This window comes from Pipistrellus kuhlii, unplaced genomic scaffold, assembly GCF_014108245.1.
Source record: "Pipistrellus kuhlii isolate mPipKuh1 unplaced genomic scaffold, mPipKuh1.p scaffold_m20_p_8, whole genome shotgun sequence".
Classification (NCBI taxonomy): domain Eukaryota; kingdom Metazoa; phylum Chordata; class Mammalia; order Chiroptera; family Vespertilionidae; genus Pipistrellus; species Pipistrellus kuhlii.
The window spans coordinates 49,225,749-49,512,682 of record NW_023425584.1 but is presented as its reverse complement, the minus strand read 5'-3'; the positions used below and the strand labels follow the sequence as shown (position 1 = coordinate 49,512,682).

Below are 286,934 nucleotides of genomic sequence, written 5' to 3'. Positions count from 1 at the left end.
TTCCTGGGATCTTGGTCACTCATTTCTGTGATAATGCTTAGTACATAATAAATGGACAATAAATGTTTAAAGAAAAGAAGGAAAAAAATGGTAGCAAAGAAAAGTCATAAAAGAAGTTTGTAGTCAGATAGTACTATAATCCACTTTTTAGCTATATGACCTTGGTTAGGATATTTATCCTTCCTAACCTCGGTGTCCTTTCATAAGAATGTGATATTTGTTTCTGCTTTTCAGAAATACTGTGAGAGAATTAAATCAGGGCAACATAGCACCTACTAGCGTGTTGTTGTTTTTATAACCCATTTTCTTTCTGAAATCTAAATGAAGTCATATGTTAGACAACTTAATCTATTTGTTTCTACTTTTATTAGATCTAAGAAAAATGTACCAAACATGGTACTTTTTCCTCCCAATTACAAGTGAATGGATAGGAAGGAAGTATTATCAGATAGTAGGAGGTTCAAGATTTAGCCAAGGATGATTATGTCAAATTGCTTAGCAGGGAGTGGAATTAATTGCCCATGATCTTAATTATACATACTTAATTTGTAAAACAGCCTTTAAACATGCAAATCTGCATTTATATCTATGAACAGTTTGATAAATACGTTTTGTCTGCATGAATTTCGTTCACTGGTCCTCTAGTCATTGATAAGTCAACAAATAACAAGTGTTGGTAAGAATGTGGAGGAAACGTATCCCTCCTGGTGCACTGTTGGTGGGAATTCAGATTAGTATAGCCACTGTGGTATGGCGGTTTCTCAAAAAATTAAAAAATAGAACTGTCTTATGACCCAACAATTCCACTTCTGGGTATATATCTGAAAAATCAAAAATATATGCCACAGCTTCCCTCCCCCCAATAGGTTCATTTAAGCATTATTTATAATAATGAAGCAGCTATGGAAGCAATTTAGAGTTTTATTCCTTAGTGAATACCTTTATACTTTAACTCTATCCATTTTTAATTATATAATTTAGTAATTCCAAATGATACATTTCCTCCTGATAAATAAAAGATGTTGGAATCAGCTATTTACATAATTTTTTTCAGTCTCAAAATTTTTGTTAGTATGCTATTTATTGGCTAGAGGCCTGGTGCATGAAATTAATTCACAGGTAGGGTTCCTAGGCCTGGCTGGCAATCTGGGCTGGCTGGGGCCTTCCTTTGTTCTGCTCCGCTTCCTGGTGGTCAGCACATGTCATAGCAAGTGATCAAACTCCCAGTCTCCTGGTCAAACTCCCAAGGGGACACTTTGCATATTAGTCTTTTATATATATGTAGATTGTGTTATCCAAGCTAGGATAAAAATCTTATGTCACAATCATTTTATTGAGTATTTTGTAGACATTTCTCCACTGCCTTGCTGCTTAGGGCTTTGCTACTTATCCTTATATTGTTCTTTTGCCTGGATGAGAGAATTCTTTATGTTTGAATCCTAATACTATTTCTGAGATGTGTTTTTGTGAGCATCATACTGTGACAAATTGTTTCCTGATATAAAGCATGCCCTTCAGTTTGAAGATTCTAATCCTATTTTATTTTAGTAATTGCTTTTTAAACTATGTCTTTAATATGTTTTTGTTCTGTTACTTGGTTTCTTTTCTTCTTTTGCCTGTCCTGGATCTGTCATTTTTTTTGTAATCTCTTTAAACTCTATTTTTATTATTTCATGTTGTCCATGCCTGCCAATCCTGTTTGCAAAAGCTCATAGTCTGACTTTATTTCTGTGAATGATTTTATTTTTTTTATCCATCAGCTCAAGTAGTTATTTCTATAGTCTCACTATTTAACCTCTTATTGGGGGATTTTTTTAATAGAATCAATTACCTTTTTTCTTCCCAAACCTTAGGCAGTATGTTTAGTCAAAACATATACATTGTTTGTGGCAATAATTTTCATCTTTTTTTCTAGAAGTACTTTTCTCATTGTGTGCATCTGTCTATATTTTTTAAATCACCTTTTCTATTTTTTTGTGTGTGTCTATATAATCTTTGTACACTTTTTATGCTAGTTATTTAAAAATTTTAATTACTCACTTTGAATGAGGTGAGTTCTTCCTGGACAGGCTCTGGTAGGAGGTATAAGTATGCATGTGGCCAGAACAGTGATCCAGGTTAATAGGAACACCTATAATGACACAGGTCTATGTGTGTGCATGAGTTCTTTTATCTCTGGCTTCTCCCCAGCCATATCATCTCTACAGTGAAGGACAGCTCACATTCCTGACTTCCTTTCTTTCAAGGAAGTTGAGTCCTAAAATATGGCTGATCTATGAGAATTTTTTTATTCAGCTTCACCTTGAGACCTTGTGAAGATGTGGTCCAGTGTGCTTCTGTTGTCAGAAAAAGCACCTTGGTTATATTTTCCCAAAGGGATTTTCTCCCCAGGCTGTGACTGCTTATTTTAGAGAGCTATTCTCTGCATTGTGTGAGATCTGAAACTGTGGGCATCTTTAATTTCCCCCTCTTCCTCTCCCATTTCTCTCTCATTTATATACGGAAGTTTGAACCATGTCCGTTAAGGCCAGGGGTGATTCTGAGGAGGGGTAGTGAAGGATTAAAGAAGACAAAGAGAATGCAGTTGGGACCAGGTGGAGCACTGTGCCTGGATGATGAAACAGTGACACAGTCTGTAATCCAAGGCTTTATTTGATAATCAGATTACACAAAGCAAAACAAGGGCAAGATATCTACAGTGTTTGTGCAAGTTTCAAATCTGATTCTTTCCTGTTGCCATTCTCTTAAATTCTATCAAGCTTTGTTTAGGCAGCACTTGCTGCACCCCCCCCATAGCCCATGTCCCTTAGCAGGGTCGGATGATAAATTTAAGCTTACAACCATAGCCTTTTGGCTGTAATTGTGTTGGGAGGGCTTTGCCTTCCAAGCTAGGACTTGTCTGTGGCGTTGCCACAAGTCAGTCTGAGACTTGATCCTGTCCAAACACTGTAGCTGCTCTCCACAGAAGCTCTTTCTCATATAGTGTGTTTCAGAGTTGTGGCTGTGTCTTCATTCCACCTAAAGAATTCGCTTTTTCAGATTTTTCATTTTTACTATTGGTTTCAGAATATTCCAAGAGAAGAAGGGCAAAGATAATATTTTAATTCCAGAATTTACAAATGAGAAGGCATGATGATATTTCGAGGAACCAAAGCAAATGTCAAAAAGCAAGCTTCCCTGGAAGAATTATAGTTCATACATTAATGTTTAACACAGTTATTATTTCCTATCTATTCTTTTATGCTAAACTTAAAGGATAGTCTTATAATTTCTCCAGAAGTTACTGCTTAGATATAAAATTAAAAATTACCTTTTAATAGGGTGTATTAGTGTTTTGTTTTTTTTTTTATGGCTGCCAATGCACATTACCACAAACCCAGTGGTTTTAAATACAACATAAATTTATTGTCTCACTTTTCTGGAGGCTAGAAGTCTGAAACCAAAGTGTTGGTGGAACCAGGCTCCCTTTGAAGTCTCTAAGAGAGTAAGGGGGGTTCCATTGTTGTCTTTCCAGCTCTGATAGCTCCAGACATTATTGGTTTGTGGCAGGAGACATATACTACATAATAATTTAAACAGGGGAAGTTCAATATGATTATTATGCCATAGAAAAGAGACGTAAGAGAATTCTACAGAGTATCCTAAGGCTGAGAGAGGGCATCCAGGAATGGAAATGTGGTGAGCATGAAGTCTGGGCGTAACAGTGGAAGGGGCCTCCTGCTGCAGGCTGGGGTTCATACCTTTTTGGAGAAGGTGAAGCCCACTAAGGCAGAGGAGTTCACTATGTGCCTCGCCAGAGCTGGTCCACAGGAAGTGACTTTCGGGGTTACATGTGACCCTCAGCCAGGGCAGTCCCATAGGCAAGAGGGGGTGGAAGGAGTGAGCATGCTATTGCAGGTGGGAGGCCTGGAATGTCTGGTGTCCACATTGGGAGAAGAGAGAGGAGCAGAGGGAGTTGGGGTGCCAATGCTAGCAAGCGGTGTTGAGTGTGAGGTCCCTATCGCAAGGGCTGTGAGAAAGTGGTCACGAAGTTAGGCTGTGAGTTTGCCAAGGGTTCTGTACCTTACATATGTATTTGATATACTAAAGAAGTGGAAAAAGAGAATTTTTAAAAATACTTTATCCTCATAGAAAGAGGCAAAAATGGACATATATCACCTCACTCTTGGGGTGTAGTGACTAAAGGGGACCATTGGAGGGCCTTCTGATTGCTAGAAATGTTCTGGTTTAAATCTAATCATAGTTACTAAGCTGAATTCTTACACTCAATTTCCTGCATGATCTATATTTCAGTAAAAAGTTAAAAAATATGAATCTACTAGATTTCACAAACAGTGTAGGGAAATATATCCTACCATGGAGTAGGAAAGGACTTCTTTTTTTTTTTTTTAATATATTTTATTGATTTTTCACAGAGAGGAAGAGAGAGGGATAGAAAGCTAGAAACATCGATGAGAGAGAATCATCGACCAGCTGCCTCCTGCACACCCCCCACTGGGGATGTGCCCACAACCAAGGTACATGCCCTTGACCGGAATCGAACCCGGGACCCCTCAGTCCGCAGACCGACGCTCTACCACTGAGCCAAACCGGTGCTGGCGGAAAGGACTTCTTAAACAAGACACAAAATCACCAAATGAAAAAAGAAACAAACAAACAAAAAACCTGATTGGCTAACCTATATCAAAATTAAGAACTTCCAGTCATCAAATGCACCATAAACAGTAAAAATACAGATCACAGAGTGGGAGAAATAATCCCAATCCATATATCCAACAACTCTGTAAAACCTAGTATATAAATATTTTTTTCAAATGATTAATAACCTGACAGAAAACTAGACAAAAGACTGGAAAAGGAAGTTTAAAATAGGAAATCAAAATCCCTTATGAATTTACAAAAAGATGCTCAACCTCAATCGTGATGAAGTATGTGTAGAGAAAAGTCTAGGAGATTTCAGACCGCACCCACCAGATGGTTACAGATGTAAGACTGACTGTACGAAGAGCTGGTGAAGATGTGAAAGGCTAGGAGCCCCTCAGGCTCTGCAGCTGCCAAATAAAGCTTAATTGGAGTGATTCCACTCCTTAGCTGGTACTCTAGGGCAGGGATTCCCTGTGCTGCATTAAAGTCTGCATGTTATCACACAGACTTAAACGTGCAAATGAACTTATGAAAATGGAGATTCTGATTCAGTAGATCTGGGTCGGGTCCTGAGCATCTGCATGTCTATCAAGCTGCCAGGTGATGAGGATGCTGTGAACACAGGGACCGCACTTCACTAGCACAACCCTAGAGCATCTCTGGGCAGTATGCACCAGGAGGCATGACCCGCGTGGTTCAGGGCCCACTCGGGGACACACTAAAACGAAGAGACTGGAAAAGAGTTAATTTGGGAAAATGGGGGCCAGGCGGGAAGTTCGCCTCTAGTGGGAAGACTAACCCCTGCTCTGGCCTTTTACCATTCCTTTTATTGAGATTCTGAGACAAAGACATCTCTTAGGCAGGAAGTTCCAACAACAGAAAATCAACAAGAATTTACCTACGATTAACAAATTAAAGTTGCCTCAACCACCACTATCTCAACTAGACAGTGAGTTAATAGCTCTGACCATTCAGAGCCATCAAGGTTGGCCAGCTCTTTTTACATTTTATTACCAGTGAGAATGTTAGGTTTCAGTTCCTGGCAGCACATGTAACAATGATCATAGCAGTGTTGTCTGTAATGACCCAAACTGCAGACAATTCAAATGCCATTAACAGGACAGTGATGAATACATTGTGGTTAATGCATCCACGGGAAGAGTATATAGGAATAAAGGGAAGCAGCTACATCTACATGCAGCAACATGGGCGGTTTTTTTAAAAAAAATAACGTTGAGCCCTAAAAGCAAAATGCAAAAGTATTTTGATAGATCAAGTTCAAATAAAAAGATAAAGCTAAACTTTATAGTTTAATACCTTGGTAAATTTACTTTTGAAAGACAAAGAGAGTTTTATAAGAAAAATTGGGAAAGTAGCTGGCTCATGGGGAGCAAAGTACTTTGCCTATGAAGGAGGGATCTGGGGTGGTGGCCTATACATGGTTTCTGGTACCGAGTGGTCCACTGTTTGTTATCTGTGCATATGACATTTTCTGTGTTGTTCTTCATGTATGTTACATTTCACAGTATAGATTTTTTAAAAATCTTTACTTTTTATGGTGTTACAAATGTGTCCTTATTCCCCCATTACCTCCTCTATCCCCCCCTTCATGTCCTCACCCCCTTGTTGTCTGTGTCCATTGGGTAGGCTAATATGCATACATATAAGTCCTTTGGTTGATCTCTCACCCTTACTCCCACCCTCCCCTATCTTCCTTCTGAGGTTTGATGGTCTGATCGATGTTTCTCTGTCTCTGGATCTATTTTTGTTCATCAGTTTATGTTATTCATTATATTTTATAAATGAGTGAGATCATGTGATATTTATCTTTCTATGACTGGCTTATTTCACTTAGCATAATGTTCTCTATTTCCATCCACATTGTTGCAAATGGTAAGAACTCCTTTTTTTTTTAATATCACATTATAGATTTTTAAAAGGAGAAATTCACTAGGAATGCACGCTGTGTATATATTCTGCTAGAAGCTTGGGAATAGGAAATATTAATGTGACCAGTTTGCCCTAGACTGAGCAGATTTCCAGGATGTATCACTTTTAGTGCTAAAACAGAGGCCATAATGGGCAAATTGGAATGGTTGTCCACATACAACTCTAGGCCACTTTATCTTCAGAGAGCCCATCTTTATATATAAAAGGCTAAGTGACAGACCATCTGTCCATCCTAACCCTGACCAAACAGCCGGTACATATGATGTGCACTGGCAATTTAAAAATAAATATTTATTTACCAGTCATTATTTTTATCAGTGTTGTTTTATATCATGTTTTTGTTTTTACATCATGTTTTTGTTTTTATATCATGTCTTTATTGTTTTTATATTATGTTGTTATTATTATTTATTAACCAATTTATATATTATGTCCATATACATTTTACTAATTTTCTTTCATCTCTGTCACTTCTATTATAAAGGGAAACTAGCAATATTAAAATATTTTGTATTTTAATTTTTTAATACTATATTATATGTACTATTTTGACATGTAATTTTTGCAGTAATGTAATTACTGCACGAATCTTCTCCTAATTAATTTTCTTTCAATGTGCACAAATCTGTGCACCGGGCCACTAGTTAAATATAAAAGACTAGTGGCCTGGTGCACAAAATTCGTGCACTAGAAGAATTTTGTCCACTAGGGTGGGAGTAAGGGTGAGAGATCAACCAAAGGCAGTCTCTCAGCCCAGCCTGCCAACCCTCACAGTCCTGGAGCCCTCAGGGGATGTCCTACTGACAGCTTAGGCCCAATCTCCTGGGGGGAGCAGACCTAAGCTGCAGTCGGCCTCCCTCTGAGGGAGGCAACCAGGCTGATCAGGGGAAGAACCACCCCCATCATACCGCTGCTGCTGCCACTGCTGGCTGCCACAGCCACCAAGGTGTTTTCATCAACAGGGACCTCAGTCCCTTCACAAAAAAAAAAAAAAAAAAAAAAAAAAAAAAAAAATGACAACTTTCTTTAGACATTTTGAAAATTTTTCTTTCATAGGATATGACATTTCTTTTTTTTTTTTTAATCCTCACCTGAGGATATTTTGTCATTGATATTTAGAGAGCATGAAAGTTACGTGCTCTTGATCAGAATCATCAAACCTGGACCCTGTGGTCCACAGGCGAACATTCTCCTCCCTGAACCAAACTGGCTAGGGCAGGATATGACATGTCTTAGCCCCTCCAGCAGTGGACCTTCATTTTCCCCTCTAGGAATGAGGTGGAAAAACACTAGGTCACCTTCTTGGATTCTTATTACCCAAGTAACCAAGAACACTGCAAGGGGTGTACCAGGAGCTTAGCCAATGAGCGGTCAGAAAAGGTGTTTCCTTTGCAGCTCATGCGCTGAGGCAAGACTGCTGGCGCATGGCTGCTGACAGGCCCTCCTGTCTCTGCTCCAGGCCTGCTCAGGCTCTAGGCTTGTCTTACCTCCCACCTCCCAATGCAGTCCCCTCCTGCCCACTTGTGCATGCAGCCTCCTCCTGAGCCTTCTTAATGCTACAGCGTCCTGGACAATTTGCATATTACCTATTTATATCTACATATCTATATATAGATCTATCTATCTATCTATCTATCTATCTATCATCATCTATCTATCTATAACATCTCATCGGTTATTGTAAAATTATGCTAGGAAATGTACCACTAGAAAGACAGAGTCTTTATTTGTTTATTTTGTTTTGTTTTTATTTTTATTTTTTATTTATTTATTTTTTCTTATTACAAACCCTTGTGTTAAGGGCAAAAGATAGAGTCTTTAAACCCAAGGTTCAGAATATTAAGGCTAACCCATCGGAAGGCTTTACTAGTACTTGGCATCTCTAGTTATAGCAACTAGGGAAGGGCCACAGTATTAAAAATTATGTTGCGTTCCTTGAAAAACTCTTGGCTACCCACTCTTGTCTTGCCTGGCCAGCCTATCTGGATATCAGGAACCACTTCACCCACCTGTCTGCCCCTTTCACCCACCTGTCTGCCTAAACAGGGCTTTGTGCTAACTCTCAAGGATTTCCAAAGAGTATTGGAGAGCCTTGAGAATGTGTAATTCAAAGCCCAACCCCCTCATTTTTATCATTACTATCTGCTTCTGAGGGATAGGAATCCTCCCGCCCCTTGCTAGACATACTCATCATCCTTCAGTGTCAGCTCAAGTGCCCATTGCCTGTGGGCTATCCATGGACCTCATGGCAGATTTGCTTCACCTCTGAGTGAGCCTCCACCACAGGTATTTGTTAAGAACTTAACCACAAAGTGGTAGTAAACTCTGTTTATTTACTTTTCCCTCCTAGACTGTGAATTTCTCAAAGCCTGGGGCTGTGTCTTGTTCATCTTGTATTCTCAACGCTAAGCACATGCCTGTACATAGTAAGCATTCAGCATTTAACTGCACCTACTAAATGCAAACTAAATACCTGTTGCGCTTGTAGATTTTTAAAACCAAAACCCCGTGTTGAACTGAAATGCTAGGAATAGAATTTCCTTTGGCACTGAAGGAAAGCATACTGTGTTATTACTAGTATGTCTATAGTGTAGTAAGGCGGGAGTGTGTGTGAAATTGGGTTAACAGTTGTGAGAATGAAAAACACAGTTAATTTTTATATTATTATTTATTAATGATTATATTATTTTCCATGCAAACAACTATTAACCTATCTCCCCCCCCCCCCCCCCCCCCCGTTTGCCTGATTGAGTATAGGTATAGTCAATAACACTTTTGATTTTTTAAAAAAGTAAAGAAAGTTTTAAAAAAGTCAAGGAAAAAAAAATAAGCAGTGATCTGTAGATAACTCTTATTGAATAAATGTCTTAGAACATAAACCCCTCAAGGGCAGGTACTACGGTTTCTGTGAATTCTACCAGGTTACCACCACATTTATTATTCTTAATTTAAAGGTATGTGTTCTCTCTCTCTAAAACATATGGCATATGTGAGACAATTTTATGGACCAGTAGACATGTTTGTATGCCCTAAATATAGTTTTGAATCAATCCTAAATCAAGGAGAACTATTCATTACTGTGTCCTAACTCATAGGGAAACCAAAGTCAGTCATTCTTCAAATTTAATATCCTGGAACAATATCCTAGTGATCTAAAATATACTTTAAACCAATGAGACTCTCTGTTGTATTTGGATGATTGAGCTTTGAAGGAGCTCCAAATTTTCCTGTGCAGTCATGAGCAGGGTTTATAGTTTAGATAGATGAAGGCAATAACTGTTGAGATCACAGAATTTCAGTGCTTTGCTAAAGGGGAAAAAGAATACTTTTGTCATTCCTGACTGCCTTGCAAAAGATAAAATATCTCATTGCTCTTAAGTTGGAATTAATTTTTAGCAACCATTCAAAGAATCTATTCAATTACACACCAATGGGCATGAAAATGGATTTCCTATTTTATGACCCTTCATTTTTTATCAGTTTGTACTAAACTGTGTCCACTGGGAAATATAGTGTATATAAGGGAGGTTTCTTTCAAGCATTTCATACATATGAATCTTTTAAACATGAGGTAGTGAAACTTATGCTGGTAAAATATACAATTTTATGGCTTAAAGACAAATAAAAGCTGAGGTGGTTAGACTCGAAGATTCACTGGGGTTTAAGCAGTTCTTCAAAGTGAAATTTATTAAATGTCATATTAATTACTGTACCTTTGTCCCTTTAAAGCAAATTGCTGTGAAGCCGTTTTATGAAGGTGATTTTTCTCTGTACTCCCTGTTTGGAATATTTTCTCTTGAATGTGCACACTGAGAATTTATCTTTGTCTACAGATAGCCACATTTCTTAATGTTAGTTAACTTACTACAATGACTTTGAATTAATTTTATTTATTTATTTACTTATTTATTTATTTAAGAATATATTTTATTTATTTCAGAAAGGGAGAGAGATGGAAAGAGATAGAAACACCAATGATGAGAGAGCTTAATTGGTTGGCTGCCTCCTGTGTGGCCCACACTGGGGATCAAACCCATAACCCAGGCATGTGCCCTTGACCAGAATCAAACCCAGAACTCTTCAGTCCACAGGCCGATGCTTGATCCACTAAGCCAAACCAGCTAGGGCTGGAACTAATTTTTAGAATACAAAAAAAGCAATATATATATTTTTAATTTGCCTTTTTTAAAGGCAGTTTTGCAACCAGATTTTCAATCCTGCTTTTACACCCAAGGTGGTATCTTTAGCATTTTAAAAATTGAAATTAATAATTCATGACCATAGAAATCTACACATATGTCATAGAATATTTTTCAGGCTCATCTGACTGAAGGAATAGAAGGCTAAAGCATAGAAACAAAGATAATTGAATAATAAGGATAATTGAATATTATAAAGTTTTCTTTTTCTGAGTTTCTAATTTTTAGTTTAAATTCCTCTGTTGGGCAAAATTTGGTTTGGAAATATATTGAAGAAATATAAAATACTGATGCATTTTCTCTTATTGTGTTTAAAAAAAGAGAACATTTATTTTCCATTTCTAAAAGAAGAAAATACACAGGCTTTTAAAAAGAATTCTTATGTTTTTTGTGATCTTAATTGACCTCAATCATTTTCATTTAATTACATGTGAATGAAAATGTTTATCCACATATAATTTTTAGAACATGAACTTTAAAAATGGTATTTTTTTTATTTTCAGTGTTTCTGAAATAGCAACAAATTAAAATATATAGCATTTTGTGTGAGATTCTACTGCAACAGGTGTTTTAAAAACATATACATTAGAATTAATAAATTGACGTGGAGAAAAATAGTAAGTACCATGCTTCAATAAAATTACAGTGTTTTTTTAAAAAAATATATATTTTATTGATTTTCCACAGAGAGGAAGGGAGAGGGATAGAGAGCTAGAAACATCGATGAGAGAGAAACATCGACTAGTTGCCTCCTACACCCCTCCTAACCCCCCACTGGGGATGTGCCTGCAACCAATGCACATGCCCTTGACCGGAATTGAACCTGGGACCACTCAGTCTGCAGACAGACGCTCTATCCACTGAGCCAAACTGGTTTCGGCAAAAATTACAGTAGTTTTATTTTATTCTTTTCAGGTATTCTTTTCTCTTTCTCTATTGTTTGGTTTTATTGATTTTTTTAAACCTCAATTAAATTTGAAGGCAAATATTTTCTGAAGGAATCCTTTAGGAAAGAATAGGAGAGTCGATGTGGATGCCCCTGGGTGTCTGAACTTCCATGGAGTCTCTGCTTACCAAGTGAGTCCACATTTGGCCTTTAAACACTTTATTAAAACTAAACCTCTTTGCTCCTTGCCTGCTCCTGTGGTGGACATCTCTTGCTCCCACAGTTTGCCCAAGGTTAATTGTTTTTCCGTCTCTCCTTGTAAGAGCTTGTCACCCTTGATGGCAGTTCATCAAGTTGCTCTGTGACCTCGGCTCTGTGATTGACTAAAAAAATTATGGTTTTGTAGACTGGCTTGTTCTCATTGTTAGAGTGGGACATATTTTTGTGTGATTTTTCTATATTTAAAGCGAAAGATGATTTCACTTTGGGTGGTGGGTACACAATGCAACATACACATCTTATGTCACAGAAATGTACATTTGAAACCTCTATGTTCTTATTAGCAAATTTAGTAAAATTTATTAATAAATGTAATAAAACAATAAAAAGGTTATTACTTATAGGTATTTGTTTGTTGCCATATTTTTTTTCTTTATGCCCGTGTTCCTCCTTCTCCATTTATTTCTTCTTTTTACATCATTCTCTTTAGCATTTCTGGGATTGCTGGCGTGGTGGTAATTGAAAAGTTCAGAGTGGGCCAGGGTCGGGCACCCATGACATGAGGCCATAATGTATCAAAATATATTTTTCTTCCAGGCACCGGGGTGCAGGTGGGATTAGTCCAACAAAAGGGAGTCAGCAGAGAGTCAAGGGAGAGAAAGGTTTTTATTAACTTTTTCTGGGCTGCAAACTGTTCCTGCTGACATAAGGGTCCGGTTCCTCCCAGTGGTAATCCACACTATGCAGTGCTCAAGGTTGCAAGCTTTCTGCAAGATATCTGCTAAGCACAATAAGTTTTTTCTGTCTTGTTTTATTCTCTTTTACCCTTTTAGTAATAAATTCCCTTAGCTTTTTTTTTTTTTTTTTGTCTGTGAAACTCCTGATTTCACTTTCAGTTTTGAATGATAGCCTTGCTGGGTATAGTATTCTTGGATTCAATCCCTTACTTTGCATCACTTTGTATATTTCATTCCATTCCCTTCTGGCCTGAAGTGTTTCTATTGAGAAATCAGTCGTTGGTCCTCGTTCTAGCCTAATAACTTAGCCACTGAGGCAGTGGTTTTTAACCTTTCTAATGCTGTGACCTACAGGTTGAGAACTGCTGCTGTAGAGCCTAAGACCATTAGAAAACACAGATATTTACGATTCATAACAGTAGCAAAATTACAGTTATGAAGAAGCAACAAAAATAATTTTATGGTTGAGGCTCACCACCACATGAGGAACTGTGAGATCCCTTGTAGGTTACTTTCTTATCTCTCTCTGTTAGCCTTTAAGATTCTTACTTTGTTGTTGATGTTTGCCAATTAAATTATTATGTGTCTTGATGTTGGTTTTTTTGGTTCATCTTGTTTGGGACTCTGCTTCTTGGACTTGTGTGACTCTTTTTCTTCCCAACATCAAGGAACTTTTCTGTCATTATCTCTTCAACTTTTTTTCAGATTTATTATAAAAATATAAGGAATCTCTTTAAATTTTTTTTATTGATTTCAGAGAGGAAAGGAGAGAGAGAGGGGGAGGTATAAACATAAATGATGACAGAGAATTGGCTTCCTCCTGCAAGCCCCACAACTGGGAATTGAGCCCACAATTGGGGTGTGTGCGTTGGCCAGGAATTGAACCATGACCTTCTGGTTTGTAGGTCAGTTCTCAACCACTGAGTCATGCTAGCTGAGCAGGAATCTCTTTTTAAAGCACAAACAAAATATTATCTCATTTAATATCCAGTAATTACATTTTTTCATCATTTTGACAAAGTCTTTATAGAGATGGAGTTATTGTATTGTTTTGGTTTCATCTTTTATAGGGGTTAAAGATGAATTTTATAAGTATCTAAATGAAAGTGAAGATGTTATTTAAATTTTTAAGGCAAAAGGATAAGGGTTTGTGTTTTTTTTTTTTTTTTTTTTTGTGTGTGTGTGTGTTTTGAAAGCAGAGCATGCAAAATGCTCTGCAAGGTGCTTAGGGATATAAATAGATTGGAGACATCTGTCATGTCTAAATAAGTTATAGTGTTGTGACTGAGTTAAGACACTAGGAAAAGTAACTCACAATACTGGTGTTGACTATATTCTGTCCCAGTGGTGGATGCAGAGTCCTCAGCATTCACAACCATTCATATTGGCTTATATTATTAGTGAGGAGATTGCAAGGCATACCTTTCTTAATACTAAAAACATAAAACTGAAAATTAATTTTTTAAAATCATTAGAATAGATTCAGGGTTATTGTTGTCATCATGCCAGTCATATTTCTTTTAATTCCAAAATGCATTTATGAGCAAAGAGAAAAAGATGGTGTTTTGGCTTGGACTTGAGGGTTTGTTGTGCTTGGGAAGGTGAAGACTGGTTAGGGTTTGTTATGAGGTTATAATAGGATTCTCGAGAAAAACAGAGCCAATAAAATTTTTCTCATTCTCTCGGAATAGGTATAGCTATGGATTCATATCTATCTATATAGGTAAACATATATTTGAATCCTTTGCTTCTTTCCATATATGATTTCTTAAACAGATTGGAGACCTGGGGAAAGTTGTTATTGCAGCTCAAGACTGAAGGCAGTCTGCTCATAAAATTTTCTCTTTTTCAGGGAAGGTCAATCTTTTCTTTTTTTAAGTCCTTCAACTATTTGGATGAAGCCCACCTACATTATGGAAGGCAATCTGCTTTACTCAAAGCAGATTTAAATGTTAATCTCATTTAAAAAAAAAACACAAAAAAACCCTTCATAGCAACATCTAGATATGTTTGACCAAATATCTGGGCACTGTGTCCTAGACAAGGTGGCACATAAAGTTAACCACCATAGGTGGAGACTATGGCATAGGCAAATGAGTGGAATGGACTTAATAGTCTTTTAGGTTAAGGCAAGCAGAGCACTTTAAGTGGGGAAAAGATTCAGGTTTGGACACAGTAATTCGCAAAATCGGTAAGGTGAATTAATAAATAAGCTTAATTTTATCCTCAATTTTGTTTAGTTTTCACAAAATAATACATATTATGTTTCTGAAAAGAACCAAATTTTATTGAATTTTATCTGTTCATGTGTAGGAGTAAGAAGACAGAGCATCTGCGAACTATTTTATTAGTACAGTCAATTTTCATTTATTGATAATAATGGAAACAGGGCCACATGGCTACTGAGATTCAGAGAGAACATTTAACACATTAATATTCAGGATTTTTATTATTCACTCAGAATGTAGATTTTACATATATTTTTAACAGGGAGAAACATCTTTGCTTCCTTTCTAATGATGATTGAAAGGACTGAAAAGAAAAGGTAGAAATTGGCTAATCTTTAAACTCAATAATTGTTAACTGGTAATCATGATACTAGAAAGTTCATGTTGTTAGCTTATTTCACTAATCTTGTCTGTTATATTTATGTGATATTTTCTGTAGCTTTATAGACTCAGTCTTTGTGAATCTCTGTACTTACTTACCTCTGAGCTAACCACCTGCTTATGTTCATTCACTTAGTATTTAAATTGTTAAATATAAGATATGATTGTGTCATAGCTTATATTTAACTTTGTTAAGTTGCCTATAACTTTGTTAAGTTGCCAGCAACCATATATGGTCTATATATTTTGTAAGGTGACAAGCTCTCTCTCTCCTAGCTATGACTAGGAGAGTAGAAAAAAAATGGGGTGAAACATTTGGAATAAATGTTTCACAGACATAAGCAGGGCTAAAATGCTCTTCCATAATTATCCTTTTCTTTTGTCACCAAAAATCTTATTCCTTTCCTTGAATATATTACTTTAACGAGCTTTTAGTAAAGATAATGATACATTAATGAACTTCAATCTTCTGACAAGGCAATCATCAAAGACAGATGGAAATAACTAAAAAATAACGATCTTTCTTAGAGAATTAGATTCTTGTTTTTATTTTATATAAAGGCCAGCTGATTCCAGAATTTGCACAATGATTCTACTGCACGCATAACCTGTGAGGAAATAAAATACCAAAGATTTGCGACAAAACATTTTGTAGATTGGTTTTGTTCACTAAAACTTAATCATCTTTTTTATTACAAAACAAATGTATCTCCATTATAGATCATCTGGAAAGCCAAACATGCATGTCAGGCTCCTTATAACTGAAAGGGAGTGGTATGCATGTTTTCCTTTAGTGATGGAGCATGGATGCGAAGGCATTGCGGAAAGTCATCGCCTTGGCCCCACAGCCATTCTGTGATACAGTTTTCCCAACACTGGGAGTATCAACCTGCCTTGGGGAGAAGTTGCTGAACCTCTCAGCTAACCACCTGCTTCTGTTCGTTCACGTAGTCTTCAATCTGTTAAATGTAAGATTTGATTGTGTCAGATGGTTTTCGTTTGGTGTAGAGACCAAACTGGGCAGAATTTGAGCCAGGCATGTTCAATGTACTCACCCTCTCATGTCCAACTCAGATGTGTTTGTCTCAGGCTCATGAATGGCTTCCTAATCGAGCCCTCTAAAGCTCAGGCAGCAAGTCTGTTTTCACAGGCAAAACATGGGTTAAGTCCTATAGCAACTGGTATGAGGAAAAAACTGATTAGGATAGCTTTCCTAAAAAGGTGGCCATATGTGAATCAGCTTCTTAGGATATCTGTACCCCTCATTCAGCCAAGTCAGAGAAGAATATAACACAGACAAAATTTGACTGTACCAGAGGTTGTCACTTTCAGCATATTAGTATGTTTTTGTACAGTCCTTTTGTTTATGATTTTTTTGTTTATAATTAGAAGCATAAGATATAAAATATTTTCAATGTTATAGTTATCTTGTAAAAACCTTCAGAATCAAACATTTTGTTTTTATAAAGTAATCCAATGCATGTATATACTGTTATTTACTTAAACTATCTTTTTTAAAATATAGTTTTTAAAGAAGAGAGAGGGATAGAGAGTCAGAATCATCGATGAGAGAGAAACATCCATCAGCTGCCTCTTGCACATCCCCCACTGGGGATGTGCCCGCAACTAAGGTACATGCCCTTGACCGGGATCGAACCTAGGACCTTTGAGTCTGCAGGCCGACACTCTATCCACTCAGCTAAACCGGTTTCAGCTAAACTATCTTTTATTACTGAAAATTCATGTTATTTCCAATGTTATTGTTGTGTTGTGTGTCCATAGACCACCTCCAGGTTCAATGATTTGCTAGGAGGACTCATGGGACTCAGTATTTACTGATACTCACAGCTAAGGTTTATTCTAGTGCAAGGATCCAAAGCAAAATCAAGATAGGAAAAAGGCACATTGTGAAGTCCAGAGCAAACCAGGAGAAAACTTCCAAGAGTCCCCTTCCAGGGGAGTCACATGGATGCTCTTCATTCCTCTAGCAATGAGTCATGACATGTGTAAAGTGTTTGTAAATGGAGAAACTCTTCAGAGACTCAACGCTCAAGGCTTTGACTGGGGAATGGTCACATAGACATCTTCAGGGTGTTGGGTATATTTCAGAATGAGTTTCTTCCTGGCCTTTATACATTGAAGACAATTTGGTTATAAAATGTCTGTTTCACAACTTTTTTTCCTCCCTGGAATTTCTGTTGGTGTTGTCCTAATATTTATGGTTCTTTGGTTGCTTCTTAGAAGAAATTTTAGAACAAGCATAACTGTAAACTTTTGAGATGTTGGTGTAGTTTTTTTTTTTTTTAAAGAATATTTTATTGACTTTTAGAGAGAGAGGATGGGAGAGGGAGAGAAAGAAAAATTGATGTGAGAGGTCAACATCTTGCAACCAGGGCATGTGCCCTTGACCAGAAATTAAACTGACAAATCCTGGCTCCTGGGATAACTGGTCAGGGCAAGATGCTTTTATCTTTCTAAATATGTATAAATTTTTTGGTATTCTTATAATTTACATTTTATTATTCTTGTAATTTTGCAGAATGTACTTGCATACAAATGTCTTTTAATTTAATTTTTTTCTTAAACACTGTTTGCCCCAATATTGAGAAGATGCACGTATTTTTTTTTCAGCTCTGGAAATTAATATTCAATAGTGTATACTTTCTTCATTTCTGATTGTTCTGGTTTTATCCTCAGCAATGTGTATGATTCCTTTGATATTTATTTTTTCTTTTCTTCAGTCTATAATCTTCTCCCTTGTAATTTTCATCTTTGGATACTTTTTTTCTGCATTGTAGGAGCGCTTGCCAAATCCAATTGTTTGATATTCTACACTGTCTTTAACATCTCTACTAATTCTGAAGTTCACTTTAATTCTGCCATTATGTATTTGGTTTTCTTGTGTTTCTTGCTTTTTTAAAAACTCTCATTTCAATTACCTTATAAATATTATTTTCTTAAGTTTTTGCTTATTTTCTCCTTATTGATTTTGTTCTCCGTTTTAAAGAGTTGGCTTGTTATAATATAGTGAAAATCTCAACACTTTCCTAAAATTTTTTGGGAGAGCCTACTAGAATTTTTTAAACTTTTTATTTTGAGATAAGTGTAGCTTCCCATTCAGTCGGAAGAAATGCTACATGGTAATCCCATGTGTCCTTCATCCTGCTTTCCCCTGATCCTATAAAAGTACAGCACAATGTTGCAACCAGAATTATTTTAATACTTAAAAGCCTTTTACTATATTTTCATAGTTGAAGAATATATTTTTCCCCCTTAGGGCTAGTTAACAATTTATCATAAACTTGGTAGCTTAAAGCAATACAGTTCGAGGCCAGAGGTCCAGATCCGTTTCACTGGGCTAAGTCAAGTGTCTGTAGTACTGATTTCTTCTTGAGACTACAGAAGGATCTGCTTTGGTTTTTGTTTTGCTTTCCTTTTGTCTTTTCTAGCTTCCAAATACTGCTTGCATGTCTTTGCTCATGACCTCTTCCTCAAATCACTGCAATCTCTTGCTTCTTCTTCTTCTTTTTTTTTTTTTTTAATATATGTTATTGATTTTTTACAGAGAGGAAGGGAGAGAGATAGAGAGCTGAAACATTGATGAGAGAGAAACATCGACCAGCTGCCTCTTGCACACCCCCTACCGGGGATGTGCCCGCAACCATCGTACATGCCCCTGACCGGAATCGAACCTGGGACCTTTCAGTCCACAGACCGACGCTCTACCACTGAGCCAAACCGGTTTCGGCAAGCGATCTCTTCTGTCATCAGAGTTCCTTCGCCCCTTCCATAGTTAAATCTCTTGTATGGATAGTTATGAGTACATGTAGGGCCCACTGAATGATTGCTGGTAGTAAGATTCTCAACTTAATCATGTTTGCAAAGCTGTTCTTGCCTTAAAAGTGACAGTTATAGGTTCCAGGGACATGAGTTGTTTGTTCCATCTAAACACAGGGACCTTTTCCCTCATGTGACAGTCACCTGGGCTTCCAATTCAGAATGACTTGGGTTCACCCAACCACTATCCACTGTCTGAACTTTGGGATGTTTTCTCCTCTCTTAAACTGGGGATAAACTCAGCATCCACCTCATGGGGTTACTGTGCAGACTAGATCAGGTAATGTATATAAAGTTCTTAGCAATAAATGTTAGCTATCATTGCCAGGATCAATGTAGGCCCCAGGTGTTTACTCTGCTCCAAATAAGGAGACATTGATCTATGCAAAATAAGTAGAACATGTGAGTTTTTCTTGTTTGCTCTACTTTCACTTGGGTGCATTAATTACTTTTTCTGGTTCTGTATTTGATAAGTAGGTGTCAATGCCCACTTCAACTAATTTCCAGTAACCTTCAAACATCCATTTGGAATAGTTTGGCTCTGCTGAGTGGGGACTTTCCAGTTCTACTCCCTCATTCTTTCTTATATTTAGCTATTCAGCACATAAAAGTTACAACGTCCATTATGCATGGTTATCAAGACCTGCCAGTCCCACCCTCTGAACAGAGCTCTTTCCTTACAATAGAGCTATATTAAATCCTGGCACTATGGTCAGGATTACTTCCTTTCCTAGTTGTTTCTTTGGAGTTGTATTGTTCAAGTGGACTGTGATGGACAAGGGTATGGAGCAAAAAGTGAGTCTTCAAAAGCAGCCACCAACATTCTGAAAAAATGGTTTTTGTTCTTTTTTCTTTATTTTTTTTCCCCCTTGGGAGGTATTAAGATAATAACATCTTTCAGGTGGGATAGGGGTTTTATTATTATGTAAAGGTCATTGATGCTTTCCTCAGTTCATTTCCAGTGTCCTAATTAAAGAACAGTGTTTTTCTCATCTGCATATTGGTGAATGGTCAGACTTAATGAATGTTTTGTGACCTTGAGATTTTCATCTTTTCCTTTACAGTTGTAACATTTTAGTGGGACTTTAAAGAAAGTACCTTAAAGCCAAAGGTAACAAGCCACATTGAACCATAAAGCATTATTTTCTTTGCATGGTTTTTATTCACTATTAACTTAGAAGCATCTGCCAAAGTTGTTCAAATACTTGGCAATTTAGAAAGATATTATGCAATAATGATGCTACTGTTCTGCATTATATCCTGATCAGAATGAAGTTCTCATATGGATTTTAAAAAACTCTACATTAAGTTTGTCCTGCTTCTTAGTATTTGCTCTGTCTACAAACAACTGGTCTCAACAGATAAGCTAGGAAAAGCATTAAAGGTATGTTTCAGCTGCTGTCAGCACACACTTAAATAAAAGAATTAAATAGACCTAGTACAAAAGGAGTTACCCACATTTCTTATATCTTTTACAAAATAATATTTGGGAGCCATGACTATTAACTGGTGTGTAATAGATATACATATTTAGCCTCTTTTATATTTTTACTGAATTCCTTTGGAAACAGTTCATTATAAACAAATGCAAGAAGGTACATAGTTTAAGTAATTGTAGAGTACTTTTTTTACTATAAATGAACAATATGTATTGGTGTAAATGGACATTTCAGTCATTGATTCTAAAATATGAACTAATAAAACACATGGAATTCAGCTGCCCAAGCAGGCTTCTGGGTTTGATTATTCAAGTGATTAAGATGCTATTTGTCAACTCTAGTTTACCACCCCTCTTAATTATATAGATAATCAGACCAAGAACTGCTAATTCTGTCTCCTAACTATTAATTGTTTGTAATTACCTACAGATTAAAACAGCATGTGCAATTAACGCAAAGAATTAATTGTTACAAGAGAATTGATAAAAGAGAAGCGACAGGCTTGGCATGAAAGAGGCTCTAGGGACAGCACCACTGAAGCCAGTGGTGTCTTAGGCTCTGCCATTGTCCTCCCTCAGGGCATTGCCTTTTGTTTGTATGTTTTCAGCTCTGTCGGAGGCTGTTGCATAGACTATTTCTTATGAACAGTTGGTTTCTGAGACAGAATATTTAAAAAGTTAGACTTCCACTGTTTTTTGTTCTTTAACTGATATTCAGGTGACTTGGATCAATCTATCCATTTGCAAAGTGGAGGAAATATTTGTAGCTTCAAAGATTATAGAAGTAGTGGTTGTTTTAACTAGTGAGAAATGTTCCCTCCCTCTTTTCCTTCCTTCCTTCCTTCCTTCCTTCCTTCCTTCCTTCCTTCCTTCCTTCCTTCCTTCCTTCCTTCCTTCCTTCCTTCCTCTTCTTCCTCTTCTTCCTTTTTTCTCATTCTTATGGCAATATCACTGTAGTGTACAATCTTATCAGTTTTCTGTCTGACATCTGAATAATCTAAGTTTCTAAAATAACGATGCTTATTAAATTTTAAGAGATATCTCCCTCCTGTGTAAATAATTGGCTCATTGTTAACTACAGCAACTTGACTAAAAATAGGAAGTAAAATAGAAAGCTACACCCAACTGAAATGTGCTTATAAACTATTACTATTATAAACATCAATATGATGTTAGAATTTGAAGGAAGATACTCTGGTGAAAACTAATATTTGTCCTAAAAAAAAGTAGAATTAAAATAAATTTAAGGTTTTTTCCATTTCTTCAGATATTAATATCAGTTGCGCTGTATGGGACCTATCATTCTTACCAGTTTTGCTGTTGTCTTTTCAATCTGCTACTAGTAGAAGTGGGGATCCATTTCCCCACTGAGTGATCAGGCTGATGTCCCTATGATATCTTGAGAAAAATAATTTTCTGAGACTTGCATGGGAGATGAGTGATTTTTATTCATGTGGAATTACATCCCTGGGTTTCTAAAGTACCATTTCCCTCAATCCAGTCTTGGAGGAAGGTGCAGGTGGGGATTCAGTAGAGCTAAAAGCAAAGCCAGTGTCCAAAGTTCCCATTTCATGTTGGAACTGGATCCAGTGTAGCATTAGGCTAGTTGCAATCCATTAGTCCATAGTATGAGGTTCACATGGCTGAGGGTCCATGTGGGTGAGTACAAGATTATGAGAGCACAAACCAAGAGCAGCCAAGTGGTCCAAGAGTGCAAGAGAGGGAACTCCTTTGTTTAGGGGCTTAAGTATCTCAGATCTTCCTGTGCTTGCAGTGGCCATGCCTACTCTGAAAAAGACCTATTCCCATGTGTGAATGACAGGAAAGTACCTTCCTGATTTTACTCAGACTTTACTGGATATTTTCCACTCTGTCTAGTCCTTTCCATCAGCAATCTGAAGGGAATCGACCTGGGAAGTGTTAAACTGCAGCTTCCTGGCAGAGCTGCTCAAATGGCATGCCTGTACTATTTGGCCTTAACTTTATTTACTCCTTTCCTGTTATGAATAATTACAATGGTATCAAATCAATGACAAACCAGTCTGTGAACATTCATTGAACATATGCTTGGGGCACAGCTTTACAGTCAGTTTTTTGGGGAATACAAAGCAAATGAAAGACTTTTAAGTTTAGATAGAGAAATAATATATGCAGAACAAAACAAAATAACATGACTAGTGGTATAATTTTTCAAGAAAACTTAAAAAGTATTGAGGAAATGAAAGCCATAAAGACATTAATATGGGTAGTATTTAACAAATACATTCTAAATTAGCAGTTATTTAGCTAATAACTCCTTGTTAACCTGATATTATATTTTCCCAGATTTGTTTAATATCAGAGTATTTTATTCTTATTGCTAGTTGATAAATTGGAATTACTGATAACATTTCTTACTTTTTTCATCTATCAACATGCATCCTACTCGTGTTCTTTTCCCCTCATCCCCAAATCTTCTCTCTCTCTCCCTATCCCGTAGAATTCAGAATCTTTATTTCTTCATGGCATTATTCGTTATATTGTTGGTTCTCTGAAGGGTTTGTGAAGATTTAGTGTGATGTATGGTTTTGGTCTTCTTTAAACTATCAGCTTATAACTTTCAACTGACATTGATGAATAAACCAGAATTTGTGGCATGCCACCTTCTGTGTCTGGCTTTTGAGGAGGGGTCATTAGCATAATATCAGTATGTGGATGATTACCTTGAGGATTTTAGTGGAGGCTTTACTGCTTCCTTAAGTGGAAAAGTTATAGCTCCATTTTCTAATCTGATACCTATAGAGGGAAGAAAATAATGCATGGCTTTCTAAATAATGCATGGGTAAACAAGATAAAATATTTGAAATGCTCTGGGCTCCCTTGGTGAAATAAGTTGTGTAATATTTAGTGTCATTTTGGATTGGGCTCTTCAATGATCAGGACAATTTCATCTGTGAGATTTACCATCCTGAGGCTAATTCTTGTTCACTAGTGTTTACATAGCTACCTTAATCACATTGCTAATGAAGTAGAAGTGCAGAGAAGTTCCAAGTAAGATATTGTCCTTGCCCTGCAAGAGTTTATACATTTAAAAGGAGTGGACAGAGAGGCAAATTATCTAAAAAATGTGAGAACACTTGTAGAAGTTCATTAAGGGAAGTGGGTGGACCCGGGATAGTGTTAGTGAGTTAGAGTGCTCAAAATTAGTCAAAAAGCTTCCTAAGAAATCTGTGGGCTTACACATCTCTAAGAACTCTTGGGCTTTTCTAGTATCTGACAAAAGACGTTTGGTATATCATTTGTTTAGGATGTCTCTTATAGACACCTGAGTCTATAAGGGTCCTCAAAGTATAAGATGTATGGTCTTTCTCTTCTCAGATACTTATATTTGCAGGTTCTCTGTAATCCTCTCTTGTTGACATTTATTTCCAGAGAAAGACAAGTACCCTGTGATTTCCCTCATATGTGGAATCTGATGAACAAAATGAACTATCAAGCAAAGGAGAGAGAGAGAGAGAGAGAGAGAGAGAGAGAGAGAGAGAGAGAGAGAGAGAGAGAGAGAGAGAGAGAGAGAGAGAGATGCATAGACAAAGAATAAGCTGGTAGCTTTTTAATGGGGGTGTGTGAAGAGTTGGGGGAGATAGAAAGATTGAGGGGGGAAAAGGGAAAAAAAGATAAAAAACAAACAAAACAAAAACCTCCTGTGTGCAAATTTCCAGGGAGGGGTGGGGAAGAGGGAGGTGGAGGAATGTACTGGGGGATAAATGGTGATGGAACGAAATTTGACTTGGGTGGTGAACATGTACTAAAGTGTACAGATGATGGGTTGTGGAATTGTGTAACTAAAACCTGTATAATTTTGTTAATCAGTGTCACTTCAATAAATTCAATAAGAAGAAAAAAATATATATATAATAAAACCTTTCATTTGATTATATTATGACTAGAGGCCCAGTGCATGAAATTTGTGCACAGGTAGGGTCCCTAGCAGCTGCTGGCTGGGGCCTTCCTTGGTGGTCAGCGCACATCATAGCAAACAATTGAACTCCTGGTCCAGTTGAACTCCTGAGGGGACACTTTGCATATTAGGCTTTTATATATATAGATGCCTATTCTAGAGATTTTGCCTTTTCAATAGAGGCTAAGAGTCTTTTTAACTGAAATGAAAGAAATACCTACAAAATTAAAATGGTCTAGGCTGTGTGTATATCATTTGTTTAGGATGTCTCTGAGATAACATCACATATTATTTTATGTTATTACTCTGCCTCTCTATGAGACACTTAACTTATAATCTTGTAAATAAATTGAAGCAATATAATGAAAAAAAAATTATTAATTTTGAATTTTCTCTAAATTTATGGAAAAGCTAGGGACCTGACACATGGATTGATGCACATTGAAAGGAAATTAATTAGAAGGTGGCTGGCAGGGCGGGACTGGGCGAGAAGGTGTGGACACAGCATGGAGCCAACCTCCCGCAATCCCTCCCCAGCCAGCCGCACCTGGGGTGGCGCCACAGCTCAAAGGCCTCTTGTGGAGTGAGCAGGGTCCCTTAATCAGGTGGGGTCCCTTAGCCTGGCCTGTGGGGATCAGGCCAAAACTTCCCTATGACATACCTTGAGAGGTTCCTGAGTGAGAGAGGGCACTCTGCAAAGTTGCTGTCGTACAGGGTGTGAAATGGTGAAATGCAAACACAAGTGTGCAGTAAACCAATCGGCCTCAGCAACAACATAACCCACAGCCAAATGTGGAATCTTGCAGCCTCAGGAGGGATTGGGCTCCCTCCTCTCTGGTTACGGGGTGCATCACCCAAGAACTGCCACTGCCAAGTCACCACAGCTCTGCTGCTCCTATGTTGAGTGTCTGCCCCCTCCTCCCCCCCGGGGTCATTGTGTGTCATACCTACTGGTCAAACCATCAAATGGTCAGACAGTTGCTTAGCCTTTCATATATATAGAATTGCTAGTCTATGGATGACTGTAGTAAATTGAAAATTAAGCAAAGAATATCCTATATAATAAAAGAGTAACATGCAAATCGACCGAATGGGGAAACATGGTTGCTATGATGCGCACTGACCACTAGGGGGCAGATGCTCAATGCAGGAACTGTCCCCTGGTGGTCAGTGCACTCCCACCGGGGGCGTGCTGCTCATCCATAAGCTGGGCTCATGGCTGGTGAGCACAGTGGTGGTGGCCAGAGCCTCTTCCAACTCTAAGCAGTGGGTAGTGGGTCTTAGCCAGCAGTCAGACATCCACTGAAGGGTCCCGGACTGTGAGAGGGCACAGGCCAGGCTAAAGAACCCCCGCCCCCTTCAGTGCATGAATGTCATGCACTGGGCCTCTAATATCTATTTAAATATGTGTTAGAAAGAACAGTGGAAATGTGAAAATAATTTGACTCGTTTGAATGGCAGAATTGAATTGAATTTTTTTCTTTTTAAAATGATTTTTTTTTTGAGAAATAAACCTCAAGTCACCTATGCCTCATTAAAAAAAACAAAACAAAACAAAAAAAACCAAAAAAAAAAAAACCACACACATTTTCCATATAAATCCCATGTAACAACTGACACAAGAGAGAATAAATACGTGATATACCTTTTGATCTGTCAACCTATTTACCTGCAATACTTTTAATACTTTCATTTATTCTGCAATTTCAAAACTTGTGCCTTTATAATAATTTTGAATTTTCTTTTAAAGTACTTACATTAACAGGAGAGTTTTCTTTTTATTTTTTAAGAGCTGTTTACAAATACGATTTTGCTCTAAGCCTCATTTTAAAACAGAAGTCAGTGTTTTCTGAAGAGAAGGGAGTTAGGAGAAGGAGCCTATTAATTTTCTGATGGGCACACTGTATGCAATAAAAACATGAGGGCTTTCCTGTGTGAGCAAGCCAATTAATTGAAGTCTTTCTCTCTCTGCAATGCTATCACTCCATTTCTTTGATTAGATGACAAGATGTGATTTTAATACAGAATAATGGGGCCATAAAGATGATTTACTTTCCTCTTAGAAATATTAAGCAATAAGATCAGTGTGTACTTTTCCTGGATAAATATTGTTTTAACCTGCAATGATATTTCTAACAGAAAAACCATTGTGCGATTGGAGAGGAATGGTGTCGATAAAGTCTTCCCGCCAGCCTCCTGATTCCACTTTGCCCAGTGACTCCGAGTATAGTACTGTAAGTATTTGTAAAACTGGACATAGAGTTGAATTACCATTTTCCTGGCAAATTATTGGGTTAATTTTGATATAACATGTGAAATTTTTTACTATGGACCTATTTCATTTCTAAAATGACTCTTTATTAAAATTCATATTTTTTTGAATCACTGTTTTATTTCTGTTATCATATCTAATGTACATCTTGTTGATCACCTTAACTCAAAAACATGTCTTAATTTTTAGTTGAAGAACACTAATAGCCAAAGCAATAATCACAACGGTTTGCACCAAATATAATAGCAACTATTTTTGTAATGGTATATGAACTATCAAGAAAATACTATCATGTTGGCCAATTGAGAATGAAGATATTAGTTAGGAGTGTGGGAATCTGAGGACTAAAAAAATCCAAGGGCCATTTCATGACCACACATTGACGGTTTACTGAAAGAGGACCCGCTAAACAGGGACAGGGGAATCTGTGTCTTAAAAATGGGCTTCACTTTTGGTTCATCTGTTCATCAAAGCAAGTTCTAAGATGTCTCTATGTATACAGTAGAAGAAATTTGTGACTCTGACATCTTTAGCAATAATTTCTTAAAAGATTGCAAAATGCTATTTTATAACATTGTTTCTCATAGTGTCTGCATGTATGTCTGGGTTTATTGCATCTCCTATGTGTTCTGTTTTGGGTATGAATGTGTCTATCTCATCCTTTCTGTCTTTTTCTCTCTTTTCATATAACTATATTATTTTTTCTTTTTGACTTGCCATTTGCATTGGTATGCATAGGCTGTTGTAGAAATTACCACAGACAGCCCTCGCCAATTTGGCTCAGTGGCTAGAGCATGAGGACTGGAGTGTCCTAGGTTCAATTCTGGTCAAGGGCATGTATCTCCGTTGCAAGCTCGATCCTCGCCCTGGTCTGGGCGCATGCTGGAGGCAACCAATGGATGTGTCACTCTAGCACTGATGTTTCTCTCTTGTGTCTCTCCCTCTCCCTCCCACTCTCTCTAAAATCAATGGGGAAATATTCTGGAGTGAGGATTAGCAACAATAACAAAAAATTACCGCAGACAGGTTGGCTTAGAGGTCAGAGATATATTTCTTGAAGTTCCAAAGTCTGTCAGTCCAAAGCTAGCATGGCTAGTTTCTCCTGAGGCTTCTTTCTCCTTGGCTTGCAAACAGTTGCCTTCTTGCTGTGTCTTCATGTGGGTTTTCTTGTGTGTGTTTCTGTATCTTTTTATGAGGACATATTGGATGAGTACCCTATCCTTAAGACCTCATTGAGCCCAATTAACGCTTTAAAGTCTCTGTCTCCAAATACAGCCACACTGGAGGTTAGGGCCTCAACATATGAATTTTGGGGAGACACGACTCAGTACACAATACCATTAGATAACTGAAATATATTTGACAATGCTTTCTTTTTTTCTATCTATTGAAAAGTTCATCTACCATTAAAAAAACACACACACAAATATCATTTTATGTTTTTCATACAAAGTAAACCTTTTGAATTACATCGTTTAATTTATGCTGCTAAATTCTTTGTGAGTAAATTTACTAAAACTAAATCATTGTAACCTTGTTTTAGGCAAGGACATTATACGAATATCATTAAGAAATATTATGAGAATTTTGACAAGGAAATTATATGAATATTATGCTTCCTGAAATTCTAACAGTCTTTGTACTCTACTACTTTTAGAACAGATCAGTTAATCACAGCCTAGACAGTCACCCCCAGTTAACAGGATATGTGTTTCTAAGGCATATGTGTACTTAACAAAAGTAATATTCATGGAAGGTTGTTTTCTTATCTTCTAGTAAAGGTGAAATAATGAACTGCTACTTATAAGCCTTCCAGTTCTACCTTGTTTTATGCTAACAATTTAGAGACTATCTTTCACTATACAAATAAGTACATTAAACGTACTTCTTTTGGGAATACCTCTGGCGGGATAGACTTGATTGTGGGGAGCTCTGGATGCAACATTGGGGACTTTATTCACTGCTGGGTGAATACTAAGAGAACAAAATACTACTCACCATGGCTATGGCACAATAAATGGTGCTTTGGATATTTGCACCTGTCTAGAGGTTTTGGGGTGAACTGAAACGGAGGCTGGGTGGGCATTAATAGGCATTTTGCATCAGTGCAGTTAGATGCTTATATCTTATCCTTCCAAACCAACTATATATAAATGGTGGGAAATAAATTAGGAGAGTCCAACCTTTAAATTTTTTTTTCTATAGGTTCTGCATTTTCATTTTCATCAATGGCTATCTAACTAGGTTCTTTATTAAGGATTCCCCTTTTGCTTATTCTTTAAAATAAGAACAGTCCTAGAAGGAATCAAACACCAAATTTCAAATAAATTCTTTTTTTATATTTTTATTGTGTTAAAATATACATAACAATGCTTGCCATTGAAAAATGTACAGTGTGGTGGCATTAAGTGTACCCACACTGTGGTGTAACAATCACCACCATCCATCTCCACAACTTTGCCATCTTTCCAAACTGAGACTCTGTACCTATTAAATACTAGTTTTCTGTTCTCCCCTCCTCCCCATTCTTGGGCAACAAACTTTATACTTTCTGTCTCTATCCTTTTTATTTGTCCTTTTGTGGTTGACTTATCTCACTTAGCATAATGTCATCAAGGTTCATCCATGTTGTAGCATATGTCAGAATTCCCCTTCTTTTTTTAAATGCTGAATAATATTCTACATATGTATATACCATATTTTATCCATTCACCTGTTGATGGACACCTGAATTGCTTCTACCTTTTGAATATTGGGAATAATGTCACTATGAACATGGGTATACAGTTTTGTTCAAGACCCTAGTTTTGCTTCTTTAGCATATATATCCAGAAGTGAAAAACCTGAACCATATTGATTTCCTATGTTTAATTCTTTGAAGATTAGTGGCTTCGAGCATTTTTCCATATGATTATTGGCCATCTGTATGTCCATTTTGGAGAAGTGTATATTTAGATTCTCTGCCCCTTTTAAATTGGATTGTTTTTCTTTTGTTAAGTTATACGAGTTCCTTCTATGTTTTGGAAATTAATTCCTTATTTGATTTATCATTGGCAAATATGTTCTGTCATACAGTGGGATTCCTTTTCATTTTGTTGATGATTTCTTTTGCTGTGCAGAAGCTTTTTATTTTGATGTAGTCCCCTCTCTACAGCTTAGATGCTTTTATCAACATTTTAATTTGCTGAAATAAGAAAGCTACTGTGGATATGCTTTTGGTAGGCTAAAAATACTATTCCTTTTAAGCCTGAAGTTCTTGTTTTCTTTTTAATATATTTTTATGCTTATATGTTTTTAGTCCTAATTAAATAATAATTTAATAATATTATATGTCTTTAGTTTTAGTGTTTTATTTCTGCCACTGCAGGCTTATTGTATTAGAATTATATTAGAATTTCCAGTTATTTTAAGAAATGGCATATAACCACTAAAACTTCTTTGTATGAAGCTAAAGAAACTGCATGCTGAAGACAAAGTTACTAATGCTACTTTTTATAGTTTCTGAAGTACTGAGATATTTATAGTCTTAACTATCTTGAAAGGTAATATTTATCCAAGATAAGTGAGCATCTGTGAATATAATCCTTTATGTAACATAAAAGTGTAACATTACATTGCAATACTATAGAAAAGACCATCATCTCCAAGTTTTTTGTTATTTTTTTTACAATTTATTTTATAACTCTTTTTAAAAAAGGTTTGCTAACTTCATGATAATGTGTGAAGCTATTTTGAAGCCCATGAGCTGGAGGACTGTAGTTAAGAGAAGCTTTAGCATTTATCAAAATCAGAGATGCAAAAATTAATGTATTTATCAATGTATTAAAATATGCTTTTAAAATAAGATAAAATAAATATTGACATAAGTTTGGGAAAATAGTTAATTTCTAGCTAATATTGGGGGGCAGTATTATTTTTTCCAATGAAATATTACAGTTTTGCATTTTTATGAAAAATGATGTATTTATTTTGACATATACATTTACTATATCTATAAAATGTACATAGTTGCTATTAAAAGCCCATATATCAATTGTTATATTGTCCTGCATCAATATTTTCTGGTTCTAAAGTGTATTCTATAAATTTTGAATTCTAGATAAAAATTCTTTACTCTTGTCCTAGTTAAGATATTTATTGGGAAAAATTAAGGATGTGCTCCATACAAAATTTTAGCAATAAAAAGGGTAAGATGTATAGTCAGAAGAAATTGGTCAAGACTCATATTCAACATCCTCATGATGTTTTAAAGAAAGCACGCCTGACAAATGAAGTATTTGGATGTAATGTTACTTAGATTTACCAATGTACCACCACTTGACCGCATTAAAATCCCACCTACACTAAATCATATACAAAAGTGGAGGGTTATGTATCAATATATAAATAGGATATTTTTAAATTTGTATTTTTGGATCAATTTACTTTTATAGAGAAAAATCTTAGTCTACATTTCTCATTTTTTTTTTTTTATAAAAGGTAATTGGAATTTTACTTTTGGGAGTTACTTCACTGTCTGTCTTTACTGTGCAAGCCAAAAAGATTCAACCAAATTTTCTCAGTATACTGAGTCTTTTTTCTGAGATTGTAAGCTATTTGAGGGTAACTAGGCCCATCTGCATTAGTAATAGAGCCCACCACAGTTCTATTTCTACAGTTGCCATCGATATGTGCATTTTTTGAGATAAGCTGGAGTCTGATGAAAGAAGGAAAACTTGAATGTGGAAACCATTAGAGCAGATACTGGCTTAAGAGAGTGAACAGACAGTGCCTGCCCTGGGAACTCCCCCTCCTTCACCCTCCTGGGAAGCTAGGTATGCTTGTTCTCTAGTAAAGGGAACATTTAACTAAATTTCTTAAAAAGTAATGAAAGAGAACAAACTGTAAAAAGGCAGGCAAAAGAGGCCAACATCTGTTGCTGAACATTTCTCAGTTGACTTCCTTTTAATATTCTTAGGAACAAATTTATGAAGTAGGAAAGGTTCTGCACTAATTAACTTATTTTCATCAAACAAAATGCACCAAACAGGGATATTGAATATGAATGAAAACTTTAGTAGCAATAATAAGTAGACATAGAAAGTGCCAGTGGACATAGAGATTGCTGATATTCAAGGTTATGGTCACAGGCTTTGGGTATTGCTGTGGCTGTTAATATTATATTGATGTAGATTTGCTGTAATTTAGTATTTTAAATGATCATAAAAAAGTGTTTAACAAGTCTAGTGTATTCATTAAATGACAGCTGCATTAGATGCAAAGATTTCTCTTAAGTTATACACTTTTAGGCTAATGAGATGTTAGAATGATTTAGAATAACAAATCTACAGCTACTCAAAGCATTATTTTGTAGTACAAGCAACAACTGTAGTAATAGTTGTAGCTTGCAGTGGTTGTATAGATCCATAACCCTTTATTAGAAATTCTTGTAGTTTGATGTATTTTGGAATTCAGAACATTTCAAACTGTAGAAAGGTAAGATGCTAAGTGGATCTTCAATTAAAACTATAATCAAAATATGTTATTATTTTTCAGTCAAGCATAAGAATATTCTCATTAAATAGGAGATAGAGTTCACTCTATTGACCTTTTGTTGGTTGGTTCAAGTCAGATTTTGCCACAAAGACGAGATAAATTAAATTTTGCCTCCATGTGTCTTATGAAAAAATTATTGGTTTTCAAAGGTTTTTGGATTTCTAAGTCTCAAATAAGGAATCATAGACCTGAATAGTAAAACAATAATAGTAATAGTAGTAGTAATAACAATAGTAACAATGGTGGTGGTAGTAGGTTAAGATAGATGGGGAAGAGAAAGAGGTAAGAACACATGTATTGTTAGTTGCATAAGAAAAAAATCATGATCATACAATGATTGTTCTTGATTTTTGGTGCAAGATATCCTGGAATTAATTGTGAAGGTGTGTATATATGTGATTCCCAGTGGCAAAACCAGGCTGATGTGAGAATACATCTCTGATAGATGCTACCTTCTATGGAGTTCTTCCTGACCCCCCACCTGAAAGAGCACGACTGCCTTTATTTCAATGTATTCCAACCTGACAGGACATTGTGTATGTCTTTATTGGGTGAGTGTTGGCCTTCCTCACTGAAGTGTCGGCTTCACCAGGCTGAGGATGTTTAGAGTCCTGATGCGGCCCCAGTGCCTAGAATCGTTTCTGTCATACAGCAAAGGTTCAGAAAATGTTTGCTGAATAAGTGGATAAAAGGAATGCAAAAGAGACCCAAGGTTCCAAAGCAGTGATAATCATAGCCATGATATTATTGGAAAAGGAAAAAGAAAAAAAAATAATGCTGTTACATAAATATTGCTATCATTAATTTTTTTCTCTATGTTAGCCAAAAAGTGCTGCATAGTTCTTAATTATTTATTCTGAAATGTGCTTTCCCTCCCATTCCTCTTCTCTGGAGTCAGCGGCCACTCTCATTTAGTCAGGCAGTTAACTTCTTGGTTTCTTTTTCTGTTTTTAAACCACTTCCAAAACTCTCATTAGAAGACCCATTGAGGCTGCAGGCAAGGTAGCTTTCTTTCATCAGCTGATTGGAAAGGAACAAATTTGTTCCAGAGGCACAAACCCAAAACTTTGAGTTGTTGGAGATCCTGGTATTGACAACTAGGTCATAGATACCAAAATCTAGTTGGTATTAATCAGAAGGCTTCACACATTCCCATTCAGTTATTGCGTTAGGAAGTTATCAAGCAGTAGAGATCCTATTAGTGATAAAAGTCCATTTCAGGATGCTGTCTTCAGTTATTGATTCCTAATCTGATTCTAGTTTTATCCTTAAATCAAACACACAGGAAAACTTTTCATCTCAAATTATTTGTATTCTTTTTTTCCATATCTGTTACCACATGTTTATGACCATTCCGTTAAGCCTCTTAACACTAGCCTTTTGTCATTTGTTAAAATAAATTTTTATATTCCTACCAGCAGTGTAGTTGGGTTCCCTTTTCTCTATATCCTCACTAACACTTGCCATTTCTTGATAGCCATTCTGACAGGTGTGAGGTACTATCTCATTGTTCTTTTAATTTACATTTCTCTCATGATTAGTTACTGTATTTTCTTCATATGTCTCTTGGCATTCTGTTTATCTACTTTGGAGAAGTGTTTATTTAGATTCTTTGCCCATTTTTAAATTGGATTGCTCGTCTTTTGTTAAATTGTATGAGTTCCTTGTATATTTTTATATTAACTCCTTATCAGATGTATCATTGGGAAATATGTTCTTCCATGCTGTGGGCTCTCTTTTCATTTTGTTGATGGTTTCTTTTGCTGTGCAGAAGCTTTTTATTTTAATATAGTCCCATTTATTTATTTTCTCCTTAGTTTACTTTGCCCTGGGATATGTATCGGTAAACACATTGCTTTGAGAGAGATGGGAATGCAGACTGGTGCAGCAACTGTGGAAAACAGTATGGAATTTCCTCAAAAAATTAAAAAATGGAACTCCCTTTTGACCCAATGATTCCATTTCTAGGAATATATCCTAAGACATCCAAAACAGAATCAGAAAGAATATACACAACCCTATGTCCTTAGCAGCACAATTTACAATAGCTAAGATTTGGAAACAGCTCAAGTGCCCATCAGATGAGTGGATAAAAAATTTATGATACTTTTATACAATGGAATACTACCTGGCTATGAAAAAGAAGGAACTCATACCATTTGTAACAGCATGGATGGACCTGGAGAGTATTATGATAAGTAGCCAGTCAGAAAAAGATAAGTATCACGTGATCTCACTCATATGTGGAATCTAATGATCAAAATAAACTGATGAACAAAATAGATATATAGAACATGGAACAGACTGACAAATTTCAGAGTAGGTGGAGTGAGATTAACTGGGGGAATTTATATGCATGTGCATAGTCCATGGACACAGACAATAGTATTGTGAAGGCCAGGAAGAGGTAAGTAGGGGGTGAGTGGGGTCAATGGGAAAAAAAAGAAACAAAGGGGGCATATGTAATACTTTCAACAATAAAGATAAAATAAAAAAATAAAAATAGTAAATTATGTTTTCAATACATATATTTTGAAAAAAGCTTGATGAGCCAAAAATAAGGAGAAAATCCACCATTCTTATAATAATGAATGCTTTATAACCTTAGTTTTTCTTTCCAAAATACATTCTGAACATTTTATATATATATATATATATATATATATATATATATATATATATATATAATATAATATATATGAAATGTTATATATATGAAATGTTATATATATGAAATATTATATATATAATATTAAATTTATGGCAGCGATATTTTATTTGGGGATATAATTCATTTTTGGTTATTTTGGTCTTTGAACAAAGCTTTAATGGAATATGTTGCACTATGTTTGTAATTAAATGTTTATGCATATTCTTAATTTCCTTAGTATAAGTTCCTTCCAGTGGACTTTTTGGTGTGCTTCCTTTCTTTTTTTGCTTTGTCTTTTATTATATACTGTTAAATTGTCCTCCAAAGAATTGCTGGTTTGTGCTTTACATAGAATTTCACTGCTTCTTCTAACTCAAAACCAAAAGTACACAAAGAAAAAACAAAAAATTATTAACTACATTTAGATGATCATATATGAAAAGGGCTTAGCATAATGTGACTGGATTATGGTAAGAGCTGATTATAGTACCTTATTGTAATTATATACATATAATTAATTACAACTATAATTAATACCTTTATCAAATTGTTAAAGAATTCATTTAAATCCTTTCATTAAGAATTTATGATAGCTTATAAAATATTTACAACATGTAATGTTGTACATGTAAAGAAATAGAGTTTGTAAAAAAGAGAATAGGAAATATAAAGTTAAGATTTAGGTACCTGGCCATTGTTGCCCAGTGGTTGAGCATGGACCTATGAAACAGGAAGTCACTGTTCTATTCCTAGTCAGGGCACATGCTTGGCTTGTAGGCTCTGTCCCTAGTGTGGGACATGCAAGAGACAGCCAATCAATGATACTCTCCCATCATTGATGTTTCTATCTCTCTCCTCCTCTCCCTTCTTCTCTGATACCAATAAAATATACATATATATTATATATATTTTAAAAGAGGTAGGTACACAAAATTCATAAATTGGTACTTTATTGTAATTATATACATATAATTTTTATATTGTGTTATTAATAAGAAAGCCACAAACAGCTATGTGTGTTTTAGCAGTTATCAAAAATATATAATTCATAGTAACTTGATTCAGGGTATTTCAATAAAATAAAATAAAACTAGAAATATATATCAAGCAGATGCTTATGACGATGTTACTATAAAATAGCCCTAGCCGGTTTGGCTCAGTGGAATAAATGTTGGCCCATGGAATGAGGGCCCAGGTTAGACTCCCCATCAAGAGCACATGCCTTAGCTGTAGGCTCTATTACCAGCCCTGGTCAGCCAATTGATGTGTCTCTCTCACATGGATGTTTCTCTCTCTCTGTCTCCCCCTGCCTATACTTCCACTCTCTCTAAAATTCAATGGAAAAACATACTGGTTTGAGGATTAAAAAAAAAAAAAAAGATGGTACTGTAAAATAAATGTTATATATTATGTATTCAATAATATACTTTCAGAAAATGCAGTTATATACTACAGTTAACTCTTGAACAATGTTTAGATTAGATGCACCAATCCCAGAGCAGTTGAAAATCTGTTTAAGTTTTAATTCCCCCAAAACTGGACTACTAATATCCTATGGTAAAACAGAAGCTTTACTTATATCATAAACAATTGATAACACATATTCTGTAGGTTACATGTATTGTGCACTGTATTCTTACAATAAAGGAAGATGAAGAAAAGGAAACATTAAGAAAACCATAAAGAAGAGAAAATACATGTGTAGTGCTATTAAAAAAAATCTGCCTATATGAGGATCATGCAGTTCTAACCTGCATTGTTAAAGGGTCAGCTGTATGCCCCATGTTAATCATAAGACCAAAGAAAAATTTGGTGAAAGTGCTTTTACAGGGGTTGGAGAACTTGGGGAGTGTGAGTTGTGGTGGAGATGACGTGGAAACAATATGGTCCCCTATTCAGTTCTCTGCAGATTTAGTTTAAATCAGAGTCAGATTTTAGGACAGCTTGAGGCATCAGGGAGCACCCTCTCCATCAGTTAACAGCATTGTTATCATCTGAGAAATGTAGAATTTCAGGGCCTACCCCAAATCTACTGTATCTGTTTTTGATCAATATCAATAATTTATAAACATATTAAAATTAGAGGAACACTGTTTTAGATAAGTGCAGATAACCCATGTTGAGCTTAGAGTCAAATGGTAAGATAGGAATATGTTTTCTTCTGAAAGTTGAGGAGTAAAATAACAACAAATCAAAGGTATTAGAAACACAGTCCCAAATAATGCAATAAAGCTACAGTGCACGTTAAAATTGGCTTGGGAAAATAAGTCATACATTTTGATAATAAAACCTCTACCCAAACAGATTAATCTGAACAATTTCAATAAGCTCATATATCCATCCAGGTGTATCCTGAGTCTCTAGAAATCACATTTTAGAGATTGATAAGCACATTATAGTTTGAGATGCATTGTTTTATCTAATTCCTTATAGTAGTCCTCCAAACAAGGAATGACAGTCAAGTTAGGGACTGGGACACTCTTTCATGTTAGTGCATTGATGAATGGTTCTAAATCCATTATGGTCAAGTCCTACTGGCTTTCTACAAAATCATTGGATCTTTTCTAAAGAAATACAAGTGGGAAATAAAATTGCTGAGTGCCGATCAATTAAATATCTAACATAGATTCCAATATTGTTTTGTTCACTGTATCCTGATTATTTTTATGGATTAAAAATCTGCCTATATCATCAATTTACCCTTCTAAATAAAATTATAGATTGAGACTGAATCCCAGCTACCTTCTACTTGTGAAATCAAGATAAAGATATTAGCTGAAACCAGTTTGGCTCAGTGGTAGAGCGTCGGTCTGTGGACAGAACGGTCCCATGTTCGATTCTGATCAGGGGCATGTACGTTAGTTGTGGGCACATCCCTGTAGGGGGTGTGCAAGAGGTAGCTGGTAGATGTTCCTCTCTCATTGACATTTCTAGCTATCTATCTCTCTCCCTTCCTCTCTGTGAAAAATCAATAAAATATATTAAAAAAAGATAAAGATATTAAAATTCTCAACTTCCATAGAAAAGGTGGTAATTTAAATACCTGTTTTGATAAAGCACAAACTAGGTTCTAATAATTAGTCATAACAATTAATTCTGTGATGCATTCTCCATCTACAAATCTCATGACGATAATCAAACTCACTATTTACAATGGATTTACATAGCAAAAAATCCCAAACTAATACACAGAAATGTAAATATATAATTTAGTAATAAATTTAGTACATGGGAGGCTACCATAAATCCAAAAGGGGAAACCTTTTCAAAATCAAATAAATACCCCCATCTGCTTAATCATCAACTTCAACATCAGAATGAACACAAGCATATTAAAATGCATCCAAAATTTAAAACAGAGACCCCCTCTTCTCAATTTGAACTTTAAAAAAAGCTATATTTCGTGTTGTAAGTATTGTAGATGTTCCCATTGGTCCACTTCCCTGCCCCCCAAACACCTCCACGTCTTTGCCACATTATTGTCTGTGTCATTGGTTCTGCATATAAATTCTTTGGTTAATCTCATTATATCCTTCCTTCCCTTCCCTTTGAGATTTGTCAGTCTGTTCCATGCTTCTCTGTCTCTGGAGCTTTTAATTCTAGCTGATTAAAAAGGTGAGCCACATGTACTTATAGGTTCATACACTTTAAAACATCATACTTCAAGCATCTGTACATATTATTTTAAAATTTTCTATTTTTATATATTGATTACACAAGACAGTATATGATATAATACATATATACATCTATCAATATACCTATATCTTAAAGAATAATAATGGAGCCAAAACCAGTTTGGTTCAATGGGTAGAGCATCGGCCTGTGGACTGAAGGGTCCCGGGTTCGATTCCGGTCAAGGGCATGCATCTGGGTTGCAGGCACATCCCCAGTAGGGGGTGTGCAAGAGGCAGCTGATCGATGTCTCTCTTATCGATGTTTCTAGCTCCTCTATCCCTCTCTCTTCCTCTCTGTAAAAAATCAATAAAATATTCAAAATAATAATAATAATAATGGAACAAATACTTACAAAGCTTAAGAAGTAAAATTCTGTTGTGTCTTTTCCTGAGGAAACCAATCTTTCTAATTTGGTTTCTTTGCTTATCTCTAATTTTAGGACACATATCCTTAATTAGTATTTTGTTTACTTTTGTTTGTTTTTAACTTTATGTATATGGAACATGATGTCTTCTTTCTCTTTGCCTCAATAATGTATTTTCAAGATCCATCAGTCTTCATAAATATTTATGTGGGCCTCCTATGGTTTATTCACTTTCATTGATGCATAACATCCCATTGAATGATTATACATTTGAGGTACTGATTGTTTAGTTTTTTATTTCTTTTGATTCCTTCTCTGCATATTTTTCATGTTTAATGACCTTTCTAATTGTGATCTCAATTTTCTTGATATTGTATTATGAATTCGTCTTCTAAAAATGATTGATAGTTGCTTTTACCAGATATTCTAAGAACCACTTGATTTTAAATTCTGCCTTTCTTTTGGAGAGAAGGTTGTGGAGCATTGCAGGAAGAATGAATTGAGGCCCCCAAATCCATGTGACTGAGGTATTTTCACCATAAATTACTGGTGGTGGTGGGAATTCTTTATTCCTTCTCCACCCAAAGCTAATGTCATGGTAGATATGGTTTCATGGAGTCTCTCATTCTCCTCATTTTTTTTTCTCTTTCTAGGAAAAATTTAAAATCCTGATTTATACTCTAAGGATACTGTACTTCCACTAACTACATTTTATGGGAGTGTTCTCAGCTCTGACATTCCATATTCTGGGTTCCAGTGTTGGTCTTCAAACTTCGGCATAAATAATTCATTAAAAGTCAGGCTCTAGGTTGTCAGGAATTATCATGAAACCCCTGAGGCAAACACAGCTTCTAAAACTCATACAATAGTCAATTCAAAACTTCTTGTTTTTGCCTGGAAATGAATTCTATTACTTTCCCATCAGCTCAGCCATGCATGTAAGATATCCTTCCCTTTTGTTTTTAACATTTATTATGGGATTATGCAGTGATTTGTTACATGAACATATTTCTGGAAACAGCAGCCTTCTTATATCATTTACAAATAGGTTTGAGCCCTCTGAGGGACTTATATTGGGATGTAAACTTCTCTATCCAGCTCCGGTCTACTCATCAGTCTTTGTATTGTCTCCTATGCGATATTAAATCCCTACATATGAAAGAGTAAAATTCTTACAATTTTGATTTCCCTTGGAGGTTAAAGAAACTTTGTAAGTACTGGTAAATGAACAACCTATGCTTTGTTGGGTCAACTTCTTCAGTCTCCCCTAATCTGAAGGTTGGATGGCTTTTTGAGGCCACAGCCATTATAGGGTGAACAACATTAGCTTTGGGATCCCTCCAAATTATCAAAAGGGACAAAGAAATTCTATGAGATTTGGAAAGAAGTGTGAAATTGATGGTTAAGATAGCTGCTTATAAAACAAAACTTAATGTTTAACAATATTGTATGGATGATCAGAAGTAGGGGCCAGATAAATTGTGGACTTTGAGAAAAGATGTGGAGGAAAGGAGTCTGAAAATTAGTTTTAATGGGTGTTGTTAAAAATTTGATGATTTTGAAACCAGACTTATAATCTTCAGCCAGGTATTTAGGATGTGTCACTTCAAATGCATTGTCCAGATAAGATGGGAATATTGAAGAAGTTTAAAGAAGCAGGTGGCAGTTGACAGGAAAGATTATATAGAGAGAATGGAATTAAAAAATTAAGGCAGAGTGGACTTGAGATTTTACTATATCCTATATAATAAAGAGGTAATTGCAAATTGATCATCATGCCCCCACACAAAATGGCTGCCCCATGTGGTCCCAAGATGGCCAACACAAGATGGTCAGCAGGGGAGGGCAGTTGTGAGCAATCAGGCCAGTAGGGAAGGGCAGTTAGGGGTGACTGGGCCAGCAGAGGAGGGAAGTTGGAGGCAACAAGGCCTGCAGGGTAGGGAGTGAAGACAGTTGGGGGTGACCAGGCCTGCAGGCGAGGGCAGTTGGGGGTGACTAGGTTTGAAGGGGAGTGCAGTTGGGAGGACCAGGCTGGCAGGGGAAGGTAGTTGGAGGCGACCAGGCCTGCAGGGAGGGAAATTATGGGGGGACCAGGACTGCAAGGGAGGATAGTTGGGGGTTACCAGGTAAGAAGGGGAGGGCAGTTAGGGGCAACCTGGCTGGCAGGGGAGGGCAGTTGGGGAGGGACAATCGGGCTGGCAGGAGAGCAGTTAGGTATCAATCAGGCTGGCAGGGGAGTAGTGAGGGGGTGATCAGGCTGGCAGGCAGAGTGGTTTGTGGCAATCAGGCAAGCAGGCAGGCCAGTGGTTGGGAGTCAACAGTCCAAGATTGTGAGAGGGATGTCCCCTGAGGGGTCCCAGATTGGAGAGGCTGCAGGCTGGCCTGAGGGACACCCCCCTCCCAATGTATGGATTTCGTGCACCAGGCCTCTAGTAAGTATATAGAAAGCAAAGAATGAGGGGGGAAACACACACACACACACACACACACACACACACACACACATGCACAGGAATCCTAAATAAATGACTGCTACTGACTTGTTAAAATTGAGAGAAAAATGTTTCTAAAACCAGGTAGGAAGATACACAGTGGCAGTTTTGAAGGCAATAGTTGTAAGAGAGTAACTGCGGGGAAAATATCAGAGATTGTGTTGGTAAGAAAAATTCTCAATAATGTTTGTCTGAGTCTGTTTTACTTAGCAGACTTCACTTGACACCCTTCCTCATGGACAGCATGCCAGTGCAGTTAGTCTGGCCAAGAAGGAAGCAGTTAAAAAATTAAGTTGGCAAATGTAAATAGTAGTATCACATAAGGACAGTGTGTTCTAAGCCAAGTGCATTGCTGTGTGCAAAAGGATGGGATATATAGGTTACAAATTAATTGTCGTAGCCATTAGTATTTTTGTAGCCATGATCATGTGTCAGAAACATGTGTGAGAGCCATATTTAAAATATAGGTCCTGCTCCATGTTTTATCATTACCTACATGTTGCAAATAAATTTTTAATAAAAGCACATTATTCCTTAGAATGATTGTTTACTTAAAAATACATGATCAGAGAATTCTAAAAGTAACAAACACTTGAGAGATGATGTAAACTAATTCTCAAGGTTATTGTTGCATTCTAACATAACAATAGAAGAAGACTGACTTTGATCTTAAGAAATAAATGGTGTAAAGTACAAATGAACACAAATAAGTTAGATTGCATCTGAGAGAGCAGTATTAAGACAGAATGAAGGATTTATGATTTGTTTAAAGTATTTGAAACAATCACTCAGTGTCCCGATACTGAGTATGTTTGCAACACAAACACAATCTTTCACATTTCATCTTTTCATCAATCCTTTAGATACATATCCTAGGTTTTTACATAAGAGACTTCTTTGGCTCCAATTTCAAATAGTGATTAAAAATATATTTGAAAGTTAAAAAGCAAAACTAACCATTTTTCTTGAGGCATATGAGCACTCCATATATCAACAGGCAAGGCCTGTTCTGTTACTGATTTCTTATAGATTCTGAGGGAGAAGACAGCACCAACAATCCAAAATCCATTAACTTTTTCTAATTTATCAAGATAACCTAAAATTCCTCTCATTTGAGACCATGTTTTCAAAAGCTGTTCTGTGCAAAACAGTTGTCATGACAGATTACAAGTGGATGTGCAATCCATCAATGCCTCTAGGTGTCAGTTTAACCCTTGGATCACACTAAGTGACCAGAGACACAATGGCACAGTTAATTTGAGGTCTTAGAGACCTTACTTGTTTCTGCTGTTGGCTGATATTGAAGGGTTGTATAAAAAAAATCCACATTAAACACTCCAGTGTGACTGTTGAAGAGATGCTCTTGAGGCTCACCATTACCTTTACCAGGCTTCTTTTGAAAAACTCATGTTTGCTTCTGTTATAGGTTTTCCAGGCTTGCCATAATGAAATACCACAGACTGTGTGGTATATACAACAAAAATTAATTTCCTCATAGTTTTGGAGGCTGGAATTCCCAGGTCAGATGCTGGCAAAGTTGGTTTCTCCTTAGACCTCCCTCCTTGGCTTAGATGGGTAGCTGCTTCTCTTCATGGCCTTTTCTCTGTGCCCATGTGCCCCTGGCATCTCTTCCTCTTTTTACAAGGCCTCCAGTCTTATTTGAAAGGGCCTCACCCTTATGACTTCATTTACCCTTAATTTCCTCTTGAAAGACTCTATCTCTAAAGATAGCCATGACCATGATTAGGGCTTCAACATATGGATTTTGGAGGGACACAATTCAGTTTGCGATACTTGGGCAGGTAGGACTTTGAGCGCCAAGTCTGCGTGACACCATCAAGAAACATGAGATAATATTTGACATCAGGTAATAATTGTTTTATACATATTATCCCCTTAACTTGATTTTGTTATTTTCTTTTTCATACATACTTACTGTATGTTTTGAGAGCTTGTTTGGAGGTTCTGGCAGGGGAGAGTAGTTACTTGTATACCCTTTACTGAAGGTCCTCTCCTCATGGGGGGATGGTCATCCTCTTGGACCAAATGCGCAGCTTCCAGAGGGCGCACATAAATTGGTGAGGGAAAAGGGGACACAGCCTAGTTGGCCAGATCAGCCGGATCAACCTTGGTGATCAATGGCATGACGGATGTTGCAGCCTGATCAACCTTATATCCTACTGTATATATTATAAGCTATCTTAAATCTTTTTTTTAATAAGACAGAATTCTAATAAGTAAGTGAATAAATAAATTATCTTCTGAATTAGATTTGTATGAATATTGCTCACTGAAATGATCAGTAGGAACTGCTTTGTTGGATGTCAAAAGATGCTGGAGGCAGCTCAGCGATCATAGGCCTCTGTGTTTACTTACAAATTCATATCATTGTTTAGGTGTATAATAGGTACTGTAATGGAATGGTTTCTTCTCCCTTTGATAATACAACAGAATATCAATAAAATTAAAATTTGCCAACTATGACATTGTTTTCCTACTTATGTCAATTCTTCTTGCTCCTATTCTAGAAATCCTTTTTGAAGAAAGAACCCATATATTTAAAGCCAGAACCAGTATCATCATCCAGGTATACTTTTTATTTTCATAGCAGATAGGTATAAATTAAAGTGCTTGCTTTTGGTTTTATCTTAAGTCTCCAAGTTTAAAGAAATACACATGTTTAGTATATCTTTTCCAATGTTCCCCTTCCATTTAACTAAGACACAGAGAAAAACAAACTCCCCCCCCCCCCCCCAATTGTATTAATGATCTCTCAATTGATCAGGCTGAAGGTTACTACAATATATGGGCAGGTAGGAAAAGCAGTGTGAACAATACTGCATGATGGTTTATTAGAAACTGGGTACTACAATTCACTATAGTAGAGCATCTTTCAGTGGCTATGAGATTGCTTTGCTAATTTATGTGGGAAATTTGTCAACTAACTTTTGTGAAAATTACTGACTCTGAGAGACAGATTGGAGAGTGAGATGAAAAGAAGGTATTGTAGAAAGTTAACAGTGAAGTTTTTTTTAAAAAAAGGATACATTTTGTGTTGCCTGGTAATATAATTCATTAAATAATATTTTAGTACTGATGAGGTGCAAAGCACTGTGCCAGACCATATAGATGAAAATAGAAAAAGGGTAAACCTTGGAGACTAAAGTTTGTCAAAAAACAATCTGTTTGGAGTTCTAACTCCTCAGTAAGTAAAGGCTTATTTTAATATACTATTTAGGCTACTTTTTCTTACCTGACATCTTTTCTTTTATGCCCTCTCTCAATTACTCAAAATGTGTGGCTTTATAAGGTCCATACCAGTCCCTCGTCAACAATTCTAAAATCCAGATAGCTCCAAAAACTAAAACTGATAACAATGAAGGTTGTGCCAAAACTGTAGTGTCAAAACCATCATAATTATGATTACTCATAGTTTTTACTTTTCTCACTTCATGTAAGTACTCGTGTTTTGCATACATATTAATATTAATTATAGTAGCCTATTATAACATTAACTTAATGTGCTTGAATGGAGAACGCTGCCCCACACCATTCTTGAGTGTTATATAATATATGGTATATATGCTATATTAATTTTCTAATATTTGAAAAAAGATGATTTCCAAAATCTATTCAACTCTAAGGTTCAGGTACTGTGGAATTGCACTCCATAGTTAATCTAGGCTGAAGATAATGATGAAATAAGTACAATGCAGTTATTTAAATATCTTATAAACAAATGTTCAATTTTAATGATCAGGAATCAGTAAACATGTCAGTCTGCCGATGGAAATCGAAGACCAAGGAGTGGAAACTATATCTCAGGACTAAGAGATTCACCTTAGTACTAAGGAAAATAAAACCCCACCTGATTCACTCTAACAAAAGCATAAAACCAAACTTCAACAGGTCTAAGATGATGAACTAGTAATTTAGCCACCATTTAGAATAAAAGGAAAAAACCAACATTCTTTCAAGGACAATAACAGAATGCAGAGTCTCTACAATGTACCTACTGTGTTTGTTAAGTACACAATAAGTAAAATGCTAGACATGTCAAGAAACAGGAAAATCTAATAGCTGACCAGTGTTGCTCAGCTGTTAAGCATAGATCTATAAAACAGGAGGTCATGCCCTAGCTGGTTTGGCTCAGTGGATAGAGCGTGGGCCTGTGTACGAAAGGGTACTGGGTTCAATTTCGGGCAAGGACACATGCCCAGCTTACAGGCTCAATTCCCAGTAGGGGATGTGCAGGAAGCAACTGATCAATAATTCTCTCTCATCATTGATGTTTCTGTCTCTCTCTTCCTCTCTCTTCCCCTCTGAATCAATACAAAAATATATATTTTTAAAAAGATACCCTAGTTATTGGAATTAGCAGAGAAGGTCTTTAAAGCAGCTATTATAAATGTTCAAGAACTTTTTATTTTTTTAAAAAGATTTTCATAATAGCTAAGTATCTTATTCCAAAAGTAGAACCTATTTTAAAAAGTCAAATGAAAATTCTAGAACTGAGAACTGTAATATCTGATAGGAAAATTTTATTGAATGGGCTGATCAGCAACATGTTAGAGAAGACAATAGAAAAAAATAATTAAATAGATAAATAGGACCACTCAAAAGAAAAGAAAGAAGTAATTAAGAAAATATTGAACAGAGCCTGATTAACTATATTTTAATATCAAGTGTTCTACCATGTCAACTGGCATCTTAGAAGGAGAAAAATAGAATGAGGCAGAAAAAGTAGTTGAAGAAATAGTGGCTGAATTTTCTCCAAATTTAATGAAAAACATCTTTACATACCCAAGAAGATCATCACGTTCTAAAGAAGATAACTACAAAAGAAAAGCAAAACAAAACAAGAAAAAACCCACAGTTAAGTACATCACAGTCAAACAGTTGAAAATTGAAGTCAAATAAAAAAAGTTTGGAATAACTAGAGGGGAAAAATATACATTGTACAGAGGGTTACATTTTTAGGAATGATGGATGTCTTCCCATCATAAATGATGAGAAAAACCAGGAGGCAATGAAATCATGTTTTAAAGGGCTGAAAGAAAAAAAAAATCAAGTGATAATTTTTTATCTAATGAAACTATCTTATAACATTAAGGTTGAAGAGAGACCTTTTCAGCTAAATAAAAAAATGAGAATTTATTGATAACTAATCTTTACTTAATGTAAAAGGAAGCTCTTCATGCTGAAAATAAATGATATCTTACGGAAAGTTGACTCTACAGAAGAAATAACATTTAAAATAAAATATATATATGTTAATCCATCTATATATACAATAGAGAAATATGCTAATTAACCAGGACACTGTAACGGGTGGACTGGACAGGGGGAGGTTGGGCCTGCAGCATTGGGGACAAGGCCACAGGGGCCTCCATGTGCCTGTGCTGGGGGGAGGGCCTGATCAGCAGCAGCTGCAGCTGCTTCAAGGGCCAGAGAGGGAGGCAGGGCTGGCCCGGCAGTGGCCACAGCTACTGTGGGGTCTGGCAGGGCCAGACCCGAGACTCAAGGGTGGGTGATGCTACACAATTTCCAAGTGCACACTGGGCTCCTAATATAAAATAATATACTTAAAATTTTCTTTAAAATTGACAATTTAAGGCAAATTTATAATGTTTTTATGGTACGTTTAAGTTAGAGAGATGCAAATATATATGACAATAGTATCAAAAGAAGTGTAGTTGTATTCTTGCAAGTTTATTTATATTTTATGTGTAGAGGAATTAATTTTAAGCAGTGTATGATAAATTAAGAATGCATATTTTTATTCCAAGATCAATCATTAACATAAAGAGATAACAGGAACTATTTGGCTAACCCAAAGTGGACAGGGAAAGAGGATCATATGGAGTGATGAAAATGAAAATGGCAGACTAAACTGAATTACATCAACATTCATATTAAATATATAGAATATGCTTTTGTAATAGAACTTTGACTTAAATAAAGCAAAAAGTGACATGACTAAATAAAATGGACAACTCCATAATTGTTGCTGCAAATTTTTTCCATCCCTTTTTTAGTACTTAATAGGAAAATTAGTAAAAAGAGTAAATAACCATGCAGCAAATTGAACAAACCATCAACTAATTTGACCAAATTGGCGTTTATAGAAGACTATATGCAACAACTGTAGAATATATTTTTAAGTGTTCTTGTGACATTCATTAGAAAGAACCAAAGTGAATTAAATACAAATGGAGAAGCAATAAAGCAAATTAACAAAGCCAAAAGCTAATTATTTAAAAAAAATTTCAAGCACCTAACAAAAACCAAATAAGATAAAAAAGAGATAAAACACAAATTACCAATATTTAAAATAAAAGAGGTGCCATCACTCTATATGAATAACTTATGCCAACTATATTCAACAGCTAAGATGAAGAGACAAATTCTTTGGTAAACAGACAACATACCAAAATTAATACAGAAAAATATAAATAACCCATGTCTATTAAAGATGTTGAATTTGTTTTCCAAGCCTTCCCACAAAAAGACTTTCTTTAAAGAAAAAACATAATAACTGTCACATGTAGTATTTGATTATATTAATAGCAGCTTATCTTCTTATGTAAGTCTTTTTCTGTAAATATTCTTTACTTGATTAATTTGATTAGGAAGTATTTTTTTCCTTGTAGGTGTTACTAAGTTAAAATTCAGTGCTGTTCTTTCAATGATAAAAAAATATATATAATTTGAAAAATGATTATTTATTACAGTTATTTTCCTAGAGCCAGCCGGCTAGTCTGAATGCTAAACATTTTTGTGTAGAATCTACCATCTGTTGCAGGCATAAAGAGCTGTGGCAAGGTTTGCAGGGATATCTAGCTAATTTTTGCAGGGAGATTTAAATATTTTAGAGAATTATAGCTGAAGGGAAGTTTAGACATCACTTGATGCAATCCTTTTAAATCCCCCTTGTCAAAATAGAGATTCGAAAGATTAGTGACTTCTTCAAATTCACAAAAGTAAAAAACCAACTTTACTAGAATCTGATCCTCAATTCACTGAGTTCTTATTCAGCCATGCTGCTTTTATTTTCTTTATATCTTAAATTTTAAGAGCCTTTCTGATGATTACTTAAGAGAAGTAGACTGAAAAGTTACTTAATGAATTAACTCAAGTAATTAAAAAAGTGTTACTAGAATAGAATCCTGGAGAGAGATTAAAAAAAGGCAAAACAGTGTGAAAGTAAAGCATAGTGTAGTAAATAATATAAAACTATATGTATCAAAAACAGACCCATTTAACTGGGAAAAATTTAAATGAAACAATATTAAGATTTTTCTTGTTTATTTGAAATCCTTTACCATTTCTATCATAGCAATTCCATGATACTTTAGAATCCAAATCTTGGGATTCTTTAAAGTTTGGCCTGAAGGATTTTTCTTTTTTACAGAGGAATTTCTCATATACAGGGTATCCAAAAAAAAAAAAAAAAAAGTACACACACTTTGACAGCTGATTTTATTACATTCTGAATATGAAACCTATTTTAATAAACACTCCTTTATAATTATTCAGAGTGTATGTGTACATTTTGGGGGGACACAGTGTATTTTTAGCTAGATGTTTCCTTAAAGTCTGCATGAGGCAGAGTATCATCTTCCATCAGTTGTCCATCAACTTCACTAAGGTACTGGCCAATTTCTAAAGTAATTTTTGTACTTTTGCATTTTAAGGGGGGAAAAATATGTCTCACATACATTACCATTGCCAGGCTACAGTAATACAAGAGAGTTTTTATCCCCTCCCCACCCCCTCTGTTCTTATAGAAGAAGAAAAAAAGATGATGGAATTCATTTACACATACCCACAAGCTTGGCTGGAATGCTCCACAGTTGGCAAATAGGACTGGTTTATGCACCCACTCAGCAGTATTATTTAAGGAGGCAGCCACTGGCTGAAAAGAGATGGGGATACTCGATTTGGCCAAGTACAAAATGCTACTGTTGTACTTGATTTGTAATTCCTGCAATTTTGAGCACCCAGTCCTACTGTTTGTAGGGAATGGAACCTGTTACTTTATATATAGATCAAAAGTGGTGGGTAAGGCAGTCATGATTATTTCTGATCTAATCTTCAACGATCATAAGCCTAAGAGGCAAGTTCCCAAATTTCTTTTTTGTTGTTGTTCATCTTCCTGTGTTTTTTTTTTTTAATTGTAAAGATCTCAAAATTTAGAAGAAAAGCTGATATAGTGCCGCATAGGTACATTTGTTTGCACAGGTGTGCATAAGACTTTCCATAAGCAGCATTATTAAAGAGTTACAATGTTCAGATCTTTAGATTTTTTTCCCCCTGCCTTCTAGCACAATTACAATGAATTTGCTAGGTTATAAATTCCACATGGTGCCTACTTGATTTTATTTTTTGGGCTCTTAAATGTATATTTATGTGTTTTTATTAGATAGATAATCTTATTGCCTTGATTTTCTAATTGTGCTATAAACATTTCATGCACACCTTTGCCCAACTTTTATAGGATATAATTTTCATAGATGAGCATTTATACAGCATTATTTTATTTCTGAATGGAGGTTTCTACATCCTTAATATTTCAATTTAAATGATAATTTTTGAAATTATAAGATCTCCATAAGTTTCAGAAGATTGTTAGAAATCCATAAGATTAAAATACGGTTGAAAGAGCCTAAAACCTTTTGTAGGGAAAGGAAGGTTATGTTAAGCATCTCAAAGAAAGCCATGCAATCTCAGTCCAATAAGAATTGTCAAAGGAACAGTTTTCTGAGTTTTATGCATTTTAAAATAAAATACCTTATGTAAAATTTCTAAACCAGAAAGAATTAAAACCAAACAATTTAACTCTTAAATTTTAGCTTTTTAAATGTAATATGTGCATAAATTATGTATGTTTATGTTTTTACCTTGGTAAAGGTAAAAATTGAATGATATTTTGCAGTAAAGTGGGATATTGTCTCATTAACTTCTTTATGTATAATGCATTTTTCCCTTATAACGATTTGGTATGTTTAATATAAAGAATCCAAAGCAGTTTATATTATCAGATAAAGGGAAGTAATGCATTAGTGCACACAGAGTTCACTCTCAATTTCTGAAGAAAAATTTTGAACTGGGAGCTGTATTCACTGTGATCCACTGTACTATTATGATGACATTGCACTTTTACTTTCTGTTAGAAATATTATCGTTTTTGTGTGAGGGAGAGGAAGGAAAATTGATAGAGAAATAGAAACATTAATGATGAGAGAGTCATTGATCAGCTGCCTCCTGCACACTCCCTACTGGGGATCAAGCCTGCAACCTGGGCATGTGCCCTGACCAGGAATCAAATTATAATCTCTTGGTTCAAAGGTCAATGCTTAACCACTGAGAAACACTGGCCAGGCTAGAAACAGATCCTTTTATATACAAACATCTTTCTGGGATCCCCATGAATTTATTTGGTAGTTCTCTTTTTTCTTTCAGATAATCTATTGTATTCTTTTAGTAAAACATTTATTTTTTTAGATGTGTTTCTGCAGTAGCTGTTAATTTCTTTGCAGATTAATATGACTTCAGTGATACATTTTTCTTCTGTTGAATTTCTAGAGCACATAATTTTTTTTAAATGACTGACTGATTTCCAAGTATAGAATAGAACAATTGATGGGTCTTGACTTCATAGAGAAAAAACATCCTATTGTTGATTCATAATATTAAATTTGTGTTTGTAATAAATTCAGAGGCTGGTCATCAGCCTTTAACCTTTTAAATATCTAATTTGTTTCATTTCTGGATGATAAAGATATTGTCATTTAAACATACCATCTATGAAGTTAATTGTAGCCTTTTGGGACCCATAAGTTCCTTATTTTTTATTTTTGAAAAATTCTTTAGGATGCCAAGGCTCCAGATATTCTTGTACTAGTAAACATGTAGGTGAATAAAAATGATTTACTTTATCTTTTTCATTTTGTAGTAAACATGAACTAAAAAAAAAAAATTAGTAACAGCATATCACTAATATGTTAATGGAAGGCAAAATGGCACTATCAATCCTAAATGTTATCTTTTTTGATATAATGGAATGGAGTACATTTATTGCTCTGAAGACTGCCCGCATCTCCTGCTTTCCTAACACGAGTAGACTTTACCCTGCATGTTGACCATCGCTCTGTGTGTGCCTGATTGATGGTCTCCCTGGTTCCTGGAAATTACAGTTCCTAACACATGCATGTGACTGGGAATAAGATATTCAGCATAATAGCAGAAATTGCTTTTAGAATTGCCTGAATTGTTGTGGGAATTTACTTCATTATCTGAAGCTCTGCTCTAAGGACAAGGCATCTCTGAACAGGCACCGATCTTCACTGTCTGCCTGAGCAAAGGTGCGAGAAATGGTGGTGGTGGGGAGACTGACTAAAGTTTGGGTTGGGAGCAGAGGGTGCCCCAAGAAGCACAAGGTAGAGCACTTCAGGCAGTCAAGTGTTTAAGACAAAAATACTCTTTGATGCTTTCAACAGCGTACCAGCCTCCACCCTTTCATAAGCTCTAGCTCAAGAGATGGCTGAGGAACTGGGAGCAGCCACATCGAGGCCCGCTCTGGGTTTTCCGGGGGCTGCGGCAGGCTAGCCCTGTGAGGAATGAATGAGCAGGACACGGAAGGAGTGCAGGAAGCACAGAAGAGAACATGGCTCATGCAGATATGTAAACGACTTAAAATGCCTTCCTGAATGTAAGTGGTATCTTTCACCCAGGAAGACGGCATCGTCTTATCTTTAAAAGTCCCAGGAATCCCGCTCTGGGTTTTGAAGGGAACAGGTCTTCCTGGCACAAAGAGCAATTTAAACCCGTGGCAAGATCTTGGGAATGGAGTACTAAGCAACACTGAGTCAGTACTACTCATGGAAATGTATTACGTCCCTGTTCTTAAAAATCTATGTCACACATGCTGAATGTAAGACATTGTTTTCAAACTGAACAGACTTCATACAGGGGGCTAAAGGAGGCCGCGAACTTGTCTCAATCACCACCCAAATTGCTTTCTAATCCAGCATTCAAAGCAGGGGGGCATCACATGATTCTACTTCAAGGCTGCAGGAACAGGAAACCCAAGCCCTCCACCCAGCTTGGTAGCAGAGAACCCTCTAAGTTGGAGTAAATGATAACTAAATTGCAAAGCATTTTGTACAAAGCAGGCGTGCTAGTCTAATCAGGAAAGCTTCTGATAATGCAGGTTGGAAGAGGAATTGGGGGAAGGCTGCATCACAGACCACTTTTAATATATTTCTGAGTTTGGCAAGCCAAACTGGCTTTGTCACATATTGGCAGCTTAAAAAGTATTTGGCTTTTACAACAGCCAAAATAAGTATTTTTTAATCACTTTCAACCTATGAACAGATGGGCAAACAGTGCTTTTATAAATGGAGCATACAAAATACTTCAATATCAGCCAAAACTAATTAGTAGAAATATCTGAACCAAATTCTAAAACTGATTTAGTGTTTAATATATATTATCATATAAGCATTAGCAGTTAAAAGGAAATTCCCCGTTCAAATGTTTGCCAAGCTCGGTGCCTGATGTTCAGACATGATTACTTACTAATTATTGCATCCTTTCTCCTATATCTTCCTTCTTAGTGATTTATTTTCTCACTAAAAACTATCTGATTTGATGCCCTGATCCTAGATTTGTCAAACTGCATGTGAAAAAGTCAAATTCAGCTATTTAGCTCTGGCCTTTCTCTCCTTCTTTCTTAGAGTGGCTTTCCTAGGACGTGACTTTTGCTTGAGGACACCCAGGGGGTGGGCTTGTCCATGGTGAAAACTGGTTTTATGTCTAACCTCTAATGACTCACATTTTTATCTTTTTTGATATGTATATTTTTTATTGGTTTCAAAGAGAAAGGGAAAGGGGGGGGGAGAGAGAGAGAGACAGAGAGAGACAGAGAGAGACAGAGAGACAGAGAGAGAGACAGAGAGAGAGAGAGAGAGAGAGAGAGAGAGAGAGAGAGAGAGAGAGAGAGAGAGAGAGAGGCATCAGGGATGAGAGAGAACCATTGAACCATTGATCGGCTAACTCCTGCATGGACCCCATTGGGGACTGAGTCTGCAACCCAGGCATGTGCCCTTGATCAGAATCAAACCCGGGACCTTTCAGTCCGCAGGCCATTGCTCTGTCCATTGAGAAAAATTGGTCAGGGGTCATGTTTTCATCTTCATAAAGATTTTCTAATAGTTTTATAGAGAATTTTTAATGACTAAGAATCTGTAAAAATAATAATTATCTCTATATCAGAATTATCTTAAGACATTGTAAAGAAAGACAAATTTAAAAAGTATATTTGGAAGATAATTCCTACTTATTGGTCTTTTAAGAGTCAAAATATGTTTTCCAAATCTCACCTACCAATAGTGTAAGCATCTTCTGTCTCTTTTTAACATCCTCAACATTTATAATATTCCTTGTTTGTTTGACATTCTATCAGGTGAGAATCCCTTAATCAATAAAAGAGAAACCAGGCTAGTTAACTTAGTGGCCATCATTTTCACATAAGTGAGTCCTTGTTCCTTAATAGCAGCCACTGTATCTAGTAAAATGACTTGTCTTTAATAAAGTATCTTTAGTATGGAATATGGATATACCGTAGGTTAGATTTTTTTTAATTATGTTAGAAAAAAGTATCGATCTTTATCAAAACTTTGTAAATAAACACTCATATAATAAATTAAATAAGGTGTTTTGTATATACTTAACTATTATGATACATTGTTTTGTAGATAACATAAATTAATATGTGCTTTTAATTTCTGTAAAATTATTTTCGATAATTTATTAACTTCTGACCAATATTAAAATTTTATTAGAATTTATTTTCTAGAGTTCTGAGTGGTTAGTTGAAACCATTTCCATACCTTTTAAAGGGTGTTTCAGTCTAGTTTATACAAGTAAAGAAAAAAAAATTGAATTTTATAGTTTCTCACAAAAGGAGATATTTCTCACATATTAATTAAAAATTAATGTTAATCATAATTTAATCTGTTTATGCAATTCTAGATGATTATGTTTTTCTTGGACATTGGATTAAGCAGACGTAAAGTTTTCTATTTCTGGAAAAAAAGAATTACAGCAGGTTCATGGTTATAATATCATTTTAAATTGAAAAACCTGTGGTCATGTCTTACTTCTACTATAAGGTATTAGAAAAAGTGCATTCTTAAAAAGGCTACCATTTTTTTTTTATATATATTATAGAAGACATAATTTTTGAACTGTAACCTGTATCAGGAGCTTTGGGCAAGTATGAGAAAGGCAGAAACTTCCTGTTAAAGATAAGACTAAATAGTGTAATATCATTTAGTGTATATGTAGTATATAACCAATAATATCAGAGTAGAGAGGAATGGGGCCCTCTACTGGAGGGCTATCCACAAGGTATTAGTCATTGAGCACCTTGAAATAAGAACATATTACCACAGTGCAGGCACTCACAAACCTCAAGTTAAAACAAACAAACAAACAAACAAACAAAAAAACTTATAAACTACTTGTCATGAATGTTAATACTTGACAGAGATAATTTATCTTTAAAATAAAAAAATCTAAAAATTAATTCGATATAAACATAAGTACATGTATCAGTTAAGCATTGCTCCAATAACATTACTAAATTTGGTGGCTTCAAATAACCATTATTATTCTCATGTGACAATTTTGATGATCTGGTTCAGACTCAGCTAATAGCACTCACTGGGTACAACCCACTTAAATTGCAAACAACTTGTCTCTTTTCCATGTGGTCTCTTATTTTTTGAGAGTTGCCCGTTTGTTCTCATGTAGATGTAGGGGTCTAAGAGATGGAATTGTGTTGTGTAAGGCCTCTTAACACATGCTAAGGATAATCACAGCATCACTTACATAGGATTCTATTGGTCAGACCAATTCACAAAGTCAGCCCAGATACATAGTTGGGTAAAATAGACGCTACCTCTTGATGGGTGGAGCTATAAAATCAAATTGCAAATATGTGGATCTAAGGAATCATCAATTGGCCATCATTGCAACCATTTCCCCAGTATGCTTCCAATATATTTATATTAATAATTAGAGGCCCGGTGCATGAAATCTGTGTATGGGTAGAGTCCCTAGGACTGGCCAGCAATCAGGGCTGATCAGGTTTCCCACATCCCAGCCTCCTCACCTCCCCCTTCCCTCATTCTCTCAGCACCCTGCCACCACCACTGGTCGCCTGCCACGTTCCACACAGCCCCCTGGTGGTCAGCGCACATCATAGCAAGCAATTGAACACCCAGTCTCCTGGTTGAACTCCTGAGGGGACAATTTGCATATTTGCCTTTTATTTTATAGGATATTTTAGTTGTTATATATTAAAGTTAAGGATGCAGAACTTTTCTTTGATCACTCACATCCTTTCCTAGATATTTTGGACTTATAAGACAGCTATTAAATATCATGATGAATGAAATAAAGCCATGGGGCATTGCAATAAGTTTAAGGATTCTGGGCTAATCAAGGAAATGATATGGCTGGGAAGTGGTACTAGCACATAACAGGCTTTATTTGGGCATCACATAGATAACTTTTCATGAGAGGGAAAGTCCCTCACAGCAAACTATCTAGAGATGATGGCACAGAGCCACCACCCAGAATGAGAAGAGAGTAGGAGAGAGAAGGGTCAGAGATGGGCTTGTATATTTAGGTGATGTCATTCAGTAGCATGATGGGGAGTTTCTGGTTAAGAAAATCCCAAAGGACACCCATGGTGTACAGTCTTTTCAATCCCAACATTTGTGTTACCTATGTCAACAGATGTTAGTTGTAGTTTGGTGGGATATGCAAAGCAGGCAGTCTCTAAATATGCTTATTTGGGCCATGTTTAAAATAATTGGATGTCCATCGATTTTGAGTTTAGAGCCAGCAGACTTCTGAGCTCGTGGTCCTAGTCTGACTTAAGAAGTAAACAACAAAGGGGCCAATATACAAGGGCTATCTTTGGTTAATTTATATAACAGCTGTGAGAAATATGCCTTGTCATTTCTAGCATCCCTCCTTTTAATAGTGAAGAAGAAAATCTTTGTACAGTCTTGCAACTACATGGCATACCCAAAAGATAGGTTAAAATGACATAACAGTTTGTTTTTTAATCTGGGGCTTGAATTTGGAGAAAACAATATTGGAAATAATTGTAAGAGTAGGCAAAATATGAGTCTTTTGAGTAAATAAAAAAAGTAACAGCCACAAGTAACAAAATATTTGTAATACCAGTTTTTGTAAAAAGTAGATCACACAGAAGAAAAAAGATTCATGAGCATGATAAAAGGAATATTTTGTGATATAAGGAACTTTTATGTTCTAGAAAACTATATTGAAGGGGCTGATATTTTCTTTGTTAAATTAAGAGCAGACTGTATTCAAAAATCTGTTCATCAATATAAGAGAAAGTAAATAAAATTTTAATTTTATGTTTTTTTTATATATCACCTATGTCATATTGTATAAACAATGATTAATAAGCACTTCTCTATTTTATAACTAAGATCATTACACCTGATCTGTCAAAATTTGGTATAATTTATAGCTTCTTTCAACCCATTGTTTGTTAATATAGTTCGCTTTTCATTAAATCTTCTATCAGTCACTAGAGGCCGAGTGCATGAAATTTGTTCATGGCAGGGGAGGGGTCCCTCAGACTGGCCTGTACCCTCTCCCTTCTGGGACCCAACTGGGACATCCTTCTTGCAATCCAGGACTGCTGGCTCCTAACTGCTCACCTGCCTGCCTGCCTGATTGCCCCTAACTGCCTCTGCTTGGTGGCCTGGTTGCCCCTTATCGGATACCCTGCCAACCTGGTTGCCCCAAACTGTCCCCTAACTGTCCAGAAGGAAGGCAGATGTCCTGTAAACCTGGTCTAATTATCATATTACCCTTTTATTAGTATAGATGCTTCAACCCCAAATGTCCCTTTTCTTTATTTTTAGCTTTTAATTATTTAGAAATGTACCATTGATCAAAATCCATATGTCTAAGGCCTAAGATAATGTTATTTTATTTTTCATTTATAAAAAAAAAACCCCACAAAATACATCCATCACTTGGTAAATGTGTTTGTATTTATAGTATTTTTACTTAATATAGTTTCATTTTTTAATATTCGGTATAGCTTTTAACCAAAACAATTAATTTCAATTCTCTCTCTCTCTCTCTCTCTCTCTCTCTCTCACACACACACACACACACACACACTCTTTTCCATAGATGACTAAGAACTCTGTGCCATTTATACTCAAGTAGACCAGAACTCTTGCGACCACTGCTGAAGATTCAAAAATAAACATCACACATCAATTTAGAATCTATCACACATATCACTTTAAGATTTATTTACACTTCGTTGTTAGAGAACATAACATTGAATATTAACTCGGCTCATTTGGGCATTTATATAATAACATTTCTCTTATCTATTCTCTGAGAAAAAAAGAAAAAGCCATGAACTCAGAATTCTTTAAATTTTATAATAGGTCTTGAAGTTCTGAACAAGCCAGAAATAATTATGTCCACTTCACCTCCATTCTGTTTATTTAATACATCAAAGCCCACTTGTAAAAATTGGTATATTAACCAAGCAAAAATCCTCTTAGAAATCAGAACATCTTCTTTTCTAAGCTATTCAATATCAATCCTATATAATAAAAGGGTAATATGCAAATTGACTGAATGGCGAAACTACTGGTCACTATATGTGCACTGACCATCAGGGGGCATATGTTTAATGCAGGCACTGTCCCCTGGTAGTCAGTGCGCTCCCACAGGGGGAGTGCAGCTCAGCCAGAAGCCAGGCTCATGGCTGGCATGCACAGCGGCAGTGGCGGGAGCCTCTCCCACCTCTGCTCTAGCCCTAAGGATGTCCGACAGATGGCTTAGGCCCACTCTCCCTGGGTAGTGGGCCTAAGCCATCAGTCGGAAATCCCACAAGTGCTCCCAGGGTATAAAAGGGCACAGGCTGGGCTGGTTCCTCTCCCCCCTATCCCCCGAGTGCATGAATTTTCATGCACTGGGTCTCTAGTCTTAATATAGACAGAAAACTCTCCTTCATTTTTCTTTTTTTCTGATAGTTTTGTCTATAATATTTAAATAAGATATGTCTCCAGAGAACAATATATATCTATATATTGTTTAATATATTTTTATTGACTTTTTAAAAAGAGAAAGGGAGAGGGATAGAGAGTTACAAACATTGATGAGAGGTAAACATCAATCAGCTGCTTCCTGCACATTCCCTACTGGGTATGTGCTTGCATCCAAGGTATGTGCCCTTGTCTAGAATTGAACTTGGGACCCTTTAGTCCACAGGCCGGCGCTCTATGCACTGAGCCAAACCAGTTAGGGCCAAAATATATTTTTTACTCATTAATCTACAGAAGTTTTTTTTTTTGTTTGTTTGTTTTTTTTTAGAGAGAGAGAGAGAGAATGATGGGAAGAAGTCATAGATACAAAAGAGTTACATTTACTAGAAACTGTACAAGGCAAGAACAAGGACATTTTTCATTTATATATACAAGCACAAAGAAACCAACAGTCTAAATACTACATCTTTAGCAATAGGTTCAACATCATATGGAATACAATTTTTAGTGCCTGAGCAATGTCACTACTTGGGAGTAGGAAGGTTAAGCAGACAAAAAGGATCTCCAAGAAATGCTTATTAGGAATATCTCATGACTTGCAACTGACATCATTATAGTGAGCCCAAAATTATTTCTTGAATGTTTTTAGCTATACTGGTATTCAAACAACATGATACAGGGTATTTCTGAACATGCCACAAACTGCAAGGCAAACCAACTGAAAAGATAATGAAAAAGACTGATGTGGGATTCCCTGAAATATATTGCCCAAAAGAGACTAGATGAGTCAAACCATCAAAATCAGACCTTCAACATTTCTGTCACTAAGTGAAGAAAAATAATGGCTTTGTATAAAACCGAACAAGATGCATTAAGAATCAGCTTAATGAAGATATCAAAACAGACTCAGAGGGGGAGAAAAAAGCAGAAACAGAGTCAGTGCCTTTCACTGTGGGGATTATGAAAGTTGGACCTGGGACTCGGAAGTCTCTAGGCAGTGCACTTTAGGGCAAGCCTCAGCTCTGGTGAAGTTCACCAGGCAGTCTCATTGGAACATCAGCTGTGACAAGTTGCAGAATCAAAAGCAATTAAAAAGAATAATAAAAAAAAATCCTTTTGTATTTACATTACAATGAAACTGGACTTTGGAAGACATTGAAAAACTGACTGCTATATAAAAAAAATTCAACAGATATACAAAAGAAAAATGAAGGTGCAGGAATACTAAAGTTACAGAGTGAGCATCTGTGAAAGAAAGACAGCAGTTTTTTTCATATGTTCTTGTCACTGCAGGGACTGTCAATATCAGTACTGCAGGGCTTGACCTCGTTTCCAGTATGATCCCTCACTTCTTCGATCCTATAGTCTGTGACCCTACCAATACCACTCAATTGGTGGTATTTGGAAAATGAAATTAATTTTCAGAAGGTTGCTAAGTAGAGTAGCACTACCATATCAATATGAAGTATTCTTTAGCTTAATAGCTTCTGGGACAGTATAATTATTTTGACTAACTTGTCTCGTCGTACGAAAATACTATTTCCCTTGGATTCTATTTATCTCTTTTGAATAGTTGTGAATAAGCTTTGAGAAACTCACTTTATTTTGAGTTTTCTTTTTCCAGAAGATTAATTTTATACAAGCTATATTGATTCTGGCGCGTTCACTAACCCATTGACAGGTTTAAGCAATGTGTATAAATTCTGTGTACACCTCACATGACGTGTTTCTTATTTCAATACACTTACCAGTGAAATGAATTTAAGACTTTTCAAAAGTGTTTTTTTTTTAACTAACTCTAATAAAACATTTTGTATTTTATTTTTAGGGCACCTACTAGTATAAGTAAAACCAGTAAACTTGACAGCAAAGTTAAGAGAATTGGACCACACATAGAAATTTTCCAAGTATTCCGGGAAAGGACCAAATCTATAATCACCAAAAAAATGATTAAAATGCTCACCGTCATGCAGGCTTATGTCAGAGGATGGCTAGAACGCAGAAGATACCAGAGATTATTGACCAAGGTAAAGCATATGTTAAATATCATGAGGTGTTTATAATATATCTAATGTAGATTCAAGTAAGGAAAATTTTGAGTAATCATCTGGTCAATAAATGCATGATTTTTTTAATAATGTTCCATCTGCCTTTTTTGGATTAAGAAAATGTTATGAATAATCTACTTTACTGATTGTGTCAAGCTGGAGACTCTGAACAAAAGTTCTGGCTTATCTTTAACCAAAAAGCAGTTCTGGGACTACTTTTACTTTAAAGCCACCAATTTGCACTAATTTTGTTTCTCCCTTGCTATCCATTTATTCTCTGTGAGCATATGGATGGTGAGTGTGAGCGTTTGTTGAAATTAACTTTCTATAGAAAGTGGCAGAGAGATGACTAGTAAAACGCAGATGAATTTGCAGCCCACTTTAAGAACCCAGGCCGAAGTTGACGTGGTGCTATTCCTCCTGCTTGTATAATTATCTTTAGTAATTATGAAAAGTAAGACAGAGAGAGTATGTCTTGTCTAAAGTTACACATCTAGCTAGTGTCAAACTCAAATTTTGAGAATCAAACAGACCTAAGTTGACATGGCTCCAGAAATTTAAAAATATTAGACATTCTAGTATCAATAGTAGCCAATAATCATTGCAAAATGGTGGATTCTTTTTTTCAAATCAAGCTCAACATGGGCATTGAATTGTCCTGTCAAAATCTGAGGCCAGTCCTGGATAGTGTGGCTCAGTTGATTCAGGGTAGTCCCATGCACTAAGAAGACACCAATATGAATCTTGTTCAGAACACATGCTCGGGTTACAGGCTCGATCCCACATTGGTGCTGTGCAGGAGGCAGCCAATCGATGTTTCTCTCTCTCAGCCTCTCCTCCCCTCTCTCTCAAAACAATAAAAACATGTACTTTTTTAAAAAGCTGAGGCTAGATTAAACTCTTTTCTGACCCTATAGATCTAACTGGGGTATGCTCACCTCAGGGAGCCGACATGGAGATCACCACAGGTGCATTCATGTAGAGGCACCAATTCCATGGCCATCAGGAGTGACTGCATAGGTTTTACAATGTGCATTGGAAGAAAATAAGATTCAGTGACACAGATGATCAAAAATGTGTAGTTAGTCTTTATACTAATAAATTAGATAAGGAATGATTGAGTATGTGCTTCAGAAAGTAATAAAAGTCATCAGTCTGACCATGATTAGGGGGCACATAGAAGAGGCCTGAAAAACAAAACAAACAAACAAAAAACAAACAAAAAAAAAAAAACAGGAGAGAGACATGTCCTGTAGCTACATTGTGGCTAAGGGCTTCACTAATTCTTCTGTGGGCGGGGAAGTAAATAAAAAATAATCTGTAATGGTATTTATGTTTTGCATAATTATTAAATGTGTGTTTATGTGTATGCACTTAAGATTACTACTCAAAATATTTTATTTCATTGTATATAGGTTTAGTCACTTTAAAACCTTTTCCTTTCTGTTTTTTTTTTTGTTTTTTTTTATAAGGTTTTGGATAAAGATCCTTTGGGAAATTGTCTTACATATTTGTTTAGATAAGTGTAGACTTCAATCAATGAGTATGGTCAAGATATCTACTTATAGGTCAATAACATTTTTAAAGAAGTTAAACTGTGGGGAAATATTTGCTGAAATATTGCACAAGGGTTATATGCAAACATCTATCTTACACACTGATAAAAACCATCGTAATAATACAATAGAAAAAAATAGGCAGAACACATGACACTACTTTATAGCAGGAGAAACATAAGTGGCTAATAAACATAGAAAGGGGCTATTGTTGCTAGAAAATAAAATAAATGAAATCCCACTGAGTGTTATATGGTAATGGAATCCTCTAAATAAGCAAGTCATTCTTTACATATTTTTAAACAGACAAAAGGCAGGCTGAAAATACCTACTGTAAAACATTTTATTTTTTATTTTTCATGTTGTAGTGTGATAAGGATGATATATTTACCCTTTAATCCCTGTTAGTAAAAACTACTAACAGGGATTAGAAAAAATTCTAATCAGTAATTTCCAAGGAGACTTTTCTATTTCAATATTGCTGTTACAGATTTCAAGTATTTTAGATAATTTATGACTTGGGAAATGCATGGAAATATAAATATTTTATCCTGAGGTGTCTACAACATCATAGCTGAGGCATATTTCCATGCAGAAGCCTGACAGAGAGGCATGCTAGAATAAGAACCACAGCTTCTTAACCATAAACACCCCCTGCCTAATCTTCCGAATGCCTCAGATCTGAGAAGGTTTTCCTCATAAAATAAGTTATGTACCCCAAAGAATATTTGTTAAATTCAGAGGGGAAGATGCTAAAATTGGCTTTGGTGTCTGTCCAAAGCTCCTGCTCTCTCTGCAAATGGCATCATCTGTCTAAGCAGCACACTCCAAGCTGGGACCTTTTGGCTCCTGTTCTAATTTAAAACATTGCTTGATTCTCAATTATAACCAAAAGAAACCTAGTGACAGCTTTAAGCAGGAAGATAATTGAGAAGGATATTGGGCAGAGGACTGAGAACTAACCTCAGAAATAAGATCTAATGCATGTAGCTCCCAGGGCTCCAGCCAAACCCTGAATAGAAAGAGCCTGATGTAGATACTGAATCTGAGGTATTCTGGCCTCCACAAATCCTGCCCTTGGAAAATGGATATTGCAGCCATGGTTGCTCTACTACACAAATAGACTTCCCACTATTTTGCTTTTAAAAGCATTATTCATTTTGATTCAAAATGTGCATTTGGTGTAGATAATGGATGAAGTTTCATCACGTGTCTGCATCCTAGCAACAGAGCAAGCTTGGGTCATGAGCATCTGATTTGTAGCTTCCAACTGTAGGAGGTTTTTGCCTTCCACTAAGATTCATAGGGTGGGGAATATTCCAATAATGTCTGACAAATTATTATTAATTTTTTAATGAATGTGTTGAACAAAAGGCAGATTAAAATAAACATAGAAAATGTTATTATGAGTTGAAAGACATTAGCAAACATGAAGGATCTGCCTGGATTCTGTTGGCATTCAGATGGAAGGAAAAAGGAGAAGAGGAAAGTGGTGACATGCCAATTATTTTTTTCATTCAAGCAAATTAAGCATATTTCATTGATACTATTGCTAACTAGTCGGTTGAGCCTAACATTTAAAATTTTCCGAGAAGAATCACAAAATTAAGCAAAGGTAAAAAAAATAAAATTATAAAAATAACCTTAAAGAATCACATGGAACAAAATAAATGACAAAAGCAGGAACAAGCATAAGTGTTATAAAAAGAAATATACTAGGAAAGAAGTTAGAACAAAAGTTCACAGAATGGGTAAGGCATACTAAGTATAAGTAAATTATGAGGAATATAGTGTATAATTAAAACTGTGGGCTTTTTTAATTAGTTTCATTTCAAAACTAATTCTGCAACTTACCAGCTATGGGACCTTAGGAAAGTTATTTAAAGATTTTATACTTCAGTTTTATTCACTTGTAAAATGGTATGCAAAACACATCAAAGGAAAGCTGACTCAGGGAAATTCATGACCTTTAAATACATTCTTACAAAATAGTGAAAATCAAAGTTTAGAACAGAGAAAATAGGCTAAAAGGGGAATTGATGATACGTAGAAAAATTAATGAGCTAGAAAATGTGAAAATAACTGCATTGATAAATAAAAATGGAACTGGTTACTTAGAAAAAATTCCTAAAATAAATGAATATTTTATTTTTTTAAAGTATTAGTGTAGAAAGTTAATATGCAGAAAAATATAGTCACAGATGAAAGATAAACTAAAGATAATTTGCACATATGCTAAAAAGAGATACTTTTTAAAATGGAGTTTTTAGATATCAGCATGAATAATCTGAAAAAAGTCCCGTGAAAACTAGGTAAAAGACATGAATATACAGTTTTTAAAAGGAAGAAATACAAGAATTTGAGGACCAGAGTGTATAACTTCGGTAAAAATTGTTCATTACAGAATAATGCTTTAATAAAACTTTAATAGTAGCCTCATAGGGTGATGTCCAAATTTCTTCTTCTGGCTGCGTAGGCTACATATTATAGAAATTTGGACATCACCCTATGAGGCTACTATTAAAGTATCCATCACTGAAATCTCTATTCTGTGGGAAGTACAAAAATATGAAAACAAATTCAATGAAATTCTGTGAACTTCAGAGATTACCTCACTGTATAATACATGTATTTAACCAACATAGGCAAGAAACAATAAATGCATCTGTAAGCTAAGAAACTGAGTGAAATGAAAGAGACAAATTCAAATATATATATATATATATATATATATATATATATATATATATATATATATATATAAAAGGCTAATATGCTAAGTGTCTGACTGACCAGTCACTGATTGATGTGCACTGACCACCAGGGGCAAATGCTCAATGCAGGAGCTACTGTGATGTGCACTGGCTATTTACAGAAAAATCGCATTGTAGACCTGGCACTCACAAAGCAATACTTGACTTCCCTCAAGTGGAACGCAGGCCCCGCCACCACCCCAGAGCAACAGCCCACCAAATTGCAGCTGATGCTGTGGAGACCCCATAGCATGAAATGAGGCCCACAATACAGCCCAGCCCAGAAATGGTTGCTGTGGATGCTGGGTAATGATGTCACGTAGCAATGCCAGGCTTCCTCTCCCTATCAATGACTAGCTTTCTTGTAGTTTCTTCAGCCCAGGAACACGATTTGCTTTATAGCGAGGTTCAAACATTTCACCAAATGTCTGTGAAGCATTTTTCCATGCCTCATCTCATTTGATCCTCACAGGAGTCCTGGAGTAGATAGGAGACTGGTGGAATCCTATTTTCTTTTTATTAGCTAGAAAACAGATATTTAGAAACCTTTGAAACTTGACCTGACTGAAAAGAAGTAAGAACTGGTGGACCTTGAAAATGACTTCAGGTTTTCTCAGTGTGCAGAGTATAGTCAAGCACTGCTTCAGTTAAATATTTTACCCTTTGTTCTCCCTACGTGGTCTACAAAATAATCTGCTTTGCATTGATATTTATTGCTCTGTTGCTGACAATTACATGAAAGAGAATTTGGAGTGCTTCACTGGGCTGGAAAAAATTTAGTTAAATCAGAAAGCAGGTCTAATTAAGTAAGTTTATCTCTATATAAAGCTCTTGCTGGCGCCAATCACGCGCATATGTTTCCATCTGTCATTGTCCATTGTGAATTTGATTGATATTTCTAATATAGAGAAAGAGTGAATAGCAATATTAAAATATTTCTTCTAATTAATTTCCTTTCAATGTGTACGAGTTCATGCACCAGGCCACTAGTTAAATATAAGTAGCAGAAATATATAAGGATCTTGCAGAAACAGGTTTGGCTGAGTGGATAGAGCATCGGCCTGCGGAATGAAAGGTCCCTGTTTCAATTCTGGTCAGGGGCATGTACCTTGGTTGTGGGCATGATCCCAGTAGGGGGCGTGCAGGAGGCAGCTGATTGATGTTTCTCTCTCATCAATATTTCTAACTCTCTATCCCTCTCTCTTCCTCTCTCTGAAAAATCAATAAAATATATTTTAAAAAAAGAAATATATAAGGATCTTTACTGGTCTTGTTATTTTATAGGCTATGTATCATGGACCAAGTTTGAGAGCAGTTATAAACATGTATCACAGACTAATCTATCGTATTAAACATCGACTTGGTCTTTGGAGGACAAGACAAATTACAGATTTTGCAGAGCTAGAAGAATGGATGGATAGAAAAAAATGTAAGTAATGAAGCTATTTCTGAGTAATACTCTTTTATGGATAATAATTTTATATTCCATAGTCTAGTATGAATGTACAGATATATTAATCTTTATTAAAATAGTACCTTACAGTTATTACACTGACTTCTTTTCCACTCACTTTATGTTTAGCTACTGACTTCAAAATAACATATTCTTTATCTAAAAGCCCCCACTAATTTTACTCTGTCTTACCTTTATTCCTTCAAATTTTTCACTAAACTCATTTTTAATTTTATAGTGTTGCTCATTTTTCTTCATTTTACTTACTTTCCATTATTTCTCCTCCTTGACTTATAACTGCAGATTATACTATTTTTTTTTTTTTTGCATCTAAATATAACCTTTTCAATTTGAGTGGGGGGGGGGGAGACTACACATAAAAAAAACAAATGTGGTTATGTTTTCCAATCGGGACTCTGGTAGTTTCTAGCTGAGAATTTGGGAAACATCTTAAAGAAAATGATGGAGAAAAAAATGCTCCTGGCAGAGGGAGAAGAAGGATAAAGACTGGAAGTTGGGTGCAGTTACTGTGGGATGAAGCCAGGGGACTAATGGATAGAGTTTGTGAGCCAGAGCAGAGCAAACTGAAACTGGAGAGGTAGTAGGGAGTGGGACACAGGTTGTATCAGGCTTTATAGACCCCTGGATTTTACCTTGACTGAGTAGTGAACCAAGGACTGTGGTGCAGTTTATATCTGCACACATCACCCTGGAGGATTTTTTGAGGATAGGTTGACATGAGGCAAGGATGTCAAGAAGTCAAGTTGACATCAAGGGTGCTCTGTCCAGCATAGGATCTAAACAATACAAGAACGTTAGCTGAAGGAATGATTCCAAGGCATCCATTTGCATTGAGGTCTAAAGTAACTCAAAGAGTCCATAGAATTTTCAAGTTGTCACCTGTCTTCATGTTCTTTAGAAAATTCTCCATTCTTTCCATATTCTGGTTGCCAGTTATTTGATATCTGACAGATGGCCAAGCACCTTTTAAGTATCTTTTAGTGACCAGAAAATTTCATTAATTGTCATGATTTAAGTTTTATATGGACCCTAATTTCACCTATGTGGAATATTAATTCTGCTAGTATGTTGACAAATGTTTGTTTTGAGGGCCTAATTCCAGGTTAAAGACATCATTCTCTATGAATAGAATTAAAAACCATAATGTTAATATGTGCATCAGTCTGACCTAGTGTGAGACATATAAAATGGATTAATACAAGGAAAAACTAATAAAGGCATATGTACCTCAAGGAGAAATATATTTACTTTAACATAAAAATAAAAAGTGATGTTCTTTGTGTTAGTTTGGCTTTCTCTAGAATCAGACCCTGAGACAAGAATTCAAGTACAACAAACTTATTTGTGAGTTGATTCCAGGAAATACTGTTAGTAGAATGGGGAGGTGAGACAGGGAAGGGATGGAAGTTAAAAAAAAAAAAAAAAGACTTTCAGTAAGCAGATTATCATGCGGGCAACTGGAGCTTAATTCCTCTAGAGAACAGTGCAGCCAACTTGCCTCACCTACGGGGTCTTTGTCCATCAACTACTCCAGTCAGTGGTTGTGGGGCTGCTCCAGTGAGAAGCTGTTTCCTGGAACTTCTGGCTTGCTCCTCAGGTGGGCAGAGCAGAGTCCAGCAGCCAGAGGGAGCCCTTAGGCCATGAAGTACAGATGCTGGCAATTAAAAGTCAGGTCTGCATGCACAGAAATGTCAGGCACAAGGCTATATGGAATGAAGCATCAATAGCAACTGCTCTAGTTAGCTTATTTGAAATGAGAGAAAAAGTCATAGATATACCAACTATGAACTTGCTGCTGTGATTCAGGATCTGCAATAGCTACTCATTTAGGCAATCACTAAATACTGCTTGAATTTGTCAATGTCTCATGACTGTCCACCTCAAATGAATGAATGAATGTACAGAAAGTTGAAGTCCATATGTTGAGTGCCAAGATGACACATTAACTTTTGTTAGAAACCTCTCTGATACCTTTGTCATCCAGGCATCCAGAGTGCATATTTTCAGAGCTAAACCTACACTGAGTCAAAACCCATCATCCTGTAAACGCTAGTTAACAATTAGCTTCTTGGGCTAATCCAGAAACCTAAGAATAGAGTCTCACTATCACCATTTCGAAAAGAAAAATAAAATGTTTATGGAAAACCACATTTACAAAATGTATGTGTCAATTCTCTTGGTCCTTATCTAACCCCTGAATCATGCCATGTATGGGAGATAGGTGAGTGGTTTTCTGTGGTAGGCCTGAACCAGCAATAGCCAAATACCTTAAACTAGGAAGTAAGAATACAGGAAGTGAGCAAAAAAGTACACATCATTCCACTTAGGGGCCAAATCAGAAGTAGAATATCAGTTCAAAGAAGAATTAGAAATTAAAATAGTTAGAATGTGTAGAAGTAAAAAAAAAAAAAAAAAAAAAAAAAAAGTGAAAAAAATCAGGGGACCTAATAAGCAATGACTACTGAAGTGAGTCAGCAGAAGTCAGCCCTTTCCTTTCCCCTCCCCCTCCCAGAAATACTGACCTAGAAGCTGTGTCTTATGATAAAGTTTGAGCATTCATCTATGTAGGGTCTGTAGACAACTGTCATGTAAACCAGGCCAAAGGACACCAGTGTTCTCTTGGGGAAGCAAATCCAAAATTATCTTCCTTCTAACCGTCTGTAGGAAGTTGACACAGTATTTCTCTAAGTATGGAGGCTTAGCACTACACATACTACAAATAAAAGTGGGGTTAAATTTCCTTCAAATCCAGATGAAACTTTTAGGTGGTTTGTAATTGATATATTACTTGTAAAGAAAATATTTTCTTCGATCTCCCCCCACCCCTCTTTTTTAGTCTATGAAACAATGTTTGCTAAGAGAGAAGATTGGCAAGGATTAGAAAGAAGTGAGCTCCTTAAGTTCTTCAGTGACTGTGGTCATTACCCAACAATGCAGCAAACTGAGCAGGTTTGGGACCTGGTCCATACAGGCAAGTAGTTTCTCCATTGTCCACCCTGCCTCCCCCCCCCACCCCCCTGCTCCCCACAGCCCCCTCTTTTCTTTGTCTTTTCTCTTTTTTTCTTTTTGTCTATCTCCTCCCTTGTTCTTTTCTCCCTTCCCTCTTTTATTAAACTTATACATCATTTTTCTCAAACTTATTTTTTATCTGATTTTAATATATATATGAAAAAACAGATTTAAAGTTTAAAAGACGTTCATACAATGAACTTTCTTGGGTGGACGGAAGAGGTGAATTTTGCTCTTTAAGCTTTTAATATATTTTTTTGCTATAAGCTACATCTGAGTGTATTTTAAACCACTGTATTTTAAATAATGATGCTAATAAGCTTTCTCATAGATAGTTATAGTTGGTACCAATGAACATAAATGTTTAAACAGTGTAAACTATTTCAATATCATAGTTTTTATAGTATTATAATATCAATATAATAGTTCAACGTAATAGAATTTTATAGTTAAGAAATAAATAAATGAACAGATTGTGTTGTATGAGACTAAGTGGAGTGACATTTCTCCCTTCTCTACTAGCAAACAGTAGTAATGGGGTATAAAATTGTCATTGAGATGTGAAAAACACTATGAATTTTCCTTAACTCCTTGAGATAATTCTCAACTTTTCTTTCTCTGTTCATACTAATGATATGGCTTGCTACCACAGTTAGAGAGGATGCATAGAGGTACCCACAATTTAATTGAGGAGGGGAAAAAGGTAAACAAAGGTATCATGATCTTTTTAAAAGGAAGAATAGGGCTCACATGCTCGTAGGAAGGTGTGATTCAGGTCAGAGTGACAAGGCTGAAGACGCATTAGAGGGTTGAAGTTCTCTTCTTTCATTGGTTCTTAGTGTAAATTTACCTAATACTTTACCTATGGACTTTGCTTGGCCGTTCTGTATCCCTCGGATGTAGAATGCTTTTCTAGACTCTTAATGAACATTTGTTCACAGACGAGCATAAGCATCCAAATCACTTTGTGCTTCAGTGGTCATGATTAGGTGGTTTGTTCAAGTAATTTTTTTTCCTGGTGATAAAGACATTGCATGTTTATTATAGAAAATTTGTGATACGAAAACATAAAATTGCTAAGAAATAGCAATTCCTGACAGTTGAAGTCTAACCATATTTTTCCGTGCATAAGACATTGTTTTATGAAAATAGAGATTATTTTTTAGGTGTTTGAAAATCTGTCCTTTTTTTGCTTAGAAATACTCATAAGTTTCCAAGCTATAAATGCCTTATAATAATCTGTCATATGGATCATCTATAATGTATTTACTGTTGTATATTTAAACTATTATATTTCTATTTTATAATGAATAATAATAAAATGAAAAAATTAAATATAGCAAAATTGAATTAAGCATTTTAGAAACATACTGATTATTGTTAGTAATTGAAATACAAGCTTTTCTTTTTAAATTAAGTTTTATAGATATATTTTCTCTGCTTGTTATTTGGGAGTATATCATAAAGGCTTAGATCTGGAGCATGGCTCTGAAATTAGCTTTCCTGGGTTTAATTCCTGGCTCCACCGCTTACTAGTTGTATGTCTTTGGATAATTTATCTTTGATAAGCCTTATTTTGCTCAACAATAAAAGGAAGGTAATACTATCTAAGTCATTGGGCTGTTGAGTGGTTTAAATAAAATAATTCATGGGAAATGTGTTTTCTATTATAAGTGCTCAATAAATCTTTGCTACTGTTATTCTTAAATAATTTTAACTATACTTAATTAAAATAAATTTTAATAACATTTTGAAGGTGTTAAAAATATTGAACCTAATTATATAATGACTCATTTAAAAATGTTTTTATTGGTTGCATAGAAAGGAAGGGAGAGGGAGAAAGAAATAGAAATATTAATGATGAGAGAGAATTATGGATCAGCTGCCTCCTGCACCCCCCCCCCCCCCCCCCCCCCCCCCACACACACACACTGGGAGATAAAGCCTGCACCCAGGCATGTACCTTGACTGGAAATCAAACCACAATTTTCTGGTTCATGGACAGATGCTCAACCACTAAGTCACATAGGCTGGGCTATAATGACTCATTTTTATAAAGGTTATTTATTAAATGTCATCTATTGATTCACACCCATGTCATCTCTTTTTACTATCATAATGACCTGTAGAGGAGTAGATACACTCATTCATTTATGCTCATTTTTACAAATGAGAGAACTGAGACTTAGAAAGAGACTTTTATAAGCTCATTAATAGAGCTGAAACTTTTTCCTGGTCTCTTCAAGTGAAGTTCAGTGCTCTTTCCATTTCACTATGGGAGATACTTTAAAAGTCAATGTTATGAAAAATGAACGTTTATAGGATTTTTTACAGCAAGTACTCCTGATATTTTGTAACTAGCTTAAGGCCTTGAACTATAGTAGGTTTTCTGTGAATGATTGAGTCAATCAAATTGCTCATAAAAACTAAAATTTTCAAAAGAAAACTTAGTTTAAAATCATATAGTTTTATTATAATGCCTAAATTTGGGAATCAAAGCTTTCCAAATTTAGGCATTATAATAAAACTATATGATTTTATCATTTTAAATATATGTCCAATTTTGTTGTTCCAACCAGTTAGAAAAAATATTTTGGTGCATAGAAAACTTCATTTAAAATGATAATATTCTAAATAATGGAAAGAAAAAAATTATGGAAAATGGAGTTAAATTAATGGTGGTTTTGCTTTTTTTTTTTTTACTTGTTTCTGGAATATATTCCATTTTTAAGAGAATCTGATTTTATGCATTTTAGGTTGTCACTCATCTTCATTCATAATGACTTCTTTGATTATGATAATAGTTCCAGATGTGCAACCTACGCATTTTTTCATTCAGTAGAATATTTCATCTAATGCATATGTAGTTAATTCTATTGATTAACTTCTTCAGTGATGACACCAAGTAGGTCAAATTTCTAAAATTGCATGTATGTGTTCAGGCATTTTTAGTCTTTTTAAAATTCTTTATTCTTATCACTATGGTAACAAAAAGAATTTGTGACTGGGGACATGATTTTCATCTGAAAATCTTCTTGTGGAAGAATAAAACTTTAGGCTGCATGTAAAGGCTGATCTTAAAAGTTGGAAGTTATGCAAACGTGAGCATTTTTACTTGACATTCATTTAATGAATGAAACTGATAACAATAGAATAGCATATCTGAAGGTATGGAAAATAACATATTGTTGTTCTAATTTTGTAGTATGTAAATAGAACTTATAGTTTATTTTCTGAGTTACAGTGAACAGAAAACAATCATGAAGAGAAGTCTGTTTTGACTATGCAACCCTAGATAAAAACAAACAAACCAAAAAATCCCACAAAATTTAAAAAACACATAAAGTACCTGATGTATTATATACACTGAGTGGCCAGGTTATTATGATCTCTGAACACATAATAATCTTGCCACTCATATGTTAATGGCCCAGTACATGAATTTGTGGATGTGTAGTGTCAGGCCAGCCTGGCCAGAGAAAGGGGACATGGGCATTTGGCTGGCCTGCCTGCTGTTTGAATTCCTGGTTGAGGGGACAATTTACATATTAGCCTTTTATTACATAGGATATACACTGAGTGGCAAGATTATTATGCATTCAGAGATCATGATAATCTGGGCACTCAGTGTATATAGTAGAGGCCTGGTGCATAAATTTGTGCGCTAGTGCAATCCCTTGTCCTGGCCTGCAGGATTGGGCCAGAACCGGCTTCTCCTACATCCCGAAGGAGTCCTGAATTATGAGAGGGTGAAGGCAAGGCCAAGGGACCCCATCGGTGCATGATTGGGGCCAGGGAGGGATAGTTGGCCAGCTGGGGAGGGACTGCAGGAGGACTCAAGAGCATGTCTGGATCATCTTGCTCAGTCCTGATCAGCTGAACCCCAGCAGCAAGCTAACCTACCAGTCAGAGCATCTGTTCCTGGTGGTCAGTGCACATTATAACAACTGGTCGACTGATCAATTGTCTAACCCCTGGTGGTCAGTGCACATCATAGCGAGCGGTTGAGCAGCCTTAGCATATCATTAGTATATTATGCTTTGACTGGTTGAATGGATGACGGGAAGACCAGACACATAACATATTAGGCTTTTATTATATAGGATGAAGAAACTGGCCTGAGATGGACTGTGAATTATTTTATACTCCCTGACTAATTAGTGGCAGACCTACTGTATTTAGGCCTCCTGCTCTTGGGAGCATACTTTTTTTTTAACCACAGACAACACTGCATTTTCTACTGCATTCTCATGATGTAGCTTTATGTTATTAATGGGAAGCATATCATGATTTTCCCTTAATTTAAAAAATATGAACAGGTACTTTAACAATAAAATTTTAATTATGCAGGTAAAAGATTAAAGAGGATTTTTAAAAAAAATAGTATTCCAGGGTATAAGAAATATGAGACATCAGGAAATTCTAATGGTAAATAATAAAGTATTAGAGGTAACCTATTATAAAAGCCTTATTTTAAATAACTTCTAATAAAATTAACACCTTTTTACTATAAAAATTTTGAAAATACACACTAAAAACAAAAGAAGAAATGAAAAACACTGGCAATTTGATTTTCCTTAATGACATGAGGTAACTGATTAGGGGCCAACCAAAACTGATAGCCAGGTCTTCTAAGGATCTTTTAGTGCCACCATTAACATTTGGAGGAAGTCTCTGATTATCTGTTTCCTTTTTTAATTATGCAGATGTAATAAAAATGTGGTCACTCTCTATAGTTATGATGATGCTACAAATATCAGTCCATGAATTCACTGGAGGTGCTTTTTTTTCTAGCTTTCATCTTCCAACATTTAATTTCAGTTCATTTGGATTTCATTCTCTTGCTTTTATGACTGTGGCTAAGTAAGGATGGGGAAATTTATATAATGACATAGTATGTGAAGTGTCCACTTCATCTGCAATATCACCTGTTAACATAGTTATTTCCTAGTATATGCTTGCTTGGGGTGCCCTAACAAATACCACAGACTGGCTGGCTTACACAAATGTGGGAGGGTCATGGATCACTTCGTATTTATCAAACTTTGGGGTCATTAAAGATTTTGGATCTGTAGATTAATGCTTTTCACCAAATTTGGCAAATTTTTAATTATTTTTGCATATTTTTTTTCTCTTTTTTCTTTCTAGAATTTCTATTAAACTTATATTTATTTGTTTTTAATCCTCACCCTAGGATATTTTTTTCTATTGATTTTTAGAGAGAGTAGAAGAGAGAGGGAGAGACAAAGAGAAACACCCATGTGAGAGGGAGACACATTGATTGGTTGCTTCCCACATGTCCCTGATCAGTGCCTGGAGCCTGTAACCCAGGTACATGCCCTTGACCAGAATTCAACCAAGGACCCTTGAGTCCATGGGCCGATGCTCTATCCACTGAGAAAACCCAGCTAGGATTAAACTTATTTTAATACAGTTAATCTTATCCTAGAGGTCTCAGAGACTCTTTAATATGTTTTCCCTTTAAAAAAAATAGCAGAATTTTTTTTCTTTTATTACTTGTATAATTTTATGCTTTATTTTAATTTTTATTACCATTTATCTCCTTTATGCCTTCTTCCACTATGCCCCCACCCCCACAATTACCACACTGTTGTCCATGTTCATGAGTTCTCTCTTTTTAATCTGTCTTCAGGTTTCAATTTCTCCCTTTAGCCTTCTCAAATCTATTGCTGAGCCCATCTTATAAATTTTTAATTTTGCTGTTGTATTTTTCAATTATAGAATCCAATTAGTTACTTTTTAATAGATTCTATTTCTCTTGATAATTGTATTTTTGAGTAGTTGTCATGCTTTTAATTTTTATTTAAATTATTTAAACCTATTTATAATAGCATCTTTGAGGTCTTTGCCTACTAAATCTAACATCTGAGACATTTTACAGTCAGTTTTTATTGACTGCTATTTTCCCCTGAGTATCAGTTACATTTTTCTGTTTATTTGAATGATTCATTTTTTTAAATTGTTGAATACTAGATATTTTAGACAATGGCTTCTCAAGAGGTCATCTCTGATCTATATAACACAGTTGTCAGCCTATGATTAAACATAGCATTTAGGAAAGCACCTTGAGCCCTTAAGATTTCTCCCCTCTGCATACATACATGTGTGTGGGTTGGAAAGCATATTCAATATGCAGTTTTTATGCCTGCCTCATATTTTATGTTCCACCGGCACTTTTAAGTCTTTCCTGTTCATTCCCCATTGTTTCCCAGTGTACTTGGGATATGCATAAAGGTTATAAGCTCTTCTATGACCTTCTCACTTCCAAAAGCTGCCAATTAAATTTCTGGCTGGCTGTTGTTGCGCCAACTTAGACTAAAGCTCCAGCTAACAGAGCTTCAGCTTCTTTCCATTTATTTTATATCAAATATGTTATGAATACTGTCAATTCCAATAGTGTGGTTTATTTTTTCCTACTATCACCTCCACCTCACTAGTGAAATGTGTGTTTAAGTTGTACTGCCATAACGTCTTTGGCAGTCTTTGACATATTTGTTTTATATACCACCAGATCATTTTATCAATAGAAATGTCTGAGGCTTGGCCCGCCTTCTCTGATGGGTCTACTGTTAAGGACCCATGAGTCCACAGACCTTCTATGCATTACAAATATGTGACAATTTTTGTAGTTGTATTTATAGCCCTTGTTTTAGTAAAATGCCACTTTTTTTCTAGTATTTTAGTAAATATTCTGTAATGCTTTCAGCCACTTGAGATTTAAAAGCATATTCTCTTCTCTAATTGATAATTTCAGGAATATGTTTTAAAGCAAATGGAAATGCATTAGCCATACTAAGTGAATGCCTTTCTTGATTGTGGCAATCCAGAATATTTTTCAATGAAATTGTTGTGGCAGATATATTCAACCAACATTTTTGGAGCACTTAACATGTGCTGTGATGTATAAGGTGGTTCAAAGCCTCAGAGTCCTCTTAATAATTGGCGGGACATACACATGTATAACTAGAAACATAAAATGTTGTAAATGCTTACACATTCACACATGCATCACACATATCACACATGATAAGATGATACAAATATTAATTATGTGTTAAGTTTAGAAATTAGAAAAGGTAATATAGAATGTTTAAGACTTGAATTAATCATTGTAGGATGAGTTAACTAGCTAATAAAAGAAAGACAAGGGTTTAATAGAGAAACAACTGTGGGCAAAGCAAATCAGAGTGTTCAGGGCTATTGTTAACACTGTATAGGGGGAAATCTGTGTCTGCTGTGGGTAACTGGAGAGGGCAAGATGTTACTAAAACTGCAGAGTAAAAGATGCCAGATCACTCATTGAGATCTGTGGTTGCTTTTCCCTATGGGACTCTTCTTGTTTTGAGTCCCTTATCACCTGTCACCTGCCTATTGGAAATGGATGTTTCCAAATGCACAATGCAAATTAGGTTTTGGATACAAGTCAGTTTTGTGTCAGGAGGAGCTATTTAAATACTTTCCCTAGAGCTTTCATACCCCTGAATAAACTAGAGATCAAACCCTAGGGGCAAAGAGCAATCCTGAAAGATATGCCTGTCATCAACTTGCTTCCGTCACCTAATCCAAGCAGCTGCTCCTACAATTCTGCCTGCTTTCTGCCCTAACACTTTTTAAAAGATGGTTCTTGACATTTTGTCTCGTCTTACATTATGCAACTCTGTTAATGCTATCTTGCACCTGAGTCATGGCTTTGCAAAGCCTGGGAAGGCCTATGCTAATGACGTGTTCTGGGAATGATCATGGCCCGGGAAAGACTTTCCCCTTTCCCCTCTATCCTGTCCTCCTAAAATCTTGTGAGTTGTTACTCCAATTAGTGAGCTACTCTAATCAGCCATTCTGGATTGTTGTTCCTCAAACCTTTGAGTCTTTTACCATCTGGGTTAAAATATTTGTACCATTGTTGTATAAACTGCACAGAGAACCTGATTAAGTCTTGTAATATTACTTAACATCAGCTGTTCTTCTAAAGCCTGTCTATTTTCTTTAAGTAGAAAATAACCATCTTTAAGAAACAGCAGGGGTTTGAGAATGGTATAACTTCAATAAAGGTACAATTACTTTTATAAGTTTGTTAGCGAGGCTTTAGGCTCCTTTTGTTAGGTCGCTATTTCTTGAAATCACACACCCAATACTCCTAATATTCAGAGCCCCACCAGCAAATCTTTGTTTTAAATGATTAAATTATTATAATATCAGGAATATAAAATCCCTGGTGAGAACAACTTGGTTATTCAAGTCTCTGATAAATAAAAGAAGCAAAATATTTCATTAGAAATTCTTGTGAAATGCAAACTTTTAGGTTATAGTACATTTATTCCAATCTCATAAACATATCATTAAAGAGGTGTGTGTGTGTGTGTGTGTGTGTGTGTGTGTGTGTGTTTGTTTTATGGTATTTCACTTGATCTGGAATCCTGTTAATTCCGTAAAGTGAAAACTTCCAAAGGGCTTAAAGTCATTTTCAGCCCCCATTTCTAATGATCATATTCTCATAGCTACTGATTTTCTTGGTTGTAACCAGATTTTGTCATTGCTGATAACTGCAAGCTTCCAACAGCTTTCTTTGAAGCCTCTTAATCTCTGGCCACCTCATCATCTCTTTTTTTTTTTTAGTTCCCCTTCTTTGATAAATCTGTAACCACATGGGGACATTCACTCCATTAACTTTACACAGTGTTCATAACCTGTCACTCCATGCACCCCTGCATACATTTTTTTAGCTTCCTTACCCTCCTCAGACTTTTTTTCTAAGAGGCTGAACCTGATAGAGCCAACTTTCTGTTTCATTCAAGCACAGGAACCTGGCATGGCTGAAGAAAAACTCATCACTCTCACTTATTTTACTTTCATTTTCTGTTCACAAATATCAGTAAGACCCTCAGAACTGTCAGGCAATTTTATTCCAGTTTTTGAGTTAATTGAAACCCCTCCTCTCTCAGGTTATATTCCACATGGTCTTTGGCCTTCCTCAAACTTTAAATACCTGTCTGTCTCCTCAATCTAATGACTATATCTCTAATGAAATTGAAGTAGCAAATACAATTAGAAAAGACTCCCTTATCTTCCTCTCAGTCTATCACCCTCCCACCATCTACACTCTCAGAACCTGCTTTTCTTACTCTTGCGATACATCAACTTTCCCTGGGATCCCTTCTTGACCACAGTAACCCACTCTCTCTGACCTCAACAAGAATTTTACTCTTGTCTTTATTTTCTTTACTCTTGATTATTTTTTGTCTCTCCTTTATTGTTTATTTCTTCTCAACTGGTCTGTTTCTTAAAAGCATGTGAGTGTGCTGTGAAATTTTCCTTCCTATAGACACCTCAATAAATGTTATGTAATCTTTTAATTTTTCCTTCTTTCATTAACATTTTGTTTATTTATTTTCCTTTATAAACAACTCCTCAAAATGTTATTTGCCATGTCTACTTCCTTACTTCCCATATGTTTATTCTTTTAAAAAACACGTTATGCATTACTTCAGGCTTATAAAAAGTATCAGGGAATCCTATACAATAAAGAGGTAATATGCAAATTGACCATCATTTCAACACACAAGATGGCCGCCCCCGTACGGTCAAAGATGGCTGCCCCCATATGGACACAAGATGGCCAGCAGGGGAGGGCAGTTGGGAGGGACCAGGCCTACAAGGGAGGGGAGTTGGAAGTGACCAGGCCAGCAGGAGCTGGCTGTTAGGAGAAATTGGGCCAGCAGGGGAGTAGTTAGGCGTCAATCAGGCTGGCAGGGGAGTGGTTAAGGGGTAATTAGGCTAGCAAGCAGAAGCAGTTAGGGGCAATCAGGCAAGCGAGCAGTTGGGAGCCAGCAGTCCTGGATTGTTTCTAAGGATCTATTTCTTTTGTTGCTATTGGGGTATGAAGGAGATTTAATGCTCTTATAATGTTTCTTAACTTGGGCACTGGGTACACAGATGTTCATTTTTCTTCTTGTTTCTTTTTTACATATCTGAAATGCTTAAAAATGAAATGTAAAGAATCTCCACTTTCTTTCTATCACATGCAGAGTAACAATGATACATTTCTACCTTCCTGCCTCACTTTAGACCCCTCTCCCTCTTGCTTCCGCTCTTAAGTTAAGTTGATGACTTTCCTTTCTGAATCCATAAAATTCCTTGAATTTCCTGTTTTTTCTATTTAGCACATTCTTTTTTCATGGATCACTTTGTAAGATTTTGACCAACATCAAATACCACTTGTTCAAGAAAGGCCTTTTCTGACGTTCTCTTTAAAAGACCTCACTTTCCCCACTGTCCTCTGTCCTCAATACTTCTTTGTCTTCCATATTTATTTTCCTTCATTCCACAAGTCTGTCTGATTTCATATTACACATGTATTTGTATGTTTATTGTCTCTCTCCTTAACTTCCCTGCTGATTTCCAATAGGTTAAGGACCTCATCTTACTTGTTCACTGCTATGATCCAGTTCATAGAATAAAATCTTGTATAGGACCAAGGAAGGATGATGTCACAGCCATGTGACTGTCACACATGTCAGAGATATGGAAGGAAAATCTTCCCCACTTTTCTCTAAAATTAATGGAGGAGGAAAAAATGAAATGTAGCATATTCTCATATAATAACCCTAGAGATGATTAAAAACATGTTATTCAGTTGCCTTGTCTCTTGTCTTGGGCAAGAAAGTTACCCTTCAGAGCTTTCCAAAAGCTCTTCTCCAGGAGATCCTGTGGAAGTCCTCTAGTATTGCCCAGGTAATGATTTCAGTTTGTGGGGGAATGTGATTACAAGCATGAGGCATTTCTTATGGACCTATTGCTGATGTGTCACTTTGCAGGTATTGAGGATGGCCAGGCCCCTGGTGTCATACCAGAGTCTTATTTACCACGCTGCACAAAGGACATCTTGTGGCTTTTTTTTTTTTAATTTCATTTGCATTTTGTTTATATGGTTTTTAAGGTGAAAAGAGCTGAGGCCATATATACTCAGGCATATTAAAATAGTTTTCTACAAGGATCTGGTGAACTTAGGACACACTTGTGTAGCCAGCCAAGTATGAGTCATCCAACAAGAGGGAAAGTTAGGAGAGTCAACCTGATTAGCATTCAAATACATGAGGTTGTAAGGAATCTGGAACTTCTGCCAGGCAATGCAACTCTCTTATGTGGCCAACATTGAGCCTTCAGTGACCAGTTATATTAATCAGACACCTGCTGTAAACAGTATGTTCATAGGAAAGTTAATAAGTAGCACCAGTGTCTGTTATGAGTCAGCAGAAGTGGACTGTTTAATCAGAGAAATTGTTTAAATATTTAAAAAGGGGCACTATTCTTATTGTTGAAACAAAGATAAAACAGAATGATAAACAGAGTTTGCAGGCTTCTTTGTGGGGCCCAGTCTGTTAGTGCTGCATAGAATGAATTTTTAAAACTGGTAGCTGTCAGATTATATTCAAGAACTTATTATTGCTCACAGTTTCTAAAGAAAAACAAAACAAAACACAAAACACATTGAAATTAAAAATATAGATTTATTTCACCAATGCTTCTAGCATTTTAGTCAGCTTGGACTACCATAATATGTCTGTAGCTTAAACAAGAGACATGTATTTCTCACAATCTTAGGGGCTAGGAAACGCAAGATCAAAGTGCTGGAAGATCCCATTCTTAGTGAGGGCTTCCTTTCTGGCTTGAAATGGGTCATCTTATCCTTGTATCATCACAGGTCAGTGAGAGGAATCTCTGGCATCCCTTTTACTCTGTTTTATATATATATATATATATATATATATATATATATATATATATATATGTAAAACAGATATAGTTTTACATATATATATAGTTTATATAGTAAAATATATATATAGTAAAATATATATAGTTTTCAGAGAGGAAGGGGGAGGGAGAGAGAGATATTAAAACATTAATGATGAGAGAGAATCATTGATCAGCTGCCTCTTGCATGGGGATTGGACCCACAATCAGGCATGTGCCCTGATGGGTAATGAAACTGTGACCTCCTGGTTCATAGTGATGCTCAACCATTGAGCCATGCCAGCTGGGCCCTTTCTCTTTTTATAAGGGCACTAATTTCATCATGGTAGTTCCACCTCATGAACTTATCTAAACCTAGTTACTTACAAAAGGCCCTACTTCCTACCATTAGAACACTGAGGATTAAAGTTTCAACATAAGAACTTGTGGGTTATACATTCAGTTTATAATAATAGGAACATACGTATTATGTATAAAGCAACACATCTATGGGTTTTAAATGTTAGTCATTTTATGTCCTTTCTTCCAATTATGGAGAAATAATTCAGCCATTAAGCCTGCTTTGGTTGGTATGGCGAAGCCATGCTTAGTGTGGTGCTTCTTGTTTGATGGTTGTGACAATAATGATCTTTTTAGAATAATGGTTCTGGTGATTCCCTTCTCAGTTTGGTATCACTGTTATAATGCAGTTCTTGCTGGCTTTCTCATTTCAGGAGTCAGATAGGAAAGTACTTTGGCATGTGTTATAATTTTCCTTGCTACAACCTCACTTCTTTGTAATTCCTTTTTCTGAAAATTAATAAAAACAAAGAATAGAACTGATTACTTGCAATTTTTTATAAATGATTTCCTAAAATTGGAATATAACATTTAGCAACAAACAAAATGGTTACAAAATAACAAAAAGGAATAAAATAAAGAAGTATGCCAGGATGATTATTTATTTATTTTTTTGTTCTGGGTGTTAATTCTTCATGGTCACAGTTTCTATATTTAAAATGTTGCCATAAAAATAGTTTTTATATAATTTCTTAGTTCTAATGTTTAAAAATGTGTGTAATCATCAAAAACAATGTCAAATGGTTAAAATTTTATTTAGACCATCTGGGCATTATAATATTACTTAATTATTATAAACAAATACGGGATTAGTCTGTCCTGACTTCACAGAGAAGTGGCTTTCCTTTGTGGAGAGTCTATTTTCACCTGTGTAATGTGAGAAGACTCTCAGTATCTGAGGAGAGGCATTTTCCAAATTTGTATACCACGTTACACCTTTACACAGTGGGAAAAAAAAAGCGACATTTTTGATTATATAAATGCTATATTCTTGCAAAACCTTTAAAGTTCTTCTATGCCCTTCTTCTTATCTGTGCATATGAAAGTACATATTTAAGGCTATAGTTTATTTTACTGACCAAAATCATAATGTATGCATTTTTCTAAATCTTTTTTCACTTATGAAAACCCCCTTAACTCTTTGTAATGTCTTCATCATGTTTTATGACATGGATACACTCCAGTTCTCAGAATTTTACTTTGTTTCTTGTTTTAGGCCATTACAAATACCTTTTTATTTCTATGAGATTGTTGATTCAAAAGACATAAAAATTTTAAATTTCATTGATATTTACAGAATAGTTTTCTAGAAAGACTGTAACAATTCAAATTTTGACCAGAAAAGTTTGAGTATATGCTTTTTATCTAATTTACCAGTGGCAGGTATATTTGCCAATTCGATAAATGAGAAATGGTTGAGACTTACTTTAATTTACATTTATCTATAGAATATATGTGAATGTGACATGTAACCGCTCTTCATATTTGTATGCTCTTCTATGACTTTTATATTTATAATGTTTGCCCATTTTAAGTTACAATATTTCTGTCTTTTTTGTTTTAATCTGCTTTTTATTCTACTGTATATATTAATATTTCACTCAGTATGTACTAGTATTTTACTTTTTGATATTTATATGGCATCAAATTTGCTATTATTTATTTTTACTGGATTCAAGAATGTGCTTTCTATGTAGAAAAAGAACAGTAAGGGCTGGTAAATGATTTGACAAAAAAAAATCATAATATAGAGATATAGTCTCATCTCTCTGCTACCTTCTCTAGATCAAGTGATGGGACCTGTTATCTATTATTTTTTGTCTAGTTAACTTATCAGGGACAAGGAAACTTAATTCAGGTTTTCTCTCTCTGTTTTCCTTTCTAATTCTTCCTTTAATGCAGGAACTCTCCAAGAGCTTGTCTTTAATTTTCCTCAGTGTTTTCCTCAGGGGACCTCATCACCTTTCTCAATTTTCAACATCATTTCTATATCCAAGACACTCTCTCTCTCTCTCTCTCTCTCTCTCTCTCTCTCACACACACACACACACACACACACACACACACACTTTTTGGCTGAGCTCTCTTCTCACAGTTCTAATATTCTTTGAGTCATTTTCATTTCCATATCCTCTAGAACAGTGGTCAGCAAACTCATTAGTCAACAGAGCCAAATATCAACAGTACAAAGATGAACATTTCTTTTGAAAGCCAATTTTTTTAAACTTAAACTTTTTCTAACAACATTTCTTTAAATAGACTTGCCCAGGCCATGGTATTTTGTGGAAGAGCCAGACTCAAAGGGCCAAAGAATTGCATGTGGCTCGTAAGCCATAGTTTGCCAACCACTGCTCTAGAACAGTGGTTCTGAACCTTTCTAATGCCGTGACCCTTTAATATAGTTCCTCATGTTGTGGTGACCCCCAACCATAAAGTTATTTTCGTTGCCACTTCATAACTGTAATTTTGCTACTGTTATGAATCATAATGTAAATATCTGTGTTTTCTGATGGTCTTAGGCTCTACAGCAGGTTGAGAACTACTAGCAGCATCGCCTAAGATCATCGGAAAACACAGATATTTGCATTATGATTTATAACAGTAGCAAAATTACAGTTATGAAGTAGCAACGAAAATAATTTTATGGTTGGGGGTCACCACAACATGAGGGACTTTATTTTATTTTTTTAAATATATTTTATTAATTTTTTTACAGAGAGGAAGAGAGAGGGGACAGAGTTAGAAACATCGATGAGAGAGAATCATCGATCAGCTGCCCCTTGCACACTCCCCACTGGGGATGTGCCTTCAACCAAGGTACATGCCCTTGACCGGAATCGAACCTGGGACCTTTCAGTCCCCAGGCCGACGCTCTATCCACTGAGCCAAACCGAACATGAGGAACTTTATAAAAGGTTGCAGCATTAGAAAGGTTGAGAACCACTGCTCTAGAACCTAAACTTCTTTCCACTTGATTTGTTTCACATCATCAATCAGTAATCAAGTTCTCTGGATTCTTTTTTCATAGTATCTCTCTCTTCCTTTCTGTTTTCTTGGTTGCTGTTTTATATTTGACCCATATAACTTAGGGATGTGCTACTAAGATAGTCCCCTATTATGCTTTCTTATTTGAATAAGAAAGATGAACACTTATTGCTTTGTTCAAAATCCACTGCCTCTTTCTTGGGTACCTTGAGTTACAACAGAGGATTCCTACATATCACAGAGACTTAATTGGAAGGAATAGACTTAGTAGTAACATTTGAGGCAAATAGTGGTGCGTGGAAGACCAATTCCCATGTCTCACTCATATATCCAGTTAGCCCTAGGTTAGATCTACTCTAATTTTATTCAAGTAAATTATGATTTTCAGGCTTGTTAAATACTCATTTTCTCCTACTACTTGCATGCTAGAAGTATATTTCCCTACACTCACGGTATTGGACTGGGGTGCTTAATTAGCTTTAGCTTCATGGCTTTGGGCACAGCCATGTGACTTGCTTTAACCAATTGGAAATTAGTTGATGTGACACCAGCAAAAACTTGACATGTGCTTGTGTGGTTGGGCTAGTCTTCTTGTGCCTGTGTCATTTCTAGGAGAATGGCATGCCCCAATTATCCCTCTGGTTCAAGGAGGATGAGAGGGAGTAAACGGAAAACAACCTGCAGACTTATCCCCTCACTGGATAAGTCTAGGCTAGTTCATTTGACTCCCTGCTAACTCACAGGAGCTAACCATCATTGATAATGATAAAGATAGGATCTAAATAAATGCTTATTCTCATATACCCCTAATATTCTGTGCTGTTTGTTTCATATCCATTGTACCCTAATACAGTTTCTAGAAGATCTATTAAACTTCAAATAAGCAAAGTATTCCAGTATGTGATACTTATTCTGAAAAGTAAATGAATTCATATACTTTATAAAGATTATGGTGATAATGTTGGAGGCAAGAGAGGAATACTATTAGTAAGATATTCAGCAAGTCCTTTCACTCAATCATCTAATTCCATGAATCTTAAATCTTAATGTGATAAAGATTCACTTGGGTAAATTATTTAAAGGAAAAGCCCCTCATTAGATTCGGGGTGACTAGCAGGAATTTGTATTTTTAACTATCACCTCCAGGTGGTTATGGTGTAGGTAGTCCAAGGCACATTGGTTTCATTTATTTGTTTTCTTTCATTCATTTTTTATCTTTTACTTTTTGAAGATGCCATAGAGCGAAAAGTATAAGATATATTTGGATGACACATAAAACATAATATAGAGAAAGAAATGATTAGGGGTCTATTCTCATCTATTATCTTATACACTATTAAATATTTTTATTCATTATGAGTTGAAGATTAAAAACAACATTAACCTATTATTTTTAGTTTTATGTAGTTTACATTATAAATCCAATATGCTTTAATTTTTATTTTAGTAATTTTTCTATCTACTATCCAAGAGTTCTCCAGAGGCCTCTTTTCAACAATCAATGTTCCCTTTGGCAGCAAAATACATTTACCTTAACTGACTGTGATTACACTTCAACCTAGTTCTCAGAGTCACGATGGTAATATTCATTTTACTATCCCAAAAGGCTCTTAGTATTCATCAAATATTTGATTAACATTGTCTAATAGAGCTTATAGAATGTAGAAGCATGAATCTTAACCCCACCATGATTTTTACTACTGTTCCTTTCATTAACAATGAGAGTTGCTTCTCTAAAATAATTAAAAGCCATAATTGAATACACTAGAATAATTTTGGAAAATTAGTTTAAATATTCCAATACTTCCATTTGGAAAGCTTGCATTATTTGTTACAACTAAATAGATCAATGTGGCCCTTCTTTTTCTTTCTCACACTTATTCTTTAGGAGAGAACATTTGTTGTGTATTTACATTTTAAGAGAATGAATAATAGCTCTTAAAGCTGTGTTGACAAGAACACAAGGATGACTTGGGCACTATAAATAGGATGAGTACACTAACTGCAGAAGCCTTATTCACCTTCAGAGACTGGCTCATTCTACTAAGAAATGTAGGACTCCCTCCCCTCACTGAGTATGTTGGCCATGTTTTAGGTTATTCTATATTCTTAGAAGCAAAGTATAAGATGGCGAAGTGTAATTATTTGAGAATCTCTTAAAGAGACCAGACATACTTTCTCTACTAACGTTAGACTTATGGTCCACTGGTTAGCTAGAATGGGTTTGGGATGCAGTGAGTTCATTAGTCTGCATTATCTCTGTAGTTGAATGACATTGGGACATGGCTGGATTATTTATATAACAGAAAACTGGAGACATTTTATAGTTTAGGAAATAGAAACTTAAGGCATATTAAATTTATATTATATTCACATAGAAATCCAAGCAGTCATGCTGTAAGGAACTCGGGCTATCTTTAGTAAAAACACTTCATCTCACACCTGTCAGGCTGGCTATTATTAATTCATCAACAAACAAGTGCTGCTGAGGAAATGGAGAAAAGGGAAACCTTGTGCACTGTTGGTGGGAATGCAGATTGGTGCAGCCACAGTGAAAAGCAGTATGGCGTTACCTCCAAAAATTATAAAAGGAACTACCTTATGACCCAAAAATTTCACTTTTGGGAATTTATTCATAGAAACCCAAACCACTAATTTGAAAAATATATATTCATTGCAGCGTTATTTAGAAATGCCAATATTTGGAAGCAGCCCAAGTATCCATCAGTATATGAGTAGATTAAAACTATATGGAGCTGAAGCCGGTTTGGCTCAGTGGTAGAGCGTCGGTCTGCGGACTGAAGGGTCCCAGGTTTGATTCCAGTCCAGGGCATGTACATTGGTTGTGGGCACATCCCCGGTAGGGGGTGTGCAAGAGGCAGCTGGTCGGTGTTTCTCTCTCATCAATGTTTCTAGCTCTCTATCCCTCTCCCTTCCTCTCTGTGAAAAATCATTAAAATGTATTTAAAAACAAAAACAAAAAACTATATGGAACATTTATACAATGAAATACTACTCCGCCATAAAAAAAATGAAATTTTACCATTTGCAACAGCTTGGATGGACCTAGAGAGCATTATGCTAAGTGAAATAAGCCATTATGAGATAGAAAAGTACTATATGATTTCACTCTTATACTCTTATGTGTAATCTAGTGAACAAAATGACTAATGAACAAGATAAAGACAGAGTTATAGAGAGGAAGATGAAAGCTGTCAGAGTGGGGAGGTTGTGGTCTCTGATGGAGCAAAAAAGAAAAAAAGAGAAAATACTCATAGACAAAAACAACAGTGTGGTGATTGCTTGAGGGTGGTGGGAGCTGGGTGAGGGAGGATAGAGGAGAGTATGGGGGTGGATAAATTATGATGGAAAGAGTACTAACTTGGGTGGTGAGCATGCAATACAGTGTACAGATGATGTGTTATGGTATTGTGCACCTGAAACCTGTATAATTTTATTATTCAGTGTCACCCCATGAAATTCAATAAAATACTTAAATAAAACACTTTAGTTCAGCTTTATGAGATAAAGTTATTCAGAACACTGTTTGACTATAGTGACTTCATTTTTAAAAAACTCATATTTATGAAAAAGGGCCAGGGCCACAGCAGAAATTACACAATTAATATTTTAAGAGGTCTGAGTTCATCCAGTCAGTAATAATGTGAGGTGGGTAGGTCATAAGTCACAAGTATGCTTGGATTTCATAATTGTAAGCTCTACCTCTGACTTAGTAGAATAATTCAACTGACAACACAGAATCAAATGAAAATATTAAAACAATTTAAAAGAGAAATAAATTAAATCTAATAGGAAAGGTCAAATGCTCTTCATTAAAATTTATATTTGCGAATTTTCTCAAGTTAAACTAAATAAATATCTATAATAAAGGGTTTAAAAGTGCCATTGCCATTTCCATTGCCACATTTCTTAGCTTGGCATTATGAAATAAAATTTGCACATCTGGGTTTTGCATTACATTGCTGGAAACCTTCAATTTTAAAATCATTTTCCCTCCTTCCATCTACATTTTTACCCCAGTCCCACCCCACCACCCCAGTTTTTATAAACTATTAGTAGTACTTTCTAAGAACTTGATTTACATTTTTTGATAAATTGAGCTCATGTTTCCAAAAGCCAATAGGTTGATCAGTCAGTGTTGACCACCAGAATGTGAATGAGTGACTTTTGGGAATGGTCTTAGCATATAAAATATGCTTTACAATTTCATGCAGCACATGTTCATACAGTAATATGAGCAGAGGCTGTGTCTGTCTTACTCATGAGGCATCTAGCACCTAGCATGTAGCTGGCACAAAGGCGTGTAATAAATGCTGGTTGAATGAAAGTGTGGAGGAATGAATGACAATTAAGAGCAATACACAAATATCTTTGAGAACTATTATAATAAGGAATATTCTGAAACAGCATTTACTCATAAAATACTTATTGAGTAGACATTGTGTATCAGGCTTGATGCTGGCCTGTGGAGACACTAAAGAAAGAGGAAAGACACTATCACTGCCTTGCTGTAATGTGTAACCCATGCAGGATGCAGAGGATATAGCAGCACAACAATAAGGTCCATCCAGAAGAGGACAATGTGCCATGGCGTCTCCAAGAGGCATCACCACACCCAGACTTCAGAGCTTATGAAATGCATTCATGAAAAAAGTGGTATGTAAGTTGATAACTGAAGAAAGGATGGGTTTAACTCTGTGAAGAAAGGAAGACTAGAACAGGAATCTCTAAATGAGGTTAAGGAAGATAGTGAGGGTCAAATGTGGGCCATGTTGAGGAGGCTGGGCTTTATTCCATGATACATGGGGAAATGTTCTAGGTAGGAAACCCAGAAGTTGAAATGAAATTATGTTTTGGCTTATCAAAAATGTATGGCTTTAGTAGGGGTGTCGAACTCAATCAGAGAAGGGGCCGAAATCTAAAATCCACCCTAAATCGCGGGCCGAATGGTTTACTGAACAGTTGTAAACTGTCATTGTGATGGAAACGCAGTGGAGTGCAGTGATGACAGCGCGGTGCGGGCCACATTGCAAGGCCTGGCGGGACGGATTTGGCCCGCGGGCCTTGTGTTTGACACATGTGCTTTAAGGACTTGCTTGCAAAGAACTTAGATTGGAAAGGGAAAAATGGACACTTTATGGAGGAAACCTGACAAACATTGTGGTACCCATGTGATGAAGGTCATGATCTGTCAACCAGTCTAATCATGAGGAAAATACCAGGCAGACCCAAACTGGGGAACATTTTATAAACTACATGACCAGTGTGGTTCAGTGGTTGAGCATTAACATATGAACCTGAAGGTCACAATTCAATTCTGGTCAGGAAACATGCCCAGGTTGTGGGCTCGATAACCAATAGGAGGAAGCATGCAGGAGGCAGCCAATTGATGATTCTCTTTAATTATTGATGTTCCTATCTCTCTTCCTTCCTCTCTGAAATCAATAAAAATATATTAAAGAAAAAAAATTTAGCTATTTGTAATATACTAATATTGGTTTCTTAGATTTGACAAATGTACTATGATAATGAAAAATAGTAATATCAGAAAAAAGTGAAATTGGGTGAGAGGCATTCAGAAACTCTGTACTTTCTTTGTAACTTTTCTATAAATCTATAGTTATTCCAAAAACATTTTTAAAATATTTATTTTAAAAGAGTAAAAAAGTAATTTATGGCTAAGATGTGATTGATTTGCAAATAATACTTGTAATATTGGTGACATAAATATTTAGATTCTATACCATACAAAGTTCTTTAAATTGATAAGAAAAAGAGAAAAAGTAGAGCCAAAACCGGTTTGGCTCAGTGGATAGAGCATCAGCCTGCGGACTGAAGGGTCCCGGGTTCGATTCCGGTCAAGGGCATGTGCCTTGGTTGTGGGCACATCCCCAGTAGGGAGTGTGCAAGAGGTAGCTGATCAATGTTTCTCTTATCATCGATGTTTCTAACTCTCTATCTCTCTCCCTTCCTCTCTGTATAAAATCAATAAAATATATATTTTTTAAAAAAGACAAAGATTAGAAAAATGGGCAAATTACATTATAAGACATTTTTTTAGGAAAGCAAATTCACATGACCAATAAAGATGCTTAACCTCACTGGTAGTCAGGGAATTGCAAATTAAAATAACAATGTGATATCTCTTCTCCTCTTAGGTTGTTAAAAATTAAAAAGAGTAGTAATATCTGGTGCTAGCGGGGATTCTGAGAACATAGCATGCTTATATATTGCTGGTAGAATTTCATTTTATTCTTTGCAGAATTCACTTTGGCACTATATTAGACTATAATATGCATACATTTTCCTTGCAAACAGACTCCTGGAAAATAATCCCATAAAAATAAAAGTCAGAATAAAATAAGAATGTATATTGCAGGGTTATTTTTAACAACAAAAAGAAATTGAAATGAAATGAAAGTCTATAATATGAAAATGATGAAAGAAAGTTGTATCAATACCAAGAACTGAAAAGAAAATATTATAGATGAATTAGAAAATAGTTTGTGAAGCATTACAGAGTGTATTATTGAAAAAGAAGAGAAATATATGAAAAAATTTATAAATATGATTGCATTTTGTAAATTTAATAATTGTATACAATATATATGTGTACATATATACTGATATATATATATATATAAGATATTACATATATGTAGATGCATGTATATATATGTACATATATCTACCTACTGTCTCTTGTTTATTAAAAGTGATAGTCTCAGGGAAATGCAACAAGAAAATAAGTTTTACTTTGCTCTATTGATAATCAAGCAGATTCTCAGATATCCCTTCTTTGTCCCTGATTATATCTTGATCTCAAATCTCTGGGCTATACCAGTCATTTTTTCAGTTAATAAAAAAATCTAACCTAACATCAAAACTTCAATTGCTCAACCAATTCAAACCTTCTCCCTCCTTCACCTCTAGCTCAGGCTGGATTCTTGCAAAGCAGCAGTGAGGAAGACCAGAAGGAGGGGGTGAGTGGTGATGGTGATACAGTATCATCTATTCCTTCAGAGGTTTCCTATCTTGATGTCTCACCTTCCTTTATCACGTTCTTGCTGCTTCTGATTCTTCCAGAGTCAGAGCAGAGAGGATAGATGAGAGATAACCAGGCAAGGACTGATGCTTATTGTTCCATCTTGATTGCTATAAGCTGTCTGTTATGACAGATGTTTAACTGCTCCTAGCTCCTTCTTATTAGGACTGTATTTGTAGATTCTTCAGTGACATCCTACACCAAGTACCCTGGTGCTGTGGCATTTTATCTCCCACCTTTTCCTAATTCAAGTGATGTGCTATTGGTCTATCATTTTATACTTTCTCTTAACTCCTTTCCAAAAGGAGTTGTATATGTGTATATAGATAGATAGATAGATAGATAGATAGATAGTTAGATATTGTCTGTCCTCTCCCTCTGTCAGGCACCCTGAAAGGCGATCCTTTTAAAGTAGCTTTGGCATTTATGGTGTATCACTCAATCTACAGAAAACTGACTTTGTTGACCCACGTCCATAGAAATGTACTTGACACTTATTGTAGTCTTCTCTCCTTATTCTGATGTCAAGGAATCCCAGCAGCCTCTGTTTTTATGATGTATACCCCTTAACTCTTGTAGGGTTGTATCATATTCTCCAATAATTATTTTATAATAGAAGCAGATGTAGTATTAATTGGGCCTATGAATTTCCTTAGGTGAACAAGTGTCCAATCAGAGAGTAACATGGTAGAGTTTTCTTATGCAAGCCTCCTTTAATCTTTCTAAGGGTTTTTATTGCTGCCCTCCTCGCTCCCCTCTCTTTGCCTTGGCTTGGTAAGTGGGAAGATAGCATCCTCATCTCTATGAGGAAGGGAAAATGCTGGCTTACTCCTCTTGTATAAATATCAATAAATGGTTATATGTAGGCTCAAGGTGGAAGGTAACTAAGATTTACAGACCCAGCTTTGTTCCCCTCTTAGTGAAATGTGTCCAGAATCTCTCTTTAAAATCTGTAGGGTGTTTTGGTACCTATCACTGAGCATATTCTGTTTAAGCTTTCGGGCCACTCTGACTACAGGGACAGTACCATGTCACATCCTTAAGCAATTGTATATGCTTATACAAATTTACATAAAAGTAACAACCAGATCCTTAATATTGATTTCAGGGTGGAAGATGGAGAGCTGAGATAAAGAAAAAAGAAAACAAGTACATCTAGTATAGTGACAGTATTTTAGAACAATCTCCAAATACACATTTTTCTGTGTGTTCATAGAGACACTGAGAGGAAAGAACGGGAGGTCAGCAGATAAATGTGATTATCTCAGGATGGTGTGATTCAGATGATTTATATATATTTGCTCCTTTATACTTTTTCTTTCTGTTAGTATTTCAAATGCATTTTTATAAGATCTGGTAAAAACTATAGAGCTACATTTGAAAAATAATAGTTTCAGAAAAGTTAAAGAAAAATAAGACAGATATCTTACTTTTAGAATATTTCAGAACCTTCATTTTGGTAACATATATTGGGATTCACCAAAAGCATTTGCCATTACAAGGTAACTATAGAATTCTACTTTCTTATTATGACATCTTTAAGAAATACTTCCTCAATAGGTGTGTTAAAGAAAGATTATTTTAAAATTGTATATAAGTCATTGGTTTTCTATGACTTCAGATATTTTTGTGTCCCCCCCCCCTTCTTTGTGCTTTTCTTATGTATTCAGAGATTTCATTGATATGCCTGTTCTCCTATTTTCCCCCATTACAATGTAAACTCCATGAGATTAGGGATGTTAGCTGTCATGTTTATTAGTACAAGTCCTCATTTAGAAGATTATCTGGCACATAAATGGGTGATTTTTCTATATCCTTCTTACATTCTGTTTTGCATATTTTTTCATTAATTTTATTATTTTACTCTTTTTTTTCTTTATTGATTAAGGTATTACCTATGTGTCCTTATCCCCCATTGCCCAACTAACCCTAGGCAACAGCCTGAGCTTAGCAGACCTTCAAAATCCTCCCTGGGGAAAAATAGTTTAAACGGATAATCAGTTAATAAGCTCTTCTTTTGTCCAAGTACAATTTGGTTAAGAAATTTTGTTCATTGCTTTCTTGCCACTTGAAATTTCTCATTTGTTATTGTCCATTTGGGTTATTTGTTGATTTGTTTGCTTGTTTAAGTTTTCATTTTCTTAGTAATTTAGAAATGTTCTTTATATAATAAGAATAACAGCATATTTTCTGCCAAATTTCAGATGCATTTTCTTCCCAATTTGATGGTTATTTTAAAATTTAGATATTATTTTTTTAAGTGTAAATGGTTTGAAATAAGCATGTCCTTGGTACCCTGCAGTGTATATATTTTGCAGTTTTTCAATGTTTCTGCTCTGATACAGATTTTTTTTTTTTTTTTTTTACTATTTTGGTGTTTTGTTTTTTTATTTACTTTTTGGAACCCATCCTTAAAACAAAAGGGACAAGACACCTTTTGCCTATCTTAATCTTTATTTCAATTTCAAAACTTACACGGGCTTGTAAAAGTTAATTCAAGGTAGTGCATTCAGTCCTCTGGATCTAAATACTGTATTTGAACTCTTCATACACTTAAATGTTCTTTTAATGGCTTCTCAGTAACCTGAAGGTTCAGTTCACTGCCTATACCAGAAGGTTGTTTTCACTCCTTCCTAGATGAATACAGAGAGAGGATTTATATTATAAAATATAATATAATATAAATAAGCCTGCACGTCATTTGCTGTTTTGCTGGCTTAAATCATAAATAATCATGCAGACTGCAACCCGGGCACAACATGAAGTGTTCACTCTGCAGGGATTTCTCCCTTTATTGATAGTTGAGACCTTTTCTCATCTAACCATTCTATATTGTTATCTCAGATTCTTTACCTTTGAAATAATGAAAGATAGGTCATTAGAACAAAATTTCTTAACCAAATTGTATTTGAACAAACAAGAGCTTAATAATTGATTGTCCATTTAAACTACTTTTCCCTAGAGAGGGTTTGGAAGGTCTACTAAGCTTAGGTCCTTGCCTAGGATTAGTTGGGAAAGAAAGCAGTAAGTTCGCAGGATGCAGTGAGTTACAGGAAGTTACTGAGCAAGAAAGGGTCTGACAGAAGATTTTCCACAGACCTCAGGCAATTTCTAAGTTGTTGTTTGTTTGTTTTGTTTCTTTTCATTCCTGTGGCTGGAATATTTGAATAGAAATTACATCTCAAAGTAAATACAACTGTCTTGCTACCCATTATTTTTGCCTATGGGCATTTTCTTTCTTCTTTACTGTGGAAGATGGAGTAGACATCTTGAATTTATTCCCAAGCTATCATTTTAGTAATTAGTATTACACTACTGTAACATAAAGTTTGGAGTTTTAAAAATTATGCCTTTAAGAGCTTTCAATTCTTGCCTATGGGGTATACAGCTGTTTCTAAGATAATAAGGACAATTTCTAAAAAAGATCTCTGGTGACAATATATATATTTTTTATTGATTTTAGAGAGGAAGGGAGAGGGATAGAGAGATGGAAACATCAAGGATGAGAGAAAATCATTGATCAGCTGCCTCCTTCACACCCTCCTACCGGGGAATCCAGGCAAATGCCCTTGGCTGGAATTGAACCTGGGACCCTTCAGTCCACAGGCTGATTGATACTCTGTCCACTGAGCCAAACTGGCTAGGGTATCTGGTGGCAATTTTTATATTGCTGAGGAAAACAGTCATCTGCCTTCAGAGAGGAATCAGGTAGACTTTAAATATTGATATCTTTCTGTTTTTAATATATTTATTAGCCAATGAATATAGGGGCAGTATCTTCCTAAGTGTTTGTATTCTCCTTTACTGAGGCAAATGATTATTTTTCTAATATTTTGATGAAAAAATATTGTTTTCTTGAGAAAATTAAAGGGGCTGAATAAAACTTAGGTGATTATACTATTTAGTTTCTTGAAAAACTAGCAGGTATATGCACATGTGTATATTTTTAACCCACAGAGAAATATATGCTAATCATGTAAACATTGGCACCTAAAATTTCCAATTCTCTGCATAACATCTTCTCTCCCTTCATTATGCTTCTCAGGAGCCAGAAATTGTGTTGAGATAAATCATGTCTCAAACTTTATTTCTAGCCAGAAATCACTTAGAAAAGTTGTTCTCTAAATACACAACTATGCAGGAAACACCAATTATTGAACATGTTGAGCTATGTGGGGAACATCAATTTTTGTTTTATTTCTCACACATTGTCAGATGCTTAAAGTTGGCATCAATCTTTGTTCGATTGTACCTTTACTGTAGAACTTTCAATGTATGTGCATGTGTGTTTTCACATGTGCACATGTTTATACTTTGAAAGTTTTATCATATAAAAGGTTAAAGGAATAGACTTGGAGGCACACTGCCATAGTTTTGAATCTTGGCTCTAATATTCATCTTATGGGTTATGTTGAGGCTTGTCACTTCTCTGGATCTGAATTTTCTTGCCTGTGACATGTGTTTCTGTGAGGTTTAAATGAGTGAGAGCTCCTAAACCAGTATTCAGCTCACACTTACACACTCTGTGTTATTTTTCCCTAGTCATTATTTATGTATCCATCTCTGTGTCATAGTAGGTAATACATTGGCAGTTAAATGGCAGTGACATTATCCATGGTATATAAGAGAGAGTGCTTGCTGTGGCTCAGAAACCTGAAAATTATTGACCTAAATTCTGTGTGAGCTTGTTTTTCATTATTCTCCCATAGGCCCTCATTTCAATCTGAGATCCATTCTTTCTTCCCTTTCCTTACCCTCTCCTATAATTCCTGTTCTTCATCTATTTTTTTTTCTGCCTCTATCTATATATAGCCTCATCTCTGAATACCAAATCACCTACTATATTAGCCCATGCCCCATACAACCCATACTCTAACGTTCTAACCTATAGCCAAAATAACCTTTAAGACACATAAGATTATAGTACTATCATGATTAAAATCCTCTCATGTCATCATTATTCCACCTCATCTTCTTCTGCCTCACTGGGCTCCAGCTCCATTCTCTTTTTTAAAAAAATTAATAAATATTTATTGATCAGATTATTACAATTGTTCCTCTCAGCCCCTTCCCCACCAGCTTCCCTCCACCAGGTTCCCACCTCACCCTCTGCCCTTACCTCCCTCTGATTGTCCTCATCCATTAGGTGTACGATTTTTGTTCAGTCTCTTCCTGCACCCCTACATCCCTTACTCCCCAAGAATTGTCAGTCTACTCTCTTTCTATGCCCCTGATTCTGTTACATTCACCAGTTTATTCTGTTCATCTCTCTGTTCTTCACATTCATCCAGCTTCTTCCCACCTTAGGGCCTGTTGCTTTTTTCTGGGTAGAATGCCAAAAGACTTGCCGTGTTTAGTTCTGGGCTGAGGTATTATCATTTCTTTCTGTTATGGAAATGAGAGTCACATTAGTGCTTAGAATTCTTTGCTAGTGTTTTTTGGCAATGAAGTCTTGGTTTTTGTTTTTTATCAGGGTTCCTTCCCCCTCCCCCTCACACTTCCCCTTCTCCCTCCCCCTCACCTCTCTCCCTCTTCCTCCCTCTACTCCCTCTCCTTCATCCTTCTCCCTCTCTCTCTCTCCCTCTCCCTCACCCCCTCCTTCTCCCTCTCTCTCCATTGAAAGTACAAGTTCATTAGTGACTTTGGGTGTTGGAATTACTAAAGGCAACAAAAGACCAGAGTTCTGAATGACATTCATACTCATGCAACTGTATTGAGACTTAGTACCTGGCTTGCAGCTTGTTATTTTTCTTTATCTCCCCTTATTTGTTTCAGGGATTTGTTGCAATTGTTGTAAATGTTTATATCTACTTATTAGGGTGATTACTTTGCATTTATGTCTCAGCAGTGCACATACTGTAACTCACACAAAATGTTAGCTGTTAAAAACCACTGCTGGGATCGAGTTAATTAAAAATACAGAGAAGGCAGAATTTTACTGTGGGTGTAGTATCAAGCTCTGTTTGGACAGGAGTTTTGATATATTATGAACTAGAAAGTGTAAAAAATAAAAAAGAAGAAGAAAAGCCTAGTTTCTGGATAGCGCCACATGCTTAAATCATGGTAACTAATTTTATACGACAAAACACATGTTTTCTTTCTCCTCTTCAGATATTTTATATGCCAATAGGCATACAAAGAATGTAAATTTTTTGTGCCTTTTCCAAATTTTCCTTCTCTACAGTCCTTCCCACTGCTTGAACCCACTTATTTTTTTTTCTCCTCAGTGAAGGACAGTGTTAGCAGCAGCAACAGCAATAGCACATGAATTAACTTAATTTATTTTTCCATGTATTTGTAGAATGGTTCAAGGTCCATAGCAAGGTGAATCTTTCTCAGTCTAAGCATGCATTCTCTAACTACAGAGGTCACCCAAGGGTAAAAGTACCGATTGCTGGGAGCCATTAGGAAACCCCTCCTTCTTCTCCTATCAAAGTCAGGCAAGTCATAGGGTTGCTTAATGCGAGAAATATGGGATCTCTAATTATATGGTTAGAGGAAATTTCATCATAAGTGTTGTGGGGAATTAATGTAAGACAACAGGGATTTCTATAACTGGTTGGTGGACTAATAGTATTTAATCCACATTTATGATTTTCAAAAAATGCTTAACATTATGCTGTCCAGGTTAATGCATTATTTTTAAATCTTAGTGTTAGCTTTTAATGGGTATAAAATAGTTCTTTTAATTCAAGGTAAATTAAAGCTCATTCAAGTTTCTGTTGTAGAAAATTATTTTATATTCTATACACTTTCCTTCTCAATGAGAAAAATAAAAGCACTATTTAGAATGACAATAAAAATAAAAAATTAAAAAGTATTTAAAGGTTACTCTCCAATCTATATATATAAAACCCTAAGCTACTGTTATGACCAGTCTATTTGTTGGGATAATTTGCATACTCCTGATTTAGCTGGTGGGTGTCACAGAGGTATGGTCAATTTGCATATTCTCTTTTATTAGTGTAGATAGGATATACACTTAGTGGCCAGATTATTTTGCATCCAGAGATCATAATAATCTGGCTACTCAGTGTACATATTCCATTAAAACAGAATAATGAAGTAAAAGGATAATGAGTAGCTAGGGATGTATTTTTTGTCTTACTAATTTGGCTCATAAGATGGGTAGTAGAAACATAATGTAATCTACTTATATAAAAGCCCAGCAGCTGTTATGGTGGAATGACCAGAACAAACGGTAGCTATGCCACACACTGCACCAGCCAACCAGCCTGATCCAACTGTCAGCAGCCACTACCCGTGGCCTGCCCTGCCCCTGATCTGCCCCCAATACCCATAAATCACTGCTTGGCTACATGGTACATGTACATTTAGTAAAAGCACAAGAAAATAATTATCAGTCCCTCCTGTCCCTGACCAGAGTTTCCAGAGATCTCTGCAATATTGCAGCCAATGTGTGGAATTCTCCCTTCATGGCCCTGTAACCCAGGAGACTTTCCAAGTTAGCCAAAAAGGTGACCTAACTATTAATGGGATGGTGGCCCTTTGCTGAGGAATGTAGAAAGGAAGGCGGAGGATGGGGATTTTTTGAAATTGGGGTGCCCTGCAGATTAGGTGAGCTTTTAATCTCTCTTTAAAAGGGGCAGTAAAGAGGACCCCCAGGCTGCCATGAGCAACAGCAAAGGGTAGACACATTCAAAAGCAGAAAAACTTTTAAACAAACAGACATGAAGATCACATTGAAAAACAGGGAAGAGCCCCGGGAAGAATGCAAAAATCATTAAAGGGACATCATCCATCTTGATATATGTTTGCAAACAACATATAAACAACTTCATCTCATGGCATATGAAATGCAAAACAGTTATGTTGTGTGTTCTTTTTTGGCCATCCTTAAAGTATAATTAGATCCAGCTGGGGGAAAAGCTACAGCTTCCAGCCTTAGACCCCACAGCTGGCCCTGCCTGATGAGCCCCCATCAGGGTGGGCCAACCAGACCCCACCCCTGAATGAATTAGTGCACTGGGCCTCTAGTATACAGATAATGTATTATAGAAATATACACTTGAAACATACAATATATTTTTATTAACCAATGTCACCCCAATAAATTTAATACAAAATTAATATCCCTTTATTGTAAAAAGCTCAGTGCCGCTAAGGTTGTCAATAAAACATATTTGAGGCAAATGGCTTTATCTTTTTGTTAATATTTATATCTAAGCATTGAAAGTGTCTTTATACTAGAGAGTTGTCATTGTTTTTGATGCTTAATAGAGTATGATACTTGGTTTCAAAATGCTTACCTAGATACATAAATCTATTATATGTGCAGTTAAATATATCCATATTTATATATTGGGTAACTGAAATTCAAAGAATTTTGAGAATCACAGGTATGCCTTTTTAGAAGCATCATTTTAGTACTTAGACTTTTCTTCATTGATTATGCAACTTATTTTTCCAAATTACTATAGTAGAGGCCCATTGCAGGGAGATTCCTACAATAGGGCTTCCTGCTGTGGTCACTGCCCTGCCTGCTTCCCTCCCTTCTCCCCCGCCCCGCTTGCTTGCTTCTCAGCAGCTTCACTCCCTTCTGTAGCACTTGGCTTCTTTCTACCCTGTCTTCAGTTTTAGCTCTGGCCTGGATATGCAGATTAACCACCATCTTGGTTGGGTTAATTTGCATACTCACCCTGATTGGCTGGTGGGTGGGGCTTCTGGGCATAGAGAAGGTATGGTCAATTTGCATGTTTCTCTTTTATTAGGTAGAATGTTTCAAATTTCATTGATTTGCTCATTTTTTTAATTGATTATGGTATCACATAATTGTCCTCATCCCCCCAATCCCATCCCAAACCCCTCCCTACATATGCACATATGCCCTCACACCCCCCCCCCCCACCCCAGTTGTCCATGGCCACTGGCCAGGCCCATATGTATGCACACAAGTCCTTTGGTTGATCTCTTCCCCTTTATCCCCACCCTCCCCTACTTTCCCTCTGAGGTTTGAGAGTCTGTTCACTGCTTCTCTTTCTCTGGGTCTGTTTTTGTTCATCAGTCTATGTTGTTCATCATTTCCTCTAGATGTGTGAGATCATGTGATCTAAGAAATAATAACTACTTTTCTAGTGCTCATAGAGTTAACACCAGTAAAATGCAAAGTTGAAGATACCTGCTCTAATATTGTACATTTTTAACACAAATATTGATATTTGTTTTTAACCAAGATAAAAAATTTAATTATTTTAATGTTTAAGTTGTCTTTCAAATCCTGCATAATTTTTCATTAAGATATTTATTACATTTCAGAGGATGCCAGTAGGATGATATAAACTATATCCTATATATATTTATAAACATGTATATTTAATTACAGAGATTTTCTTGAGCCCATAAAGCATGACAGCAAAGCAGGTCAATTTCTTAAACAACAGTATTTCATTCAGTACCTTGGTGGTTGTAATTAACGTTTCTGTTTAGTTCTAATTATAGTTTTTGTATCATAGTCATTATGTTAATGGTGTTATTCAGTAGTATGTGAGATTGCATTCATTATCACTGGTGAATTAAACCTTTATTAAAGAAAAATTCCCGCAGGCCTCATTCCAGAGTTAAGTAATTATTCATTTGGTTTTATCCTAGCAATTAGCTTATATACTGTAGCACTCATTATTGAGTTTCTATACCTCACTGAATGAGATTAACCCACCATGGTAAATAAATGCCTAACAGTTCCCAAGCTCACAATGTTGCTTTTTAAGCATATTATTATGTAACAAAATAAGGAATCAGAATGCATTGAAGCAGCATTCTGGCTTCTAACAAATAATGTACTTGCTGGGAAGACTATGCTGTGGACATTTTGTATTTAGTTCAGAATTTAAAAAAAAAATGCAGCTGAAGCCCCCTCAATGCTAAATTCACTTGTGTGGGTGTATGTTTTTCTTTGTTTAATTCCATTCCATTATTTGCTTCCTTGTTGAATTACGTTACTATGCCCATTTGGTAAAGCCTGCTTCAATAGCATATACACTAAATAGAACATCCAATTAAATCTTCATTCCAAATGTATCTGGAGGGGCCCAGATCGTGCAAGTCTTTTAGCTGGATGAGATCTTGAGCTAAGACTTTGTTTGATCTATAGTTTTAGTAGGAATATTTCAATTAATGATCTGTTTTTACATAGCCCTTCTTGCCATCTAAAGGTCCACTTTTTCACTGTCCTATAGGAAAAAGCCACCCAAGATTTCACGTTTCCACATTTATTAACAACTGAAGGCCACCTTTTGAGAAAAAGTGTCTGCTGTTGCCTTTTCTCTTCTTGGGAATTGCTTAAGTCTACCTATTCTGCCTCCAGTCATAAACCTTACTTATTTTGGCTTTCCTTGAGATTCAAGTTTTCTTTCCAAGTAGCATATATTAGGAACTTTCCCAAAAGGTTTCTACTTATCAAGTATACTGGGGTGTTGTTTTTTTTTTTCATGTTTTAAAAATGTTAAGTCTATGCTATTTCTCCAGAAATGTTGAACATCTGGTATGACAATTGTAATTGTTTATATTCATTATGACTTTAATTTTGATTCTCAGCCATCCTATTTTGAAATACCATGTTTGCTTTAAGTTACCTAATCAAAATGTTATAGGCATCTTATAAAAAAAAAAACCAATGAGTTCATTTTAAAGGAAAACAAAATAAAAACCCATATGCTTAGTTTTGAGATAGTAGTTATAAAAATGCAGTGTTGAGGGACTTGTAATTTAGCCATCATAATTTCATAAGCAATTGCTTGCCAGTCCCCCGGGATTAAGAATAAGGTTTTCCATGGTAATTCTGGATTCTAAACATGCTCATCTTTGCCTTAAATTGATAGTAAATAGTTTGAATAGAAAATAACCTGTCTGTTAGCCATGGTTACACTTTAGTGTTGTAAGGAAGAGAAATACACTACCTGTTTAAAAATAGACTACTTTCAGGGCACCGTAATAGGTTCCAAGTCTGTAAAATCACAACCCCTTGATTGCTAGTGTTAACAAAAGCTTGTTCTTTAATTACCTATATTGCATTCGGCTTCTGTCTCCTTCCAAAACCCAATTATTGCTAATGGCAGCAGTAAACTACTCCCGTGTTCATGGCAGTTCATGGTAAAGTGCTCTGTTTGATCATCATTTGTCCTCATGCCCTAGCAAATCAGGTTCAGATTTTCACTGGATACCTCCAGTTTTGTATTCTTTATCTTGCCTGCATCTATGTAAACAGAAATCTTACATAATGTGAATGTCTCTTTTATGTTTTTCTAACCAGAGACTGTTTCCTAAAGTATGAAAACCATGCTGTTTACCTCAGTTCTTACTAACAGTTTTTTAATGCAATAATCCCATCACCTCCCACCTAAGGGGCATTTTGAAACTCATAGAAAGGAGATAGAGAACTTTTATTTATCCCTTCCTCCTACAAATCCGTTTTCTCCCAGTGTGGTGTTCATTGCCTTAACCATGCTCTGCAGCTCAGATTCATATGTTCTCCTGCAGAGACCAGCAGCCTGCCTTCTGGAGCTGAGTCCAGAATAATGCAGGAGCTCATTTCTGATTTAATTTTGCTGCTGTCCAACTGTGGTAGAAACCCAGCTCAGAGGATTGAATGTAATGTTTCGGCGCTTTGCCTCAGTCTCTGTTTCCCATGCACACCAGGGATTGTTTCCACGATAACTAATGGAAACGGAGAAAAAGACACATGGAAGATAAACAAGGACAGACATTTGAAATAGCTCTGTGGCTTTAATGAAAATTAACTTCACTGGGCTGTAGGTAGACGGTAGGTACTGTTGTGGCAATGGGAAAAGATGAGTGGTTTTCTTTTTCTCTAACACGGCTTCTTCTCCTTCCCATGCCTTTAGAATAGTCAAGACAACACGTGGCCCATGAGGCAACATGGCTTCCATGCCATTCTGTACTATTACCTGTCATTATTTTGACTGAGTCATTTTCTTTTTGAAGAAGTGTCATTCTGATTTGGTCTATCCCCGACACTGACCTTCCTCTGTATCTGCTAGTCAGCTGAGAGGACCTTTGCACTCAGTGTTCATTGATATCAGCAATATTGACGTTTACTTGGCTTATTGGCAGCAATGCAGAATGTCAAGCTCTACCCAAAACTACCAATCCATGATGTCCTGGGCAGCACAGATATAGAATTTTAATCTTAACAAGATCTCCAAAGAATTCATAGATGACAGTGATATTATGTATGAGCCATTTTAGGTACAATATATCTAGAGAGGTGAGTAATATCTAAGTAATAGATAAAGTCTATCAAAGCAAATGTTTTTATGGTATAGTATCTTTACTTTCTCATTCTCTAACATTTTATTTAATAAGAAGTCACTTGACAAATAGAAGTTTGCTTCTTAACAGTTCTCATGCTTCCATACCTTTCTGCTAGCTTAGATCTGGGCTTTTTTTAAAGTAGTTCAAAGGGAATTCACATTTATCTTCTATCTATTCCACAGCCATTTGACCATTTATATTCTGGGCATATAGCTTTTCCAAAATCTCTTTTTAATCTTTAGTCATTTATCACTTCTTTTCCTTGACAGTGTAATAAGCAACCTCATAAAATGATGCAAGACAAGATATTCCTATTGGGACTAATCCAAATGTTGATAAAATTCAGGCTTTTCTAATGGAAATGTTTTCTTTTGAAAGTGATCCTCAATGCCAGATATTACCTCAGGATAGATATGTTATTCCTTACATTTTATTGGCTTCATGTTGCCATTGACAAGAAACTCACCACCCCTAGAATATATTTTCCTTTTCTTTCCCCTAATTTCAAAACTGAAAATAAAATCCAAGTTATATATTTTATTCCTGTTTTTTTCTTTGGTACTTTCTAATCAAGGCTGATAATACTAAGGGTAAAACCCATTATTTCCTTCAACTATTGTACTTCCAGTGATGATTAAAATTCTATGACAACTACTGGTGTCATGTAAAAAATTCTACATTTGAGTTTGTTTTAACAATCACTCAAGTTTTTCCCCAGACCAGTGCAATTTATAGTCCATTTGTATCTTAATTTTTAAAAGTGTGTCATTGATACATATTTATAATATTATTCAATATAATAAGTTTATATTTGAGTCAGCTCCTTTGAAAGGAGCATATCAGAAAGGCCTAGCATTATAGATTAATTTATTTTATGGACTAATTAGCTTGGTACAACAAATCCATTCTGTATCACTATACAAGAATGAATTCCTTTTTGAAGATAGCTTTCATATATACACATCTCAAGATCATAAGAGTCATCCAGAAAGATAGCATGAATTCCAAATTTCTCATGACAACTTATAAGAGAAAAGACTTTAAACTATATTTTTAGCATATTTAGGCAGCAACATGGTAATTTTATTTAAAATACTACATGTAAGAATAATTCTCACATTTTTTAAGTCTTTGGTGATTTCTCAGAAAGTTAAGTAAAATAATGTGACAAGTTCTCTTTGGTAAATGCTTACATGCCAACACTAATGAGGAATAAATAGGAAATGTTCTTCAATTTGCAACAAGGATAGAATCTCATAGGTAAATTGGGAAAAACTTTTTTTTCCCAACCAGATTAGTAGATCATATGAAAACCTACAATAATGGATAGCTGTATTTCTTAAAAAAAAAAAAATTATATATATATATATATATATATATATATATATATATATATGTTATATTCTTTCTATTTCTAACTGCTATCCCAAGTAAAGTAAAATGTGTTGTTTGAAACATGAAGCTTCCTTTAAAAAATCTGAATTGAAATTCGAGATTTTAGGATAAACCATCAGAGAACTGCTAAACTCCATTTTAGGAAAGAGATGAAGAGAGTAACAATATAGATAAAATTGCTGAACTCATGAAACTTTTTGAGTTGTTAGTTGACTGGAACAATTAACAATTATGCTAGACACAGGCACCATTTAGCTCAGTTATTAAATTTGGTTCCTATAACTTATCATTTTGACCCCAAAATGAGGCTCTATATTTTATCTCATCATTTGCTTTCATTAGGATCCATATTTGTAATCACTAGGTTTAATATACTGATTTCAATCCTAATTTAAAAAAAAATATATTTTTTATTGTTTGAGAGAGAGAGAGAGAGAGAGAGAGAGAGAGAGAGAGAGAGAGAAAGAGAGAGGGATGGAAGAGAGAGAAAAATAAACATAGATTGTTTGCCTCCTGCTTGCACCCAGACTGGGGACCAAACAACCTGGTATGTTCCCTGACCAGTCATTGGACCTGGGGTCTTTAGGTGCATGGGGCAACACTCAACCAACTGAGCCACACAGGACAGGACTCAATCCTAACTTTGAAATGAGACTTCTGGAGTGTCAATTGTGTGCAAACTAAAAAGCTTGATAATATACATTAGAAATAACAATATACATCCTCTGTTCTCTCTTAAATAGTTTGAAACTCAGACATTTATATAAATACATATATCTAAACACAGGGCTTTTTCAGGAATATGGACTTATCTTACCTTGACAGCCATGCTGATCTTTTAGCCACCACTCTCTCAGTCACTCATAACTAATGCTATGTTTCGATCCATGAAGAAGATTGCATAAAAATGTGCTCCTGCAGGCCTGTCTACAGGTTACATTGTTTACAAGAAGGAACTGTTGTCACCATAGTGTCTCTTGACGGCTTCTGGGTTAAAGATAAAAAAAAATTAACATTGTGGCTATGATCAAATTACAGTGTATTAGTATCATATTAGGATGCAATACTTATAAATGGTATTTCCAGCCCAAAAGAGAGGGGAAACGTGGTCTTTTGATAAGCTGAAACTCTTAATTTTAATGTACTATAGTTAAATTCGTCTGTCTTTTCTTCTTTACTTTGTATTATTCCTGAACATTATCTCAGTGCATTTTCTGAACTACATAACATTAATCTTTTCCCCCTTTTCCTCAAGACAATACAATATGTTAGGCTGGTATTTGTTATCAATTTAATAACTTCTGTCAATGTGCCATGGACCACTAAAAACAATCTGCTTATTATTTCTGCCAATCCATTTGATCTTAGTGCTTGCTAATCTGTTTTTTCTTTAGTTTCCATATAATTTTTAATAAAATCTTTTTTAAAGCCCAATTAAAACAAAACAGAGAGATAGCAGGTCTCTAATTTACTTTATCCTTTAAGCTTGCTATCCTATGAGAGATATTAAATACAGCACAATAGACTACATATGCATCTATAAATTATGTAAGCCTATCTTAAGTCAAGCAATTAATCTTGCTCTTTTGGGGAAAAACCCAAGGGGAAATAACTTGAGTTATCTTATATTTCAAGAAACAACATGCATAAAACATTGGAATTTTGCTGTTTAGCCTATCTCAAATGTTAGAAATATATAATCTAAACATGACTTTGCTCCTAAAGACAATTATTAGATTACCTGATTGCTAAATGTTTGCTTAGATCTAGAAAACAGCATAAAATAAAGTATTTTAATTATATAAAAGTTTGTTATTTATATATTTATAGAAAAATTATCCCATAAGAATTTCTTGCCAAATGCTTTTAATTCATATGGAGAATGAGGGGATCAATACAAATATATTCATGTTTAATCTTTCCTCTTTTCATTGATAACCAAATTTCTTAATTAGAAGAGGGAGCATCATGTCTAGCTAAAATAATATGTATGTTACCCATTGGGAGTTTAACTTGATCAGGAATTATTCTGAACAAAATTTAAAGAATATTTTATAAAATTTAAAACATAAATTATTTCCTAATTTATCAAAATCCTTTACCGGCAATCTACAAAAAAATTATCATATTTAAAATTCTCTCAATTTTTTCTCAATTTAAAAATATATCTGATAAATAAAAATATATATTTTTAAGTTTTCTACATATGTACTTTTTCTATAAGTTCTACAATAGCTGAAACCGGTTTGGCTCAGTGGATAGAGCATAGGCCTGCGGACTGAAAGGTCCCAGGTTCGATTCCGGTCAAGGGCATGTATCTTGGTTGCGGGCACATCCCCTGTTGGGACTGTGCAAGAGGCAGCTGATTGATGATTCTCTCTCATCGATGTTTCTAACTCTCTATCCCTCTCTCTTCCTCTCTGTAAAAAATCAATAAAATATATTTAAAAAAATATATATATATAAGTTCTACAATTGTTTGGCTGAAGCTTCCCTGAAGAAAAAATTCTTCCTGTGTTAATAACTTCTTTATATGCCCCCAGATTCCAGCCTGCCCTTTCTATGGATTTTGGACTTGCCTAAGCAGTCCCCAAAATTGTATAAGCCGATTTGTGACAATAAAGCCCTCTGACTCTCTAGTTGAACACTGATTGATAAAGATTATCTAAAAATGTGGAACTGGGTGGTAGGTGAATGTTAGAAGAGTATTGAAGACTGATTGAAAAAAAGAAGGAGGAATACCTATATTGTCTTGAACAGAATTGTGAACATTTATGATTCTGCTAACAAGGTCTTAGAAGAAAGTGAGGAGTATGGTATATAAAATCTAAGTAACCTTACAGAATATCTAAATCACAAAGAGACTGTTGATAGAAATATGTAAGTTAAAGGTACTGCTAATGAGTGCTCAGAAAAAAATGAAGGTCATGTTATTACAAGCTTAGGGAAAGGAGAGCCTTTTTACAATATATAGCGGACAAAAGCTCAGTGGACTTGTGGTCTATTACTATGCAGAAAGTGCAAGTTGTATGTTATGACCTTGCACATTTAGCTGAAGACATTTGCAAATAAAAATTGGAATGTGAAGCCTAGTTACTTCTGCTGCCTATAGTAAAATGCAGGAGAATAAGTTGATAAGCACTGATAGACAAAAAGAAACCAGAAGTTTTAGAAATTCTCAACTCATTCAGAACTAGATATTTTGGCAAATTTTCAACTCATTCAGATTGTGAAAGAGACTAAAATTTGAGTTTCACCATTAGGAAAATATACGGTAGAATAAAACTGAGAGTATAGCTGGACAACCTTTTGTTAATAATCCCAGACAGATGTTTTTAAAAAACATTCAGTTACATAGTTTTTTATGGAAGAAAAAAAAAAAAGTGTGACCAATAGGACCTCCCAGTGACTGAAGAGAAGTCAAGAATTGGAATGGAATTTTCCAGGAAAGATGTGTAGAGAAGACTCTTGTCTCATGGAGTGGATCTCTGTGACATACAGGGGCGAACTACAAGGTTTTCGAGATGTTCATATCAGAAGAACACTTCGAGCTTGGACCAAGAAGGATAGAGAGTATGAAATGAAAGAATGTTAGTAGACATAAGTGTATAGTCAGGAGACAGACTCATTAAACTTCTCAGCAACAGATCCATTCTATCTTTCTTAAAATTAGAAACAAAACAACAAGAAAGAAAGAAAGAAAGAAAGAAAGAAAGAAAGAAAGAAAGAAAGAAAGAAAGAAAGAAAGAAATAGAAAGAAAGAAAGAAAGAAAGAAAGAAAGAAAGAAAGAAAGAAAGAAAGAAAGAAAGAAAGAGAGAGAGAAGGAGGGAGAGAAGGAGGGAGGGAGGGAAGGAGGGAGGAAATTTAGTAGACAGAGCTGAAAACCATAGAGGATTTATTTCCAACCTTTGAAATCTAATGGAACTTACACAACTAGATTTTTAAAAACATTCCTTTTTTTTTTCACTCTACTTTTCTATTTTGAATGGAACTATTTCAACTTTTTATTGTATGCTTGTTTCTTTGTTGTATTCTGGGGGCAGACAGTTGGTTCCTAAGTTTTAGAGGTCCATAGAGAGGAATTGATCCAAGATGGATTATACTTGCAGTTTCACTCATACCAAATTTAAAATATTTAAATGATTACATTTGAGACTTTGGAGCTGATGAGATTTTTGGATTTAGACGTGACACTGTAAGTGGTTGAAACTTTAGGGGACATTGGGTAGGGTGAGAGTATTTTTCATGTGGGGCAGACATTAATTTTTTTCACCTTTGGCTCCATCTTATCTGTCATTCTGAGGTGTGGCATGGATTAGGTTTCTCAGTGACATTTTTTGTTTCTCCTATATTCTATCACACAAGAGTCTTGTTATTCCCCTAAAAGATCCCTGAAGGGGTTTTTCAAAACCGTGATTCTTCCTTTTGGACATAGCGATATCTTATCTGAAATCTGAGGAAATTTGAATCAGTTTTTAACATTCATTTTCATTTAGGACTGAACTTATTGTTTCTATTAAATATTCTTCAAGGTTATTGGAGTTTGTGGGAATTTCCTAGTTTCACTAAGATGTAAATACTGGAGGCCAACTGCACAAAATTGTTGCATGGGTAGTGTCTCTAGGCCTCGCCAGTGACCAGGGCCAATTGCTGCCTTCCTTTTCCCCGCTGCCAGCTGCTGGCTGGAACCTTCCTTTCCCAGCTTCCAGCTGCTGGCCGGGGCCTTTCTTCATCCCATGCCACCCCCTGGTGGTCAGCTCACATCATAGTGAGCAGTCAAACTTCTGGTCTGTTGAACTCCAGAGGAGACAATTTGCATATTAGCCTTTTATATAGGACTAGAGGCCTGGTGCATGAATTTGTACATGGGTGGAGTCCAGCTGGCCTGCCCCAGTTGGGGCCAAGACAACAGAGGGAGGAACTGATGGAGGTTGGCTGCTGGCCCTGCCTTGATTGGGGCCTGATTGGCACTAGGTCTGCTGAGAACCGGGTTGCAAAAGGTTGGCCAGCTGGCTCCACCTTCCCGGGTAGGTCTAGCCAGGAGGAGGGGATGCAGGAGATTGGATGGGTGGCCCCGCCCCTAATCTGAGTTGGGGAATCTATCAAGGCTGGGCCAGCTGGGGGGTTGGGGGGTAGGAGGGGCCTTGGCAGTTGGCCCACTGCAGTGGGTATCATAGCGACTGGTCATTCAGGTCATTCAGGTTGTTCCGGCATTCCCATTGCTGGCTTTTCATATATATAAATATAGATATGTATATTTGTTGACAGATGCTAGAGAAGTTATAAAACACAGCCTTTATTGTTTAAAAAATGAATACATAAAATAATTCTTTAAAACATTTATTTGATATTCACTTGGAAAAATCCATGAAGAAAGATTCTCACTTATTTGGAGTTAATTTTTTACTCTATAAAATAGCATGGTATTATTTTCATCTCTTGAATCTAGAGAGAGTATTAAGTATAGGAAATGAAAGATAAATCTTTGGGGAGTTTACTTAATAATTTTTTGCATGGCAGGCTGAAAGAATTGTTGAGTAAAGTTATGTAGCTATACCTGTTATAGTCAACTGTCTGTTATTATTGCTATTTATTATTAGGTCTAGTAATAATTAATGTCGTTTTCTAATACTTTTTTAAATCGAATTTATTTAAACAATACAACAAAATTTAATCAACAATATAGTTGCCGTTGTTTTCTACTACTTGTGCCCAACGCTCAGGAAGCATTTTAATCCCTCTGTTGTAAAATTCTTGTGATTTTGATGCAAAAAATTCGGTCAATGCATTTTTGAGGCATTCTTCATTATTAAATTTTTTTCCAAGAAGAAAGTTTTGCAAAGAACGAAACAAATGGTAATCAGAAGGGGCAATATCAGGAGAATATGCAGGTTGAGGGAGAACTTCCCATTCCAACTGGCGCAGTTTTTCAGCAGTGATTCTTGCAGTATGCGGTCGTGCGTTATCGTGGTGAAGAATTACACCCTTCCGATTAATCAGCGCGGGTTCTTTTTCTCTTAAAGCTTGGGCTAACCTTTCCAATTGGGCACTATACACTGCACTTGTAATGGTTTGGTTAGATGGTAAAAGTTCATAATGAAGAATTCCTTTAAAATTCCACCAAACACACAACATCACTTTTTTCGCATGCAAGTCAGGTTTTGGTGTGGGCTGCGGAGCCTCATTTTTGTCCAACCATTGAGGCCGCCTTTTCAAATTAACATACAGCACCCATTCTTCATCTCCGGTAACAATTTGCTCTAAAAACGGCAAACGGTTTTGACGAGGGAGGAGCGAACTGCAAATTGTGACTCTTTGATTACGGTTGTTGTCGGTCAGCTCATGAGGAACCCATTTTCCAAACTTTTGGACTTTGCCAAGTGCACGCAATTGATTGGAAATTGTTTTTTGTGAACAATTTAAAGTTGTCGCAAGCTCTTGTTGGGTAATTTGAGGATTTTGCACCAAAAGAGCTTGAAGAGCTTCTTGATCAAAATTGGACACACGGCCTCGACCACTCTTGTCATCTAACGAAAAATTTCCCTCGCGAAATTTCTCAAACCAACGCTGGCATTTTCTGGCGCTAACTGCATCTTGACCAAGAGCACTACAGATGTTTTTTGCAGCCTCACTTGCTTTTCTTCCTAATTGGAACTCGTAAAGCATGCAGTGCCGAATATGCTCTTCATCCGCCATCTTCTTAGCCCGAATTTTGCAACAAAAACCAAACCAAACACAAACTTTTTCAAGCAAAACTTGTTAATTGCACTTCACACGTTCTGTAGATACCACGTGTTTGAAGGTTATGTCAATGCCAAGCAAGATTTTAAACGAATGTTTAAAAACGACATTAATTATTACTAGACCCGATATTTTGCTAAGGGATTGAGATAACATGAGACAATAGAACTTAAAATAATGAACTAGTTATTCCAATGTTATCCCCAATATACTTTATAAAACTAATGAATAGCCTAAAGATTGGCTTGATTCACCCGGGCCCCTAAGGGATATGTATACAATATAGAAAAATGGCTAAAAGAATGGTAATCTGTACCAAAAGAAACCAAGAGGGTTGGGTAATTCAAATTTAATTTAATAACCCAACCTAGGAGGTAAATTTTTTATTAAAATACTCTTTCAAACAAAGTAAAAAGAAATATCTTGTGAATTATGTATGGTGAGCCCAATAAAAACTGCCACTGTGCTCTTATGTTTTATGAATTTTCTGTGCCACTATATTTCTCTCAAAGTGAGACCATTTAAACTAAGGTGAAAGGACCATTTATCTTGAATGTGTCAGAATAAAATCATGTTAATGTATTTAATCTGGCCATCCTAAGACTCAGACCTTCAGAGAAACATGAAGGGCATATTTTTAAAATTAGAATACTTATTATTCATAATACTCCAATCATTTATGATAAAATGTTTGCATTACTTTCATTATACAGACACACTAACACAAAAATAAGCAAAGGCTTTCAAAAGAAAGAAAATGCTCCATACTAAAAATACTAATAATTTATTTGAATTGTTATCCAAAATTATTTTAGTGTTTTATGTAGTTATATGATTTATGAATAGTAATATGATCTGTATTTATCTAAGTTACATGAAGATAGAAAAAATAACAAGTCTTCTATCTTTCATTATCAAACACTTGAAAATATATTTATTTGCTAATAAGCTGAAAAGCAAAAAAATAAAATCAATATGGAAATAAAATTAAACATCTGTATATTTTTTATTGATGTTCCATGAGAAAGTAAACCTTTTGAAATAATTGTGCTTATATTATTAAACAATCAAATGACTACAGTCCCCTAACTTTCTATTTTATAATAGAATGTTGATTGGATTGATAAGGATACATATGAAGGACACAATTTTCACACATTTAACCTTTGAATAATATACTGAAAAACATTATAGAAAAAAATAGCAATATATGCCTGTTTTCATGACCTGAGAGGATTTAAAAGTAGGAAAGTTTGCTATACTTCAACACATTTTTAAATTAATTCATTTCCTTAGTACATAATATTTATTCTCATTCAAATGTTAATGAACATGTCTGCTCCTCTTTATATTAAGTAATGTCAGTATTTAATTGTAATATAAAGGAGCAATAGCCCATGCATTTATTTTTACTGGTTATATCATCCAGTGGCATATTGTTTAACTGACTTCTTAATCATTTTGCCCTTTGGTTTTGAATCTCAATGTTTCCCTCTTTCTTCAATGATGTTTTAGAAACAAAATTTTGTAGATATGGAAATGCCCTAGATTCACTTTCCTTTGTTCAAGACATATATGATTTTTCATACTGATAAATTGGTATCCTTTGAAATTTACTAATAAATAGAAAAAACTCAGATAAAAATGGCATGACAAAAAAGTATGACAGTCACTTTTTTCAAATCAAAGAAAATGATACAATGTAAACTACTATAGCTAAACAGGGGAAAAATATTAACAGTATAACGTTTAGAAATTAGTTTTTAAAGTAGGTTATAGATTATCTGACCACCAGTTCAAACTCACATTTTATAACCCCTTACTGAAATCCTCATGTGACTGGTCTTTGGCCCATGAGAGAGAAATGAGCATTTTAATGAATACATAATATTCACAATGGAAGAAAACCTCCATTGTCTGTCACCATTGTTTTTAGGCTTTAAACTTTGTGTTTGTATGAAGACTATAAAATGTATTTTCTTCTTGGTGATAAATTTAGTTACATAATAATACAATAAGTTATTAGGCTAAGGTAAAGGATTGGGGTATTTCTGCATGTATTTGTAAATACTTGTTAATTTACTTCAATAACAAGGTCTGCCATTCTGTTTAATTAACCCAAGGTCACTAGTAAAGCTTTGCTAGCCACCTAAGTCTTCCTAATACACTTAGGCCTGGCCCTGAACTCAACAGTTTATACTCATGCCCTTTGGAACTATTGTGTCTGTGCTAGAATTTGTGTGATGGAGGGAAGGCCCATTTATGAAGAAACTAACACTCAGAAATCCTGAAAGCTCAAGGTTCTCATCATTCACTGTAAAGTACTAGTCTTCCATCTGAGATTGTGTTGCTCATGCATTTTTAGTGTTAAAATATCCTTTAAAATAATTTTATAAAGAAACAATTGTAATAACAGATGGTCTTTCTTTTTATCATCTTAGAATGGAAAATTGACAGTTTTGTTTATTTGCTAACTAGAGGCCCAGTTCATGAAATTTGTGCACAGGTAGGGTTCCTAAGCCTGGCCAGAGATCAGGGCTGATCTGTAGGGCGACCAAAAGGGTGATTGGGGGGGTCCTTGCTGGTACCCACCATGGCCAGCCTGGTGCCGCTCACTCACTGGCCCCGCCCCTCACTGCCACTGGTCGCCTCCCTCTACTGGGCAATCCGGGGGCCCCCTCACTGACATACCTTGGCTGGTCTTGGACCTGCAGGCTGGGGGCAGCTCTTGTGTTGAGCATCTGCCCACAGGTGGTCAGTGCACATCAGAGTGACTGGTTGTTCCACCAGTCATTCCAGTATTTGGTCAATTTGCATAACAGGCTTTTATTATATAGGATAGTATTATTAATAATCTTTTAATTTTTTAGAAGTAGGTACTAGTCTATTATTTTTAATAGAAAATATTTTACATATCTTAGAATGACCTGCTACCAATTTCCTAGAAAGTACTTATGTTCTAATTGATTTCTTGGGGAACATGGTTGAATAAAAATCATGCATATAAGATTGACAAATATTAAGAGTAATAATGATTTCTTATGCTATTTTGGTACATCCAAAATTTTCTATCAAAGACACACCATTAAATAATGTTAAAATGATCATGGAACTCGAACACTTGCCAAACACAAATAAACTCAATTAGTAAGACCTCCTTTATAATTTAAAAAAAAAAATCACTTTGAATTTTGAAGTACAAGTAGAAGAACCACTGCCTCAAATATTCAAATTCAGGCTGTGCAGCAGGAAAGCAATGGGCTCACACAATAGTATGGCTCCCTGTGTGGGAGTGGAAGGGAAGGACATCTGCGGGTTCTCTGAACAGTAAACATAAGGAGCTTCCTTTACCTGAGAAGAGGAGAACTAGAGGTGGCTAAAGAGGTCACGCTGAGGGATTGTGCTAGATTATGTCCTTAGCAAACTGAGAGGTTATAAGCAGTTGATGAATAGTAGTTTTGACCTGATGGCTCTTCAATAGCCTCTGCAAAGCAAGTCCTTGTGGAGAAGACCAGCATCAGAAAACTGCCTGGGAAGAGGTCTGAGCTGCTGCTTTTGTGAGAGAAAGCGCAGTGCTGCCTAGCAGACTGTACAGGGGCAGCTGGAGGATTTAGAAACTCCGGAAGAAGACTTACAAGGGAGAGCTGCCAGGTGGCTAGCATGCCCACGAAGACGCGAACAGTCCCATGATACCAGGAAGCGTTTGGTAAAGCAGTGTGGAGCCCTCATTAAGAGAATAGGCTCCGAAGTTAGAAAGAACTGAGATTTGATCCTGCTGTCACCGTTACCAGCTAAAAAGCCCTCTGTAACTTCTCTGTGCCTCAGTATCTTAAGCTATCATATGACTCTGACAATATCAAACTCATAAGATTTGTCAAATTTTAGGATTCAATTAGCTAATGTATATAATCTGCTTAGCCCCCTGCCTGCCATGCACTAAACTCCCAATAAATACTACCAATTATTGTTATGTTCATTTGTTTATTAAAAAGCCTTTCAGTGACTATTTCTAAATATCAGGCATAGAGCAAGGTACTAGGAGATACAAATGGTTAGCAAACAGCCAGAGACCTTACCTGCCTGGAACTAATAGTTTTCTGAGGGAAACAGGTTTTAAGTAAATAAAAAATATATATAATATGCCGAAACTGGTTTGGCTCAGCGGTAGAGCGTCAGTCTGCGGACTGCAAGGTCCCAGGTTCGATTCCTGTCAAGGGCATGTACGTTGGTTGTGGGCACATCCCCGGTGGGGGGTGTGCAAGAGGCAGCTGGTTGATGTTTCTCTCTCATCGACGTTTCTAGCTCTCTATCTCTCTCCCTTCCTCTCTGTAAAAAATCAATAAAATATATTAAAATATATATATATATACATAGTACAATCATAAGTTTCAATCACTATAATTGAGAAAAAGCAAAGAGAACAATAACCCTTGAGATTTTGCCCTATTTTGTTAACCTTGTGGTATACATTTTCATGTTTTAAAGTCTGAAATTGAGCTGCATTCTATTGTTAATGGCATGCTACAGCAAAATTGGCAGTCCTTAATATTTCTTAGTGGTCTGTAAACTGATGGGACCATCAACATCTGTGATGTCTTAGATGAAACAAAATGTTCTCTGTATTTTTATTGCTAATAATAATAAGAAAGACCACAAGAATGCCCACTAGGAGCCTATAAGTGACTGATTAACCAAAAATCTTTAAAAGTAGTAGAATTCTCCAGGATGTTGATGAATATTCATCAGGAACTACTGAGCCTTAGAGCATCCAAAATAGTGTAGGAATGACTAGAAAGGGCATTTTCCACTTGTCTGTCTAAAGCACAAGCAAAATGTGGTTGGAGACAGGAAACTGCTATTATTATCTAAATAGAAGAAACTGTATATACCAGCATCTGTTAAATGAAGGGCATCATGATGATAGTAATAACTAACTTAAGTAATGCTGACCATAGACATGTTCTTCAAAACCAGTAACTTCACTTCTTTTAACACATTTAGTCCTCATGACACTGCATTGTGGAAATATTTTGTGTGTGTTTGGGGAGGGGGAGGTGTTGTGTGTGATACCGGGCTGAAGAAAGGTTCGCTAACTTGTTTCAGGCACACGGCTTATAAAGGGGAGATCCAGATTCACACGCAAGCAGTCAAACTCCAAGGTCTCTGCTCTCAATCAAGGCTGCTGCCTCTCAGTAAAGAGAATGAACCACTTGACCACCAGGGACCGATAGACAGTAATGGATATTTCATGTGAGTTTTTGCCACAGAACCACTTAGACACATACATCTAAGTCCTTCAGATTTTTACTACATATGTGGCTTGGGGAAGAAGAGATAAGGAAGAGCTCTTAATTTTTTTTGAGTTCTTAGGACAGAATTATTACATCTAAATTCAGTGTGGCAATATTGACTTAGCAGTGTCTTAAAAGGAATGTACTCCATAAATAATAAAAATGATCAATAGGAGCAACAAAAATTAAATTCCTGTTTTTATCCTGGGAAGACATATGCAATAAAATAAAAAGAAGAGAACATGTTTTGCAAGCTGTGTTTTCTAAAGTGAAAAATGCTTATTTGTAATCAACTATGATCTTACACTAAAAGTACAATCATTCAAATGCCATAATGCCTTGTTTTTATATGTTCTAAGGCTCTGCTTGTGTTACCTGAAGGCGGGTGGTAGCATTAGAAGAACTCTGACCTAAAAACCTTCCATGTGTGTTTGATGCCAGCATTATCACTATATTACCGTATTTTTCGGACCATAAGACGCTCCAGACCATAAGACGCACCAGTTTTTAGAGAAGGGAAATGAAGAAAAAAAGATTCTGAAACAAATAGTGTCCTAAAATATTTTATGTGCATTAAAACCCAACATCACAGTCATAAACATATGTAATCAACCCTGTAAAGTAAACAGCAGCATTTAGAACCATTTTAGAGCCGGGCAAGCACACAGAGACCACACAGAGCCGGGCAAGTAAAAAAACTTTTTTTAAAGTATATGTGTAGGCTATCTTTGGACCATAAGACGCAGGGACTTTTTCCCCCCACTTCTGGGGGAAAAAAGTGCGTCTTATTGTCCGAAAAATACGGTATATTATCCTAGGAAGTTCAGCACTCCACCAGCTTCATGTGTCAGTCTTCAGTCAGGATTAGCCAGTAAGAGAAAGTGACTGTTCCACATTTATAACTACATATATTTATATTTCAGTGTAGGTATTTTAGTTTGCCTGAAATGGGAATATTTGCATCTGTGGAAAATACAATGCTTTAAAACTAATGAACAAAAATCTAGTTTATTTCCTAACTCTCATAGTTTTTTTTATTATTATTAATTATTAAAACTAGAGGCCTCTTGCAATCCAGGACCCCTCAAGGAATATTGGAGAGCTAGTTTCAGCCTAATCCCCACAGGCCAGGCCGAGGGACCCCACCGGTGCACAAATATGTGCACTGGGCCTTTAGTATGCATATAAGATCTTTGGTTAAACTCTTCCAACCCTCCCTACCCCTCCACTCTTCCCTCTGAGATTCATCAGTCTGGTCCATGTTTCCATGCCTGTGGTTTCTGCTCCTGCTTTGAGTGCCTGCCTGGTGGTCAGTGCACATCAAAGTCACCAGACAGTTGGCTGGTTGGCCAGTCAGCCTGTTGCTTAGACTTTTATATACATAGATAATTTACTGGATGAAAACTAGTAACACATTCCTCTACCACTTGTGGACATGGTGGTATAAATGTTTTGTATATTCTATATCACTTAATTCTAACAATAACCATATGAGGTCAATTTTGTCACCTGGAGATAAATTAATGTGTTTAATATTTCACAGGATGCTAATAGTAGTTCACAATATAAACCCCAAATCTGTCTGTATTTGTCAGAGTCAAAATAGGAAATAGAAAAACTACACAGTAATTTGAGCAGGTAAAGTTTAAGAATTGCTAATTATGATAGGGATTAGAATAATTATGATTGGCTACTAAGGATAAAAAGAATCATAGGAATTGAGAAGCGCTGACATAGGAAGTGGCCACTATTTCTAGGTCAGAGGCAGAGTACCTACAGAAAAAAACAAATTTTAACGAGTGCCCCTTCCCTCATGCGGATTGAAAAGTCCTGGGTTCGATTCTGGTCAAGGGCATGTATCTTGGTTGTGGGCACATCCCCAGTGGGGGGGGGGGTGTGTGCAGGGGGCAGCTGATCGATGTTTCTCTCTCATCGATATTTCTAACTCTATCTCTCTCCTTCCTCTCTGTAAAAAAATCAATTATATATATGTATATATATATATATAGACTCCCAGGGAAGCCACTTTCTGGAGTTCTGGGGAAACTGTCTAGAGGAAGATGTCACAATATAGAACCCACTGGGAACTCATTCATGGGGAAGGTTTGCACCAGAGAACTCACTAGGAAGTTCCCAAAATGTGTATGTAGGGAGTCCTCAGTGGAGTCAGGTGACATGGCCAGAAGCTACCCTGCACGGCTGCCCACTGTCCACTGTAGGAGCAGGCTGGGGGAGCACCCAGCACCAGAAAGAGCCCTTCATTCTCTACTTGATATTATCCTCCAAAGAAGATGTTTAAAATTGTGCCATATGACAAGGGATAAATGTCCTAGTCTCACAAGCAGGACAATGAAGGTGGATGTGGAGTGAGGCAATATGGTAAAATCTGTCATACTGCTTACCAACAAACCTTTTCTTTTTTTTGTTAATCCTCACCTGAGGATATTTTTCCATTGATTTTTAGGGAGAGTGGAAGAGAAAGGGAAGGACAGAGAGAAACATCAGTGTGAGAAAAATACATTGGTTGGTTGCCACTTACACATGCCCTGGCCAGGGCCTGGCCAGGGAGGAGCCCACAGCCAAGGTATGTGCCCTTGACCGGAATTGAATCTGGGACTCTTTAATATGCAGGTTGATGCTCTATCCACTGAGCCAAAACAGCCAGATCAAAACTACTTTCTTTTTTTATTGGATTTTTTTGAATTTTTATTGATTTCAGAGAGGAAGGGAGAGGGAGAGAGATAGAAACATCAATGAAGAGAGAGAATCATTAATTGTCTGCCTCCTGCATGCCCCCACACTGGGGATTGAGCCCATAACCCAGTCATGTGGCCTTGATTGGAATAAAAACTGGGGCCCTTCAGTCTGTAGGCCGACACTCTATCCACTGAGCCAAACCAGCTAGGGCCAAAACTATTTTCTTAATAATTCAATTATTATGTTTTACTGCCTTTATTTATGTGCCACAAAATATATTTAATAAAATAAATGGAAATGAAAAGGAAGGAAGGGAAGGAAGGAAGGAAGGAAGGAAGGAAGGAAGGAAGGAAGAAAAGAAGGAAGAAAAGAAGGAAGAAAAGAAGGAAGAAAAGAAGGAAGGAAGATACAACAGAAATATTCATGGAGATTCACATCAGTTCTTATTTTCCTTTAAATGTTTCTAGGTTAATCACATTGAATACACTATTCATGAGCCTGCCTTGTTGAATTTTAGGACAGTGGCTTATCAAATAAATTACACACTGAAATTATAAACTGGAGGCCCAAGGGCCATACACCAGAGATTATTTCAGTCTATTTAAACTATTTTTTAATTCTAGTTTCCTCATCTACTTGTTAATGCAGGCCATGTTTGGTTGACAAGCGTTTGTTTACAAATAAGAGCTTCTTTGATAATTCAAATTTTAATTGTGCATCATTTACAGACTAAAATACTTAGGCAAGTTATTTAATTTATCTGGGGCTGAAATTCTTCATGTGAAATGGAAATTATTATAATAGGATATAACTTATAGATTTACTTTAAAATTATATGTGATAATGTTTTAAAGCATTTGGAAAACTCCTTAGAATATAGTAAGTGCTATATAAATATTTGTATATGTATTACTAGATCACAGCCTAAGAATATTAATTCTTTTAGCAATTTCAGTTTATAGAACTCTACATTTACTCAACATTTTTTCTTAGTTAATTGGATTTCATTGTTTAATGGCAATTACAAAATATATATGGTTATGCTATAGTACATAGAATATAAATGCTGTTCATTGGTATCATACTTTTTTCTATAGCTACTAGTAAAACTGCTTTAACTGATAGTGTTTGAAGATGCTTTTAGTAAACCCCTTCTTAATTTTTTTGAGGAATTATCTGAACAGTAAGGTTTTTGGTAAAGTATCTTTGACTGTAGAAAACCCATGTTGTTAACATAATCATTCACACTTAAATTATTAAATAGCTTTAATTTGTATCCCTTAAAAGAATCATGTTAGGCATTTTGTACGAATGTCTAAAAAATTAATATTACCCCTCTTTTTTTTTATAGATGACCGTGAAAAATATTCTGAAATTGTCAAGAAGTCCAATGCAATTGAAATGTTATTTACACTTTATCCTCCTCAAGGTGCCCATGTGAAAGATAATAGGCGAGTTAAGTCAACTTGGCTAAGACCCACAATAGATGGGGAAGAAGGCTACAAATATATAGGTAAGATACTGAACCATATTATTTCCTTTTATAGTGAAAAAGATGATTCTTTATACAACTCTAATTTGTCACTTAGATAATGTGAGGTGATACATACTCCGTATTACATATTCTCTTTAGTTCTTAGGTATTATACCTGCATTTTAAAAAGTGGTTGCTTCATACTTTGATTCCTCCAGTAGAATAATGGAACCATACTGTGTTCATCTATTCACCGGATGATTGAACACTTGAATTGTTGTTTTAAAGTGATTCTACAAGGAAAGTTGCTATTAACATTCACATATTGAACTTTGTATAGAAATAGCTTTGCTTTCCTCTTCATTAAACTGTTTTTCTGAAGTGGTTATAACATTTCATATTCTTCCTCAGCAGAATTGTGAGAGTTGCATTAGCTCCTCAGCTCCATCAGTACTGGGATAAATCAGTCCCTCTAATTTAGTCCTTGAAATAGCTATGAATTGGTGTTCCATTGTGATTTAATTTGCATTTTTCTCATTAACATTAAGCATCCCTCCATGTATTTGTCATTTATAAATATTCTTTAGTGAAGTGACTGTTCAAATTTTTATCAAATGTTGAGATTTCTTTAATCATAATTGTCAAAAGCTGAAAACAGCACAGATATTCTCCAACTAGTGAATGGATAATCAAAGCTTGTGACATATGTACAATGAAATACTTCTCAGCAATGAAAAGGAATGAACTATTGATATATACAACAACATGGATGCATGTTAAATACATCACATCCTGTGAAAGGAGCCTAGCTCAAAAGCTACATATTGATTCCATTTCAGTGACACTTTGGAAGAAGTAAAACTGTAAGGCTAGGTGGAGGTAGGCAAAGAGTGGGAAAATGGGGGACATTTGTAATTGTGTAATAGTATCAACAATAAAAACAAACAGATATCAGGCCCTGGCTGCATTGCTCAGTTGATTGGAACATGGTTTTGTGTACCTAAAGGTGGCAGATTCAATTCCTGGTCAAGGCACATATGTAGATTGTGGATTCGATCCCTGGTCAGGGTATGTACGGGAGACAATTGATCAATGTTTTCTCCCCTCCTTTCCCCTTTCCTCCCCTCCCCTCCCCTTCCTACTCTCCCTTCCTCTCTTCTCTCTTCTCTCTCTCTCTCTTTCTCTCTCTCTCTCTCTCTCTCTCTCTCTCTCTCTCTCTCTCTCTCTCTCTCTCTCACACACACACACACACACACACACACACACACACACACAAATCAGTAAGCATATTCTTGGGTGAGGATATATATATACAGTGATCAACCCTGTGATTACCAGGACTTAGGCTAGTGGGAGGGTTTGACTATAAAGAGAGAGCAGAGAGGGTTCTTAGGTTAGTGAAACTGTTTTGTATCTTTATCATGGAAGTATTACATGACTCTTGACTAAAAATTAATCAAAACAAACTATGTACCAAAAAGAGTGACTATTACTGTGAACAAAATTTTTAAAAATCAATACAAAATAGAGAAAATAATATATATGAATAGAAAACAAGTAAAATAAAAAGTTGCCCCGTTATTTATTAGTCATAGGGAAATGTAAATTAAACCGCAGTGGGATACCACTACACACCTACAGTAATGCTGAAATGAAGACGACAACAACACAGCGTGTTGACAGGGATGTGTAGCAATTGAAATTCTAATGTTTGCCATTGCAAATGCAAAATGGTAAAAAAACAAACAAACAAACAACAACAACAAAAAAACACTTTGCAAACTAGTTTGACACTTTCATAAGAAGTAAAATATATACCTTTTATATGACCCAGCCCTAGCACTCCTAGAAATTTGCCCAAGAGGAAAGAAAGTATGTGTCCATACAAATACTTATGCATGAGTATTTGTAGATACATTTTTGTTAAAAAAAACAACAAAAAACAAAAACAAAAAAACAAGCCAAAAACAACTCAAATACCCACCTACAGGTGAAAGGATAAACAAATTGTGACATATCCATGCAAAATACTATTCAATAATATAAAATAACAGACTATTGACACTATTGATATACATATAACATGGCTGAATCTCAAAAGAATTATGCTGAAAGAGGCCATATTTGCTTTTTTAAAAAAGAAGTGCAAGTGCATAATTCTTTTTACATAAAAATTTAGAAAAGACAAACAAATTAAACCATGTGACAGAAACACATTTGTGGATATCTGGGAATGGGGTTAGGGAGTAGAAGTGAGACCTGATGAATTCTAAAATGTGGGGGTAACAAATATTTATTATTTTGATTGTAGTGATGGTTTCATGGATGCACACATATATCAACATTCATTAAATTATCTACTAGAAATATATGCAGTTTTCATGTGAACTTTAATAGAATAATAAAAATAGAGCTAAAATTTAAATTTAAATGTCCAAGATAGTGAAATATGTATTTTGAAATATGGTCAGGGCACATACCTAGATTGTGGATTCAGGTCTTGGTCGGGGTATGTAAAGACAACTGATCAATGTTTTTTCTCTCACATCAATGTCTTTTTCTCTCTGCAAGTATTTTTTCTTTAAATATTTTATTGATTTTGTACAGAGAGGAAGGGAGAGAGATAGAGAGTTAGAAACATCAATGAGAGAGAGTCATCGATCAGCTGCCTCTTGCACACCCCCTACTGGGGATATGCCCGCAACCAAGGTACATGCCCTCGACCGGAATCGAACCTGGGACCTTTCAGTCCCCAAGCCGACGCTCTGTCCATTGAGCCAAACCGGTCTTGGGTCTCTGCAAGTATTTTTTCAAGATAATCTCTCTTTGAGTTTTAAAACAAGTATTTTATTTATTTATTTGTTTATTTGTTTATTTATTAAATCTCTATTGTTGAAAGTATTATGTATGCCTCCTTTCTCTCCCTTTCCCCTCCCCCCGTACTGATTTTTTCCTAGCTTTCCAGCCTGCCTCCACCACCTGCCCCTGGCCTCCGCCACACTGTTGTCTGGATCCATGGGTCCATGCAACCTCTTTGGTTGAGCTCTTCCCACCTTCTACCTACCCCTGTCCTCCCTTTTGGCAAATCTGTATTTTGATAATATTTTTGCAAGATGATTTCTCCTTAAGTTTTAAAACCAGCATTTTAGAACTTACTACAGAGTCACAAATTTAATGCACTCTTATTGGGCCAGTAAATATAAAGTATATTTAAGTGCTCAGTTCTAATAGCTAACCTAGAAGAGGGGGGAAAGAAAGCAAGGAAATTGTGAAAATGAATGTCGCAGTCCTTAGGTTCTGTAAAATGAATCAATACTCTGGTTGCAACTATTTTCTCTTTGCAATTTTCTACCTGAAAATTACCAGAACATAAGCTGTATCATTTTTTAAAAGTTGTGTTCACTGTTGAGAGCCTCTTTGTGAACATTTGGTTTGAATAAAATAAATACAAAGCCTCTATGCAAGTGGCATTACATTGTGACTTGAGGACTCCCTCTTTGGAGGGTTTAAACTTATCTTTTCCCTTCTTAGCAAGTGACCACCTTTTTGAATTACAGTTGTTATTAAATTGACTGATAAGAGAGTTTGCAGCATTTGCCTTGTGAAAGATCAGTCTGTTACACAGAGTGCTTTCTGAAACTCAGTTACTCCTTGACTATAGCGTTTTAGTGAAGATAGCTCTGGGAATTTATTATGTGTTCCAACATTAGTACTCCACAATGTAGGGCCTCCTGTTTATTGATTTCACTCTGTAGATTAGAGATGTATCATCAGCAAGAACTGAGTAGTTAATAGAGTTACTGAATGCTCTCTTAATGGCATGAGTTGCTAACAACTTATATAGTTTTAGGGCCAGCCATACTGTAAAAAATATTCAGTAAATTCCATAATCCCTAGCACAGTAGCTTGAATATAACTGGAATGCTGCAATCATCATTTCAAATTGGTTGATAGGCACAAAGTTTTTCTTCTGAATCATAATTTTATCATATCATCTTAAACACCCACAATATAAAAAAAATATTTTAGATATTTTTTTCCAGGAACATAGGTCTTGTCAAACTTATTTTTGGAAAGGCTATCATGGGAAGCTCATCTTTTAACTTGTCTTTGGTTATCCTTCCTTATCAGTTGTCTTCCCTTGAGTTTCCCGGTTTTCTGTCTTGTCCAAAATACACTGACCTTGTTTCTCTCCTTCATAAAGTTTTTGTGATTTTGGTGGATTTTTTAATCTGGAAGCTTTAGATAATATTAAAGAACTCCTGGAATTGTAATGGGAATACCTTGAAAGGGGTAGGTCACTGAAACAAGTTTGGCTGAGTAGATAGAGCATCGACCTGCGGACTGAAAGGTCCCAGGTTTGATTCAGGAAAGGGGCAGGTACCTTGGTTGCTGGCACATCCCATTAGGGGGTGTGCAGGAGGTGACCACTCGGTATTTCTCATTGATGTTTCTAGCTCTCTAACCCTCTCCCTTCCTCTCTGTGAAAAATCAATAATATATATATATATTTTAAAAATATATGGGTAGGTCAGCCATTATCTTTCAATGGAATCATTGAGGGAATACACATGAATGATTGAATTATTTAAACTAATGATCCATTCTTAACTGAAACCATGTTATTGTAAGGTTTTCTAATTTGTCCAGATCCTGAATAATGAGAATAGACCTCTAATTTTCTAGCACTTATTTTTCATATATCATTTACTTGATATAGTAAATTTTATCTACCTTTATAATATATGGTTATTTAATTTATGTAATTAATACTGGACCTGCTTTCCTGGCCTATCACTGTTTTGTTGCCCGTTAAAAAAAGTACAATATGTCTTTTAATGACATTGCCTTTATTCTGCTGCTTTCCGGCCAGAGCTGATATGCATTAGTCAAATGATAATCCCATCTTTAAAAATTGGCAATTTTGCAATTCTCCTTGACAGTCAAGACTAATATTTGATGGTCTCCTCTCTTAGAATTTTCTACTTTGCAGTATAAGACTTTCTTTTCTTATATAGCATTCATTACAGTTGTAAATTTTTCATAATCCACAAAATAAAGGATATGCATTGATTAATAAGAATCTGTCTTTTCTCTAAAATTGATCACTTAGAATATTATTCCTCAGAAGCCCTCTTTCTAATCCTTAAAGTCTTTGGAATTTCTCTCTAAGTATTTTTGAAAATAGCTCATTTCTTTAAAGCCATGGAACTCAAAATAAGATATGGTAATTAAATATAACTGCCAGCAGCCTCCTCTTACATGTTCTGTAAGGTCCCTGTGATTTTCTTTGTTAAGAGCAAATTATGTGATTGTGTTTGTATAAGTGTAATTGCTGGTGGGAAAAGGTCATTTGATTTTTAGATGGTTCAGTTGTTTAAACTTTTTACTATTCAGTATACTCACAGGAATCATCTGAAAGATAAAGTTGAATAGTATATTTTATCTGGATAATGTTTTCAACTATGGTCAAGTTATTGAAAATGCTAATCAAGCAAGTCTTTCTCACTTAATGGAGAGGATGTGTTCTGTGAGAGGGCCATGTTTTCTTGGACTTCAATGATAGAATCAGTGTGTATCCCACTTCGCCAGCCCCAGTTTCACCAAGCAGGTTGGAAGTACCGAGGAAGAAGATGCAGCATCCCATCTAAATATAAGTTACAGGAAATGTGAGTTGCACATTTACATTAAATAATAAACCACTCAGTATTTTACTGCTGAGCTTTGTAAAATGAAAAGTGTGAAAATATTTTATTATTTAACCTCTGCATCTGTTTATTCAATAAGCATTGAGTGTCTACTATATGCTTGTCAAAAAATTTTTGAGAAACAAGTAAAGCTTAATTTCTGCCTTAGAAATGTTCATAATTTGTCAGGTCTAAAGCACTATCATGGTTTCGGGTCAATCAATCCTATTGGACACTCCTATTGGTCTATGGGTCAAATAGAATTCTCCCAAATGAGTGTCTTTAAAAGGAAGAACATCCCTAAATGACAAGGGATGATAACAACACTCAATTTGTGAAATCAAAAACTAAAAACTGAATTTAGCAAGGGTTATGCTGGTTAAACAGTTTATCTGAGCCAAGTAAGCTGTTGATATTATATAGGGTTTTGGGGAAGAGTCATAGCCAGCCTACAGTATGGCCCCAATGTTCTGTGCATCTTGGTACTCATGCTTTTGTAGGAATCATGAACATTGTATCAGGGTTGGTCTTTGTTTCAAAAAAAAAAAAAAAAAGTACAATGGTAACAATAGTATGTCACTTCTGAGGATAGGCCAGCAAGACCAGGCAGAAAGCTTGGCTTCCTCCATTGCCGGGAAAACCCAAGCCTCCCTCCTGCTCCTGTGGTTGTAGCCATCTTGGTTGGATTTATTTGCATATTCGCTCCTGATTGGCTTATGGGTATAGGGGAGTGATTGTTAATTTGCATATTCCTCGTTTATTAGATAGGGTAGAACACATCTTTATCCAATCATTTGTTGGTGAACACTTAAGTTACTTCCATGTCTTAGCTAACGCTGCAATGAATATGGGGGATACATATTTATATATTTCTGAGTTAGTGTTTTCATTTTCTTTGGATAAATACTCAGAAGTGGAATTGCTGGAACATGTTGTAATTCTGTTTTTATGTTCTTGAGGTAGTTCCATACTGTTTTCCATAGTAGCTGAACCAATTTACATAGTACATAGGCTTTGCTTTGCTCAACATTTATTCCAACACTTGTTTTTTTCTTCACTTTTTGATGCTTGCCATTTTGACAGCTATGAATCGATATCTTATTGTGGCTTTGATTTGAACTCCCTGATGATTAGTGATTTTGAGAACCTTCTGTCTACCAGTTGACCATCTGTGTGTCTTCTTTGGAAAAATGTCTATTTATACCCACCTACCCATTTTTAAGTTGAAGTTTTATTGAGTTGTATGTATTTTTTATAAACTTTAGATATTAACCCTTATCAGATATATGTTTTGCATTTTTTAAATCTTATTTGTAGATTTCTTTTTCCTTTTGTTGATGGTTTCCTTTGCTGTGCAGAATCTATTTAGTCTGATGTACTCCTATTTGTTTACTTTTTCTTTTGTTGCCATTGCTTTTGGTGTCAAATCATTACTGAGACCTATGGCAAGGAGTTTTCTCCCTATGTTTTCTTCTAGGAGTTTTAGTGTTTCAAGTCTTATATTCAACTCTTTAATTCATTTTGAGTTAATATTTGTGTATTGTATTGTATAAGTGAGTGGTCCAGTTTCATTATTTCGCATATGTCTCTCCGTCTTCCCCAACACAATTTCCCATTGCATATTTTTTGGCTCCTTTGTTATAATTACTTGTTATAAATAACCTATATGTATAGGTTATTTTCTAGTTTCTCTATTCTGTTCCACTGAACTATAAGTTTTTATGAAATATCATACTGTTTTGATTATATAGCTTTGTAATAGAGTTTGAAATCAGGAAGTGTGATGCCTTTAGCTTTGTTTTTCTGCAATATTGTTTTGGTTATTTGGGGTCTTTTGTGGGGGACTCCTTTTAAGACAATGGTTTTATAAAGTGTAATAAATTGGTGAAAGAGTATACAATGACAAGAATAACAAAATAGTATACATTTCTATATGTGTAGAATGAGTACATAAAATACATGTTATTTTCATTTCTCATTTATATATATACAAGAGGCCCAGTGCTTATAATTAGTGCACTGAATGGGGGTGTCCCTCAGCTCAGCCTGCACCCTCTCCAATCTGGAATCTCTTGGGGGATGTCCCCCTCACAATCCAGGACTGCTGGCTCCCAACCACTCACCTGCCTGACTGAATGATTGCCCCTAACCACTTCTGCCTGCCAGCCTGATCATCCACTAACCATTCTCCTGCCAGCCTGATCATCCCCTAACCATTCTCCTGACAGACTGATCGATGCCTAACTGCTCCCCTGCCTGCCTAATCACCCCAACTGCCCTCCCCAGCTGGCCTGGCCACCCCTAACTACTCTTCCCTGCTGGCCTAATCACCCACAACTGCCCTCCCCTGCTGACTATCTTGTGACCACATGAAGGCATCCATCTTGTGTGAGGGTGTGATGGTCAATTTACATATCGCCTCTTTATTATATAGGATAAAAGGATATATGATTTACAATTTTATAAAATTCATATATGTAGTTTTGCATATTATATAACATTTCTTAGTATTTACTATTATTGTTATGTTGGTAAAATGACATAGTTAACATAAAGTTAAGACTGTTATAAGACTAAGGGTATACATTTTATGTGATTTTCTCATTTTACATAATCTATATGACATATGCTATTATAGAACTCATTTTGGAAAGGAATCTGAGAAAGGCTAAATAACTTGTCTAAGGTCATCCAGCTATTGGAGTGGTGCTACCAGGATTTCAGCTCAGATATTCTGCAATTAGAGCAAGTACTTACCATCTTATTCTATACTACAATAAATATGGTAATTTATTTATAATAATCCAGAAAACATTAAATTATAATAAACATTCTTTCAGAATTCAGTCAAGTGTGTATAACAATTTATCTTAATGAAATAATACCTATATATTTATGTATTGTACAATTACAGCATTGTGATTACTTCAAATGTCAAAACAATGTAAATTCCCAGTAATAGGAGGCTGGTTAATTAATTATGATTTATAAATAATATGGGATTCTATGTGACTATTAAAATTATATTTTGGGTATTTACTTTTAGCGAAATTTAGAAAATATATTTTAATGAAAAAAAGGTTATAAATATCATGTGTATATATTCACGTAGTTGCAGAAATGAATATAGATAGGAATTTACAAATTTTAATCTATACATTTTGGGAACCCATGTAATCCTATATAATAAAAACCCAGTGACTGAATGGTGGAATGACCGGAATAATAGGTTGACCAGTCGCTACAATACCCACTGGCCAGACCAGACTCTATGACATACACTGACTACCATGGGGCAGGCACTCGATGCAGGAGCTTCCCTTGGTGGTCAGTGCGTCCTGCAGTGGGAATGCCACTCAGATGACTGGGATAAGTGGTGCTCTCAGTGGAAGCAGGTGCTCAGAGGGCAGGTCCTCAGCCGCTTGGCTGACCACGACGCTTCCACAGCGGGCCGATCCCCATAGGCCAAGCCCCCTACCAGTGCACATATCCTGTGCACCAGGCCTCTAGTTTCTTTATCTGTTTTAGTGTGTCTGATTTTTATCATTTTCTATACATTGTACACATTTTACTATACATTTCCTATTTAATAATAATAAAAAGACAAGAGACTTGGTTATTTTGAAATTCCATGTGTCTACCATATTCTTTAATTTAAAAATAAAAAGTTATATCTAATTTTATATTGTTTGTTATATAAGTTTATTTTTTATATTATTTACTTTAATTTTGCTGTGCTAATTAGAATGAAAAATATTTGTCATATCAAAATATAGCTTTTCAAAATAGAAGTCAATGAGCTATTTTATAATTTTATTTTTCAAAACTATCTAAAATGATTTTACATTTAAAACTATATTTCAGATGTGAAAATATAATATTTTTAAAATATCTCTTTCTCTGCTAGTTCTATAAACTTTTGAGAACATATTTTATTTAATTATCCTTATTCCTTATTTGTTTCATGAATGTATATATGAAGTATTACAATAGCCCTTAAGCCATTTTTTTATATTAAAAATAAATACTTTCTTTCATCTTTAATGTATTAAAGTTATTTTTGTTTATTCTCTCTGTATTTCTTCAAAGATTGCTGTAATATGATATGGCCATAATATAGTATGTCGCAGTACTTTAACATTTTCATTTTTTAATTTAATAAACAAAATATAAGTTAGCCATAATGGAAGCAAAAGTTCAAGGCAGGATTAGAGCATTTTTTTCAGTTACTCTACAAATTTTTATTATTGAGTGCCTGTGTTCAGAGCACTGTGTTAGACATGAGGAGGATTCACAAGTGAATAAAGCAGCTTTCCTCTCTTGTGTGTATGATTTGGGCTGGGGAAATGAAGCATATGCATAATTAACTACAATAGAAGACATAAAGTGATGAGTGATGTAAAACCAGCGCATACTGAGTTCTTAGTTGCTCTGCTAAGCAGTCTTGAGAGCCAGGGCATAGAAAGGGCTTTGAAGAGAAAAGAGCATGACCACTCCAGACATCTTCACAGAACTGGGAGGCCGCCTCTGAATTATTTCATGCTTGCAGGAAAACAGTCCCCTCAACTAAAGCATTCTCAGTATGCACAAACAGAACTAGCCCTTCTAATATAATAATTAAAAATAGTGACTTGTTTAAGTAGTAAACACAATTTTGTTATATAGTAATCAATGACAGTATCTTATACATTGATATTTTATGAATAAACTTAATGTAAAGGTGGATTATAGAAAAGTTGTATAATTGTAAAAAAGGAAAATATTATTGAGAATTTACTTTTTTTAAGACAACCAGTTACCATCTTGGCATATTTTTTTTTCTAGTATTTTGTAAAATTACATGTAACTGGAATAGTTAAGCTCTGAAAGCAACTTTATATATCATTTTGCTCAGTCCCCTTTTTACTTGTCCAGGGAGCCAGCTCTGATGTATTAGAAACTGACCATTTGAAATGAAGATCAGAAGGCACCGAGGCACACTTAGCTGGCTCAGGGTTGCAGCCTTAGTTAATTATAACTGTTGTGATGATTCAAGTTCAAAGTATTATTAGGCAAATCCCCTCTCCCGCTCCCTTCCGCCCCCCACCACCCCACACTCCCACCACCATACATACACACATGCTTCCCAAATCATCCCGTTTTTGTTTTGTTTTCTTATGAAATGTAAATTTTCTGGGCAAAGTAAGTACTACTACACCTGTCTTTTACTAGGCTTTATTTTTCTTTTTGTTTTCCTTAAGCTATAAATATCCTTTGAATCTTTCTGAAGAAAAACCTTAAAGAAACATACTCCTTCCCCCTTTAGCTCTCCCCTGGGAGGAGAGGTGAGGCAAAGGCCTGAGCTCCGGCTGCCTGGCCCTGCACGTTCTCACTGCCGGTGGACACAGTGGCTTCCAACCTCTTTGGAAAGCTCTCACCACTCCAGTCAATCCTGCTTTGCAGGGCTATTTTAAGTTCAATTTCTTTTCTTTTCCAATGACACATATTAAATAGTAGGAAATCATACCTCATCATAAAGCCACATAAAATAAAAACTGATCCTTATTAGATGTACATTGTGTTTAAGCTGAAAACTATTTCATACCCCTGGGGAGGATGATAATTTTCCCCCCTCAAGATGGAAGTATAATGTTTTCACAATACTTTGGAATTTTTATAATTGTCCTCTGTTTTATTTGACTGCCACTTAAGTCAGAACATTTGATAATTGTAGGGAGCTGATAGGACTTTCTATTAAAGGTATTCATTATGTTAATCTCAGTTCAAATATAGTTTGCCCGAATTCTGTTTTGATTATATAATATTAGAATAAATTAACCAGTTAAGTAAGCTCACCCTGGAGGGCAGAGAGCATTTTAAATGCCTTACAAGTACGTAAATCATGCACTACTGAAACAGGAATTGTCTTTTCTCCTTAAAGCTTTTAAAATTTGGAACATAGGTAATTTCATATAAATACAAATGTGATTTCATATAAATACAGATATTGTAGACTTAAATTCAACTAATGAATAAGATTGATTAGCTTTTAACTGTTAGTATAGTATGAGAAAGTAGTGGCTGATGAATTTTAAAAAATTGTAAAGGCTCCCAGGTTTCATTCGGTCTGCAAATACTTAGATATTAGACTTATTTAAGAAATAAATTGAGAGCTGTTTGTCCAAAAACAGTTATCTTTGTGGCATGTTGCAAATAATAGAACTCCTCCAATAATAACTGTATTTCCTTAATTCATGAATAGGAAAGGCTCCGTGATCATGACTCCCACTATATGTTTTTAAACACACACATTACAGTACTTATACACAATTATTTGGATATTAATGCCTGTATATTAAATACAGATACAATATTTTTATTGATAACTTAGGTGGTGATAATCAATAAAATGTGGGGGTTTTTTGGGGGGGAGGACATTGTTAGTTCTTATGGGCTAAAATCAATGTTATAATTTATTGACTATTTTTCCTAAAAAGAATGCAATATTTGCTCATTAACAAAAATTACTTAAAATTAGAAAAGAAGAAAATTTATATGTTTAATAAATAATTGAGTTCATAAGATCACTAAAAGTATGCCACTAAGATATAACTACCATTGACATATTGCTCTATTTTTTATGTTTTAATTTTTTTAACATAATTGTAATAATAGGGTATACAAAAGTAAACACACAATATTTTAAAATCAGTTTTTCTGATCATAAAAGTAATGCATGCCATTGTGGAAAATTTAGAAATGCAAGTAAATTTTACAAAATCTTTACAATATCCACTTCCTACAAATAAAGTCTGTTAATTTTTGTGTATATTTTATCAATTATGTGATGAATTATAAGACAGTTTGCTATCGATATATGCTAGCAAAGTTAAAGATCTGTGTATATTGATATTCATCATAGTTAATCCAGAAATAGTTACAAATCTGAATAAAAGATACTTTAGAAAACAATCGAAATATACTATTAACAATGGGACAATTTAATAATCTTTCTTTATTAAATAACTGTGATTTGGGTCATTCTATATGAATCTAATAGATGCAGATGTGTATCAATAACAATTTTCTATAAAGAATATAACTAATTTGTTTCTCTATGATTTTCTGCTTACGTTAAAGGGGGAAAAAATAATGAAACTCCTAGTACTTTATCCAACTGTGTATATAGTTTAGACATTTAATGAAGTTCTGGAAGATAACAGAACTTTTTATTGGCTTTGGTAGGCTCTTATGTATATGAGGAATGATCCTCACTTATCCCACAAACCCAAATTACTATTCATATGCTTCCACAGTACTCAAGTTTCTATTCTGGCTAACTTCAAAGTGCCTTCAATAATGATAATAAAAAAAGATAGAGAGGAAATAAGCAATGTTTTCTTAGCATTTGACATCTGAACATATACCCAGTACCTTCGAACTGCCTCACTTAAAGGGCAAATCACCAGAGAGGAGAAGTAAGGCATCTCTCTTCTCAAAGCAGAGAAGGGATGACTCACTCGTACAACTTCAGACTTTGGCTCTAACAGGTTTTATGTGCTAATCTGCAACACATCCATCAAAAGTATTCACCGTGGTGTACAATAAATTATGCTTCTAATTAAATGTCAGTGGAGTTAAGCTAACAGAGTGAATCAGCACCCAGAAATACCTTCCGTTAGGACCAGTTCCCTTAGAACTGAAGTGCCTCAGAATACTAGTAACTAGGCTGTGCAGTGTCCTGTCTTACTGGAATGTAAATTCACTGCCGTTCTGATATGACATGAAGAGATAAAAACCCATGTGTAAGGAGAGGAACACTGAAGTATGAATTTCCTGGGAATCTGTCCTCCAAATTCTAGGGAGAGTCCTACATAATCTTAGCAGTTATTAATCTGGCAAGAATTGTATCTAAAACAAAATAGATCCAGAGACATAGAAGCATGAAACAGAGTCTAGAATCTAGAGGAAAGGCAGGCATGGGTGGGTGGGAGGGAAAAGATCAACCAAAGAACTTCTATACATACTAGTGGCCCACTGCACAAAATTTGTGCATGCGGGGGTGTCCCTCAGCCAGCCTGCACCCTCTCCAATCTGGGATACATCAGGGGATGTGCACCTGCCGTTTAGGCTCAATTCCTATGGGATCGGGCCTAAACTGGCAGCCAGACATCCCATTCGAAATCCGGGACTGCAGACTCCTAACCACTCACCTGCCTGCTTGCCTGATTGCCCTTAACCACTCTGCCTGCCAGCCTGATCTACTCCAACTGCCCCCCCCCCCCCCCAGCTGGCCTGCTTGTCCCCAACTCCTCCCCACCCCTCCTGCCAGCCAGCTCACCCCCAACTGCCCTACCTTGCTGGCCTGATCGCCTCTAACTGTCTGCCTTGGCCCCACCACTATGGCTTTGTCCTGAAGGATGTCCAGAAGGTTTCCCGGAAGGGTCTCCTGATCTAATTAACTTATTACCCTTTTATTAGTATAGATATGCATAACCATGGACACAGACGATAGGGTGATGAAGGCTTGGGGCAGAGATGGGGGTTGTCTAGAAGAGGTAAATGGGGGAAAGGGGGCAAGGAGAGAAAGGGACATATACACTGATTGGCCAGATTATTATGCGTTCAGAGATCATCATAATCTGGCCACTCAGTGTATAATACTTTCAACAATAAATAGTTAATTTAAAAATAAATTGTAGATTAAAGGATGTGACATTTCCTGATACAGGGGAAGCATCAAAATCTAAAGACAAAGTTCAGGCTGTATAAATATTCTAACACATCATCCAACTTGATCCTCCTTGAGTTTGGGTTCCAAACTGAATAAGGAAAAACGCACTATACTACAACTCTTCCATGCTTGAGTTTTTATTACTCGTTCTATCTGCTAAAGTCTGTCTAAAATAATTCGAAAAGCCTTAGCTAGTTTTACTCAGTGGATACAGGAGAATGAAAGGTCCCAAGTTCAATGCCTGTCAAGGGCACATGTTGGGCTTAAAGGCTGGATCTCCAGAAGAGGGTGAACAGAAGGCAGACAATCATGATTCTCTCTCCTCATTGATGTTTCTATCTCTCTCCCTTCCTCTCTGAAATTAATAAAAATATATTTTAAAATAAATAAAATAATTCAAAAATTACTGAAGTTCTCACATACTTGTGAAAGTGTTTATGTTCCCTTCATAAAACTAGAAAGCATATGAGATTCTTGGGTCAAAATCTTTTCCCTCAAAAGCCTGTAGCAATTCCTAAGTCATCTTACAAAAGTAGGTTTACAGTTCATATGAAATATAATATAATAATACAAGAATAAACTCTGTGTTTTGTGTTCTCACAACTGCAAACCTACTTTGCCCACCTTGTATTTAGACAACTTTTATAAATTTTCAACATATACAAAAAGAGAATAGCCTAATGCACCTCATTATACAGCTTTATTATTATCAGCATTTTTATTTTTTTATTTTTTAGTGTTCCTTGCTCTCTCCACTTTCTCCATTCTTATTCGTCACATTATTTCTAGCATTGTCCATTTAAAGTCTCTTAATGACTTTCTTTTTTTTACGTCTAATGTTCTGCTTTCCACAAAGTAAAAATGGTCTTTAACCATGTAAATCAGATCATGCCATTCCTATACAAAAATCTCCATGCTTTCTTATTAAATTTAAAAATGCAAGATGCTGCCGAAACCGGTTTGGCTCAGTGGATAGAGCATCGGTCTGTGGACTGAAGGGTCCCAGGTTCGATTCTGGTCAAGGGCATGTACATGGTTTCGGGCACATCCTCCGTACGGGGTGTGCAGGAGGCAGCTGGTCGATGTTTCTCTCTCATCGATGTTTCTGGCTCTCTATTCCTCTTAATTACTCTCTGTAAAAATCAATAAAATATATATATTTTTTAAAAATGCAAGATTCTTATCATGGTCTAACAGGCCTTTCTGATCTGCAATTGACCTGCCTCTCTCATCACATCACACCATTCACCCCACCCTCATGAACTCCTTTCTTTTCACCTCCATAAAGATTATACCACCTCAAGCCTTTACGCTACGTGTTTTCTCCTCATATGAAGCTCTGCTCCAAGGTCATTTGAACTGAGATCTAGATATCAAGAAAAACCAGGCTTTTCTTGATATCTAGATCTCAGTTCAAATGTCACCTTTTAAGAAAGTTTTCCTAAACCACCCCCCTCCCAATAAAAAATGTTCGCCCCAACCCTTCCAGTCCCTCTCCAAGCATAACCATCTGTTTGCTCTCATCATGGACCCTATAATCATCTAAAATTATTTCTCTGTTTATGATCCAACTCTTATTTCAAGAACTATGGCTCCTGACCTGGCTGGTGTGGCTCAGTTAGTTGGAGCATCCTCCTGTACGCCAAAAGTTGGCACATTCCATTCCTGGTCAGGTCACATTTCCAGGTTATAGGTTTGATTCCCTGTTGAGGCAATTGTGGGAGGCAACCAATGGATATTTCTCTCTCTAAAGTCAATTAAAAAAAAGAAAGAAAAGAACTATGGCTCCATGACAGTTGAAATCGTGTCCCTATGTTCACAGCTGCATCCTCCATCTCTAGCTGAGTGGTTCTCAGCTCTGGTTACACATTGGAATCACCTGGGTGGTACTGAATGCAGCCTGTTGTGGGGTATGGGCATAATTCATTTTATTTTCAGACCTCCCAATGGCTTCTAAGGCATAATAGGGATTGAGAAACACTGCCTTATGAAAATGTCTGGCACATGTAAGGTACTCAGGAACTCAGTGACCTTTTTATTTGAACAAATGAAGGAGGACTTGGCTTCTACTTTCTAGATGCCATGTGCCAAATTTTCTAAAAAATTTACTTTGAATGCCGCAATAGATAATTTGTCAGGAATCTGTTATTCTTCTGAATCTCTATGCTCACTCAATTATCTGATTAGGAAGCTTCTCAACTAAACTTATCAGAAAACTTTTGCCTAGTCCAGTAATCTTACTGCCCATCTCTCTAATTTATTGAGCAAATGAGTTTGTGAACAGCTTTGCAGAATTCCCTACAATTCTGCCTACTATCTTACACAACTCAGAATGGAAAATGTTAGTCCCTTTCCTGATTTTTTTTTTTTTCTGGTGTGGTTACAATATATGAGTAGATACAGGATTAAGATAGCTGTTAAGTTGGGAAATTTAGAAAAGCACATTTGCTGTTGAAATAAATCAGAAGCTAGGAAGCAGAATAACATCATTCCTTTTTCTAGCAAGGACAGGTCTTCTGCTTCTGCTGTCCTTGTGCTCATTTGCATTTATTATGTGATGCAAAAAAGCATGAAAAACACACTGGCCATTGTGACTATTTCAATAACACTGAGGTAAGAGATATATTGAAAGACAGATAGACAGCTATCAATAGACATTTTTTCATACTGCTATAAAGAAAACAAGAGGTTAAGGAAATTGTGTCCCTCTCAAGATTCCAGTTTATGGTAGAATCCCTTTCATAATGTGGTGTCATCAATTATAAAGAATGATGAGCAAGAAATGGTGATTGAGCTTTCTTTACAATCCAATGACTGCAATGTAATTTTTCTAGGTAACCTCAAAACTTCAAGCATTCAAGGCTGTTTCCTGCATGCATTTTTAAGTCTGATGAAAATGTAGCATGATGGCATTTTAATTTGAAGTATCCATTGCTTTTTCCAATATAATTGACGTTTTTAGAAGTCATGTGAAATGAATTAATTTTCAACCAGTTACAAACATTGCTACAAAATATAAGTGGAAAAAATAGAATTATAAAAAAGCAGATATGTAAAGTCCACAATATAAAATATAATCTTATGATATTTGATACAAGTTATTTCTACGGAATCTATGGAACATTTTTATTCTTGCTTCAATAATTCTGATATTTGTAGTTTTTTCTCCTGTATCTATTGTCCTATGAGACCATGAACATTTTTATCTATTTTATTAAAATTTATAATTGAAACTTCTGATTATTCTATAAATATAAGAAAAAAATCTTAAATGGCACTATTGATATTAGAGGGATTATTTTTATTTATAAAGATGAATATTAAATATTAATTACATATTTTAGAAGTATCTTTAAATATAGTAAATTCTAATGAGTATTTTAAAAGGGAAAGGGGAAAATAAAATGATTAATTTGTATATAAAAAGAATAATGGACACACGTCTTGTACCTCAATGATCGTTTATTTCATGAATCTATGGTTCTTCGTATGCATTTTCACAAGCTTGTGTATTTCTTTGTCAACACTATGTTTCCATTATATTGTGACTATTCCTTTGTCAACACTATGTTTCCCTTATATTGGACAGACCATGAATCAGAGACTAAAATTCAGACCCCAGCATTATTATATAACACAGAAAAACTATTACAGTGAAAGCAAATCGTGTTTTCTGGATATAATTTGAGGTATCAGTTTTGGACAAAATCATCCTTTGTGATAAAGACACAGTAGTATTGGTTGAGTACTTTAGTGATATTCAGAATTGATTTGAGCTTTATATCCTTAAGTAGTTGGAAGAATTGAGAATGTTTTGAATTTCATCATTAATTGCTCCTTAGACCTTCCTTAGGAAAACATTCATTTTATAAGATAGGGCTTGATAAGGTAGGGCAGGAGTTTTAAATATGAGAAAAATAAAAAGAATTACTATGTGTGGTATTCATCATCTTTTAAAAATGTGCATATTTTCAATCATTGACTTGCAGGCAAGACTTTGCTTTCATACTAGAGCTAGAAAATGTTTTTATAATGTGCCTGGAGGAAAATTCTTTGTTATGCCTTCACTGAACACTCATTAATTTTGTAACAGAAGAGGGGAGTTGATAGCAATTTTGCACCTATCTGCAGATGTATGAAATGTTTAGTCATTTTAAGGTATGAAAATCTCACTTGTCAACATTTCACTGAATTTAATGAAACTGCTTAGTTTCTATAAGGATAATTTAGTGTTTAGTAATCACGGGCATTGAAATTCTCTGTAATGAGGCTGATTTAAAAATGTTAGCATGTAAATAATCTATATTTCTATTTTAAAATATTTTTGAAACAGAAAAATACAGAGGCTGATATAAAGAGCCACTTATTCACTAAAAATTTTATATACTTCTTATTTTTTTTATTTCTCTCTATTTCATGTCTTTCTCTTTCCTTAACAAGGTCTCAATTTAAAGCCTGTGGAGGTAGAGTTCCCTGAGGAACTGTGTAGATATGGTTCCGAGTAGCTCTGGCAGATGGATAGCTGGAGCCTCAGCGTTGTCCTGGCACTTCCATTCCTCACCCACAGGGGATCTAGTCCAGCGTGGCCCTTGGTCTGTGCTACAGGTTTAAACCAGGTTCTTAGCTCTTCGGCTCCAGCGACGGAGGCTTCATCTCATCTTCTTGACTAACAGTTTCCTTTTTTAATGGATTCTCTTCACTTCTTCTGGAGAGAGTCTCTCATTTTTGTTTGTTTGTTTTATTTTTAAACTATGCTATCATTGATTTGAGAGAGAGAGAGAGAGGAAGGGAGAGGGAGAGAGAGAAACATTGATTGGCCGCCTCCAGCACACACCCTACTGGGAATCGAGCCCCCAACCCTGGCATGTGCCCTGACCAGAAATCAAATGGTGACCTGGGATGATGCTCAACCAACTGAGCCATTTCAGCTAGAGCCCTGAGTTAGTCTCTTGGGAAAAAAAAAAAAAAAAAAGAAAAGAAAAGAAAGAAAAGAAAAAAATAAGAAAAAAATTAAGGTATATATGATATATAAGAAGAAATATAAAATACTTCATTCCCTTGTTTATGAGGCTCTCTTGAATTTTCATTGTCTAAGGAAGTAATTTCTAAACTCGGATGCATAGACCAAGAATGATATATTCTTGGGTAGGAGAAGAAATTGCAGGAGCTAGATATTATTTTTTTATATTGTACTTTTGAAATTAGTCCTTTTAATGTGTGTTTTATAATGTGCACATACATTTCTCTATACATAGATACATATGCATATACTGGGGATTCTTGCTAATAGAGATACACACTGAGAGACTATAGAAACCACTGGCTTAGAGAACAAATTCAAGCTCCTTCATACTCTGACCCCAACACTTTTCTCTCCATCTCACAAGCTGTTGTTTTCCTAACTCCTAATGACTCCGAACTTTTTAACTTTTCCTGGACCTGCTTCAGCATAGGTTCCTGCTTACAGAAAACCCTGTTCTCTTGATTGGAAACCCCCTTCACATATATCAACTAAATCAGATGGCACATGGTATGAAACATTAATATTTTTTCAATCACTTCATACCTGAGTTCCCACAGTCCTTTGCTAAGACACTCTGAAAACATGTGACACAATACATTATATTTAGATGTACATATAGCTGTTCTTCATATTCTATTTTTAAATACATGAGGGGGATTCATTAATTATTCATTTTTATATCCACAGTACCTACTCACTGTTTGGTACATCAAGGTATTCAATAAATACTTCTAAATAAGTGAATATAAATGTAGGCCTGGATTACTGCTGCTTAAAACCAACACTAAGGCAAATCAATACTGTATATGGCTTTAAATTTAGTCAGTGTACAATGACTCAGTGAAGATTTATAATGCAATGTAAGAGGAAGGTGCCATTTGGGAGGGCTCTAGGTATCCACAGTTGGACTTTCAATGGTCAAAAATGCATATTATAAATTAAATATTCTGATGGAGGAAACCTCACTAGTCTGGTTATTTTTGAGTCTTGAGAAATGTCTTAGGCCTAGGGTGACCTGCACCTGCATTTTCTCTTTTGTCATAGAACTAAAAGACACAATTTTTAGACTGTAATATCTGCTGTGGCCACCTCCATTGCATTACTATTCTATTAATCAAGTAGAGTTGCAGATTGACTAGCTAAAAATTTATATCTGTGTATACATTTATATATATGAGGTAAATTATACATTAATTAAGGTATATATGATATATAAGAAGAAATATAAAATATATGAAGTTATCTATAAAAGAAATCTGTGTAGTTTAATTATAATAGCAATGATAAATTTGATTTAACTAGTTGAATCCTTGAGACCTGAATTAGAGAACAATAGGACAATCTGGATTCAATCTCACCTACATCACTACTAAAATAAATTGTGTTTTCTTGGATAATTTATTTACTTTTTTCTTTTATCAGTTTTATTATCTCTAAAATAAAAAGTTTGAAAAGAGTATTTTGTGAATGGAATAATATAAGATATTTAAGTAACATTACATAGAGGCTCATAAAAATACCAAATTGTTAGCTACTCTTCTTATTCTACTAACTAATAAACATAACTACTATTTTAACCTAATAGAACAGATCTTAAGGTGATCTGGGACTATATTAATCTAATGAAAATAATCTCACAAATTTCTTTACTTTTTAAAATAAATTGTATTTTTCTCTATGGTTAAGACATGTTTTACTTGTTTCAGTCTCTGTTGAAGCTGCCACATAAATTTCCATCCCAAAATACAAGTGTGTTCATAAATACAAATCATCTAAAAGAAGGTTTGACACATAGTGAGCACTGAAAAAAGTGTTAGGTATAATTAACTTTTCTACTGACAGATTTTAACCTATTTTCCATGACCACAATATGTATTAAAATACAAACATACTTTGAACTGTTAAACAATTATGTTTTCTTCAAAACAACTGTACTGAACAGAATCTGTATTTTGTTTAAAAACACAGGAAAATATTAATCATTTTTAAAATGACATTTGAAAAACATATTGTAGGGGGAAAACTGCTACTAAATACTCCATTGAAAGTGAAATATTGAGGAGACATAGATTTTATAAATTTAATTGGCTATTACAGTAGAAGTGCTACTTTGCAAATTTTAATGAGCTTCAATTTCTTTGAAAAGATCGTTATTATAAACAAGACACCCATATCCATGGCAACAGGGCGGATACCACTTAGTTTTTCAAAACATACTAAGTAATTGTTTTTTCCCCCCATTTTCCCCATAATTTAAAACACCAATAAAAAAGAGTTTTGCTCATTTGTTCACCAGGATATTTTAGATAATTCCAACAGAAAAAATTAAAACGGGTGACTAAATCAATAAAGTCCCCTCTGTTGCACGGTTGAGAATAGGTCCTTAGTCTACAGGAACTATTGTCCAGCAGTAAGATAGCTTCAAGATGTCAATTAAAGCCACAACATTTCCATTTCATCACATTTTCCTATATAAAGATAAAAGTCAGACTTCTCTAAATTTAGGGTACATATTGATATAATTGAAAATGGCTCTTTTACAGTGAAGATATAGGAGCAATTTGACCGCTTAAAAAAATATATTGTGAATGCTACTGTTAATATCCTTGGTTTTGATATAAAAATGTAAACTTTCCATGACCAACTGGTTGTTTTATAAATTACAAAATGATTATAAATTACATAATTTATAATATATATAAATGTAAATTTGACTTTTAAATATTATGCTATATATATCAAATATACTATGATATATAATATAGAAATAGTCTATCTGAAAATATTCTTAGTATCTATCCATCCATCCATCCACTTATCTATCATATACCTTTAGAACTTCCCTACAAAAGGGAAAGCCTATTTAATAATTTAAGGCCATATTTCATGCTATATAAATGTAGCACTATAAACGGTGGTAGTTAATACTGTGATTTCAAGGAGTGCTAGGGTGAAAAAAGCATTTTTGTGCCTTGTAGCTCTGCAGAACTGGGCCCTTTGGAGGACTGTGATGTGGAGTGTGAGCAGGGCCAGCCCGCAGGGGAGGCACAGCCCCATGAGACGCTATTGCACTGCCTTCTTGCCCTCTGCGTGCTGCTTCTCTACTAGGGAGGTGTGTTCTTCTTTTAGAAAAAGGGTAGAGGGCTTTTATAAACAGGAGGAGGGAAGAACATGAACATTTCCAGGTTCCCAGATCAATAAGCAACATTCGGAGCTATTCAGAGCTATTCACAAGCCCTTTAACACATTATTCTTTTTTCTTTTTCTTTCTTTTATTTTATAAGGAACAGCTACACTCTGCCACCACACAAATTTCTAATTGACTTCAAAAAGGAATTTTGTGAATAAATATATATTAAAAAAAAGTTTTATACCATCTTTTGTTCTATTATTTCCCTTTGGCCCTCACAAAATGGAACAAAAGCAGCCCCATGATTTTTACTTTGTCTGATGCCAGAATGATAATTGCCAGACTATTTGCCACATCCTATGACTCAGTGTGCATCGTGGAGAATGCCAGAATGTCTGAGCGGAGACCATTTTAGTGTGGGCCATGGATTTCTGGGCTTTGGAGTGACTGGCAGGGCTGACAGTCTGACCCCTGCCAGGGCTTTCCATATTTCAATCACATGCGCCTCCTTGGACTCATCCTAGAGTCATTTGTAATGTCCTCAGAGGCCCCATCTTTCACTGACCTTTTCTGAATCTCTGGGTAAATATTTTCTGATCTGGCTTCTTACCCACTGGATAGTTTCCGAGGGCCCTGGAAATGGCTCAGGGCCTCTGTTGGTATGGGAGCTCATCCTGTAGTCTAGAATGGCAAAGAGCAGTATTTCTGCCATCTTCAGGAAGGTTGAAGAAGGTTTATTGATCAGTTAAATAACTTTACCTCATTTGGAAAACAAAAGGTTGTGTGGTGTGCACATACCTGACCACAGTGTTAAACAGCGAGGCTGGAGCAAGTTGAGGTTTTTCGTGAATGGTGTGGAAGCAACCTTCCAGACGTTCTTGCCTTTCTTTCATATTCTTCCTGGTTAGCCTGAGTGCATAGGTTGGGAGCAGAGTTATCTGAAAGACTAAAAATATAGAAAAGCCACAAAGGATCTTAAAAACAAACACAAACATACTGAGGATAATAATCGAAGGTGTACTTGAAAGTTAATAGGACATTAAACATAAATACATTTCTGAGTTCTTTAAGACTCACCTTATTATGCTAAAGTATCAAAGAATAGGCCTGATTGATGTGGCTCAGTGGTTGAGCCTCAACCTATGAACCAGGAGGTCATGGTTCAGTTACTGGTCAGGGCACATGTCCAGGTTGAGGGCTCGAACCCCAGTAGAGAGCATGCAGAAGGCAGCAAATCAATGATTCCCTCTCATCATTGATGTTTCTATCTCTCTCTCACACACTTATTTCCTCTCTGGAATCAATAAATTTTTTTTTTTTTAAGTATCAAAGAATAGGAATTGAGTGACTATTAAAATAATTTCTTACAGCTTCCTGGTTTCTAAAAGGAATTTCTTATATGATAAAAACAAATGCATTCAAAGGTAAAAGAACCATTTCTGTTGTTTATTTAAATATGGATGACTTAGCATATCCATTTAGGAGATACCTCCCAGAGATTTGGGGATGGCATATCTTTTGCTTCTTACCTGCATTTATTCTTCATAAATTATTTTGTATCCAGACTACTTTAAACATAATAATCATCTGTTGCATGCATACATTATTCATTTTCTTTATTACTCCATATGTCACAATGAGTTGGTCCAATTTTAAATAGAAAAATGCCTACTTTTCCAGGCTCTGTTGAGAATTAAGTATTTCAGGCAATCTAATTTTCTAGATAACTGAATCCTAGCACAGCAGTATTAATTTTTAAAACATAGTCATAACTCCCATAGTTCCAGGCATTTATAAAGAGAATACTTTGAACATAATTTTGTTTGTGTATGCGCAATTATTGTGAATTTAATCATTACACAGATTCTATTTTGGCTTTAGTCATTCTTCCCCCCCCCCCCACATGGCTCTTATTAATAGAATACAGACCAAAATTGTTACTATGGACTGTAACCCCCTTGCCTCTTTCTCTAGCCTCAATGTACATTGTGTTCTCTGATGTTCTCATTGCTTTATCCATCTTAGTAATCTTAAATTTCTTGCTCTTACCATACTTCTTCCTACCACAGGACTTGGTACTATGTTATTCTTTCTACCTTGAATGCTTTTCCTACATGGCTGCAGAATGAGGGCCCAGGAAGTTTCTTGCGGACTCATATACTGACTGGCAGATGCCGCAGCACTGCACTGAAAGCTGTGCATTGAGTATGTGATGACTTTGTGAAATTGTGCAATCTCTTTTGGCTGCTTAGAAGCCATCTCCTCCACCCAACTCCTCATCCTTTTCTTTTATGACCGAATGCTCTCTATCTTCTGAACATGCAGATATGCCAGATAGGGATCCCTAAATGAATGGTGTATCATTTTATGTCAAACCATCATTTTCTGTCTCAAGATGGACTATACTTAGGTATTTCTTGAATTATTGCTTCTTCCTAATGGACAACTTTAACAGAACATTTCAATTTGTTATATCATTTAAATTTGTCTTCTACATAAAAGATAGAGTGATGTCTGTCTCTCTCTTAAATATTTCTCAGCTTTCTTTACAGAAGGACGTGTTGCTGTTAACTGGTAAATTTGATTGTTTCCATAAACATCTATGAAAAGCCCTATATTTGTGTACATACTTTCTGTACTGTTCTTTCCCCTTTCAGACTATATTTTTAAAATTTCTTTTAGATGCTCCAAATATTTTCCCAACTATGATTGCTAACTGTATCTACTTTTTATATCCATATCTAATTGGATTTATTTTCTTGAGCTCTCACCAGCTGCTAGACTTCATTTTATACCTAAAGAAATAAACACCAGCTTTTTTTATTGTTGTTTTTAATCCTCATCTGAGGATATTTTTTCATTGATTTTTAGGGAGAGTAAGAGAGGGAGAGACAGAGAGAAACCTCCATGTGAGATAAACACATTTGTTGCCTCCTGCAGGAGCCTGGACCAGGGCCCAGGCTGGAGAGGAGCCTGCAGCTAATGTATGTGCCCTTGGCTGAACCAGGGACCCTTTGGTCTGCAGGCTGACGCTCTATCCACTGAGCCAATCTGGCGAGGGTTAAACACCACCTTCTTCATGTTCATTTCTTATATTCTCTTATACCTCTACGTTTTAAATTGGAACTTTTCATAACATCTCCACTTCCTGTGTTTTTTACTGTTTTAAGTAATGATTATTTAAATATGTGTTTGAGCTCTCAGAATACCTTTTATTTGAATAATAGTCAAGAGCTAAGAAACTCTTTGTTGAGGTTCCATATGATCACTATTTCCTAGAGCAGTTTAGAAATAGAGGGCAAAGGTCAAATATCCCAATTCTGGAAAGGTCTTAATAAATTTATGCTTTGATAACAGCCATTATTATCCTGATAATTATTTTGGTTGATTGGCCAATTAGAGATGTAGCAAATGGAGTTGTCTCAATATACTCAGTTATAAGCCCATAATACCAGATGCATACCTGAGTGAATTTGAACAATGGTTCAAGATGTCTCAAAGGATGAGTGTCTGTTCACTGCTCTCAAAAGTTGAAAATGCTTTGAGGGAAGGAATGATGTTTTACTCTGTGTCCATCCTTGTACCTATTTTGCTTGTCAGATGCTTAACAAATATTAGGCACTTAATAAATGCTTTCTAAGCACTTGATGATTAAAAAATTCTCATTTGGTTGTTTGTCCCTACTCAACTCATTTCTCTCCTTCATCAGCACCATTTACTTCCTAACTTACTCATCTTTAATTCTGCTCTAATGTTGTGAATATTTAAAAATGAAAAATTGAAAATGTTTAATTACTTTTCCACCATGTATTATCTGTGACATCAACTACCTAATCAATATTTTACTTCTAATTGAATTTGCACACATAAGGACATTATAAATGATGTCGGATGCACTCAATTTTGTCTTCTGACTCCTGAAAGCTCTTTATTTCTCCTCCATCTGTCCCATTATGCTCCTGATTTGATGATGCTACTGTCTGTAATGGCATGCATATTCTAGGCTGAGTGAAAAGACCCATGCAGGAACTGATCACTAATTAGCAATGCATTTTCCATAGTGAAAAATTGGCCTAAAGTTTCAAGAAAAAAAATAGAGTTGCTGAAGCTGAAAATTGGTCTGCCAATTCAGACCCATAGCAAATTGTTATTGCTCTCAAACTTAAGATCTTTACAATAGATAATTGAAGATTCTCTTAACTAAAACATTGTAAATGGCATAACTATGATGATCCCATTTGGAATTCAGCCCTTGTTTTCAGGGATTTACTGTTTTGAAAAATGTTTGATAAATTTATAGCAGAAGAGAAAATACTTCTGCCAACTACGTAAGTGCTTTGGACATAATTTGTATTCCTGCTGTTACATGCAGAAACTTGTGCCAGGGGAAAAAAGTAAAAAGAAATTTTGTTTGGAAAGAAACTAGCAGTCTGGAAAGGTAGTTTTGATCTATAAATATCTCTCTTAAGGAGAACTGAACACCAGCTAAATTCAGTCTCAAGAAATAAAATGCTTAAGATAATCAAATGATTCCATTCATTTAAAAATGCTTATACTGGATATATTGTTTAATGAATTTTCAAATAAGTATGGCACTTGAGGATTATGATAAAGTATATAATAATGAAAAATGTAAAAACCAATACATTTTATGTATCACAAAATGCAAGTAAGTGTGCTGAAATAGAAATAACATGAAATAGAGTTGAAAGACCTTGATTAATATCCTGGCTTGGCTATTTATTATGTATATATCATTGAAAAACTCAGGTTGCCTCATTTCTAAAATAGAGGGAACTATTCAGAAGGTAAGAGGTTTAAATAAAACCATGTTTTCAAAATGCTTGGTAAATTGTGAAAACATCATACAAATAAAGGCATGAAAAAGAATTGTAGGACATTTAAAAGAAGTGTGGGCCCAGCCAGTGTGTCTCAGTGGTTGAACATCGATCCATGAACCAGGAGCTCATGGTTTGATTCCCGGTCATGGTCAGGGCTCATGCTCTGGGTTATGGGCTCAATCCCCAGCAGGGGGTGTGCAGGAAGCAGGTGATTAATGATTTTCTCTATTCATTAATGTTTATATCTCTCTCACTCTCCCTTCCTCTTTCTGAAATCAACAAAAAAATGTTTTAAAAAAGTGTAGGATATGTGATACTCTGAATAGAGAAAAATTCAAATAAGTATATAATAAATATTTCTAACCCTATAGTTTTGCATATGATTAAAGAATTGTTAGCCAATTTCTAATTTTCATTTATGATATATTGATCCCCATACTGTTATTTTATGGAAAAGGGACCATTTCTTATTGAACACCATTGAGTCCATGGTTCTCTTGTCTCTTACTCTGCTTCAATTCTCTTTATTTTTTGGGGGGGCGGGAGTGGAAGGGTTTTGCAACAGCAGCAGAATTTATAGAATTACAGCATTTCTAGAATTATAGAACCCACAATTTCCTGCATGTGTTTGTTTCTGCCAACTTTTGGTTGTCTGTGGTTTTCTTTTTCTTTTTTATTTTTTTTTGGCTTCTTTATTATTATTTTTTATTGTTTAAAGTATTACATATAGTAGTACATATATCTCCTTTCCCCCCCCCCCCATTGACCTTCCCCCACCCTCCCCTACCCCCTGTCACATGCCCTAATCCTACCCTCCCAGTGTCTTTGTCCATTTGTTGTGCTTATATCCATGCATACAAGCCCTTCAGTGATCTCTTTCAATCCTCTTTAAACCTAATCTCTCCTCACTCTGCCCTAATGGAACAAAGAAATTAGTCTAGAGTTTAATACTATATATATATATATATATATATATATATATATATATATATTATAAATTATGACCAACATATGCCCACCAAAATGATTTATAGACCTGCAAGTACTAATTTATCAGATGTACTTATTTCAAGTTGAACACACTTGAGCATAAGTTCCCTCACATATTCTGCACCCTTAGATCTCCTTCTCTGCCTCTTCTGTACTTTAACTTCTACAAAGATATGGGTAGATTATGAGGAATAACTTTTCCCAGAATTCCACATAGGAACAAATGTTTTTCTGGTAAGGAATATAGAAAAATGAAAGTTGTTGGCAGCAGAGAACTTAAATGTAGATGTATGCATTAATACCATTCATCAAGTAAATCCTGAATTTCAAAGATATCTTTCTATTCTTTCTGTACATGGGTGTATGTATCTGTCAACAGCAATAGCAAAACAACAAAGACAGATTATCATTGGCCTTAAATTGCCTATATAGTCATCATTAAAAATAACAAATATGTCAACACAGCAACCTTCCCCTGCCCTGGAAGTGTTTTGTTAAATCCATTTCCATATGATCCAATTGGACATTTATACTTCTTCATTAAAATATAATTAATGTTTAATCAAAATTACATGTATGAAATGCCCTGAGTATCCTGGAAACTACCCACCTTTGTTGCCGGAAACCTACCATTGTCTGACTAACAGAAAAGATGTAAAAGGCTGGTTAAAATTGAAGCTCTGAAAGGTCAGAGCCAACCACTCCCTATCTGAGACAATGTTAACTGAGGCAACTTCCCCATCTTGTAAGCATGTAAATCCTTATGATATGATAATCTGCTTATTACCTGCCTAAGGGCTATGGGTGCATCCCAAACATGCTTAAGGGTAATGGGTGTATCCCATAGTCTCAATTAAAAAAAAAAAAAAGGGATTGCAAGGCCAGAGCCTAGCAGCAGTCCTCCCACTAGAGGTGGGCTCCCTTCTGCCCTCCCCCCACAATATAGCCAAATTAAATTTCTTCTAGTCTCTCTTTAATTTGCATGCCACCCTTCTCCAGAAACTGAACCCTGGACCATGCGGGATGTGAAAGGGGTTTCCATACTTTGTAAAAGTGTCCTTTAAATCATAGTACATTTTCATGAAAAAAGAAAACTTTAAAAAGTTGTCATTTTCATCAGAGTGCAAGTAATCATTTAGGAATATTTTCATCAATAAAATTATCATACTCTATTAACCTGTTTTGCAAGCAATACTTACCTAACCATTAAAATATAATGTTTGTTGCCGGCATTTTAATTTTTTTCTTTATTGATTAAGGTATTACCTATGTGTCCTTATCCTCCCATTCCACCCCCTCCACCAGCCGCTCATGCCCTCACCTTCCTGGTGTCTGTGTCCCTTGGTTAGGCTTATATACATATTGCCTGCACTTTAGAACATTGGTTAGCAGTAGAGGTTTTTAGATCTGAAGTTAAAGATGATAAGCAACAAAAGGGTTGCTACTACTTTTCAATAACCAATCCAGAGTAAGCAATCAGATTCTATTAAATTAGTAAATATCTTAGAGTAAATTTATATAAATGTGTGTATATTTATATGTCCCTTTCCCTTAAAACAATAGGGTGTTTTTCTCCATTAATAACAAACTACCTACATATTATCTGGTAAAGGACAACAATTATCATTTATGAAAGAGGTTGCTATTTTATAGGCATTGTATTAAGCACTCTATATGAGGGAAGAGAAATGAAGATGACCAATACACAGTGATTGATATTCAGAGGTAACTAGGATACAATTTTAAGTGAACAAAATGAGGTGTAGACCTACAAAATGTTACGAAGTGAGTCCCCAAGAGATGGACCACCGGAGCCAATTTGATTAAGCATGCTAGAATTTATTACAGATTCGAATCTGGACTCAAACCATGGCTGACGCAGCAGCCGGCAAACACCCAGGTGAGAGCCCTGATGGAGGGGCAGTCCCTCTAGAGCGCTCACACAAAAACACAGACAAACACACACCTACCGCGGCCAGTCAGGCTCTCCGGATTGGGGTCCCTCATGGTCCTGGCTAGGGATTCCAGACGAATTCATGATCCCCAAGGACCACCAGGGAGCCGAGTCCAATGCAATAAACAAAGGAGCCATCTCCATGCTAGCATGGGCTATCCCACTCATACCGGCAGCATGGTGGAAGAGAGCAAATTTTGCCTAGTCCAGGGGTTTTACTCAGGTCGGTGATGTCACTGCCTTGGCTAACCCTGATTGGCCCCTCAGGACTAAATTCTAAAGACTGGGGACAGCCCGCAGGGTAGGTTCCCAGTAACACCCTGCTGAACATTGGAATGTGGCCCTATCTTGCCCATAATATAAAAGCAGAACTAAAGGTTATCTATAGTTTCTACCCCTAAAGCTACTGAGTCAGTGGGAGTCAATCTCCTGTAACTACCCTCGAAGTCAGATAGCAAGGTTAAAATTCAAACAGCAGTTTTTACCCAAGTACAATATAATTTCCACCATATTTCACAAACAACATGCTTTCTTTGACATAAGAATTCATATTTTTTCAATACAAAATTGGATAGCAAAACCAGAAACTAATTAAAATAATAAACTATAGAATGTGGGTAAGATATTTAGGGGACAGCTATGGAGATTTGATTATGAACTGCATACTGCATGACATTAGGAAATTGTTATTTTTTTGCGTGTGAGACAATGGTATTATGTAGTCTGCAACTTTCAAATAATTTGGTAAATTGTGTATGTATGTATGTAGATATATGATAGATAATCAACTATTATAACAAGCTAATAATTATTGAATAAAATTGATCAACTGGTGATGAATATATTCCTGTAGTATTCTTTTAATTTTCATAACTTAAAATATTTATACTTATGCATTATAAAAAATTAAAATGTAAATATTAGAGTTGGTTGACTTGAGTTAGATGTTAACCCTTATCTTTTAAAACTGTCAAAAATTTAATAATAGTCACCCCAATTTTTGCTAATTTGATCGTTTTAAATTCATCTAACGATAAATTTGGCAAATGTCCAATACGGAAAATGGAATGAGACTGAGAAGTAAGGCTAATTAGGAAAAAGTAAAACATGAGTTTTATTTGTTTAGAGAAAGCTGAAGAATAATATATTAGTGTTTTCAGGGTTGCAAGGATATTTATAAGATGCAAAATGCCTAGTCATTTTTCCTACTAATTATAAAAACTTGCATTGCAAAGCATTTTATTATTCCAAAATACTCTTCTGTCTCCTGATAGAAATGGTTTTAGGAAATCGAAGTGAGCTACTTACAATAATTTAAGATTCACCCTCATTTTTTTGCCAAAAAAAACCAAAAAACAAAAACACCAAAAACAAAAACACCTAGACAATTCCATGACAGGTACAAATCTCCAGTGATTAAAGAGAACCAATATAAAACCCCTTGGGATCCTGATGCTTTTATATTTTCCATCCTTTGTTGTACAAAACAAACTATGCTTAAATAAAACATTAATTACAAAGAACCCATATGTAAACAATTCTCCAAAGAGCAGCACTTAATTAGACCTGAAGTCTATTAATTCACATACTGGTTTTTGCCTAAAAGGTATATTGAGTGAAAGATATTTCTATAATAGAGAACTATCATTACTACAATACAAGAGTGAATCTCTACCATTTGTGTAAAATGGCACATGCTGAGTTTCAAAACACATTCAACACCCCTAATAACTTTCCAAGGCAGGTTAGCCCTTTAACTGCTGGCAAGGAAAATATGATTTTCTTCCTAGTTGCCATGTGTTTCCTAGAGGAATGTGTAATCAAAACAAATGTTAGCTATAGATATGTTTATATGTTTTGCTTTGTGACATTTTTCCATTTGAATTGGCCTCTTTTAAATTATTGTATTTCACTGGGGAAGATTTAAATATCTATCTGTGGACAGAATGTCTCCCTATTATGTTAGCGAGGTTTTGTTTTGATGGGTTTTTCATTTAAGATGTTTTCTGTATCAGTTAAAGTTAGGGCAATAAAGAACAACAAAATAAATCTGGTGAAGGCAATGACGTAGACCTCAAGGCAGTGTAATTGCTTAATCAAGCAAATTCTTTACAGGTATTTGATTTAAGTCCCTATCTCTGACATATATGAATGTATAATCACACAAAATATTCAAATTAGAAATTTCTCAAGATGAAGAGATTCAATATAAAATCTATTAAGAGAAGATCTTTCAGATGAACTTTTCAGTAATGTTTTTGCTGGTGTGGAAGCCAGATCCTATGACCATCAGGTTAGTTTGAAGTAGGTAGTGGGACTGGATTTAGTTGAGTGGGACCTGGGCATCCAACCTTCAGGACTCCCACGTTGGCAGGCACACTGAAAGCCACAGAAACTGACCTCACTCCAAGGGAGGCCAGGACATCTGGATGTGCTAAAAAAGGAAGTGAGATGAAGGTCCAGACCTTTCCATAAAGTCATGAGGCCCCAGAAGATGTGACTAAACAAAATTAAGGAGGTACATAAAAGAAGCCTATAACATTGCTTAGAAACCAATAATATAATAAACCTTTAAAAATAATCTTAAAAAAAAATAAAAGAATCTCAATAGAAAAGGATGAAGTATATAACAAATACAAAAAAATAAAATAGAAAATGGACACAGATAACAGGGGGTGAGGGCCTAAGTGAGAAGGGTGGAGGGGCAATGGGATGATAAGGACACATGTGTAATACCTTAATCAATAAAAAAAAATTAATAAATAAAAATAAAAAGGGGGGAAAAACCATTACAGGATTAATCTATAAGGTACAACTCTGAAATACAAGAATTTCAAAAAAGTAAAGAAAGAAAAAAATGAAGAATATTGAGACAAAAATAAAATAAAGAAAAATTTCCAAATATTTAAGATTCGAGCAAATTAAATAATACATCGATGTACCAGCCTGAATAACATAACTTGTTTTCATAGAGCTTATGCTTACATCAGTTATGGGACATGTACTTCTTTTAAAGGAAGTCCAAACTTTAAATTCATAATATGTAGTGATTTTATGATCACTTCTTGACTACATTTAATTTTTGCATATTTTCCCCCAGATTAATGTTTATATTTGATTAGCTTTAACTCTTAATTCCACTGCCTCATCTTGAAAATCTGTATATCATGGTTTTGTTTTGTATTTACAGGTCAACTTAATTATTTTAAAGAAACTGTTTAAAAAGAGAAAGATAAAATTGAACTATAGTATTATATTTGTCAGGAATTAGCTTACTTCACAGATTACCTAATGAAAACTGTTTTATTGGGGTATAGAAATGTTAAATGTATAACAAAACTTTACTATTTTTTATTAATGGGGAAGAAAGTGGTCAGGGTCAACAGAAATAATAAAATCTCCTATAGGTATTTCAGAGTCATTGCTTTTAAAGTAGTAAAACATGCTAATAGCTAATAAGATATTGCCAAGAAAAACTGTCCCACATCTACAAAACACATTCAGCTACTAACAGAGCCCTAAAGTATAAGAGCTAAAACTGACAGAATTGAAGGCAGCAAGAGAAAGTTCAATAATAGTAGTTGAAACTTTCACTTCCCCACTTTTTAAAATTGAATTTATTGGGGTGACATTTCTTCAAGTATGCAACTCAATAAAACATCATCTTCATACTGCGTTGTGTGATCACCCCAAGCAAAGTCTCTTTCCCCATTTCTCCCATTTGCTCATCTACCTACAATTCATTCCCTGTGTCCATGCCTCTGTTTCTATTTTGTTCATTTATTTATTTTTTTCATTGGATTCCACATGTAAGTGAGATGATATGGTGTTTGTCTTTCTCTCCCTGGCTTATTTCACTTAACATAATAATCTCCAGATCCACCTATGTTGTCACAAAACAAGATTTCCTTTTTAAATTGTTTTTAACTTTTTACACCTGAGTAGTATTTCATTGTATTGTATAAATGTACCACTGTGTTTTCATACATTAACCTGTTGATGGGCCCTTGGGCTATTTCCAAATTTTGGCTACTGTAAATAGCATTGCATAATAGATAGAATAAACAGGCAGAAATTCAACTAAGAAATAGAAAGCTTAAACAAGATTAAAAACCAGTTAGACTTATGGACTTCCTTAGAAAACACAACCACAACAGAATCCACATTCTTCTCAAGAACATTTAGAACATTCCCCAGGATGGAGATTATTGCTAGGCCATAAAACAAGATTTAATAAAATGTACAGGTTTTAAAATCATACAAAGTACGTTCTTTGACTGCAAGATATGTAAATGGTAAATCAACATAAAAAAATTTGAGAAATTTATAATGTGTAGAAAAATAACACCCTTCCAAGTAACCAATGGATCAAATAATAAAACCACAATTAAAATTTTAGAAAATGCTTTGATATGAGTAATAATGAAAACATAATATACTGAAATTTATGGAATACAACAAAAACAGTGGTTAGAGGGAAATTCATAGCTGAAAATGCTTATATATTTTTTAAAAACTTCAAATCAACAGCCTTACTTTATACCATAAGAATCTAGAAATAGAAAGGCCTTGGAGAAAAAAGATTTAAGAGGAAATTATAAACTAAAGAATAGAAAATCAATATAGATCTCAGTTGTGTTGGAGGATTATTTTAAAATAGCTACAAAGCAACAGTAATTGAGACAGTATGATTGCTATGGATCAAATTGTGCTTCTCCCAAATTAATATATTGAATCTCTAACCCCCAATTTGACTATACCTGGAAATAAATCTTTGTTAGTAATTAAGGTTAAATAAAGCCAAAACATGGGCTATAGTACCATGGGACTGTGGCAAAATGAAGAAAAATATAGACAGAGAATTGAAATAACCAATCTTCAAAGAATATATACAAACTAGAGGCCCAGTGCATGAAATTTGTGCACTGGTAGGGTCCATAGGCCTGGCTGGTGATTAGGGCTTATTGGGGCCTTCCTTTCCTTGGATGCCAGCTACTGGCAGGGACCTTCATTCCACACTGCCTCCTGATGGTCAGTGCATGTCATAGTGAGCAGCTGAACTGGTTCCTGAGGGGATAATTTGCATATTAGCCTTTTATTAAATAGCATATCAATATGCATATGAAAAGATGTTCAGCAATTTTAGTCATTAGGGGAATGGAAATAAAAATAAAAATTTACATCATACTCACTAGGGGGACTAGAATAAAAAAGACAGACAATAAGAAACTTGAAGAGGTAGAGAAATTTTAACACTCTTATATCACTGATAGGAATGTAAATTGATACAGCCATTTTGGAAAAATCTGATTGTTATTTAAAAGGCTAAACATAAAGTTACCATATAACTCAGCAGTTTCACTCTTATATTTCTGCCTAAGAGAAAAGAAAACATAAATCTATATGAGAGCTCATATACAAAAGTTCATAACAGTATTATTTATGATAGCACAAAAATGGCAATAACCTAAATGTCCTCAACTGATGAATGGATAAACCAAATATTATATATTGATACAATGGAATATTATTTAGTAATTAAAATGGAGTGCAAATATTGGTTCAATATTGGTTCAATATTAGTTCAATAATGGTTCAATATTGATACCTTGAAATGTTATGCTAAGTGAAGAAAACCAATCACAAAGTTGACACATTGCATGAATCCATTTGTATGAAATATTTAGAATAGGCTAATCTATAGATACAGAAATTGGATTAGTAATTATTTAAAACTGAGGAGTACAGATAATGGGCAATCACTGATAATGGACATGAATTTTTTGGAAGGTGTTACAAATTTTCTAAAATTTAATTTGATGATTATTGCACAACTCTGTAATTATACCAAAATCACTAAACTATATACTAAAAATGGGTAAATTTATGATATGTACAATAACTTTATGAACATGTAAAAAAATACACAAAAACCAACTAGGTCCTGGATCAGAATATATTATCTATTAATGAAAAAAAATTTGGAATAATTCTGATTTAACTATATGAACTATATATTAGAATAAACAAAGAGCCTTGGTTGACAGAAAAATTCTAGCAAATAAGAGTAGGTCAGTCTGTCATCACCTGAAACCACATCTATTTTAGTTTCACCAAAAAGACAATTATATGTTCTACTAGAGTAGGGGTGTCGAACTCAATCAGAGAAGGGGCCAAAATCTAAAATCCAGCCTAAATCGCGGGCCGAATGGTTTACTGAACAGTCATAAACTGTCATTGTGATGGAAATGCAGCGGAGTGCAGTGATGACAGCGCGGTGCGGGCCACATTGCAAGGCCTGGCGGGACGGATTTGGCCCGCGGGCCTTGTGTTTGACACATGTGTACTAGAGGCTCAATGCACAAAATTCACCTGCCTGCCTGCCTGATCTCCCCTAACTCCCCCACCTGCCAGCCTTATCACCTCTAATCACTTCTGCCTACTGGCCTGATCACTCCTAACTTATCCCTCTGCCAACCTGGTCACCCCTAAATGGTCACTCCTTCCTGGTCACCCTTTATTGCCCCCACTGACCTGTTTGTCCCCAACTGCACCCCCTGCTGGCCTGGTTGCCCCTAACTACCTCCTGCCAATCTGGTCACCCGCTACTGCCCCCACTGCTGGCCTGGTTGCCCCTAACTGCCCCTCCCACTGGCATAGTTATCCTTACTTCCCCCCTGCTGGCCTGGTGGCCCCACGCAGCCTGCTGTTCAGTCATTTGGTCATCCTTCACTAACCCTTGCCAGCCTGGTCGCCCCACATAGCCTGTTGTTCGGTCGTTTGTCCAGTTGTTGTGGTTGTGGAAATAGAATGTAAAAATATTTATACTTGCTAAATCTATGTGGAGAGTATATGGGATTTGTTATATATTCTATCTACTTTGTGTTTGAAAATACTTATAACGAAAAAAACACTCATTTTAAAAATGTGTGTTCTCTAGGATCACCACCTTTCCCCTAATTTTGTGTCTTCTCTTGTATCTACTGAAGTATAACATGTTCAGAGTTCCTAATTATTCAATGTGGAGGTTGACATCACAGTGCAAATCCTATACAGTGGTAATAAATTACAAGTGCAGATTTACATTTCTCATCTTGTTTTGTACAAGATAGAGCATTAACCAGTCCTTTCATGCAGAGCCTTTTAAGGCTTATTAATTTTTTTCTTTAAAAGTGGTAGAAAGCCAATGTGGATCTTAAATAGGAGAATGACATGATAATATTAAATAACTGGAAAAATTACCCTGCCCCTTAGAAAATGAATTTGAGGGTAAGCAAACAGAGTTCAAGAAATTCAGTTCTGTAAGTCACTTATTCATTCAAATATATTTATTAGGCATTTAGTGTATGCTAGACAATAATTGCAGTGGTTTATTGTAGTTTGAATTATGGAAAACAAAGATTTAGACTCATTTTAAAGGTATTTTCAGTGTGAGAAACCAAGATGGTGGCATAGGTAAACACTTAAACTGCCTCACACAATAGTTTCAAAACTATAACTAAAGACAAAATGGACATCGTCCAGAACCACAGGAAGGCTGGCTGAGTGGAAATTATATAACTAGAAGGAAAGAGAAAAGCACACTGAGACTCACGGGAGCTGTCGAAGGCAGAGGTATGGATATGTGAACAGAGAGGGCTGGCAACTGAGCATACAGCTGTCTTTTTCAAGCTGGAGGGAAACAAAAGCTCCTGACTGCTCCGAACGTCAGTTCTGGGTGAGACTCTGGGGTCCCAGACTCATATGGGAAGAAAGTGGACTGTCTGGAAGTGGGCAAAACTCAAGGGCAGCATTCTCTCAGAGGTACTTGCAGTGGTTACTGCAGGACACTGAGACCCAGGGACCTCTTAAGGAAGGGATGACGAGAAGCCACATTTGACCCTCACATTCAGTTGGCCTGGAGGTCACTTCCTCCCAACGATACCAACAACAATCATAGCTTAACTACAACAAGACTGTGCACACAGCCCACAAAGGGGTGCACCAAGCATGTCCACCTCAGGTAACTGGGAAGGCTGAGCCACTGGGCCCTATAGGACACCTAGCACATAGAGCCACTCTATCAACTCAGGGAAGCAGCCAAAATTCGGAGACAAAGAAACATGTCACAAATTAAAGAAATGGAGGAAAACAAATGACTGGATATAGAGTTCGAAACCATGGTTATAAGGTTTTTTAAAGAATTTTCTAGAAAAGGCCAATAAATTTAGAGAGAACCTCAAGGATATGAAAAAGGACCAACTAGAAATTAAGCATACACTTGACTGAAATAAAAATTATTATACAGAGATCCATCAGCAGACTAGAGGATCACAAGAATTAAGTCAAAGATTTGAAATACAAACAAGCAACAATACGCAACTGGAAAAGCAAAAAATAAAAAAAATAAAAATCCAAAAATATGAAGATTATGTGAGGAGCCTCTAGGACAACTTCAAGCATACCAACATCAGAATTATGGGGTGCCAGAAGAAAGAGAGCAAGATACTGAAAACCTATTTGAAGAAATAATGACCGAAAACTTCTCCCACTTGGTGAAAGAAATAGACTTACAAGTCCAGGAAGCACACAGAAACCCAAACAAAAGAAATCCAAAGGGGACCACACCAAGACACATCATAATTAAAATGCCAAGGGCAAAAGACAGAGAGAGAATTTTTAAAGTAGCAAGAGAAAAATAGTTACCTACAAGGAAGCTGATTGTTAGCTGGTTTCTCAACAGAAACTAAAGGTATAATAAGGAGACAAATTAAGACCATTTAACAATATAACTAGTGCCACAACATTAAAATAGCAGGGTCCTTCTCCCTCTTATATCTTTCTAAAACTGCCATTCATTTTAGGATGAATGGCAATAGCAACCTCACACCTTATCTGCCCACACCTCACCCCACTACCCCAACACACATAGGGTTGAGGAATTGAGTTCTGAAGTGGATGGTATAGAAAATGTTAAGGATGTATAATACTTTTCCCCCCCAAATGACTAAGCAGAATCACCAACATCTGAATTATAAACACACTTTGGAAATAGCTGTTTCTGAGGAAAGGCTTAATGCTAGCTAAATATTTAACCAAGTGGCAAATAATCAAGTATATTATGCAGAGGAGGAAAAACTTTTCTTCTACTCTCTTAGGTTATGAATGAAGCCAAATTAAACTGAGAAAAGACAGTGAAAAGACAGACTAACAGGAGGAAATTTATTTATTTTTATTTTATATTGTTTTTTAGAGAGAAAAGGAGAAAGGGAGAGAGAGAGAGAAGGAGGAAGAGGAGGAGGAAGAGGAGGAGGAGGAGGAGGAGGAGGAGGAGGAGGAGGAGGCGGAAGAGGAGGAGGAGGAGGAGGAGGAGGAGAAAGGGGAGAGAGAGAGAGAGAGAGAGAGAGAGAGAGAGAGAGAGAGAGAGAGAGAGAGAGAGAGAGAGAGAGAGAGAGAGATGTGAGAAACATGAACCGATCACCCCCTGCATGAGCCCTGTCCAGGGATTGAACCCACAACCTAGGTATGTGCTCTGACAGGGAAATGGACCGCCATCTTTTTATATTATATATGGGATGATGCTCCAATCAAACGAGCCTGACCAGCAAGGGCAGCACATGTAATTTATTGATATTTATATATTTATATGCAGTCTGTGGAGGATTCACAGGACAGAAGTAAAAACCCTAAAGAGGCAGTTAAAACCCAGGGCTTATATACCATTTAAACAAAGGGCAATGGATTATGGAAAAGTGACTAGACAAGAAAATGAATTTGGACTTTTAGGGGTAGTAAATTATGAAACATTAAATAAAATATATGGACAATTAATGGAGCATACGTGTTGTTTAGTAAGGTAGACAGACTCAAGTCAGTGCCACCTTCTGTCTTCAATGAGGAAAAAAAGTCCTCTTTTACCAGCTATAGGAGAGGGGAGGATAAAACGTCACAAAGGAAAATTTATCCCCTGGTTTCAGGCAGGAAATGGGAGAGCAAAGTTCTTCTTGCGTCTGCTGCTTCTCAATTGCCTTCAACTCAAAATAAGCCTTTAGCCAAAGCAACATATTTTGGGATAGCATATTTGGATCCCCTTCAGCAATTGTAAATACTAATATGGATTTGTATTACTCTGCTTTACTGGATCTCAACTTCTTATCTATAAAATGAAAAAAAAAAAGAGTTAAGGTGTTCTCTAGTGCTCCTCTGAGGTCTCAAAATTCACTAGACATGATATTCACATTCATAGAAATGGTAACATTGTAAGAATTTCTAATTTAGGAATGCTCCTGAATGTTCTATAGAGAATATGAGTATTAATCTTGGAAGAGCTAACCATTCAGTAGACAGTTGGCCAAAAAGATCCAGATGTTCAAATTTAACACTCAATTTTATAGCTGAATATTAGAAAATTTATGGAATCAGCTCCTCTGTTTGTGACATAACTTTAATTATACAATTAAAAACCCAAATTATATCAAATGTGGTTTATTGAATATGTTAAATGCTGACCATCTGATCTAGTCTAATTTGGGATCTGTATTATCCTTGGAGGACCATAGAGATATTCATTATCCACATATGATTTCAAGCATTACTTAATGACTAGAGATTATCTAAATTTCCTAGATTTATGAGCAAGTCAAAATATATTGACTATGCATTTTGTCTCCAGTTCATATCTCCTATATCATTATTTAAAGTGTCTACATATGGCACTGGAAGCAATTACCAATTAACCAGATTTCAACATCTTATGTGAGGACACAAGAAATTAAAGACAAACACAATGCATTACTGTTATACCCTGGGAAGATCGAGGGAGCTCCACACTAAGTAGGCTATCTTTGTGTGTTTTTCAGGGACTTGTTGCCTCACTATAATTATCTTTTTTTTTCTTTCTCAAGATCATGTTCAATAATGTCAAAATAAGACTTAAAATAAAGCTCAAGTTTTCATTTTTATATTCTGATCTAAACTAGATGCATCAACCATTATTTAATGTAAGGAGCTTAAAAACTAGTATGTGTAATTGTCCTAACTTATGTATCCAAGCCTCAGGGTGATTTTGCCTTTGGCATCACTGAAATTTAATGTAAACGATATCACTCAAACAATTTCATATTCGGGCCTTTATTTATTTATTTTTTTAATTGTTGGTTTATTAGCACACAGAGACAGTTTTGTAAGGGATTATTCCCTTCCATACTATAGCAGATATTTTTTTCTTTCTTTTTACTGACATGGTGTTTTTATCTGAGAAGATTGCTCTGAGTGATCAGATGCCAGTCCAACATGAGCTTTTTATCTAAGTTCTATTTAAAACAACAACAACAACAACTGGGAAAGTACCCATTCTACCACTGGAAAAACTTTATAGTGGAAATTAGAATGACAATATGCCATGGTGTCATATTAAAACTAGGACCCAGTGCCAACTTCATTGTAATCAGTTTACCAGGCATCCTTGGAAACGTTTTTCCTGACTAAATTACTATACATCCCCAAATTTTGGAAATGAAATCTACACAGATGCAGAATCTAAATAGAACAAAACAAGGAGTTGGCAACATTCCATTGAATTAGGGCAGTGGAGGCTAAGAGTTTGTGCAATTCAGGCATTTCTGCAACTTCATCCCCACAAGTATTTTTACTTATTTTCAGGATTGACTCCTTCCTTTATTCCAGGGCTGTTTGAGCATTTATTACATGATAGGCATCCTTCTAGGCACACGAAGGTGCAGTTGATGTCTAAATTGTCAACATTTCTTCTAGAAAGATTTATATTATAGTGGAGTGGGGGAAAAAAACACACAAACAAAATACATACTGTATTATATGCATGTAAATGATATGGCACAAAGGAGCTAGAAAGAAGATAAGATTCCCTAGGGGGAGGTGGTGCTTTAAACCAAACAGCCAGGAAAAGTCTGGATTCAGGAGACATTTGAACACCTGAAGATGGTGGGGAATTGCAGCAAGTGGCTAATGGAGGAGAAGTTCTGAGAAGTAATAGGAACAGCAGGGGCAGAGTCTAAGGAAGGAGTGTCTGGAGTGTTTCAAGACAGCAGGGCCTCTTTTTACCCCAGATGTGGAGCTCAGTGAGTGACTGAAGCTAGAGATATAAATTTAATAGCCATTAATGCATTTTTAATATTTAAAGACATGGGGATAGGTAAGAAAGTAAACAAGGAGATGAACAATTGGAGGTAAAGTTTCATAGCTGAAGAAGAGAGTCATTATAAAGTTTTTGGTTTCTGGCCTGAGAGAAATGGGAAGCTTCCTGGAGTGTTGCTCTGAATAGTGACAGGATTTACTCTGCATAGAAAAGACCTGGGGAGGCTTCCAGGGAGTGGACAGGGGCAGAAGCAGGGACTACAAAAAGCTATTGCAATGATCCAGGCAGGGCTGAATGGTGGCTTGGAAGAGGTTGGTGACAGTGGAAATGATTAGAAGTATTCAGATTATAGATATATTCAGAAGATACAGCCAGTAGGACATGCTATGGAATTGGATGTAGTTATGTGAGAGAAAGGAAGTCTACTGAACACCTAAAAAACGGATGTAGAAATTTACTGATCTGAGGAAGGTAAAATATGAATGGAGCAGCTTTGGGTGAAATTCAGGAGTTTAGTTTTAGGCACAAAAAGAGTATGTGTTTACAGAACACAATGGAAGCATGTGAAACCAATTGTAGGCAGCCCAGTCCCATTGATTGTGGTTATGAAATGACAACTCACCCTCTCTCCCTCTCTATCCTGGACCACAAAATCTCTTAGCACTGTTTCTCTTTGCTTATTTCCTTCATTTTCTAATTGCTGTCTGATTTCTTCTCCTCTATAACACTTGGCTTTTCAGAGCAGCAATATCAGACAGAATATAAAAATATGACTTTCCAACTTGGCTATCAACAGATAACTAAACAAATTCCAGAAAGAAAAATGTGATTGGTCAGTTTGTGTTAAGTATTTACTTGCAGATCTCAATATCTGGATGGGAAAGTGGTTAGAGATACCATTATCATAAGATCCTAATCTAACTCATACTAGTAATTTTTAGTAAAATTTTTCTTAAAGTAATAAAATTTGATTCCCATGACTGCATATTTTGCCCTAAGCTTGTTATTCCATCTGAACGAAGAGATTAAATATCCCAAAGCCACCAAATCTAACTGCTGATCAGGGTTTGGAACTTTGTGCCTATAGAAGTACTTTAAATGAACTACAGCAATAGATTTGAAAATTATCTTCAAAGGATAGCTAAAATAACAATATTCACACACACACACACACACACACACACACACACACACACAGCATTTTAATTACTTAGGATCGCGTTGGCCTGTTTTTCTTGGGACTCTGCAGGATATTACAGGCAATGTGTACTCTTAAGCTAGCTCCGGAGAGGGACGAAGATTTGTAGCATTTGATGATTTTCATGGGCAAAATATTTCCAAATATGGCCCATTTCAGGTTACCAATATGATGCCACTGAAGTAGAATTTGGCAGAGGTGTGTGAACTCTGCTCTTGGACATTTAGCACATCACCGAGAATGCCAGTGGCGCGCCACCCTCCTCCCCCATAGTATGCAGTGGATCGTAGGGCTCCTTTTCACACCAAATCTTGAGCTTGGCAAGCTATCAAAGTTGGAGATATAAATCTTATAGCCATTAAGACATTTATAATGTTCAAAAACATGTGATTGGATAAGGACAGCAGGTGGAGGAGGGAAGTAGAGGAGTGTTCAAGGCACATACTAAGGAACCAAGTCAGAGAGAAGGAAGAAGAATCCTTAAAAGACTGGGAAGTAGCAGCTCGTTAAGGTAGGAGAAAACTAGAAAGTTGATTCATCTGGAAATCCTGTGAACATTTTTCAAGATGAGATTGGAAAAATAGGAAGGGGCCCTGGTTGGTGTCAGCCTGAGCACCAAAGGGTCACACGTTTGATTCCATCTAGGGCATGTATCTGGTTTGCAGGTTCTATCCGTGCATGCAAGAGGCAACCAATCAATGTGTCTCTGTCACATCAATATTTATCTCTCCTTCCCCTTTCCTCCCTATCTTCCACTCTCTCTCTAAAATATTGATAATAATAATAATCATCATCATCATCTTTGGGTGAGGATTAACCAAAAAAGAAATAAAAATAAAAATAGGAAAGAGCCAGACCTTTTAAGGTCTCACCAATACTGGGGATATTGTAATGTTGTAAAGATTTTGATATGTATTACTTTAGTTCTGAAAACCTTACCTAGGTTCTAAATAGAATTACAAGAGTTAAAGTCTTTTTAAAAAGCAGAAATATTTGTTGCTTTTTATGTACACATTAGACTCAATTAGATAAGTTAGTAGCTGAAAATGGATCCCAAAATATTCTTAGTTCCATTTATATTTTTAAAAATGCATATCTTATCTTTCTTACCATATACATATTAATCTGGTTTCATGTTACAGTCACAGATAGAAAAGTCTTAAAACCAAAGGCCTAGTGAGTGCCATGTGTGAATAATTTCAGATGGTCCTGATCATCTGTCATTGCTCATTGTCATCTCAGCTGGGCGACCCTGGCAATATTGCAGCAGGCTATTGTTTATTGAGAAAGCTAATATTAGGAGAAGATGTGATAAGAATGCCTTTAAAAAAACGAATTGAGTGCTATCTGTTTTTTGGCAATAGCATCTTGTATCTCTCTGTAGTTTATGGCTTTTGAGTCCTTTATTCAATCTTTTTATAAAATCCATTATTTAAAAATTGAGGGCAGAGTGATGGCATGTAAGGAGCTGTATATATTAATTTGATAGTCGGTGATAACCCTTTCTCCTCTACTGCTCAACAAACCTACTTTGCTGAAAACCATGGAGAAACCTGCAGAAAGCATTAAGATGTGAGTCATAATCCCGGTATATACTTCAAACACCCTCCAAATGTTTATCTTAATTTTTACATAGGCAACAGCAAAGTCAAAATGCTGAAAACATTTCAGGAAATTTTTATTCAATCATGCCTTTTTTAACGTTTTTCAGCTGATTCCTCTTACTATCTATTACAGAGCCCCAGAAATAGGACAGCTAGATGGAGAGACAGATACATGATAAAGAATTTCCAGTAAAATATTGATTGTAGAATTTAAGTGTTTTTTATTGTATACTTTTATCACACTTTTTAGTATGTGTGTAAATGTTCTAGTATGTTTTTAAATGTTCATAATGATTTACAGAAAGCAAAATACTCCAATATTCCCCTATTGGTCCTATTAGTGAAAATGGAATAGCAATTTGTTTCATCAAATGATTATTTATAATAAATTTAAAGAATCTTGCAGCATCAAATACTATTTGCTAAGGAAATTTCATACTTTCAATTGAAACATGAAGAAAACATAAACTGGGAAGGAGAATCAATAAATTAGAATATGTAGAAAAAACACAATGGAGCAGCAAGAACTAGCAATGGAATGATATTTTTTGTAAAAGGCCTGGAAAGAAATGAAGAGTGCAAAAAGTCCTAGTTATTTCTACAAAAGTGCATTAAACTGAGTAACTTTCAAACTAATGTTTAAAACAATTTGAGAGTGGAAATTGGATTTTATTTAATTTTATTTTGTGTGTTGTTGTTTTTCTCCTACAAAATTATTGTCATCCAGGCACTACAAAGTAGAAGTGAACCCAGCTCCTGGTGACATGGGCTCTCTCCTTCTCTGGTTTGGCTGTAGCATTTAGAGATGTGGGCATAGTATTTTATCTGTCTCCCTCCTCTCTTCTACTGGGAAAAAAGATGAAAGCAGAAGTATCAGATGGGTTGTAGGCGCCATGTATGTAATAGCACAAATACCAGCTGAATATATTTTTGGTCAGGTACAAAGAAACAAATGGCTGTTGGTTTTCCCAAATGTTGTTTACCTTTCTGATAGTCTTCCAAACAACCATCACATATAAATATGTATGGTATTTATTTCAGTTGCATCTGAGTACAAATTCAGCAAGGTGCTCTGGCACCAATATTTATTCTTTGATCATGAAGTTATTGAGCTTTTTAACTAAATGGATTTGGGACATCCTTAATGGCTACTTTTAGGCTAAATTTTGCTAATAAAGAATATTCTAAAAATTAAAAAAATTATGGGAGTCTCAAAACTTACGTTTTGCACAAAGGACTTTGTGCAAACTATGGCAGAGGCAAGGGATGTGCTTGGCATAATCCTGAATTCTCATTTGTATACACATATCTCAAAGTTATTTATATTTTATGGCAAGTGCTAAGGATCAAAAAAAGTACTTACATTCCTTTTTGAAACAATTTGCAAGGCAAAGATGAAGCAGTAACATTAGCAGCAGCAAAGGTGTACCAGTGGTGAAAAGTGGCAGGAGAGGTGAGCGAAGTACCAGGACATAATTCCCAGTGTCAGTATACTAGAGAAGAGAAAAATAAACAATTACAACTTCCTTCCATTAGGAACATCATTGTTTTGATTGCCTTAAATCAAAATCTGAACATTCTATTTCCTGAATTTTATTTTTATTTCAAAATGATATTAACATTCCTAAATTGGAAACCTTAGGAAGTACATTAGAGTCAACTGTCAAAATGGTTTTCATAAATGGCTTTGAGGTAGTGAATGGACAGGGTTACTAAGGAAAGGAGGATGGGCTGAGGGGGATGGAGGCGAATACATGAAGAGACAGCATAGCACTGCAGTCTGTAAAAGGGTTCAGCTCTGATCAGCTCTAATCAGATAGCACTAATACAAGTCAAGCAATATCAGTCAAAGCTCAGAGCAAGAAATGAAAAGCACGCTAGGAATGCTAACAAGACATGGATTTAACATAGTAAATGAAGTACTTAAAAACTTGTTGGGGATTAAGGGGTGCTTTCTAGTTTAAGCTTTCCAGAATGACTCTGAGAGCAGTGAAGGCCTGTCCCACCAGGGAGTTTCCATTTTGGTGGCTGCCTTTGGAGCTGTGAAGAGCTCACCTCAATAGCTGATCCAGAAGTCAGAATGTGAAATCAGCAAGGTGTTATGTTGCTGCTGCCACTACAAATGCTTCTAGTCACCCAACAATCTAGATAACAATCTTTAGAACAGCAGTAGAACAAACTCATATTTCCTGGACTCTGTCTGCTAACAGAAAATTAAAAAAAAAAAAAGTGGGGGGAGGGAAGGGTGAAGGGTAGAAAAAAGATGTTCACATCATTTTTGCCTCTCAAACCCTAGATAAGTATAACTAATTAATATCCAGGGTCTTAGAGTATTGACTGAAGAGTCAATATCCAAAAATAGAAAACATTTATAGATGCTTGCAATGCTATTTATATTTAAATGCCTGTAGCTAAGATCATAATGTGCATTAAAATATTTGTATGACATATAAATCCTTCTCAATTAAATATATGTAGATAATAAATATTCAGACAAAAGGTGAAAGTATGGAGTCCATTGGCTGGCTTTGTTCAAATCCTGCTATTGTCTTTCATTAAATATTTAATCTTTTAGAAGTTATTTAACTTCTGCGAACCATGATTTTTCTCAACTGTAAAGTGAGACTTATAATAATAATATCTAATAGAGTTAGGATCAAGAGTAAATAAGAAAATATGTGTAAAGTGCTTATATGGTGTCTGACTGGTTGCTGTTGTGTTGGAGTCAGGCATCTCATCCATACTTCTTGGTTTGTATCACATAGGGTTGTGATAAGAAATAATTGAAATGACATATATGCAGTGCTTAAAGCAGTGTCTGACACAAAATAAGATCCAGGGAGTTTTAAAAATACCTGACATTTAGTTATTGGATTTGCTTTAACAATGTCAGTCTACTTAACATCTTCTTTCTGAAGATTTAAAACAAGGTCTTTGTTTTTGCAGTCTTGTTGATAAGAAATGGAATAAACCTATCCTGTTTATTATGTCTTACAGACACAGATTGCATTATAAATTGTCTCAGTCATGAAACTGTCTAGACTGATACACAATATTCATGTAATATCCAGATATGACCAGTTGAATAATATACAAGGGTTGACAAAAGTAGGGTTACAGAAGACAAATAATACAATAATTAGTTAATAAATAATAATACAAGAATAAAGTCTGTGTTTGACATGCTCACAATTGTAAACCAACTTTTGCCCACTCCATATATAAATCTGCACCACCAATACAGTTGATGCCAAATGATAAGAATTCTAAAGATATAACACCACTAATTTTCTCTCTCAAAATCAGGAAACTCTGACAATAAAATAAATCACACACACACACACACACACACACACACACACACACACATAAAAACAAACAAAACAAACAAAAAAAACACACACAAAACAGGTGCATTTGAGAGTATGATCATATGATAGATTTATTTTTATTAAAGTGAATATTTGAAAAAGAGAAAAATGCTGGATTTTCAGCCTGAAAATTAATTTTCATGATCTATTAGTAATAGTAGAGTGAATCTGGGAGAATCGAACAATGAGTCATATTTGCATATGAACTTTTTATAGTAAATATATATTGACAACCTTGGTTCTCATCACAAAACCAGAGATCTGAGTTCTTTCTAGTGACACTAACACAATCTGAGGGCATAAAGGAAGTGATTCCATTTGCCTCTGGTACAGAAAAGCTTGGAAAGATGGTTACTTTCTAGGCAGGATCACTGCAGATGTGCCCTTTGGAGGTGGGTATCAATTAAATGAGGTCCTGGTTACTGGAGATAAGTGGATTCTCCTATCCTAATCAGAGGATACTCAGAGACAGCCTTGGGCTTACATTGGAGATTAATCCTTATTATTTGTTTACAGTGTGGCAAAGTCAATGTTACTGTTAGATGTTTCTTAGGCATGGGACCAGTGCCTAGTCTGCAGAGCATTTTGGTGGTAGAAAGGGGCCCCACCTTTGCTTAGATGTGACAAAGAGTGACATCTAGTGGTGAAGTGTAATGATGAGCATATTTACCCTATGAGCATACCTGTGCTAAGCTTTTCAACAGATGTGGACTGTGTATGGATTATATACTCACCATAAAAAAATATGCTTAGGAAAATTTGAGGGAGCCCTCCAAACTGAATCTTACGTATTTTTAGGGTTATGCTCATATAAGAAGGGAGAGGTGAGCGGACAGAGGAATGTTGGACTATGTGTTGGATAGAGTACTTGGATATACGAGATAGATTTATCATTCTGATTTTTCTAAGGAGAATGAACAAAAGAAAGAATTTATATTACTAGGAATTTATGGAATATGTATGTGTGTGTGGGAGATAGTATTGTTAAAAACCAAACAGAATGGAGCAAAAATGTTACGTCAGTAGTCTTCACATTAGAATGTGGCATATCAGTGGGAGATATATAACATTTATGTAGAAAAGAGTTAGAGGAAACAATCTGATGGAACATTGGAAGAATATTGTTTGCCTGTCTGGAAGTCGCATTCACATAGCAAACACACTATTAAATAAAACAATAAATAAATATATACATATAAGGGCAGATATTTACTGCAGTGAAGGGGAACAAAAAAAGACAGTAAGAACAGCTAAAATTTATTAACAAATTATGATGCATTCAAATCTAAGTCAAGTGCTTTACTAGTATTTTCTCATTAAATTTCTATATTATTCATTTGAAGTAGGAACTTTTATTATCTTCATTTTAAAGATGAAGAAATGTAAGCTCATTTTTTCTAAGATCACAAAGGTGCTAAATTAGAAGTGTCAGTATTTGAACTCTGGTCTTTCTAATCCCAAAATTCATACTCCTAGCTCTGAGCTAAAAATTTCACAAGAATTATTATCACTTTCTGATGAGATATTGGCCATTCTTTGAAAAGTATGTTCATTAAGTGTCCTTATCTAAATGTCATTAAGATCATTTTTGTTAGTGCTCAGTAGATTATAACACAAAAGGTTTGGACCTTCTTTGCTTGTTTCCACTGTGTGCATGTACCAGAGCACTTTAAGTGTCTTGTTTCTTCTCAGAGGCAATTTGACATTTGTACCTTCACTGTGTTCACTGTAGACTAAAATGAATAATGAAACACTGTGTATTTCTTAGTAGTCAGTAGTAATACCATATCATTTTCATGAATTAACAATTCTATTGTCATAACTTATTACTTCAACAATTTTAGGGAGAAAAATCATTGATAATAATATATTATATACTAAAAGAATGTATTGAGGAAATTCAACAACCAGTCTAAATTAATTAATTAATTAATCCTATCTAAATAAAAAGAAAATATGCAAATTGGCCATCACATTGTCACGAAGATGGCAGCACCCATTAGCCACAAGATGGTAGCACCCAGTCCCCTCAGCTCTGCTGGAGTCCTGCAGTCTTTTCAGCCCCGTGGCAGGGGGAGGGGGAGAGGGTGGTGGCAGGCAGGACCTGCCCTCAGGTGGGTCCAGGTGCTCCTTGTACCTCCACAGGAGTCCCACAGTCTTTTCAGCCCAGCAGGTGGGGGAGGGGCAGCAGGTGCACAGTGTGGCCAGACTTACCCTCAGAGCCCCAGCTGCCCAGGGCTGATTGAGGCTCAGGTAACCAGGACCCACTGAGGCTTGCACTGCTAGCAGTGGCAGCAGCAGAGGTGTGATGGGGGCATCGCCTTCCCCTGATCACCAGGTCACCTCCCACCCCTGAGGGCTCCTGGACTGTGAGAGGGAGCAGGCCAGGCTGAGGGACCCCCACTTCAATGCATGAATTTTCATGCACTGGGCCTCTAATTAATTTATAATTCTGAAAGAATCTAGAAAACTGCATATTTAACTCAGAGCAGGAATGATAGTAAATAAAGAATATAAAAGAGAGGAAAAATGACTTGTTTTATAAAAATATTGACTTTTCTATGAAAAGATACCATAAACAAATCTATTTTAAAAACTGATGTTGAGTGGAATTGCACTGTAGAACACAGAGGTTTAATCCCATGAGCTATTTTAAATTGAGAATGAGAGGGCAATATAATAAAAATAGACAAAGGATGTAGAGAAATAAATCACAAAACAGAAATCCAACAGCTAATAAAAAAATATGCAGATTCATATAGTCAGTAGTAGATTAGGAAACTCATTGCATTAGCAGCTTTTAGACTGGCCACTATTAAAACAAAACAATATCTGCTATTGCTGGTTGGGTTATGAGCACAAAAGCACTGTCACACATTGCTGGCAGATATATGGATTTCATAGTGTGTTTAAAAATACTTTGGCAATATCAGTTAAAATTAAAAATGTGTGTTCTTTGAATCTGCACTCCATCTTAGCAATCTATCATATGAAAACAAAAGCATCTATTATAATAAAAGTGTAATATGCTAATTAGACCAATCAGCCAAACTAACATCGGATGTCATTCTGGAAGTCCTTTCAAACAAAGTTGCCATGGCAGGGGCCGAGGCAGAGGTCGTTAGGGGCGATCAGGCAAGCAGGAGTGCAGTTAGGGGAAATCAGGCAGGCATAGGTGGTTAGGGGCAACCAGGTAGGCAGGCGAACAGTTAGGGGCGATTATGCAGGCAGGCGAGCATTTAGGAGCCAGTGGTCCCAGATTGTGAGAGGGATGTCCCACTGCTGGTTTAAGCTTGATTCTTCAGGAATCGGAATTGAGCCTAAACCAGCCTTTGGACATCCCCCAAGGAGTCCCAGATTGCAAGAGGGTGCAGGCCAGGCCGAGGGCCTCTAGTTACTAAATAAACAAGAATGCTTATTTTTATCATTTTGTGGGTAGAGGGATAAGAAACATAGTAAATATTAAATAATAGAATAAATATTATGGTCTATTTATATCACAGAATACTATGTACTATTTAAAATAATGAATTAGAGTTATCCTAGTTGGCTTGGAAGGATTTTCATGAAATCTTGAGTGAAGAAAGCAAAATATACATAATATGATATAAATTTTGTAAAGCAAAAATAAGCATTATCAAAATTATTTATTGAACACTTGTTTATCTGCAAGATGCTCTCTTAGAAATCAATGCAGTGACACAAATAAGTGGATTCCTGACATTTTGAAGATATATGACAAAAAATATAAAAAGGCAAATAATAATGTAATGTAACATATACCTGCTTTAAACATGAGTGATATAAATAATGCTATGGTTTCCAATAAGTTGTTCTGCAATCCATACATGAATTAAAGAATTGCCATAGCCCAAAGAAACATGCCATTGATATGAATCTGTGTTTCTTATAATAATAATATTGGCAGCATCACACTATCAGAAATTGAGATAATATAAGCAAAGCACTCAGTACAGAGCCTGGCACAGAATAAATGTGCATTAAATGGCAACTATACTTATTGTTGTTATTATTGTTTTAAAAATGCGGAGGTTGTGCTTTTTTAAAAGAATATTATGGAGTTGAAGTGCTTCCCTACTTTGGCACTACAAGATTCTGCAGACTTGTCTTGCATTATTATCCCGCCCTAGAACCACTGTTTCTCTAAGGAGTCTTGGTTCCTTTTATTGGAGAATAGTCTTTAGAAACCAAAGTCTGGGCACTGGATTTCCTTGATGCTACTGAAGTATCACTGTTTCCAGGCTCTCTCAGTGAACAGATCTGGAAAATACATATGCGAATACTAAGCTCTTTGGGCACTTATTGATAATTATTTCTGTATCTATCCATCTGTGTCTATCCATCTGCATTTTATCTTTAGCCTCCAGTTTCCAATCAAAATGCTGTTTTCCTCAGTTACTTAGGCCACCTTTTAGTGAGTTGATATCACTTTCTATGAAACTTGTATTTCTAAGTTGCATGATATGATAAGTTGGGTCTTTCACATTGAAAATATTTTCCTATGAATAATTGGAATGACTTCTTTTATCTCAATAATCTATAAGCTATATTTCTAACTTCTGTATTTTCATGCTGCTGTTATTGTACATATGCAATCTAAATTATTCTTACTTACTCTCTCATTTATACCAGGCCTACTCTCTCATTTCCTCTTATCTCATGAGATACATCCTCAATGTGATCTCCTTTGCTCTCAGCCCGTGTCTTAATCATGCCACCTAAATCTTGTGAACCATTCATTACCATCCAGTCATTTTTTATTTTTTATTTTTTTATTTTTTTTCAGATACGAAGGGAGAGGGAGAGATAGAAACATCATTGACGAGAGAGAATCATTGATCAGCTGCCTCCTGCACGCCCCACACTGGGGATTTAGCCCACAACTATGGCATGTGCCCTTGATTGGAATCTAATCTGGGACCCTTCAGTCTGCAGGCTGACACTCTATCCACTGAGCTAAACCAGCTAGGGCGCCATCCAGTCTTCATAACTGCCAGTAGTGAAGTCCATATATACACTGTCTTCCTTTACAGACCGTGGGCCTCTTATAGTCGGCCAGTTTTCTGAGAATCCCATGCTCTCTTGGAAGCTACACCATTCAGCTGTCTCCTCACACCACCTTGGGCTACAGTTTGTGATGGAAGGCTGCAGAGCCATTATCCAGACACTGTCCACACCTATTGCTGCAGTTCCATATTGGCCACATGGTGTTTTTTTAAGGGCTTTGCATCCCCATTCATCAAAAACCCTTTTACTTTTGTATTTTTTTTCCATAAACTTTTGGTGTTCTCTATTACAAAATCCCCCTCAGGGCAAGGTACAAGGAGATACAGTGATGGACCCTTTCTCAAGAGCCCATCAGCATCTCCTCTTTCCTTCTTCCACCAATCTGCTCACCCAAACATTCTGATTCCCTGTAAATTAGAAAGGGTTCTCACGCCATCACACAGTCTTTCTACCATCTGGCTCCATGGGCTAAGTTCTTCAGATTTTAATTTCTTGGATCCATAACATGCTATGCATTGTGAGGAAAGTCATAAGCTCCCAAGTGGGAGCCTTCCTTTAGAAAATACTGTTGTTGCTTTGCGTTTTAAAACTTCCTTTTGAAATGCAGCTGTCTTTTTTGTTCCAGCGTTTTTCTTCATGGAATGTCATACAATCATTCACCTCATTTTAAGTAGTTATGTTTATTAAATAGCTATATGTTTTACATTGTTTTCACAGATTACAAATGGGAGCTAATTACTTAAAAAACTTGAGCATAGAATATTTATTAGAATATTATAAATATTATAAATAATTTATAATTTTTTTTCTTGTTTCAAAATTGACAAATACCAGAAATTAGGTGGTTTATTTTCAGTCACCCTCAAGGAAGCCAATTGCCTGAAAGGCAGAGGCAGGAGCTAGGAACAGTGAGCAGTGGGAAGCAAAACTTTACTATTTCAGAGCAGAATCCAACTACATACATCCCCACACATATGTATATAGATACATATATAATCACAAAAATAATCACGCATAGAATTTTCTACCTATTCTTATACAACCTCTGGTCTCTTTGAAAGCATTTCTATCACTGCAGTTAATTCCAGGCATTTTCCTAAAATATCTCACATGTACTCATAGGTACCCCTCTAGGCTGTAGCATAGAATTCCTTATCCCCCAGCTCTTTTGCAGTCTATCTGCTATTGTCACTCTGAAGCTCAGGAAGCCTGGTAAAGGTGTATTGTTATAGCTCTTGCCTCTATACCTGGCCAGGCCAGGCTGTGCTGATTTCACATAGACTCTAGCAGCTAGAGGGAGAAGCCCTTCTCCTGATCTTTGGACCAGTTACCTCAATCTCATTAGAATGGAAGATGCTCCCAGTGCTCTTGTCAGTTAGGAAATTATAAGGGTTTCTAAGCTCTGTGACAGGAACTGGAGGCAGAGACCAATATATATATAGGGTTAGAGTTAGGGTTAGGGGTTAGGGTTAGGGTTAGGTTTAGGATTAGGGAGATTATATATATATATATATATATATATAATTATTTTACACGATTGCTAGTAAGATTTCTTTATAAAGCCTATATATATTATAGCATCATGATACATATAATAATATAGCAACAATATTTTGAATACTTATGAAGGGTCAGACACGTATTTTTTTTTTTTAACTAACAAACTTTTTTGAGACATTTTAGGTTTACAAAAATATTTTACTGAAAAGTACAAAGTGTTACTATCTACCCCCTTTTTCTGTTCCCTGTTATTAACAATTTGCATTAGTGTGGTGTATTTGTTTTAATTGATGCATCCATATTAACACATTTTTTTACACACCTATACTCTGATGTGTGTTTTTGGATCCTTTCAACAATGGTACAAGATATATACAATCCCCATTTTGAAAACAAGGGAACATTGAATATTAAATCTGTATTCCCTTGAGAATGTGTAAGAACAAGATCTTGGAATGTTATACTTTTCCTTCTAGTTTACCTATTTTGAGTAATATTCTATTACAGCTATCATCTCTGGACAAGAGCAAAGCAAGAGGCAAAAGCACAGAGAAGGAGGACTCTTTGCCTTGAGGATCTTAACCTTCCAGCATTCACTTACTTGCTTTTGGGTCCACCCCCCTAGCCAACCCATTGTTTCCCAGGCTAGACTGACAAGCAAGCACCTTCCCTACCTCACCCAACATCACAGCACATATGTCTATCTCCCTCCCACCCCTCCTTGTTCAATCCCTTCCCCCAGTGATCTTCGGGGAATGGACTGGTGGTTCTCTGCGAGCATGAAGTAGCTTCTTGGGGAAGTTGCCCAGATAACCATGCTTATAATGTCCAGTCTCTCCTTTGCTCTCCTTCTATTATTCATATTAATAACTAGTTAATTATGATGATAACCCATTCTGGCATATTAATTAAATACTCATTAATATAATCAAATATTTTATCTTACAGTGAGTGGACATCCAATACTCAAAAGAGCTGACATCCGGATTGTTGGGAAGTTAGTGTGCGCATCTATGAGAGAAAGGAAAATGAGACAACTGTATTCATCTTAGAAGTATAATAATGTTTTCAATACAATTTTGTTCTCATAAGAGTTGAACATATCTACCCAAAGAAATAAGTTAACATTGGCCATGAATAAATTCAGTATCAACAGGCAAAAAGGCAAGCATCTTCACATATTTAAAGGTTTTCAATAAGTCAGTCTATAACTTCTAAGTATCTTTGGATGAACCATTCATTGGATATTCTTCATTAAAACAAAATGTGATGAAACTACTGTGACATACTCCTTTCGCTGGACTTAGAGTTATTTTGTTCCATTACCAATGAATTCCATAAAGAAACTTCAAAACATAGCCAATTTTGGCTCAGTGGATAGAGAGAGCATCAGCCCCAGGACTGAAGGGTCCCAGGTTCGATTCCAGTCAAGGGCTTGTACCTTGGTTACAGGTTCCCTGGCTCTGGTCGAGGTGCATGCAGGAGACAGCCAATCAATGTGTCTCTCACATGGGTGTTTCTCTCTGTCTCTCCCTCTCCCTTTCACTATCTAAAAGTCAATAGAAAAATATCCTCGAGTGAGGATTAACAACAACAACAACAAAAAGAAACTTCAATACTCTTATTTTTAAAAACTCAAAATGTTTGGAAATGGTTTCTCAAAATGTGTTTTAAACTATACAATTTTACTAGTGTAGTCGTAGTAGTAATTTTCCTTATTCTCAATTATCACTCTAAAGTGAAAAACTGACAGTTAATATTTGCCTTGTTCAGAAAGGGTTGAAGCACAGTGGCTAATACTAGTTCCTTAAGAGTCTTGAATTTAATTTTATCTATCCATTATTCATCCACCATCTGCCCCTCCTTCTCTCCCTCCCTCTTTGTTTCTCTCCCTCCCTCCCTCCTCTCCCTTCCTTCCTCCCTTTTTCTCTCCTTCCCTCTGTGAATGGATTGGAAAACAAGTGTAGGGGCACTAGTTGAAGGACCAGACTGTAAAGATTGCATAGAAATTAGATATGAATTGAGGCAGCAACTACATGACAAGTGTTCCATTTTTACAGTTCTTAGCCCAATCTATTACTTTTATAAATGACTGGTTTCTAAAAATAAAAATCTCTCTCAAGCTCCTTCATGCAGTGGAGTTTACTGTAGAATACATATGAAAGTCATTAGGATTAAATCTTCAGAAAAGCCAACTACAAGAATCATGTTAAGTCGGGGCCTCACCAAAACCAAAACCAAGCTGGACTCAACATCATGGTAATACTCTAACCAGAAAATGTTAGCAGTGAAACATTCGAAAGGGAGAAAACACGTGACCACTAGCTAAAATGGAGAGTTTAGCTTATATGAAATTCAATTATTCATATTCTTTCTGTTAGTAATTGAGTTTCATTTTAAAGAGAAGTTTTTCTTTATGTCAATTCTAAAAAAAAAGCTGGAAAATGCACAATAAATGAATAAAAAATATTGAACATGGGTTGAGTCACAGAATGGTAACAGATCCATCAGCCTGCTCCTTTTTACAGCATTATTAAGATAAAAATTGGCTAGATTTTTGCCACCACTATTCACAAAAAAGGAGGGGGGGGGAGAGGAGGAGCAAAAGAATAGAGTTATAATAAAAGACACAAACTACAACACAGAATTTCCTAATAAGCATTGAATACACTTACCACTATTTCAAGTGGCAAATATACTTATGAGAAAAAAATATAAAAAGTACCTTATAAAAATAAAGCAAAAATTAAGTTATAAGGAGTTATAGAAACCACTCATTCAGTTATTTATTCATTTGACAATTTGTGTCCTCTATTACATATTCAAAAATATTTCTTGTGAATGCATGAGTAAAAGGTTTCTACATCCCCCTAATTCTGTTCCTTGTGAAAATGATTTGAATAAAATGTAATATTTTTCAAGGAAAAAAAAAATTAGGTTATGGTTGTGACAACTAGGAGCAGAATGCAGAAGTTTATTTTTCTTTTGATAAAATGTAATTGTTCTTATCTCATGTTTCCTCCATTTGACTATTATTCTTGATTTTTAGCTGTCTGAATTAGGAGGATCACTGAATGTCTTTTAGAGGTGTGATCTTACATTAAGTTCAGTGACAATAAGTCACTCCCAAGCTGGAGAAGACAGTGTAAGGTCAGAGAAAAGAAGCCTTCACTTTTCAATAGTTAGTTTCCATATAAAAATTGGCACTTGGTGCTCATCAAAGAAGAAGAAATATTGGATGTGCTCTAAATGTCCATTGTGGTTTTGAGCCAACTACCTGATGGAAGTCATCACTTATATGTAAATGAACTGTCATTGGCTTGCCACTGTTGGCAGTCGCTGAACTGTGAAGGGTATGTCTTAATAAGAACCACAGCTCTTCACAGACTTTGATTTACTGGAAATAAAAAAGTCCTCTGAGGCTACAAAGGACACTTGTTTCAGATAAAACGTCTAGACAGTAGCAATATATTTAGGGCTTTTATTATAGCAAAACTGCAAATTAGAATGGAGTGCTGAAAAAGTTCCTGTGACCCAGCTGAGTTCTAAAACACTGCTTCTGACTAGAGTCATACAATCTTTAAAACAGCTCAGCCAAATTAAATAAAAGTGCATTAAGAAAAAAGAAATTAAACAATGAAAGATGAAGACTTAGGTTTGGTACATCTTTCAAAGTAATGTTTTCCATTTTTTTAATAAATCTACATTTTTCTTAATAAATGTAGCTGTTAGATTGGTGGAAAGCTAACGCTTTCATGACCCTACAACATAGATTATTTCTCAGAAAATTCAGATAAAAGGGAATTTTTCCTTGTATTCATTCCTTTTCCCAACTTCCATTCCAAATATAATTGAGATACGGAATTTGGGTAACTATTAATATTTTTATTAATATTGTTAATAATAATATTAATTTTGCAAAAACACTTTAGAATTTGCAGTGTACTTTCACATAATATGAATTAGGGAAACTTTAATAGTGTTAAAATGACTAACAAAGACAATTCAGGTGACACAAACAAACTTGGTATTTGACACTTCATGAAGTGGACACCTCCATTTGGAGAAAGCAAAATGAGGTAGAAGGCAGGAAGCTTTTATAGGACGATGAATAAAGAAGAGAAAAATAAAAAATATGTAATTGGCTGGGGTCACATAGTCGACCTTGTTTGGGGTGAGGAGGAACAAAAAGATAAGTTTAAAGCACAGAATTGGCTTGGTGTTTAGGAACTGGCTGACTGAATATACGGAGTTTCTCATCCAGAGCAGCATTTACAGGGATATGAAAATTATTTAAGTTTTGGTTTGTTGACATGGCATCCGAGGAAAAACAACTCCATCTTGAGTCTAGAGATTTATATCTATAATAAATAGACCAGTCCAGCTGGCCTGGCTCAGTGGTTGAGCATCAACCCATGTATGAACCAGAAGGTAATGGTTCGATTTCCAGTCAGGGCATACGCCTGGGTTGTGGGCTCAGTCCCCAGTGTGGGGAATACAGGAGGCAGCCGATCAGTGATTCTATCTCATCATTGATGTTTCTATCTCTCTCCCTCTCCCATCCACTCTCTGAAATCAATAAAAATATATTTTAAAATAGTAATAATAGGTAGACCAAATTTTTAACTCTTCTCTCCTTTAGCACACTATGTTTAAAGAAGTACATTAGACAGAGTATGTTAACCACTTTGAAAAATTATCCCCCAAATTCCTATTGCTTACAAAAATAACAATTTCTTTTTTGCTCATTTCAAAATCCAGAGTGAGTCAGCAGCGACTCTGCTCCATGCAGTTTTTCAGAGATTCATCTTAATAGCTTTGCCATTCTTAAGACCTGTCTTCACATGGAGGCTGTAGACAAAAAAAAAAAAAAAAAAAAAAAAAAAAAAAAAAAAAAAAAAAAAAAAAAAAAAAAAGAATGTAGAGAAAAGCATACCCACTTTTTTACTTTAATCAGAAGTTGTGACATATTACTTCTACTAACAATCTATTGGGGAGAATTATCACCTGGTTCTATCTAAATTCAGGGAGGCTAGAAAATATGGGCCTCCTTTTACATCAAAGAAGAGAATATTCTACTTTCTGCTGTAGAAGGTAAATTCCATCACTCATTATTTTAGGAAGCAAGAAAAACTTCAGATAACTTCACTTGGATTGTCATAATTCTAGTTTAAAATTTAATCACAAAAGTATCCAAATAATTCAGTGTTTTTTAGGTTCTCTAATATTTTGATGTTAAATCCCTTAAACAATTAATTCAAGGATCCTTCATCAAGTTAAAGGGAAATACTTTTTTATCTTTTATTTCATAGATATGTGCTTTTCTTTTTTGAGATTAAAGAACCTGACTTTTATTTATGTTTTGGTTTTGTTATTCAAATAAAAATCACATCAAGTAAATAATTTCAATAATAAGTTGAGAAGAGCCATTCTTCTTTTATAAAAACCACTATTTCCAGTTTGGGAAGTAGGCTATGAAAAATTATTACTTACAGAGCAATGTTGGGAGACATAGAAATGAACCACCTCCAAATTTTTCTATATAAGCAATCAAGAAAAGAAAGTATGATAAAACAGTGTTAGGCAAGAGTGGATTGCCATCTCAGAAGAATTTTTCATTTTATTCCAATGGGAAGAATATTGAGGAATTAAATTTTCTCATATTTAAAGAGGAGTTTTAAGTAACTAAGGAGTAAGAGAAAGAGAAAACTTAACCAAAATTCTAAATAACTTTGCTAAATGTTTTGAGCAAATATGCTGGGTTAAGTCTGCTTTTTTCAAGACTGCTATCTCTCTGGAATAAATGCTCAAACTTTCATGTTTTGGAGTTATTAAACATATCCATATTGGACTTCTCTTATTTATTGTTTCCTCTGAGTTTTTTTTTTTTTTTTGCACATTTTCCACATTGTAAATAACATACATTCCTAAAATAATAATGATAATAATAATAATAAAACAAAACTATATTTTCAGCCTCCCCCATACAAAATTTTTCTTTGGAAGTGACTTATACAGTGATAATGGACTAGCACAGGACATTGGTCCTGCTGGAATACCTCAAGGCAGTGGCACGGCCTGGTGTTTCTGAGATTAATAACTGTAAGGTAACTTCATGATTTTAACAAGTTAGATTCTGGGATGATAGGAATGATTCATAGAACTTCCACAATCTCAACTTTTTGAGTTGTCTATATCTCTTAATAAGTATATTTTTAATCAATACTAGTATATAGGTAGTAGTACCTTGTTGTGTTTGACAGAATCCTGACTCATATATTATCTCTCCTTCCCTCTCTTCCTTCCTTCCTTCCTTCCTTTCTTCCTTCCTTCCTTCCTTCCTTCCTTCCTTCCTTCCTTTCTTACTTCCTCCTTTCCTTTTTTTCTGTCTTTATGTCTTTCCTTCCCTCTTTGCTAAATAATGCTAGTCAGAAAAGTCTCTACCAATGTAAAGGAATATAAAGGTATTTAAAAGCTAAGATGTATTTTTCAAAATGAAGACTTTTGATGTACTCCATACATGTACATGCTAGATATCAGATCTCCGGGCATGTCACATTGTCCCAAGCAATCCCAGTTCCTCTTTCTCCATCATATCACTGCAGCCTCATCTTAGTTGAAAGCATACTTAATATCCTAAATAGTATTTCTATAAGTAATTCTCTATAGAAGAAAATCCAAGAATATTAGAAAAGTAACTTTATTTTTGATAGGATAACTTGATGAAATTCCAGAGGTTTGACAGTTGTTTATAATCCACAAAAATGAAAAAGATGCTATAGGATAAGATTTATCAAGTTAATCTTTATGCATTTTGACAACATATATATTAAAGATTAAAGTATACAATTAGTATATTTTCAATGATGATGTATTGGTTAGTCTGGAAGTAAAATCTCTCATGTAGTTAGATGACTAATGGAACACATATATTGAGATTTTGTAATACGTGAAATATGCTTATAAGAAAAACTGATAGTGCCTTATGCAAATATAAGTCCTGTAGCTTTTCATCATAAACCAAGATAGCTGCCTAATGTGTGAGAGTCTGAAAATATGTCTGAAACATCATCGGTGCTTCAGAATCTCAAATTGGTGATTTTCTTGATAAAAATGTGAGTTTATTCATAAAACTTCCTTATACTAAGAGAAAAATACCAACAACAACAAAAACATATGGAAATAAAAATGTGAATAACTTTTTAATAAAATGGAGTAGGTGGAGCCAGTGTTACTTATATAATCTAAGGCCCTCATTTTAAAAAAATAAAAGCTGAAATGGAGGGTTAAGTGAGATCCTACAGCAATTTAGTGCCTGAACTGGGATTGGCATAGGATCTTCTGATTCCCACCCCAGTCTTCTTTATCCTGTTCTATATTACCTCCCAGGAGACAAAGTCGTGAATATTAAACACCTAGAAAGAAGAAGGATCCACAATGTAGGCCCAAACTAGACCACATCACAAAGAAATTACACACCCCGTATAATTTCTCCCATAATCTCTCTTCACACAGAAAAAATTTCCCTGCAGTCCTTGCTTGAACGTGTCGTCCCCCCCCACCCCCAACACTTCCACAAGCTTTAGAATAGGTTAACTAATTTGGTCAATTAAATTGGTTCCAGGTGTTAATGGATCCTGATGGGTTCTTGTGTTACTTTGCATTTGAACAAGGCCTGTCAGGTCTTTGTGAGTGACTTTCTGCCAGAAGCTTTAGACAGTGTGCACACCAGTTTCAGAGCATCCCAGTAATGGTCAGGTCACCCCTGACCGCTAATTTCACAGAAACACAAAGACATCCCTTTCTAGAAATTTTGTACATATTATTTCAGGTTTGATATAGTGAAAAGCCTGGTTTAAAACCTGACTGCCAGGCTAGCCAATGCAAAGTCTGAATTAAACAACCAAAGAATTACATTTTTTAAAACTTAGTTTTATGTGTAAGAGAGTTTATAAATTTCCACTTCTTTAAAATACTTCTATTTGTTCCTTTCTTGTTTACTCTCGCATTCATTCTGCTAGTCCAGGGTCTTATTACTTTAATAGACTTCTTTTTTAAAAAATTATTTTAAATTTATCTTTATTGTGTAAATATTACAAATGTCCCTTTTTTTCTTCTCCATTGACCCTCTCCGCACCACACCCTACCCTCCCAGGCCTTCAACCATGCTATTGTCTGTGTCCATGGGCTATGAATATATGCATATAAGTTCCCTGGTTAATCGGTTAATCTCCCCCTACCCACCCTCACCTTGCCTTTGAGATTCTTCAGTTTATTCTATGGTTCTATGTCTCTGGATCTATTTTGTTCATTAGATTCTACATATGATTAGGATCATGTAATATTTACCTTTCTCTAACTGGCTTATTTTACTTAGCATAATACTCTCCAGGACTCTTCCTGTTGTCTCAAAGAGTAAGAGATCCTTTCTTATTACAGCTGCTTAGTATTCCATGGTATAAATGTACCATAGATTTGATGGGCACTTGGGCTGTTTCCAGATCTTAGTATTGTAAATTGTCCTACTATGAATTTAGGGGTGCATATATTTTTTTCTGACTGGTGTTTTGGCTTTCTTAGGATAGTCCTAGAAGTGGGATTATTAGGTCAAATACTGGTTCTACTTTTAATTTTTTGAGGGAACTTCATTTTACATTTTATAGAAATGAAACATATTTGAATATTAATTTTGTATACTGCAACTTTACTGAATTTAATTATTAGTTTCAATAGTTTTTTGTGGAATCTGTTGGGTTTTCTATATATAGTTTATGTTGCCTGAACATAGTGACTTTTGTACTTTCTTCCTACCAATTTGGATGTCTTTTATTCTACTTCTTGTATGATTGCTGTGGCTAGGAGTTCGAGTACCATATTGAATAAAAGTAGTGAGAATTGCCATTCTTGTCTTATTCTTGATTTAGAGAAAAAGTTTTCAGCTTTTTAGTGTTGAGCATGACACAAGCTGTGAGTTTCCCATATATGGTCTTTATTATGTTATATCTATTCAAACTTTCTTGAAACTTTTATATCATAAATAGGTGTTCTATATAACCAATGCTTTACCGGCATCCCATTAATTTTAATATGTAATACAATATTATTCATTGTAAATATTTTATAATTTCTACATATTCTTTAATTCATGTAATTTAGATTATTTTAGTTATAATTGTGTGGTTTAGTTTTTAAAAGTTTTCACTTCACATTTTAGGCTATTGAATTTGGAGCTATCTTTAACATTGTGTTTTCTGTTTATTATGCTTTTCCTTTGCTTATTTTTTCCTTATTGCCCTCCTGTTAGAATGATATATATTTTTTTGTATAATTTTTTATTCTCTAATGGTTTTATTACCTTTGAAAATGTTAGCATACATACTGGTGCTTTTGTGATTGCCTACTCTGACTTCCATTTCATCCATGTAGAATCTGGAATAATAGTGGTGGCTAAATATAAGTGATCTTGGATTTATCAGAGACCTGGACATTTATCTAAAGAGAGGCTTGGCTGTAGTCCAAGTTATTGTATTATGTACCACCCTGACCCTCATATAGTATGCAGCTCTGTACAACCAGCAGCCTCAGGGCCCCTGAAGGTTCTCATTCTACCTGTATAGGCTTGAAGTTCCAGTCCAGCCTGCCTCCCCTCAAGATCCAACTCTTAGTCACCTCTACTTGGAGCCCAGCAGGCTTGTAGCTTCAGTCCCTGATCTTTCTGTTCAATCTGGTCATGGAAACATTTTTTTTTCTAAGAATAACTAGAATTGTTAATTATTACCACACAAACACACACACACACACACATACACACACACACACACATACACACATACACATACATTCTATTATTTCTATGTGTTCCAACTAGAGAGTGTAGTTTACAGTATGAATTGATGATGCTAGCTGGACTCCAAATTACAAATGAATAAGCTTAATGCATGCTTAAGATTTGTTTTTAGAGTGGATCAAAGAGTAGTGAATTTCCTTTTTAAAATATTTGCATATAAGAAGCGTTACTTTGAAAAAAATAGAAATCTTTTTTATCTAGCTCTGTATCAGAGAACAATATAAAAAGAAAGAAAACTAGCAAATTAAAAAAAAAGAATGTGATAAATCGGATTTTAAGTGATTAGAACTTCTTGATAAAATCTCTGTGTTGGAGCATTCCTTTTCCCTAAGAGGGTTAGAGACTATGAACATGAGAGGTACTGGAAAACTCAATAGTAGTAATGTTGGATGTGTACTATGCACCTAGTCCTTGTACAATAGATAGTCTTAATTCTCAAAATTACCCTGAGAATATGTTTTTTTCTTCATGAAATGGATGAAGACACTTACTGAGGCTCACAACATGCAGTTAGTCCAGGCTGAATTAGTAGAGAAATTTAGGACTGCCTAAATCTAAGCCTAATTTGTGCCTAAAATTTTTATCAAGTCACTTTCCTTTATGCAAAATGTGAATTTCACATATTCAAATGTAATAGTGGGAGAAAGTTTTTAAAATCCATTAGATTGAAATATCTTCTCTCCACTGCAGCTAATCTACCTACATTCTCCACTCATAACTTTCTCTATTTAACACCTCCCTCCCCACTCCTCACCCCCTATTTCTCATGTTACTGGGAACACGGGCATTAACTTGTGAGAAGCAGTATTTGTTCCTTGGCAAATTTAGAGTTTTGTGAAAACCAAACAAAAAGAAAATCCAGAGGGAATGGAGACCAAAAGGCTCAATTTCCTTCAATCACACTTCTGACTCTTTTTAGGTTCTTTAGCAGATGGACTTGGGTTTATTCGGGGGATTGCTGAAATCCCTAAAAGATGGGTGCCATCAGGATAGAGTTATCCACAGGGACAAAGCTTCGAGCAAAACAAATGTCTTACTTCCTAGGAACTGAAAATGTCAACAGGATAAGCTTAAAAATCAATCTGCTAGTTCACAGAAAGGATCAGAAAAAGTGTAAAGTGATCACAGATGCTCAATTTTCAGAGCAGACATGGTGTGGTATAAAAGAAAAAGGAATGCTCATATTAACCCTCAAAATTTGTTTTTCCCTAAACCAACAAAGCAGTTCTTTTGGGGAGGCAAGGCTAGGTTGTATTCTTTAAGGAAAAACAGAAAGGCTCAGTTGTCTGGCACAAAGGTAAAAGAAATATAACACTAGTAACAGCAATAGTGAATATTATGAGTGTTCACCATATCTTAAGTAGTGATCTAGTTATAGGACCTCATAAAAAAAAGCAATTTTGGACAAAGACTATCCTCTAGGATGGTTAGATAGGTCACAGTCACAAAAAGTCAGAGCTCTATACTGGAAAAATAATATAATATAGTAGAAAAAGAAAGGCTCTGTAGTTTCATTAACTTGGGTTTGAATATAGGTAGGTATTTTATTTATATGAAATTCTATTAAATTAATGGTCTTAAGGAAAGCTATACCTGCCAAGCTTCCATTTCTTCATTTATAAGAGTGGAAATTTTTACTTTTCTTAACATTTTTTAGAGGTTTCTGTGGAGCATGTATGTATATGATAGAGTATTGTAAATTAAAACAATTTACATAGTTACACAAAAATAATATGTAAATAATTGTTCCATCCATGTTAAAAGAAGCTGATTTATAATCAAGAGCCTATAGAAGCCTGATTCTACATATCATAATCCCAAAGATGAAGACTGATACTATCATCAGATAGTAAGAAAACCTAATTAAAAAAAAATACCAGGTTACTAATGTGTTACAAAGAAAACCAGACAAGTTTTTCTAGGGGACAAATGATTCAGTAAGTGAGGGTCACAAGAAGCCACTGTGACTCTGAGAATAAGAAGCAATGATGTGGTGTCACCAAGAACTTGGGAACCAGGCACCAAGATTAGCTTTTGAGAGTTGATGTGTAAAATCATAATAAATCAGAGCGTAGTTGGGAAAAATCATCTTATAGACAGATAACTCCCAGAGCAACATATAAAAACACAACCTGACTAAATAAATGTACCGCCAAGTCTAGTGAAACAATGTGCCACACATTCAGGAAGCAGCATGAGAATGCATAGGCCACAAGAAGCACAGAAGAAGGAAAAATGTTTGGGTAGTGCCGCCCACATCTGTCCTGGAGGCAAGAAGACTGGTCACCAGCAAATGCCTGGAAATTTGTATGTATTGGCAAGACTATCTCTAGAGAGTGTTGTATAAGACCATCTTAGTACAATTACATCAACATATTCTTTTTTATTTAACAAATACTTATTGGGTTGTTAATATGTATTAGACACTCTCTTCAATACACAGGCAAATATAAGATTAAGTAATATAAACACATCTTCGCTTTCATAATTTACACTCTAGTGTAGAACATAGACATTAAAAATGAGCAAATAAGTATATCATGTGGCAAAATGTGCTGTAAGAAAGCAAGGCAAAGGAATAGATGCAGGAGTGCTATTTTTTTTTAAAGAGTTTTCAACAATAGCTTGTATGAGGAGGTGAGTTTTGAGAGGAGGCCCAAAGGATGGGAAAAAGTAAACCATGCAAATAGCCAAAAGAAGATTTTAAAAAGACACACTCAAAGGTCCCGAAGTAGGAGCAGACTTGGAAGGCTACAGGAAGAGCAAGGAGACAAGAACAGATAAATACACTGAGCAAAGAGGAGAGTGGTAGAGATGAAGTCAGACAGATAATCATCGCCCCTCCCCCAATTATGCAATACCTTATAGGCCATGATTAGGTTTTGAATTTTACTTTGAGTGAATGGGAATTCATTAGAAGGTTTTGCGTGGGAATGCTGTAATATACACTTTGAAAGATCACTGTCTGGTGAAGGAGAATAGATAGGGGAACGAAGTAAAAATGGAAGTGTGGAGAACATTCAGGAGCCTATTGCAATAATCCTGGTGATGAATGGCCCCTTGGATTTGTGTGGTAGCAATGAAAGTGATTCAGAGCAGTCACATAGTCGGTGCTTTCTGAAGTTGTAGGCAGTGGGATTTACTGAGAGATTAGAGGTGGATTGTGAGGAAAAGAAGGAAGAAGGACTCCAAGAATTTTGCCTTGAACACTGGTTCCAAAGAATTGAGAAAGAGATATATTGAAAAGGGCTTGTGTGTAGGTTTGGAGAGTAGTTTATGCCAACTAATTAACGTTGTTGAAGCTAGAAAGTCAGCATTTTGCAACCACGGCAGTATAATTGATGTAGGTAAGAATCATCAATCAATGGTAAGGCTAGAAGTTGAAAGTTAATGAGAAGCATAATATATAGAGTCTCAAATCTCCTTATTAATTATTTATTAACTATAAAGGGAAAAGTAGTAACTTTACCTGATCAGAGATAATGTTACTGATGAAGACAAAAGCCAATTTTGTGTGCCTTCTGGTGACATGCACTGAAAAGGACACAGTGCCATGTATGTGGTATTCCTATCAAACATGAAAACCTAACTATTGATATAATCACAGGAAAACTTCTGCAAAATAACTGGTCAGTATTCTTTAAAATGTCAATGTCATGAAAGACAAATATAGTCTTAACTAGAGGCCTGGTGCATGGAATTTGTGCATAGGAAGGGGTATCCTTCAGCCCAGCCTGTACTCTCTCCAAACTGGGAACCCTCAAGGGATGTCCCACTGCCCGTTTAGGCCCTGTCCCAATAGGATTGGGCCTAAATGGGCAGTCAGACATCCCTATCATAATCCAGGACTGCTGGCTCCCAATTGTTCACCTGCCTGCCTTCATGATTATCCCTAACTGCTTCTGTCTGCCAGCCTGATCACCCCTTAACCACTCCCCTGCCAGTCTGATTGCCCCTAACTGCCCTCCATTGAGGCCTGATCACTACTAACTGCCCTCTCCTGCAGGCCTGGTCTCTGCAACTGCTCTCCCCTGCAGGCCTGGGTCCTCCCCAACTGCCCTTCCCTGCAGGCCCAATCTCCCCCAACTTCTCCTCTGCCAGCCTGGTCATTCCTAGTTGCCCTCCCCTGCTGGACTGATCACCCACAACTACCTTCCCCTGCTGGCCATCTGTGGCAGCCATCTTGTGTCCATATGGGTGCAACCATCTTATAGAATGATGGTCAATTTGCATATTACTCTTTTAGTAGATAGGCCTAGTGCACAGGTAAAGGCCAGCTGGTTTGCCCTGAAGGGTGTCTGGATCAGAGTGGGGGTTCCCTTGAGGTGTGGGGTGGCCTGGGTGAGGGACTGTGGTGGTTTGCAGGCCAGCCATGCCCCCTGGTGACCCAAGCAGAGACCCTGATATCTAGGATTTATTTATCTTCTATAATTGAAACTTTGTAGCCTGGAGCGGAGGCCTGGGCTGGCCAGGGTGTGTAGGAAGCTTGCCTTTCTCCATTGCTGGGGAAAATCAAGCCTCCTGATCACTCCATGGCCATAGCCATCTTGGTTGGATCAATTTGCATACTCGCTTCTGATTGGCTGGTGGGCATGGCTTGTGGGTGTGACGGAAGTGCTGTCAATTTGCATATTACTCTTTTATTAGATAGGATGACGTTTCCAGATTAAAGGAGGCATTTTATCTGCATAACAGGAAAATATAGTCATGACCCTGGATTGTATCCTAGACCAGAAAAAATATATTGGTTCAATTGCTGAAATTTTATTTTAATAATGTGGAATATTGAACATAATAATGCTGTACCAATGTTGCACTTCCTGATTTTGATTATGTTACATAATGTCCTGATTTGGAGGAATTACACAGAGAAGAAAAGAAATCAAGATATCTATGATCTCTAAATCTATTCTCAAATGACTCAGGGTAGGGGATAAGAATTAATGAGAAAGGAAATGATAATATTAGCAAAATGTTAGCAGTTGGTCAACCTGGGTGGAGGTTCTATGAAAGTTCTTTATACTACTCCTACAACTTTTCTATTAGCATAAAAATACTTCAAAATAAAAGTTTCAAAAGTCTCTGGCATTCAAATACCAGGAGTACTATGGCTGGAAAAAAAGTGAAGAAATATTTGAAGGAGGAGGATGTTATCAACCAGGTTTTATACTACTGAAAAATCTAGTTAGTGTAGCCTGAGAATTCCCCATTTGATTTGGCAATATGAAGGTCTCATTGGAGTGTGTTTAAGAAAGAATGGGCCGAGACCAGTTTGGCTCAATGGATAGAGTGTCGGCTTGGGGACTGAAGGGTCCCGGGTTCGATTCTGGTCAAGAGCATGTATCTTGGTTGTGGGCATATCCCCAGTAGGGGGTGTGCAAGAGGCAGCTGATCGATGACTCTCTCTCATGGATTTTTCTAACTCTCTATTTCTCTCCCTTCCTCTCTGTACAAAATCAATAAAATATATTAAAGAGAAAGAAAGAAAGAAAGAAAGGAAGAAAGAAGGAAGGAAGGAAGGAAGGAAGGAAGGAAGGAAGGAAGGAAGGAAGGAAAGATGGAAGAGACCCAGCAGATAGCAATTACAGAAAAGTCTTTAGAAGAGCTTGTGAGGAACAGAGGGCAAAGCTATGAGTCCAGAGGTAGAGGGAGATATGTAGTCAAGGATGCATGTTGTGGAAGATTGAGTTAATATAGTCTATTTTCACCCATCTAACCACTCTTGGTGTGATTTCTGCTCTCCGATAAAAATTCTGAAATGTAATTGGTTTGTGTGTAGGATTTTTAATGTTTTGTTTTTATTGGAGATTATTCACTACCAATTAAGAGACTGGCATTCCAATTTTATGCATGAACTAGTTAATATGATTCTGTCTTGATACATGTATAAAATCATGTTTCTGCCATGCACATAGCAATTTGGGGACAAGTAGAAAGATATGTCTAATTTTACAGAGTTCTTTCAGAACTGTGTTAAACCCTAGTAGTGTAAACACAAGTTTTAAAGAAAAAAATAAGATAGACACCATAATTATATCTCAGTATTATGACTCTCCAGTATCTTAGTCCTAACAAGCATATTTGTGAGCATGAAAGTTAAATGGTCATCAAAGCATCATGGAGAAATCAGGGGTATTCATCTCCCGTGAAGCCTCTTACAAGACAATGGACCTCTCTTTTCCTTTGGCAATACCAGTCCAACTTTACCCTAAGGCTAAAATTCAGAATTATTTTTCTAGTGTTAACTGTATGGTCCTTGTAATATGTTACAAAAACAAAACAAAATAACAACAACAACAAAACTCGCTTAAATTTTTGTTTAGTGAAAATTTTAACAGGAACCTTAGCACTTTGTTTTATTTAACCAGGAAAAACTTTTTATCAATATCATGACAAGTTTACTTTGTGTAATTTTAAAATTTTTATCCCACTGGATTATTATTTTTAGGATAATAATTAAATAAAAACATAAATAAGCTTAACAAAAATAATTCAAATAATTGTGATTATTTATGAGAACTCACCCAGGGCAAAGATTATGCTGGAAGCTTTACAATATCTTAGTATTCCTCACAAAATTCCCATGAGTTAGGCTATTATTATCACATTATAAGAAAGAAGGCAATTGTGGCTTAACTTAAAGTACCCAAAGCAGTATTTGGGTTGAGGTTGAGCTGGCTCCAAAAAGCCTCTCTACTTTTTTTTTTTTTTTCCCCCCACAGTGCTTATTGCCTCTCACCATAATAATTTGCTTTCCACAGCTTCATTTAATCTGATTTTACTTCCCAACTCTTACTATGGTGAGTATCCACTGAGGTTCTTATATTCAAGTAGAGATAGTCTAAGATGCTAATACTTCAAATTTTCAAGTGGTCTTTAAATGTGAATCTGAAGAAATCTGAGAGAAAAATAGTTGAAAAGATTCAATCGGAGGAATATATTAAAAAGGAAATCATAACTACAATAAAATCGCCATGTTGAGCGATATTTCCATGGACCACTTACCTTCCCTGCAATGTTAACAGTGCCACACTGCAGGGGCAGGTGTACTTTGCAACATATACCTGATTTCCAGAAAACAGTTTCTAATGAGAAAGTATTAGCATTCTGTACACCAGGCCAAGCACATCAAATCCTAATGTGTCTTTATAAAAGGGCAAACAATAGCTAGAAATAACTGCTACTAAAAATGGACAGTGGCCTAGAATCATATTCATTTTACCCCTTGTTAATAGTATCTAAGCTCCATAGTCACAGCATATTAACTTGTGCATTTTCAGCTTCTCCACTGGAGATAGCAAAAGCTCAATAGATTCTCTGCTTCAATTAGCAAATTTTCTTTTTATAAAAATTAAAATGTTTGAAAATATTTTATAATTAACTCTTTCTAGGAGGACATAAAGCTATTTGTGGGCTTCATAAGCCATGCTTTTACTCAGTAAATATCTTCTAATGCACTATTTTCCCTGTTGGAAGCACTTAATTATCAGAAGGCATCATAGTGAAGACATAGAGGGAACAGCTAGTTCAAAGGCCTGAAGCAGAAGCATGCCAGCGTAGGTGGATGTGGGAAGGAGGCCTGCAGGCCCAGAGAGAGGGAACAAATGGTAGGTGATGTGATCAGAGGTATTTGTGCTGGGAGATGGAGGCAGAATCATGGAGTGACTATTTGCAGACTCTTGATTTCAAAAGATCCTGTAACTGGACACACATTAAAAAAAAATGTTTAGTTCTAACCAGTTATTTAACAGAGTGCGTCCTAGGCACATTCTTAGAGACCCAGCATCACTTCAAAGAGTTTTAGATACCTCTAACCATGAAAACCTTAAAATTAGTTATTATCCTAAAGAGCATATATATAAATGTATTAAAAGTATCTTTATGTTTATATCTATGCATATGTATCTATTTAGCACAATATATATCATACTGAGGCCTGGTACACAAAATTCTTGCACTCGGCTGTTCCCTCAAGCTAGCCTGCATCCTCTCACACTGTCCAGGAGCCCTTGGGGGATGTACTACTGACAGCTTAAGCTTGCTACCGGACACCAGCACTGTACTCACCAGCCATGAGCCTGGCTCAGGACTTCTGGCTGAGTTGCACTCCCCCTGTAGGAGCATACTGACCACCAGGGGACAGGCCCTGCACTGAGCATCTGCCCCCTGGTGGTCATTGCGCATCATAGCGACTGGTCATTCCATCGTTTGGTCGATTTGTATATTAGCTTTTTATTATACAGGATTGATTAGGAAAACCTTTCTGATATTTCAAATTTTCATATGAAATTAAAAATACAGTGTAGTGATTTGATACTTTCTTTCAAAGAGAGTTTTCAAGTATTCAAATTGATACAGTGTTAACAGTAACAGGTTAAATTTTTTATTTATTGTATGCATCACTAAACTAAATTATAAAAATATCTCATCAGCCGGAACCGGTTTGGCTCAGTGGATGGAGCGTTGGCCTGCGGACTGAAGGGTCCCAGGTTCGATTCTGGTCAAGGGCATGTGCCTTGGTTGTGGGCACATCCCCGGTGGGGGTTGTGCAGGAAGCAGCTGATCAATGATTCTCTCTTATCGATGTTTCTAACTCTCTCTCTCTCTCTCTTTCTCTCTGTAAAAAAATCAATAAAATATATTTAAAAAAAATCTCATCAGCTTATGTTTATCTATGAAAGCTGATTTGAATCCACATGCTAAGATAATCTTTCAGCTGTTCCATATAAAGTTTTTTAAATGTGTGCTTTATAATAACTGAACATATAATATGATTTTTCATTATATTTATATAATTTTATAAATCAACTTAAAAATTTACATATATGGGTTAAGTATTTATATATTAGAACCTATGCTCACATATCTTCATTAGAAAGCTGTAAGACAACTGAAAATGCCAACTTGCCCATATACTTGACTATAAATTTAACCCTACTTATAAATCACCTCCAAAAATCTTTAGGAAGAGAAATTTTAAGTCTTATAAATCATGAATATAGTCAGTAATTTTCTCAAAATATAAAATTAATCTATTCTGCAATTTAAATAATTTTGGCTGGTCACAGTTTCCAATAAAGGGGCTTCTAGCAGGAGGATTAGTGGAACAAGTTACATTCTGTCCCACTGCAGTTGGTCCTGAGACTGTTATTAGTATTTATCATTAGTCTATTTTGCCACCTATTTTATTATCCTGTTCATGGCCAATATTTTTCCTGCTAATCCAGATTTTTTTTCTTAGTAAGTAACACAGGCACATTAAGCCAACTCACCTGTGGGGAAAAAACACACAGATTTTATTTTGTTTCTTTCCATAAATTGTTCATAGGGAGTCCTCAAAATAATATACGTGAGCAAAGAGAGAGTGAGTAAGCTAAGTGCAACAGAAGTTGGTGACATGGCAGTGTCAGCCACCTGTTCATGTAACTGACTTTGGCCTTCTTGCCATGTTTTAATCCAATTTTAAACATGTCATTTGCTTTGTTTGTTAGATTGATGCTATGCCCATCAACCTGACAGGGCTGTTAATACAGATCATGATCAGAAGCTTCAATATATAGTTACTCTTTGGAGGCATAATAGCTGGCCAAGGTTACTTTTTGAACATTGAATAGTTTTTTAAAATATATATATGTTCTTGTTGATTTTGAAGAGAGAGGAAGCAAGAGGAATAGAGAAATAGAAATATCAATGAGGGAAGAACATCATTGATTGGCTGCCTCCTGGACGCACTTAGCCTGGAAATCAAACTGGTGACCTTTTGATTCCTGGGTCAATGCTCAATTGCTGAGCCACATTGGCCAGGCCCGAATAGTGTTTTTCAAAGGCAATATGACTTTGCTCTAGGAATTTAGGGGAGTACATTATGACTTTGGTATCAGAGTTTGCTAGCAAATCCATATGGTATCCTTATCCACAATGGTTGCCCCCTCTAATAACATGGAATCTTCCAGGTCATGTGACTGAGCAGAATGATAGTTTGTATTGAAGCCTATGTCTGTTGCAGAACCTTCTTTTGCCTGGTATTTATATTACCAGGCTTCCTAATCACCTGATTAATGGGTCAGGATGACATTTTTCCAAACTAATGTTTTCCGGAGAATCTACTGGTTTTTGTTTCTCAAACATATCACCCAAATGTTCTGATTTCAAGAACTCATTCAAAAATCTACTCCAATTCTTACTTTAATGTAGAAACTTGTTGGTGCTGGGGTTTCAATCTATCACAGTTTGAAACTGTCAACCTACCTCACAATTCTTATAATTAAAATAGACGCCATAACTATTAAGATTAGAGGTATTGCACAAGACAGTGAACTCCCTTCTATTTGGATCTATCCCAATTCACCACACACAAAAGCCTCAGTAATTGTGGTTCTCAAGCAATATTGGGTGCTAAAACCACCCATGACCAGCAATTATGTCCTTAACTGCCATCTGATTGGTGAATGATTGAGTTCCAGAGTACTCTGTTGAGAGACTTTTTCATAAAGCAAATTCTTGTACGAGTTATCTTAGTTTTAGTTTCTTCAGAAGCATATCCTGAAATACAGTTTTACACGCAAGTAGTTAATTTTGAAGGTGACTTCAGAAAACAGAAGTGGAAGTATGATAAAGTGAAGCAGAGAAGATGGGAATAAAAGGTTGAATTGGCAAGTTTATCTACACTATGCATAGCTGGGTCTTTATTCAACTTAGGAACTCCAGGACACTGTGAAAAACACCTGCAAAGAAAAGTGCAAGCAAGTTGAGGCAATTATCTACTAGTTTGCCATATTTCATTGGATGATGGATTCTTTTAGGGAGTGGACATTGCTTCTTTGACACTTTAGAGTTGGCCTGAATATAGGCCCAGTACAAACTTATAGCCAGGGGAAAAATAGCGAGTGGATCTCTAATAATTCTTCTATGATAGCACACTCTGCTGATTTGAGATACTACTGACTCCCAACTTTGATCTTCTAATTTAGTCTTCTCTCATGCTCCTTAGACAATTTCTATCCAAAACTCAATTCCCACATTCTAAAGTGGTTCTTCCTTTGGAATTCCCTGTTTATAAGATTGGCAACTTCGTACTAGTTGCCAAACAAACAAATAAACAAACAAAAAACTAGCAGGGTTATTCTAACCTCGTATATTTCATTCTCTCCTTTTCACATTTACCAGTCACTTAGAACTGCCATTGTGTCTTCTAAATAGCTTTTAAATTTATCTTTGTTCTCCACCCACACTGCCTTGGCGCAGACCATCATTATTCTTACCTGAATTAATGTTACAAAAGCCTAATTGATCTCCTTGGTTTCTACTCAATCTATTCTCCATAGTGCAGCCACTGTAATATTTCCAAGGATAAGTTTGATAAATTGTTCCTGTACTTAGAACTTGAAATGATTCCTCATTCATCTTAAAATGAAGACCAATCCCATTAAGGCAGTGATCAAAGTCCTTTATGATCTGGCCCTGCTTCTACCTATCCTCAATTCTTGTCACTTCCACTCTTACTCAGCATACTGAGCTTCTTTCTGGTCCTTCCTCTTCTCCTGGATCTTCACATATATTTTCTCTGCCTGGAATACTCCTTTATACTCCTTGATTTTAAAACTGTTAATAGCTCTTTAGGTCCCAATTTAGACATTTCTCCTCTAAGGCTTTACTCCTTGATTACCTCGAATGCTTTGGTTGGCTAGTTCTGTACTCCTCTATCAGTAATCTCAACTTCCCTGTAGAATTTATTGTATTCCATTGCAATTATTTTTAACAATCTTCCTCTTATGCTACACATATGATCCATGGGGGCAGCAATCATGTCTTTTGTATTCACTTTACAATGTTCATCAATTAGCCATGGCTTCTGGAGCATACTAGGTACTTAATAAATGCCTGATTATAAAAAGATTATTTATTACCTTTAGATTAAAAAAAAACTTAGTAGTTACAATATAACATATTTTGTAGATATTTTTCTTGATCATCTCTGATTCTTCATGTCTAGTATAGTGCTTAGTGTGTTAACCACCATTTATCAAGTGGAAAGCACTTGATAAATGGTGGTTAACTTCAGAAATAAAATTCTTATGATACTGATTAGTAATAACAAGCACACTGCATGTTACCAACACTAAATGAAAGTGCATCATTGGTATGATTATGTTTGTACTTAGAGTATGTAAGTCAATTTTATTTTATTAATGTCATTCTTTTCATAATTAAGAATGCAATGTTGCCAAGCAAATATTATTTCTAAATTAACTCAGAATGAAGGAATACTTGTTAAATAATGTCCGCGAATATTTTTCTAGTTATTTTGGGGAAATAAATAATTCACATACTCAAAGTTGGGGGGGAAAAGACAAATCCCCATAAAAGCAATGGAAATCATTACCATTCCAAGGTTCAGTGGTGTATTTTAAGATAAGAGTTGAAGAGGCATCCTCAGGGAATTATCTCAGCAGGAAAGCCAAAGAATTTCCCCTATAAACTTTTCGCTCCACAGAACTAAATGTTAAATAGCTTCATGGTTAGAAAATGAATTCTCCTGTTCACTAGCTAAATATTTCTCTGTGGCTTGGATTATCACTTCCTAAATCTGTTATGCTCCTGGAGAGTGCAGCTCAGCCATGCATCGGGTGCTTTCCTTCATCCTTGTAGGGAATGTCTGATAAGTTCCCACCAAATCCTTCATATCTTTGTTTCCTATCCTGGAAAACATATGGTCTATTTCATCCAAAAAAGAGTTCCTGTCAGGCAATTGAGAGACTAGGATATCCTGTTTTAAATTGGGGTTATCTGGTGGGAAATGCCACTTTTAAAAAATATCTATTATTCAGTGTCTTGACATGGAGAGATTCATAAAATTTGATGAAAGAGAATATGGTAATACAATTTTTTAAAACATATTCTTCACCATGCTATAGCCAGCCCAGTTTTTCTCTCCCTCAAAAGAAAGACAAAGGACTATTTGGGAAAGTTTTGAAATAGTCCTGAACACACACATTTCAACATGATTGATCAAGTCTGAAGACTTGGCTATTAAACTAGTCATTTAATGAAATGAGCGCATATTGGAAAGACATATTTTTGCCATTTTGAAAGAGGCAAAAACTTCAGCAAGCTTGACCAAGCAAGAGTGCCTGTTGTTAAAGTATAATTCTTTCATTAACATTAGATTGAATTCTGGAGATGGCCCAAACTTGATGGAGAGCTTCATGAAAACCTGACTCATGTTTGTTGAGTTTTGCATACATTTAAAAGCTGCCAGATTTGGTTGTCAGTAGAAGTACTATATATTAAAAGAAAATATAACCAGCTATCTTTCATTGAGATTGGGCCATTCCTGTTTCCTTGATATTTTTGTATAATTGCATTGGATGCTTGAGGAAAATAGTTTCTTTTTGAGTATTATTTTTTTTTTGTGAAAACTAGTGAAAGTATAGAATTTTTCTAGGGTTTGCATAGAGTATTTTTAAATGAGATTCTCTTTATTTGCTTAGAGTAGCATACATACTACATAGAGATAATAATAATTTTAACTGAAAGCCTTTACAAGATTTAAAAAAAATATATTTTATTGATTTTTTTTTATAGAGAGGAAGAGAGAGGGATAGAGAGTTATAAATATCAATGAGAGATAGTCATTGATCAGCTGCCTCTTGCACACCCCCCACTGGGGATGTGCCCACAACCAAGGTGCATGCCCTTGACCAGAATCAAACCTGGGACCTTTCAGTCCGCAGGCCGACACTCTATCCACTGAGCCAAACCGGTTTCGGCGTATTTTACAAGATTTTTAAAGAAAGATCTAGCCTGCCCTGGCCAGTGTGTCTTAGTTGGTTTAGGCATTATCTCATGCTGAAAGGTTGCTGGTTTGAATCCTAGTCAGGGCACATACCTGTGTTGTGTGCTTCATCCCCTGGTGGGGGTGGGGGGGATCCAGGAAATAGTCTATTGATATTTTTCTCTCTCACCAATGTTTCTCTCTCTCATTCTCCCTCTCCCTCTCCCTTCCTCTTTGTCTAAAAATCAATTTAAAGATCTAAAAAAAGAAAGAAAGAAAGAAAGAAAGAAAGAAAGAAAGAAAGAAAGAACCATAAGAAAGGTCTAGCTTTATTTTTTTTAAAAATGTTTTTATTTGTCTTTAGAGAAAGAGGAAGGGAGAGGGAGAGAAACATCAATGGCCATGGGCTGCCTCCTGCAGGCCTCCTAATGGGGATGGAACCTATAACTTGGGCAGTTGCCCCAACCAGAATCAAACCAGCAACCTCTGGGTACATGAGACGATGTTCAACCACCTAAGCCACACTGGCCAGGGCTGATTTTAAATTTGTATTTGATTTGAAATTTTTATCACCTGTAGTGTAATGTCCTATTTTCATGATTATATTGTTATTTCTTACATTCAGAATTCTACTGCCATGCAAAAGCACATATGCGTATATTAAATGGTTTGTGGATTAACTTGAATTTGGTAAGTTCATTTTTTTGAGAGCTTATTTAGAGAGTTTAATTCACTTCTTTATATAGTACCATACAAATTGCTAATGAGATAAAAATCACTGTTCTAAAGAGTGCTGCGGAGTTAGCTTTGTTGTTGTTTTGTATGTGCCTTTCAGAAGACCACTACCTTCTCTTTTTTTTTAATAGTGGAAGTGACATGTGTTCACTGATATACATAAAATTTTTAATTCTATTAATGCACATAGGCATGAGTAGTCATAGGTAAATCTACATATGTCTTCCATTTCAAACAAAAAAAATAAATTTCATTGTGTTGTTATGCTACTGTGAATTGACAAGTGCTAAACCCTTCCTTTTTAAAATTTTTTAATTGATTAAGGTATTACATATGTGTGCTTATCCCCCCATTATCCCCTACTCATGCCCTCATGCCCCTGGTGTCTGTTGTTTTAATTTTAACAACACCACCTGTTCACATATTCACATATCTCCAGTGCCCATTTAAAGGGCATATGTTACAGATTGAAGTTCAGTATAGAATAGGGAGAGCGAAAGTTATATGAGCACCTCACCTCTCTTAAAGTAAAATCACAACTAATGAGCATACTTTTTGTCTTTTTAAGATACATTCACTAATTCTGAATAAAATTTAGACAACTCAGTACATGCTATTAGCTTATACATTGAGTAGAAATAGTCTTAGTAATTCAAAGATATGCATACTAAAGGTTTCAGTCTTTAAATATATAATCAACATGCTGTATGAAAGCCTTTTGTTAGCATGTTGACTGAATAGGACTGCAATAGATTTAATTTTAAATTTTTAAAGAGTCCTCTAAAATCATCCATTACACGTAAGAGATTCACTTTGACATTTATGTGTTATATTTAATAATTCATTGTCAACTGAAAGATGCCAAGTTAAAAATTGTCCTCTTTATTCCATACTTACTCCATAGGGAAGCTGTTGAAGAAAATGTTATCTCACACCAACATTGTAGACTAAAACTGACATGCTCTTTACTTCAAAGAAGGTAGATCTGATAAATATTTCAGGATCTCTTTACTACAGAGTACCTGAGGATGATATTTGCTTCAGAATATTTATTTGAATTGAGAAAGAGCAGATATTCAGATGATTTTTTTTACTTCAATAAAACCTATGGTATAATTTATAAAGAGGAATTCTGTAGCAGAAAGTACTTCAACTTCTGTATTGTCATCATACATTTTGACTCAGAGGGAGTGAATCATTACTTTAAATTTTATCTCAAAAGATGTTGAAGGTCTCAAACAGCTATATTTACTGATTGGTTGGAATTCATGCCATAATTGCTATAAAAATAAGTAACACATTTATTCCACGTGGGGCTTGTATGTTGGGCACACACTCTGAACCTCCTTCCTCACATAATATTTTGGAGTATTACAGCTCAGTCTAGGAATGTTATCCATTTCAATAGAAACATCCTAACAAGCTTGACCTCAGAATGATCCTGAAATTTACAAGCTAAATACAACAATTACATTCTAATCTTGGGAATAGGACCAAAACTCTATAGATGATGCAGAGAAAGGAAGGTTGCAGTTTCTTATTAAATATCCAGTACACATGCCTTCAAGTTTCAGGTCTGCTCTCCATTATTGCCATTTGACTTGGGAATTACAGAGTACAATTCACCTTCTATTTGGTTTTACTTAATTCTCTATAGACTAATAATAATAAAAGTATCTGAGAGATGCTGTTTCCTCCTGCCACCAAGTATATGTATTTTATCACTATCTCTTTTCTACTTCACTGCCACCTACTAGATGTCCAACAATTCAGTTCCGTCCTGGCACTAACTACCTGGACCTCACAGCTGAAGGACTCAATGCCAGGAGACAGCCCCCACTTCAGATGTCAGTCAGGAGTCTTAGGCTACCTGCACTTCCAATCTTCTGACCAACTGGCTCTAAATCAGGGGTTCCCATGAGCCTCTCCTCAGGTTCAATACTCTGCCAAAAAGCTCACAGAACTTGGGAAGAAATTTAACTTACACTCACTAATTTATTATAAAGCATACAAACGAACCAGATGAAGAATTACAGAGGACAACATTAGGTCTTGAGCACCAGGTCTATGAAACTGGGGTGTGTCTCCCGCCCCCCCCCTCCCCCCCCATCCAGCACATGGATTTGTTTACCAACCCAAAAGCCCTTCAAAACCTGTCATGGAGGGATTTTTAGGTGGACATGAGTGATCAAATCATTGGCCATTGCTAATTAAGTCAATCTCATTCCCCTTTCTCTCCCTTACCAGAGGTTGGGGGTCTGGCATCAGGTTTTAAATTCTAAAGAAGGGTTGGTCTTTCTGATAACCAGCCCCATCCTGAAGCTATCTAGGAGCCTGCCAAGGGTACCTCATTAGGGCATAAGACAATTCTATTGCCCTGTCACTCAGGAAATTCCAAACATTTTAGGAGCTGGGAACAAAGGAACTGAGGACAAAGACCACATATCATTCTATGATGCCACAGTAACTATTATAAACCAAATAGGTAAATTGTAAGTGAAAGGGAGTTCATTAAAATTGCATTTAGCTTTCAATGTGATTTCTAGTTTTATGTCACTAATATTTTTGTATTGAATGTTGTATATAGCAGACACTTGACTATTTTTAAATACCGAGGTCTCTGGGCATCAGGCCCAGTTTCTACCCTCCTCGAAATGAGACTAAGCTGACCATGTTTTCTAAGTGTGATTTTGTCAGTTGGCACATATGATGCGACCCTCTGTTACACATAAGGCTTTATTTTTCATGTCTCCAGTTCTCTCCAACTTTCAAAGGCCTCTTCTGTGCCCCCTGGAACTATCCTTCTACAGGTACCAGCCTTTCTTCAAATCTGAAACATTTCTCCATGTGCTTCTTCCTCCTTATTCCTTGGTAACAAACCCCCCATAACCCCGAGAAACTTGCATCTACAGGTTGTATCACAAGTGGTAGCACTTTTATTTTCATATATTTTGATCACAGTGTTAAGTTTTCATTTCTTATTGCTCCAAACCATAGATTTAACAGTCTGGTCTATTTAACAGTGTCTGTAGGTATTGGCACAATGTCAGGATTTTGAATATCATGGTGCCAGTACTTTTTGGTCACCCCACTCAGATTTTACCTTAAACCTCTATCTCAAATGATAACCAGTAATGTTTCAAAATTGTTACAAAAAATGTTTTGACGTTGAATGATAAGCGATCTTCTCCAGCTGATATCTCTTCTTTAAATGCTTAATTTTAGCAAAAATATAGTGTTCCATAAAACTTTTTAATAGTATGAAACACATGCTTATACATGTGGTCCACAGAAACTCTTCAATCACATGAGGAAATTCAAATTTGCTGTGAACAAAGATGGAATTGGTTCTCAAGTACATATGTAGCTAGGACACACACATAGTAATTCTAACAGCTTTTTTGGAGGTACCAAGGGGTGTGTGTGTGGGTCAGTGGGGGTGCAAAACTTCAAAACACTGCCAGACTTGAAAGGGCCAGATAGCAAAGCAACAGCTCAAAATTAGGAAAGGAAGAATTTTGATCTAAAAGGATCAAAAGGATCTAAAAGGATCAAGTTTAACTTCAGGCTAGGAGAATTTGGAGAAGGACAGCAAATCAGAAATGGTTGTATACTACTTAAAATGTACTGTAATGCAAAGAAAGAAAGTAAACTTTTTACTTTTCTATTTGAAGCCCGTAGTGCAGACATTTAAAAAAAGAATAACAACACAAAAGAAAACAAAAGACAAATCTCACTTAGAAATATTGGCGCTATTTCTAAATAAAATATTAGAAATAGAATCCAGCAGTACATTAAAAGAATAAGTCACCATGGCCAATTGGGATTCAGTCCACAAATCTATACTGATTCAGTGTTTTAAAATGCATTCATAATATTCAGCATATTAATAAGTCAAGGGAGAAAAAAATAAGTGGTGGCTTTCACATATGCTGATATGACATTTGAAATATTTCAATACCCATTCCTGTCTCAAAAACTCTTAGAGGAATAGAATGGATAAAAATTTCCTTCACATGAAAAAATATTTTAGCCAACTAAAATATTACAATTTAAGTCATAAAGAAAAGTGATGTCTACTATTATTGGTAGTGTTTAAGAATAACAAATGTGAAATGTTGGAACCAAAGGGGAAATATTATTTCATCCATTTATTACACGAATATTGATTGACAGCCTATTAAATGTCAGCCAGGTAATAAGACTCTCAGGACATGCTGCCACATAAACATGGACTGGCTACACTTTTGTAGTTTGCATTGAAATGGGGTAAATTATTTGCAGATTATATTTTGATTGTATGCCTAGAGTGTAAACTAACATACAAACATCAATAAGAACCTGGCAAAGAAAATTGAATAAAAAAATTCCAGTTAAATAAAATTAAATAGCTAGGCATATGGAAAACAATACATAACACTTCTTTAAAGGAAATGATGATAAGTGTGAGAAGTAATATATTTTAAAAGGGAAACAATGTTTATTCTTGATTAGGAAGACATTCTGTAATTATATAAATTCTTCTTAAAATAATTTATCAGGTAAATGAACTGTTGTATATTAAAACATAGCTTTTTAAAAAACTTCATAAATTTCATCCAGAAGATAAAATCTGTGATTTGGATAGGAAATGCTGGGACAATAATCAGAAGAAAATATTCATATTAGATTTTAAATTGTTTTTATAAAGTTACAATAATTTAAGTAATGTGGTACCAATAAGAGAATAGATAATTAATGGTGCAGAATAATCAATAAGTAGATTAAAACCTTTATTGCAATTCACTGTATAAGATGTCATTGAAAATCACTGTTTTGAACAGTGACATAGCCATTTAAAAAAAAATGAAGTTGGATTCCTACATCAAATTCAACACCAGAATGAATTCCAGATGACCTAAAAGTTTAAATGTTGTTGTTTTTTAATGCAACCATAGAAGTATTGAGATGAGATGTAACTAAATATTATGATACTCTTGGATTAGGAAAGGATTTCTCAAGCCTGACACAATTTAGAAGTCATAAAGAAAGGAACTAATTCATTTTTACTCCATGTTAATTTAAAACTTCTCCTCAAAAAAACTTCCCAAATATTAATAAAAATATATTCACAGCATATAGCATGTACAGTAAACTAATATTTTTTAAGTAAAAGGAGCTCTTACATATTAATACGATGAAGAAAACATTAAGTGGACAAAAGCTATCCACAGACAACTCATGAAACAGGAGCTACAAATACTCAACATCAAATAAAATGTGTTCAATTTTACTGAACAATTAAAAATGGAAATAGCTAAGAAATGTAACTCTTTACCTATCCATTTAGGAAAAGACAAAATGACTGGTACAGTGCTGCTTGAATGCGAATGAAGAATTGGACAGTTTTATAGAGTGCTACTTGGATTGCAAATAAGTTCAGAATTTGTTATCATATGTCAATATTTAATGGTTAATAACCTTTTAACTATAAATTCTAATTTTAGGAATAAGTGCTATAAGAGCAAAGTTTATAAATGCATGAAGAAATTCAGTAAAAAATACATTTTCATCTGTTTAATATTCTTTTTAAAAAATATATTTTATTGATTTTTTACAGAGAGGAAGGGAGAGAGATAGAGAGCTATTATAGAAACGTCGATGAGAGAGAAACATTGACCAGCTGCCTCTTGCACACCCCCTACCAGGGATGTGCCCGCAACCAATATATATGCCCTTGACCGGAATCGAACCTGGGACTTTTCAGTCTGCAGAACGACGCTCTACCACTGAGCCAAACCGGTTTTGGCTCATCTGTATAATATTCTAATAATGCCTATCTATAATAATAAAAGTATACTATGCTAATTAGACTGGACAGTTGAATAACCTTCTGGACAACCTTCCAGACAAAGCCAGTGCTTCGAGGGCCAACCCCCTTGCACAAATTTTGTGCATCGAGCCTCTAGTATTAGAATATTATACAATGGTTACGAGTAACAAAATAGATCTACATATTCTGTTTTGGATGGTAGATTGCTAAATGAAAATGTAATAAGATGTTCTCTATTGCCCTGACCGGTTTGGCTCTGTGGATAGAGCATCAACCTGCGGACTGAAGGGTCCCAGGTTCGATTCTGGTCAAGAGCATGTACCTTGGTTGCAGGCATATCCCCAGTAGGGGGTGTGCAAGAGGCAGCTGACCGATGACTCTCTCTCATCGATGTTTCTAAAACTCTATCTCTCTCCCTTCCTCTCTGTACAAAATCAATAAAATATTTTTAAAAAAAGATTTTCTCTATTGTATAATCTACTGTAACTCAATTGGACATGAAATGTATCTTTGTAAATTCAGAGACATTTGTATAAGCCTATATACTTCAGATTAACTGTTCTTATCCCTAGTGAATTAGATTCAGAGGAAGAGAACAGAGCAGGGAGAAATAGGCTTCCTATATTTTACTTTATCTCCTTTTTATTGTCTCTTTTTTATTACATATATATTGAGAATATGCATTAAAAAGAACAGCAAAAAATTCTTTGCTGGGAAAAAAATCAATCTGAAAATAGAACTCTGTGTTTTCCATGTTTTCTCATTCTCTTTGAGAAAAAAAGTTCTTTCATTTATACTGGCATGTTGGATTTCCAGCAAAAGTTAACTTTATGAACAAGTTAATAATCTACATTTTGAATTATTTATACGCACTTTAAAGCTTTAGGGCAGCGAGGGCAGCTTTATATTTTCCTCCCCTTCAGATCATTATCCTCTCCCTGACACCATGGTCCTTTCCATATTGATGAGGTACATAGAGTGGGAAAAATGTTAGATTTCAGGTGGAGGGTGTGCTATGCCCTCTTATCCCTTACTGTCCACATGATGACAATGAAAGGCAAAATAAATGAATTCAGCTAACAAGTGTTCAGCTATCCTGGGGCTTAATAGCCATGCAGCATAAAAAAGTAAGTCTGTAACTATTTTGTAGAAAGGATTTCTGATTAAGGATGCTTTTCTCTTGCCTTGGCATAGGTTTAAAAGTATGCTTCACTTCTACTTACCTCTACCCACCAGCCTTAGATGTTGGTTTTTGCCCTTGGGGAAATCTGGAATTTGATTCTAAGTCCTTAAGATGATTGACTGTCTCTACTCCTGGTTCCTATTCTTTCTAGAAATCCATTTTAATTCTATTGCAACTTGAGTAGGCCTTCCTTCCCCTGGCTGCCAGCACCGACTTCCCTCCAGCACCTGGGACTTGGGCTGCTTCCCTCCTCAGGCCACCAACAGGCACTCAGGAACCGGACTGGCTTCCCTTGGGCCGCCCACAGGCAGCTGGGGCCCAGGCTGGCTTCGCTCAGCCCCGGCTTCATCAGGGTGGACGTCCAGAATGACATCTGGAAGATGTCCGGTCTAATCACCCTTTTATTATTATAGATAAGTTCTTTGGTTTATCTCTTCACCTCAACCCCACATCAAAGTATGTCAGTCTGTTCCATTATCTCACTTTTTTTTGTTGAATCTAATGAACAAAATGAATTACCGAAAAAAGAAGACATGAAGCATGGAGGCATAGAACAGATGCATTCTTTTTTTAGAATGTACCTGTACTTCTGTTCATTGCACTACTGCTATTTGCCTGAGAAACAGTAGTTATGTTATTTTCTATTTTGTAAACTGTGGCAAAAATCTTCTGAGTTATGGTTTGCCTTTGTGCTGAGCAAATCTCAGTGAAACTATTTTTAATGTTTTTTAAACATTCTTGTTTATTCATCACTGTTCTGTCAAATATTTGGCACATTATTTGACAAAAAATCTGGCAGGGGTGGTGTGAGTGGCATTGATTTGAGTTATTCCACTAACATCCTTTGCCAGAGATGTTACACTGTAAGAACCATTAAACCATGTCTCATCTATCCCCTGTGCTTCAAAAGCTCATTCTTTAAGGAGAATGAACCACTCCTTCCAAGGCTGGAAGAAGAAGTCAACATTGCGCTTCAAACATGACTAGGAAGCAGTAAAGACACTAGTTGGAACACATAGGCCATGCATAGTGTGCCTGTTTCTAGTTTTGGAAACTAACCTGCTGGTGGAATTGTGTGTTTCCAGGATGAAATAGAAGACCTATAGACAGGAAGGAACAGGTTTTCTTTTCTCAACACACTTTGTTTTCTGGCTCCCAATACACATTTGAGTATTGCAACAACACCTAAGATTTTTGTCTTTGGTTACCTAACAGCCATAAGATGCAGGAGGTAATATGAAACAGCCCTCTCCTGGTCAAACCCTTTCCCCCATTTCTTCACCTGAGAAACCCAAATAGTGTTTCAGTACAGTGATCACTTGATGGGTATATCTTAAAGGAATAAAAATGTGGCAAAGCTTATATGTTTTCTTTCTCACTTTTGAAGTTGCTGGATAATCCTCAAACTGTGAAATTTTATGTTGAGGCAAAAACTATCAGGAAGCAAGAGTGGTCCTGTTAGAAGAGTAGTATAATAACATTGAAAGAGTAGGAAGCATGATGTAAAGGGTGCATTGGACTGCTCAGGCTGCCATAACAAAGTAGGTGTATTCAACAACAGAAATTTATTTCCTCATAATTACAGAGGCTGGAAGTCCAAGATCGAGGCATTGAATGATTAGCTTTCTCTTGAGGCTTCTCTCCTTTGGCTTGAAGATAGCTGCCTTCTTGCTGTGTCTGCACATGGTCCTCCCTCTGTTCATGGGCATGCTTGGTGTCTCACCTCTTCTTCTAAGGACATTAGTGATATTGGATTGGGCTCCACCTTAAGAACCTCATTTTACCTTAATCACCTCTTTAATGAGTTCTTCTCCAATATGGGTATATTGAGGTACTGAGGGTTGGGACACATAAAGAGGTAGAAGAACAATATAGCCCATAACAGGAAGTAAAAGAACATGCTCCATTAAAAAAGGTATAGAAACAGGACAAATATTGATAGTTAAATACTTAGTATCTTTTCCTTCCACTTTACTGTCTTACTCTTGCTGATGTTAATTTGGGGAATTGAATAATGGAATAACTGGCTACATGACCTTAGTCACCCCCATATATTTTACAGTGATTTAGTTTCCACATGTATAGAAGGCAGAAAACATCTTCTTAGTCAATTTACAGAAACTCAATGAAATAATAGATGAGAAATGTCTTTGAAATAGTTAAAAAAGAAACTATTCAATGAGAAAGTAATGATATTTTATATCCCAAACTAATTTTTATCCAGCACCTAGGACATGGCAGGAACTGAATAAATGTCCACAGACTGACAATGATAGTCTAAACAAGACAACACATTTTTAAAGGAGTGTAATCCTAAAATAATACTTTTGAAATTCAGTTCTCAATGTTGTGAAGAAAAGATAAATGACAGAAATAGGGTGGCCAATTGCATGTTGTTACAGCACATCAGGCATGATCCAATCAGGGTTGGACCAAGAACTGTGACAATAGAAAGGGAAGGGATAATACCCGAAAACTGATGACCTCAGCAATTAAGTATAGAGAGGAAGGTCAAATAAACTGGCCAGCCTTGCAATGTCTAAGGCAAGTTTCTTACTTATGGAATTTAAAAGTATGATTTTACAGGCAATGGACAAATACTGTTTTGTCTGCAAGATTGTTCTATAGAATAATAATCTTTACTCTTAGGACTTTCATGGAATTCTTCCCAAGTTTTCTTCTCAATTTCACTCTCCATTACCCCTAGTTATACCCTATATAATACACAGTGGAGATTGAAGTGCTCTTAATTTTCTTCAGCACTCAGCTTTTTCCATCTTTCATCACCACCACCAAAAGTGCCCCTTCTTGAATTTTAGGTATTTTTCCAAGACCTTTTTAAATTTCTGTTTCCACATCTTTATAATCTTTCTCTTGTGCTGAGAATTAATCTGGAGTAGCTTCCTGGATCTCATACAGTGGGTATGGTAGATGGTTTGAAAAATTGGCTGTTTTATTCTCCTTATAAACATACTCTTACCACGTTACTCAGCAGTTCTTTCCATCAAGAGCCGATTGTGCTCTTCTACCCCTTCAATCTGGGCTGGCCTGTGTTTTGCTCTAGCCAATAGAGTATGGCAGACAATGTGCAAATTCCAAGTCTGGGCCTCAGGAGAGTCTGATCTGTTGCAAAAATCTGACTGGCCAGTGTGTGGGCTGACTTGCTGGAGGATAAGACCTTGCATTGCAAAAATGAGTCATCCCAGCTAGCTAGATGACTGAGGCCAGCTGAGCCCAGAAGAATCAGCCAGTTGAACTTAGCCCCAATTGCTGGTTCATAGAATCACAAGCTATCGATAACTAAATACATTTTGAGGTGGGTTGTTATTTACCAAAATGTTACAGTGGAGCTACTTGAGAAGTTTGTAAAGTCTCCTTTCCTTTTCTTCTGTGAGAAATGCTTGTAGCAGTTTGATATAATTCTTGTGTCAGTGTGTTACTGAATAAAGATTAGAAAGTAAAATAGTCTCTTGAGGACATTTTAAATTCATTAAATGTATAATATATTAACATCCAGGTATATTCTTTATTAATATTTGGAATATCCAAGTATTCTTAAGTATGTCAAAGCAAAAGTCCAGAAGGCATACTTTTTTTTTTTAATTTATCTTCACTCCTCCTTTCATCTTGTGAGTTCAAATATAAAGAGAATCTAGCAGTGAACCGAATCCATAAAACATTATTTTCTTGATGCTGTCAAGGAGAGAACATTGGCTTGGTGTCATTGCTGCATTGGGGTCATAGCCAACCTGGGAATGAACAGCTGGTGTTATTCAGAAAAATGCAGACAATATTTGGGAAGGCATACTTTAGGAAAAAAATTAAGAGGAAAAATGGCGGAAAAGCAAGCTAAATCAGAATAATATTTGAGTCTGTGAAAATATCGAATGATTTCAGAAGTGTTGAATGTTCCTTCCAATATAATTAGAAAGTGGAGAAGGAAAGAAGGATTTGCAACAGCCCTAACAAGGCATTTGGGAGGCAGCATGATATAGTAAAAGAATATGGAATTTGGAACAAGAGAAGTAAATTCTACTTTTGGCTAAGGCAACAATTTTCATGTGTTACCATACATATACAAATAAATACCTTTCAGTTGTATTTATGATTTTATAACAAACACCATTTTAAAATATATTGATGATTTGTATATAAAGATACATTGATAGAGACAATTTCATATCTAACATTTTTTTCTCCTATACATCCTATTCTATAAAGCAATACTTCTCAAAGTATGACCTGAGATCCCAAGGATCCCAGCAGCAACTATAAGAATCCAGCTGACTTCCATTAAACTTGGCATTGAGACATTTGGAAATATTTAAACAACTCTACTCTTCTCACTCTATTTTTAATTTATAAAAATAATTTTTCATTTAAAATGTTATTTAATATGTAATCAATGTGCTACTGTTACATTAAAACTAGTTAATAATTATTTTTATTTGTTTCCAGTTTAACACTTAATATTATAAATCGTGATTTATTTTCTTCTACAATTGAAATTTTGTAGCCTTAAGCGGATCCAAGCCTCCTGTTTGCCCTGTGGCCATAGCTATTTCTGTTGGGATTTATTTATCTTGTATAATTAAAACTTTGTAGCCTTGAGTGGAGGTTTGGGCCTGCCAGGGTGTGCGAAAAGCTTGGCTTCCTCTATTGCTTGGGAAACCCAAGCCTTCTGCTCACTCCATGGCCGCAGCCATCTTGGTTGGGTATAATTTGCATACTCTCTTCTGATTGGATGATGGGCATGGCTTGTGGGTTTAACAGGGTGATGGTTAATTTGCATATTACTTTTAGTTTTGAAGAGTTTAATTGTGATATGCCTATGCATGAATTTCTTTGGGTTTATTTTGCCTAGGGTTTGCTGTATTTCTTGATTCTATAGATTTATGCCTTTTTCAATTTGAACAGTTTTAACTATTATTTCTTCAAATATTTCACAGGATAATGCTCTTTTTCCTCTTTTTTTGTCTCTGTGAAGATACAAATTTTATTATTTATTTTTTGGCATTGGACAACTCCCTAAGACTCTAGTCATTAATTTTTAAATCCCTTTTCTACTTTAGCATTCATATTGGATAATTATCATTAATCTATCTTCAAGTTCACTTTTTGCTTTGTCATTTTCATTCTGCTATTGAGCCCATCCAGTGAGTTTCAAACTTTGATTACTGGTTTTTCAGTTCTAAAATTCTCTGGCTCTTATTTATATCTTTTCTATCTTGGATGAGGAATTTCTTTCCACTCATTTTAATGTGTTTGACCTTACATCTTAGAGGATTATTATAATAGTTTCTTTAAAATATTTTTTAGATAATCCCCACATCTGTTTCATCTCAGTGTTGGCATCTGTTTGTTGCCTTTTCACCCCAGGTAACATTTTAGGCTCTTTAAATATTATGCAATGTTGGAGAATATTCTGGCTTTTTTGAATATTATGCTAGTATTTTCTGGGTTTGCTTCAGTCTTCTGGGGAATGCTGATATTTTTCTTTTAGCAAGCAATTGACCTGGTTGGTTTCCGGTTGCAAGTTCCAACAAGTCTTATAGGAGTTATAGTCTCAATGTGATTTTCTTTGTCAATTTCTTTGCAGTATTTCTTGGCTCTGTCTTATGTGTGTGCCACCCTGTAGTTGAGTTCTGGGTAGTGGTCTATCTTGCAGTGCAGTTTTCAAAGTTGATGGTATGCTATTATGTGTCCAAGCTATACATGTGCATCTTGGAAATATTCTCAGGAGTTTATAAACTACTTTTTCTAGTCACTCTCCCTACTTTTTCCTGTCTGTGACCTCCCTGGGACCTTTTTTGGTTCCCTGGAGCCCCTCTTTTAAGTTCAGCCAGAAAGCTGGGGTTTTGTTTTCCTAGTTCTGTCTTGTGCTTCCTGTGATTGTGATCACTCCCTGAGCCTAGATACAGTAAGATAAGAGAGAGTTAAAAAGAAACAGGTGCTTGCTCCACCCTTTTGGGATCTAATTTCCTCTGGTTTATAAGGAAACTCCCGCTTCCTCATTGTGTATCCCTTAGCCATCATTATTACTCTTGCTTCCATGGCTACCACCAATTGCACTGGATTGCTTGAAGCCTGGAGGAGGAGAGTGGAGGAAAACAAAACAACAAAACAAAACAAAAAAAACACCACAATATCAACAATACAGGGAGTTTTATATCACTCTTTCTAACCATGAGAACATCCCCTTTCCATCTTGCTAGCCAAAATTGTGAGCTAGCAAGGAGCTCACTCGGTCTTCAAGAGTGCCCACTCCTAGATTTCAGGCTGCTCTGAGACCAAGTCTGGAAATATCTAAGACAAGAAATGGTAAGGTCACTGGTGGTTTAGTGGCACTTAGAATTGTAATCTTCTTTCCCAAGTTGCCTGCTACTGTTTAATTTTCAGAGTTCTCAAGTAGCTGCTCATGCATTCTGTGCATGTTTTATAGCTGCATTTAGTGGAAGAATGTGCTTATTTCATGCTACCAGACACCAGAACACTAATAAAAATATTTGCAATCATATAAAAGTGCTGAAATGCCCAAGGAAAATCTTCAGAGATGATTTTAGGGAAACATGATGGTCAGACTTCAGCTTACTCCTGTGACTTTTCTTTCCAAGTGTGATATTATACTTGTTATCTTCTGATCCATATCTTCGTACTGGATCAGAAGGAGCTGCTGTAGCCTAAACTGGAAGTTCATACTTCCCTTGCTTTCTTTCCCTTGAGGCGTGCCTAAAATGTTTAAATAAAATTGGATTAAAAGTACATGGTAACAAAAAAAAAAGGTACATGGTGAAAATAAGGCTGGGAGAAAATTTCTGCAAAAGTTACATGTGATAAGGGACTGTTATCCAAAATACATAAAGAATTCTTAAAATTCAACAATAAAAAACAACCTGATTAAAGAATGGGTTGAAGACCTTGACACCTTAAAAAAAAGATATACAGATGGTAAATAAGCATATGAAACAATTTATCTACATCACATGTCATTACCAATATGCAAATTCGAAGAACAATGAGATGGTAATACAAAATGATACAGCCACTTAGGAAGACAGTTTAGCAGCTTCATACAAAACTATACCTATTCTTGCCCTCTAATCCAGCAAAGAAGTTGAAAATGTATGTCCACACAAAAACTTGCTCACAGATGTTGATTGCAGCTTTATTTATAGATGCCAAAATTTGAAAGTAACCAAGATATCCTTCAGAAGGTGAATCAATAAACTATAGCACACCCAGACAATGGAATGCTATTCAGTGCTAAAAAGAAATCATCTATTAAGCCATGAAAAACATGGAGAAACCTCAAATGCAATATTACTAAGTGAAAGAAGCCAATCTAACAAGGCTATATACTGTGTGATTCTAATTATATAACACTCTGGAAAAGGGAAAACTAAGGATACAGTAAAAAGATCAGTGGTGCCAGGAAATGGAAGAGAGAGGGATGAATAGGCAGAACACAGAGGATTGTTTATGGCAGTGAAAATACTCTATGTGATACTAAAGTGATGGATACATGTAATCCAAATATTTGTCGAACCTATAGAATGTGAAACACCAAAAGTGAATGCTAACTGAAGCTATGGACTTTGATTATGATGTATCAGTAGGTTCATCAATTGTAACAAACATACCACTCTGATAGGGGAAGTATATAATGGTAGAGGCTGTGTATGTGTGGTAGCAGGAGTATGTGGGAAATGTCTGCATATTTCTATTAATTTTGCTGTGAGCCTACAAGTGCTCTAAAAACATCAAATCTCTTTTTAAAAAAAGTATAAGATTCTGGCACGTGGAGACATTATGCTAAGTGAAATAAGCCTGACACAAAAGGACATTATGGTACGATTTTACTTACACAAAATATCTAGAAGAGTAGTCAAAGTAATAAAGACAAAATGTGGAACAGTGATTACCAGAGACTAGAGGGAGAAGGGTAAATAGAGAGCTATTGTTTAATGGGTACAGAGTTTCAGTATGGAATAATAAAAAAAGTTCTGAAGATGGAAAGCATAAAAAATGTTGATGTACTTTATGCCACTGAACTGCACAGTTAAACATGTTTTAAAAGGTAACATTTTTGTAATATATAGTCTACCACAATAGAAAATAAAATGAAATATTTTTTTAAAGTACATTGGTAAATGAAGGAAGTAGGGAGAAATTAAAATAAAACTTGATCACAGGTTGGCCAACTATGTATGGCCTGCCTATGAGCAAAATATAGGCACACTAACTCATTTATTTATTGTCTATAACCACATTGATACCATAACAGTGGAGTGGAATAGCTGTGAGACTGTCTAACCTTCAATGCCTAAAATGTTTACTATCTGAACTTTACGGAGACTGTTTGACAGCCATTGAACTAGATGATCTGAACTGCTTGGTCATCTTGGGATTCCCTACAAAGCATCTCTCTGTTAAATACCAAGCCTGACCTCCCATCTTTGAATGGGAGCATATCTTTCGCAGATAAAATCCTCCAGAGTAATGAGAACTCCTTCCCTTCTCCTTCTATAATCCTAATTCTACTTATTTGATTATTGCTGATAAGATAGCTATTATTTTTTTCAGGCATTCTGCTAGATGCATAGAGACACTGTTGAAAAGACAGTTGTCTTTCCCACCCTCATGAAGCTATAAATGTAAAGCAGTTTTTGTAGATAGTTGAAAGCAGTTTCTTCCTCACAGTCCCTCATTGATCCCATATCTATTTTATTGGGTCACATAGATCAAATCTAGCATCTCTTTTATATGATGATATGTCTGATCAGAAAACATTTTTTTCATGCTATTTTAGAATCTTCTCTTTCTCAGTTAAACATGCATTCTTTCCATTTGTGATACAGAAATGATACTAACAATGCAAGTCGAGTCACAGATATATGGGCTTGCTATGTTATTTCTGCATTACCTGTATGAGTTATCCAGAAAGTACATTTAATTTGCTGGTATATTTGCCTATGACAGACATAAATCATTATCTCTGATAACAAGTGAAGAACTCTTGTAGTTACACAAGTGGAGGAACATTTTCCAATATAAATGTGGCATTTCCATTTACTTTACTTAATAGGCAATAAATTTAATCACAGCTCCTAAAAACAAGTGGACATAAAGCAAAATTACACAAATTTAAAATTAGTTTTGTTTTTTTTTTTATATTAGGTGGAAGTTTATCAAAATTGTTGAGCAACACAAATTAGTTAAATTCTTTCAACTAATTGATTTATCTAATATGAAATCTACTCTAGTGAATATTAGTATTTTATGGATTTTTTATGGGTTGCTCTTGCCTGTCATTTTTCTTTCTCAACCTTAAAATGATAGATTTTTCTTACAGAAAATATGCATAATATAAATCAGAAACAAGTTAATACACATTTTTTTTATTTCAGAAGTGTTATAAAGTGATATTTATAGAAAATTGTCATGAGTTTTGTTATTATTGTTAAATGTAAAAAAAAAAAAAAAAAATATGTACCAGGAAAGTCTAGAAACCATTTTGTTGAATTGTTGGATTCTAGATTTAGTGGGTCTATGATTTATTTAATGGTTCAAATGTTACAAAAATGCCACCTGAAATTGGGATTGGTAAACATTCAATGTCAAGTAAAATTCTGATTTAGAAAACCACATACTAGGAAATAGTTGAAAGGCGCTATCTCTCTCTTTTTTTTTTTTTAATATATTTTATTGATTTTGTACAGAGAGGAAGGGAGAGAGATAAAGAGTTAGAAATATCGATGAGAGAGAGTCATCGATCAGCTGCCTCTTGCACACCCCCTACCGGGGATATGCCCACAACCAAGGTACATGCCCTTGACCAGAATCGAACCCGGGACCCTTCAGTCCCCAAGCCGATGCTCTATCCATTGAGCCAAACCGGTCTCCGCAAAAGGCGCTATCTCAAAATACATTTCATGTTGTCTAGTGGCCAGCTAAGGTATCTGGTGCTAGGTGGAGACATTTTTCAGGACTATAAATATTTTTTGATACCTGTAAACTTTGATTTTATGGTCTATGACTCCAAGAGGAAACAAAAATTTGATCAGTAATTTAAATAAAACAATTGGTGTGAAGTCTCTTCAATATTTTTATCCAGTGTTTTCTTTAAGAATTCTTAGTGCTATTTCATTTCTATTTGAACCCTATGTATCCAGAAACAGAGCTAACCATTGCCAGATTTTTAGACATGAGAATGTTATTGATTGCTTCTACATTGCAATTTATCAGTTTACTTACCAGTTCATTTGTACTGTTTTACAGAGGACCACGTTTCTCTTTTCATAATCTTTGATCATTTATTTAATGGATTTTACTGATGTTCCACAAGAATGAATCAGAAATATATAGCTTTAGACTTTATATGCATTTATTTATTTGCTTTACAATGAATATTCATTGTATAACAACTCTACTATTTAGGTAAATTATAGAAATGTTTGATATTATAAAAGTGATAGCCATATCTAACAATTTCCTTACCTTCTCCCCCCCCAAAAAAACTTATAAAAATTAATATGAATGAATGAACATAATAAAAAATGTGAAAATGAAGAAGAATCCATAATAGGGCTAACATGCACTCATTTTATATTACCTAAAACATATACTTTCTTGAGATAATAAAAATACAATTCTTCATTCTTCCTTTTGGTTCTGATGTGTAAGGATGCTTAGAGGCAAATATAGGGTTCAGTAGATGATTGAGCTAATATTGCCATTTAGGTTACCTGCATTGTTATCTTTTCCTTCAATCTTATTTGCTGATTCCTTCTTCCATCATACTATTATGCTTGTTATTGTGTCTTTTTTGTTGTTGTTGTTGTTGTAATTGATTTAAATCATTTTGTATAGAATAGGTTTAGACAAATTCAATGTTAAAAAATACAATGCAGCTGAAACCGGTTTGGCTCAGTGGATAGAGCATTGGCCTGCAGACTGAAAGGTCCCAGGTTTGATTCCGGTCAAGAGCATGTACCTTAGTTGCGGGCATATCCCCAGTAGGGGGTGTGCAAGAGCAGCTGATCAATGATTCTTTCTCATTGATGTTTCTAACTCTCTATCTATCCCTCTCTCTTCCTCTCTGTTAAAAATCAATAAAATATATTAAAATATATATATACATACACACACAATGCATTTTCATCACAAGGTTGTAAATTGGAGGATTTGAGCACAACTATTTAGATTATTTGAGAAATACTTCTAGCTACTCTTAAAAATTTTCTTTATCAGCACTAAAACATTCTCTCTTCAGACAAATAAAAATAGAAATAGGTAGTACAAAATACAGCTGTGAAGGATGATTTCAAAGCACTTATAAATTTTTCTATGAGAAAAATGCAAATGCTGACCTAAACAGGAAATATCAAAGCAAAGTCCTATGACCCCATTGGTTCCTTGTTTGATTTAATTATCTGGGAAAGAATATTCAACAAGTGATCAGAAATGGGACCATGGCAAGTGAATGGTAGTAAAACAAAGGATAATTTAATTTATTTCAACATTTCTTATTATGTGTCCCTCTTTTGCTCCTTAGACATAAACAATGGCAGTGCAATATCATCAACTCAATTAAAATAGCAGAATAGCAAGGTAGCTGTATGAACTTTATAGTCAAAATGATGAGGGTTCATATCTTAGTTCTGGCTTTTTAATTGTCTTTTAACCCTGACAATTTTTCAACCCTTAAATGTAAGTTTTCTCACCATAAAATAGAAAAAATAACATCACTTACCATCATAAAATTATTATGGGGATTAAATGGGGAGAGATAGATAGGTAAATATATAGATAGATGATAGGTAGATGATAGATAGATAGATAGATAAAGTCACTATCACGATTATAAATTGTCAATAATATTAATAGCAATCATCATTGTTTATAAATGTCAAAAGACATACCTATTACTTGTTTATTTTAATGGAACCTAAAGATGTCATTGTGGGTACAAAGTGAAATAGAAAATAACTCCATGTGATAATGGCCAAGGTGACTACAGTTCAGTTCTATTGTCCAAGAGACCACATAGGTCACAAGTTGACAGTATTATTTGTGTTGTACTCACCTAGGACTATCAGAGCAACTGATTAAATACTGCCCCTTAATGTAATCTCCTGAACTCAGGTCTCTGAGAAAACTTCATTGTTTTTAAAATCAAACAAAGGGGTCAATGGAGGAAAAGGGGGTGTATCTGTATTACTTTAAGCAATAAAGATAAATTTTAAAAAATGCAGAAGCATGAACCAAATAATAATAAATCAAACAGTGTCTGGCAACAGTGTCTGCAAAAAAAAAAATAATTCAAATAATTTACAAAGAATTTTTAAGAGGATATTTTGTTTATTATTGTGACATGCCCACGATTATTTTGTAACCAACCTAGAGGACAAGAATCTCACTTTTATTTAAAAATTATTTGGATCTTATATTTGTCCCCTTCCTCATGATTTTGTATTCACCAAATATCCTTTAGCATTTTTCTAGGCGTTCCCTTCCTTTCTCTGAATGCTCCCTCCTGCCCCTCTTTATCAACATCTCTGTCCTATGAATGTAAGGTTAGAAGCTAGATTTACCCTCTTATATTTCTCAAAGCAAATGTAATAAGCTTCCTTGCTAGAGCTTCCTTGCCAATATCCTTTCAGAAAGAAATGTTCTAGTTTGAGCTCATAGGTGAGCCATTTCTGAACATTCACTAGTTGACCCATTTGCCTTCACAGACATTATGCCACCTTATCATTCATCTTGCTAAACAACATCTGTGGAGAACTTGTGTATGAAAGGCACAATACAGAACAACATCATTCTTTCTAGAAAGATCACTAATTGCAATATCACAGAAAATGAATACCCAGCACCTGAGAATGGAAACAGAAACGATTGGAAAGATTTATTGAGTAGAGAAAACTCTCAGAAACCTTCCTTTAAAAAAAAAAATAGAAAAAAAAGCTTTAAGTTCTTTGGCAAAAGACAATATAACAAACCTGGTCCACTAATTAAATTAAAATTCCCCATTACAAAGCCACAGGTTATTTACTAAAACAGCACAACAGGCTCGACATTATACAGGAAGTTATGACTCAGGTATATGTTTCCCCAATAGTAGAGATGAGAGAGAAATCTGTGTTAGTGCCATTGATTAGCTCACAACTGTGTTTAATAATGGGTGTGTTTGGGATATCAGATGTGGTATATAAGACAAATTCAGGGAGTCTGATTTAACTGTGGTTCAAGGCCAGAGGCAACAGAGAGAATGACTTATGGGAAATATCTATTCTATTGGAGTTTCAGAGCCTATGGAAAATGTTATGTTATAGAATCTACACTAATCTAAAGAAACTTTTTAGTCACAAAGCAACACTTTTTCTTTCTCATAATTTCACATGAAAATAATGGTAATTTGGAAGAGAGACAGAAAGATTCAAAGGAAGAAGTGGGGCAGGAGAACAAAAATGGTAAGAAGGAAGGGTAGAGAAGGAATGCATTGGTTTTCTTCTTTTAGGAACTTTGTTCATTTAGCCACTATGAAGTAGCCCCTTAAATATTAAGAGCATCTTAGGGAATGTTCAGACTGGATTCTAAGTTTGATTTGTAGAATATTGTCTTTAAAAGTAACGTTTTACATTGTAAAACATATAATAAACTTGAATTATAATAGTAATTTCATAATAGAGATTCTAGGATGCCTTACTCTATTTATAGTTAAGACTCATGGATATTTAATTATATTAGTTATACATATTGAAATATTTATTTCTAATTTCTTGAAAAGTCAATATTTCTTTGTAGTTAGAATACCCCACTAATCCCAACATTTTCTTCTCACTTTAAAAAAATCGATTGATCACTTTAGCAAGGTTCAGTTCTGTTCCTACCTTAGTGCATTATCACAAATTATCATAGCTTTGACAGGTGTTCTCAGTGGTTAGAGCATCAGTCCACACACTGAAGGGCCATGAGTTCGATTCCTGGTCAATGGCATGTACCATTGCAGGTTTGATCCCCAACCCTTGTAGGGGTGCAATGCTGGAGGCAATCAATGGATGTATCTTTCCCACATCTATGTTTCTCTCTCTTTCCCTCTCTTCCCACTTCCTCCCTCCCTTGCACCATCTTTAAAAGTCAATAGAAAAAAAAAATCCTTGGCTAAGGATTAACAAAAACATTTTCATAATTTCTATCAGATTATACTTTGCTATTCTCTGTTCCTTTATCTAGTTGAAAAGAAAAAAAATGTACCTTTAAAAAATTGTTTTCACTCAGTTTTTCCAGTTTTCTTGTCAAGAAGTGTGTGCTTCTATCATTGCATCTGGGTCTATGAGGATGCTCAGCTTTATATCTTCTTGGTATAAACAGTGATTCTATACTTTTCCCTTCTACTTTCAGGCAGACATAACCTAATCTGTGTTCTGTGACAAGACCAATTAGTCTCGCCCACTCTCCAGCCTTCTTTCCCTCCCCTCTCAGCTGCTACCCTCTTGGCACTCCATCGCTTTTAGGAAGTAGGGATGAGAGCCAAATCTTGACGCTGCATTCATTAGATGAATATGCAGGTCCAGATTGCATAAATGTGCTCACATCCTCAAGTAGAACTCAGACTCAAGACTCCTTCGGACTCTTTTTCTCTCGTGTTTTATGTTTGTCAGAAGCTCTCTGACTACAAAACTTCCTAACTGGCCAGAAAGGAAAAGTGTATTGACAAGATGAGGGCAAATAGGAATCCCAGAACTGGACTGAACAACAACAACAGCAAAAATGCAGAGAATGCCATTCCTTCTTTTGGATGTTATTTTCATGCAGCATCCTGCCTGCTTCTGACATGTATAGGTGAGCCCATGCCTGCAGAGTCCAGATGATAGACGGTCAAGGCATGCCATTTATAATTCATGCCCAGAGCATTCACATTGCAACCAGTTGGGTCAACTGAAATCTGAATGGGGCCTTGAGGACAAGACCTGGAATCCCAGAACAGCTGGTGGTACACAACTGTGATTAATCTATTTTCATGCAGACAGACTGTAGTCACCGTAGTTAGGGATGGCAGTTACCAGGAACACTTGACCTGTTAGATGTTATGTTGAGGGACCAAAGAAAAAAAAAAGTTAAGATTGCTTCATTTTGTTTCTGTCATCAGAAATAGTTCTTAGATTTTTAAAGTCTGTGCCATTATTTTCAGTATTGTAATTGCTAACAGAGGGACGGACATTTGTAAACGAGCTGTTTGGTAGCTGGCAGCTTAAGTTTCAAAACTGCAAATATTACCTCATATTACCTGATAGAAAGACCATAAGTAATGCTCTGGGTCAATTGCTAAAATCAGTATTGGGTGTTATTATTTTTAAAATTTCACCGTGTCCAGTAATAAAACCTGATACCCATTGCAATTATGCCTACTAATAAGTGTTCATTTAGTGAATAAGATTAGTGACCTCCAGATGTCTTAAAAAACAGATTCCCTTAACTCAATGGAAAGTTCCCTCATTTATGCATAATTGTGAGAGTGAGACAGAAAGAGATAGAGGAAGGAACAGGGAAATAAAGCAAATGTCAAAGCCTTCACAACAATTTCTCCTTTCCAAAAATTTGAGTTAACACCATTACATGTTTTTCTGTCAGTTTGCCCGTTACTGCAAATTCCTGCAGAGTTCATTGCCATCTGCTGCTAAGCCATCACCTGCAGGAAGCCCAAAGACACTTAATATGGGTTCTCAGCCCATGTCCTTATAACTGAGAAAATCTTGGCAATGGATTCAATCGGTGTTCTCACCTCCTCTGCACAGCAGACTTGGGTCACTGATATGATCCATTAGGTGGAAATTCCCATTACTGATGACAGGAAAATGAAAACGATTAAGGGCAATGCTGTGATCCATTTAGATGTGGCCTGACAGTACAAGCATGGCTCCTTGGATGCTCAGGCCATTCTCATGAAAACATTTCAAAGAGCTGCCACCCAGACAGTAGAAACAAGGATCAGAACTATTTTCTTTCCATTCTGTGGGTGTTAATGTTCTATACATTTTAATTTAGTCAATTCCCAATACTACCTGTGCAGTAAAGTGTGCATGTAATCCTAGCATAGTGTCCACCCAGGATAGCAGTCTGCCGGGAAGAAGTGCTGAGTAAAGTCCTTCTACATTAACTCTCCATTTCTCAGCCTCCTCCACACTGAGACTTAAACAGAATTACAGGAGCTGCTGAAGCCAGCTGGGTCCTCTGTCTTCCCTTGACTTCTGGCCAAGCTCCATTCATATCACTGCTATCAGAAGACTTTTAAAAAGGCACAAAAAACCCCTCATAGGTTTTAGAAGTGTATAAAACTGGGATAAAAAAATATACTTGAGATATTATCATCAACTAGTGTCTAGGAAGCTTCTAACTTAGGTGAAATACATCAAGGCAAAGCACAACAAGAAAAACAAAAATGTATACAGCCTGGTCTTTGCCTGTATGGAAGGTTCTATAGTTGGTGAAATGGGAAAATAATCTAAATGCATCATGTATGTGAGCTTTGGTAGAAGAGGTGACACAAGTCTGGAGGCCTTAGAAAATTACATTGCACACATAAGGGTACAAAAAAATGAGTCTTTTTGGAAGCTTATCATTCACTTTTATTAAGGCTCTTAAAAATGTTCATGCTTTTTAGCCAAAGCCGGTTTGGCTCAGTGGTAGAGCGTCGGTCTGCGGACTGAAAGGTCCCAGGTTTGATTCCGGTCAAGGGCATGTACATTGGTTGTGGGCACATCCCCAGTAGGGGGTGTGCAGGAGGCTGCTGGTCGATGTTTCTCTCTCATCGACGTTTCTAGCTCTCTATCTCTCTCCCTTCCTCTCTGTAAAAAAATCAATAAAATACATTTATAGATATAAAAGAAAAATGTTCATGCTCTTTGACCAACAATCCCAACTGTAAGAAATCTATAATGTATGATATACAAAAAGAATTACATACATTATATTATATACCATAGCACTTAAAATAATAAGAGTATTTTAATAAAAATATCCAGAAATTAAATGTCAAATATTAGCAGAAGCATTAGATTATGGTTACCCAAATATAACATATCTGCACATACTTCCAGCCTAGATTTTACATCAGACATACAGAATTATGAACTTACATAATTAGATAATCTTATATAACATGGTTTTAAATGATCCCTGTTTTAGGGCCTGACTTTGGGTGAGGCAAAAGAAGTACCTTAATAGCAAATGTAAGGTGGCACTCATTCTCAGGGGCCTGCAAGTGTAATATCCACCCTTGCACAACCATAAGAGCCTCACCCAAGTCCCAGTCCTCATCTGGTACCCTATACATGCTCCATAATGCACGTAATTGGTGCTCTCTGGTTGGGAAGCTAGGTTGTTTTTAATGTTTTGCTGTTCTAAATAACAGTCTAGTGGTCATGGATATGCAACATTATAGACATGTTTGATTTTATCATTGGAATCAATATGGAGTGGTGGGATTTCTTCCTAAAAGGTTTAAGGATTTGATCCACATTAATGTATTACTTCCAGAAAGTTGATAGGTCCCTATTTTGTTTTTGTTTTTCTAGTAGTACTTGAGAATTTTCATACATGTTTTGCTACCCATTTTAATCTCTGCAATATGATAGACCCAAAAAATTTGGTTGTTTCTATTTTCATTATTTAACATTAGTAGTATTAAATATTTTAATACTTTATAAGCCATTGTATTTCATGTATGTGTATTGCTTATTTGTCTATTAGCATTTTTTTCATTAAAGAATTACAAGTTTCTCATAAATCAATGCTTTATACTTTGCCTCTCAAATATGTTACTTTTTTTGTTATGTGTATGTAACTGGTATGTTTTGCTATGCTAAGTAAAAAATAGTTAAAAATAGTTATAATTGACACTTTTTTAATGTGGCCTTTGTCCCAGGAACTGTTAAGTCTTTATAATTATTTACACATTTAATCCTCATAAAAGATATATTTGTTCAATTATTAGTCTTATTTTACAGTGGATGAAACTGAGATACAGAAAGGTTTAGATGTGAAGTAACATGTCCTAAACCATTCAGCTATTCAGGAATGGGTCAGATTTCTTACCCAGGAGATCAGGCTCTTGGCTCTAAACTCTTATATGCTTAGGACAGATTAGATAGTAATAAAATTCAATGCAAATCTATTGAGCATTTATTTTTTACTATATATAACATTATGCTATTTCTCTTATTTTAGGTTTTTCTGAAGTTAGATTAAAGATAAATTATATAATAAATGATAGTTGATATATCAGATATTGATGGTATTTGATCAACTAATGTTTTAAAAAATTTGGTGGCCTCATATTCTAGAATGATTTAAGAGTCAAATACCAAAAACTAAAATAATTTATATTTTTCTAGTAAAGCCTATCTTTTATCAACATTATAACTAAGTTACATATAGTACCATGCTTTCTTATAATCAGTTGTGACATCTTTATCTCTGTTGTATACTGTTCTTAATTTCTGATTTTCTCTCTGTATGTTTATTTTTCATCCAGGTTATCCAGCTATTATTTCTTCCTTAAAAATATTTCAACTAATTAACCCTTGGATTATTACTGGCTGAACTATCCTTGCTTGCTTGGAAGATCATTATGTATTGCTAAATAAATCCTGGCTCCTTTTTATTATTATTAAGCCTGCTACAGAGTTGTACAGGTAAGATGCAGAGCAATTATAAATCAACATCTGCAATTTAGAGCATCTGTGTGTGTTCAAAGACAATTCTCCAGGCATCTCCTTCATTTCTGCTCATACTGTGAACAGAGGCACAGTGGCCTTTGTCCTGCATTATCTTTTCAAGGATATTTCAGAACAAATAGCCTTGGAAGGTAGAGATACTGTCTCCCTCAAGAGCAGAGACAGATTTGTTTACTGTCTAGCATAATAAAGATAATAATCTCACTATGGCACAAAGGCCAGACAGGTTTGTGTGTAGTCCATTATAAAAGATTTGAGTTCTGCCTTAGGGATTCTCAGCTGTGATGCAAATGCTCTGTGTATACAGCATCCACCTGGTCCACTCCACATCACCTCCTAGGATATGGGATCAAAAGGAACTGATGCAAATATGATACTTATAAAGCCCTTTGTCTCTGACCCATAGGGTTTGTGTCTTCTGCCAGCATCATGAAATTGTAATAGGACAACTTGTTAGTTTTAAAGTGTGGTAAATAAGATCTCACACCTGACATAGTTTTTTATGCTGATTTTTAATTTTATGCTTATATTGAAATATTTCTTTCTTATGTCTTAATGCATGTGCATATCTGTCCTTCTTTGTAATCTGTAGATCACTCATTGATTCTCAGCTTCAGTTCTTTGTAGGTTTACAAACTTCTCTTAACTTAGCTATTTCCATGGGCTCCCAAAGTGAAGTTCATGTATCCATGATGGACTTCACTTGATAGCATACGATCCCAGCTGTCAAGATTAGGTAAAAAAAAAAATAAAAAAATCATTCTCAGTTTTAGTTATATTGAAATGTGAATATCTATTTCTTTGTGTTGCCCCATAGAATCTCTAGAATTAATTTTGACTAGTTCACATATCCATTATATATTTTTTTCTAATTCTCACCCGAGGATAGATTTTTGTTGATTTTTAGAGGGATAGGGAGAGAGAGAGAAACATTGATGTGAGAGAGAAACATCAAATTGATGCCTCCCTGTGGGCATGTGCCCTGACCAGAATTGAACCCGAGATCTTTGGGTATAAAGGATGATGTTCTAACCAACTGAGCTATACAGGCCAATATTTTAAATCAGATAATCTTAAACATTAAGATCCATAAGACAGTTTTGAGTAATATAATAGAATGAAATTTATTTATAGATTCTTACCATTTTTCCTTATATTTCTTCACTTCTATATAGATCTCTATTAATTCCTTCTATTTCTCCTTTCATTTGAACTATTTAGTTATTTTCTTTCTACAATACTCCGTATTTTAATCATAGTATGTCCTAATGTAAATTTGCTTTAAATTTTAGCTTTGGTCAGGGTCCATGGGTTTTAATATGCAGTGTTTTCATTATTATTCCTACATATTTGATACATTCAGTTTGTATGTATTTAATAACCCACAGTTTATTTATAAGAGTATTTCCAAGTGTTTCATAAACAACAAAAGCAAAATAGTATTCAGGGTCTTGTTGTGATGCAAGATGGAAATATAATATACTTTAACTTCTCACCCAAATCCTGGTTTATTTATATATTTTATTCTAGTTATAGCTTTCAAATGTTTTACAAAATCACATATTTTATTTTTCAAAATTAACATTATCACTTTGCAATCATATATAAAATAATTATTCAAACTTTAAAAAATTCATCCAGGACACACCTGCAGTCAATTATATTATGACTTCCCTATTCTTTAAATCTATTATTTCAGCATTTGGAGCCAAACAGAGCTGAGTTTAAATCTTGGCTCAACATCCACTTCCTGTTTCCTTGTATAAGTGGTAGGCCCTTCCCAAAAGAGGAGCACATCCCCGCAGTCTTTTTCATAGTGGCTAATGGCACCACTGTAGCCTGGGAGAGGACACTCATTGCTCACCCATGCTTTTTCAAGAACAGACCATATGTTGTTTGTAAACCCAAATGATCTTGAATAAACCCTCTTAGTTTCCCACAAATGTCCTTAATCCACAACTGCCTTTTATGGATTAGCAGAGCCCTTCTCTTCCTTTGTCCTATATTGCACCTTTACCATCAAACCTCTGCTTTCCAGATTAGATCGTACTTATGGGGCCCTTGAGCTCTTCTACTTGGATGCCATGAGGCCACTCTATCTCATAGGGAAGTGAGTTGTAATATGCCTCTGAGTGCCTCTTCTCAATATGCTTTTATGGCTGCTATTTTTAGCAGGAAAAATCTTTAAAATTCCACTGTGAGGATGATATTTTCCCTAAGTCTTTTCTGGCCAGAGATTCCTTACCACCTCCATGTTACACACTTTCAGGCATTTTCATCATCTGCTAAAGAACAGTTACACAAAGAATGAACTCCTTATAAAGAAAAAGGACGACATACATATTTTCTAGGTAATAATATTACCGTAGTTGCCGCTAGACACTGAGCACAGTGCAAAGTGCTCTTTATGAGGAAGGGAACCAAAAACTTCCAGCAGGCACGTACATCTGTTATTCGTATTTGACAGATAGAACAACTCAAGTATTGGGAGATTATGTATTTGTTCAAAGCCACGTAGAAACTAACAGATCCAGATAATTGAAGCAATAAATGGCAAAGTTCAAACGAGTGGAAAAGAAAGCACTATAGTGATTTGGGAGGGGAGGAGCTCACTGTGCAGTTGAGTGATATAGGAAAGGAATTAGACCTACAATTGCACAAATAGGGGCTATGTTTGGAATCAAGACATGAGAAATGTTTGGACCTATTGACATTAGACAGTGGGATAGGAAGTTAGCTAAAAGCTAACTTAGTGTCTGTCCTAAAGGAATTTGGGATCTAGTACCAGCAATTTGCTGGAAAGGCCATGGGGGGAAAGAAGTTTGCTTCCAGAATCTGAAATAAGTAATGGACAAAGAATAAAGCAAGAGATGAAAGATGATATGTCCACTAGGCAACTTGGACATTTCTGCTCTTATGTAAAACTATAGCCATTCTCTTAAGACCCTCAAAAGTGAATGAGAAAAATATGTTACATTCAGATGTTTAATGTCATCCCGTTATTAAAATGAAACTGTGTCTATGATATTTCATTAGTCTGCTTCTTAAGGATGAAAGACTAGAAAGATTTCACTGTTTTATTAAGACTCCAGACAGTAAGGCAGTTGTGGGCAATAGCAAAATCTTGCAGAGATGCAGATAAAACTCGGCAAATTTATTAATAGATGTTTTTAAATTGGATTTCTCTTCTTTATCATATTTTACATAATTTTTCATGGTTAATTCTCTCACACAAAAACAGCAAAAACATTTGTTGTTTATCAGCTTAGTCATGTGAAAAAAAAAATGGGGTGGGTGGTCTTATTGGGAAAGAAAAATGCTAACAGTCTCAAAAACAAAGAAGAAAGTATGTAAATGGTCAAAATGTGGCCAGCAGGGTGTAAAGATCTTTGAAACTTTTTTTTTTCAAGGCTTTAGGAAGCTATCTCTATAGTCACAATGTTGTTTCTGTCTTGTCAGCATTTTTCCTTTATTTGTGTCAGACTTTATGACATATCTAAGAATAATAAATAATTTATAAGATGCAATAATGGTCTGGTACATTTCTGGCAGATTTGAAAAAAAAATTCTTTTCCAATAACTCATTTGATAAACTCTCGAGTTCTTTTTTTCTAGAACATTTCATACAACAATGCTTTGTTTTAAGGATTGTCTATCAATGAGTTGCAAAGCATTCATTATGCATTCAAGCTTGTTTTTTGTCAATTCCTTTCTTGCCTCCTTTTATTTTTCCCATTTAAGTGGTATTTCTCTGAGAGCAATCTCATTCTTTGGGATGTAAAATGAAATCCTGCTGGAAAAAATTAACTCTTTATATTCACAAGGACAATTGCAGTCTTTTGTAGCAATGATCAAGAATCAAAAAACAATTCCACTTAATACATGTTCTTTAACATTTGCCTACTCAACCCTATCGAGACACATGTACATTCACACATAGTGGCTAGCTTGCTCTGCTAAGAAAGAATGAAAATAAACAACAGCATTTTCCATATATATATTCCTAAGAAATAATAAGGTCTTCTTGTCCTATAGAAACTTTCTGAGTATATCTCTATCTCTACCTATATATCTCTATCTATTTTTATCTCCATATGACTTGAATAGCTGCCCTAGTCATTATCCAAAATTAATGCACTGTGTGATTTTTCTTCTGTTCTATAAACCTTATGGATTATCCCAAAATAGGTGGCAAGGGATCAAATAAGTTTCTTTATTCTTGATTATTTCTTGCCGTATAGTCTGGGTAGCCTAATCTGTTGTCCTTTGTGATCACAGTTAAGCTCATGTCATGCTGTCAGCACATCTAGCACCAGGGAATGTGTTTCTAGAGGTAGAATTCTAGGTGCACCATGTGATACACTGTTTCTGTTTTTTCCTGGACCTCCGTGCATCAAGGATTTCATTTGCAAACTGGCCAATGTTTGGTTTATCTATGAATCAAAGATTTTTACATATCCAGAATAACCGGTCTTTGTTATGAATGAGAAGGCTCTGGGAAACACAAATGAAAAGAGACAGGATAGCATGACTTATTAAGTGATGCAAGTATATTAAAAAATGGCCATGAATCAGTGTGATAATAGGGGCATGGGAGGCTAACAGATTCATATCAGAGAAAAAAAGAATGCAGGAAGAACAGTGAGAAGGTGGCTAGATCTCTTTTAAATAATTCCTGAGTTTCTCAGACATCAGTATGTATTCAAGTCATAGGAAATACTTACTAGTTTTATTCCAGAAATGTAATGCAATAAGCAAAGAAGTCTGCACCTCTCTGAGAAGATGGAGAGTTCCCCTCACTCTCAACCATGCACTCTCTCCTGGACACATGTAAACCCAATATCTGATCCCTAAGTTAGAAATTTTGACCTGTATTACAGTTCCTCAAACCAGAGATAGCATTTATTTTAAGATGTGCCATTGATTGATAACTGCTTTTTTACACATACAAAACATCAACAATAACATTAAATATTACATAAAATGTAAAAGGTATTCTGATTTCAGAAACATTATAACTAAAAAGTATGCTTCTAATCATCCCATACACCGAAAGGTCACAGGTTTGATTCCAATCAGGGCATATACTTAGATTTCGGTTTTGATCTTCAGTTGGGGTGCATGTGGGAGGCAACCCATCAATGATTCTCTCTTCTACTTTGTTATTTAACCTTCAATCTATTGGGAATGACTGAACATCAGTAGAAACGAAGAATATCTTAATTAGTAAAAGAATATAAGAAGGTTACCCCATTGTCAAAGAGGGCCATTGAAGGTCTTGGATTGAGAGAGAGATGTTTCAAAGCAGTATTAATGGGAATGCTAGATGAAAGGAAAAAGCGAGGAAGCCAATGCAAAATTTATTTGCAATGTTTATTTCTTTTCTTATCCATTGGACATGAACATTAATGTATGAAAAAGACATTCCACATATAGAATTTTAACTAAATACTATCTTTAAGCTAAGCAGTAAGTTTAATGGTCTGTTTTCAGCAGATAACTATTATTTATGAACCACCATGAGTAAAGCTTACTCTTGGGGGATACATTTTCCATATTTTTGGCTGACATTTCTAGGTCCCTGAGCTGATCTCATTAGCTTGGTGATTTTAATCTCTGCCTTTTAAAAATGAAGGTCCTTGGCTCAGAATTTCTTCACTTGATTTATACTTTCCTTATCCTTTTCATCATCCTGCTATCTCCCCAGCGATATTAAAGAGTGATTATTGAACTTGATCAACACTGCAGTCTTCCTTTTGATTTAACAGTTGAATATACTCAGGCTTTAGTGATGTTTAAAATTCCTTGTAAACTGTATTTATATGCTGAGCTTTTGAAACAGAATAAACAAATTATTAACCTTCAGAAGAGATTGATGCCACTGTATTTTCTGTCACTTTAGGCAATATTACTTCTAGGGCTTATCAGCACAGCCATTGCCCAACTGAAGTTCATTTAGGGTCTGAATCCAGGCGCTGGATATGGCATTGTCAGTACTTTTCTGTGTTCCATATTTCTAGTTTACAAATAAACTGACATTTATATTAATCAGCTCTCTAGAGCAAACATAGCTGAAGAAGGGCTAATATATCATCCCAAAATTGCTACCTAAATTCTCATTCCAAAATCTCTATTGCTGCTCATGATAAATGGCATAAAGCAAAAGGGAAATTTTGGATTTTTAGTAGTCTGGTAACTGTAGGAAAGGAAATGTTCTGCATTTTGAGATACATTATGAAATATAAAATATATTTTAAATGGTTTTGATGAACCAATAAAGATTAAACATTATAAAATGCATATTTACAATTCCCCCTTCACCCCCCTCCCCCCAGGAAATTATTTTAGAGGAATAAAACATTAATAAGTCTCAGTTATCCTCCTGGAATTTAGGACTCAGTGACCATATTTAAGAATATATGCAACTATAGAGAAATGACCAATATATTTACTGACAGCATCAATATCAATCAGCTTAAGTAGGCTTTTAAAAAAATGACCTAAATTTCAATCGTCTCATACCGGTGAAATATCACAGCCACAAGATTAAAAAAAAAATCTTCTAGCAGAGTCTGAGAAATGTTGGCTTAGACCTACATATCATAATGAAGGTAAGACATACACTAGACTGGTCTTCAATCTTATATAGCACTGATACTTGGGGCTGTCTAAGGATGTTAAAGCAAGATGCTTAAAGCTGTCCATCAGTCTCTGAAATATTACCATACTTAAATTTCAAAGTCATACTCCATAGATCACTGGAACAGATATGAGAGTTGAAAAGGTCTCATTAATATGAATGGCATAAGTCATCTAGATGCCCAATAAGAGATGCTGCCTTAAGTATCATTCTTTGATTAGTTCTGAAAACACCCACACACACACCCACACACACACACACCATCTACTAGCAGGAAGTGAAGGGCCATCTAAAGGTAATGTTTCTAGCGAGTGAGTAGAAAGATATAAAGGGTACATCCCAAGACAGGGCAGCAGAGGAAAAAACAAGGCAACAAGACGGAGTTGCATATATGTAAATACAAGTTCTGGATAGAAAACAAGGAAAAAAATGTACCAAATTTTAGGAATGCCCAGCTACTTCCACCAAGTTTTTCTGAGTCTTCCTCCAGATTCTACTAGGGGCTGGCTTGGGACTACTACTTTACGAAATACCACCTAATTCAAAAATTCATTTTCTGCTAAAACTAAGGCTTCCGTGTAGATTCAGCTGAAACTGCCTCATTTCATTCTAAGCAGAGTGAAAAAATCATCATAAAGAAAACACACTGATTAGAGATAGAGAAGCTTCATTTGTGCTTCTGCAACACCATTTTTTAGCTTTGTGAGCTTGAGGAATTTCTTTTTTCTTTTTCTTTTTTTTTTTTTTTTTTTTTAATAAATCGTTATTGTTCGGATTATTACAATTGTTCCTCTTTCCCCCCTATAGCTCCCCTCCACCCGGATGCCACCTCACCCTCAGCCCCACTGTTCTCATCCATAGGTGTGCGATTTTTGTCCAGAATCTTCCCGCACTCCTCATACCCCTCCTTGCCTTGAGAATTGTCAATCTACTCCCTTTCTATGCCCCTGATTCTATTATATTCACCAGTTTTTCTGTTCATCAGATTTTTTTATTCACTCGATTTTTAGATTTACTTGTTGATAAATAGGTATTTATTGTTCATAATTTTAATCTTTACCTTTTTCTTCTTCTTCCTCTTCTTAAAGAACACCTTTCAGCATTTCATATAATACTGGTTTGGTGGTAATGAACTCTTTTAGCTTTTTCTAATCTGTGAAGCTCTTTATCTGACCTTCAATTCTGAATGATAGCTTTGCAGGGTAGAGTAATCTTGGTGTAGGTTCTTGCTATTCATTACTTTGAATATTTCTTGCCACTTCCATCTGGCCTGCATAGTTTCTGTTGAGAAATCAGCTGACATTCGTATGGTACTCCCTTATAGGTGACTAACTGTTTTTTTCTTGCTGCTTTCAATATTCTCTATTTGTCTATTGCTTTTAGCATTTTAATTATGATGTGTCTTGGTATGGTCCTCTTTGGATTCCTTTTGTTTGGGGTTCTGTGCACTTCCTGGACTTGTAAGTCTATTTCTTTCCCCAGGTAGGGGAAGTTTTCTGTCATTATTTCTTCAAATAGGTTTTCAATATCTTGCTCTCTCTCTTCTTCTGGCACCCCATAATTCAGATGTTGGTACACTTGAAGTTGTCCCAGAGGCTTCTTACACTATCTTCATTTTTTAATTCTTTTTTATTTTTGTTTCTCCAGTGGGTATTTCTTGCTTCTTCATATTTCAAATCTTTGACTTGATTCTTGTGATCCCCTTGTCTGCTGTTGGATTTCTGTATATTATTCTTTATTTCAGTCAGTGTATGCTTAATTTCTAATTGGTCCTTTTTCATATCCTCGAGGGATTCACTAAATTTATTGGCAATTTCTAGAAAATTCTTGAAAAACCTTATAACCATGGTTTTGAAGTCTATATCCAGTAGTTTGCTTTCCTTCATTTCTGTCATTTGTGTGATGTTTCTTTTTCTCCACATTTTGGCTACTTCCCTGAGTTGTAGAGTGGCTTTGTGTGCTAGGTGTCACACAAATATAAGGCCCAGTTGCTCAGCATCTCCAGTTACCTGAGGTGGACACTGTTGATTTACCTCTTTGTGGGCTGTGTGCACAGTCTTGTTGTAGTTAAGCCTTGATTGCTGTTGGTATCTTTGGGAGGAATTTACCTCCAGGCCAATTGGCTGTGAGGATCAGCTGTGTCTACGATGGGAGAACTGTGCTGGATACACCCTTATGGAATGGACTTGCTTCAGTGGGGCTTTGATGCTCACTGATTCTGCCCCCTGAATGTGTCCCTTATGTATCTGAACAGTTGTAATCTGGATGGTCCCACTCTGACCACTTGGTACACTGGCTCTTGGACCTCCAAGGAGGTGCAAATTTAGCTCTGCCTGAGGCCACTCAGCAGGAGCTATGGAGAGATCTGCAGATTCCTCTTCTTGTTTGGGGTTTGGAGGTGCCCAGGTGAGGCCCAGCTGTGAAGCAATGCAAGCTACTGTGGAACCTTGGAAGTTCTGGGGCTTTCTGACCCAGCTGCAGTTTGTTAGGTAATTTTAGATTGCAAAAGCCTCTGTGCTCAGCTGGGGTGAGGTTGTAAATTGGTGGGGCAGGATCTCAGGGAATCAACAGGGCAAAGCAAACAGCAATGGCTGACCTTTAGCCCCGCCCTAAGAAGCCCTCAGGTTTCAGTGTCCCTTTGTAATCGCTGCAAGCACATCTGAGAAAAAGCCACCCTCATGTTTTGGCCCAATACCAGACAGTCCATATTCCCTCGCCCCCTCCCCCTCCCCCCCCCTCAATACTCTGGAGACCCAGAGTCTCTACCAGAATTGGAGTCAGGAGCTTGTGTCTCCCTCCCGATTGAAAAAAAACAACAGTGTTCTCAGTTACCAGCCCTTTCCAAGTGCGCGGCTCAGTACTTCTGCACTTCACTTCCGCACCTCCTCTGAGTCTCATTGTGCTTTTCTCATTCCTTATAGTTGTAAAATTTCGACTCAGCCGGCCTTCCTGCAGTTCTGGATGATGTCCATTTTGTCTTTTAGTTGTAGTTTTGAAGTTGTTGTGCAAGGCAACAAGTTCAGGTGTTTACCTATGCTGACATCTTGGTTTCTCTTGAGGAATTTCTATAACCTACTTGGGCCTACCTTTCCATTCGTGAGAAAGTTATAATATCTATACTCATTTTATGCATTAAGTATGAATAGGACTTTGGAAACTAGTGTTATGCAGACTTATAATTTTCATAATTAAGAATTAGTTTTTTCATACAACAGTTGATTTTTATTGAGAATATATAAACTAGATATTAAGTATACTAATGTAAATAACTACCAAGTAACTTGATTTTCAACTTTGACAAATGTTCCTAAAGATAGAGTATTACAATAGCTTATTTTCTATTGAGTTGACATTTCTAGCTACCTGTTCTTGCCAATCTCTTTGGAGCCCAGGGACATTGTGTCTGAAATTTGTAGTATTTGCCACTAGATGTCACTGTGGAGCAAGTAAACTCAAAGTGCCTGTGCCTCAGGTAGGGAATCTTTTGTGTCCTTTTAGGCATAGAAAAAATAATCTATGGAAAAAATATTTATGATGGCTATTTGCATACTGCGCATAATATTTGAAAAAAAATCAATACATGTAGAACGATATTAAAACTAACATGCAAATAACCGCTGTCTAATGCCATATTTGTTTTTTCTGCATCTTAACCCATTTTCTGTGATTTTTTTTTTTTTTTTTTTTTTTTAGGGAAACCAATGTTTCTGTGGCTAGTTCAGTGCCCAGTTTCTCAAGTATCTCTTACCTTGAATAACAGTATTCTACCTTCGAGGTGATTTTTAGTTATCCTAATTAAGATTTGTACTATGTATGCTTGTTGAGTTTGTTATTATTATTGTTTTAATATTAGAGCTACAAATACCTTCCCTGTTTCTTCTCGTCTTTTGCTTTTAGGCTTGCTAGTTACAGTGCTACTCCGAAAGCCTTCAGGACTATAAGTCTGTTCCAAATATTCTTGCAGTGGCAGCAAAGTGGGACCAGCAGGAGAGAGGGAGCATTTCTTTTATTATTTAAATAAATATTATTATTGATTTCAGAGAGGAAGGGAGAGGAAGAGAGTGATAGAAATATCAATGATGAGAGAGAATCATTGATTGGCTGCCTCCTGCACATCCGCTACTGGGGATAGAGCCCCAAACCCAGGGCATGTGACCTTACAGAACTGACCAGGAGACCAGTTAGCCCACAGGCTGATGCTCTATCCACTGTGTCAAACCAGCGAGGGCAGGAACATTTCTTTTAAATAACAACAGCCTCAGCACACACTTGCGTTTCCCTAAAAATTTTAAAACTCTCACCACTTTTACCTTCTAGATCTGACTTTTTGTTCCTAAGATAGTGCCTTGCAGATAGATAGCTAATTTTATTAGCTTTCCTCTGTTTCTCCTTTTCTAGCTAACCTCCCTCAGCACTACAGAACCACCCAAGAGCAATATAACATAGGATTCTGCTTAAAATGGCACTTATTTCCCTCCTGAGCTGTTTCAGTGATGGTAGATGACAAGTAATTACAAAAACCCAGTTAAGAAGGATTAATTAAGTCTTAAGGTCATCTGGAAGTCCATTTTCTCAAATTATCTCCTCTGACCAATCCCCGTGACCAGGAAACAGCTCTTTTTGGACCACCTAGGCTCAGAGTTGTCCCTTCTTTTGGACTCTGTCACAGATCCCTATGACATGCTGCTTTACTTGGCTTACTGTCCTTAAAATGAGTATGTAGCTTATAGCCTGGTTTCACTTAAGAAACTGTTTGCTGGAAATAACAGAAAAGTGAATTTAATTTATTGATTACTAAAATATAGTTATATATTTATTTTATACAATTAGGGGTCTGGGGCATCAGGGACAGCAGCTCTGCAATCCATTTGGAAAAAAAATCTCTCATGAAGCCAATTTCTCCTACTGGCCCAAAATGAACTGTGATGGCTGGAGCAGCTACCTTGGATTATAAAGTGGTCTTCAAAAAGGAAGACCACAGCTATTACAGGAAACCAGATTGTTAGGAGTCTAGTCTCCTAACACACGTGGAGAATCATGTCAACCTCTGGCTCTTCGCCTAGGTTTTATGAGAGAAATAAACTTGCATATTATTGCAGTGGGCTGAATTATGACCCCCCAAAAGATATGTCCACATCCTCACTCCTGGAACCTGTGAATGTAACCTTGTTTGGAGAAGGAGTCTGCAAATGTAATTAAGTTAGAAATCTCAAGATGAGATCATCCTGAATTATCCAGGTGGGCCCTCTATTCAATTATAAGTGTTCTTTCCTTGCAGACATTCAGGATAGACGCACAGACAGAAAAGAAGCCTCAGGCACACAGAAAAGAAGGGGCTGTGAAGACCGAGTCAGGAATTGGAGCGATCCAGCTACAAGGAACTGGGGAAACCACCAAAAGTTGGAAGAGGTAAGGACAGCATCTCTATTAGCGCCTCTAGAGGGAGCTCGGCCTTGCCAACACCTTGATTTTGGACTTATGGCCTTCACAGCTGTGAGAGAATACCTTTCTGTTGTTTATAGTTACTAAGATGGAGAATTCTATACCACTATACTAGGAAACAAACAAATTTGATTAACTGCTATAGTTTGAGTTTTCTGTCACTCATAAAGTAAACTAATCCTTAAAGACATTTCCCCAAACTAAATTATAAACATCTTAAAATCAAGTACTGAATCTTATCATTATGTCTGTCCTTCCCATGGACTAGAAGAGAAAGTATGTGAATGTACTGTTATTAGAGGCACTGCATTTGCATTGCTACATAAGGGAACTGGTGTTTAGCAGAGACTGCTGGTACCAAAAAAACTTTGGAAGAATTTCAGGAACAGGCATTATTAATGATAACTATTCCTGTCTAGCAAAACATGTAAGCTAAAGCAAAGGATGGGTGACAGGAAAGTAAAACCCAGTGTGATGAATCAAAGTTTTGGATATGCTAATGTTTCAGTGCCTATAGCAAGGTTTGGTTTACATTGTCAATGACATAAACATTTCTCTCCCAAGTATCCATACTAAACAAAGGCCCCACAGGTTGTCTGCTGTACTTATGTTTAAACTATTTTGCAAGCTAATTGTTTTTCCTCAGTTTTAGCATCTTGAAGATTTCCTCAGTTTTTTATTGTGCTGGTTTACTGTTTAGTGCACTTGGATGCTAATATACATGTTTGTTTGGTTGTTATTATACTTAATCAGATGCAGAATTAATTAAGTAGAGCAAATTGATTGTTTTCAGAAATGATTAGAGAATTCTGCTAACTTACTGACCTTTATGAAGATCATACAAACTAGAAGGAACTTGAAAAATTTTATTTTAGATTCAAAGCTTATCCTGCTATTGAAGAGAAATATGTTTCAAGAAAAATAAGTCAGGTCTCAGTTTCTATATATATGTAAAGGGGATAAGCTACACACACACACACACACACACACACACACACAAACACATTTACATATGTATTTACTATGAGCCAGGTACTTTTCATAAATAACATTATTACTTATTTCCCTTCAGTTCTACAAAGTAGTCATTATTATATACTAGCCCCAGAGAAAACACAGAAGCTTGTTTAAATCACTAGTCAGGTGATTGACACTAATAAGCATTAGAAACAGGATTCAATATCAGGTCCAACTGACTTCAAAGCATGACATTGCAAATTTATACTTAAAATTTCTCTTGGAAAAATGTTTTTGATCCACCATTTTATAGAAATATAAGTTTTGACAGATTTATTATTAGTAGATCATTACTGGCTTCTTTACTCTGAATTTATTCTTTATAACCATCCCTGTTTTACATTTTGTTCATTTAATGGTAGGTAAAAATTATCGGGTTTATTCTATTACTACTTATTCCTCATTAAAGAATGTAAAATACAAAATTCAATGAATGTTACCTAATGCTTATCCATGTTACATCATGGGCAAAAAATAGGTTATGCTTGTATTTTCAAATATAGTTTATTTTAAAGGTTACATTTGAAATCTATCAAAAGTGTATTATTAATTTAACAATGCCCTTCCAAATATTACTGTTCATGATAATAGAATGAAACCAGGAGCTTATTATTTTCTGTAAGTGGATTATTCTTGAAATGCTGAAGATTTTACTTCAAAGTGGAATGGCTGGTTAATACTAGCCCCACTCATGAATCAAAAACCTATATACATCTAGGAACTTTTCTAAAATTAGGCACAACTTTTCTAGGAATGGAGAAAGAAGCCACATGGGTGATAAAATATTATGGCAAATATTGTGGACGTTCCCTTCCCTTGGGAATCTCTCTGTTGGGCATTTCAGAAAATGCACATTATCAAATGTCAGTTATTTGGAGTGAATTCATATCCCCTTTGACAGTATGGCCTATAATGCATAAGATGCTATTAGAATTCTACATTAATATTTAAATTGTCAAGAAACCCAAGAGTTCAGCTGTCAGGCTAATAATTGGCATGCACTGCACCAATACATAAATTAATTTTCATAAAAAAATAATTTCTTGTGCCAATCTAGAAAACTTAAAATTTTATATTTATAAAGTACATTGGAAAACACTCAAATTCTTTAAAGAAACAAGACACCCAAAAGGTTAAATCTATTAAAAAATAGACTAGAAACAAATAAAAAGAAGAGTTTGCCTAATGCCCAGCTATACTACACATAGCCCAAGATGGTTTACTGAAAGAACGAATGGCTGAATAAGTTGTCTGTAAAATAAGGAACGTCCTTTGCCCTAGTGCCAAGCCCCTCCTAAGGAGGGCTCTTCAGGGGATGCCTTCATTCTTAAAGGCATTCAAAACTCATTTAATACCCTAAAATCTGTTCATTATTTCCTAGAAGCAATGCTACAGCCCACCTAAAAAGTCTTTCCTACAGAATCCCACAGTTTAAACTAATTAAATCCTGCATTATTTAGTTTAATGCATATCATTAAAGTATTTTTTTTTCCTTGGGGGATGTGGTGAATTCAGATAATAATAATAATGCCTTGTGTTTGTAAAGAACTTAACTTATAAAGCTTTTTTCCATTTATTATGTCACCTGATCCTTAAAACAAGTACAGCAGGTCCTCAAATAACATCATTTCACTGGAGGTTGTTTCATTATAATGTTGTTGAGATGCCTAGGGACTTAGCTCTTGTTTATATCAATTATCCTATTGTAAATTTGATTTCCTTGTGTGTCATTTTGCTTAAAGAGGCAGATCCTATTGTTTTCCTCACTTTACAGATGAGGAATATAAGGCAAAAAGGGGATGAACAACTGGCCAGATGTCCTTGTGAGCCCTATAAAGTTCATTATGGCTCAGGCTCAGCACATTGGATTGTTATTCTGTGTGGCTAATACTGACTTCCTGGGCCATCAGAGTGGCTCACAGACTTCTCAGTGCACAACAGCATTCTTAGTTTTTCTCAAGGACCTTAAGATAGATCTAATGCTAAGGTCCCAAAACCTCTCTTATTTGGCACCATCTTTATTGTTAGCTCAAGTTGATGTTGCCTGAGAACCAGGTGTGATTATCACTTCTTGAAAGGAAATTATAATTTAATTTGCTTAGCAAACTGTTTTGTTAATCTTTTCATTTAAAATGGAATCTTAAATTTTCAAATAAGTTCAGCAGTCAGAGCAATAACCATGTAGGCTCTTTCACTGGGACTTAAAGGGCCATTTTTGAAGACAGGTTGAGTTTAGCTATTGGGGAGGGTGGAAGCTCTTTTCTATTTATGTATTTTCACAGTTGTGCAGTGGAATTAATACACAGAGACCTTACACTCAAAATGATGCAAGAGACATCATACTGTTTTTGGAGGAAAGTTTAAATAGGACAAGCTTTCTGCAACCAAATGAGAAACAAACCAGTGTCCTTACATTCTGGTGCCTTCCTCGCCAAACTGAGGCAAGACCACAGTTCTTCCGCATACATATGTGCCGTTAGCCAAGATGTACCGTTCAAAGAGGAATTAGAATTGTGACCTCAGAATCATTGTTGATAAAAACTTAGCAATTCTGCTTTTTGTTATCATCACTGAAAAAGTATGCTCTGTAGGTAGCAAGTTTCCGTGTTTGAAGGGCAAAGACCACATTGTATGCTTCCTGTATTTTCCTCTGTAGCAGAATGTGCACAGACACCAAGAGTAGCTGGTTCCAAAATCCCAATTCTCAAATGGAAGAAAAAACAAAATTCATTTCCCTATATTATCAACTTAGACTAGAAAGAAAACCTACTGAAGACATAGCCTGGAGCCTTTTTCTGTTATGGGAAGGATGTTACAGAACAAAAGAGAAATTTAGGACAGAATCTGGGCATTCCTGGGCATGAAAGGCCTGTTCTCTCTCAATCTTTTCCATCCTACATCTGTTATTGACTCCTGTTTCTGGGATCAGAGGTGATTAAAACTTAACAGGAGTTGTTTCAGTAGAGTCTTGGGGACAAACTCTGGATTTGGGTTACGTAAGCAGATATGGAGAGATAAACAAGCGAAGACAGTGAGTCCTAAGACTCCCCTTTGGAGGATTTTTGCTGTGAAGGGGAAAAAATGAATAGACAATAGCTAGAGGGGATAAAGGGTCAACTGAGGCTTACGTATTTTGTACTATATGTTGGATATAATGCAGCTTGTTTGTATGTTGGCAGAATTAACCTGGAAGGGATGAGAGAGAGGGAGAAATAGATGATAAATGGGTGAAAGAGAAAGAAGTAATAAATGCATGAAGAAAGCTACAGTGCAGCGTGGAGCATGTGGTCTTAGATATAAGCAGAGATATGAAACAGTTCATTGCTTTTAACCAGATGGAAGAAGTCTATGGGGACTGATGAACACACACATAGATGTACTTCTGACACCCAGGCCTGGTTTCAGTCATGGAATGAGTTCTTCCCATAAGTTACTTTGCTTCTGGCAAAGACAAACAGCTCTTCCTGTTCAGCCTGTTCTTGTGACCCTCCTATCCTGGAGTCACTTCACCTTTGATAGAAGGAGCCAGGGCTGATATCAGATACAGAATGGCAAAGAGTTTGAAGAACAAGGAAGCCCTTCCTGTTGAGTTTCTCCTTTGTTGTGTAATATCTTCCCAGTAATAGAAAAGATCCTCAGGCTATGTTTTCAGTTGTGTCCATGTTGCCAAATCAATGGTCAGCTCCCAGCCTGTCTTACTCAATCTCTCCAACTATATTTGACACAGTTGTTTACTTTGTCTACTTTGACATACTTCTTCCCTTGGCCTTTGGAAGACAACAATGTCCTCCTTCGTTTTTCTTCCAGCCTACTGACTTTCTCCTTTTACTGTTTCCCTTCTTTTTAAATGCTGAAGGACTCAAGCCTTGGCCCATTTTCTCTCATTGGGTTCCTTCCCTTTCCTCTCTTTTCTGTTCCCTTGTGTATACAGTCCCTTCAGCATCATTGCAACACAGCCTGGGTTGATAGTCACGCTTGCATGGAAATGAGAGCCATAAAGACAAGGGAACTATATTCAGTGACAGCATGTTACATTGGGTAATTCCAGGGCATAGGCCATCTGTGACATGGCATCAGAAGATCTAGGCAGGTATAGTTAATATGCCATGGTTTCCCAACATACATATAGAATCATAATGCAGCACTATAGAGGAAAGTAAAACAAAACAAAAACAAATAAACATACAAAAAAACCCAAAAACCCCCACCTAATTATTACTCCCTGTATCTGTTTTACTGAGAGCAAGGCTGTCCACCCACACATTGTTTGATGGATGCTAAGTGTTTTGCAAACTTGAGAGTAGCTTTTTTTGAAGCATACTCTTTGGTATATTTTTCTTCATATCTTTTATGTGACAGAATTCACATATTGCTTAGAAATCCTGTTTTCCCAGTGAATGCATATACAGTACTGAGGGGAGATAAAATGAATACACAAATCTTTTATTTTCTCAGACAAGGGTGTGTTTGTCATGCAATTCATATCAATTTTTGCAACTATCAAATAATATATTTATACTAAACCTAGAGTTATCAAAAGAAATGTGAGGACCAAAAAAATCTTAATATAAAGAATGTACAGTTAGTGGGTTGATTTTAAATTTATTCATCATTTTCCAAACTCTGTATTCACACTTCCTTTACGGATGATAATTTATCACAAGGTAGATTCATTTGAATTTGATTATCCATTGTCTACCTTTTGAAACATACATAAATTAGCTCTGAAATAGCCAAAAGCCAAAAAGTCATGAAGAGAAGGATAAAGAGATCACAAAACTGAATAATCTCAGAGTAGGGTTATGGATGAACTGTGAGCAGCATCCGTTTGAGGGAGGCATCGCTTCCCTGTGTCTGAAATTCCCATTCCAGTGGGATAACAAGGTATCCTTGTAAACGGGGCAACACAGAACAAAACCAGCATTGTCTGGGCTCTGTTGTCTGTAGGTAAGAAAATGGGATGAGATGAGGTGTTTCCTTTCTCTCTCTTTTTTTAAATATATCAATATATATATTTTATTGATCTTTTACAGAGAGGAAGGGAGAGAGATAGAGAGCTAGAAACGTCGATGAGAGAGAAACATTGACCAGCTGCCTCTTGCATACCCCCACCGGGGATGTGCCCGCAACCAATGTACATGCCCTTGATCGGAACTGAACCTGGGACCTTTCAGTCTGCAGACTCACGCTCTACCACTGAGCCAAACCAGTTTTGGCGAGGTATTTTCTTTCTTGGGGATATTTCAAAATAGTGAAAATAATTTGTATACAATGGTGCCTCGCATAAAGAAAGCCTCGCACAGCGAACGCTGCACACAACGAACTTCATTTCATGATTCACACAACGAAGTCGCCCGAGCTTCCACGACCGCTTTGCCCGAGCTTCCACGATCGCTGCCGATGTATTGCATCCTTCCGTGCAGGCACTGCAGGCAGTCGTTAGTCACTGCGCTTAACTTAAGCACGTATCGCGGCAATCGTTCTTCATTACGAATTAAATCACGCACGTATCACGGCAGTCGTCCTTTTAAGTTAAACTCAATATTTTTTTTATATCATGATGTATCTAAATAAAAATAATAACAAAAAATTTATCTTTTTTTATGTCATCTTAGCATATTTTATGCTACAGAACGAATTATTTTATTTTAACATGTATTGTTATGGGAAAACGCGTTTCACATAACGAACTTTTCGCATAACAAACTTGCTCCTGGAACGAATTAAGTTCGTTGTGTGAGGCACCACTGTATAAACAATGAGAAAGGTGCCCGGGTAGGGTGATAGAACACTGATTGTAGACACAGACTAATTAGTCTTGAATGCTAGCTTTGCAACTCACCAACTGTGTGGCATTGACTTTGTTAGGCCCTCTGAGTCTTACTTTCCTTATTTGTAACAGTATCTACTTCATAGGACTTTTACAAAGATTAATGAATTAATGTAGAGTTTTTCAACACTGGTGCCATTGATATTGTTAGCCAGATAAATTCTGATTTAGAGAGAGGAGCTGTCATATACCTTGCAGAATTTTCAGCATCTGCTCTGACTTTACCCACTAGATGGAGTAGCAACACCCCCCTCTCAAATTGTGACAACCAAAATTATTTGAGAGGAGGTGTCCACTGAGTTACCATTTATAAAATGGTATACTTGTCTATTTATAAAATTTATAGATTAGTGTTCAGCATACAATAAATGCTATGTAAATATTTGTCGTGTAAAACTACAAATAAACTGATAGCAACATTTCTAATGTAAATGATAGCAATAAGGCAAAAGTTGTTGATCCTGTGGAATTTATGAATTCCATCCTTAACAAATCATCAAAACATAATTTATTTAGAAATGGTATTATAGAGATCTATTTCTGAAACCTGTGACTGCTGGTAGCATTGAAACTTCTCTTTTAGCCACCCATAGCTTTCAGTTCCTTATATGACACTGTCTCTCTTCTCTAGAGTTCTTCACCTATTATATTATCCACATGGCCTCGGTGAACATCACATTCTCTCTCACATATCTAACTTTGTACAACCTCATTTTTTAAATAAGTTGCTCTTCCTCTTATGTGTGGAGTTACTTTGTTCCACTCTCTGGAGGTAGAATCTCCAAATCTAATGCATCTGGAGCAATGAATATAACCAAACTGGTGCAAGTGGGATGAACCATGACAAGTACAGGATGGAGGACTATGGTAAACTGAAAAGCATGCATGTCGGAAGGGAATGCTATTGAGCTCCAGCAATTGAGTAGTTTTGCAGATGTGGACTCAGTTTTGCAAATCCAAGAATTCTTCCTAGAATCTATGGAAGTTCTGTAACACAACTTAGTAGGAGCTTGGATTTTCCAGAAATGTTTTTCATTGAATTTTTAGAGGCCTGTAGATTTGGCACTAACATGTTTTTGGAACTTTGAAGCAGTTGTGTGGGGCATTTTGAGTAAATATGCAAAGATACTTGTAGAACTGTTACTCTTTTAATAGAAAGAACTCCATTAATTTTGAATAGTTTGATAGCAACTAATTGTGCAGAACTAATTGTTAAATGAAGCCAAAATAAGCGATCCAGTTATGCTATGGGTAATTAGGCCTTGTCATCTATACAAGATTTCATAGTCAGTAACTGGTCAGGCATCCTCTGTTTGCCACCAAGCAATTTCCTAACCTTGTTGTTAACATGTCTCATGCAACTCAGCCTCAAAATAAATAAATAAATAAATAAATAAATAAAACTACTTCTACCATTTTGATAGAGCTTATTGAGCATATACTAGATGCCAAACATTGTACAAAACACTTCACATGTATTATCATACTTTAATTTCAGAACAATTTTAAGGTGGGTATTATAATTTTACAAGTGAAAAAAACATAATCTCTAAGTGGTTAATTACCTTGGCTCATACTACCAAAGCTGTTAAGTGTAGGAATTATTTTTAGATAAAAAATTTTGTTACTACACTGAGCTAAATTTCTTTTTAAAATTAAAATACATCCAATGGTGACAGGTGCTAGTAAGAAAAAAAAGAAAAAATGATATGCCAGATATGTATGTATTTCTCCATGTGTGTATGTGTATTTATTTGTAGGCTTCATAAAACAAAGGTGTGACAATTTCACAGAAACACCTGAGTTACTACCTTCATAGAAAGTAGAGGGTTATTTCACATAGTAACAAGATTTAGCACCAACCAGGAATAGGAAATGTCAGAAGTAAACAAAATAGAAGTCCTATCTTATGGAACTTATCTATTAGTGAGGGAGGAAAGCAGTGCCAGAAAAATCAAAGAAAAGGATCCAGTCCATGGCCAGGTAGCTCAGCTGGTTAGAGAATTGTCCGGATATATCAAGGTTGTGGGTTCCATCTCCACTCAGGGCACATACAGGAATCAACCAATGTAAGTGGAACAACAAATCAAGGTCTCTCTCTCTCTTTCTTTCTCTCTCTCAACAATAAATATTTTTTTTTTAAAGAAGAGGATATAAACTTAAAGAAGCTAAAGTCAATCAAGCCAAATTTACTGAATAGTATCACCATTTTAAGAAAGGGCTGGACTGGGTATTAAAATTAGAACCAAACTACAGTTACATTTAAACCTAAACAAAGTGAATCAAGTTCACATTCCACCGCTATCTCTGTGTGGTTTAAGATTTAGTCAAGATTCAATCCATTACATTTATAGATAGGTAACAAACGAGAGGAAATGACTGAAAATTGCTCTCAGAATTCTGGTACATAGAATGAACATTCCCAATTAGAAATATTTCAAACATAATGGTGACTTAGCAAGAATCAATTTCTTCTAGATGCTAACGGTAAAATTAAAAAAATAGATATAAATATAAATATAGATGTAATTAAAAGGAATAAAGGGAAAATACATAGGGACACAAATACATTTACTAGTTATTTTATAGGCATAGAATAATTGCTAACTTGTATGGAGACAACTCAAATCAGAATGCTTAAAGTCTATGACTTTGAGTGTTGATGGCCCTCTGCAAAATTTCTACTGGATTCTACTTTAAACTTCATGGACTTATTAACTTCCCTAGGTTGTTGTATTGTTGCCCATGGACTGAGCTAACTAGAACAAGAGAAAGTGACAGTCAGTTCTATTCATCTCAATAATATGGGAACTTTCAAACCTAATTATGAGCACCTAAATGTCAGCTCTGTTAAACATTTCATTTCTGATCATTGTCATCACAGTTAATAAATTCATTTAGTATAACGAAAGGGAAGAGAAAATGACTTGTCAGGCTCTGATAGTCTACGGGAGAAAAGACATGTAAAGTTTTTATGAATATTCACAAGTTTAGTTGACTAAATGAGATCCTTTTACATTTTATAATTGGGTTAAAATACACCCTTTTAAGAAATACATTTGGTATTCTGAGTCCTCTGAAATTTTGAAAAAAATTGTGAAGGCAGTTTGAATTAATGAATGAATACATTATAAATGACTCTACTTATAAGAATATTTGGTTTTAAAATGTGAGTCCATGATTCAGGGAATGTATCAGTAAAAAGTTTCTTTTTCCATGTTTGCCTGAGATTCAAGTCTATCCTAGTGAATAATTTCATTAGAGATTCAACTAACAGCATTATCAAATGATATTTGGGTCTTAGTTTAGTTAGTCAGTTATCAGGGTAGTGGCTGGCAGATACACTGAAAGTTATAACTCTGCTCCTGTATCTTATCAAAGGGACAATAGATGAAACTGATTGATTGAGGGCTCAGGGCCAAGGGGAAGGACAGGAAATTAAAAACAGAAAGGAGATCAGGGAAACTAATATGGATAGAGACTATAGTGAGACTAGAGGAGTTGTATAGTGCTAGCTTCATCTCGAAAGGTTTATAGTTTAACAGTATTGAAAAGCACGTATATTGTCAATAAGGAAATGAAATATTAAAAATATGCCAGTTATCCATAAGTTAACCCCTAGTATTATTATTTGTTTATGTATTTCTCTGTCTTTCCTTATTAGATAGTAAGCAGGGGTAATGTCTTCTTCACTTTTGTATTTAATCATCTATAAGTGCTCAATGTGTGTTAGTTTAATGAAGAAATAAACTTGACCTTATGACTCTCACCGCTTTTGTAGAGTGGTGAGAAAATATTAAAGCATGCCTTTCTAATTTGTAGACCAACCATTAACTACACAGTCCACACTAAAAAATGGACTTTTTAAAAAGATATCTGAGAAAAACAACAACTTGGAAAGTTAAGCTTTTATTGGTGGACAATATTATGAAAGAATGAATTAAGAATAATCTATTTTATACAATATTGGATAATATATTCAAAACTGTGTTCAAAGAAATATACACTTCTTAGGGGCTTTCACTGTAGAAGACTGCAATGTATTAATCTTTGTTCATTTGACTAGGCTTTCCATATAGTGATCCTTGCATACAACATCTTATCTCTTTGGGACTCTTATCAATAGTTTTCAACACTAGTACAAAACACAAATAAAGGTTATATCTATCTATCTATTTATCTATCTACAAGGGTACAAGTAAGTCATCAAAATTCAGAATGTATAGAAAAATCACAGGGGAAAACTGAAATCAATAATCCTATATAATAAAAGGCTAATATGCAAATAGACAAAATGGCACAACAACCAAACAACTGGTAGCTATGATGTGTGCTGACCACCAGGGGGCATGTGCAGAATATGGTGGGGGTCAGCATCAGGAGGCAGAGTGCAGAACATGGCAGGTGTGGGCTGTGGCAGGATGGTGGAGCAGATGAGGAGAGGCGCCAGACCAAGGCAGGGTACCACTTGCTGTCATAAAGGCTAGCCTCTGATGGTTACTGAAAATGTTTGCTTTCTTGCACCATGGCCCTGCCCAGAGCTCACATCCACTGCCAGTGCTGGCTTCACTCACTCCCACAGCTGGTACTGGTATGCCGCTTGCACTTGCTGCCAGCACTGTCAGTGGGTACAAGCTGCAGCTGCGAGCCATGATTGCCCTTAAGGTCTTCTCCACCTCCCCCTGATCCTGAGAGGCAATAGGGGCAGCAGCTGCTGCTCATACCCACTTATGATGCTGGCCCCAATCACTCCGCACCGTCAGCAGGTGCAAGGGGAGCTGGCGCCATAAGTGTGTGGGAGTAGAGATGGCGGGAGCAGGGCTGCCAGCAGACAGGGGACCTAGGGCTGTGGTGAATGGTACTAGGCAGAGGCATAGAGGATGGACCAAGACCTGCTCCTGTGCCCATCACAACCTCATGGCCCACACCCACAGTTTCTTTCAAGGTGCATGAATTTGTGCACTGGGCCCCGGTTATATTAATAGTGGAATATATTAAATCTCATTTTAGCACTTAATAAAAACAAAGCTGGCAGGTGGGGGAAGAGTGAGGACTCCTCTGACCCCAGAACTGGTTGGGAGTAAACAAGGAGAAACCAGGCAAAGTTCCTTGAATTATGAGCTGCTCTGGTGGGATTTCTTTTGAAGGTCTTTGTACCCCCAGGTGTACTCTCTTGAATATTAAAAAGGAATCTGTTTCCCATGGCTGAAATGAAATGATCTCTGGTACCCTCTATTTCACAGTATCAAAGGGAGTCAAATGAGATTTTTCTTGTTTAATAGTTTAAAATGTGAACCAATGCATTTTCTCAGATGCACATGGAAAAATCTAGTCCAGTTATCAAGTCAAGTCCACTGAGATCACTGAATATGGAAACAGCATCAGAGTCCCTACACAAATACTAAACTTCAAGAAACATAACATGAGAATAGACTTAAGTTTCCTTATAAACTTTTTCCATGCTCACCAATTTATTTACATTAAGCTTCCTCTCAATTTCATTTAGAGGGGGAAAATTAACTCCATAGGTCAAATGTGGTGCCAACTTTTGGACAAATAAAAAGGTCTGTAGAAAGGCAGGTTTCTAACCTTCTAGAAATATTCCTCACACCTGCCTTTCTAAACTAATATACCACTAATATACATTTTTTTTTTGGATGGATAAATAAAATATTTCAAATGGCAAGCCCTAGAGAAGGTTAAATAACAAGATAGGTGCTCTAATAAAAAAGGACCTTGAAACATGGTTAATGAAGGAATGAGGTGATATAGGATACAGCACACTTGAGCCAGCAGCATCAGGATTCTTTGCCTGTTCCGTGAAATCATGTAGTAGGAAAAGAGTTCCACAAAAATAAAAGAATACAACACCATGACAAAAGGGAGACACCTACAGAAAATAATAGAAACTGATCAAACAGGGAAGAAGGATGAGAACTAATCTTTATTGACTTCCTATTATGAAGCTGACACCACACCAGTCATTTTTCATATGCTATCCCATGATGTAATAATGGCACAAATCCCCATTAGTGGTGTTTACTATGTTCCAGGCACTAAATTAATAGCTTCATATACCTTCACTCAGTAAATCCCCTACAATTCTCATGTATGAGGAAGTAATTTAGAGAGTAGGTACCAGTACCTTGTCCAAGGCCACGCAAAAAGTAAATGATGCAGGCAGGGTTTGCTCTTAGGTCTCTGAAGTCCACGTAGATGGTATTTCTGCACAATGTCTTCCTGTGTGGCCCTGAGGTAGAGTCTCATGTAAGAGATGAACCTTAAACATAGTGGAAGACAGCAAAAAACTCATTACCTGTTATTGAAAACAATGTATACGTTAGCATAGATAACATCACCTTATAAGCAACTTTCTATGGCAAGTTGCAGTGACATGCATCTATATGTGAACCCCAACCCTCCTCATACACCTCAGTCCTGGATTGCTTCCTGAATGACCTCAGCTTGGAGTCAACTCTAGATACTAAATTTGGACTTATTCTGAGTTAGTACACTCTCTCTCACACCACTTGTTACCCACAGCATGCATTTGCTAGATGTCTGGCCAGGTTTAGGGGTACAACTTGTGAATGTAGAATAGGTTTGTTTTTCTCTCTGAGTCAATTTTTCTGGTTTCTATGGGGAAAGAGTCCATGCTTTTGGCCTTATTTAGCTCCACACCAACTGAGCTCACTGATCCAGATAAATATTGTTGGTCTGACATGTGCTTTAGAATAATAAATATACAATACCATAGACTCTGTTTCAATTATTGGCATTCACTGAGAGAATCAGAGATGAGAATCACCTCCAAAACCATTCAAAATAGCCCCATACTTCCTCAAAACATCAGTTATCCTTTCTTTTCTATGGGAATTAAGATTCCCATAATGGTTTGGTTAAGCTAAGGTGAAAATTAGTTTGCATTTTCTGCCCACACAGCAACTGATGGCAGGGAATTTATCCTGGGAGCATGCTGAGCAGTGGGAAAAGCTGGCTCAGAAAATGCCAGAGGTAACCTGGGAGGTGGAAAATGTCCAGGCTGATCATTGAAAGGCAACTGTAGATCACTGTGATCACAAAATAATTCTCTTTCTAATTCAACACAGGTCAAGAAGCACTAGGAGTTTATACTATAGGAAAAAAAGAGGTGAGAAGAGAACATTCCATTAAAATGCTGATTATGTGGTAGCAATAGGGAGTGGATTCTCAGTGAGAACCACATGACATGGGCCAATCTTCTTAAAAAATCCCAGTACTATTATAGATGTACCAAAAACTATACTTTATACTTTTTTCTTAATATAGCTTATTCATTTGGGAATATAAAATCAATGTAATTTTTATTCTTGCATTATGAGATTTACACTTAAGGAATTCATATTTAGAATGCTTCTAACTAAACTGCTTTGTTCATCATTCAAGACACTTTGCTGCCAAGGCCTTAATTTTGACTTATAATGAAACCATTGAAGTTATAGGAATAATTATAGGAATAATTAAAAGTGTACTATACAATACAATATACAGAAGATATATTATATAGAATTGTATACCTGAAACCTATATTATTTTATTAACCAATATCACCCCAATAAATTTAATAAAAATTTTAAAAAACTTAAAAACGTAAAGAAGGCCATCAGAAGTGATTTGCTCCCATTGGAATGTTTTTGTGTATGGTCTGGATAACCATTGGAAATGTGTTTGTGTCTAGGTAATTTTATACTACTTGTTCTTTGAAGAAATGTGTGGGTTTTTTGTTAAGAAATGAGTGACATGAGAGCTAAGTTTAATTTGTGTTTTTTTAAGCTCAGAATGCTAGAATGCAGTAACAAAATTATGAAAAGAGTAAGTCATTAGAAATTTCAGAACTGCTGAGTATGTGAGACTACAAGAGGTCCAATCAGCATAAACTAAAATGCATTTTAATAGTCAGTATTCATTGAATGTAAATTCATGTGTAGTGACACCTTAGCAGGTAGACCACAAGATGTGGTTTTCTGACTAATCATAAAGCAGCTAAGATACAAGTAGCTATGGAAAAACGTTCTTTATCTTGGCAAGTTTATGTGAAGCTAATCTCCAACTAAAGCACTATAGTCTTCTACTATGGAGACATCCTAGGCTTTAAATGTTGAGCACAAGCTTTTCCCCCTTAGTGCACTTAAGCCCTTCTTGGTTTGCAATAACTTAACCAGCATGTGGGTGTGCTTCCATGCTTGTCTTTTGTTAGGCTGATTGTATTACAAAGAGGTAGTCTCTGAATATTTAGCAGCCAGGAGCAATTATTTGTTCCTTTGTGACTCAAGGAAGCCTTTAGGAAGGGTATCCAGAAAATAGCTTGCAAGGACAAGAGGTGATGTTATCTTCTTTTCATCCTGGTAACTGTCACCTTTGCCCAGAGACCTCTGGAAGTGGGGAATCAGGGAATCCACAAGCTCAAAACGCTAATAAACCATGTTAATTTTTGAACTAGGGCTGCAGTTTGAAGTATATATACTTTTCACTATAGAAGTCGAGGAACTTCACTGTGCACAGTGACTAGATGAGACCCCCCCACCTCTAACTATCTGCTGGAAATACAGCAGACCCTGGCTCCCACACAAAAGGTGGGGGCAGCAGATAGGTGAGGAGAGAGAAGGTTAAATTGGCTAAAAGAAGGTATTCTATTGTGAGCAAGCAAAATAGAGGCTCCTGAGTTTCCAAGGCCACTTCATGTTGTTTTGTGTTTCTTATGATAATGCAAACTCCATGAGAATGGGGACTCTTTGTGATACCGTCCCTAGGACTCAGTGCATTACAAAACACACAGTCAACAAAGAACAAATATTTGTAGTAAACAGATGGCTATTTCAATTTCTGAGATTAAAAATGAATGTTAAGTGTGTTTCCAACCTTCATCACAGAAATAGACTGGATAACTCTGAGCTAAAGTTCATAAAGTCTGGTTTCCATGCTTCTTAAAACTCCTTGCCTTAGCCAGTTTTGCTCAGTAGGTAGTGTTGGCCTGCCGACTGAAGGGTCCTGGTTTGATTCTGGCTAAGGGCATATGCCCGGGTTGCAGGCTCAATAAATCCCCTGTAGGAGATATACAGGAGGCAGACAACTAATGGTTCTCTCTCATTGTTGATGTTTCTATATCTCTCTCCCTTTTTCTTCCTCTCTGAAGACAATAAAAATATATATTTTAAAAACTTAAAACTTTTTGTATAGAGCCGCACTGACAATGCATAGCTTCTAGCCTCATGTGGCTATTGAGTACTTGAAATGTGGCTGGTCCAAATTGAAATGTGTTGGAAGTCTAAAATACACAAAAGATTTGGGAAGCTTAGTATGAAAAAAATAATAATGTAAAATACCTAATTACTAATTTTAAAATGGATTGTATTTTAAATGATAATATTTTGGATATTGGATTAAATAATCCACAATATTAAAATTTCTCTTTTTAAAAATGTGTACTAGAAAATGCTTTTAATTATATATATGGCTTGCACTTTTGGCTTATGTTGTATTTCTAACGGACATCCTTGGCCTAGGAGGGATAATACTGTAAGTTTTCTGTTTCATTTGATGACTATGACACAGGGAACAATCATTAAGGAGAAAACAAAATCAGCAAGCCCTGATATTTTGAGTTAGACTGGCCTAGATTTAACCATAAGCCAATTATAAAGAAAGTACAGGCAAAGGTGCAAAGGCATACGCTAAAGAGGTGGGCTTGATGAAGTCAGTCATCTAATCTTAGCACACTCCTTACTTGGAAAATGGTTTTCATCTGCCCTACGTTTAGAGCCTACATATATATGTATGTACTATCCATTACAGGCCTTTAGTAAGGAATTGCTGACTGCATATTGTTTTTCCAAAACATCCATATCAACACTTACTTTAACAGCTGTGCTTCTTCAGTTTATAACCATGATAATTTTCTTCATAAAATTTGCTTTTCACTAAAGATTTTGCTAAATGAAATTTTGCTAATATATTAGATGTATTAATATGTTATCAACAAAAATACCTCTTCTGTCTAAGAGATAAAGTTCCAGAAACTTTCTAAATTGGATAATTGGTACAGATGTGTGTGTGTGTGTGTGTGTGCATTGCATACTGTACAGAAATATGAAAAGTAATGTAGTATAGTATATTATCTGATCCATTATTTTCTTGAACTTGTACTTACTATTAAAGATTATATGTTTTTAAATTAGTAATAAATTAATTGATCAGAAAAACTGATCACATGCTTTTAAAATCACAGTGTGTTAGAAACTGATAAAAAAAATAGCTTTAAAAATTAATTATGGAAAGGAGAACCTACTTCTCTCCCTATTATTACTTTGTTGGTAATAGAAAATGAAACAAAGTGTTAATAATAATCTAATGCTCAGTAATGGCAAAGAGAGGCAATATATTATTATCCATCTGCAATAGAATTATCATTCAGGAAGAAGTCCATAGTGAAGCGTGCATCCATCTCTCTGTTTATTCTATTCGTGGACAAGAAGGCTTATGCATTTTTAAGTACTTGAAACTTGCTGTCAAAGATCTTTTTTGATTAAGCCAATAACTTTATGTGCTTCGAAATACAAGTGATGAACTTGGAAAATTTGTGTTGCTGTTTTTTATTTTTTTAAATTCAAAATAGAAACCTATGTTTTTAAACTAAAAAGTAAAATTATATGACTTCATGGCCTTGTATCCTGTGCTATATATTGATTGACCCCTTCTTTAATAGGCTTTTCTTCCTTATAGAACCCTATTCAGTTTTATTCATATACTAGAGGTCTGGTGCACAAATTCGTGCACTGGGTGGGAAATTTCCCTCAGCCCAGCCTGCACCCTCTCTAATCTGGGACCCCCTGGGGGATGTCCAACTGCCAGTTGAGGCTCCCAACTTCACCCCCCTCTTCCCCCTTTTCAGCCTAATTCCCCACACAGCCTGCTTGTTCAGTTGGTTGGTCATCCCTTACTAAAAACTCTGCTGACCTGGTCATAGACAGCCATCTTGTGAGGGTGTGAGGGTCAACTTTCATATTACCTCTTTATTATATAGATTATTGACCATCCCTTCTCTGTTTTCTCCAAGAAATTTGGATTTTTTAATGTTTTTAATTTCTTTATTGATTATGGTGTTACATATGTGTTCTTATTCTCCCATTACCTCCCCCTTATTCCTCTCATGCCCTCACCCCCCTGTTGTCTGTGTCCATTGGTTAGGTTTATATGCATGCATACAAGTTCTTTGGTTGATCTCTCCCTCTTACCCCCACCATCCCCTCCTTCCGTCTGAGGTTTAGTGGTCTGATTGATGTTTCTCTGTCTCTACATTTGTTCATCAGTTTATGTTGTTCAAGAAATTTGGATTTTATGCCAAACTTAAAGATAATTTTATAATAATTTGGCATAACCACAAGGTGAAGAAGAGTAAAGATAGGATACAGGGGAGAAATAATGAGGGACTAAGCTTAGGAGGCTGTTGGTGAGGCAGAGGAAAAGGACGGGTTTTATAATTATTAAGAAAATATAACTGTTTTATAATTATTAAGAAAATATAACTGTTTCAGTTCCTAATAATATGACAGACTTGGCAAATTAAAAAAATAATAATCTGGACAAATTAAAAAAATATATAATATCAAATTTTAGTAAAAAATTAGGTGGCCAAAATATGTTTTGAAAGTGGGAATCAATAAGGGGTGAAAATATGAAGTGAAAGCAGGAACTCTGGGAGGTGAGCCAGTGCCTAGACCACTCTGATGATATCTTCCAAATCCTAGAGACTTTACATGTTAGTTTTAATGGCTACAGCATGTATGAGAGACAAAACATATAGTCTCGAGCCAGACCAAAATATGGAGTCTAATAGAACTCCCCTACAAAAAGCTGAGGCCCAAAAGGTCTATATGCTCAGTGTCCAGGTGCCCAGCAGAAAACATAGACAATTATAGGAAATAATTAAGTTCATACTTAAAGATACAAAAATAACCTTAAGGGATTCTTTTTTAAAATGAGCCAATAAATATGAATAATTAGGTAAAGTTAATAAATTCCTGGAGAAATATAATTTACCAACCTTAACTGAAAAATATTTCCACATAACTATTGCAAAATAGAATCAGGACTTCAAAATATTCCCAAAATAAAATAATATTTTCACAATTTTTACCAAATATTTAAGGCTTAGATTGCTCTAATATTTTATGAAATTTACTAGAGAATATAAAAGTTAACATATGCTAGTGCTTATTTATTAAGTCAACAAAAATAAAAAAAGTGAATACAAGGAAAATTATAGAGCAATTTTTTATGTATGTAAATGTAAAAATACTAAACAATAATTTTATTTATATATAAGATATCAAGCACAATTATAAGTATGTTACATAAATAAACTCATTAGGTCATCAAAACAACTCTACGGATAGGGTACTAATAACATTCTCAATTTACAAAGAAGACTGAGGCATAAAGAATAACTTGTTCAAGGTTATACACTGTCAATGCCAAGATTCAAATTCTGGCAGTCTTACTGCAGAGTCTATTAAAAAGCCTGGCAATAGCAAGTACTGGCAAGTTGTGGAGGAAAAGACATGATCATGGATTGCTGGTGGGAGTGATAAATGGTACAATACTTTGGAAAACAATTTATCAATATCTTATACCTATGACTCAACAATTTTACTTCAGTTACTTATTTCAAAGAAATGAAACATGTCTACAAATATTTGTGGACAAGAATGTTCAAAATAGCAGATGACATGAGACTCCTGGGTCAGAAACAAATAAAATAAGTTCTCATGACCTAACACGCAGCATGAATATCAACATGTTTGTGTCAGTTTTCTGCCTGCCACCCCACTAACATATAATATTAATATACTATATTAAGACAATTTTATATTAGTATACTCTTAATCAACTGAACAATCAAGCAAAATAGAGAATCTAGGAACATATTCATGTGTCAGTGGAAATTTAATTTGTAATAAGGTATAAATAGTTCTGTATAAAGATAGATTGAGCATCTATATGGAAAGCTGGGAATATTAAATAAATGACAACATTGATTATTCCTATTGGAAAAAATGAATTGTGATTTCTACATCACACCATATAAAAATGGATTCCAGATGAATTAAGGCCATAATATAAAAAGCTAGTCTATAAATGTTTTAAAAGAAGATTGAGAGGGATTTTGTTATATTTTTGGTGGTGCGTCAGATTTCTTAAACAAGGCACAAAAGGCACTAAAAAGTAAAGGAACCCTAAGTGGTTTGGCTCAGTGGATGGAATGGCCTGCAGATTGAAGAGTCCCAGGTTCCATTCTGGTCAAGGGCATATTCCTTGGTTGGGGGTACATCGCCAGTAGGGAGTGTGGAGGAGGCAGCAGTTGTTCAATGTTACTCTCTCATTGATGTTTCTCTCTATCCCTCTCTGTAAAAAAATCAATAAAATATATTTTTTTTAAAATAAGGGAAAAGGCCGAAACCGGTTTGGCTCAATGGATAGAGCATCAGCTTGGGGACTAAAAGGTCCCGGGTTTGATTCTGGTCAAGGGCATGTACCTTGGTTGCAGGCATATCCCCAGTAGGGGGTGTGCAAGAGGCAGCTGATCAATGACTCTCTCTCATCAATGTTTCTAACTCTCTATCTCTCTCCCTTCCTCTCTGTACAAAATCAATAAAATATATTTAGAAAAATAAAAATAAAATAAAATAAGGGAAAATGACAGCATATTCCATGTATTCATATAAAATTAGATTATTATTATAAGGTGCCATCTATACTAATAAAAGAGAAACATGCAAATTGACCGTCACCCTGCTACATCAACCATTCTAAGAGTGAGCATTCTAAGAGATAGGAAATGAAGCTGCCGGTTTATTAAAGTCTAAGCCACAGTCCACACATGACCACAAATTAATTTTTATTCTTCCCACATGAACAATACATTCACGCCCTCCCGTTACCCCTCCTCTTCCAAAAGTCTCATTCCATGATAGGATCAGGATCAGGATCAGGTTTGAGATTCAGGTTCATGTCATAAATAGCAGGTCTAGGGGTAAAGTAAGGTCCCTTGGGCATAGCTCCTCTCAAACTGAAGACCTGTGAACTAAAGGGACAGGCTATTTTCTCCACCATCCTTACAACCAATAAACAGTGGAGGAGCACACACGGGATAACCACAGTAGACATTCACATTCAAAAATGGTAAAAATGGATGCAGCTCTGGCTGGTCCATCACAATTCTTGAAGCTGTCCTGACACATGTTCTCAGTTCCTTGCTTAGAGCCTACTTCCGCTCCCTGTGAATGATTCTCTGTGGCACCTTCAACGCTCTTGGCCCTGTCCTTTGAATCTCTCTTCCTTTTCCATATTAAAACTGAGTTGGCAACGCAACCGTATTGCCTTCTCAGCTATTTCTTGACATAAGAAGGTATAGGTTTGGGGGGGCTAAAAGCCTCTTAGAATATTGTACTGTCTCTATTTAAGTTGGTAGTACTTCTTTCAGAACAATTAATTTTAAACCTGAATGCATTTAGTTTAAAAATTATTGAATTTTACTATTCTAGGCAAAGTCTACAACCAAAAATCTATTTGCATTAGAGCTTGCTCTACTGTGGATTACTGAGTCATGTCCTTCATTTTCTTGGAAGACCTAATGTTTAATAGGTTCCATGCGTCATCCCTTTAACATCTTTAGAAAATCTTTTGTCTGTTTGAAATGCTCTATAAGGCATTACCTTAAATCAACAAGCTCTCTGAGGCTACCATAGATTTGACTTTTGTGAAAGCCATCTTTTAATTTGAGAATATTTTGTCATCTAGAGAGCCTGGGTATAAGGAACTTTATTTTTTAGCCTAGCAGATACTGAGTCATTTATATTTTCTCTAAATTTTGCTCAAAAATCAGATAGTTTCCTTTTCTGCTAATCTTTCTCCTCTTTAATCTTATAATAAATAGCTAGAGGGAGTCAGGCAGGACCTTCAAGCTTGAAAAATCCCCTTAGCTAGATAACTGAATTCAGTAGGTGTGTTCCTCTTTCCACATCTCTGAAGCAGAGAGTTTTACCAAATTTCTAACATTATATGAATTCCTTTCCTACCAGCTTTCTTATTTTAAAATTCTTTATTGTTTAAAGTATTACATATACTATTACATATGTTCCCTTTTTTCTCCCCATTGACCTCTCCCTGGCCACCCGCAACCCCCAACACATGCACTCACCCTCCTAGTGTCTGTGTCCTTCGGTTATGCTTACATGCATGCACACAAATCCTTTGGATGATCTCTTAACCACCCCACCCCCTCCACCCCTGAGGTTTGACAGTCTGTTTGATGCTTCTCTGTCTCTGGATCTATTTTTGCTCATCAGTTTATGTTGTTCATTATATTCCACAAATGGGTGAGATCATGTGATATTAATCTACCAGCTTTCAATGATATTTATTTTAAACCTTCATCAAGAGCACTGTGAAGCACTTTAGCCTTTCATTAATGTTCGCTTAATCTCTTGAGGCCTTGAATAACACTCTCCTTGAGTTTTCTAGGCTTCCCCAAACAGGGCCCTTCCAGCTCTTTTCACCATCCAATTCTCAAGTCAACCCACCTGAGAGGTTTTGTTACAGCCGGATATCACTTCCAGCACCACCATCTGTATCAGTCATCCATTGCTTCAAAACAATCACCAAATGTGATGGGTTAAACAATAACAATAATTTATTTTGGTCATACGTCTAAAATTAGGGCAGAGATCATTGAGGACAGTTCACCTCTCACCCACACCGTATATGCTGGGGCAGCTCAACTGGAGCTGGTGGATTCACTTCCAAGATTGTTCTCTGCATGGCTGGAAAATCAGTGTTGTCTGTTCTTTTCCTTAGCACACATGTGTCAAACACAAGGCCCACGGGCCAAATCCGTCCCGCCAGGCCTTGCAATGTGGCCCACACCGCGCTGTCATCACTGCACTCTGCTGCGTTTCCATCACAATGACAGTTTATGACTGTTCAGTAAACCATTCGGCCCGCGATTTAGGTTGGATTTTAGATTTTGGCCCCTTCTCTGATTGAGTTCGACACCTCTACCTTAGCAGCTTCTCCACAGAAGGGTGCCTATATTCCAAGAAACAGGAAGTGTAAGCTGCTATTATCTTAAGGCTCAGTTCTGGAAATGAGCACAGCATATTTTTGTGATCAAGAACTCAGATATATATATATATATATATATATATATATATACACAATATATATATATATATATATATATATATATATATATATATATTGTATATATATATATATATATTTTTTTTAATTTTTTTTCCCCCCCAGTGCTCAATGGAGAAGAGTCAAAGGAATTTGGGGAAATCATTAAATTCCTACCAGTTTACTACTTTTCATTATCAAAAGTTAATAAATCATTTAAAAAATATTTTATTGATATTTTTACAGAGAGGAAGGGATAGAGAAGATAGCTAGAAACGTCGATGAGAGAGAAACATCGACCGGCTGCCTTTTGCACAACCCCCACCAGGGATGTGCCCTCAACCAACATACATGCCCTTGACCAGAATCGAACCCGGGACCTTTCAGTCTGCAGACCGACGCTCTACTGCTGAGCCAAACCGGTTTCGGCCATAAATCATTTTTAATTATCGCTTTTTCTATTTCCTCATCTCTCTTTGATTCAGTAATAAGGCTCACATTAATCCTGAGACTACATTGAAAACTACTCTTTACCTTGGTTATCAATAATCAACATGTCACTAAGTCAAAAGGACACTTTTTTAGGTCTTCCTTTGTCATGACAGCCACTAACACTGTTAAATCCACTTAAAAAAAAAAAAAAAAAAAACCCACAAAAAACCAAAAACAAATACCTCACTTTACTGATTTCATTGACTCCCAGCCTTTCTTGGCTTTCACTTCTGAATAGTGGGTCATTCACTTCTCAATTTGAGTCTGGTTTATGAGTTACACTATTAAAGGTACTGTTGAGTCTGGTTTATGAGTTACACTATTAAAGGTACTGCAAGACATATGAAGACATTTATGGCCAATTTAAGTAGAAAGGCTTAGTTTTATCTCATCTAACTCTAAAACTTGACAGGACATTATTTTCAACCTATCTCTCTGGCTGATATTTAGTAATCCCATTGTCTATTTCTGTCTGTCAAATTATTTTTGTTTGTGTGCTAGTTAGGTGGAAAAATTTAATGACAGTTTTTAAAATTGTCATGGATGTGTTTGACTGAAATCTAAAGTATTTTGATTTAATTTTTTTAAACAGTAGGGGTGGACAGAATGTAAGAAATCTTCTGGAACAGATTCTTTGCCAGCATAGCAGAGGCTCACACAAGCCTAAGGAGCTAGTCACTAAACCATTAAGCAAGAACTTGGAAAGGAATTGGTATTAATAGTGAGTCTTAGTGAATTTTTCCTTCTATTTCACACTTATTAAATGTTTGTTTGCTTGTGTGTTAAACTGTTTTCCCTATAATAATTAAGAAAACATATGTTCAATAACATATATTTATATATTTAATAATATATAAATGCCACAGATGGGAAAAGAACACATATATCCAAAGAATTAATAAGCTACAATCTTTAGTAAGATAAATTCTGAGTTTTTTTAAAAAAGAAGTATTATGCAAAGTAAAAGTGGCCATAATTATCATTGTCCGGAAAGCTAACATATGATAATTTACTACCTTTAACAAGAAACATCATTTGATCTTGAAGTGATATATCTTCATTAATACTGCAACCCATTAACCATATTTATGCCTTACATTTCATTCAACATGTTTTTTTATTGAACATTCAGCCTAGGGCTGAGATAGAATAAAGAAAATATTTAAGATCTCAGCCCTGTAGAAATTTATAGGACAGTTATTAGACATTCTTTGGTTGAATAAAAGAATTAGTTCTCTGTGTTTTTAGCTTTGACATAGACTTTCTCAAATTTTTATTTTACTTTTGTAGTGGATAATTATTTCTGCAATATTCCAATTAATTAATTATACATTTTGAGGTAACTCACATGTTACCTTTTTAAAAATGTTCTTTCTTTTTTATAATTGCTTTTGGCAGTTTTATTTTGTAGTAGAAAATCAAGAGAGTATAAAATAAAATAAAGACATATACTACATTAATAATATAACTGCTATGTCATAAGATTTTGCATACATGCTAGAGACAAAAAAAATGTGCTTACCTGAATGTTCTCCAACTCAAATAAATTTATATTAAAATAGCTTCCTTGAATTATTAGCATTATTTCACCTACTTTTTGAGCCAATGATGAGGTCATTCTGTAGAGGGAAAAGGCCAAAATATTATCTTAGATTCTTCAAAGAGGCTAAAATATAAATTTCAGTATTGGTTAGCTCTCATACTGACTTGGGAAGCCATAGTTCAAAGCATATGCATATTCTTTATTTTATTACTTATGGCTTAAGTACACTAAATTCTGCTTTTCCTTTTAAAGTTTATCTTAAATCAATCCAGAAACATTCTATATTAAACAAATCGTTCTATTTCAAACACTAGAGGCCCTGTGAACAAAATTCTGTACTGGTGGGGGGCCGGTCCCCCTCAGCCTGGCCTGCACCCTCTTGCCATCTGGGAGTCCTCAGGGAATGTCAGACATCCTTAGCACTGCTCTGGAGGCTCCTGCCACTGCTGCTATACTTAGTAGCTGTGAGCCCAGCTTCTGGCTGAGCGGTGCTCCCCCTGTGGGAGCACCCTGACCACCAGAGAACAGCTCCTGCATTAAGCGTATGCCCTTAGTGGTCAGTGTGAATCTGGCTACTGCTCTTTCTTCTGTTTGGTCTATTTGCATATTAGCCTTTTATACCTGTGGGATCAGGCCAAACCACCTCTCTGACATACCCCAAGGGGTCCTGGATTGTGAGAGGGTGCAGACCAGGTCAAGGGACCCCACTTGTGCGTGTGCATGATCAGGGCCGGCGGAAAGACACGGGAGGTTGTCCCTCCAGGGAGGGACTGCAGGAGGACTCTAGGACATGTCTGTCCCACCTCGCTCAGTCCTGACTGGCTGGACCCAAGCAGCAAGCTCACCTACCAGTCAGATCATCTCCCCTCTGTTGGTCAGTGTACATCATAGCAACTGGTCTGCCGTCAACTGCCTGCCCCCTGGTGGTCAGTGCACATCATAGCGAGTGGTTGAGCAACCTTAGCATATCATTAGCACATTATGCTTTGATAGGTTGAATGGACAACCAGACTACTGGATGACTGAAGATTTAGCATATTAAGCTTTTATATAGGATAAGGGGCATACATAACTATAATTAGGTTATAATGTCCAAAGTATCACTTGCAGAAATTATATTGACTTACTTTGCAACTAGAAAAATCATGCTCAATTTTGGTATTAAAGGCAGAATTACTAATAATATATTTACACCTCTGTTTTCTTCTGAGATTTTTATAGTTTTAGCTTTTACATTTAGGTTTATTTTTATCTACTTGGGGTTACTAATTCCTTTTTATAAAAATTTACTTATTCTTGCTAGTATTTTGTTTTCTATTCTCTTTCTCTCCATTAGTGCAAATAATTGAGAATTAATTCTGTTCTGAAATTCTTCTGATTAAGGAAGCATTAAAGAATGCAGGCATAAACACCAAAAAGGAAATTTAAGCATAATGACTTTAAAAAGATACATTTCTAATCCAATTAAGAAACACATGATCAGTATTTTAATATATAGCTATTTTCTACTGCTTGTGTCCTCTACTTTAAGCTTCTCCCTTGCCTACTCACCAAGGTATTTTGTTGGAATGCTTTTGTTGAAATTGCTTTAAAAAATGAACTCAATCAAGGTCAGATTAGAGCAGCTTAAAAGCATAAAATCTTTAATTACAATAATCGTGTAGTCAATATTAAAATGTGCTCTGCACTGTGGGCATAGCACACAGATATGAAAGCCTAAGTTTAGATGCAGTTGCAGAGCCTCCTGAGAAATGACATCATGCGAACTCCGTGATTGTCCAAGGCTACGGGGATTATAACAGATTCTTGAGGTCCACGGACAGTGTGTTTGAAACTTTTTTCGGCTAATTTAGGCAGGCACTGGAGAACATGTAAATGTCTCTCTACATGGGGGACTCTATTTTAACAAATGATATTATGGGAATTAGTTTACTATGAGACTGATTTCTAATCTCAGATTCCAATCATGATTAATACTGTTTTCTACATGAATAAAAGTACTTCTGTCTTGATTTTTGAATGTATAGTCTTGTGTCAAATTCTTTTAAAAAATGCTGTTTAACAATTGGTTTAATAATGAAGTTTTTTTTTTATGTGTCTCTGTGTTAGAACACAACTATTTCTCAAGCCTTTGAAGTCCATGCCCACTTTTATTAAACATAAAAATCTAGAGACTTTTTTATGTTATTTACAATTTTTAAATAAATATTTTTTTCATAGATAATATATAGTTTTAATATTTGAAGCATTTTTTTCACACTAGATCTAGAGCCCATAATGCCTCCCTCCCTTTTCCTGTCCCAACTACAAGATTCTGATATACAGTACCAAGAATTGGAATCTTTTTCAGGATCTGGGTTGAAAATGCACTGTATCCCACTATATAAAATATCTTTCTTCACATTTTTGTGAATATAAGAAATTCCATTTTGAATCAAGCCAGCCAGTGTTCTGGAACAGAGGTTGTATGCAATGTGCCATTGGAGGGCAGTGATACAGTGTGTCTCACTATCAGTTTAATAATTAGGTGTACTCAAATTTCTAAAAGTAGCAATTTTTAGCTCTTTGATTTGTAAATCTCTCCCAATTTCCTTAAAATGATTTGGCTCTGTTACTTCTTGAAGTACTGAGTACACAAAAGATCTTTTCTTTTTAACTTATTTTTAATATCCTCTTAATAGGTTCATGTTTGGGGGAAAGGACTCTTCTAACTTTAAAGGAAAGATTATCTGCTAAGAGTGAGAAGCTCAGAGTTATTTAGAGGGCTTGGGAAATACCAAAGGTAAGAAATGGCAGGTGAGTGAAATATATCCAAGTGCTTACTTTGCAAGGACAAGCTGAGAATAAAGCTAATCATTTTTAAGAACATCGATCAGAAATTCAATGATTTATTTCCCCTAACAACATCAGGGTAACTAAAGCAATGGCAGTTGGATTGGAGAGAAGGGGGAGAGACTTTAGAAATTTAAAATTCTGGATTGCTAGACCTTGGAACTGGAAAGGGCCTCAACACTTGATCTACTTCAGCCCCCAAGATTAAATGCACATTAAAATATTAGATTCTTTATTAGATGATGCAATCAAGCCTCAAAGATTTGCCCAAGACCAATAACTAGTTAATGACTGAATAAGTAGTATAGGGTTTCAGGATGCAAAGGGCCACCTGGAAAGCATGATGAGCACATTCTCAGGGATGATGGATTGCCGGGGATTCATTTAACAAAATGTGGTTTGGGAAGTTGGAACTGTCAACTGCTTATTGTGTATAAAATAATGCAAAGGGGATTGGACACTGATAATCTAACATAGGTTAGGTCCTTAAAGTTTGTAAGTGCCTTTTTTTATTCCCATACTTTAGTTTATAATGCCATGTTGAACTTTTTCAAATCTAAGCATTTACCTCCATGTTTGAAAATGTATCATCTACCAAGGGATTTACAAAAATCTAATTATCTGAGCTAAACACTTCTGATAACTAGCCAACATGAAACCAGAAGCAAAAGCAAAATTAGCCCTTTATGCTGTTTGTGGCCCCACAATAGAGCAGCTACTTGGGCTTCAGTGTTTTTGTTGTAATAGATCTTTCTTTCATAAACTCACACTACATACATATTAAGGATTTTCAAAAAAGCAAAAATTAACTAAGCCTAATGTGCTAATTCTACACAGTAAAAATCCTCTCAGAGTTCAAATTACAAATTTACATAAAATACTAAAATAATCTTCAAATCTCCTTGGAACAAGTTGATAATTTCAAGGTAGCTAATTCCAGGACTATATTAATTTTCTTCCACTACACTATGTGTATATTAGGGTTTTATTTTGTTAATAGGATTTGCTTTGGTTTTAAGACCATATGTAGAAGTAAACTCCTGCTGTTTTCAAGGTTTTTGTCTTCTTTCCCCTTAGGAGGGCTTTGGAGAAAACCTTAAAAATGAAAATGTAATATGGATACATAGCATATAGCAATCTTATATGCAAACATAGCATATAGCAAAATAAATACGTTACATTTTACTATATGCTGTTTGCATATATGTTTGCTATATGTTATCTAGATAGATAGATAGATAGATAGATAGATAGATAGATAGATAGCATATAGAAATATTATTCATTTCTTACATGTTATTAAGCTTCTCCCATATTAGGCATTTGAGGATTACAGGTTCATTCAATTAAAATAATAACTATTCACATCTACAATAGTCCAGGCGTGAGTATAGAGATGATTAATCATGACCTTCATTAGTAGGAATCTGATTGTCTCTTTTATATACACTAACTGAAAACAAAGTAAAACAATAACAATTGTAGATATGTATACAATAGTCACCCCAGGGTTGTATGTTTGCATAGCATCTGTGAATGGCTAATTCATGGAAGAACATAAGCAGTTCTCTGCTGGTGGTGAGGAGAATAGTTTTGGCTGCTGTTAAATTGGTTCTGACAGGAAATCATAAGAGCCTAAACCAAATCAATAGAAGTAGAAATAGTAACATAAGGGCAAATTCAGTTAATTATAATTAGGGATTGATGTTGGGAAATAGAGACAGTAAACTTGTGAACAATTACTGTTTTGAATTTTACTAGTATTTGGAAGCTTTTTAATCAAATTCTAATAGTGACCATTTGGAGTCTAATGAACTACTTAAAAATATAAACATATATATATAGTCTCATAGAAAATGTATAAATACATTTTTACTTATATGAGGAACATCATGGTCTCCCTGAAATCAACCCATGATTTCTTTTGACTTGAAACATAGTTTAAACAAACTATGAAAATTTGGGTTAAAATTTCAATGAAAGACAATTAATATTATATTTTATTTATTTTTATTATTACACTAACTTCACAAAATTATCTATTTATATGCTATATTAGGATTTTTAAGTTACTTCTATTTATTGTACAATGTTTCATATTTTAATTAGGAGGCAGCTGATTGATGTTTCTCTCTCATCGACGTTCCTAACTCTCTATCCCTCTCCCTTCCTCTTTGTTAAAAAAAAAAAATCAATAAAATATATTTTTGGGGACAAAAAGGTACACAATTTACTGGTGTTCAGTATAATCACAGAGTTGGCTACCATCACCACAATTAATTTTGTGACATTCTCAATTCCTCCTCCACAAAAAATAAACTTATAAACAGTGACTCCATATTTTTCCCAACCTACCCCCACCAACCTAAAGGTGAGCACTGACTGCTTTCTGAATCTATATATTTGCTTATTCTGGAAACTTAATATAAATGGAATCATGCAATATTGGTCTTTTGTGACTGAGTTTCTATTTTAATATTTTAAGTTTCATTTCATTCATGCTGTGGCATGTATTAGCATTTCATTCCTTTTTATAGTGAACTAGAGATCCATGAAATTCATGCAAGAGTAGGCCTTCCTTCCCCCGCTGCCAGCACTGGTTTCCCTTTGGCGCCCAGGACCAGGGCTTTCCTCACAGCCCTATCTTCCTCTGGAAGGACATCTGGTGTAATTAGCATATTACACTTTTATTATTATAGGTAGTATTCAGTTGTATGGATGGATATACCAAATTTTGTGTATCCATTCATCAATTGATGAAAAATTGAGTTGCTCTACTTTTTTTTTTTTTTTTTTTTTTTTTTTTTGCTATTAGGAGTGATGCTGCTATGAACATTTGTGTACAGATTTTATTTGTATCTAGTAGAATTACTGAGTCATATAATAATTCTAATCTTAATCTTTTTAAAATATATATTTTTGTTGATTTCAAAAAGGAATGAGAGGAAAGGGTGATAGAAACATCAATGATGAGATTGGCTGCCTCCTGCACAACCTACCCTGGGGATTGGCCTAAAAACCTGGGTATATGCCTTGATCAGGAATCAAACTGAGTCTTTATGGTTCATATGTTGATGCCACTGGGCCAGCTGGGCTACTCTTAATCTTTTGATTAACTGCCAGACTATATCCTCTACCTTTGTTTTACATTTTATTAAATTTGTCTTATTACTTTCATCTCTTGGTAGTAGATGTTTTCTGGAAAAATTCCATTTGTGTTGAATTATTTGTTAATGGAATCATGATTTATGTGTTTTTAAAGGAGCTTGATATTTAATGGTATCTGGATCTTAACACTTATGTAAAAGCTTTGAGTTAGGAAAAGCAAACCTGATTCCAAAGCTGATCTCTAATTCCCTATGCGAGTCACTATTAACCTACTGTGAGACCTGGACATTATTATTAACCCATAAGATAGAAGGAACTTTTTTTTTGAGAAAAATTATTTAATACAATATATAAATAGCCAGTTGAAGTATATCAGAAAGATAAATTATAGAAATATATAGATTGTAATAAATTACATCAGATTTAGGCAAAAATGATGAGAAAACAAAATAATATAGAAAAATTCAGATTACTTAAGTAAAAGGTTTGATTCATATATTTGCCATTTTAACTTAACTTATAATTGAAGACAGATAACTCAAAGTGAGAATCTCATTTCTAACTCAAAGTGAGAATCTCATTTCGATCTATTCACTAACCCCCACCTCCTTCCCTATATAGTCCTTGGACAGAGCTTTAGTTTTTTGTTTTTAAAATATATATATATTTTATTGATTTTTTTTACAGAGAGGAAGAGAGAAGGATAGAGAGCTAGAAACATCAATGAGAGAGAAACATCGATCAGCTGCCTCTTGCACACCCCATACTGGGGATGTGCCCGCAACCAAGGTACATGCCCTTGACTGGAATCAAACCTGGGACCTTCAGTCCGCAGGCTGACGCTCTATCCACTGAGCCATGCTGGTTTCGGTGGACAGAGCTTTAGTTTTAACTTTTACCTAAGAGCCAAGAAGAATATGGCAAGAAATGGAAACTGAATGAATGATCAGTTAGTCAATGAGAATTTAATGTGGAATAAACATTCCACAGTTCTGAGATTCATGGGAAATAAGATAATGTTGAATTCCTGAAGCTTAAAAGAGATAGCAGCTGGTACTTATACTGCTATTTAGTTTGTATGTGGGTTTTGTTTTTTTGTTTGTTTGTTTTGTGTGTGTGTTGTTTATGTGTGTGTGTTTTACTTTTTCATTCTTTCTTTTTTATATTTATTTACTTATTTATTTAGGCTGAATCTCCAGCCCTTTATTTTATTTTATTTTTAAATTTAAATTGTTTAAACTATTACATAAGTCTCCTTTTTTCCTCATTGACCTCTCCCCAACCACTTCCACCCCCCACCATATGCCCTCATCCCCCTACTGTCTGTGTTCATTGGTTATGCTCATATGCATGCATATAAGTCCTTTGCTTCTCTAGTGGAGGGCATGTAAGAGGCAGCCAATTGATGATGTTTCTCATAAATGTTTCTATCTCTCTATTCCTCTCTTATCACCCCCACCCCCTACCTTCCCTCTTAGGTTGTATGATCTGTTCAATGCTTCTATGACTCTGATTCTATTTTTGTTCATCAGTTTATATTGTTCATTATATTTAACAAATGAGTGTGATCATGTGATATTTATCTTTCTCTGGTTGGCTTATTTCACTTAGCATAATGCTCTCCAGGTCCATCCTGTTGCAAATGGTAACATTTTTCACAGCAGCCTAGTATTCCATTGTGTAGATGTATCACAGCTTTTTTAATACACTCATCTGCTGATGGACACTTAGGCTGTTTCTAAATCTTAGTTATTGCAAATTATGCTGCTATGACAATAGGGATGTATATATCTATCCATCTGATTGGTGTTTCTGATTTCTTGGTATATATTCCTTGAAGTGGGATTACTGGGTCAAATGGGAGTTCCATTTTTAATTTTTTGAGAAAACTGGGGCAGAGACTAGCTAGAAATGGAAAACAAAACAAAACACTATGCTATAAAAATGTGTAATTTTGAGCTATTTCTTCTATGGAAAAGAGAGATATGCTATTCAATTAGCATTCACCATGTATATTGACAACCTATTGTATGTAAAACTTTGATGTGGTTAAGATGTAGGGTGCAAAGATAAATAATACCCACTACTTTCCAAAAGTCTGTCTAAAGTACATAGATAACTGTTAAATATGTTGAAAGTGTCTAAAGATCATTAGATCAGTAAATAAAAACACTAAGGAAATTCAGAGGAAAGAGACCTGACTTATACCGGAAAGACTTATAGAAGGCTTTGGAGAGAGGGTTTGGTTCTATTCATACTGAGCCTTGCAGGTATATTCCATCTGGCAGAGGATACAAAAGTCATTCTAGACAGAAGGCACATCAGGAGCAAAGGCACAAAATAAGAAACTGCATCAAGCCTGCTTGGGGAAGAAGAGTTGTATCTAAAATAATTCAAGAAAAGCCTTAGATAGTATCATTCATAAATCTCTTAGCTATATTGAATAATATCATATTTTGGCAGCCTTTAATAATCTTGTTGTTTTTTGTTTTTTTCCCCCTGCATGAATTTTGGGAGCTCTCTTCCTCCTCACTTGCCATCTGGAGGTATACAGAACCCCCAAATTTCCAAAGGGATGTGTTTAGACTTGCCATATGAATTTATGTAGAGATGAGAATGTTTCTGTCCAATGACGATGCCAACATAATACCCCATATTAGGTCCATCTTCCTGAGGCAGGGAATTCAGAAAGTGTCTTTTGGATGAATAAATGAGTGAGTGGGTGGAGAGGAAACCAGCAGACCATTTTTGATGGTGCCATTTAGAGGAACTCTTTTAGAAATGGGTTATAACGTGTTCTAGATTCTTATATTGTAAAATCCCTTCCAAGTGCTTTTGGGATATGCACATATCTGCTAATGCTACTTCCACAGAAGCATTTGAGTTTTCTTGAAGCTTGAGGCATGGATAAGCCAAGATAAAGAGCCAAGAAATATTTCTGACAACCAACAGTTGCCAATGAAATTATTGAACTCTAAATGTGTCAATATCAATATGTGAGGTTTGTTTGGCATTGCCCTTTGTGTATTCAGAAAAATCATTAGAAGTTTGTTCAACTTCTGAAATCTTATAATCCAAGAGATTTAAAGTATATATATTTTTGTAAATGAATAGTATCTACGATATAATATATGTCAGGAAGTTTTCTCTAGTCTTCAAAGAATGAAGGAAGCTAAGTAAAGTTAATAGAAAATTAACATTATTTGGTTAATTTAATAAATAAAAACTTCATAAAAAAACAACTCTTTAGTTATGACGGATTTGAATAATTTAAGTTATTCAAATACACCGGTAAATGTTAAACCTTTGACTGTTGAATATCCTGAAACTATCAATTACAATTTTCAATCTGAAAGATATTATATAAATTAAGCAAAAAATAAAGGTGGCTCTAGTGGCTATTTCTGATAAAACTGGGACAAAGACATAGTTGATCAAGGAAGCAAAGAATTAACTTTAAAATGATTAATCTTAAAAGATGAAAAAAGAAGGTGTTTTTTAGGACCTACCCCTTAGCTGTGGCAGAAAGGTGTCAGAGTTCAATATTCTGGCATATTTATATCAGATCTTGTCTTAAGGTGATATTACAGATACAAGTGAGGCCCTGTGTAACCCTTCACAGTTTATTCCTACCACTTTTCTACCCAGTAGTGACCTGAGTTTAGCATTTCTTATTTCCATTATGTATCATTCACTTCATAAATATTTCTTAAGTGCCTACTATGGGCCAAAGACTCTTCTATGTGCTGGGGGATACATGCAGCAGTGAACACAGCAGACAACATTCCCATTCTCATGGATCTTATATTCTAACATGGAAGAGGACAGGCAACATGCAAATAAACCAGCACATTATGTCAACAGAGTCGACAATTTTATACAAAAAAAGGAGTTTAGCTCTCAAATGTATTCTCATTTAAAGTACATGGGCTCAATTATACTTATTATATGTGCACCTCAGAGTCAGGTCAGTGCAGTTGTTTGTGAATACTGTGCAATGCACATCTATTCTTTTGTAGTAAAATTTGTACCACCCTGATAATTCCTCAGTTTTTATAAGTAGTTTAATCTGGGGTATGTAGACCAATTATGCAGTAAGATGAGGCACCAAACTTGTACAGTGCCAAATTTTAGTGAATTCACTTGGCTTTTTGTCAGCAGTCGACATCAGATATCAAGCTTCTGGCAGGAGTCTACATGAAGTCATCTTTTCCACCTTCACTTGACCTCAGCTCAGGGGCTATATAGCTCAGCTATAATGTTTCATAATATATAAAGACATCAATTCCATGCCAGCCCTGCCCTTCATCCTTGCTGAGCTTGAATAAGTAAATAAAGCAAACTTCAATTATGCGAAACAATGTTTTCACCCCAATCAGATGTTTATTAGATTTCCTTCTGAATATGATTTATATTTGAGAAAGCAAAAGGCAAGATCTCATCTAAAATCCAACACCCCTTTCAGCATTAAAAAACAAGTTGTTTTATCTGGGTCAATGGCTTTTATCTATTTTTCCATTTCAATCATTATCAGAGGAAACACCAAAATTATAACAAAAATAAATATGATATATGTTTTTATGCTATTTCTGACCTGAAAATAAATAGACTACACAGGAAATTTGTATATTTCATATGAAATTAGAAAAAAAACAAATATGCATCTGAAATAGTATATCTAATCAATGTACCTGAAGACTCATTCATTGAAAACTGTGTTATTGGCTATTATTCTTTACACACAAATACAACAAAAATAAATTCAGGGCTATCAATCTTAAAAACAGTCTTACTCAAAAGAAGTTAAGATGAATTTTAATATAAACAAGTGAATAAAAAAAGCAAAACCCCAAAACAAAGAAACTTAACCCTAACAGTTTGAACTGGTTTTATAACATGTCTTTTCTCTTGGAGATAATCAAGCATAAACCATTGAGAATCTACTTTGCTTGTGCCAGTCATTTTGCTAGATAGTTCAGGTCAGGTATTATTCCTACATTAAATGCCATCCTCTTAGCTTAAGAAACAAGTGGGGTCTATAAAATAATCTGGAATCTCAGAAGCTATTGTCATCCCAGAGACTACCTGCTGGTTTGCAAAGCTCAATACCTTTTCACTGAAACATCAGGAACCTGGCCTGGCAGCTGTGGCTCAGTGGTTGGGTGTCAACCCAGGAACCAAGAGACCACATGTTCTATTCCCTGTCAGGGCACATTCCTGGGGTTGTGGCCTCCATCCCCAGTAGGGGGGCATGCAAGAGGCAGCCGACCGATGATGTTTCTCATAGATGTTTCTATCTCTCTATTCCTCTCTCTCTCTAAAAAATCAATGAAAACATTAAAAAAAACAAAAGGATAAAAGAAAAGAAACAACAGGATCTGTCACAGGCACTGGGAGAGATGAGTTTGTGAGAACACAAGCACTCTTGCCTTTATTGGTCTGTCTCAGCATTCTGAAGGTTGTCCAATTCTGGGAGCTCACCAAGTTTCATTTCATCCATTAGGCCTGGAGTTAAGAATAGACCTGCAAATTCTGTCAAAATCGGTGATGTATGGCTGCTGAGAATTTCAAATTGCTTCAAGTGCAGGAGCCAACAAAGTAATGTCCCACTATAGGATGAGATCACAACATCATGTGCTCACTCTCTATGTGAGCTGCATTCTATATCCATGGGGAAGAGCCAATGCATGAGTTCATTGAAGAAATGGCAAAGAGATTCTCCTTAACCCTCTAGCTACCAAGAATTCAACCAGATCCATCATGGTTAAACATCTCCCTTAGGATACCTAACCCTGGATATAGCTCTGCACTTCACACGGCCCCAGTGATGATAGACTGATTTTAAAACAGATGCATGGAGAACAAAGTGCAAATAACATTTACATCGCTGACTGGACTGAAGTTTCCAAAATGCACCATCATCTTCTCAACCAAGATAGCTAAAGAACCCCAGGTTTATAAAATTTGGCTAACACTCATGAGTTTAAGAATGTAATAGAATCTTGTGATAGCATCTTACTTGAGTTGTCCAAAATATGTGGAGAATTTTTTGTATGTAATGGTGATGAGCAAGTTTTAGATGAAAAGTCAAATTAAGGTGTTGGTTTATGAAGAGGGTTAAAATTCCCTTGAGATTTTTTTTTAAAAACATATGGCAAATGTGAAAGAATTGAGCTCAGGACATTAGAGGTTTATTTCTCATTAGTCCCAAATTATTTCTACATTTCAGAAAACAAACTTTGCTCACAAGAGGAAAATATATGTTGAATGAATAATTCAAACTGTGTGAGGTCATCAGGAGGAGGTTTTCACAAGGCATAGCTTTACAGCAAAGTAGTTTGGAAAACAAAATGTAGTAAAATATATCTGTGGTTCTCATAATAGGCTTTCAGATTTCAAAGAGAGTCGAAGAGAACTCATGAGGATTCTTCTGCATGGGCCTGAAATAAATGTGGAGAGGGAGGATCAAGAAGGGTAGGGCTCAATGAGAGGTTGTTCATTTGGAAGCAGAGATATGACCTCGGCTTCCATGCATTTCCTCTTCCTATCTTTTTAACATGCTCATCTTCTTCCATGTGTTCTCTCCAAACATGAGGTTACTTAACAAAATATAAAATGCTCAGTTAAATTTGCATTTTGGGTATACAGTAATTTTATTTATTAAAAAATATTTATTTACATATATATAAATATATAAACACACACACATATATATAAACACACACACACATATATATATAAACACACACACACATATATATAAACACACACACACACATATATATAAACACACACACACACACACACACACACACACACACATATATATATATATACACACACACACATACACAGGGTGGGCAAATGTAAGTTAACAGTTGTGAGTACATGAAATAGTTTATTCTTGTATTATTATTTATTAACTAGTGACCCAGTGCACAAAATTTCTGCATGAATGTGGGGGGGTTCCCTCAGCCCAGCCTGCACCCTCTCCAATCAGGGACCCTTTGGGAGATATCAGACTGCTGATTTAGGCCAAATCACTTCCTAGGTAGCCATTGGCTCCTCACAGTTCACCCACATTTGGTTCTGATTGGTCGAGTTCTATTCCAGTCAGCATCAAAAGCTCTGCCTCCTAGCTAGCCATTGGCTCCTCTCAGTTCACCCAGATTTGGTTCTGATTGGTCAGTTTCTATGTCAACCAGCATCTCCAGGCCTGTCTCTGGGCCTGCTCAGAGAGATGTGGCTGATCAGCAGCCCCCATGGAGGCCTGGAGAGAAACAGGTGTGGTTGCTGGCAAAGCTGGAAGAGAGAGAGACAAGGGCTGGTCAACAGCTGCCACGGAGGCTGTAGATCAGACCCTGCCTCTCTCTTTGGGCCTCTCTCTGAGCTTGATCAGCAGCTCCCAGTGCTGGGTCTCTGCACTTGCACTGACTGCAGAACTGTTAGGTCGAGCCTTAGATTGTTTTGGATGTTACAGACCCTGGGTTTTTATATATTAGGATCATTGCATTATTTTCCATATATATAAAAACCTACTTTTGCACCACCCTATATATGAACATGTTTACATGTGTATATATGTATATATATTGTACATATACATTTATACATATATAGGTGTATAACTATGTGTGAATATATGTATATTGCACACATACCAGTGTATGTAAAGAGAGACAGAGAGATTATCTAAAACTTAAATTTAACTGAGCCTCTTGTGTTTTGGTTTGCTAAATCTGGCAACCCAATCTATATCTTATCCAATTCATCTCATCAGAGCTTAACAGTGGGCAGAGAAAATGAGTGTAATTAATAATAGTGCACAAGGGAAACATTACCAAATGAATCAGGCTGGCCTTGCTACCTCTGGTTATTAATAGGCTGAGTTTCAATAATGAAATATTTGCTTGCCATGTACCTTTCTGCCCAGTTCTCACATTTCTACCTTCACCTCCTACTCCAACATTGACTGCTTTCCTTAAAATAATGGTTTGTGTAAAGTACTGAATAAAGTGGGAAAACTGTCCTTGGGAGGAACTGTCTCAGGTTAGGGCTCTACACTGTGGGGACCTACACTCAGTGGGAGGGTTTAATAGGTTCAGCCTTCAGGTTTTTGTTCTTCGTTCTTCTTCAGCAGAATCTTTGATAAATAACACTGTTAGATCACCCACATGATTGAGCCCACTATTTTTTGCATGTGAGTGCTTTGGATATTAAGTGGAATTTTGAGATAAAAATGAAAACACTGCTATGTTGCTGCTCTCACATATTCACCATGGAAAAGAAATGTTTTCAAATATGCATTGCCTGAGTCTGCTTTAATGAGAGAGCTATAAGAAGAAAAAAGATATTAAGCCGTGTGTATTGCTGTGTTCTCACTGAGAGAGTGCAAAACTGAAAGCTCTTGCACCAGAGAATCCACAATTGATTGATGCAAGTCATGGCAGTGTGTCAGATTTAACAGCTTTCAAGCACTATCTTGCAAATTGCACATATTTTCTCTCTTATGTAAAGATTTAAATTGGCAATGTATTACATCTGTTTTAGTCTCAGTAAATTATATAAATAACTTGCATGATACACAAAATTTCTTGCTAACACATCAAGTGTTACAACACATTTTCATCTTTCATAGTTCGTATATAGAACACAGGATGCCCCTAGAATGCAAACTGTAAAGCGGATATTGAAACTTAGCACATCCTAGGAAAATAAGAAGCATTCCTTGTAGGTTGGAAGCTATGCTTTCCAAGTGGTAGGACAAAAATACCACAAATCTGCTAATAAATCTGCCAGTAAACTTGCTAAATATATTCAAAGGATACTAGTTACCTTATACTGAGTAACACACACAAGTGCCTGTTGATTATGACTTGGAATATATCCTCCTTGAATCTCTTTCACAAATACAGTTCTACCTATTTTTAAGTAATCATTTAAGTTGATGTGAATTTATTCTTTTATTTGTCACAGTCCCAATTGTGTCAGCAGCTACATTGATTGATTTATTGATGGATGGATTTATCTTTAATCTAGGACTGGATTTTCTCATTAGAGTACATCCCTATGACATAAATTCTGCTAATAGAAAAGAGCCAAGTTGTTTCCTATGTAACTTTCTACGTATTCTACTTAGAAAAATATAAGACTGCTACAAATATATTGAGCATGTATTGATGCCTACTATAAACTTCTTTTCATCTTCATTTTAAAATTCTCTTAAGGTTCCATTTAACTGTACTTTAAAATTATAAAAAGAACCTTTAGTAAAAATGAAAAATATGAATATTTCAGAATCTGGTATCTGAAGTCAGTTATGTGTCAGAGGTGGCTGAGAATGAACTATCTAACGCAAATAAATGATAATTAGATTTAGCTACTAAGGTCAAAAAGCTGAGGTAGAAAAGAGAGAATGATTTTTTCTCATTAGGAAAAATTTTATGGTCACAGATAATGTAGCACAAGTGTTTCATTTTAACTTTCTATTTTTGTATTTCTACTCTTCAAGTCTAAATACTCAGGGAAGTTGAAGATCAGAAGTGGGCCTAGGACAGAACTCTGAGAGCACAGAGAATGCTAATAAAAAACAAACTACTTTTCCTGAAGTGGGGACAAGTACATGGTTAGATATAGCTTATTGAAAGGGGTCAAAGAAAAAGCAAATTTAAAAAATTACTGTTCTGGAGACATGACACTCTGGAAACTGAGGCAAACCCCAATCTCATTTTCTCCCCAAGGAAAAGGACTTTGCCACCTATAAAGGATTGTATTTGAGGCATTTTGTGTGGAAATCCAAAGTTAATAGGTAGTAAGTGATGATCCCTGAGAATCAAAGCAAATAGTCCTAAATTGTACTTGGGTGGTTTTATTTCTTTAAATCTTTCTCTACTTGCATATAGTTGTATAATACAATAGTTGATATATGCATTTACCTTAGCTTAGCCAACTATTACTCGGAAAGAAGTATGCAGAACTTACATCTTGACTTTGCTAACCCAAAGCTCTGTTTAAAATAAACCTATAGAAATTACTATGCGAATGACTTGTAAATCCATTACTCCCCTGTCCCTAACTCTCTCCGTCTGCCAAACTTCAGTTCTATACTTCCATACACCCTCAGACATCTCTACTTCTATTCTTAAATGTCTGAAATTAAACTCAAGTATTTGCTCTGTTGCCTAATTTTCCTGCAAGGCTTTCGCCCACTCCCTAATACTTGTATTCTGCCTTGTCTCACTGTGACAATTCTACAGCAACCTCTCCTTTACCTTGCCATCCCTTTCTTATTTGCATTGCTCTATCCTATTTCCGGATCTTAATGGATATCACCTGAACCATTCTAGAGCCTTCTACTTGGTCTTCTTGACTTCAATAAAGAATGTGAACATTCTGGTTTCTTTGCTTAAAGAATCAAGCACATTGCTATATAATTAAACTGTATGAGCATTTTATAATCACCACCTTTTAGGGAAATATCAATATAAGTTCTATTTTCAATTATTTCTCAACAAATACCTCTTTTGAGTTAGAAATTTTCAAGGTGTGATTTGTGTGGTTCTTTTTTTTTTAAATATATTTTATTGATTTTTTTTACAGAGAGGAAGGGAGAGAGATAGAGAGCTAGAAACGTCGATGAGAGAGAAACATCGACCGGCTGCCTCCTGCACACCTCCTACTGGGGATGTGCCTGCAACCAACGTACATGGCCCTGACCGGAATCGAACCTGGGACCTTTCAGTCTGCAGACCTATGCTCTACCACTGAGCCAAACCGGTTTCGCCTGTGTGGGTTCTTAAAGAGTTTCTTTTATTTGGTAAATTTATCATGCCCTATTTTAGTTTATTCAATTTTATTTAAAATTAAATTAAACAAAAAACCTCTTTCTTATATAAGATTTTAAACATATTTAGAATATTATTTATTAAATAATATGTATGGATAAAATAATATTTATTGAATAATATTTATTAGTAAATACAATTTTTATGAAAAGACTACATGTTCATAAGAATGATATAATATGAAGGAGTGAGAAGAGATAATATATACTTCATAAATGTTGAGTAATATTATTGAAGGGTGAACATATTTACATAATAAGCAAGGGCCTGAAAAACTTTGACATAAAGAATACAGAGAACAATAAAACAGAAGATATTATTACTGACTGACAAAGGTTTTCAGTACAGAGTAGCAATTTTCAACCTTTTTTATTTCATTGCACACATAAACTATTAAAATTCAGAGACACACCAAAAATATATGTTATGCCAATTTGTCAAAAAAGGTAGAATTTTGATTCATTCATACCACACATACTTTGTGTTTGCTGTTGACAATTTTTATTTGACAGTATAAGAGAAAAGAGGTCAGTGCCCCTGACTAGTTAGACAGATAGTACACTTTTTAAAACTTCTGCAGCATACCAGTTGAAAATCACTGGTATAGAGTTGAAGAAGAGATAGTCATGCTAATATGCAGTAAAATTCAGGGTAGATTGACAACTTGAGATGAATATTAATTAGAGAGAAATATGTGATTTCTGGAATCAGCGAGAATTCTGTTCTAAGATCCAAGTGAAAATTGAAGAATGACTAGGCATATTTTAAACTTTTAACTTCAAAGACTGTTCATAAAATTTAAGAGGCAGACAGGTTAATGATTTTCAGGACATATGTAGCTAACTCAAAGGTTTCTGGTCTCATATAAAGAAGTTCCAATCTATCTTTCTGTGTAAGGGAATTCCTTATTCTTATCTATTATGGATATAGGGCCAGTTAACATTTAACCATCATACAATTGCAAAGCACTTTGCAAATGTAAAATATTATGTACTAGTAAATACCATAGAATCCATTACTTCATACTCAATCTTGAAGCAACAATTAATGAACAATTCAATAAGACAGAATAGCCTTACTAATGGAAATTTAACTTTCTTATAACTTTAGGAGATTTCAGAACATAAGATAATTATTTCAAGTCAGATGGAACTTTAATCCATATATTATTCATGCTATTTCTTCATCTGGCTTTAGGTAGATAAATACATATGTAATATCTTGCATGTAAAATAGATATTATTTTTATATTTCCTGCATAAAGTAATAGTCTTCAATTTAAGATTCATATGTTTATTGCTTCATAACAAAGCATTTTTAAGCACACTCACTATGCTAAGCATTATGTGCAATTTGCAGTAGACTCAGACTTATAGAAGCTGGGAATGATAAATGACCCTTTATTTGAAGAATTCTAATTTTTCTAAGTCTTACTTTTGGGGAAATGGTCAAAGAAAGCAAGGTAAGTGCATTCCATGTAGAAGGATCCCTGGGAAGGTTTGAGGCTAGAGATAGCTGTGGTGTGACCTGAGGTTAGTCAGGGGCTTCTGTTACGTCACCTGCAAAATTGATTGTCCCATTCACTGTTTTCACTGTATTTGGACAGGAGAGATTAGTCTCAACAGCTAAACCAAATTTGAATGTTGGATGCTTTCAGGACCCAGACACACTTCATTTTATTGTACTTTGCTTTGTTGCACCTTACAGATAATTGTGTTTTTTCTGTGGTGGTTTTTTTGTTGTTGTTGTTGTTGTTTTGTTGTTGTTGTTGTTTTACAAATTGAAGACAAGATTCTCCACCAGCAAAAAGATTACAACTTGGTTTATTACAATACTCTCTTTATTTCAGTGATCTGGACCCAAACCTGCAATATCTCCAAGGTATGCCCATCCTCCCACTTAAAAAACAAACAAAACAAAACAAAACATGAGGAAAAGTATGCATGAAGAACCGAAAGATTTTATCAGTTCTCAGAACTGCAGGTGAATGAAGTAAAAGTGATTTCAAGAATGAATATCCAGACAAGCTGCCTTTTTAGTGAAATAAAGAGATTTCAGAAGGTATGGGCCTGCCTTTCCTATCCCTGCCCATAGTGTTCTTGCAAACATGGTGAACGCTCTGTTCCCCAAACTAATGGCATTTTCTGTAAGAAGTGTGGCAAGCATGAACCCCACAAAGCAACACAGAAAGAAGGGCAAGGATCCTCTTTATGCTCAGGGAAAGCAGTGCATTTTCAGGCAGCAGAGTGGCTATGGTGGGCAGACTAAACCATTTTTCTACGAAAAGGCTGAAACTACAAAGAAGATTGGGCTGATGCTTGAATGCATTGAGCTGAACAGCAGACCTAAGAGAATGATGGCTATTAAGAGGTACAAGCATTTTTAACTGGAGGAGATAAGAAGAGACACACCAAAAAATATTTTTTTATGCCAATTTGTTAAAAAAAAAAAAGTATAATTTTGGTGAGTTTTTTTTGTTGTTAAATGTATTTTTAGATCTTTTAAAGATGGTAATTTTGTTGGAATTTTGGCTTTGCTGCTAAATTGATTCTCAATTTAGGAAAACTTTTTATAGAGACTTTAGGCCAACATTCCAGAACTCTCTGGGAGAAAAGAAATGAAAGAATCTTGTTCAACAAAACTCTGAATAGTTCTGTAAGCATGTGACCAAGTGCCTATAGAGTAGTGAATTTACTAATCCATTCTGCCATTTATTCCTTCAGAAGGCATTTATGGATTGCTGCTATGTGCCAGCCATTGTGTAAGAAAGTGAATATGATGGAGATATGTTAGGGAGATCACAGCAGAGATCAGCAAATTAACAATTATCCTGCAATTGGATTTCTGGCAGGATAGATTTATGTACAATGAGGGGTCTCTAACAGCCTGAAAGTTGCAGAGGGTCAAGACATTACTCTGAATAAGTGAGTTTCAGTTTTCCTGAGTAAGGCAAGAAAGAATATTCCAGTAGAAGGGGATAGAAATGCCAAATTTCAGGCAATATTATAGTGCACACAAAACTTGTGATTGGAATATAGAAGATGTATGAAAAAAGTAGCAGAAAATGTAGCCATAGAGAGAGGCATATATAAAATCAGGAAGGAATTTGTATGTAATGATAATAAATTGGAACTTTATTATGAAAGCATTCAAAAGACACCAAAGAATACTTGCTGAATAGTTAAATAAGTGAACATACATGTAAGACAAGAGTACTTTTAATGCATTTCCAAGTTGAAGTTGAAATTTTGGGCAACATTAATGCTCTTATATATCTATTATATGTGTATATGTGAGTACATATATATATATGTGTGTATGTATACAATATATATATATATATACTATCATATAATATATATAATATAAGCACAGATTGGTTCATGTATAAATATAATATATGCATATATATATATATATATATATATATATATAATACTGGTAGACATATCATAAATATAGATACAGCATCATATGTATAGATATACAAGGTAGGGCAAAAGTCAGTTTATAGTTGATTATATAGAAAATAATACAGTAATTAATAAATAATGATATAAAAATAAACTCTGTGTTTCATGTACTCACAACTATAAACCTGATTTTGCCCCATCCTGTGTGTGTGTGTGTGTGTGTGTGTGTGTATGTGTATATATATATTTTTAAAATTAATTATCTGTATAGAACATTAAGGAAAGGGCACAGTCGCTGTAATGCCCTGGGCCCTACCATAGTGCCTGACACGTAGTGGATACTGAATAAATACTTATTATTGAATAAACATTTTTTAAACAGGGGAGTAATATGATAAGGAATTAATCTCAGACTATGGAATGGAAAACAGTATGAAAAGAGAAATACCTGGAGATGATCAGTACAATAATGTGGTAGAGATTTGGATAAGAAATAATGAAAAGTTGAATTAAGATACCCGAAGACTCAAAGGTTGGGAGTGAGTTAAGACATTACTCTTAGAAACTGATTGACAATGAAATGACTGAGTTAGGGAGTTGTAGGAAAGCAGATAACTACCAAATGTCTTGCTTGGACTATGAATGAATAGCAGGCTATTTCTCAGAGAGGGATTTTAGGAGGTGAAACAGACTTGGGTTCTGAAAATAAGTTTATTTTAATTTTTAAAAAATTTTATTCGCAGTATCTTTTTGTTGTTGTTAATCTTCATCCGAGGATATTTTTCATTAATACTTTAAAGTGGAAGAGAGAGAGAAAGAGAGAAATATCTATGTGAGAAAGACACATCAATTGGTTGCCTCCTCCAGGAACCCTAACCAGGGCCAGGGAGGAGCCTGCAACGAGGTATAAGCCCTTGACAGGAATCAAACCTGGGGCCCTTTGGTCTGCAGGCCAATGCTCTATCCACTGAGCCAAACTGACTAGGGCATAAATTTATTTTAGAAACTAGAGGTCCGGTACACAAAATTCATGCACTTGTGGGGAGGTATCCCTCAGCCCAGCCTGCATATCTTCAATCTGGGACCCCTCAGGGGATGTCCCACTGCCTGTTTAAACCAGCAGTCTGACATTCCTCTCACAGTTTTGGACTGCTGGCTCCCAACCGCTCACTTGCCTGCCAGCCTGATCATCCCCTAACCACTCCCCTGACAGTCCAGTTATCCCCAATCGCTCTCCCCTGCAGGCCCCGTTGCCCCCAACTGCCCTCCCCTGTAGACCTGGTTGCCCCCAACTGCCCTCCCCTGAAGGCTTGGTTGCCCCTAACTGCCCTCCCCTGCCAGCCTGGTTGCCCCCAACTGTACTTCCCTGCTGGCCATCTTGTGGTGGTCATCTTTGACCACATGGGGGTGGCCATCTTATGCGAGACCATGAGGGTCAATTTGCATATTACCTCTTTGTTATATAGGATGTTGATGTTGAATTCTCAATGAGACATCCAGAGGATGTTAAGAAGGAAGCTCAATATATGATATTGGGGAATATAAATTTTAGGTGGCAGATGGAGCTAATAGGGTAGGTATTTCTCAGAGAGAATACTTTAAAAAAAAACAAGGTTGAGCATAGAACCTGAGGTGAGTGAAAGAGGACTCTATGTAGGAGACAGAAGAAACACCCAGGGTGAGGGGAGGAGAGCCAAAAAAGAATAGGGAGCTGAAGGAGAAAGAATATCATTTTTTGCTATTCATGACAGTTAAAAGGTCTGTGAAATGCAGCCTAGAGACTTGAAGAAGAATAAAGCAAATAATTAATTGGTACCTTCCTTCCTTTGGTGATTGCAGTGATTAGATAATATTTCTAAACAAATCTTCACATGGAAAGATAGCCCACCGGGGATATTCTCTTATCTTTAGTTTGAGGGTTCTCTTTAGTCCCGTGCCCCTCTAATGCACACACTGAGCCTGATGATAACATCCATGAGCTGTGCATAAAGTGAGACAGCAGCATTCCTCTCTTAGGGGCTGGGAAGTCCAATTTTCCTCCCTACATCCCCCCAACCCCACCACACACACTTCCCTTTTCAGAACAAGTTTTTTTCTCTTTAAACTAATTTATCAAAGTAATGATACCAGCATTCCTTGAGTGCTTGCTCTAAAAATAATTCTCCTCCAAATAACTAGTCCCCCCCCCCCCCCTAATTTTACATAAAAGGAAATGGAGTCACAGTTACTGAGTTGGCAAGTGGAAAGGTTGGGATTCAAATGCAAACAGTTAAATATTAAAAGCCACATCCTCTATTACCACGCCATCCTTTTTCAATATCAGCAAAGTAATGATTAAACAACCCTCTAATCAGACCTTGTCATTGAAATTTCTAGAAAGTGTACATATTTAGTACCATAGTTATCTATATATAATTATACTATTTTGTGTTCTGGAAACTTTAGTTGGAAGCGCATTAGCTAGAGCTGTATTTATTCTCTAGTAGCCAGAAGAAGAAACAAAGGTTCCAAATGCCCATTAAAGGGTAGTAATGCCAAAACTGGTTTGGCTCAGTGGATAGAGCATCAGCCTGTGAACTGAAAGGTCCCAGGTTCGATTCTGGACAAGGTCATGTACCTTGGTTGCGGGCACATCCCCAGTAAGGGGTGTGCAAGAGGAAGCTGATCTATGATTCTATCTCATCGATGTTTCTAATTCTCTATCACTCTCTCTTCCTCTCTGTAAAAAATCAATAAATATATATATTTTTAAAAAAGGGTAGTAAGAAATTCATGTTTTCTTAGTGTCCATTTTCATTATTTAAATTAAGGCTTTCTAGGAATGTTTTTATGCAAAATATGGTAAAAATGATAGATTTGTACTAATATA

The 286,934-nt window shown here is 35.7% G+C and overlaps 1 protein-coding gene across 1 annotated transcript; it reads left to right on the top strand.

The window, feature by feature from the left end:
- The first annotated feature begins 54,063 nt into the window (after window positions 1–54,063).
- Window positions 54,064–177,653, top strand: LOC118711317 (IQ domain-containing protein M-like). Its single transcript, XM_036424339.1, has 6 exons — window positions 54,064–54,074; window positions 60,405–60,603; window positions 66,218–66,362; window positions 69,244–69,378; window positions 121,346–121,507; window positions 177,550–177,653. The coding sequence occupies exons 1-6, from the start codon at window positions 54,064–54,066 to the stop codon at window positions 177,651–177,653; spliced, it is 756 nt and encodes a 251-aa protein (XP_036280232.1).
- The last annotated feature ends 109,281 nt before the right edge of the window (window positions 177,654–286,934 follow it).

What these genes read in the sequence shown, in the direction of transcription:
- LOC118711317 (XM_036424339.1), top strand. An exon ending in ACCAGAGATTATTGACCAAG is followed by an intron (nt 60,604 to 66,217) that starts GTAAAGCATATG and finishes GTTATTTTATAG; the next exon opens with GCTATGTATCATGGACCAAG. An exon ending in TTGGGACCTGGTCCATACAG is followed by an intron (nt 69,379 to 121,345) that starts GCAAGTAGTTTC and finishes TTTTTTTTATAG; the next exon opens with ATGACCGTGAAAAATATTCT.